Source organism: Centropristis striata, chromosome 14, assembly GCF_030273125.1.
Source record: "Centropristis striata isolate RG_2023a ecotype Rhode Island chromosome 14, C.striata_1.0, whole genome shotgun sequence".
Classification (NCBI taxonomy): Eukaryota; Metazoa; Chordata; class Actinopteri; order Perciformes; family Serranidae; genus Centropristis; species Centropristis striata.
In genome coordinates, this window is record NC_081530.1 from 31740768 (window position 1) to 31972258 (window position 231491).

Below are 231491 nucleotides of genomic sequence, written 5' to 3' on the forward strand. Positions count from 1 at the left end.
CAAATATCCAGATTTATGTCCTGGAAAAATATGCAAATTAATGCATATTTAATGAGATAACACCTAATTTGCATATCTAAACATGAAATCTCAAAAAACTTGTAATGCAAAAAAATATTGTCTTAATGTAAATACCAAACTGGGGAAGTTTCATGATGATATTTATGAGCTAAAAAAAGACCCTATTCACCTGTAGCATCCTGTGTCCTGTGGTCAGTCAGGCTGTCTGGTCCGCTCGAGGTCAGACAGGCAGGCAGACAAAAAGATGGCCAACACTTCCTGACTTATGTTACTAATTCTAATCTTAGCTTAGCATCACTTTCAAAGCAACGCACATCAGCACTTCATAAAATAAATAGACAAGTACATTTTTATCTGGCTGGAGGTTGTGGTGAGAAGAATTTAAAGCAGGTGCCCGGAGAGAAACGACATGTCCCCATTACAGGAGATCTGTTTGCTTCCTTCAGATCCGAATCAAGTTTGCGTTCACGAGCTGCTCTGAAGCTTCGACGCCAGCAAGGTCCTTCCAAGTCAGGTGCTAAGTACTGCAGTTTTTTAGCCAAAGTTGTCGCAGGGGTCCAGATTCAAATATCTCCACACATACTGATGTGTACAAGGAAATCTGGGACGGATGTTGTAAGTTTTGGCATTGTATGTTTCCAAAATCCAAGATATGTTGATATGAAATGTATTTGACACCTTTCAGTGTCACACCAGGCTTTTAACCAAGCAGTAACTTCTGCATCTGAAAAGTGAAGCAAATACAGAAGTGTCTTAAAGCTGTATTCTTTCTAATGTCCAGCAGGGGGCCACTCCACTGGCTGCAGAAATAAGTCAGATTGTATGAAAGTCAATAGAAATATGATGAAATGCTTCTCACTTGATTTATGACAGTAAATGTTCTCAGAATGAGTTTATGGTCTCAATCGTTAGTTTCAAGTCTTTCTCAATACAACATGATGTTCATTCGCTTTAAAATATCTCATTCAGCACTTGTTTGTCCTAAAAGAATTGGCTGTTTAAAATTGGATTACAGATGCAATTTGCTTATGAGAGCCAAACAGCTAGTACTAGTGTCAGCTGATATCTGTGTCAACATCCTCCTCCCCAGCTCCAACCTCTCGACCAAATATGGTCACTTCTGGTTCCAAGAACGTGAGAACCAACAGGGTGAAGTCATGGTGTCTATGTCCACTTCTTTTATTCCTTATATGCTTTCAACATGAAACCATCTGCATGGATATTTCACTCAGAAGTCAGAGGAGGTGGAGGTGGATGGGAGACCGTGGTTTGTGTTCTGTGTCCCCATTGAAAAGTGATGCTTCAGTCGCATAAACAACAGAAACCACAATCTTTCCTGAACTTAACCAAGTAGTTTCTGTTTGAATTTAACAATGTGTGTGTTTAAACCAGTGACCCTGACAAACTGTTGGTATGTGGTGAGTTGATGATTCTGTGGTCTGCAGGAACGTAAATAACAACATTTTATTGAGCTGGCCAGGTTTCACATTTTGCGACAGTCTTTCCTGAAACCCTTCTTACTTTCTTACACCTGACCAATCAGTGTGTGTGTGTGTGTGTGTGTGTGTGTGTGTGTGTGTGTTTTTGAGAGGTACTAATATGTCAGATGTGATCCAACATCAAAACGTTACTACCATTCCTAAACACTTTTACTTTAAGCCTCTTCACTGTGTCTACTCTCTACAACTCTCTCAACTTGCCTGGTCTCATAAAAATTGAACCACACTTGGCAGCAGGATGTGTAAAAAGTCATTCTAACATTACAAATAATGCTGAACTCTTGGGATTTTCCCTGTGTGTTCAATAAAACTGCAGCCATCTGCCACTCTCATCATCTTGACCTCTTCATAAAATCCTCTGCCAGGACAAGAAACAAACCTGAACTTATGTAACCTTTTAGAACATTTCACAGTATGTTTTCTAACTTGTAGTTCTCTTCTTTCCCGCAGCCCCTGAAGGCATCACAATCGTTAGAATACCAGCTTCTCTCCAGGTATGTGATAACACCATGCACCATTTTATTAGCAGAAAGTTGTCAATTCCACCGCAGACTAATATAACACCGTATGTCATGTTTTGTGGCATTCAATGACGTCTGCATATTTAAATTTATTACTGTGTCAAGATGATATATTTATGATCTGTGCTCTTGTCAGCTTCTTGCCTTTCTTTTCTCACTTTCCCACTGGCACTCTGGCAAGACAAACACACACACCGTCACACTGGCGGGAGCCTGGCATCCTGCAGACGCATAGCGTTAATGCAACATATCAGGTGAAATGTCAGGAGTCGAATAGTTCAGAGTCCACCGGCCGGCCCCCCTCCTCTCTCTGGCCCCTCGGACCTGCTCCTCGAGTGTGATACGATAATCAAACTGCCTCCCTTTAACAAGCTCGCTAATTCATGAGTTTTGGCTTCGGGTGGTTTGTGACATAACTTGGAGTTGTTCCTCCTCACAGATGATCTCTCTATCTCAACAACACTCCACAGTGATGCAGCATTTCTGCCTTTTAAAGGACTGAGAATGTTAGATTTTTGGGTTATTTTTTGGGTTGGTTTATCCCAAATATTTTCAATATGCAAAACCAGAGAAAACTGTAATTTCATTTAAAGTAACAGTGCATTTAATTTAGTCTCCTGTGTATGGAGTGATATGACTTTTACCCTCTCTAGCTGCTCTGACTTCCGGGGAAACACCAGATGAAAGATGAGAACAATTCTAAACTATAAATGCCACAAAATCATTAACATACATTGCATTTATTTCTGCCACACAGCTTCATTTTTTCATTGATTCCTGCCATTTTGCAACACAGTAATCCTGAAGAGATCTAATTTACAGTGCATATCCACCTCACTATAGCTCATGGCAGCCACCAAACTGATATATATATATATATATATATATATATATATATATATATATATATATATATATATATATATATATACGGTAAAGTTAAAAGGCTCCAAAAGTTGTTAAAAAGTCGCCAGATAATGTGATGTCCCCGTGCATCAGCTTATTGGTCGTGTCGGGGTGACTGCCTGTCTTTGCACGGTGCAAGACAAACTGTCCTCATGAATGGTGTCCCACAAAATGTTGACCAGTGAGGAAGCAACAAAAGTTTTAAATTTTAAAGGCCACATACTGTAGGTTGCTTGTCAGGTGATGCACGGGTCAAAAGAAAGTGGTTTTGGTGCCTAAACCTGATAGATTAGAGCACTAACAACTTGATTAACCCTCTGGAATCACCAGTCATGCTGGTGTGATCAAATCACTTGATATGATTTTTTGTGTGTTTTTTTTGTGCTTCAAAATGTTGATACAGTAAGTCAAAGAAAATAAACAATGATCAGGTCAGATAGGTGATGTTGTGCTGAAAAAATGATACCAACATGGCATGGTAAACAATTTTTTAAATGGTCAAAACTGGACAAAATAGCCCAAAACTCCAAAGGGTTAAAACAGCGATCATTATGTAGGGTACAAGGTTAAAGAAACAGGACAAGATGGAGTTATCCTTTATGTGCCAGAACGTAACAAATGAATATTGTTATTGACCATGCTGATAACACAGAGAGGTTTTCAAATGGACATCATCAACGTTTCATCACTCTATATTTGATTGTTAAAACAATGATCATGATGTAGAGTACAAGACCTTCTCCTGACTTATTTTTGCTCAGTTTATCCTGCGTTTAACGGTTGTAAAACAACAGTCAAATCCCTTGTATGTTGCTCAAATACTTGGCCAATAAAGCTGATTCTGAAAATGTTGAAAACGGCACTTATTATGTCACATTTTGAAGGATGTCAGGTGAATGGTGCTGCAGAAGATTTTGCAGGAAATCATACGAACTTATGAGAGGGAACCTGTGCTGTTGGTTTAATCTCAGCAGCATGCATAGGTTTTTATAACAATAATACGTTTCTCCTTTCCCCCAGTGGTGTGAATAAGTCTCTAAAATTGTTGCTTGTTGCACAAAGTCCTTAAAAGGCTCCAAAAAGTCCTTAAACAAAAAAAAACGTCACCCAGTTGGCAGCACTGCCGGGTCGGGGTTTACTCTGGCTGAATTTGAGTTGCATAACATAAATAGAATCTATTTGAGGTGGTAGATGTCATTATTAACACTAAACTTAATATGGATAAAACTTAAATACATGGACTCGAGTTTCATCAGTAATAGTTGTTGTGTATCAGAAGCAGAATTAGATGTTGGCTCAGGTGACGGAGCGCTTCAGGTGCTGCTGGCAGCAAATCATGGAGTTCAGAGGTTACGGTCACTTTTTGCTTTAAAGTTTTCAGAGAAACCCGAAGCGACACCTCGACAGGATGATTTAGGAGGATGTGTGAGTGACGGGGGCGGGGCGGTGTGAATACCTCTCAGTAATATGATTATGTATATGTGTGTCCACAATGTGATTCTTGCATTAATGTCCCTTCATGCCAGAATCTCTCCTATGTGAGTGGTGAAACATATCTGAAACTGGTTCCTGCATGAAGGTATTTACTGCTTCTGTCTCCAAAATGTGAGCTTTCTAGGAACTAAAGCTTTTTTTAGCTTTACAGAGTTTATCCAGCTGATGCAGAACGAGGTTTTACAAGCAAACTTTTTATTGGAATTTAAGATACGGCCGTGACTAAAAACAGATTTGGTAAAACTTGATATGTGGATGATGTATGTGGAGCTGTCAGTGAGGCCTAAGAGGGCGGAACGGATCCGGTAAACCATCATCATGTTTCCTCCAGTTTATAGATCACAGCTCTTCTTTTACAGCGCTGCAATAAAAGATTATTTAACATCGTCCAAATAAACAACAAACTGTGACATTTTTTCTTCACTGAAAGCAAAGGTCAGACAGATCTGTTGGAGTCATTTTTGTTGTCATTATGTTTTCCAACGTTTGTTTACTTGTAATTCTGCAAAAGCTACAATTAGGGGAACCTGTCAGATTATTGGCCTCATGTTTAATTTATTGTTTTTGTTGTTTTGTGTACATGCAAGTTATGAATTGATAGAAGTGCATCTGTGGATCGACTGGATTTAACTGAAATAAACCCACTTGAAACGCGTCAGTGAAGCAAACTCTGTTGTTTTTGTTATTTTCTGTTAAATAAAGAGGAAATTAAAGCCGACTGGGTTCTCCTTCTATAATTCTGTTTCTATTTTTAAAGTGACCTGTGTGTGAAAATGGGCTCTACAAGTTCTCACAAGTCTCCTCTTTACACGTCTAGTTTGTGTTGATAACGTGCAGTTTAAGTTAAAACCACAAAGTTTTCTCATGCATTAATTAATATTTATATATATTTGAATATTTCTGCATACTGGGATCCCATATAAGGCTTTGACTTACATAAAGTGGGTATAAACTGTCCGTATATCGCCATTTTATATTCTTCCGGAGGCTGTAGTAGGCTCAATATTAGGAATAAACTGGAGATACTATATGGTATCATATCAAACTAGAAGATCTAATGAATCTATAGACACCAAGTATGTTGAAATAACGCTGCAAAGTTATGCTATTTTTTTGATGTGGCATGGTAATTTGAAAGGCAATCTCTGAATGAAAATAGGCTCTCTGGGTTCCTTTTTACAGACTATCTGACTGTCCATTTTATGCTGATAACTTAATGCAAAAACCCTGTTTTAATGCATCAAAGTATATTATTTTTGCCTCTTTATGTGATTATTTCTGCATACTGGGGTCTCTAAACACGATTTGAATGACACAAACTGGGTATCACTGGAAAGCTGAGACTTGTGGATTCAATGAGCCCAGTCTCCGTCATGTGTGATGATGTTATTCTCTGTCGTAGTGTTTCAATACAGTGATATAATCTTTTGAAACTTGAGCTCAGTGTGTAAAATGAGCTGCCTTGACCTTGAGGATAATCACAGCTTCGTGAAACTTTACACGTAGCCTCATGTGCAGCGTATTGTGCAGCCTTTTGTTTTTCTGTGCATGCAAGTTATAAATTGGTAAAAGTGCATGTGGATCGCCTTCTGTGGACTGTGGAGAAATAAAACGACTTGGGCCTGAGTTTTTCATCCTAATTGCAACAGGTCAGTTGAGCAAATGTTGTTGTTTTTGTTGTTTTCTGTTTAGTCAAGACGTTTTGTAGATAATAAACAGGATATCAAAACCTCCTGGCTTCTCCCTCTGTAAACCTGTTTCTATTTTTAAAGTGATCTGGGTGTGAGGGCAGTTTTTACATCCTTAAATAGGCCGATTAGCTTCATCCTGCACCAGTCTTTTTGTTTTCACCTCGGCTTCTTATTTACGATGCCTTTGGTTTTTATTAGACCGGGCAGCGGTTCAGCACTCTGCGGTCTGTGGCTGCTGATCTCACCGTCCTCTCTCTCTGTGAATGCCGTCCACTCTTCCCTTTTCCACAGAGAGTCAAAGATCAAATGTTTTCTGGCAAACAAGTCCTACAGTAGCCCAGCGGCCCCTGCTGCCTCCGTTGCAGCCAGGGGAAACAGAGAGCAGGAGGATAACTGTGAATAAACAAACTCTCTATATATATGCACGTAAGAAGAGCGTCTGTAAAGTCAGCTATAATGTTATCGACCAATCAAAATGTGCTGAAATCAAAGAGCTAAAGACAAACTTGTTTTGCAGAGTTAGCATACCGACAGGCTGGTGATTATGGCCTGGCTTGAAATTTTGTGTTAATAATCCTTGTACAAAGCTCTGATACAGCGGGGATCAACACAGAGGACTCAGCCTATTTTCTTTTTTAGATTTAATGAACCCTGACCTTTGGCTCAAATCAGATCCTGCATCATCCGTTTACATGACACTTGAAAAAAAACGAAGTATTGCCTTAATCTGACTATAACTAGACAACTGAAGTGGATGTAAACGTGTTAGTCCGACTGATGTCGGAGTTCTACAACTCCGATTAGGACACCCAGAAAACGCAATGTGAAGAGGATTTTCGTCGGCATGTATGACAAGACAACGCATGCTCCACCCCGCCCCACGCTGAGAATGACCCCAGAAAAAAAACATTCAAGAAGGCCGGTCTCATTAGACGGTCTCATTAGCCGGTCGTATTAGCCGGTCACATTACCCAGTCTCATTAGACGGTCACATTAGCCGGTCTCATTAGAAGGTCTCATTAGACGGTCACATTAGCCGGTCTCATTAGACGGTCTCATTAGACGGTCACATTAGCCGGTCTCATTAGACGGTCACATTAGCCGGTCTCATTAGACGGTCTCATTAGATGGTCACATTAGCCGGTCTCATTAGCCGGTCACATAAGCCAATTGTATTAGCCGGTCGCAGTAGCCGGTCAGTAGCGACAGCACAAAGTGTCGAACTGAGGTCAACCGGAAAGGGCGCCATATAAACCTGATGAAACAACGCATATCACCACCCAGTGTTGAAGAGGAGGACACGTTCCCATCAGTTATTTGATTTTCTCAGTTGCATGTAAACTGGGACAAGGACAGAAGTCCTTTTTAAGCATTGCTTGATAAAACTGTGCATGTAAACGCACTGATTGATTCCTACCGGGGGAACTTCACCATGTTGGTAAGGTTTTCAGGCTTGAATGCCGTATTTCTTTGGTAAATTTTCTGTCATTTGGTGGATGTGTCAGAGCCCTCAGCAGCGAAGTGAATATGAACCTGCAATATTCAAAAAGGCACACAACAGTTTGTTCAATGCCCCATCACAACTGTTACAATTTCACACTTTTAACCACAGAGTTTACTGACCTCAAAATCAGTGCTTGTTCTGTTGATTTTGTGGTTTGATCTCATTGCAGTGAGAGCATCTTTTTGAAACTTGAGCTCAGTGCATAAAATGAGTTGCTGTGACCTCGAGGATAATCACAGCCTCGTGAAACTTTACACGTAGCCCCATGTGCGACATATTGTGCAGCCTTTTGTTTTTCTGTGCATGCAAGTTATAAATTGATATCAGTGAATGTGAATCGCCATCTGTGGATGGACTGGATTGCAGAGAAATAAACTCACTTGGACCTGATGACGAGTCAGTTGAGCAAATGTTGTTGTTTTCTGTTTAGTCAAGCCAAAATCCATGCTTGTTCTTTTGATTTTGTAGTTCAATCTCCTTTGTTAAGCTTTATGAAATCCCTGCCCTGGTTTGGGGGACCCACCTGTTGTAATTCACAGAGAGAAACTATGACATAATCAGCCCAGAACAGCTCTCTAACAGCCTAAATCCAAAACAAAAGTACCACAGACCTGTAGCTCTATCTTAACTTCAAAATCAGTGCTTGTTCATTTCTGTTTGAACAATATTTTGTTGCTTTTTGTCAAGGCTGAACCTTTGAACGGTAGCTGGATTCTTGTTGTTGTGATATCACAAAATCAAGCAATAAATCAAACACTTGCAGGTTGCAGTTTCCTCCTGGTCCAGCTTCTATTCACACAAGTCAACGTATTTCTAAAGATTCTCATGAGAAAAGCTGGATGGAAACACCAGGATTCAATAAAACTTTCCAAAAATGCTCATTAAAGTTTTAATGTTCACTTGAGGTGGTTTTTGTCTTCTTAGAAAAATAGTTAATGCTCTAAACTGGAGGTGGAAACACTTTTTCTGAATAAGTTCTGACGTAGCGATCAGCTGTTTCAAAGTTTGTAAATTTAATTCCTGAAGACTTATCTCCATTTTCTTTCGTTGGTGGCCAAGGTTTCCACGATTAACAACCTATTTTTTTCTTGTCTTCTCTCTTCTTCTTCTCCTGTTTACTGACGGATTAGCCCATAGCAACACATTACACTGCCATCTTCTGACCAAAGTAAGTTACTGCAGCTTTGTTTATTTGCTCTAAACCAGCTGATGAAAACGCCCCTAATTCACATTTTATTTAATGCAAAATTTGCAAAAATATAAAATTTGCTTAATGGAGACACGGCTCGTGCTTCACAGCGTCTGTGTGCTGAGATGTCCTGCAGCGTTGACATCCTGCCGACTGCATTTGCATGAGAAACAGTGTGTTCAGTGTGTGACTTGGCTGCACTGTGAGGCGGCTGAGGGGTCAGAGCACATGCATGGTGCTGAAAGGTTGTAGTGTCAGATTTACAACACTGCATCTATTTTTGAAAACATCTGGGGAAGCTCTCCAGATGGTCCTCACTACGTGCTTGTGTGTGTGCAAACTATTTGCATTGGTGTATAACCTTACGAGGACATTATTGAGAGACAAGCTCGCCAGGTCATGATGTTTAAGGTCAACATTGTAAAAATCAAGTTTGAAAAATCAGTTTGTTTGCAGAACAGTGGCAGATGTGAGTCTTTATGATGTGCAGTAAAACCACGACGATGATTAATTGTCCACAAAATAGCCTTTTACAAAAACAATCATTTTATTGCATTTAGATATTTTATAGACTTCAAATGTCTGTAGTACACTTAATAAACATACATTATGTCAATAACACTCAGTATTATAGTATTTTTATTATTATGTTATACATTAAATGTAATAAAAGTACCATACAAAGTAAGAATATGTTGTTTTTAGTCACGTACAAAGTGACTGGATGGGTGCTAATGCTAAGTTTCTAGCTGCCAACTACATTTACAGTGCTACAAAAGTGCTACTAAAATATATGAAGCATACAAAAAGTGCCTTTGAACAGGTTGATATTTACTGGGTCAAAGCGCTGTTTATGGATGTAAAGACCGGGCCACTACCTCAGTCTATATACAGTTCATTGCCTACTATGATGAAAACACTCGAAACCCAAATATAGTTGCAGTGCGCTAAAGACGGTATCTTTTACACGGACTTGATATCGTTACAGCTCTACTGAAGCCTGTAATCCCAAGGACTGCAGCTGTTACACTGTTTTTACAAGTCATTTTAAATCGGATATTTAAGAAGCAGTTAGGTATGCTGCATATGGTTTTAACTAATTAAAAAAAACATACTGTAAAATGTAGTAATTAACTGCCAAAAACAAATGCCGATCACCAAAGATCAGCATCATTCCATACCGTAAAACTTAGAGTAGAGGCTCACAGACTTTTTGGTTATTTTTTTGATACCTCGATTAACCACCTAAAATGAAAAAATCTACCTGTAACAGATTCTGAGAACTTAAACAACAACAAAAAAAAACTTTAAAAAAGCAGCAAATTCTCATATTTGAGAAGCTTGAACCAGAGAATGTTTGTGTTTATCTACTGTACACTCTACAGTGATTGTAGCTTATGACAATATCTTATATATTATTACTAGACATTAAACTAAATACAGCACAAGTTGAGTTTAATAGATTAAACCTTGACAGACACATAGACCAGCGTCCTTTCATACCGTAAATATTAGTGTAGACGCTCACTGTCTTTTTAAACAAATGTCTTCTTAAAACATTAGACATTTTTCCAATTTTGTCGCTTTTGACTATATTTGGATTTAACTGATTTAAGATGTAACAAAACCAGTGAAAAAATACCAGTAACAGATTCTGATTTTATATCTTGAAATGACTTTACAGTGTTTATGACCATAAAGTCTTTTTGGAGGCACGCACAATAAAATATGTTTGCTAAACAAAAAAATTAAAAACAACACAAGTCAGGTTTAATATATTAAACCAAAACGTCACACATTCCTGACAAACACGGCGTCCTTTCATACCAGAAATATCAGTGTAGACGCTCACAGTCTTTTTTTAACAAATGTTTGTTGTACTGTTAAAAACATTTTTCCAATTTCTTGGCTTTTGATTATATTTTGATTTGAACGATTATAAACCAGTGAAAACATACCTGTAACAGATTCAGATTTTTCTAACTTGAAATGACGATGATGAAATGTGATACTGTCTTTTTGAGGCACAATAAAATATATTTGCTACTACAATAAACTAAAAACAACATAAGCAGGTTTTAGAGATTAAACATAAACGTCTCACATACTTGACAAAGACATATTGTCGAGTCAAAGATAATCTCTCTAAACAGACATCTGAAGGCGTATTGTGGTCTCAGAAATGTTCTGGTTTCCCTTTGTAGTCAAAGTCGTATTGACCAATCACGTTTCAGTGGATCAGGAACCCATCGGTTATCGCCTGATGATAATTTAGCCTTTTCTTTTGTTGCTTCGTTTATGTAGATCAACTGACTTCTTGTGAAACAATCCCCTTATAGATATAGTCTTCAACTCTAACTCTGAGATTGTTGCATCACAAAAAAGTCTTTTTGTCCGTTGACTACACGTTGAATGAGGCCAAATGTTTCTCAGACAGATACCTGATGGGTTCTGTTGAGGAGTAGTTGCTTCATTATTCGGCCTCCTCATCTCTCTCCTCTCCCCTCCATCTCTTTCATGTTCCTGATCGCTCCCTTCCCTCCGCTCTTCTTCCTCTCCTCGTCCAGCCTCACTCTCTCCTTCTCCATCACCCACTCCCCTCCGAGGTAATTCAGAGAAACGTCTGGTCGCCCTCTAAGCCGGGGCCTCGGGTCCAGCAGCGCCCGGAAGAAGCAGCGGGCCAGCGGGGTGAAACACGCAAACTGGGGCGCCACAGGAGGGCAGTCTTTCTTTCCGAGATCTGCCCCGATTAAATCGATGTCTTCTTCCTGGCCCCGCGGCTCCGCCCACACGTCCAGCTCGTCGTCGGGGCCTTCTGACCTGTCGAACCACTCCCGGTACTTCAGGTACGCGCGGCAGTCGGCAACGGTCTCGGCCCAGGGGTGGCTGCCGGTGAGCATGGCGTAGGTCAGGATGCCCAGCGCCCAGCTGTCTGTGCTGGGCTCCACAGACACCCAAACTCTCTGCTGCTTCTTTTTCTTCTCCTCATCGCCCTTTATGCCGTCCTTCCCGTCATTAATGCTGCTCCAGCTGTCCTCGTTTCCGCGAGCGATCTCGGCCTCGGGGGTGCAGTAAGGAGAGCTGTACCAGACCTCCGGGACCCTGGTGCCCTTGGCCTTCACCTGGTGGAGAATATTCACTCATTTATCACTTTTATACACTTATAAATATTGGAGCAGAAAACCCGGTTCGGTCTGCTTTTTGCATGAGGACTAAGATTTGTTAAGGTTAGGGTAAGAATATCAGGGTAAGCCAATCCAAGACTTTCCATCAACCTTCTGGGGGAAATAAAATCAGCATCCAGTACTTTATAATGTTTGTTTTATACTGACCATGCCGAAGTCTCCTAGTTTGACCCAACGGCAGGCCGAGTCGCACAGGAAGACGTTTTCCGGTTTGAGGTCTCTGTGGACGAAACCGAGAGAGTGCAGGTGGGAGAGAGCGCCACACAGCTGGGACACCACCCGCTGGCAGCAGTCCTCCTCCATACCAACCTGCAGAAAAAACAGATGGGTGGAGGATGTGTGAGCGGCTGAATATCCAGTATGTGTTGTGCTATTCATGCAACACGTAACAGCTCTGTTGAGGTATACCTCGGGCAGGATGACGTCGTAGAGATCGCCGAAGAGGCTCGCCTGCTGAGCGAAGACGTAGTGTGAGGGCGTGGAGTAGGCGATGCCCATGGCTCTGGTCAGAGAGGGGTGGGTGCAGAACGACAGCGAGAGGTTATACTCCCTCAGGAAAGAGAAAAGAGACGTAGACTCACGCGGGAAGAACTTCAGAGCCATCGGAGTTCCTGGAGGATACGAGGGAAAGATATCGATGTTGGCTTCTCTTTCATTGGCTGGGGTCGAGGCTTACCAACATTAGTTTCAGCTCCTCACCTCTCTTCTTGTGCACGGCCAGCATGACTTTACCATACGAGCCTTCGCCCAGGAGCTTCAGGATGTTGAAGTGGTCGGCTGTGTCCATCGCTGTCAGAGACTGAGCCGACAGGTGGCACATCTCATCCAGGAGCTTAGTGGCAGCCTGGACACAGAACAAAGAGAGCGAGGATAAGATTGATTCCTGACACTGCAGAGTTCTGAGAGAGAGAGAAGAGAAAGCATCCTGACTTGGAACATTACAAACTTGCTTGGTTCGTGCACTGTGCACAAGAGACAAGAGAGCTCTGCAGGAGAGGATTAAAACTGACCAGATCATCACTTCTCTCATCTACAGAGCATCAGTCACTCTGCTGCTGTCTGGCAGGTGATACAGACGGCAAGTTCACTCTTCACAAGAACTTCAGTTCATTTCACACTGATTCAAATTAGTTCACGTTCATAGTTCACAACCCGATATTAGATTGATTCATTGGACAACAAGAAGATATTTGCGGTCTTCCGCGGTACGACTTAAATGAAAAACAATCCATTCTTTTTTAATGCAAAGTATAAAAATAGACCTCCTGTACAAGTGCCACAGTGCAGTCAAGTGCAATTTTTTATGGGTTAACTTAAAGAGCCTGTGATGATCTTGTAATTGTGAACATTCCCAAGATCGGTTATGTCTGTGTGCAGTGTTTTTATCACTTCTGGATAAGTGATATTTAGGAGAAAAACCTCTTAACTTATCCTCCAAACTCACCATAAAAATACAGTTTTAATTTTCTTCTTGTGTCGCATCAAGTGACACCTTGTAGTTCTTCATGCAAAAGAAAATAATAGCATAACTGTTTTAATGAGAACTACATCAAGTCTACATTGAGCATGAATAAACAACATCTGAGAGGCTAAAATGCTTCTTTCTCTGCAGCTCTTTGCAGTGCAACAGGAGCGCTGGTGTGATGATTGTCGTCATGGCATGGCTGGCAACACGCTGATCCGCGGGTATAAACATGTCTGTTAATAGCCTCCTGAAATCCCTTCACACACAGACACACTGATCTTTGTTTTGTCTGGTGGAACGTCCATGTTTCCACCGCAGCTGGCACCCTCGGGGCCCGGCAGAGCGCCTCATTACAGCTCATTAGAGCACGACGCCGAGCCGCGAATGTGCCGGACACGGATACTGTGAATCCCAGAGGAGGCTTCACCCACAACAAAACAAACACAAACACAAGGGCGCGCAACTGGAAATGTAAAAAAGTATCATTCATGAATTTAAATTGCATCACAATGCAACAGCTGCAAGAGATTCCCTTAATCTGCAGATGAAATGCCAAAAAATCAGTTAAATGGCTCCTTTATGGATGCTAACAAAGAGAAGTTTCCAAAATATGTTGCAGCTTTATATAGAGTGATGCCATATGGTTCATCAGCATGTGTAAATACACTGATAGTGTGTCTGTCTAATTACTGAACTATTCACGTCTGTCTGAGGCTAATTATAACTTTCCTGTACATTCGGTCTGCACAGTTTGTCCCCTCAGCTAAAAACTGCTTCTTTCATGACAATTATTTTTTAAGTTTGTAGTGTTTTTTTATTGTGTTGTGAACAAAATAGTGACATTTTGTACGATGGCACTTATCTTTTTATCTTTTCTTTATGTGAGTATAGTTATATTTCTTTAAACGTTTTTGATGTATCAAAATTAATTCCATCAGATTAAATCAAACAGGACATAAAGTACGAGTTTGTGACTTGGTACTTGAAAATGAAAGATTATACATTCAATCAAAACACAGATCGGATTAAATCCACTAAAATATATTTTAAAACCCTGAATTTAAGATTCAAAATATGCAACAGTTTCACTGTATTCTGTTCCAGTTCCAGCTGTAATTGGTGCTATTCTGAAGAAAGTTACTGTCTTTAAAAATAGATTGCTTCAATGGTTTATCAAGGATGTGATGTTTTGGTTTTTTTATTAAAGAAAAACTGTCCTGATTTTCATTTAACTTTGTGAAAGTGTGCAGCACGCGCGAAGGACGAACCCAATAACAGATTTTTGAGCAGATTTAAATCACAAATTATTTTTCACTTTTGCATTGAGAGAAATGGCCTTGCTGGAGTGCCCTTTTAGTTTGTTTTTGCATTATTTGCTCTAAAAGTTAATATGAAGCATGCATTTTCTTCTTTTTTTTTGCAACAATATGTGCAACTAACTTTCAGGGATTTGTTTTTTGTATGGAAATACAGTATTAGACGGTATTCCAAAAAATAATCCAAAGTATTTAGAATACATAACTTAATTTGAGCAATGTGAATATGTAATAAGTGATATTTTCGGGCAGGCATTCAGTAATCAGTGGTGGAGGATCAGGAGTGAAGAGCGAGCTGCATATCTGACGGGTTCAGACGAGTGTCAGAGGAGGTGACGGCGGTTTGAGCCAGCGCAGAACAACTCTGACAGCTTCACAGCGGGACGCCGCGTTACATAACACACACACACGCACACGCACACACACACACACACACACACACACACAGACACACACACACACACACACAGCAGTGACACCTTGTGTGTTTGTGTTATGTCCTAGCGATGCCCTCTACATGAAAGTGGATCTCTTTGAACCACAAGCCCCAGTGTGACGAAAAACAAGATCATCAGCATGAAATATTACAGTTTACAAATATTAAACACATATTTAGACTTCAAAGGAACCTGGCTGGTTTCCTTTTACTCCTCATGCATTTTACAAAATATATCTCAAATTTTAATTTCAGGATTATTAAACATTATCTATATGTCAATAATGCAAAAGCAACATTTATAACCATATATTTGACTTCATATTTGTGCACAATAATTAGTAAATGTGTTCCTGCAGAATACAGTTTGACAAATGAGAAATCGAAGCCTCAACATGTCGCTTATTCAGCATCTTACTGCCTATAGGAAAACATCTTGATGTTTAATTTTGAGTTTGAGAAGCTTACAGTAAAAAAAATAACTAATTAAAAAAACTCTCCACTAAAAAAATTATTGTAATTGGCCTAAAATGTTCTATAAAAGTGTTGCAAATTTTTTACAATTTAACAATATTTAACTTCTATTAGATTAAACACATTATAAGGCAACACAAGCCCTTCATGGACTAATTATCATAATCATGAATAATAAACATAAATAAACACATACATATGCAATATCCACAATGCACTTCAAGTAAAATGCCAATATCCTTGACCTTGATGATGATTCCCTTTAAAATGTTTATTAAAGCGAAAATAAATATATGTAAATTTTTTGCTCTTTACCTGCTCGTGACATAATTATACTCCATAAAAATGCCATTTAAATTCTGATAATTAACTCTTAAAGAACTTAAAGGGTCAGTTCATGCAAATGTATTTATTATTTCCCTCATGGAATCTCATGCAGATAGTTTTGTTTTTATTGATTTCTCTATAAAGAATATGATTAGAAAGTTATTCCTGTGGAAACAATGAAGTTGCTCAGTGCTGCGAGCATTAAATTCCCTTCACCTTCACTGTATTCGGGTGAATGCAGAGTACGGATTTCTCCGAATCTAAATCACCGAAACTATCAGCGTTGTTATACAGCTAGACATAAATGCTAAAGCGTGCACTTTGTTGTAATAATTGAGTGCACTGACCCTTTAATCTATGAATGATTCCCTCGTGTGCAGCTTTAACTTACTGTCATTCTGCAGCTGTGGTTCAGTTCAGCACCGTCGATCTTCAGAAAGAAATCTCTTCAACGTAAATTTTCTTCATTTAGCAGGTGCACCTGTCTGGAAATCCTCCACAGATCCTCATCTGCTGCACGTCTTTCCCACCTTGGGTTAAAAAAAAAAAAAGTGTGTCTGCTGCAGAGAAAGTTTTAGTTTTCATTCAGCGGAGAAACTCAACAAACGGTCAGACGAGCTCGTTGCAGGATTTCATGTCTGCTGCCGCTGCTGCAACTTTTATCCCAGACTGATCTGTCCTCACCTCCACTCCTCCCCCCGTCCTCCCTCTGGATCCTGGAGAGTCATGCATGCATGTGTGTGTGTGTGTGTGTGTGTGTGTGTGTGTGTGTGTGAGTGTGTGAGAGAGAGAGAGAGATAGAGAGGGAGAGTGTGTGTTCTTCCTACTTTCCATCCCTCATTTGTACATTAACTTCTTCCTTCCTATCTCTGTGTTTGCTCTGCAGAGGGAGACTTTTGACTGACTTTGCTTTTGTGCATGATTGTGTGTGTGTGTGTTTGTGTGTGTGTGTGTGTGTACGCTCTTGTAATCTTTCCTTCTCTTGAGTTTTAGTCCATGAGCGGGAGGACATCTATCTGGTGTGAATATTGTACATTAAAGTGTTTGCATGGACTGTGCAGTACGGGCGATTTATAGCACATGGTCTAAAGCGCATGGTGCATTCAGGGCAGAGATACTCAACTTAAGGCTTGGGGGCCAAATCTAGCCAACGACAGGGTTCCAGGTGTCCCACTGAATTCTTAAAGAAAATAGATAAATTCACGATTGGAAATATTTTTGTACTTTGACTGTAAATAAGGTGCCAGACTGCAAAAAATAGGTGCCAAACTGTAAAAAATAGAGCATATATATATGTATATATGTATATATATATACATATATATATATATAATATATATCAAAATAGAGCTTGTTTATATATATTTATGTATAAAACATCCTTGGGACCAACACCTGACCTGTGCACGACTACTATGACATTTATTCATTTTATATAATAAAATTGTAAAAATGTTTATTAATAGGCCGTATCCAACTCTCTTTTCTAGTTAAACAGTGCAGAAAATTGGCCAGAGTTGCAGAGGAGCAAAATGGCAACGGTTTGGGCGTAACATGAATTAAACCGATCAGATGTTTATTCCTTTGGTGCATCTTGCACATTGTTTATCAAATGGTAAATTCTGCAAATTCGAGAAGCGAGCGGACTATCTTACACAAATGCACCAATAACCTGTTTGACTGAGGAGTGCTTCTGAGTTTTTCTGTGTGTAACAATCAGAGTACACACATTATAAACCTGCATCTGTAAGCACATCTTACTATGACTTTAGACCGTTCTTTTGTTGGTCAATCGCTTTCTGCTGCCTCAAGATGTTTATGCACCAACAATGTTATTTATAGCACCTTATTTTAAGTCGGACATCCTCATGGGTACTTGGCTGCAAGTGCATTTCTTACTTACACAACTTAGGTATGAAAATGACAACTGTGTCGTTCTGGAAATAGCCCAGACTGTTGCATCTCATTGTGCTAGGTGTAAGATACAAACGTGTCAAACTAAAACCAATGGTGTGATGACGCCGGTTCAACGGCTTGATAACAGTCGAATCATGCAGCATGCAGACCAGGAAAAGCGCTCATATGATTATCTTTGCAGGAATAATGCAACATCATCTTGGTAGGTGCTGGATTAGCCTTACGTGGGCTATCTATGAATGACTTTTACTTTTCAAAGTAAAAGTGAATACGTTTTGTCGACTCATCCATTGACCCGGACCTCCTCCCAACACAACTCTCTTGTCACTGTCTTTCAACATCTCCTGACTTCCTTCATTTGCTCCCATTAGTCAGTTGAATGTAAACGAATGAAGGAAGTGAAAGACCATTCAAAAGGTTAATGCGTGAAAGTGGTTCTATTGCATATTACAGACACTGACGTCAAATACTGAGGTGGAGAATAATTGCAAAAAGTACAAAAATCTGGGGGAAAGTTGAATAGTAATTTGGAGAAAACAAATGGTTCTTTTCCCTTCTGTCTTCTCGTTGTGTTTGAACCCACTGAGCTGCAGTTTGACTGTAAGCTACAATGGACGGAAACATAAAATGCTTCATCCAGAGCATGAGAAAATATGTGTTCAGTTCTCTCTCTATCCTCTTGTGACATCCAGACAATATTTAGCTGTTGATGTGTCAGTCAACAAATTATCACCTGTCACTTTCTCTCTCTGCATACAAAACACGTCTCTCTCTCCCTCCTCCTCCTCCTCCTCCTCCTCCTCGTCTCTCTATTTCCAGGCACAGAATTTTCCCCTCACACCCAGACCCCTGTGGTTTGTAGATCAAGCTCTCAGCTGCTGCTGTGACCGCAGTCCGTACAACTGCAGGATCACTGAGACTTTCCCTGGAGGCCGGCGTTGGTTACAGCGAAAGCTCTGTGTGAGCTCATGTGTCCGTGTCCACATGTCGACACACTGACATTATGCAAGTCACCGAGTTACTTCAGGTCCCTCGTACAGTTTGCAGCTGAGCAGCGGCGGTCTGTGGATTCCCCCGTGTGTCACTGGGCCCTTTGTGGACGCTTTTAACCTCAGTAATTTACTAGTGTTTGATGTGCAGCTGCACATGTGGAAGTTTTATTAATACTGAGAGTCAGAGCTGCTGTGCAGGCAGAAAGAGCCAGAAACACTTTATTTAACAAGTCTGTTATTTCCGTTAAAGCCCTAATTTGGTACTAAACTTTATGTGATGTGATTTCCAGATTGTTCTTAAAAAACAAAACCATTTAAACCCAAGTTAAAGTGAATTAATCATACATTTATTTCTTAAGGATTCTTTGTATGTGTTGGAATTGTATTTTTGCCCAAAAACATGTTTGCACACTCAGGCAAGTCAAGTTTATTAATATAACACCTTCAGCAAAAAGACAACTCAAAGTGCTTTAAATGAAACATGAAAAAAAACATGAAAAAAGGGTGCAAAAGCAGCACTTTATTTAAGGACACTTAAATACAATTAATGAGGTTGTTTTGCACTAACCAAAGTAATGTGAGGTTAGGATTTTTATTTTAAATAATTAGTAGGAAGGCTACCATTAAAGCTGTCGGTCTCTATTTTCATAAGTTTCAATTGAACTTTTATTATCTAATGAACCCATGTATGGCAGTTAGTTTATTATGACCCACATTAACTTGCATAGTAAATAATGTAACTTTTATGTGTCACTCTTTATCTTACCATTATTTTAAAGTTAAACCTCTTGAAGTGTAAGTCAGGACTGGATTTTTAAACATTTCAAATTAGAGTTTTAGTGCAACATAATTCAGTTAAATGTAGGTTTAGAGCAATGCCGTTTAAAGAAAGGTTTAAATGTATGCTTTCTTTATTTAAAAAAAAATCTAGTTGCAGCATGATTTACAATTCTACAATGTCATTTAGCAGACGCTTTTATCCAATGTGACGTTCAAATGAGAGTTAATACAACACAAGCAAGTATGAAGTCAAGACACCATCAAAAACAAACATAAAAAACATGTGCTTCTAACAGGCCTTTTTAAAAAAAAAAAACACAAGACATTTAGGCCGCGTTCAGACTGCCAGCCAAAATCAGATTTTTAGCCCATCCAGATTGGAACTGGATGGCTCTTTTGAAGTCTGAACAGTCACAAATCACATGAAATCCGATTTTTGCGAACCGGATCGAAACCACCTTCAGGAGGTAGTTTCAGATCGCATTTGGACAGATGCGTCTCAGTCTGAACCTCCAAACACTCAGATCGGTTTTGACTGTCCGTGACGTCACTCTAAGCGGCGTAGCGCCGGCAGCGTGGAGACGAGGTGTCCACCAGCAGCCACGCCCGACTCATACGGCCGACGGGGGCGTCCATCCGCCCGGTTTCTCCCCTGGTGCGTCTGAGATGTTCTGCACCTCTACTGGACAGTGATGAGGCCAATATACTGAGGTGACCTGCCTCCATCATGTTTGTTGTTGTTGCTCTTATCGCTGTCGAAGTGAAAGTCTGCTTTGAAAAAACCCTCAAATGAGTCATTTTAAATGCCTGTTGCAAGAAATCTATTTCAATTTATATCTGAGGACTTAAAACAGGAAAAAAAATAAAGAAAAACTCCTACTATATAAGATTAAAATGTCAAATAAAATAGAGGTTTTTGGCCTCTGAAGTTCAGTTCAACAAATAATTTCCATTTGGGATGAGATCATTAATTCAGTGTGAAGTGAATGAAGGAGTCAGTTGTTTGTTTCAAGTGTAAAACTTTATTAACGACTTCATGTAAAACTTACAACAACAAAACATACAAAATGTATAAATAATATTATAAAAAGGCACTACAGTATGACAATACATTATTATTATTATTAATATTATTATTAAATATTACATATTAGATAACCTTTAGAAAAACGAGATGCCTGCATCTCACACTATAATATAAAAAGCTCATAAATAGAATCCTAAATAGGTTAAAAAAACAAAAACAACAGTAGAAAAATATTAATTGCTGCACAACATGTTGTTGGTTGAGCTCTCTGACAAGATCGACACTGAAGAGGCACTGCGATGTAAACAAATGGGGGCAAAGGTCACAGGTCGGCGCCAGCGTTGCCAGACGGAAGTAAAAATAAAACGGATTTGATAAATTTTCGTCTGTACAATTAGTGATGAATAAGTGCCATAATGCATGATAATTTGATCATTTTGTGATGCTTATAATCAGAAGATGGTTTTAGTCTGAGCTGTCTCTTTTTTATACATTTCCACACGTGATCAGGACAGAAAAAAATAGTTTATGACCTTAACTTAGCTGGAAATCTGTTAAATCTGCTGAGCTCATGTTTTATTTGCTCGGGCAGATTCATCTGGACATTCTACGGTTTGATAGGATTACTGATTCACGAAACTCAGATCAAGCTGTCAAACTTGGCAGCGATGATCAAATATGAATCAAAATTTTGTTTCTGTGTTGCTTATTTCTCTGCTCAAACGTTTTCACAAACTTATTTGAGTGCCTTTTTAGCTTTAAATTGATTGTATTGGTCACCCAGGCACCATGTTTATCCTGCTTGAAAAGAGACCGACTCACTTGTTTCATGCAGCGATACATCACACGTTTCATTGCTCTGATTGGTTTCAGCTCTATAAGGAGGCATTTTGGTCGATTACTATTATAAATATAGTCAGATTGAACGATTTCTTCTTCTTTGCATGCATCATGACTATGTCAACTTAAAAGAAAAACGTCATTTGTCACAAATTTGTACCATTTTGTTTCATGGCTATGACTTTTTTTCTTCAAAACGTGATCATTTTAAGCTTCTCGTTCGATAGTTTATCGTCTGGCAACGCTGGCGTGCTTGCCTCTGCACAGTGCATTAATAGGGTACATTTTAAAAAGGCTACATTTAAAATGAGACGTGTACATATTTCCTTAACAACATGCAAATAATCTACATTCTGTTTTCCTGCTGAATCGATGCGTCTCAGTGTGAGTCCTGAAACTTTCTGTTCTAACGTTTGATGCAATAAATAACAACATACTGATGTTCAGCATGATCACCATCATAGTTCAACATCTGCTTAGCTAACACAAATCTAATACTGATGGAAATGTGCCTAGCTTTGCAGACATTTTGGGCATAAACCAAAGTATTGTACCAATTTAAATCAGCACAAAATTTCATGGGACTGCAAAAACTTGGTATTTCACCTTAGGGGGTGATGCCTTGCGTTCCATTTTTAGATAAACTTGCAAAACTGTGACCTAAAAATTGTGTTTATTAAGCTGATCTTTGCCTTTACTCCAGGTATAAACCTGCAGGAGAACTCACCCCTCACTGTAACTTCAAAGAGAGATGATCTAAAAATGTTTTTGTGATCTTTGAATTATGAAGATACACTTTTTTAAAAGATTTTTTTTGCTCCTTGCACCACTGCACGACTACAACCCTGACTTGACATTCCTACAGAGTTTCATAACTTTTTACTACAAAATATGTATAACCAAATAGTGCTAAAATATACCGACATTTAGGTGGACTAAATTATATCCAACAAACAAAAACAAAACAAAAACTGAGAATGCATGCCCAAAAGGGATTGCATACTTGCATACATGCATCACATGAACTGATCTCATATTTTATGCATGTATTATTCAGCTAGTTTGCCTGATTTTCCAAGCTTTAGAAATAAAACTATTCTTTCTACTCGTTCAATCTTTGCTACTTAGTCCAGTCTTCTACAACATCCTGCAAAAGCCTGCCTGTCCAGGTGAAATACCAAGTTTTTAGTTCCCAAGTTCCCACATTTCAAGGCAAACAGCTGTTGAGATATTTGACCCGAAATGTGAACCTCTCTGTGGCGCTACAGTAGAAGTTGTACAATTGATCTTCTGCAAATTTTATGCTAATCCATCCAGTACATGTTGAGATTTTTCTCCAGATAGGTGAACTCTTCAACCTGCTTGTTGCTACATAAAAAGTCACACCAGAGTCGTTGAAGTGCCTCCACCAGGCACCGTGAATATCTGCACCAAACTTCACGGCAATACATTCAAGAGTTGTTGAGATATTTCAGTCTGGACCGACAGACGTTGCCGGTTCCAAAAGTCCTTACTGGGTAAAAGGTTGATATATAAGTTGAGTGGTTTTTATGAGAAGACGTCTCGTGCTGAAGGCTTAACGCCGAGGGCAGTGGGAGAGTCTCTGGAGACTCGCCAAAACTCTCTTCGACCAGTCAGAAAACACTTTTAGCTGCTGAGAGATCTCAACGGAGAACTGCAGCACGTCGAAGGCTGTGGAGACGACGGGCAGAGAGGGAGACGCTGACTGAGGAACCTCTTCACTGATCTGCAGACAGAAACAGACAGTAGAACGTTAGGAAGCAGCTTAGCATTATGACAAATCAAAACTCATTCATTTCCATTAAAATGAACAACAGGGACAACAGGAATTAGCACTCCAGAGTTCAGTTAAAACACTTCAAACTTAATATGTCTTTATTTATATCATGGGTCATTTTGTGTCTTTTTTGGTCATTTTGTGTCATTTTGTGTCTTTTTTTGGTCATTTTGTCTTTTTTGGTAATTCTGTGTATTTTTTTGGTCATTTTGATACTGCCTCCAGCGGCCCTCAGGTAATTTGAGTTCGAGAAACGCCGTCTTGTCTGGATAAATAATATCTTCCAAAGGTGCACACAGCTCAGTAAATTTCACCACCTTTTCCAACTTAACTGTGTCTGTCTGACTGCCAGTACAGCACGACTACATCTATACTATATCTAAAACATGATGTTTGTGTATGAAAAGTCAGAATTCATGCTTTATCAGGTTTGTTAGCAAAACAAGAAGTAAAAAACTTTTAAATGTTTTGTGAACAGAATTCAGGACAATCAGAGCTATGTTATGCATTGATCTGCACACTTCTGAGTGCACTTTTTTGCATGTTTTCTTTTTTATTTAGAGGTATAATTATAATATCCAAGCCGTGCTGGTCTTCTCACCTGTTGAAGCGAGGTGTTGAGGATGTTGGACAGCTGCAGGAGGTGAGAGCTGGCGCCCCCTGCTGACTGGGAGGACAGACTGACGTTTTCTTTGGCTGTTTTCAACCAGTCTAGGTGCAGCCTGAAGGACTGAGTGTACACAGACAGCTGAGAGAGCGACTCGTTCATCTGTGGAGACGTTAATTAGACAGAGAGGGAATATAAGTTCTCATCCTTAACAGAGTGTTGTGGAGAAATGAATTCTTTAATTCCAGAAACTTTACCTTCAATGAGTGGAAATGTGTCGCTGTGTGTTCGATATGAGGAAGACCGGCCAGTCGGTTGTCCATCGCCTCGAAGGTTACCAGTTCTTCATCCGACTGTTGGGAACATGATGAGAATTTAGACTGCTTTTACAACAACAACAACAATTCCAATAACAGGGATTTTAAACACAGACAGACAACACTAAATAGTGCTTTTACAACAAGATCTCCAACCTAAACGACCGTTAATTGTTTGATTCAAACAGTTTGGCCCTCTGTGTTGGCTGTGCAAGCCCTGTTTTCTCCACCTTTCACCACCCTATTTAACTATGTATCCTGCAATTCTCAGACCGCAGCAGTCAGAGTGTTTTTAGGAGTCAGTGACACTAATATTAAGCCTTATTTGTCATATTTAGACGAAGGTTTGCAGATAAAATTTGAGGCTTTACAAGCATATTTCCAACAAGATCTCCAACCTAACGACACATTAGGAGCGTTTGTCAAAATCGGCAATCATTATACATACATGCCGGGTTGGCGGTTGCAAATAAAAAAAGCTGCAGTTTTTGTGATTTTAGGTTATAGAACCATTGACCTAGGTTTATGGAAAAAAACTTCCTGGTTAGATGTTATAAAAGACAGTTTAAACAGAAAATAAATTATGTAAATGCCAGTAGTTACGAGAGTGACGTGAACCACAAAGTCACCAAAAGCACTCCGGTCCTATCTATCTCAATGAAAAATGAGACGACTTCTCACCCGATTTATTACCCCAGAAAAAAAACGCGTGGCAACATTATCATCTCAGTCGCTAGTTTCAAGTCTTCAAGACAATCTAAATAATATATGTGTAAAAAGGGTCCCATTTAGAAGAAAATAAATGATAAAGCAGGGTATGATTTGGGGGTGTGGCTACCTTTGATTGACAGGTGGTTATGAGGGTAACGTGAACCACAGAAGTTACGTAAAAAAGCGTAAGTTACATTTTTTAAAAAAGTGAATCACAAGTCACGGCAGAAGATAGTCTAAAATGTAAATATAAGTCTTAATTTGCTGCCTGTACAAACGACCTATATTGTATATATATATGTTTTTTAGGTGAGACCAGTCTGTCTCTTTATCTTTGTCTTTCTAAAATATATTCTTCTATATGGAAGTTGCTTCAGCTCGTCCTCTGACTGACTGAATATACAGACAAATACATAATTAGATGGTCACATTAAAGTTACTAAAAGGAGTTTTTCAACCTGATGGGAACCTTTAAACCGCCCAAATTGGTGTAACATCCACAAACAGCACATTTTTTTAAGATAACAGGTTTAAATATTCATAGAACAAGTTCAGGCAGTACAGTCAGTTCTTACCAAGTCATGGAGTTTTTTGGCTAAGCTTGCCAAGCTGTCCACCTGACTGATCATGGATTTAAAGAGGCTGCAGAGAGGGGAATGGTTGGTGGGACGAGACGATGAATGGACAAACAACTCGGCCAATAGCAGCAGGTGAACAAGACACGGGGTGAAGTCATGAATCACTGAAATGACAAGAAGAAAAAATACTGTTAGAGAATCTTCACAGGATAGACAGAATATTTCTCTGGTTATGTAGGGACACAATAACGGTAATAATGAGACAGAATACACTGTCTGTATCAGTCAGTCTGTGATCTGTCACATTAAAAAGAAACTTGGCAAGTCCCTCATCTTGCACTACATTATTTCAAAGAGAATGACGCAACAAAACAACATTCAGCAGGAGTTGCTCACTGTGTTTTCAGCTGCACCCACAGCTCCGGTCTGAACAGGTGGAGAGTGGAGCAACTCAACCACAGAGCTGCAGGGAAACATTTTCATTTCCAAGCTAAATTTACAAAACATGCATATGTCACAAAAGATTAATCCGGAGACAGCTGTATTTTCAGAATTTTAGGCATTCGTCTGAGTAGCACTGGAACTCTTCTTTTTATACATGTTTTATTCTATTTTAGCTTGTTTCTATTGCCGTTTTCCTGCTCCTTAAATGACCACATTGTTTGTATATAAATGTCCTTTTATAATGTGTTGCTACTGCATTTTGTCTTGATGCTTTTAATGTTCAGCACTTTGAATTGTCTTGTTGCTGCAATGTGCAATATGAAAGAACTTGCCTTGCATAATAATAACCCAAAACAAACAAGCAAAACACTTTATTTGCATGAAGAGGGTCCAAAGGTTAATTTGCATCTATTTAAATGTTTTATTTTGAGAATGCATTAGCAGCAGTTTAGAGATTTGCAGACCAAAATAGGTCAGGCTTTGATTTACTGAACACATGCAAGTGTGATTGTCGGAAACAGATTTCTGCAGACTCACAATTTGCATTTCGGGTAAACGATAAAAGAGAAACGTCTTGCGGTTCTGCAAATAATCGTCTCAGCAAAACAAACGTCAGCGTTATGGGAAACATGTTTGATAATTAGGATTCAAAATCAGGCTGACTTTGATACTGTCAGTGTGGGGGGTTTTTTGACTGTAGAACCCTCAAGATACAAGATCATCTAGAAAGATAATCAGTTCAGATCAGCCTCGAATGGGGGATGCCCCTTTCATTTGTCAGGTCGGGACAAATGGGACCCAAAATCTGCCCCAAAATGACTCAACATGTTTGATGGAGTAATATTGGTACATCATCTCTGTTCAGGACGTCCAGAGGTGAATGGATGTGTGGGTATATATTCAGATTATTACCACATTATCAATCTAACTCCAATAGTAACTCTGTTTTTAGCTCCTTTTTTGGTCTCCACCAGTTGCTGTTTTTCCTGCGGTTTTTGCTTTTACGTAAAAAACAAACTCTGTCTCTTAAAAATGCTGCTACTATACAACAAAACTGCATTGTTAAAGACGTTCCAAAGGGAATTGTATTTTGAGACATTTAATGGGATTTTTCAGACTGTTCCCAGCCACCAAAAATAGCATACAGCAGCCTAAAAATACCCAGATTTACATTTGTAGTTAGTTGTAGTCTTCTAGAGGTTATATGAATAAGGAATACATAGTATAAAGAACGATAAAGTCCACTTGGGCTTGGCAGGACTTTCAACCAGGCCACTGGTGCTCGTGTCCAAAATTTCAACACATTTTACACAACTTATTTGAAATTACATAACTTAACTTGTGTGCATAGCCTGAAGGTTACATCACATATTTGACACACTTTACATCACCTACATAATTATATTACTTTTTCACTATCTTTTCCTACACCTAACCATGTACTTTTATCCCCAAACTTCACTGAATTGTTTTGTTGCCTAAACCTGACCAAACTGAGACTGTTTCACAATGTTAAACTCATGTTTAAAACGGCAACCTACATTTATGTTTAGCCAGTGGTAGGGGCTTTTATTTTGACACTGTAGTGAGTCATATTTAAGGGTCGGAACAAATGACCTATGTGGCTGTATGGATAACTTGATGGTATTTTGATTAGGTTTAAGCACCAAAACTACTTTGTTAGGTTTAGCTAACTGTGTCCGTCTGCTGTTTGTTTCCGTCTGCTGCTGATGAGTTTAACGAAGCAGAAGTTGTGGGCTGTAAATCCAGAACAATGACCCGAAAGCTGTGGCCCTGCAGTGATAGTTCTACACGTGTTTATCACTGAGAGCAGCAGCTTTTAACCCATTGTTGATTATATTTTAAGCTATTTAACTGCCGATTTAAACATGCTGCAAACATGTTACAACAACAATACATTTAAATCAGTTTGGTTAAAGTTTGGCACCAAAACCATGTTGTTAAAGTTTGGTAAAAAAGTTTTTAGGCTTAAAAACAAAAACAAAAACAAAAAAACAAGACTACCACCTCACTTCCTCCTGTAATGCGTAAAAAAAACACATCAAAATGTTTGTAATGAGCTGCAGCTCTTAATTACATGGGTTATCTGAACAATCTGAGTGCATTTGCTGTTCATTAGTGCAGAAACATTTAATGAGAAGAGCTGGAAATATTTGATGGGTGCAGCTTTAATTATAAAGTTTCTGAAATTTAAAAAACACAGTCTTTTCGTGCAATGTGTGGGTCCTTTTTTTTGGTCACTAGCATCCTGTTTTGTTGATTATCGAGCAGTGATTTTTCTGCTGTAATCTGTCGTGAATGAATGAACCTCCATGTCTGAATATCTCCCCCTGTGTTTAATAAATGCTTGGAAAAGAATCAGCAAACTGTCACCTCTCTGACAATGAAAAAAAATTCCCACAAGTCCTCTGTGGTTTGCTCTCTCTTTGTCCGTTAAGCCGTCTTAATCTGGGACGATCTCCTTCAAGGAAACTACACTTTAATCATGATAGCTCACGTCTGTAAATCTATCCGCTGATTTATGCAACTTTAGAAATCCCATAACCCTGGGCAACAAAGAAATGAACTGTTGGTTATTGTTAGATCACGGTGAAGGAATGAGAGGTATGCTGTGGGTTTTTTCCCCTGCGTGCTCCGGGCCTCCTGTTGGAAAAGGAGAGGGGAGCTGCTCTGACTCACATTAATCTATGTGGTGACGTCACCCTGCAGACGCCTCAGGCTGCACTCTTTACAGGGAAAACATCCACTCTGTCATGAGTGCCTAAACACTTTTACTATCATTCAGACACTAAGTGCAGAAACCTTACGGTCAAAGGTCAGAGTGGGGGAAGAGACACTTTTTCCCTCCAAAAATTCTGTTACAAAATATTAAGTTAATTTGCAGCTTTATCTGTTTAGTGAAAAATTAAAGTCTCAAGATTTATTCTGTTTTGTAAAAGCAAATAAGTCTCCTAAAAATTGCATCACTAAGCAAAGAAACTGCATTCTAAGTTTAAAGGAAAACCTATTTTCAAGATATTTAACAGGATACTTGAGACTATCATCCACCAAAAATAGTTTGATTTGTATCAAACCCAGAGGACATTAATTAAATAAATAAAATGTCTCAGTAAGGATCTCTTTAGCAGCAAAATCTGAACTTTCAGCTCAGATTTTATGTGTTTTATATGATGAATGTCTTTGGTACTTGCTGTATTTTCCCTTTTTCCCAGTTTATTTCAGCCAAATGTCACAACTGTCCTGAGTTGATCAGAGTTTGTCAGAGATTGTCTCTTCGTTAAGAATTGAGAACAGCTTGGTGCATTTGCCCTCTAATCCTTCCTAAACTCAATGCAGATCTCATGTCAGCAGTCAGAAACTCTCTTCTGTAGGACACTTACTGGCTTTTCAGTTATAATCACTGGCACTAACTTAATTCATTGCACAGTAAGGCTGTTCCTTCTGGCTGTTAAAGTTATTTTAATGCAGCGGAAATCACTGATTTCACAACTAACAACCATCCAACCAGCTGGAGCTGGAACTGTTCCCCTTTACAACTATGAGACATATTTTGAGTTTCTGCCATTAACAACGTAAGGTATGATATAAATATGCTGACAGTTAATAGATGAACATGAAGCTACGTAAAGGATGGTGACTTTCACATGCATACACAACCTGCATACTGAAGAATCATCACACTTTACCATCCAACTTCTGCATTTTAAAATTGTCCAATCCACTTTATCTATGTAGCACATTTTAACAACAAGAAGGTTACCAAAGTGCTGCACAGACTCTGGGGTGGGGACCACGGTTTCTGGTTTTGAACCTGGTCTTTGGGGCGACAAGATGCAGCTGATCAGCAGACCTCCAGGAGCTATAAACCCCTTTAACAATTCAAAAACAAATGTTCTTAAATTAATTCTAAAACGGACCAGGAGCCAGTGGAGGAGGACAGAATGGGTGTGATGTGATCATGTTTGCAGGTTCCTGTTTAAAATGAGCCATCCACGTTTTGGACGAGCTGTAGGCATGCAAGGAGCTCATGGTTTACACCAGCACAGAGTGTGTTACAGTAGCTCAGCCGGGTTGAAACAAACAAACAAACAAACAAACAAACAAACCTCCACCAACCAGCAGCCTTCAGGAGCCTCCCTCCCCCCAGACCTCCAGCACATCGACTCTCTCACTCTTCAAAACCCGTCTGTTTAACCCTTAATAGGACACTCAAATTTCAACCCTAGAGAATATTGGAGGATATTACATACAGCCAGAAATGTGGACTGTGGAATGTGTAAAAAAAACATACGGACCCGGGGGAGGAAGGTAATATTTTGAGAAAAAGGAAAAGTTGTTGTTTTTTCACTTTTCTCTCATAAATCTGTGACTTTTTTCACATAGATTTGCCACTTTAAATCTCTTCTGCGACTTTTTTTCTTGTACTGATTGGTCACATGTCATGGTGTCACCGTCTGTGATGTAGCCTGATTAGCTGGAAGAAATCCATGTGGTTCTACGACCAAACAGAGAGACATGGGGACCCGGTTTGATATCCACTGAAGTGACCAAATATAGTTATTCGCCTGATAAAGGGTTAAACTGGCATATTGTACCTTAAAACCACATATTACTGCTAATAAAGGTGCCTTTGAATGCAATTTATTATTATTAACAACATCTGATTAGTTCCCTTCAGTTGGGTCTGTTGGTGGCCTCACTACATCTCTAGAATCCACCAATGATTATACGTCTGGTTGAACCTGTTGTCCTGTCTGACATGCTGACCCGGGGCCTTACACTGTGTGCTCACTGTAAGCAACCAATTTGCTTGAAGTCACCCATTTGTTCAGTTTGGTCACCAGGTATCCCAACATGCTTTGTACAGTGAACTTATCACATCTCAATATTAAATGAATGGGAGCAAATCTTTTCGCCAGTCTGGTTGCATATAATGGGCAAACCCCATGAGAATTAATCAATTAATTAATTATCATATATTACGTTATTACTTTTCTCTGTCATTACTTCCTTGTTCCTTGTTCCTTGTTTTTTTTACTTGTTTACTCCTGTTGAGAGTCACATGGCAGCTGAGCAGGGAAACAGGAAACATGAACAGCTGTGAAATAATCTTTCATGCACTAAAAAAACATTAATGTCTGGATATCTTTTTCCAAGACTTGGATCATTGCACAATCTTGCCTCCCAAAGTGAGAAAATTACAAATCTATCATATGTGTCTCTGAGTCAGACACAGTCTAGTCTGTTTGACAGCTCCCAAACATCTGGAAATGAGCCTTTTCACTTCTGCTGAATTCTGCCTGATAACATGAACAACTGCACCAACAACATGATTTCAGCCTTCAAAAAAGAGCAATGTTTAAACAGGGAACCAAAATAATCCCATTAGAGCCTAAATGACAACAAACAGATGTTCGCTAACAGCTCAAGCATAAAAAAAACAGCTTCCCACCAAAACACTCCATTAAATATTGCACAATTTCAACAACAGGTCAGGTCAGGTCATTGTCAGTCAGCACAAACAAGAGAATTTGGATTAGCTTTATAAGACTATTGGAAAATTACTGAAGAAGGCATCAGCAAAAAGTCTCTGTCAAAGTGGGAAAACATCCTCCGGCAGTGCAGCGTCCAGTCATGTATCTGGCAGAGCAAACAGCTGTGACAGCACTACAGCTCACTACAGAAGTGCTTAAGAAGCAGAGTGAAGCGGCCGTCGTTTGAAGTGTTTAGCAGGTCATTTCGTCAGCGCACGCACACACGCAACATCAACACACGCATGCAGCGGCTCACACACTTCCACAGTTTCCGTTCCACTTTGTGTCAGTCTGCAGAAACGCTGGAGTTTCCTGTGTTTTTCACTCTCTGACACAGTGTGAACGCCTCATTTCCTCGGCCAGAACTGTTTTTTTTTACCCTGAAGAACTTCTCATGAACTTCTGAATGATGTGATGGCGTCTGGCAGGAAGTGCCCCCACATGCCAACTTCCTCAGAAACCAACCAGCAAACCACAAAACCGTTCACTTTTAAGGAACTGGCAAACCAAAAGTGTAACGTTTTACTTTCACAGAATATCTCTGTGGTAACGAGGGGATCACTAAATGACTCTGTATCTCTGAATTTTGATTGTCATTTCATGCTTTTTCTATATATTTACCCCAAGCTCACATAGGGCTGCACAGTTAAAATGTTTTCTATCGTCTCGGGACAATGTCTCCATTCCGTTACATATTTCATACGTAGGGGGAATGACACCGCACAGCTTGTCTGACTACGTGGTTATCTCTTTAGGACACACTGGCTGGCCTGGTCCCGCCCCACAGATACTATAAAGCACCGGAGTGTGTCGGCGTGCAATGATTGATAGTTTGATCAATCATATCTACGAGCGGACGAGTAGCCAGAAAGATTGTCTCTTCACTCAGAGAACCAAGGTTACAATGTAACCTACGTTATCTACATATACTAGTGCGAGGTGCAATATTTAGATATGTGTTTCAATCAGTTAAATATTGTGCTGCTGCAGAGACGTCCCAGCCTATAAATTGTATTCTACAGACCTTAATTTTTTTTTGGGTAGAGATCCTTGCAAAAAAAAATCTAATAATCGTCATTTGAATCTATTTTTTTTCAATGAAATTACAAAAAAATCCCAATTGCCTTCAGTATTGTGAATCATATAGCAGATGGAATATTCGTAAATATATTTTTCCAAATTGATTAATTCTATCATCATACTCTCTTGACATTTCATTGGGTTATATGGTACATAATGGGGGGGGGGGGGGGGGAGTCTCATCAGGGAGACTTTTGGTAGTGTTAAGATAAATATAATCAGGGAGAGTTCCTTTTAAGAGACCAGGCTGGTATAACTTTGCTTTATGTTTAACTACTTCCTCAACTCTGCTGCCTTTTGTTTTGTTGTCATTTGTTCAAGACGAATGGCAAATTAACACCCAACTCTCAGCAGTTTCCCTCAGCTCTATGAAGCTTTTTCGTGCCCTTTTAGTTTTAACGTCTCGCAACTTTAATGGTTTGGTTCATCAAACAAACAAAATACAAGATCATGTCCAGCATTAAGAGGCTAAAGAGCCAAATATTTCCCCTAGGAGTTGGTGGAAACAAATGGAGCTAAAAGAGTGAAACACAACTTGATATCTAACATGTTTTACCTTCGTAACTTAATAAGGTAAAAGTGTCAGTTTGGGAAAACACCAGGTGTATTTATTTAAATTCATCCAGCCAAGAGCAAAAGAGGAGACATCTGTGAATCCTCATATCAGATATTCATGTTCTGGCTTGTCAGCAAGTGCAGTGATTATATATAATTTGATATAACCAGTTTTAAATGACACTACAGCTGCAAAGAACTGCAGTCTGCTGCATGCACCGTCATGCAGAGCTTTACACCAGCTACAATGGCTAATTGTTTAGTTCTTCAGCTGTGTAAATGGTAAGCCATCTCTTAAATATTGCAGCTTTCTATAAATAAATAAAGCAACCCCCCCCCCCCCCCAATAAACTGTTCCTTGTGTTGGAAAAATAAACTAGAATTTGGACACTGAACCTAAAATGACAGAAAACGGTCATTATTAGTGATGCAGCGTCTGTTTAATGACCTTTTGACTTTCCAAAGTATGACGTAAACTGTTTTTGTGCAGCTTCACACGTTGCAGCTTCCTGCATCATCAGACCTGACAGACAGGCAGACCGACGGTGTGACATCAGACAGGAAGTGGCTGAGTTTTCCAGCTGCAGTACCACATGTGGCCACCAGGGCCGACCAGTCCTCGGCTCTGACTCCGACTCCTGATGATGATGATCCATCATCCATCCTCATACAGTGAGTGTGCAAATTACATTACATTAAGTGCCCCTGATGATGTGCAATGATGACATCACCGTCTGCCTACCTGACTCACCTCTCAGACACACACACACTCACTGACTCAGCAGGTTTTTAGTAATTAGTCAGTCGTCGACTAGTTGTGTTTTTAATGGGAGAGCCACAATAACAATCCCACCTGAGACCACACACCATTACAGCTTCACTTTCATTCATAAAACTGTGTTTACATACAAAAACATCCTGTGTTATCCTCCCTCTCATCACACTACTCATCATATTTGGTAATATTCAGGAGGGTTTATGTTAGAAGCTCAATCGATCCATTCTTAACCACTTATCTGAACTCGCCAGTCAACCATATACTCCTATGGGCAATTATAGACGCAAATTTAACCTGAGCTGCATGTCTTTGGACTGAGGAGGTGACGCTAATCACCGAATCTGAGCCTTTTTTATCACTTACTGCTCCTTTATTCCTCAATAATATATATTATTTTCCTTTTGTTTAAATTGTTAATATTTTTTTGAATGTCTCCTTATTTAAACTGTACATTGTTAATACTTTTAAAAATATTTTTTACTTATTTAATTGCTGATATCTTTTTTTATATCTCTAGTTTAAACTGCTTGTTAACTATTTATTGTTATTTTTATTAAAGCTCCTCTCTATCTTGCTGCTGTAATAGCGGAAATGTCTCCATTGTGGGACTAATAAAGGAAATCCTGATCTTATCTCTTATCTTAATTACCATAAGTTCCCATTAGCACTTCCTTTAGCTGCGTCACAAAGTGACAGCAAATGTTCCAGCCTCTCTTACAAGACTAGATAGAAGATTATTATGAATGTAAAGCTGAGAAACTGTAAAGCACAGAAGCATCAAGGTCAGAGTCAAGTCCTGGTTTGAGTCAGAGATAAATATCATCATAATAAATTAATCTACAGTTGATCCAATAACAACGGAAAGGAGCGCCCACTTTTAGATTAAAAAACCTCAGTCAGTATATATGTAGAAGTGGCATTAATGCAACATTAAAATCCTGTCACTTTGACTTAATGAACCTTTCAATTTAAGGTTTCTCAGGTAGAAAAAGAAGTAAAAGCGTCAAATCGTTGGTGTAAGTGGAGCTGTGATGATTGTGGATGATTACAGCAGAATAACGTGATTATTTTTATGCTTTTGAACCTTTCTGTAAGTCTAGACTTTTACCACCAATCAGCCTGTAAACAGTTAAAGCTCTGATTGGTCGAGCATGTCATGTCAGAGGCTTAAATTCCTGCTGTCACAAATATTCTGTACTGCTCTATTAGGCATTACTTACATCTTTCTAATATTTACATGATCACAAAATGTAATTGATATCAATGCAACAAAGCTGGAATAAAAAAATCTGTACATTTAAAAAAAAAAATACAAGTAAAATAAGTCTGTTGCTGCTGGGCACTTATTGTTGAAGAGTTCAAACTACTCAGGGAAACCCCCCAAAACACACACACACACACACACACACACACACACACAGGACCAGCCAATCACAGAGTGACACCAAACAGTTTGTGATGTTTAAATAAAAAGTTAATCACATTGAAACACTTTGTGACATTTGTGGCTGAAACATAATCTTTTATAATAGTTTAAATATCACCACTCACTCATTCATTCATTGTCTCACACACAAACTCTCTCACACTCACTCATGCAAAGTCAAAGTAAAGACCACGTGCAGTGAAGCCCCCCTTCCTCCACACACACACACACACACACACACACATAAACACACCTCCACTCAGCCTCTAAAAGTATCATAAACAAACTTACATTTCATCTTCTCTGCTGCCGCTGTAGTAAACAAACCTCCTTCTGAGTCCAGTGTGTGTACTGTACGTGTGTGTGTTTGTGTGTGTGTGGACAAAATGTAAAAGTTCCCTTTTATAGCATAGCAGCATGACACATCACCTGAGTCATCAGCAGCCATCGTCCGTCGCCCATTCAAGCATCGACGCCCACGCTGCCCCCCCTCCTCTCACCCCCCTCATATGAAACAGCCTCAAATGTCTTTGTTTGTTGGGACCATTTTGATGAAGTCAACATGAATAAAATATGATAAAAGAATTGAGAAAATACCAAATTGAGCAACTCTCTCTCCTTCCTCCCACCTCCCTCTGAAGCCTGATGTCATCACCTCACTTTTCTTTTTTTTTTTTCCTTTTGTCTCTTGTTTAATAAAATTGACGCCAAAAATATGAATAAACTTCACTTGCAACAAGAAGAACAAATCATTTAGGTTTGCTTTGGTACTTGTATATATAGTATTTTTGCTTCATTTACTTTATTTTATTTGTTTATTTATTATGTTTTTGGGTTTGTACATATTGGCACTGTTTGCACCTGGTGAGGAGGAGAATACAAACTCTTAATTTTCCGACTAAGCCTGGATTTTTTAATTTTTGACGAGATTGATAGAAGAACCCTGCGACAACAATATAATATATAATCATGGAAAAAATGATTAGACCAACCTTGTTTTCTTCAATTTCTTGTTCATTTTAATGCCTGGTACAACTAAAGGTACATTTGTTTGGACAAATATAATGATAACAACAAAAATAGCTCATAAGAGTTTAATTTTAGAGCTGATATCTAGACATTTTTATGTTTTTCTTGATCTGCCGAGTTTTTTTTTCATTGTTTTTTTCCCTCCTTTCCTCTCCTCATGTTTTGCTGTATTTCTTTTCTTTCGTCTCTGTCTTCCTGTCCTGTTCACCTCTGTCATATTATATGTGTGTTTTATACGTTTTGGACGGGTTGATTGCAAATTTCGTTGTGCTAGTACTTGTTACTTTGTGTAATGACAATAAAGACTTCTGATTCTAATTTTGTCAAGAAAACCGTGGAAAATGTCTAGATATCAGCTCTTAAATGAAACTCTTATCAGCTATTTTTGTTGTTATTATTAATATTTGTCCAAACAAATGTACCTTTAGTTGCACCAGGAATTAAAATGAACAATAAATTGAAGAAAACAAGGGTGATAACTTTTTCCATGACTGTATAAACCACGTTTCTGGATGCTGAAACCTCCTTTAAAATATCTTCTCTGCTAACAGGGAAAAAGGAAATCATGTAACTGGAAAAGTCAAGCGTGCAGATAAAGTGACGACATCCCAGCAGCAGAGTTCATTAATAAGAAATGCAGGAAAGATGATAAAGTAAAGTAAACAAAGACGTCCTTCCTCCTGTCACAGTCCGGAGAAACACTGTAAACCACGATGAATGTGCTCTTGAACTCCAGCTGCTCCACCAGCTACAACTCGCTGACCTCCGGCCACTAACAACTTTGATAAAAACCCTTAACGGGAACTAAAACTCACCAATAAAGGAAATTTGGCGGTTTTAATGAATTGCACACTTCTGTTTTTCCCACATATTTTACTCTACACTCTTGCCTAGAAATTTCTAGGCTTTTGAAATGATTTCATTTAATGACGGTTTAATTTATCAGTCCTTGTTTTCTGGAACTTGTGGTTATACTTGTGAAATTCTGAAGAGTTTCAGTTGCTGGTGTGATGAGTCTTCAGGGTTTTGGCCATTCCCCTCAGTCAAAGTCATCTAACAACTAAGAACTGAAACTTTTTGTGTCGGACACGTAACTGTTTTAGTTTGAATGTGGATGAAGCCTGATTTAAGTGGCTACAATCAATATTTTCATACTGGAAATGTATCTAACGGTGATGTTAAAACAAATAACATGATGATGTGAAAGAGGTGATTAACCTACAGAGAGCTACAGTTCACTATTTACAGAAATGTGCTGTATTATTATTTATTTTTTTTACAGGGTTTTTCTTGTTTTTTTCTACATAAAGTGCAAATGCCATTTAAAAAAGTGTTTTTAATGTTGTTGTGAAATTTATGAATTAATATCATTGGACATTTTTTAACAGTATTATTCAATTGCCAAAAGGTCTTAAATGTTAATTTACAGTGAATTCTATGTAAAAAAAACAAAAAAAACAATAAAAAAATAAATGTTTTTTTTTTACATAAAAACTTTAAATTTAATGTCAAAGAAAAAGTACACTGTAAAAAATATTTCCAGAACTGTACTGTATTTTTTTACAGGGTTTTTCTTGTGTGCAAATGCCATTTAAATTTTTTTTTATTACAAATATTTATCATAAAAAGGAAGTTGAAATTTGTGAATTAATATAATTGGATATTATACTTTTTTTTTTTACAGTATTATTCAATTAATCTTAAATGTTAATTTACAGTGAATTCTATGATTAAAATAATTAAATAAATCAATGAATAAATAAATAAAGACGCATCTTGCTATATGTAAAATTGAGGCAACACTTAGTAATAAACAATGCTAAAAATAAAAAAATTAAAAAAAGTCTGGCAGCAATTAATAATAATTAATGAATTATTAAAGAAAAAAATATCCAAAATTCTGTAATTTTAAAGAAATTATGTGTTAAATAAGTTACGGTTGTTTACTGTTATTTGCCTATAAGTGTGAGATAAGACTTTTTTTTTTTTTTTTTATACCTTTTTTTAGTTTTTAAGTTATTTTAAAAGATGCCCTCTGTAGAGCTCATGTCCCACAGCCCTTCAGCCCTGCAGGACCGTTTTCTTTATCCTGCTCCCGACCTCACCCACAAATATTTTATCCATGCATGCGCCCGGCCCTGATCAACAGAGTTCATCATCAAATGATTGTTTTTAGTTTGTTGTTAAATTCTTTGTTTTTTGAATGGAGTTGTGCTGACGCTGAGGCAGCTCAGAGCAGGAATGTGCAGCCGCTGAGCGGTTCATGACCTGCTACTGAACTTCTGACTTCATCCTTTTAATTTTATCACTAGATAAAGTCCTGATGCTGTCTGAAACTTGTTGTTGTTGTTATCAAAAAATATATATACTCTGCAATGCTTTTTTTAAAGGTACAACACAACCGATACCCCACAATGAGCATAAATGGAGCTTTACTTTTCCCTCTCACTGCTCTTGTAGCGTTGTTTCTGGCTGCAGCAGGCTAGTGATGGCCAAATGAAGCTTCATGAACCATTTTCTTTATTTTCTGAGCTGACTAGAGCTTCCATCAACAAATGTCTCTGTGCATTTTGACGATTCTCGTGAGAAAAGCTTGATGGAAACAGCAAAATTTGATAAAACTTGATCAAAAATTTGTTTTTACACTCTCTTGAGGTGTTTTTCTCTTTTTCGAAGAGTAGTTAATGTGCTAAATGAGAGATAAAAACGTCTCTTTTTCTGAATAGGTTCTGACGTAGCGAATATTAACTCATATGACTGATCAGCTGATTTCTCTGACATTAAAGATTAATTTCAAGCATTCCAGTTAAATTAATTCCTGAAGATTTCTCTCCATTTTCTCTTGTTTATGTCCAAAGTCTGATTACCAATCTCTTTTTTGTTGTTGTTTTCTCTCTTCTTCTTCTTCTTCTTCTTCTTCTCCTGTTTACTGACAGATTATCCTACAACAACACGTCACACTGCCATCTTCTGACCAAAGTTTGTTACTGCAGCTTAGTTTATTTGCTCTAAACCAGCTGATAGAAACTCACTTATTCACATTTTCTTCAATGCAACATTTCAAAATTTGTAATGGAACTAATGGAAACACACTTTCTGTCTGTGCTTGGCTGTGTATAATGTATTTTGTTTTTACTGCTGTCTTTGAACTCACCATCATGTTTTGGTTAAAACCCATACCCAGGTGGTATTTTTCCTACTATTACTATTGCAAAATTAGTTGTGCGGACGGAAACTTTATGGCATGAGCAGGTTCAGCTTCTGTTCAATAAGTCACGACTTACTCACGCAGTGTAAGTCATGCTGGATGAAAGTGTCAGCTAAAAGAAAAAAGGCTAAATTGTCGCATCATTATATTACTCACTACTTTTACTAAATGTCAGTTTGGCGTGTGTTAAAGCTGCACCGTCAGTGGGTTCATGTTGCATCTGAGGAATGACGTTGCAGCGTTTCCAAGAAGCTGCAAGTTTCCTGCTTCCTATGAAATGTTGGTGATAGTTTACTACCACCCACTAGGACACACAAGACTTTACATATGAGAGCTGCAGCTCCCAGACCTCCTCTTCTTTCTGTAATATCAATATGTTTCTGTCATCAGACCGCAGATGGTGTTCTGCATCAAACGCTGAACTTTGAGCCAGTGAAAGTGATGCACGGAAACATACGTCATAACGGTTGCAGGGCTGACTCGCTCTCTGTCCTTTTGTTATCACAGATAACACCATATGGGGTAATGGAGCGGCCGCCTGCTTCACTGTGTGTGTTAGGAGGTTTGGGGGGGGGGGGGCTTGCACTCAATAGTGGTTTTCACAGGCTCGCTAATCATTTCCCCAACCACCCACGCTCCGGATATCTTCTACTTTTGAACTTTTTCTCTCTCTCTCTCTCTTTTCTGACCTCTGTTGAAGACAGGAATGTGAGGAATGCAGAAATGAATGGGCGAGTGGGGGAGGCAGCATGCAAATGAGTGACGGGTGAAGGTTTTTTTTTTGTTTTTTTGGTTCTGTGAATGTGATAGGAGCTGAGAGAAAGTTGGAAAAAAATGCAGAAGTGTTGTTTATCATTACACTTATTACTGGAACCAACAGAGCACACTCTAGTCTAAACAAGGCATGATGCAACCTGTGCTAAGACTTTTAGTGAGTGCATGAAAATATTTTTTTGTGGCGTTGGGCCCGTAGACGCTTTGACACGGATTGTCTATTTTTAGAGATCAAACACTGGCACAGACTAAACTGCCACTAATTTAATCACATTAGGCAGGAATTCTGCATGGCAGCCAGACAACAGCCAGATCTGCACCATAGACAGCGAGTGAAGCGTGAAATCAAAGCGCAGATTGAAGTGACCGGCGTGTCAGTGCTTCCTGTGGAATTTCTTGAGGATATGGGAGAGTCTGTCTGTGACCCCGACACGACTCTGATCTCACTCTGGGTTCCTTTCCAGGAAGTTTAGATCATCATATATATGGACAGTTATGTTATGCAGCTGTTACTTTTTCCAAGCCAGACACAAGTTGATGTTTTCAGACTCGTCTGTGTCTGTGAGTTACCACGTTAGCTCTAACGGTCACAGATTCTGCTCTTCTGTCACCTCTTTTTCCGGTTGTTGAAGGTTTTTTTATGCTCTTGGATGCACAACTGATGATGGATGACAAAAGTGGCCAGAAAGTTTCTGTCACAGAAGCCAGGAGGAACATGTCATCCACACATGTTAGGATGCAGTAAAACTGGACTTTGTAGGCTGTAAAACCAAGAGTTCAGTTTGTCAGGTACATGCAACGTTTATTAGTGTGTTGGTCATTCTGTCTGCTTGATGATCCCATTTCGCTGCAATAAAAATGATTGAAGTGAGACAAACAGACTGTGAACATCTTATTTACCAAGATACACTGCCCAGCCACTTTATTAGGTACACCTGATCAACTGCTCGTTAATGGGATCCATGCTACTTTTTCCAAGCCAGACATGAGTTGATGTTTTCAGACTCGTCTGTCTGTGAGTTACCACGTTAGCTCTAACAGATTCTGCTCTTCTGTCACCTCTTTTTTCCAGTTGTTGAAGGTTTTTTTTGTTTTATGGTCTTGGATGCACAACTGATGATGGATGACAAAAGTAGCCAGAAAGTTTCTGTCACAGAAGCCAGGAGGAACATGTCATCCACACATGTTTGCATGCAGTAAAACTAGAATAAGTAGGCTGCAAAACCAACAGTTCAGTTTGTCAGGTACATGGTCAGGCAGTGTGCTTGATGATCCCATTTTTCTGCAATAAAAGACTGTCAACGTCTCTTTTGCCAAGATACAATCTCCAGCCACTTTATTAGGTACACCTGATCAACTGCTCATTAAAGCATTCTATGTTACTTTTTCAAACCAGGACACAAGTTGATGTTTTCACCACGTGAGCTCTAAAAAGTCACAGATTCTGCTCTTCTGTCACCTCTTTTTCCGGTTGTTGAAGGTTTTTTATGATCTTGGATGCACATCTGGTGATGGATGACAAAAGTGTCCAGAAAGTTTCTGTCACAGAAGCCAGGAGGAACATGTCATCCACACATGTTAGGATGCTGCATAACCAAGAGGTCAGTTTGTCAGGTGCAGACAATGTTTTTAAGAGTTTTTATACGAGTTTTTGGTCAGTGAGTCTGCTTGATAATCCTAAAAGTGAGATGAACAGACTGTCAACGTCTCTATTACCAAGATACACTCACCAGCCACTTTATTAGGTACACCTGTGCAACTGCTCGTTAATGCAAATAACTAATGATCCAATTACATGGCAGCAACTCAATGCATTTATTCATGTAGACATGGTGAAGACGAGCTGCTGGAGGTCAAACTGAGCATCAGAATGAGAAAGAAGGGGGATTTAAGAGACTTTGAATCTTGCATGGTTGTTGGTCTTATTCTTATTGAGTATTTCAGAAACTGTAAATCTAGAGATGGTTGTTAGATCAGCAGAGAACGGTCCAAGAAAGAGAAAATATCCAGTTAGCGGCACTTCTCTGGGCCAGAATGCCCAAACGGTCTTCTGCAAAGTCTGCAGAAGACCGTCTCTGAATGCACAACAACACAACCTTGAAACACCACTTTATTAGGTACACCTTGCTGGCTAATAGCTTAATTTAGCAAATTAAAACAAGTTTTAGAATTGTATATTCAGTTTCTGCCAATATGTCCATATTAAACCTAAACTCTACACAGGACTGCTTCAAAACACATTTATTTATCCATATATATATATTCCTATTAATTGGCTGTTGTAACTGGCATTGTTGTTTTATCCATTTTTTATGTTTGTGTGTATCCTGCTAAATGCTTTGTCTAATTTGTGTTGTGTTGTATTAATGTGGTCTGGGACTCCTTTGAAAACAAGAAAGCACATCTCAAGGGGTCATTCCTTAAATAATTTCCATAATTTGTATAATAAAACCAATATATAAGTTAATACAAAATCTTTAGGTGGGGGAAAAGTACAAATAAGTTTAAAGGTGTTCATGTGTGACCCGTCAACACGACGAGTGGCTGACAGTTCATCAGCCTGTGTGGTCATTTACTGGTGCACACAAACAAACGATTTTGTGTCACTTCGCAGATCAAAGAGGTGAAAGTGGAAAATGAACGAGGCAGAAGCCGTTCTTTGTCATACAGAAGATCCTTTGAAGCGGTCGAACTGAAATCATTGTGGGAAATGAGGCTGAGATGAACGTCAGCATAACTCAGCAACTTTCTCTGGGTTCAACCTCTGAACCTTCAGTGTTAACGCTGTTTACAGTCCTACAGCTCTTGATTATTGTAATATCATCCAAAAGCTTCTACTTTAAGAAAAAACCTTAAAGGATACTTTAGAGGAGGCTTTTACTTTCTAAAACATCTTTATTTTTCTGTGAGATGTCCCTCTTGACCTCCTTATTCACATGTACAGATGTTTATTATGAAATCAAGTTTCCAGATAACATAACAGGAAGTGTGAGACATCTAGATCCTTTATGACATGTGATTGTGCTGTCATCAAAAACTAAAGCATGACAGTGCAAAAAAAAAAAAAGACTGCCTGAAACCAGTAAATAACACACAAATCTAGTTCATTCTATTTAAATGTGAAGCTTCAACATTCATATTTAGTCCTATTTTAAAGAACTCTTCAGCCCAGTCCTTCAGGTCAGCTGGTTTGCAGATCCATTCGGTTCTCGTAGGTGGGATCCACGTGAGCATCAATGGGCTTCGATTTAGGCTGCCGAGCCTAAAACAAACACACAGACACATTGTGAATACATGGGAGAATAAAAACATATCAGGAACAGTAAAGAGTTTGATAAGATTCTCTGTGTCAGACTCTAAAGGCCAAAAAACAAGAACATTTAGGTCAGAAATCAAAAGTTTTAACTACTCGTTAAAAACACATTTTTATTGACGGTACTTTCATGATTCATATCATATCATTGAAGTCCATAATGGCTAAAGTAAAAAAGTCTATAGCACCCTAAATTAAAGGGCCCATAGCACCCTAAATAAAAGGTCCATAGAACCTTAAAAAAGCTCCGTAGAACCTTACATAAAAGGTCCATAATGCACTAAATAAAAGGTCCATGCTGCTTTAAATAAACAGTCCATAGCACCCTAAAATGGTCCATAGCATGCTAAATAAAAGGTCTGTAGCACCCTAAATAAAAGGTCCATAGAACCTTAAATAAAAGGTCTGTAGCACCCTAAATAAAAGGTCCATTGAACCTTAAAAAGATCCATGGCACCATAATAAAAAGTCCATAGACCCTTAGAAAATGGTATATTGCACCCTACATAAAAGGTCCATAATGCACTAAATAAAAGGTCCATGCTGCTTTAAATAAAAGGTCCATAGAACCTTAAAGGTCTGTAGCACCCTAAATATAAGGTCCATAGGACCTTATAAAAGGGTCCATAGAACCTTAAAAAAGGTCCATATAACTCTAAATCTAAGGCCCATAATGCACTAAATAAAAGGTTCATAGGGACCTTAATAAAAGCTGACAATAAAAAACACTAAATACATAACAATACATGCTTCATAACTTCACACCCAAAAAGTAAATCATCAAACTGGAGCAGCAGCGGCTCCACAGTCTGATCAAAAAGTGACCGGGCTCAGCTCAGCTTTGGCCCAGTAAACTTCCTTCCAGTTATTTAACAGCTGTGTTTCCACCGTTCACATGACCTGAGCTGTCCGCCCACCTGGACACCTGCTGACGCTTCCCATCAGCTCAGCCACACACACTGGCCCACTTCCACTCATTGTCATCTCTTGGCTCATTTCTCTTGTCTTACTTTACTCGTCTGGTCATGTTTTTGGCTCCAAGCCAGTATTCACATGGCTGAACATGTCTGAAAATGATCTGCTGTTACATCATCATTTACAACTATAACAACTGTTATAGCTATCTAAGTGTGCTGGGGAATGATTTATAATGTCAGTAAATATGAATAAAAGACTTGCAGATACCTGAAGTTTGTCGTAGTCAGAGGTGACACTGCAGCTCCTCAGATCAGAGTAGGTGTGGTCCCCCTTCAGCTCAAGCTGCTGATGAAATAACAATAAAACATCATCTTAGTCCAGTTGATTACACTCATGACTTCCTTCATACTCATGAAATTACAGAAACTGACTGACGTAGATAACACTGGAAATTAAAGGAGCTGCAAGAGCTGTAACTGGTAATAAAACACTCTCAGTTTAATATTGATGCCTCCACTTATGTAGGTCATATAAATAAGACCTTCAGCAGGAAGACTGGCTATTTCTGTGTGGTTATTTTTAATGAGAAAAAGAGACACAAGATCAAGACGACAGGAGGCGGTGGTACCGCGTCTGTCCACAGGGGGCGCCAGAATCAACGCAATCAAAGGTCCTTTATAGCTGCTTTAACCCTCTGGGGTCTATGATGGTGGCGTCCTGATCAGATCATGTGACGTTTAACAAAAAACCAGGTCACATGGAGCGCTGCTATCAACTTCACTCCAAAGTTCAGACTTGAAACTTTCTCCCAGTTTTTGTTTGACATTCCTAGGTCATGTAAAACCAAAGATATGATGACTTTAATTTGATAGTACAGAAATATTTGAGCATTTGTGGAGCTCTGTGTCATTTCACACATAATTTGATTTGAAGAGTTGCAGCTAATAAGGAAAAAACACCTATAAATATACATGGTTTTATGGGACTTTTTTGTATGTAGTTTTATTATATTTACCTTTTTATATGTTCGTATTTGTATCCTATTTTTACATTTTCAAGTTCCAAAACAGTTCATTGAGCATATTTGTGGTTTTTATTGTAGTAAATAGTATACTTTTTCATCTCGGATTTCATGATTTTTGGGCTCAATATGTTGATCAAGTAGGTTAAAGTGAGAAAATAACTGTAAGATCATATAGGTGAAGAAATACCAAATATGGGTATAATAAACATTATGTGGTACATGAAGGACAAAATCAAAAGTATTAAAAAAACAGCCAAAATAGGCTCAGACCACAGAGGTTTAAATGTATTCCAAGTTATACATATTCATTGACTATAACTTCTAAGAAATGTGCTAAAAAAAACTTTAACCACAGCTGTGGATGTTTGTATTGAGCGTGTTCTCAGTATTTCAGGATGTGAGGGAGCAGCATGACATACCACAACTCTGTGAAAAGTGAAAAAAAAAAAAAAAAGGGGGAAGTAAAAGAAAAGTAAACAGTTACATTCCACCTCTGACCTCTGGGATCAAAGTACATTTACTCAAGTACTCTACTTTACAATTTTGAGGTACTTTACTTGGGTCTTTTTAAGCTTCATTTACTTTATAAAGACACTTTTGCACAGAATACATGAAGAGTTGATAAGAGACTAAAACGGCACTATGGTTGATAACGTTTGCAATTTTTCATACAAAAACGTGATGATTCCAACTTCTCACACATGAAGATTTACTTTTCCTTCTTTTTCAGTCCATATTACTCAAAATTATCATTATTATTAAAAGTATTATATAATTCGTAACAATTTGCATAGAGTTTTTCCAGAAAAATCAATTCATTATTTGAGAATATCATAAGCAAATGATGAGCTTCACCTCAACCAACTACAAAAATAAAATCCTGCTTTTACATTAATGCATGAGTAATAATTACCTAATTATATAACATCTATTTATTCTTTTGCTATAATAACAATTTAAGTGCATTTTACTTAATGCACATCATACTTTTACATAATATTTTTAATGCAGAATTTCACTAATGCCATCATATTCAGCAATTACTGAATTTCAGTTATTCTAATATAAAGAAAATGTAAATGTTGTGGCTTTTACTGAAAGACTGATGCAAAAAATCATAATTATGTGTCCTGCATTGGATATTTTCTCATTTATCATGCACAGAGAGCACACATTACAGTATATTTCCACAGACGTTGTATATTTTAGACCGTTTAGAGTGTTTGTTTTGTGAAAGACAGCTTCAGGGAAGAGGCTCGCTTTTAAAAAATGAAAAATGACGTGTTTAAAGATTAATCATCCCGACTTCCTGCTCCAGTCAAACAGAGAGGACGAAGGACGTCAGCGAGACGAGACGGTGACTAGACGGTGACATGCAGAGGATGTCAGAGCGCCTTATCAGATCTGCTCCTGTCTGGCTGTCTGTCACTTTCTCTGGTTGAGGTAAATAGTTTAACACTTACCTTTAGTCTCCTGGAAAGACTTGAGGAGAGAAGAAAAACAAACAGAGAAGGAATTACTTGGAAAGATGTTTCTTGGCAGAGCAACAAGATGCAGATTAATACTTGTAGTTATTTAACACCAACAAGTTACTAGAACTGGGATTGTCTTTCACAAATGTTGCAGCAAGAAACTTTGCAGGAAATAAAAGTGACTCCTCTAAAGCAACAGGTGACGGAGAAGGGAAATAAAATGCTTACTTTTGATATTTGTACACATCCACAACAACAGTAATGATGAGGAGAACCAACAAGACCCCACAAATAATGTAGAGAACAACGCCATCATGGCTGCCTGAAACACAGAGTTAAAACATGACACAACAAAATATATCAGCAGAAATAAGCAGTGAGGTGTGTGTGTGTGTGTGTGTGTGTGTGTGTGTGAGAAGGAAGTGTTCAGTGTTTCTGAGTCATTGTTTCACAACCGACGACTCAGCGCAAATCTTTTCTCCAAAAGGAGGCGTGGTCTTTATGACGACCTGATGCTGGTCACGTCTAATGGACCCAAAATAAAAGATCCATAATGCCCTAAACCATTGGTCTCAAACTCGCGGCCTGCAGGCCAGTTGTGGCCCTCGTGACGATATTTTGTGGCCCCCACCTTGATATGAAAGTTAAATGGGAGTTTTATATGAATGGCACTTTACCGTATTGTGTATGGAAGGTCCCTTTAATTACTTTTTTTGGTAATTTTGTGTCTTCTTTTGGTAATTTTGTGTCTTTTACAAATAATTTTGTCTTTTTTTTTTTTTTTATAATTTTGTGTCTTTTTTTTGGAAATTCTGTGTCTTTTTTTGGTAATTTTGTGTCTGTTTTTGGTCATTTTGATACTGCCTCCAGCGGCCCCCAGGTAATTTGAGTTTGAGACCCCTGCCCAAAATAAAAGATCCATTTTAATTTACTTTATTTCTATCTGTATTTTTACTTTACTTTATTTTTATTTGTATATTTGTATATTTTCACCAATTTGATGCTCTTTTGTTATTTAATTTAGTTTTTATTGTTGTCTTATATTGTTATAATTACCTATTTTATTAATTGTTATTTTATATTATCCTATATTGTGATTGTTTCTGTGATCTTTTTGAAAACTTTGGAGCTCTATCTATCTTAAGTTCTACCTTACGTTATTAAAAAACCTTTTAAGTTAGTACTTCTAACTCGACTATATATTTGATAATGTTCACATTAATAAAACAAAATACAAGTTAATTACATGATGTATTGTTATAGGTTAAGATAAACATTTCCTGATTCATAAAACTACCCATAAATATAAAGTAAAAAAAATGAGCTTTTCTTTAACCAGCTGCAACAGTGAAGTGATGAACAAATTAATGCATCGATAATAACAATAAAACAGTTATAAAATTGTTCTTAAATGGGCCATTGTGCACAATCAAGTTCAGCTCCTCAAACACTGACTGAATAAAAAATCCATAATGCCGTAAATAAAAGTTCCATAAAGCCCAAATTAAAGGCACATAGCACCCTAAATAAAAGGTTAATAATGCCTTAATAATATAGTGTTTGTTGTGATGTCAGGAGAACGACGTGTTCAGTCTTCCTGAGTAATTGTTTTACAACCGACGACTCAGCACATTTCATTCTCCAGAAGGAGGCGTGGCCTTTATGATGACCTGATGCTGGTCATGTCTAATGGAGTTGTTTCACTCATGAGTCAGCGTTCACAAGATTCACTGACTGAAGGAAAGTGTTCTTGTTTCTGTTTATATTGTTATCATTGCTGTAAAGCCACTTTATGATTGTGTGTTCTCTTCTGTTATCTGTTGCTTGCCAACTTTTTGACGTCATCCTTCCTCAAGACAAGTACATTTTTTCCATGCGTGAAGAGCAGCAGATGCCGGCTGTGTGCATTAATGCCCAAATGTTTTTTTATTTTTTTATTTGAATGATTTATTTCAAATATGCAACAACAATACAATAATAATAATAATGCATCAACAGGAGTCAGCCCTAGTGACTCCTGCACTGATAAGGCCGCCAAGCACTCTATAAAAATGCCACAACATATTTGAAAAGGAGTGGGAAGAAGTAAAAACTTGTTCAATCCCACCCCACTTCTTTAAACAATATTAACAGGTCAGAAATCAAAATCGAAACTCAAACTCAAAACTACCTGTTTCCTTCAGACTAATTTCTCATTTTCATGATATCATTTCTATGTATCAACACTTGCATATCTGTACACCGTACCAGTACACATAGATGCATACAAACATACCAATACATTTCCTGTATACCCATACACTTATACATAATCCTACACATACCCATGTTTCCTACTCACTGACACACTGAAAATGTCAGCCACTCCGACTGCCAGCACCACAGCAACTGTGGAGTCAGCCATCGCAGAAGGCCGAGCCACCACAGCACGTGACACCACCCTTAAGACCAATAGCTTACTGCTGATCACATAGTGTGAGTGCATAACCATTTCTAGCTGATACACAACACTAAATATTGTTTGTATAATAAACTCAGAAACATTATTTCGGTCAGTTATTTGCCAAAATCGCCTGCAGTATTCTCGTCTCGGTGTTTTCTGTTGTGTTGATTTTGACACATTTTCTTTGGGCACTACCAACATGTTCATCTGTGTTGCTCATTCCACGAATGTACGATCCTTAAGAGTTGAAACTTGTTGTAAAGGTGAATAATCAGGCGTCCCAACGACATATAATACAACACCAATTAGTATTATTAAACGGAAGAAGTTATTGACACAAATAACGTTTCCTGATTCATTATCAGTCCCGAAAGTGTATCTTTGAGTGTCTTATGGTTGTAATGCATTTTGGATGGTCATTTCCTGACATATGGTTCAGAATTTGTGTACTTGGTTTATTATATCTTGCTAATATGGCAAATGGTTTGTAGTAATAATGTCAAAGCTGTAACTTAGAGTGTATTTTGTAACTTTGCCAATGTTGTCAGTATTGCAGTTACACTATTTGGCCACTAGAGGGCGATATTTACCACAGGATAGTTAATTCTGTCCAAAAATTCAGGTACAATGGATTTTATACTGTTTTTGTATAAAACAGAATGCTGAGAATTTGTTTCACACATGTATTTAATTTGATTATTCAATGCCAAAATTATTTTTTGTTAATGTATGCAAGACAGCATATGTTACTGTGGACTAATACTGTCTTATTATTTCTCCTTCTGTTTACTGTAGACCACACACACACACACACACACACACACACACACACACACACACACACCTGAATGACCTATAAGTGTCCAAGTTTTCACTAGATACTCTCCGTGCCGTTACTCTCCAGGGACCAGAGTAAGAACTAGAATGACAAAGCTTTATAGTATTATGTTTGTGTTCCAACTTTACCTGCAGGGTCAATGACCTCCAGAGACAAATATCTGGACCTCCTGGAGCCCCTCTGGCTCTGAGCTTCACACACGTACGCCCCGCTGTCGTTGTGACTGACCTGCAGGACCAGCATCTCTCCCTCGCCTCTCTTAGTCAACTTTTTAGGGAAAAAACAAACAAACAAAGTCCTCTGTCTCTGTGGGGGTTCGGTGCATTGGGGTCAATATTAAACAAGACATGGCCAAAAAGTTTATCTGATTGTTAAAAATGTTCCAAAGACATGAACTTTAAAGCCGGAGTCCCGGACTGTTACAATTGTATGAACATTTGTTAAAGTCAGAAGTGGAGCTGGGTTTATTTCCAGTTTTGCCAGTCTGGTGTACAAGCTGTAACTGATTTAATTTATGCAACAACAAAAAAAAAAGCTGAAAAGGACTTTATATAAAAATTCCAGTAGGGGGTGCTAAGTTTGGCTGCAAAAAAAATCTGTCCATTCATTTCAGTGCAAAATTTGAAAACTTCTCACTGGATTTATTACCTCAGAAAATCTTTTCAGGACAACACTATGGTCTCAATCACTAGTAAAAAATCTTCTTCAAGACAATCTGATGTTAATAGTTCTAATAATGGCCCCATTTAGAAGAAAATAGAAGATAAAGAATCGTATGATTTGGGGCGGGGCTACCTTTGATTGACAGGTCACTCACAAGGCGAGCCGTCATCAGGAGAGAAGCAGAACAATTCGTATCCATGGCAACATGTCAATGAATATATATAACGTTATTTAGATATAAAAAAGGATGTTTACCTGTTTGGTCTCATAACTTTGAGCCTTTCACTGTATTTTCACTTAATGACAGTTTATTTGAACGTTTTGTTCATTAAATGTCTTGTTCAGCGTTTGGTTGGACTAACAGACACTCCAAGGAGTCGCTGCTCAGTTTTCTGAGGTCAGTAACAACTAACATCCCAGTTAATGCTCCAGTTAATGCTAACATGAATTAGCAGCAGCTTCTCTCAGTCAGGTTGAGGTGTAGAGAGGCTGTAGTCAGTGATCAGATCCCTCTCCTCCTCCACAGTCCAGATATGGTCTGCTCCGCGTATCGGAAACAAGATGGCGACGAGTGTAACGCTGAACTCGATGCTTCCAACGGGCCACAAACCAATGAGTGTCGTCACAGTGACTACGTCTATTATTTATATATAGTCTATGGTTTAAATCTACTCAATAAACCCCTCCCCCTCAGCTCCATCGTCTCGCCCAAATATGGTCACTTCTGGCTCCAAAAACAAAAAAACAAACAACCAAAATGCCTAACTCAAGCTTTCTTAATGTTAGTCAACAAACTAATGGCTGCATCCTCTTCTATTATACAGTCTATAATAAAAGCAGAATAAAGTAGAATATGGTATATTGTTTGTTACCTTTCCACTGTGGACTCTGTACCAGGTGTAGAGGCTCACAGGAGGGTTAGCTTCACTGAAACATGTAAACGTCACAACACGACCCTCAGAAACGGGAACAGACGTGCTGAGCGTTGCCACGGGAACTCTGGGAGCATCTGTTGGGAGACAGACAGGGATTGTTAGTGTTAAAATAGTAACGAGGGAAACAAAGCTGCCAGGACATTTATTCAAGTGTATTTAAGTACAATATTCCACTTACTTACTTCTGCTCCACTACATTTTAAAGTACAAATACCTCAGAGGGGAAATATTTAAACTTTTATGGCTGTATCAAACAGTTCAAAGTTTCTTTAATAAGGCTGACTAAATTAACATTCAGGTGCTGTGCAATTTATTTTCCTTTTTGCATGATAATGCATTTTTGTTAGTTTTATGATCATAAAAAATATGATAAATATCGAATATCGAAGCTTCACTACACTTTACTTTGTTTATTTATTTATTTTTACTTTACTTTGTTTCTATCTGTATTTTTACTTTATTTTTATTTGTATATTTTTATATTTTCACCAATTTGATGCTCCTTTGTTATTTAATTTTGTTGTTATTGTTATCTTATATTGTTATAGTTACCTATTTTATTAATTGTTATTTTATATTATCCTATATTGTGATTGTTTCTGTGATCTTTTTGAAAACTTTGGAGCTCTTTCTATCTTAAGTTCTACCTTACCTTATTATAAAACCTCATTTAGTACTTCTAACTTGACTATATATTTGATAACGTTCACATTAATAAAAGAAAAGTTAAATACATTGTGATGTATTGTTATCGGTTAAGATAAACCTTTCCTGATTCACAAGCTACCCATAAATATAAAGTCAATAAAATGAGCTTTTCTTTAACCAGCTGCAACAGTGAAGTGATGAACAAATTAATGCATCAATAATAATAATAATAAAACTTAGTTATATAATTGTTCTCAAATGGGCCATTGTGCACAATCAGCACTTGTATTGTATGCATTTAAACTTAAATTTTGAATGCATGACTTTTACTTAATTAAAAGTTAAAGATGTGAGTCCTTCACTAACACAGAGCTGCTGTCTGCAGAAACAAAGGCTCCTTGTGTCATGCAGACGTTTACTGCAGTGCTTCATTACTTCCGTCAACACCAAGTTAAGACAAGTTCAGCTCCTCAAACACTGACTGGTTAAAGACAAACTTCCGTCTGTCCAAAAAAAAAAAAAAGGGAAAAGAAAATCCCCTTCAGGTCGGTTAGACAGTAAGTCATGTTGAAACAAGTGGGCTGTATTCCCAAACGATGCTTCATCGACTTAATGGGCAATAAATCAGCGTTAGTGCATTCTTCATAAGGAAGGAGGAGGAAGGAAGGAAGAAGAACTTGTCAAATGTGTCAGTAAATGACTTAATCATCCATATATGGCCAAGTTCAAAGACAAAACAACCAAATTCCAAAGACGTCTGCTGCTAAACGAGTAATTAAAATGACAGCGTCTTCAGTGATGCACCACTGAGACAACTGTTTGTCCAAATATACAGTAATTATATTCACAATGCAGGAAGTGGTTTCCAAAAGGTTTTGACCCCATTTGTTCCCCAGTAAATACTCCTCGTTATATGTAATAAGGTGTTTATAAACCTTAACCTTAAGACCTGTGTAGTAAATTAAGTAAAGTCCAGGCACGTCAAAATTGGACATTTTAAATGAAATATGGTGGTTTCCAATGCTGCATTGGTTATGTTTGACACGTGTTGTGCTAAAAAAAGATCCTTAAAACAGAGCTCGGTAACACTTTACAATAACCATCATTTATAAATGGTAAACAGATAGTTTATTAATGTTTAATCTTCATTTATAAACTGTATATAGGCCTTTTAGAATGGTCCAAGACATAATTTATTAATGTTTAACTAACTAAATAATTTATAAATGACAAAAAGATGGTATATTATATAAGTTTATAGTTACTGTACCATTAACAAACAATTAAATTATAGAATAATACATTTTGAAATCAATGCATCTGTAGTTTGAGCTGCTCAGACGGTCATTTAAATAAAAACCATCTGAGAAGTTTGAAGGGAAAATGTTGCCAATGGGTTGTATTTTATAAGCTCCCTTTCAAGTTTTTGTGTACAATCTGAATCTGAAACATTCTCGTTAATCCTCTGGCGTCTGTAATCACGCCGGCGTGATCAGATAACGTGGCTTTTTTCAAAGCGCAGTAACAGAAAAACGAGGTCACGTGGAGCTGCTGTCGACTTCACTCCAAATTACAGACTTGAAACTTTCTCCAGTTTTTTGTTTGACGTTCTGAGGTCATGTAATACCAAAGATATGATTGTTTTAATGTTATAGTACAGAAATAATTATTCAAGTGTAAAAGTAGGATGGAAAAATGGAAAAAAGGGCTCTAATCATGTCACAAAATAACAAAATAAACATGTTTTTGTGGTATTTTTGTGTATATAGTTTTACTATATTTGAATTGTACCTTTTATATGTTCATATTTGCAACCTATGTTTTACATTTTTCAGGTCCAAAACAGTTCATTGAGCATATGTGTTGTTTTTATTTCAGATTTCATGATTTTTGAGTATTTTTGGGCTCAATGTGTCGATAAAGTGGGTTAAAGTGAAAAAATAATGGTAACACTTTATAATAACCAACTAAATAATGTTTATATATGGTTTATAAACCAATTATTAACCATTTTCAAAGTGTTGTACATATTTAATCTTTAAATATTTTCAGCCAATTTCTTAAAGGTATATGAATCATTTCAAAATCATTAAAATACTTAATATGGTGTTAAAAATGTTAAAATGAGTGCAAATAAAACTATTAATAAACTATTAATTATAATTCAATTGTTTTTAATGGTAAAGTAACCATAAACTTACATTAATATACCATCTATTAGCCATTTATAAATGATTTAGTTAGCTAAACATTATTAAATTATGTACTTACCATTCTAAATGGTTTATATACGTTTATAAATGATGATTAAACATTAATAAACTATCTGTTTACCATTTATAAATGATGGTTATTGTAAAGTGTTACCAAAATAATTGTCAGATCATGTTCAAATTGTGCTGAGAAAATACCAAATACCAAACATGAGTATATTAAGTATCATGTGGTATATCAGACCCCAGAGGGTTAAATAATCCTGTGCTTAAACTCATTTTAAAACCTATTTTTATTCCTTGGCTTTTAACCACGCATGAGACTCTGCTCTTGTTTTTAGTGTTTTATGGTTTGCTTTTATTTATTGTTTTTTAAATTGTCTTTTAAAAAGCAATGAATCTATTTATTTTAGTGTTTATTTCCTGTTCTCATTTATTTTATTGTCTCTTGTTCTGTTTGTTTATGTACAGCACTTTGTTGCGGCTGTGGTTGTTTTAAAGTGCTTTACAAATAAAGTTGAGTTGAGAGTTGAGTTGAGAGATCACTGTGGTTCTCATCTCATGCTTCATACGACAGCAGACAGACAGACAGTGAGGCCTCACACAGTACGTTGAGCCTGTGCGTGGTGGCTGACGGCAGGCTGCTGCCCCCTCTGGTCAGCGGGTAGGACACGGAGCACGCCACGCTCCGGTTGTGGTGGTCGGCTGAGGCAATGAAGGTCAGTGTTGACTTCATGATGGTCAGGCCGTCTTTGCCCTGTTTTAACAACACAGTGAGAGAAAACAGCTGAATTACTGAAAATGCTGATTAAATAGAAATGAAATGCATATCCCAGTGTGGTGTGCTTTTATGAAATTATGTACTTGAATGGGTGATGTGTGAAGTACAGTTATTGCTGTAGGCTATTTTTATATTTTTCTATTCTTGAAATGTTTTTCTTTATTGTTTTACTATTTATTCTGTTTGTTTTGAGACATCTCTATGGTGAAACCAAAGAGGAATTTCCACTCAGTGGATAATAAAGTATTCGTATTCGTATTCGTATTCGTATTCGTATTCGTATTCATATTCGTAATAACAATCTGTTAAATCACACAGTGATAAAAAAAAAGCATGCAAGAAAACAAGATTCTGTAAAATGAAGTTTGTGAACAGTGGACGTTTGTTTCAGTGTAGCGGCGCTCCGTTTGGTCTTCCTCCTTAACTGCACCACTTCTATAGTCAGTCAATAAAAACACTCTTTTTCCACGCGAGCGACAAGACATGACGACTTCTTTGTCTTTTAAAATGTTTACTTAAAAACAACAAAGTAAATTACAAGCCTGACGCACGGTCAAAAGACTGTGTTGCTTCCACCATGCATGTTCTGACTAAAAACAAAACTTAAGATACACAGTCAGTTACCATAGTTACCACTATAGAGTGACATCACAATGTAAAATGTAAAGCATAGAAACACTTTTAACCCTTTAAACATTACTAATTGTATATTTTAAACTAATATACTCTTAGCATTGCATGAATTACAATGAAATTATTATCATTCATTTTTAACTGTTTTTAACTTAAATTATTATTGATGAACTGGCCCTTATTGGCCCTTACATTCAGTAAATATAGCAATAAAAATACTGCATTAAATGTCCAACAAATATAAGTTAAATTTTATACACTTTACATGAAGCTCCCATTTACATATAACAATTTCCTCAGACAATGGTCCAAAACACCATTCTTTTACATGGGTTCCTCCCTCTATTCTCTTTTTTGTTCCTCATCAAAACATTACTTTAAAGCTAAAGCAGACTTTATACTTTTCAAAATACTGACAGATGAAAAGCTTAGGTAACACTTTACAATAGCCATCATTTATAAATGGTAAACAGATAGTTTATTAATGTTTAATCATCATTTGTTAACTGTTTTTAACTTAAATTATTATTGATGAACTGGCCCTTATTGGCCCTTACATTCAGTAAATGTAGCAATAAAAATACTGCATTAGAAGTAAATGTCCAACAAATATAAGTTAAAATTTAATTTTAAATGTATAAAAGTCATCTGGTATAACTGATCTGATTGGCTAAGAGCTACCTACAGATGTAGACGTACATTTGTAGCGCCCAATAAACGGCTCCGGAGGATCGTAAACCACGCCTCCTCTACGGAGAAATTAATTGGTGGCATCCAGACTAGATCTCTTTTGTGATTAGTCTGGTGTTAGCCAGGCTAAACAGCAAAACAGAGAGAACTCAGGGCTTTATTGGAGACGGGACACCTTTTTTCAGCAGCTCTTAATATTGACAAAGTGTTCTCCCCGCTGTACCTAGACAGTGTTATTTGATGTCTGATAATGAAGAAAATTAAAAGGAACAATGAGGTGCTCTTTGATTCATTTTCTCACTAAAGAGAGGTAGTAATTCCACTCAAGGTTATAATAGTTTGGGATTTTTCATTAGTTTTAGTTTTAATTTCGTTGTCAACTTTTGTTTTCTAATTCAGTTAGTTTTAATGAGTTTTTAGAGTCAGTTTGCTATTTTCAATTAGTTTTTATTTTTTGGAAAATGCTTAGTTTTAGTCTAGTTTTTATTAGTTTTAGTATTAGTTTTACTTTTTTTGTAATGGGGTATTTGTTGGGTGTGAGGTTAAAAAAAGTCACAATAAATGTTCCTTTATTTCCTTTGTCTGATCCATCTCAGCCCCAACAACTTTACTAAGTGATAAAACCAGTTCGATGAAATAGATTTCATATCAACCAAAAAGGTTTACGTATGGAAAAAGTTGACAAAGACGAAAACGAAGGACATTTTCACTATAATTTTAATTAGTTTTAGTTAGTTTTGTAACCACAAAATACAGTTTCAGTTAGCTATCGTTTTAAAAAAAAATGTTTTTTCAATTCTAGTTTTCGTTATTTCGCTAGTTTTCGTTATAATGCCCTTGATTCCACTACACCATATTTTATAATACGGTCACACACATATTTTGGGATAAAAGCCATTCTTAAAATGGAAAAAGTAATGATATTGTGATTGAAGTTCATTTGAATACACAATCAAAACACATGATTAAAAGTTTGATTGACATTCACACCCCTTTTCAAATATGTTGTGGCATTTTTATAGAGTGCTTGGCGGCCTTATTAATGCAGGAGTCACTAGGGCTGACTCCTGTTGATGCATTATTATTATTGTATTGTTGTTGCATATTTGAAATAAATCATTCAAATCAAATCAAATCAAAAAAACTGTACTAAGCCCCCACTAACACCAACAATAATTAACGTCCACTGTGTTCACTATGGATGAACAAGTGTTTGGTCACCTGCTGCATCAGCGTCTGCTCCTGCCTGGAGCTGTCCCGGGGCAGCCAGGTGATGGAGGGCGGCAGGACGGAGCACGGCACCGGGACGGAGCACTGCAGGCTCACAGTGGATCCCTCCGACATCTGACCGACAGACGTCAGCTCCGGAGGAGGAAGCTCTGTCAGGGAGAGAGCAACAAGACACAGGTTGAGACATGCAGCAGAACTTTGTTTCTGGACTTTTAGCTCTGATTTTGAGCATTTGTCATTTTTAAAATATTGATTATAGTCGTTTGAAACTAAAAGACTGAAACATATTCTAGCAAAAGCACATCTTGTTCAACTTTAAAGGGAGAACTTGTTTTCTTGGTTTGATTCTAAAGGTGGACAAATTATTAACTCAACAGCTGATCAGAATCTTAATAATAACATTAGTATTCTAAATCAGGGGTCTCAAACTCTAATGACCTGGGGGCCGCTGGAGGCAGTATCAAAATGACCAAAAAAAAGACACAAAATGACAGACAAAAAACTGAATTACTTTAAAAAGACACAAAATGACAAAAAAAAGACACAAAATGACAGAAAAAAATATAAATTACTTATAAAAAGACACAAAATGACCAAAAAAAGACACAAAATTACAAAAAAAAGACAAAATGACCAAAAAAAGACACAAAATGACTGAAGAAACACTAAATTACTTTAAAAAAGACACAAAATGACCAAAAAAGACACAAATTTACTAAAAAAGACACTAAATTATTAGAAAAAGACACACAATTACCAAAAAAAGACACAAAATTACTAAAAAAATACACAAAATGACCAAAAAAAATACACAAAATTACCACAAAAAAAGAGACACAAAATAACATTACATAACATTTCCCATTCTTCCGGTAAAAATAACACGGCAGATAATAAACGCTCTGGTAGCAGCTGCATTTCTTTTTGTTAACGTCGTCATAGAAACAAGTGAAACGAAGCTCCAGCTGGAGCAATAAAGGGACCTTCCACACACAACACGGTAAAGAGACATTCATATAAAACTCACATTAAACTTTCATATCAAGGTGGAGGCCACAAAATATTGTCACAAGGGCCGCAATTGGCCCGCGGGCCGCGAGTTTGAGACCCATGTTCTAAATTATCTACACCACAACAACATCAGTGGCATATCAACATTAAGGTTATATTAAGTTTAATTATGACACTACATCAACATTTTAAACTCCAACAAATCGAAATTAAAATCCAACAAATTTAGTTTATTCTATCCGGGGGGTCAAGAAGGCTTCTTGATTTTAAAGAGTGTAAAGCTGCTTTTTTGACCAAGAAAGAACCTGGTAATCTGTCCATCGGGTGCTTTTGAAAGTTACTAAAAAAAGGTTGTGAAAACATCATATCAGAGCTGAAATCATTGAGCAACCATACAGAGAACTTGTTCATCAGGAACAAACTTAACAAATACAAATACTTTTTTTTTCTGCTGTGGTTTCAAATTACACGCACAGTTCTCATTTCAGCAGTTACAAAATGTTGCAATAGGAAAATTAAAAAAAAGGAGAATTAAGTGTAACAAACACTTTACATGAAGTTCCCATTTACATATAACTATTTTCTAAATAGTTATATGTAAAATGGTCCAAAACACCATTCTTTTACATGGGTTCCTCCCTCTATTCTCTTTTTTGTTCCTCATCAAAACATTACTTTAAAGCTTAAGCAGACTTTATACTTTTCAAAATACTGACAGATGAAAAGCTTAGGTAACACTTTACAATAGCCATTGTTTATAAATGGTAAACAGATAGTTTATTAATGTTTAATCATCATTTATAAACTGTATATAGATCATTTAGAATGGTAAATACATATTTTATTATTAATGTTTATCTAACTAAATAATTTATATATGGCAAATAGATGGTATATTAATGTTAGTTTATAGATAATTTACCATTAACAAACCAATAAATTATAATTAATAGTTTATTAATAGTTTTAGTTGCACTCATAACATTTTAACACCATATTAAGTATGTTAATGATTTTGAAATGATTCATATACCTTTAAGAAATTTAAACATTTAAAGATTAAATATGTATAGTAATTTGTAAATGGTTAATAACATAAATAAACATCACTTAGTTGGTTATTGTAAAGTGTTACCAAAGCTTGTGTTAAAATATTTCCCCATTTGAATTTGAGATGTAACGACCAGATGTTTTTATTTTCAACAGCCTCTGATCAGTTCAACCGTTCGTACCTGGTTTGAGGATAATGTTGAGCGGCTTATCGAAGGTGAACTTGAGAAGTTCTTGGCATTCCATCCTGAAGAAATACACGTCGCTGTAGTTCTTTGGGAAACTGTGGAGCGTCGTAGTGCAGTTTTTCTCCGTAATGTCCCCGACTAGTTCCCCCTAAAAGATCAGAAAGTCTCCAGTCATAACAAATGTGTGATCACATGCTCAATCAATGCTTCTTTAACCTTTAATAGGACACTCGTTGAAATACTTGCAGATTCCAAATGTCAACCCTAGAGAATATTGGAGAATATTACAAACAGCCAGAATGTATAAAAAAACATACGGACCAGGAGGAGGGGGGTTAATATTTGAGAAAATAAAGTTTACGAGATTAAAGTGTCAAATCTACGAGAAAAAATGTGCAGATTTATGAGATTTAAAGTGGTGAATCTGCGAGAAAAAAGTTGTTTTTTTTCCACTTTTGTCTCATAAATCTGCGACTTTTTTTGAGCAGATTTGCCACTTTAAATCTCTTAAATTTGCACTTCACTTCTGCATTTTTTTCTTGTAGATTTGGCACTTTAATCTAGTAAATTTGCAACTATTCATACTTATTATTCATACTTGGCCTTAATATGCCGTCATAGTCAAGTTCTCCTCGTACAAGTCCATGTGGTTCTACGACCAAACAGAGAGACATGGGGACCCCATTTTGATATTCACTGAAGTTACCAAATATAGTTCTTCACCCAATAAAGGGTTAAAAAGTAAACACACTGCAGACAGTTGCATTAAACTGGTGAAATACACAAGTTCATTTTTACAACGTGGCCACTGGCAAGAACAACTGCATCTGATCTGAGAACCTGGTCTCACAGGAATCTGTGAAATAGCCACGGATTTGCTTAACTCAAATCCGTGGAATAGCCACGGAATAACTCAAATTTCCGTGAAACTGACATGGATTTCGCTACAATGCAAGTTAATATCCCGTGGCTATTCCATGGATATTTGTTCCTATTGGTTTGTTCCAAGTCACGTGACTTTCAAGGTCCCAGCGGTCAGAACAAAAAACATGGCGGACAGTTCTCTCATTTTTAGTGAAAAAAATCAATATTTTGACTTTTTTTGATCACATTTCTAACGAGAAAGATATGTTTTATTTTCTAAATATTCACTCAGTGAATGTACATAATCACTTTGTATGTTGGAATAGCCACGGGATATGACTGTCATTAACTTGCATTGTAGCGAAAAATCCGTGTCAGTTTCATGGAAATTTGAGTGATTCCGTGGCTATTCCACGGATTTTGAGTTAAGCGAATCCGTGGCTATTTCACGGATTCCTGTGAGACCAGGTTGGAACTGAAAATAGCAAAGACAGTGCATGTGTCTGACGTTAGTCCTTTTAAATCTTCCAGTGTATAGTCTGGATTAAATCCTTTTGAGACCTACTTGAATGATGTTAGACGAAGGTTTAAGTGCACTGAAGACATTCGGACCAGTCACGCTTCCTTTCTTCCACATGCCCCCCTTTGAGCAGTTTACGAGGTTTGGTTTCTCATTTTTTGGGATCTCAAAACGACACGGGATTGTCAGACAGGAGCCACTGATGCCTGTGATGCTCGGGGGCATCGTCACACCCCAAGTTTGACAAGAAACACCTGAAGGGACAAAATGTAACTTTTTAACCCTTAATAGGACACTCATTGAAATACTTGCAAATTCCAAATTTCAACCCTAGAGAATATTGGAGGATATTACAAACAGCCAGAATGTGTAAAAAAAAAACAATGCAAAAATAATATTTTGAGAAAAAAGTTTACGAGATTAAAGCGGCAAATCTACGAGAAAAAATGTGCAGATTTATGAGATTTAAAGTGTTGAATCTGAGAGAAAAAAAGTTGCTTTTTTCCCCACTTTTTTCTCGTAAATCTGAGACTTTTTTCGCACAGATTTGCCATTTTCAATCTCTTAAATCTGCAACCTTTTCTCTTGTAGATTTGCCACTTTAATCTAGTAAATTTGCAACTTTTTTCTCGGAATATTACCTGAAGTTACCAAATATAGTTCTTTGCCTGATAAAGGGTTAAAATGCAGATTCATCTCGACCAGGTGACAAAGCAATGGCACATAATCTCAAACATCTTTCACATTTACTCAACTTTTTAATATTTCACACTAAAAAGGAAGCATTGGTTTTATTGCAAAATTATATTTCCACCTCTTGGAAAAACCTATTCTCTGCATGTGCAATAAGGGAACTACTGACCTTGCATCAGAGCGATGAGCGAAAAAACAACTGCTGGACCAACACCCATCTCAGCTGGATGAGATTAAACACATTTAAATCCAAGATGAATCATTCAACATTCAACAAAAAAAAAATAGAGAGAAGAAAGTGTCAACATTTACATGTGCTGAATGGCAATTATTTCTGCTGTGATGCAAAACAAAAAATACAATTAATTCACTCAGCCAGTTCAAATAGACTTGATTTGCTTCCCAGAATATTTTTCTAACATATGACAGACTGCCAATGCTATTACCTCAAAGAGAACTGAGAATAAAGAATTAAACCTCTAACTCTGCCGTGTTGTTGCTATAAAGCTAAGTGTGAGATTTAAAAAGTGTAAAATAAGTAATACTGAGAGAAACTGACACTAACGTCCACAAGAAACAACATTTTAACTTAAATCAACAGGCGTTAAAAAGGACTAATTAAAAGCTAAACAAGGAAGAAAATTCCCTTTTCCCCCTCATAATAAAAACATTTCTGTGATATCAGACAAACATGTTCATATACTGAATGTTTACCTCAGTGATGATCGGCACTTCATCCAACTTCAGTGACTTTGTGTTTGTGTGTTTGCAGTGAAAGAGGAATAAATATTACAAAAAAAAGGAAGTTATAAACTGTGTTGCACCTCTGGGTTTTTGGTGATGGGGAAACATTTACTGTGAGAGAAATGGAAGCTCACGTTTGTTGCATCTGGCCAAAGAGGAAGTAATTATTTTTATTTGTCAGTAGAGAGAGCTAAACTCATTTAAACCTGGAAGTTTAACAATGGGAGGTTATGGTTGTTTTAAGTTGTGTTTGTGTATACCTGATTGGCAAATTAGCAATGAAATAGTTAATAGTTGATATAAATGTATGAATGACTCTCACTTTTAAAAACTAACTCTTTTAGATTTGCTTTCTCTTGCTTTTTAATGTTGTTTTATTATTTTCTGATTGCTTATTTCTTAATAGTTTTGTAACTTGTTTTTGAAAGACCTGTAGAAATAAAGTATTATTATGATTATTATTATTAATAATTTATTTTTTCCCAAACTTTTTTTTATTGCGTTTTGTAGATGAGTACAACCGTATTAAAACATACAAAGAGTAAATTAGTCATTTTTTTCTTATAGAAAAAACAAACATACAACAAAAAACAAAAGTGATCATGGAAGTATTGCCTGTATTACCTGAACAAATTATTATTATTATTATTATTATTATTATTATTATTATTATTATTATTATTATTATTATTATATTCACCTCCAATGTTTTGGGTTTCCTTGCTGAAATCTTGGAGTAAGAAACACAACTCCTAGCAGGACTAGATTACACTAAAAGTAAGGTTAAAACATTTTTTTTCATAGGTTTCTGCAAGGTTTTCAATTCTTGGCAATCATAAAGAAACAATTCCACTTTCTGCCACTAGAGGGCAGCATAAGATACAGAATCAGATGTTTGCAGACACATGTTTGAGCCACCAGGGGGCAGCGTTAAGACACATATTGACTTCTGGAAGTCTATATTTTGTGTGTTCAAGAAGTCTGAAGTTTAAAAACACAGACTGAGTCCTTTTTCCAACAGACTCGGGTTGTTTTATTTGTGTTTTTATCAGTGTTTTATTTGTCCCAAACACTAAACCGAACACCAACACTTTCTATAACCTTAATAAAACATTTTATGTAACCCTTATTCTAACCTGTAAATTAACCTTAACCTTAAAACAAGTCTTAATCCTCAATCAGGCCTTGGAAGAAGTGAGGGCATGCCAAAATGTCCCTAATAAATGTCCTCACTTGTTTGATTAAAAACTTCACTATGTCCTCACTATGTAGGACATACAGGACCACACATACACACACACACAAACATATCTATGTACTAAATATTTGCCCGTGTCCTCAACATAAATAAGTTAGAAAAAAGTGAATGCATTATTGACTAAAAGCTTTTATCTTTTAGTGGAAATGCTGAATTTACGAATTAAACAATTAAAATATTTTATATACATATATATTACAAATTTAAACATTATCTTTGTTGTTGTTGTTATTTATTTATTTATTTTTAAAATCTTGTCATGTTAAAGTAGCAACTATCCACAGTATTAAGATTAATTTTAAATTCTAGAGGAAAGGCTTACTGTTTGCACTGTAACCCTTAAATATAAAATGTGGCACGTAACAACTTGTATAAGTACGAAAACACTGCACACACTGAACACATATTTAAGTAAAAACACTAGTTGTGAGTACAGTAAAGAGCAGCTGTCTGCGGGATGAAGATATTTCTGTCGTGACCTTTTTTCAACATCAGGCGGCGTGACCTGAGGGAAGAGGGCAACAAAAGAAGAAGTGATTGAAGGAAGCAGAGGAAAGTATGAGGAATAATAACATAAAGTGGTTAATTAAATCTGAATGAGAGCAGTTAATGACAAAATGAGTTACTTCTTCTGTTTAAATAAATATAAAAATATAAAAATAAATAAATATTTAAATAAATAAAAAAATAAATAAAATGTATTAATTTAAAAAGCATAAAAAAAGTGTTTTTGACAAGGTAACAAGTGTTTTTTGTGGAACGCATTTCTGTGCACCTTCAAAATAAAAGCACTGTTGTTGTATTGATTTCTGATTTCGGGGAAACCTCTCATGGGCCGGACAGGGACAGCCAATGTCTGCTTTAGAAATATTTATCAACCTTTTTAATACATTTTTAATCACCTTTTAATTACTTTATGAACTCAAATGATTATAAATGTATGTCTAGAAGTTAAGAAAGTCTTTTTTGAAAATGCTATTTATGGAGAAAACAACTTTACTTTAACTTGTCCTCAGCTGTGTGTGGTTGTGGTTTCTTCCTTTCTACTTTCTTTTTTTCTTCTTCTTTAGTTTCTATTACTGGAAGCCGACCATGACCCAGTTTACTGTCAGCTGCAGCTATGAGCAGTTTATGATGTGTGGGAACCTGAAATAAGGATGCAATCAAGTTGAATTCACTTCAACTTTTAAAAGAAACATTTTTTTCCAGATAACAGTGAGAATTCAAAGGAAGCAGAAATGTTTGCATTAGTAAAAGTCCAACACGCAGCAGGATGCATCGCTTGTTTTCCTTGTGGAATAAAGAAGATTATCCAAAGTTATTCGTTGTAATAACACAAGTTCATCGCCCCTGCTGAGAGGAATCTGATTGGCCGAGGGGACTGCAGGGAGAATAAGTTGTCTGTCGCATTAACGCACTGAAAGGACACGAGGACAGAGTGACTGAGACTGTGTGAGGAAAAAGAGAAGCAGTGAGACAGGAAGACGCATCCAGACACATGACGAAAAACCAGAGAGAGAAAGAGGAAGGGTCTATATCTGTGTGTGTGTGTGTGTGTGTGTGTGTGAGTGTGAGTGATGGAGAGAGAAAAACACACACACATGCACAAACACATGTCCAGCTTTAGGCAATAAAACCACTTGAAGTAGGGGGAACTTCACTGTGCATGAACACACACACACACACACACACACACACACACACACACACACAGTTCCTGAAGATGCGTCTTCATTTCTGCCTCTGACCACTGAGACGGCAGCAGCTGACCTCACCGCTGTGATATCAGGTAAGAAATCAGGTCGTTTTCACAGAAGAGCTTCATATATTTATGATGTATTTTCTCACCACAATGTTTCCTGATCATATCTGACGGAGGCAGGGTTTAATGTGTGTATGATATCAGTGGGACACTCAATTATTTTGACCGTCTGATTATGTTTGTCTGTGCTGAAAGAGTCACTTAAATGGGACAATATACGAGCTTTAAAGTAATAAATGAATTAAGTTTTTAGTCAGTTTTCGCTGTATGTGTTCGATAGAAAATACTACAGAATGTCAAAGTACTTGTGATATGCAAAGTTAATCTAATTTTCTTTCTAAAAAAATACTATATCGGCTCCACTGGCTTCTTCTAATAATTTACTGCATTTTTTTTTTTCAAATGACAACATATTCATGTGTTTTTTGCACATCAGAATCAGAAATACTTTATTTATCTGCAGGGGAAACTGCTCTTTGGTACAGTTGTTGCTGTATAAGAATAGAAAGAACTACTTCTGTAAACAAATAGAGGTAAAAAGTAAAAAGCATTTTACACTTAATTTACAACTGCTGTCCTCAGCGACCTCGGTGCTGCTGCAGCAGTGAGCTCCAGAGAGGCGGGGTCAGATCTGGGCAGAGCCCTGACATCATTATCAGAGGATAATGTCAGTAAAATACAGAATTAACTTAATGTCTGTAGAAAACAGACGTAGGATTACTAAATGACATGCAGCCACCTGGTAATACTGATCACATGTGAATCTAAAGTCATCAAGAACAGAAAAAGGCACTAAATGAGTGCAACATATTCTCATGAAGAAGTTCATATGACTTCTTACAAACTGTTGCTTTAAAAAGAAACTGTCCCCACGGTCAGACAAATAGGACTCAGAAGACGTGTGTTCGTGTCCTGTGTGAAACCAACAGGAAACAATTTTGAACTCATTTAACTCCAGTGCAGCAGTTAACTTCACCAATGTAACTTGCTGCTGTAACAATAACAATAACAATAATAATAATAATAATAATAATAATAATAATACATTCAATTTTTATAGCGCTTTTAAAGGTACTCAAAGTTGCTTAACATAACAGGAATTAGACACACACAAACACAAAATGCAGAAGAAAAACAGAACTAAACAGAGATGAGAGATTCAGGTCTTGTAAGCTATTTTGAAAAGGTACACGTTTGAGTTGAACGTGTATTCTTTGGGGGGTATTTTCATGCTTTATTGCATGCACGCTCAAACTATTTCATAAAGCACCATGTGGCTGCAGAGTTTTGTTACAACCATTGAAGAGCATTCAGCTGTTTGAACTCTGAGATCAGCTGATGAAATGACTCGTGCCTGTTGTGATCCTGCTTGGTTGGAAGGAAAACCTGCAGCCATGTATGGAATAGACATGACTGCTTTATTAGATAGTGACAGAGAGGAAGAGAGAGTAGAGTCACCTGAGTCTTCTGCAGCAAGGACTCAGCCGTAACCCTCTGGAGTCTCCAAAAGAGTCAAAGCATGACTTCTTCAACGAATACATTTACCTCTAAAGTTCTGGCTGTAAACTCCATGAGGCCGGTTTCAGTTTGATGATGATATACCAAGTAAAACTGGAGACGTTGTATGTTATATTTGCAACCTTTGTTCACATTTGCAACATTTCATTTTTTTGATTGAGCATAATAGTGTTTTGAAAGTAAAAAAGATTCAAAATCACAATTTATGTTGGACTAAAGGATGAAAAAAGACAGAAAATTACAAAAAAAAAGTCAAAAAATGACAAAAAAAGACACAAAATGACTAAAAAAGACACAAAATGACTAAAATAACTATAAAAGACACATCAAAAGGCACAAAATGACCAAAAAAGACACAAAATGACTAAAAAATACAAAATTGTTACGCTAAACACACAAGACACAAATAAAATAGAGTCGTACTGGAATAAAAACCAGAGTTGATGACAGGATCACACACAATCACAAGATCACATTTATGTTGGTTTTTCTTTGTTTCTTCTTTGATCTGCACTATACCAGTGACGCCCCTAATTATGTTATGTCTAACCATGCATTTGTTACACTAACCTTAGGAAAATAGTTTTGTTGCCTGAACCTGACCAAACGAGTATTTTACAACGTTAATGATTTTATAATGGCATCAATATTACCAAGATTATGGAAACACTCCCGTGGGTCGTACTGATTGTTGGCTTAAGCACCAAAATCACCGTCCTTAGGTTAGGAAAAAAGGACGTGGTCAGACTTAAACAACACTTCTACCAGGAGTCACTCTGAACAATGGGAAACAAACACACATCTCCTGGTTTAAAGCCCCAAAGGTTCGTGTGGCACCCAGCAGGGGAACGAGGTGGTTTTAACATCACGCTGCTTCATCACCGGATAACATTTTCCAATGAATTACTGTTAGAGTACCCACAACCTGGTCATCAACGTAGTCTGATGTGTGTGTGAATGTATGTGAGGTTGTGTATTACTCATGATGTGGGGACATGAGTCTGTATGCAGAGTCACATTGCGGGAACTCGCCTTCCTTATGGGGACAAAATACAGGTCATGATGTAAATCAATCCATTTCCTACGGTAAAGGCTGTTCATGAAAGTATTCTGTTTTCTGTGTGTGTGTGTGTGTGTGTGTGTGTGCGTGTTTTACTCATGATGTGGGGACTTAATTCTGTATACACAGCCATGTTGTGGGGACTCGCCTTCCTTATGGGGACAAAATACATGCACCCATAATGTAAATCAATCCATTTTTAGGGTAATAGCTGTCTATTAAAGTAGACTGGTGTGTATTTGTATGTGTTTGTGTGTGTGTGTATGTGTGTGTGTGAATGCGTGTTTTACTCATGATGTGGGGACTTAAGTCTGTATACACAGCCATGTTGTGGGGACTCGCCTTCCTTATGGGGACAAAATACAGGAACCCATAATCTAAATCAATTTTTAGGGTAATAGATGTCTATTAAAGTAGACTGGTGTGTATTTGTGTGTGTGTGTGTGTGTGTGTGTTTTACTCATGATGTGGGGACATTAATATGTATTCAGAGTCACGTTGTTAAATTCTTCAAAGGTCAAGACTTGGTTTAAAGGTTAATTTTAGGGTTAGGTTATAGGGTTAGGTGCTTAGGAATGCATTACGTGAATGAAGATTACCAGGGCAAGTGTGTGTGTGTGTGTGTGTGTGTGTGTGTGTGTGTGTGTGTGTTATTTCTTCTTTCCACCACTACAAACACCAAAGATGCTATCTGCTGTGTGAGTTAGTGGGGCTGGAGATGTCACTATCTAGTATTTTATTTTACGATAATCTGACTTGCAGTTAACTTTACTGCTTGTCTATTTTTGCAGACGAACACTGGGAAAGTTTAACTGCTTCCAGAGAATTACAGTAATGTTTGATCAGATTAGTTCCCACCACAGTGCAGCTATATATACGAGGGGCTGGACAGATGTCGTCCTCACAGCGGCAGGACGTTTGTGGTTCTTTGAGTCAGAACAGAAACTGTGTTTGTGGTGAATCTGCTGCTTGATGAGCAGCAGAAGGCTCAGAAATGTTTTTCTTCTGTGGTATTTTGTTTTTTAACTTCCGTGGAACTGTGACGTTCACAAATGCTACATGTTTGTAGCATTTGTAACATCTGCTTCTTATTAAGACATTAATACAACCACTTTGCCTCAATCTAACGCTGCTGCGACAGAAACTTTAATGTGTGGTGGTTCTTCAGGGGACACTTCCTCTGGCTCTTCCACAATGATTTAATTACCAGAGATTTGTGAGGAGTCAATTACTAGAAGTCATTTATTGTCATTATTAAAACACTAAACACTTGTACCATAAGACAACGACAGCCAAACCTTTTTTTAGCAACTTTCTTTGGGTGTTATGCGCGCAAATATTCAATACAGATAATAATGATGATTAAATTGGTGTGTTAACTTTGACTAAGAGCTTTAAATGAACCAGTGGTATGTTCCAGCACCCCCTATTGGCGGCAAGCTGTAACTACAAGCCAAAAGAGTCCACTAAACACTTTTTTTTTTTGAGGGAGAGAGAGGGAGAGAGAGAAGCCATGTCTATAAAACATGGTTGTTCGTTAAATGGTTGAAATTTTGATGTCATTTTACAAGTATTTTTAGCTGTACTTTTTTTTTTTTTACATCCCGGTATATGTTGGTATACCTACAGTCACAGTCCAACCATTTCAAATGAATCATCACAACCAGGTCCAGCAGGTTGTTATCAGCTCATTTCATGGCTGGTCGCTGAAAACTAAGTGGTTATGTTGAGTTAAATAGCTGCACTTTTGTACAGTTTGCACTTTTATTTGGTCTGCTAATATTTCTGCAATCTGAAAGCAAACCAAACTAAATACCAAACAAACCAACAAACCAAACAGACTCAGGTTAGGGCATAAAAGTACCTGGTTAGGCGTCATAAAAGACAGTTTAAACAGTAAATAAATGTACGTAAATGCTGGAAGTGAAGTAGTTATGAGGATGACTCGTCTACTGTAAGTTATGTTCAAAAATGTGATTCATATGAGTTACATTTTTGCTTCACACAGGACGCGAACACTGTTCTGGGTGAAAATCAACTGTTTGTTCGGACATTTGTATTTTTGTGTTTACATTTTCAATCGCTAACTTTCTAACCAATACAAAATAATACAAGTCTGCAAATCTTTTTGTTTTATTTGGTCCGCTTATATTTGTGCACTGTGAAACCAATACAAAATTAACCAAAAATATCAATTCACTTAGTTTTGGACAAACCAAACAGACTTGGTTAGGGCAGAAAAGTTCCTGGTTAGTATTATAGAAGACAGTTTAAACAGTAAAAATAAATGCAAGTAAAAGTAGTTAAGAAAAGAACTTAATTACTGGTTGTAACGTTATATAAGAACTTGATAGTCAGAGTTAAGTGACGTCACTTCAAATAAATTGTTGACTTTAGTTTTCACATGAAGCTCAAACACGGTCTGCTGGGGGAAAGTCCTGAGTTTCTTTGGTTTCTTTCAGTTTTGGTTTCTTTCATATAAAAGTCATGTCAATGGCATCCTTACAAGTTCCATAAAAACAATCAGACTTCTCACAGCACACGCAGAGAAACCGCTGGTGGATATAATAGCAGTAATTATGTTACCTTTCTGTTCAGGTGAGCCAGTGCAGGTCAGGTATGGTGCAGGCTCCGCCTCCTGTCACAGTGACTGGAACACTCCATGATTTACACCTGCGACTTTCCTGTTCTGATAATTGAAGTTCTATTGTCAGATTCATGATAACACCACAGCAGCACGAGGCCAAACATGCAGGGAGAGAAATGCAAATCTTGTTTTCTAAAACCAATTAAAATATATTTTTTTAATAAAACAGAACAAAGAACCACAGCAACAAGCTGAATCTCATGCTGTGTGTGAAATCTTTTTTTGGTATTTTAGTATTAGTTGATTCATTCGTGCAGCTTTAATTAAAGGAAAATATAAAAAACAAACAGGAATTAACCCTAAAGACCAGTCTTTTGATGCTTGTGCACAAACAGGCAGCTGGATTTGCTCTCTAATGATGTTAAAAATATATTTTTCCTCCGATGAGTAGCACTATTTCTCAGTGTACATTGTTTTGATGGTAAGGCTGGTTTTGTACGTCTGTAAGTAACTTGGTCTTGATCTCTTGAAAGACACATTGCCGTTGAGATACAGTACTGTGCAGAAGTCTTAGGCAGGTGTGAAGGATTGATGCTGGTTCGAAGACAAAGGCCGGTCACACCAAATATTGATTTGATTTACATTTTTTCTTCTTTTCGATCACTTTACAAAAGTCACTCTATTTTTAAAAGCATTCTTAATTTACAGCATTTTTTACTTTTGCACAAGACTTTTGCACAGTACTGTATATTTATTTGATGCCTTGAGATCCAAAAGCTGAGTGCAATAGTTCTATTATGTTAGAGAAAAGGCAAATATCTCAACAGCTGATCTCTCCAATGAATTCACTGCAGAATACTGTATGTGCACGGTTGCATGCAACTCTTAAAATTACATGCACAGATTTTTTTTTTTATTGCACCATTTGGTGTATTTGTCTTTCTTTCTTGGCACTTCCGAAGCGGCCGGACCAAACTAAAATTACAGTAAAATACAGTGAAAATACTTCCACTCTGATATGGACATACGACTGAAAAATGCACTTAAAATGCCACATGAAGACGTGTACTGTGAGTTTTTTAAAGTCAAGCAATTTGATATCAGAGTTGAGTTACTGGGTTACATTACATGGAAGTTATTGAAAAACGGCCATTATTTTCTACTGAAATGTTAATGTAAAATAAATACTACACGCATAAGTAAGATGACACGTTACACACATGAGACCAATTAATTATTTTTTTTAAATCATAACATTCAGTAATATTTTCAAGTCACCATGAGGTAAAAAAACAAACATGTTTTGTGTTATTTTTTTAAAAGGTTATTCATTGATGATCCATAATTAATGAGCTTAAAACAGGGGTGTCAAACTCAAATACACAATGGGCCAAAATTTAAAACTTGAATAAAATTGCGGGCCAACATTGAACAAATTAACCTTTTAATATATACCAAACATGTTTTGTTTAACATTAAATATGGAGCCAGCAACGCTTATAAACATACAATATATAACTAAATAGTGCAGACATGCAAAATCAAATTTCAAATAAAAAACACATCAATGTCATTAATTTATTAAATAAAAATTAAATAAAAATCGTATGCCTCTTTTCTATTTGCATCCTTCTGATTTAAATATCAAAATAAAGTTTTTCACATACATTTAAAAATAAAATAAAAATAATAAATCTAGTATTAGCGGTAAATGCGCCGTATAATACCGGCAGGTCAGCTTTTATAGTACAATAATTATATAATAATTTGGTATTGCCTTGCGGGCCAAATAAAATTACACTGCGGGCCAAATTTGGCCCGTGGGCCAGAGTTTGACACCCCTGGCTTAAAACATGAGGGATCGAAGGGGAACTAACCGTACTAATGCATCAGGTGAGCATAAGAAATAATACACTATTGGGTCTGAAAGTGAATGTCTGTTGAATAATTAACTAACTTAACAACTAACCTCACTGCAGTGCACTGTCGGTGTCCTCTTTTTAGCTCCACATTATTTTAAGTTATGAATTTGTTTTGCGCTATGTGCAAAAATGGATGTGTGATGTGAGAGTGCGTGAAAAGTGTCGGCCCACGTGTGAGATTTAGCAGCTTTTAAGTTACATGCATCAGTTTGCACATGTAGACCTGAGAATTATGTGCACAGCTCAAATTGTACCTGCACTGCAGTGCTTATGCATTTTGAGACTTGAGTAAGAAATATATAATAAGAATACATTTACTCTGTGTTATTTTATCCATATTTCTTTTTTTCTACTGCACAAGAAGACTTGTAGATTCTACATTTTGCGTGATTTTATGTTTAAAAAAATATGTGTATGAGCATTGTTAGAGGGAGCCTGAGAAGTGATCATTTTAATGCCATATGCATTATTACAAGGAAAGAATTGTTGGCAATAAAGGCCTGAAAAATGAATAGAAAAACCATCCGCATTGTGGTTCTATCTTTAAATGTCTGAATCAACCCATTACCGGTCTGAGCTGCCAAACTGAAACATCAAGTCAGACACAAACTTATTAATCATGTATTACAATAGCAAACAAAGACAAATTATAACTTGTAGCAATAATTAATACTGTAAGCCTGTTTTTTTTTCCATTTTGCAGAGAAACATTTCCCACTGCCGTGCACCTTATTGTTATAATTAGCGTTTTGGGTGTGTTGCCTTGTTTCCTTTTGATCACACATGTTTTGTTTACAACCTTTCCTTGGAATATGGGCGAGGAGAGCCAAGAAATGATGGCTGTAGTTGAACAGTTTGTATCGCACACACTTGTCATTGAAATGACAATCAGGTGAAAAACGTGAGATGGGTGAAACAACTTCTGTTCATGACATGTGGCGTGGTTTACCAGACACGTGTCATGAAAAGAAGTCATGAAAAGAAGGAAGAGGTGTGTTTTAAAATAAATGCACCTTTACTTTTAGTGTCTGCATGTGTCACAGTGGTTTCAGTTGCAAGAACAAAGGTTGTCAAATGTTTCAAACCTGCAGCGATAGATTGATACTGAATGGGCACAAAAAGTGTCAGAGCTTCATCTGCAAAATCAGACACAGATTCACTAAAAAAAGAGACAAAAAATGACCACAATGAAATATAAAATGACAAAAAAGAGACAAAAAATGACTACAAAAAGAGACCAGAAGACTAGAAGACTAGAGAGATGTGTAATGAAGATAAAGAGAAAAGGCCTCAGTTACAAGAACAAAGGTTTTCAAAGGTTCATCCTGCAGCGATATATTGATTACTCAATGTGATAAATGATAAAAAATAGATTCAGCGGCCTTCCTGACCTTCATCTGCAAAATGTGACTTGATAAGATAAAAACATAGAGATGCAAAATATCCACAAAGAAATACAAGACAAGTAACAAAGAGACACAGAGCAACCACAAAAACAATGAGAAACAAAGAAACAACAGAGACACAAATGTACTAAAAAAAGATGCAAAATGACTAAAAAAAGATGCAGAATCACCACACAGAGACTCAAAATGATAAAGAGATGTGTAATGATGACAAAGCGACAAAATAAACCAAAAAATGTGTCTTTTGCTCTTTATGTAGAAAAGGTGGTGGGGCCTTTTGTGTGTCTGTGCCCTGCAAACTGTCTCAGCTGCAGCTGATGTTGTGCAGCAGTTTTATCAGATAAAAATGAGAAAATCTTTCAGTTTACCCACTTAACCTGATGACTATCTCTCAATCAATGCCAGTATAAGGAAATGACTTCTGTTAAATCATGTATATGTGGGTAATGTGAAAGGAACTGTGTGAACAACAAGTGAAAGGTTTTCAAATGTTTCAAACTTGCAGCGATAGATAAAATACTGTCAGGGCCCGTCCTGGTCTTCATCTGCAAAATGCTTGATGAGACAAAAACAGAGCACAAAAAGATGCAAAATATTCACAAAGAAATAAATAACAAGTCACAAAGAGACACAGAGCAACCATAAAAACGGGCAAAACAACAACAGTGAAAAACAAAGAAATGACAGAGACGCAAATGTACCAAAAAAAGATGCAAAATGACTAAAAAAAGATGCAGAATCACCACACAGAGACACAAATTCACTTAAAAGACACACAAAATGACCATAAAAAGGTGCAAAATGACTTCAAAAAGATGCAAAAATTAAAAAGAGACACAAATTAACTAAAAAGACACACAAAATGACTACAAAAAGATGCAGAATTACCACAGAGACTCAAAATGATAGAGAGACATGTGTGATGATGACAAGTAAAATAAAGAAAAAAAAAAGTTTTGCTCTTTTGCATGTCTGAGCCCTGCTGCAAACTGTCTCATCTGCAGCTGATGTTGTGCAGCAGTTTTATCAGATCAGCGTGAGAAAATCTTTCAGTTTACCCACCGAACCTGATGACTATCTCTCCATCAATGATGGTAAAAGGAAATGACTTCTGCTAAACCATGTCATATGTTGGTAATGTGTGAAAAGAAAAGGGTTTGATTTAAATGGAATTCAACTTTGAACAACAAGTGAAAGGTTTTCAAATGTTTCAAACCTGCAGCGATGGATAAATTACTGTCAGGGTCCGTCCTGGTCTTCATCTGCAAAATGTGACTTGATGAGACAAATACAGAGCAAAAAGATGCAAAATATCCACAAAGAAATACAAAACAAGTAACAAAGAGACACAGAGAAGGAAAAAAAAAAGAAAAAACAACAGTGAGAAACAGAGAAATGACAGAGACACTATTTCACTAAAAACAGACCACAAAAAGACGCAAAATGACCACGAAAAGATGGAAAATATCTAAAAAGAGACACAAATTAACTGAAAAGACACACAAAAGACTACAAAAAGATGCAAAATGACCACAAAAAGATGGAAAACATTTAAAAAGAGACACAAATGACCTGAAAAGACACACAAAAGACTATTAAAAGATGCAAAATAACTAAAAACAGACACAAAATGACCACAAAAAGACGCAAAATGACCACGAAAAGATGGAAAATATCTAAAAAGAAACACAAATTAACTGAAAAGACACACAAAAGACTACAAAAAGATACAAAATGACCACAAAAAGATGGAAAACATCTAAAAAGAGACACAAATTACCTGAAAAGACACACAAAAGACTATTAAAAGATGCAAAATAACTAAAAACAGACACAAAATGACCACAAAAAGATGCAAAATAACTCAAAACTGTCTCATGCCTGCAGCTGATGTTATGCAGTAATTTTTTCAGATTAACACGAGAAAATATTTAGACAATTAGAAACAAAAAAATGGTGAAAAGAGACACAAATTCACAAAAAGAAAAGACACAAAATGACCACAATGACATGCAAAGTGATCACAAAGAGACGCAGAACTACACAGAGATGCAAAATTAACATTAAATAAGTCTGAGCCCTGCTGCAAATTTCACCTGCAGCTGACGTTGTGCAGCAGTTTTATCAGATCAGCATAAGAAAATATTCAGTTGATCCACTGAACCTGATGACTATCTCTCCATCAAAGACGGTTTAAGGAAACGATTCCTCAGAAAGAAGTCACGTTGTCACAAGTCACAAGTCAATGTGCGTCACGTTCTCCTGAATTCTCTGCGTTATATTGCTCTTATATAAACTAGTCATTGTTTGTGTTATTTAATGTTTCATGTTCCTTTATTCTGAGTCGGTGGCCAGAATAAACGTTGGCATTGTCCGTTTTTGAACCAAAGAAACTTTGAGTCTCTATGTTTATAACTGTTGTTATGTAGGCGACTTCGAGCGTGAAGGAGATTGTGATGAACTCAAAATAACATCGCTGACTTTCGGTTTCACGCGGGACATAAATGTCAATTGTGAAACCTGGATGTTTTGACACCGTGTGACCTCACACTCTTGTTCTTCCCCGTGTTTGCACATGCACTGATGCATTCCCGACCCTGAACATGAACCTGAAGATCTGTGGATAGTGAGGAAACTTTGAAAGAAATTCAAACAGGAGATCAAACAAAATGGGCCTCACTTATAAAGAGATTTTTTTTTTTAATCTATTTATATTATGTATGTATGACACAGGTTGCTGTTTCATATTTTTTATATCAAAAATGGTCAAATAAAATCAATCAATCAATCAATCAATAAAATCAATCAATCAATTTGCTCCACAGCACAACTATTATTATTATTATTATTATTATTATAATAACCTTTACTTAATAGGAAAATATCAATGAAACAGTTACAAAATGACACAGTTCAAACACAAACCAAGGACAAACAAAAAAGCAAAATTGATTTAATTTTACTACTATATTGATTTAATTGGCACAGTTTTAAAAGAAAGAAAATAACATAATAACAACAACAATAATACAATTCATATATTCCATATACATGCTGAAATAAAATAAAGACATGCCAGGAAAACCCAAAAAACCCTCATGGGGCTTGAATAGTGGGATTCCCTAATATAACATAAGAATAAAAAAGAACAAGGAACATAGAATTATACAGAGCAAGAAACTAGAAAAACAAAACAAAGTCACAACATACTGTAGCAATGAAACAAGAATTATAATAGGTTATTGAAATAGCAATAGGTTTTTTAAAAGATTGTTTAAATGATAATTGAGAAAGGTTGACTGAGTAAGGAGGAAGTGCTAGTACTAGTGCTTTTAAGCTTCTTATGGGGCCTTTAACTACAACATCTGAATACTTCTTCCATCGCTGCTGGAAACAAACTTCTGCACAACTAAAATATATGTTGAAACAGCCGAGAGGACACGTAAATTTACAGATTTCTCTTGTTTTTCCGTGATGGCAGCACTTCTAAAATGACTTTTCCTTTTACTTTTGGAGCTGAAAATCCCCCCAAAATCCTCCTTCTTCCTTTAAAAATAATCTATTCCACAAGATGTTAATATCAGAAACTCTTTCTACTTTTAAGTCACGCAGCAGGTGGTGATATTTATGTCTTATGCTACAGTGGAGTTTTTTTTTTAAATCCTTTAGTGAATTGGGAGGAAGCTGTACAGTTGCAGCACCTTCTTATTGGTTTCCCCTTTGACAGCAGACACTTCCTTCTGTGATCTGCAGAAACAGCTAGACTCTTTCAGCTGCACTTGTTCTCACCGGTAAGATCTCCTTTATGCTTCTTCTTCTTCCCAGTTTCTATCTCTCGTTTGGCTTTCTGTCCCATCTTTATCCTCTGCACTTTACTCCGTTGTGGTATATCTTGCAGGTTTTGTCACCACATCTGAGACATCTAGGTCACAGTTCACTGTGCAAACTCACACTTCTGTACAGAAACGTGACACGGGTGCAGATAGCAACCACTTTATTTTATCATTCAGAAAATCTTTCTCCTTGTCTTTTTGTAGGATTTTAGAGCTTTTTGTTTTGTGACAAAAAAGACTTGAGCATCAACAGAAGTTTTAGTCATTTTGTGTCTTTTTTTTAGTAATTTTGTGTCTTTTTCTGGTCATTTTGATACTGCCTCCAGCGGCCCCCAGGTAATTTGAGTTTGAGACCCCTGGTATAAGCCTTAGACCTCAGGAATCAAGTAAGTACATAACTTTTAAGAGCCAACTGTAATCGCTGCAGGAGTGTTATTCAAATTTGGCGACCATGACTTAACAGAGGTATAGTTGAAGAGGCAGGTCTAGGCTGTCTGAGGTCCTGATGTCGGTGGGGAGCTCGTTCCACCATTCGGGAGCCAGGACAGAGAAAAGTCTGGAGGAGGTTTTGAGGCGAGTTGACCCACGCAGGGTGGGGGTCGCCAGCTGTTTGGCTGATGCAGAGCAGAGAGGACAGGAGGGGTGGAGGGTCTGAACCATTAGCAGCGGAGTAGACCAGAGCTAGAGCTAGAAGCTCTGGAGGGGTGTTGTGTGTGAAAATTTGTGAAGATTGAAGACCAGCTGAGCTGCTGCATTCTGGATGAGTTGCAGAGGTCGGATGGCTTTTGGCCGGCCTCGAGGTTAGGAATCAGGCTTGTAACTGGAGAGTTGCTGGTTCGAATCCCAGTACTGACAGGTCAAGGACTGAAGTGCAATTGAGCAAGGCACCGCGGGCGCAGTGTTGGCTGCCCACTGCTCCTTGCATGGTGTGTTCACTTGTGTGTAAAAAAAAATGGTTTGAATTTCCCCATTGTGGGATTAATCTTAATCTTAATGAGGGAGTTGCAGTAGTGAGATGACCAGCGCTTGAGCTGCCTTCTGAGTGAGAAATGTTCGGATTCTACTGATGTTATGCGGCAGTGTGTTTGTGTGTATTTCAAGTTTGTGTGTAATGTTTGAAAAATTCATTTCTACGCCCTCGAAAACCAATAAAATATGACTTCTTCTTCTCCATAGAGTTCAATTTTCATGTGGATGAGGGAACAAAACGTTAAGGGAAATATCTACTTTTCACAAATATCTTCATACATGTAGACAGGGCCTTATTTTTATAAGACGCATTTTAACACCATCCAGCAGAAGATCAGCTTGGTCATACAGAATATTTAAATATATTATGCAACATTATGGCGTGGTAAAATATTCAACTTCTTAATTACAAAGAAAACTTTCAGTTTCCTTCCTGTTTTCTCTCTTTGTGCAGCCGTGAAGATACTAAACAGAATCTCACGGTCAACTACTGGACCAATGGAAATGCATCAACATGCGTTATTTCCTCTTTAACTTTCATGCTAAAAACACTCCACCCAAGACATCTTACTGAAACATGATGTGCAAGAAACAAGTCGTTTATCTGATCACAATCTGCATTTGAAGCTATGAAACTAGACTTAATGAGGGTTTGGAGGGACACGAGTTTATGGACAAACTGTGTAACGAGTCAGACGACCAGCTGAGTCATCGTGCTTCTGTGTCTGAGGATGTGCTGAGGTGTGTGTGTGTGTGTGTGTGTGTCTGTCAGTGATGGCTTAAAATACAATTAAGGTGTGTGAGAGAGATATTTTGTCTTCCCATGTAATTCAATTCAAAGGTTCTTGTTACCTTTAATGTAACTGAAACAACCAGGAAACCTTTTGCTTTCCTGTTGACACGCATGCAAATAAGCTCCACGACAGGTTTATGTAACATATTTATGTTACATCACATGTCTTAGACTCTCCACTGTCTTATGAGTAAGATCAGTTTAATCTCAGCGCTTATCTGTGATTAGTTTCGGGTTAATCTAATGTTTTATTGTATTCAAATCTAATTTAAAGTTAGAAAGTCAACATGTGGAGGAAGCATTTCAAAAAAGGGAAGGAAGTTTAACACACACACACACACACACACACACACACACAAAGTACTTTTTTTTTTTTTATTAAAGTAACCGACTTACAGTGTAGACATTGTTTATGTGGTAAATTTTCTTGGAATCAGGACTCTGAATCATGGAATGTCTATTATATATTGTCCTGTGTTTCAGTAGCACATTGTGTTAAGCCACGTTCACAGTGTTGAAAGGCTGGTTGATCATTAAAACACCTGAACATTATGTTAGCATAGCTGGAAACTGTTTTGTGCTGATTTGAGTAGCAATAAAATGATCCTTCCTCAGGCTGGTTGAGTATCTAGAGGTAAAGTTGCAGAGCAAGAGTCTGCAGAGGCTTCAAGACATCCAAAACTCTGCAGCTAGGATCCTGATGAGAGTGTGAAATACGAACATATCACCCCCATTCTCCACTCACTTCATTGGCTCCATGTTTCTACCAGGTATACACCGGAAAACTTTGAAAAGATTTGGAAAAGACTCCTGGAAAACTATCAGCTCACACCTGCTCACATCTAAAGACAAGAGTTTAGAGTTTCTAGTCCCAGCCTAGTCTCACACTAGATTCTTTTAGCATTGTTTTGCTACCATGCAATTTTTTTCCCATCATGCTCTTAGTAAAAACTTTCAAAATGGAGGAGAAGCAGCTTTTGGCTCCAGCTGCTCTAGTGTGTGCAGTGGTTTGTGTTGAGTATTTTACAGTTGTCATTTTGTGACTCGTTTCATGAATAAAACCATTTGTTTCCATGGAAAACAACACAGACATTTTCTGGCCAACCCCAAAGACTAAGAAGTTGTACGTTTGAATCTATTGGTATTGGTGTTTGAAGTGTTATTTCAAACATGCAAAAGGAAAAAAAATATCATACAAACAATTAGAAAAAAAAGGAAAGGAAAAGTAACAGTTTCAAACAATGGAAAGTTTAATTCAAAAGAAATGATAAAAACACTGCGTAAATCAGTTTACAGGTCCGAAATGTGCAAATGTATAAAACCGACCTCCGTCAGATAAATGTACTCTTGAGTTCTATGATGTGTAATTATTATTATTTTTTTTTTGTTTTTCCAGCCACACAATGTTTCCCAACACCACTCTGCCTCCTCCCGTCCCCAAGTCTCTCCCCAAGACAGACCAGGGGACGACTGTGGACATCGACGCCATCATGGACAACGTCTCCATCGTCCTCTACACGCTGACCGTGGTGCTCGGCATCACAGGGAACTCCCTGGTGATCTACGTGGCCGGATTCAAGCTCAAGGTGCAGTCACGGTTTATAAATCTCTTCTTTCCTGAAGCTGATTGTCCCTTTCTTGTGTCAGTTCACGAAGAAGGAAGTTTGCTTCTTTCAAAAAACCTCCAGTTTCCAAAAAAGAAGAAGAAGAAGAACAAAAAAAGAGTGTGACATTCAGAATGTGAAACAGGCTGGGACCATTTCTGCATTTTGAAAACAAACTCACAATATTTACAGCAGCTACAGTCTAACAGAGCATCCAGTGTTTTAATCAAAGTCTCCAGCCTCAGGTGTGCATCGCTGCTAAAAGTATTACCAAAATGTTCAGCTTGGTCTAAAAATTACTTTCATATTCAAATAAATTGTCAAATATGTTCGCAGGGAAACATATTTTCTCCTGGTTGCATTTTGTACTTGATATATCATAAAAGTCTGCAATTGTCTCAGCAAGAAGGAGGTCAGAGTGTGTTCACAGATCAAACAATCACACCCAGAAGTTAACATTGAGCTCATTACATAACAAATACATGTTTTAATCCAGACTATGATCTTCTTCTAGATCAGGGGTCTCAAACTCAAATTACCTGGGGGCCACTGGAGGCAGTATTAAAATTACCAAAAAAAGACACAAAATGACAGAAAAACACTATATTACTTAAAAAAGACACAAAATGACAGAAAAAAACTAAATTACTTAAAAAAATAAACAAAATGACCAATAAAATACACAGAATTACCAAAAAAGACACAATTATTAAAAAAGACACAAAATTATTGAAAGAAGACATAAAATGACCAAAAAAGACACAGAATTACCAAAAAAAAGAAACAAAATGACACAAAAAAGACACAAAATGACCAAAAAAGACACAATTATTTAAAAAAGACACAAAATTACAAAAACAACACAAAATTACCAAAAAAAGTAATTAAAGGGACCTTCCACACACAACACGGTAAAGTGCCATTCATATAAAACTCACATTAAACTTTCATATCAAGGTGGGGGCCACAAAATATCGTCACAAGGGCCGCAATTGGCCTGCGGGCCGCGAGTTTGAGACCCATGCTCTAGAGTATCACTGGTATAAAGCTCCATGTACCGACTTCAATAAGTGGAGAACTTTAAAGCTTTTCTGATTGACAGAGTGGTGAGTGAGATGCTAAACAATTCTCCTCTTTCTCTCTTTATGACTTTTCTTCTTCTTCTTCTTTTTTTCTCAGCCGAAGGTGACCAACGTGTGGCTGGTGAACCTGGCGATAGCCGACCTGATCTTCTGTTTCTCTCGAGTCTTCTCCCTCATCAAGAAGCTCTCCTTCGACCACTGGCCCTTCGGCCTCTTCGTCTGCAAGTTCAACGGCTTCTTCAAGTACGCCAACATGTTCTGCTCCGTCTTCCTGCTGGCGGTGATCAGTCTGGACCGGGCGCTCTGCGTCTGGCAACCGGTTGCCATGAAGCGGCGGCGCACGCTGTGGGCCGCCAGGGTCGTGGCCGTCTGCGTCTGGAGCGGCGCGGTCATCTTGAGCTCGCCGTACTTCGTCTACCGCCAGGTCTACCTGGGGAAGAACAACCTGAGCAAGTGCTCTTTGGAAGTGAAGGAGGCGAAGGACGGCAACAGCAGCACCAAGCTGGCGCTCTACTCCATCCGCTTCCTGTGCGGCTTCATGTTGCCTTTTATGGTCATCCTCATCTGTTACATCATGGCTGGAATTGGGATCCGGCGCACCCGCCTCTCAGGGAAGTCCCGCCCCCTGCGCATATTAGCCGGGTTAGTCGTGGCCTTCTTCCTCTGCTGGGGGCCGTACCACTGCCTCCTGCTGGTCAAGATGGTGGACAGCAAGAACATGGTGGTGAAGATCTGGCACCCGGTGGCCAAGGGCGTCGCCTACTTCAACAGCTGCGTGAACCCGCTGCTGTACTTCTGCATGGGGCTGGACGTGAGGGGGCGCTTCAGGCAGAGTCTGACCGGCGTGTACCGGAGAGCTCTGGCCGACGACGTGGACGGACAGACGACGCAGTCCAACGAACGATCTTTGGACGAGAGCAGCGGGTCGAAACACAGCACGGCTGTAACGGCAGGAAGGAGTCAGACAAGAGTGGACGTACTGTAGCTGAAGGTTCTCCCCGAGTTTACTGAATGCAAAATGTTCATGTTTTAACTAGGGCTGGGACTCGATTAAAAAAAATAATCTAATTAATTAGAGCCTTTGTAATTAATTAATTAATCGCAATTAATCGCATTTTAATCGCATTTTAATCGCATATAAATATTTGACCTGAGAACAGTGAGAAGTAATTTTTTTCACATGGATTTTAAGTATACCATTGAATAATGACTGAATACATAAGCTTAAGCAACAAAAATATTGTTTATTATTTTTGTTCAAGTCCAACAGACCAGTGCATTTTTTGCCATTAAGTGTAGCAATAGCATATTTAGAAATATAGTACATTTCATAAATTCAGGTAGCCTATAGGTAAAATAAACTAGAATACTTTGGTTTTTGAAGTAAAACACAATCCACGCTAGCTACCACACTGGCCGCTAGCTGCTATATGTTTAGCATTGAGGTGATACTTGAGGCTGGATGTGCTGCGGTGATATGTGAATTCCTTGTTGCATAGCAACACAACCATGCTCTTATGGACGCTTCCATCCGTTGGTTTTTAGTAACTAGATGTCCCATCATCCACGGGGCCAACCAAAGGTCTCATCAGCTTCTTCCTTCATGTTCACTGTGGTTTGTTGTTGTCTGAACTCATCAACGCTAGTTGGTGCTCCAGTATAATCGGTCCTCCTGAAACTCATCCAGTGAGAAACGTTCCGCGGTGCAAAAATAAGTGCAATTAAAATGCGATTTAATTTTTGTGTAATTAATTAATCTTAATTAACGCGTTAAAGTCCCGGCCCTAGTTTTAACTCATTAAAGTCAGCGCCATTCAGCCGGGGTCTGACAGCCAAACATTTTGTTAAAAATTGCACTTTTGGACCTTTTAGTCCTTATACTAGAGAAACTGTTTGGGCAGATATTTAGGTCAGATTAACATTTTCCTGTAAAGTTGTGTTGTGATGAGACAGATGGAAAGTGGAACTGTGGTAAGTCTGGAGGAATCGGAAAGAAGTCAAAGGGAAGTGAAACTATTAAAAGGAAAGCCAGTAATAACTTGATGCTGTGTTGTGTTCAGGGGTCACGCTGAAGGGTAAGGGAATTGAAACTGTAAATGCAATTTTAAAATAATACATCCCTTGGTTTCTATGTATATTTTCGCGTCTTACCATCTGAGAAAAAAGGGTTTCGTGAGCTCAGTGCACAAGTGGGCAGAGCAATTATGACTTTTATTGGACACATGCATATGGAAAATAATAATAAAATCAGGGCTGGAAGCTGGTCGGGCAGCACATCAGTCCTTAGCAACTGGCTCATAAAAGCCAGCTGTGATTGCTCTGTGGATTACTTCCACGGCAGGAGATAAACATCAGACTGTTTATCTTGAGCTCTTTAGGTTTTATGGTATTTCTCTTCTGCTGTTTGCTGCAGCATCATGTTCAAACTCACAGTGTTACACTTTGATTTAAATGTAACAGCAATGATAGATAATAATGAGCTCAGTTATGCTTTTATTTCCTTTGTAAATTCCTGTAACACATAATAATATTAATTTGTAAATATGACTATACGATTGTAGAGAAACTGTTATATGGAAATAAACAATTAAACTGTTTAACTGTGCAAATATTGTAAAAGCTTTCAGTGTTAGTGCTACATGATGATTAAGAATGTTAAAAGTTGTATTTAACCCTTTAACAGTGGGGGGTGGGGGTTTTTTTAGGGGGAGATAGCAGGTCATCAGTAGATACAGTCACATAGAAGTAATGGGATTAATGGGTTTTTCTTTTTTTTTTAAAGTATTTTCAACATTGTAGAATAATACTGAAGACATCAAAACTATGAAAGAACACAAATGGAATCATGTAGTAAACAAAATAGTGTTAAACAAACCAGAAAAGGTTTTATGTTACAGGTAAAGGTTGTCTCTGTGTGTCAACAGGCTGATAGGAACATTATTTGGCTCTACGCTTCATCTGGTGAGCAACTGTTCAGACACGTTGATAAGTGTATGTCAAAAAGGAACTGAAACAACAGGTTGAAGACTTAATCCTGGGCTTAACATTTGGGTCTTTAAATAGTTCTCTGTGGCACTACGATGAAAAGCTGTCAGTGAATGTTTGTTTCTTTAACCCTTTAAGGCCTAAAGCGCCTGGAAAAAAATGCCTGGAAAACCTATGGGCGATTTTCAAATGACCCCCTAAAACCTGAAGTTTTTCTGGAAATTCAACACCTACTAAATAATAGATTATTCAGCCTCTGTAGCAGATAAAAATGAAATTCAAAAAGTATTTGAGAGCTTATACCCGTGGCTTTCATACGAAGTTGAGTTTATTTGTCCAAACCTTCAATAAAGTTTTTTAAAAAATCAACAAACTCAGCAAATGTTACATTTGTCTGAATAAAAAATCCTATGCATAATACTAATACATGCCCATTAGCAAGATGCAAACATGATATGACCACTGGAAGAACAAGACATAGTTCTCATTAGCCTACTGTTATAAAAATAATAATAATAATAATAAATAATAATAATACATTTTATATATTGCACTTTTCAGGGTACTCAACGACGCATAAAGTAATATAAGACATAAACAGTCATGATTTCTTATATCATCATCACAATCAATCATATTATTATTATTAATATTAATATATTATTAATAATATTATTATTATCTCCAGATGGCCACAAATCTGTCTGTTCTTCGGTGAAAATATGTCGTCTAAAAACATATTCCTCATCCATAAATGCCGGTCGATTGGTTCCGAGGGTCTTCCACCATGATTTAAAGTTCTGGAAAAGTCCGATGATGCATTGTGACACCGCATGTAGTCTGATCATGATTCTGATGCATTTCATTGTCCAAGAGACCGAAAATAGGTGGAAAAAAATACAAATACTACAAAATGACATATCCGCTGTCCCGGCCTTAATGGTAGAGTGACGCAACAGCGCTCCCGGCTTTAATGGTAGAAATGCAGTAATGCTTTCCCAGCGTCAATGGGTTAAGGAATACTCCGCAAGAACAGAACAATTTAAATGACGTCGTTCTGATCTCGAGAGAGAACAAATTTCTCTGTTCTTTACACATCATCTGAGCAGTAAACATATAACAATAGATTCACGTTCGGCATCCTTCGTTTGTAATTGCCACGGTCCTCACATATTTTAGGCTGCGTTCAGACTGCAGGCGAATCTGATTCAAATCAGATTCCTACTCATACAAAAATCTGATTTTGGCTGGCAGTCTGAACGCAGCCTTAGAACTTCTCCTCTTCCATTTCATGCATTTAGTGATTAGTCCCAGTTTGTTGGTTCTTTGCCCGGGTCATTAGTACCCCCAGCTCTTTGTCTTGTTTAAAGGCTTTCTTTTGTCGATAAGGGCTAAATGTTGCTCTTCCAGAAGATTCTTAGTTTTCTTATTAAATTACATTATGCATATGGTTAAACATATAAAACAGCTTTTTTTTTTCATTTCTCAATTGTTTAAAAAGTATTCATTTGTGGAGTTATTTTATTACTGTTCATGTCATTAATGCAACATAAAAGGGATATTCTAATTATTTTAAATAAGAGTCGCAAGAAGTTAATCAAAAAGTGCTTTAATGAGAAACAATGACATAACATGCATTTAAAAATTAAGCTTTTTACAAATCATCAATAATTACTATAAAGTAAGGATAAAAACATCTGATCAGACATTACTTGACAAACATTTACTTCATAAGTGATTTTTTTAAAAGGCACCTGTTCATCATATAGTTAACAACACAATAGGTTTATTAAAAAAAAAAAAAAGAAGCTATCTTCACATTGTTCATGTTGACCTTCATATCGTGTTGAATTGTCAATGTGGAAGCATCACAGTAAAACAGATTTAAAAACACGTTTCCTTCAGATAAAGTGACAGATACACACTATTACCAGTAAATAAAAGCCTTTACAGACTGTGGATGTGATAAATAAACAAAACAAAAATAGGAAAAACTTGCCTGAAAAATATCTTGCATCTAAACTTCTCATACAGGCAGCTATGCAAATTTGCAACATTGACTTATGAAGTCTCTGACAGTGTCTGAGGTCATTTGTTGTATAACCTAAACTACTGTAAGCTATTGTATTGAGTTTCCTTTTAGTAAAAACATAATGGAAAACAATACCCCTGATGTTTAAGGGCCTCGAGGTTCACTTTCAGTTTTTGACTCCTTCAGCAAAAGCTCATTGTTTCATCCATATTTGATATATTTGATCTGCTTCTAATATTCAAATATTAACCCAGATGTTTAATTATTGACTGCAAACAATGGGCCTTAGCTATCAGTCATTGACTATATTTAATTTCCTGCCTTGGGGTTGCTTTTTTTCTCAAACACACACAACTATATCTTTGAGGAAATTCCCAAGCCCCTTACCCTAACGTTAGCAGTTGCAACTTAAGCTTTTTTTTAAAAAAAAACAAAAACGTTTTAACACCCAAACTGGCCTTTAAAAGTGAGAAGCCAATATGCTCTGACAGTGCAGACACACAATTAAATTATATTTAAAATTTCAATACATTTTGGTAGATTATGTGTAAATCTATGACTCAAACCAATGCACAAACTGCGTCCTTAAAAGGGTTTATAAATATAATAAACTTCACTAAAATAATTTAAATAACATTGAGTTAAATGGCTTTTAGTCCTTCATACAGTACGTGATTGCTTCAAAGTGCTAAAACAGGTTTTGTTTGTGTTCATAGTTGTTTACACCATAGTTCCTCCACCGCTGCTTTGACGGAGGCCGCTCTCGAATATGACGTCATCCTCGTCGTCGCTGTCCCCGCTGTCATCGCTGTCCCCGCTGTCATTGTTTTCATTGCGGTTGTTTCCTTCATCATTATTGACCTGCGGGGACTTAAGATGATAAAGTCACATCAGTGATACTGTGGCACACCTAGAACATGTTCAAGTGACTTGCCAACACACCCCAGGGCGGGGTGTTCAGCTGTCACCTTCAATTTTTACGCACGGTCCTTTTCTATAGCTGACACTTTAATTGGCCCCAACTTAAAAGCCCTGCTCCCACTCATTGTGCATTGAAATACAAGCCTAACAAGAACAGTGTAAGTGTCATTCACGAGCTATGTCTAATAAAGAGGTTCCCAACATGAACCCTGAAGCTGAGTCATAGTGCTGAAGCTAATCTGAGATGTTTAATTTGACTCATAGATTTATTATTAATAATATCAAAGCAGAACTATGCATCATTTCCAATCTAATAAAACAGTTTGATCTGTTGAAAATGCTGTTTTTAAACAGTTTTGGCGCAACTTTTGGCCTTCCTTGCTGTCTCCTGGCAGAAAAGCATTATTGCAAGATTTGTACTTGCATCCCGGCATTGCAAGTCTCACGAGAATGAGCAAGAAAATGAATCAAATCTGTGGGGCAGGGGTCTCAAACTCAAATTACCTGGAAGCAGCATTAAAATGACCAAAAAAAGACACAAAATTACTAAAAAAAAAAGACACAGAATGACCAAAAAAAGGACACAAAATGACTAAAAAAGACACAAAATTACTTAAAAAAGACACAAAATGACAAAAAAAGACACAAAATGACCCAAAAAAGACACAAAACTACCAAAAAAAGTAATTAAAGGGACCTTCCACACACAACACGGTAAAGTGCCATTCATATAAAACTCACATTAAACTTTCATATCAAGGTGGGGGCCACAAAATATCGTCACGAGGGCCGCAATTGGCCCGCGGGCCGCGAGTTTGAGACCCCTGTAGGGGAAGCTCTGGGAGCTCCAGACTACCAAGTAGGCTTTTAACAGTAGCAGTCAGGGCTGAACAAAAATTCCACCCAAATTCACTGTAAATGCTGCTTTTCTGTCCACTTTTGAGAATACTGTCAAATCTGCCCGTGGCATACGATAGTTGAGAAGGTCCCAAATTAAATAAATAAATCACTTGACAGCACTGTCTTTGGAAACCTCTTTTAGTTACGTTGTCTGTACCTGTTTGAGCAGCTGTTGTTCTTTTTCTTTTTCAGACACGGCCTCTGTATCCAAGAAGGCCACATAATGGATCAGGGTGTAAACTCTGAGAAGGTAACGACAGAACAAGAGTCAGAACTGGAGGGAGAAAAAAGTGACGTAAACACTTGTAATGTGAGCGTCAGAAGGTGATTGGCTGGTTACCTGTGGTACAGCATGGCCACGAACTGGATGATAACCAGCAAAGCGAAGGACAGGATGAACATGAAGCCCACTGGGTCGATGTAGAGGTACTCTCCGGTGAACTCCAGGTTGAGGTCGAGCTTTGGCGCCCTGATGAAGACGTCGTTGTCCAAGAGCTGCAGGGTGAAGGTGGCGATGAGCCAGAAGGCGTTGCAGATGAAGAAGACGAAGGTAATCTGAAACAAAACATACAATATAGTTATTTATTTTAACCACGTTAAATATATCATCAGTTATTCAGCACTCAGAACTAGGGTTATCAAAAGTATCAATACTCAAAAAAGTATCGATACTAAAACGTTGTATCCGGATATGATAATCATTTTCAAAAGTATCCACTCTACGTCTGTGTTTGACCAACAACGAAAAATATGATGCCAAGTCCCCAGAAGCTATGAAAATAAACATTTAGAGCTTTTTCAACAGTGTAATGTTCATGTTAACTGGTTTGGCTAGTGTCATTTAGTTTATTGTTATGTGTGTAAAGCATACACTGTAATAAATTATTCTGTAGTCATTTAATTTTACTTAATATATTTGATAAAATGTATTAAATATAAATGCGTCCTTGATTTTGAGGCAGTTGTTTAAGTTACTTTAATATAAAAATGTTTGAGATAGAATCTACTTATTTTGATCACATTAAATATAATCATTATGTGTATGTAATTCTAAATCAAGAGAATTTTGAATGAATCCAACACAATAGTCAGTTTTTAATTGATAGGCACTTCCTGTTAAGTTGTTATTAACTCAACTTGTAACATAGTTAGATTTAATTAATAATATTGCGTGCAATCTGTTGCCTCAATTTTATTGAGTAGTTATTGTTTATCTTTTTTTACAGTGTAGCCAAGGAAGGAACACTTAAGTTAAGTTATTGGGTTTTTTTTATCAAGCTTGCCTACACTGAAAAAAGAACCAACTTAATTGAATTGTTTCATTTGGTAACACCTAAATGAATTAAGTTCCTTCAAATTAATTTAATCATTTAGATTAACACAATTGATTTAAAATTAATTTGAAAGAACTTAATTCATTTAGGTGTTACCAAATGAAACAATTCAATTAAGTTGGTTCTTTTTTCAGTGTAATATTGTGCACAGCATACAACCTCAAAATATTGTTCTAATGGTTATTGTTTATTGTATTTATTTATTTATTGCACTACCTCACACCTGAAGCTTGTTATCATAGTTGCAGTTTCTTTTTGCAGAACTGATTTTTATTATAAATATTTAACCTGTGGTTCTGTTCATTTTTACATGTTGCATTTTTCTTGTCAATAGAAATATTTCTGTTAAATTTTGGGGTCTTTGTTTTTATCCTTGTGGTATTGAAAATGGTATCGAGTATCGCATATTTTCCTGAGTATCGGTATCGTCACAAACCTCCTCAGAACAAAACGTCACCTTGTTTCTCAAGCTCTTCAGTTCTTCAGTCATTTCTTGCTGTTTCTTCTTGTCCACAGGAAGAGGCTCCAGGTATTTGGCGGTCAGCTCTCTGAAGAAGATCTGCTCCTCCTGTAGAGAAATACAGAAAGTTTTTCAATACTACATTGACATGTTTGACATGCTGCCAATAAATGTCTAGTTGAATCTCAAGATAATTTATTAACATTGCAAGAAGGTATTTGTGCTGCTGTCATGTAGTGCTGGTATAACCAGAGGAAACATGTTAACTGTATAAATGCCACATGAAGGCTCCCTTAAGACAAAACGAATGGACTCTGCAGAGTTCGACACTCTCTGAGGCTCTTTTAGTTATTATATAAAGTCTTTATACCATTTGGCCTGATTACAATAATCAAAGTCATTAACACTTTTCTTGCCAATACAACTGCTGGTTCATAAGTTTTCATCACAATCAAATTGTAGCAATCATTTACAATCTCCAGCTGATCATCAAGAGACAAAGGAATGTTACAATTAGACAATTATGCTGAGTGACAGAAAGGGAAAAAGTCTCACCTCGTCCAGTGAATCCTCCTGCAGGTGCATGTCGTCAGACAAACTCTGAAGTTGCTCCACCCAACCTGCAGAAAAGAGCAAGACAGACAGTTATTACACGTGCAAATCGTGTGAATCATCAATTTTTGCATCTGATTTTAAGCTTCATTTTTGCGAAATTTCCAAATGTTAGGACTTACTTTGATTGGGGCAGAGGAAAGCTTGCTCATCTTGTCTGAAACAAAGTAAGATATAACAGTTAGAAACAAACAATGGATGGTTGAAAACTCGTCATACAGAATGTAGGTTTTAAATGTTTCTCCCACTGATAATATACAACATAACATATACTAGATTATTGCCTTTTTCTTTTCTCTTTTATCCAAGAAGGAGTTTGTCTTTTACGATGCAATATGCTCCAAAATGAAATGTTCCACCATGAGATGTTTACCTCTGCTGCTGAGGCTCCATCTGATCCTCCACAATAGTGTTTTGGGGTCCAGGTTCAGACTCTGCTGCCTCCGTGGTCTGGACCTCCTGTGGGATGAGCTCCTCTGATCCGTCTCTCCAGCAGAGTTTCCTGCAGCATTTGGCCCTCGAGAAGAACCGTGTGAAGGCACTTTTGGCTGCAAGAGAAAACAACAGTTTCAGCTCAACTCACACAAACAATGCATCATGAAAACTGATTAAAAGAGTCGTATGTTTGGGTAAAGACTTTAAAAAAAAATTGCCTGTTTTGTAACTCTTATCAATCCCCCAAAATTATGTTTTAAAAATTGCAGTCTAAAATCTGAATGAGTAAATTTGACTCAAAATAATATAATAATAATAGGGAAACAACTGGTCAAGTTGGTGGGTTTATTGCTATAAAAATGCACGTGCAACAATCTATTCTAATAATTTTCAAAATAAGAATCCAAAATGCATCTTCTGTATTCAACTCCTATAACATGGGTTAGTGTTAGGGTTAACTGGATAGTATTTGAGAAATATTTAAACCTGAACGCTTCAAATTTGAGGCAAAAACAATTAGAAGGTTCAAGGAAAGCTTCAACATTAAAATTATAATTTGCATCTAAATTAGTTGCCCTATGTTGCTTTGAATTCTTCAGAAATCTTTCCACTGATTTATAGTGGAAATGTGTGTTTTAGAAGTACTGAGAGCACTACTGGACACACAACACTTGGATTATTCTGCATGCACAGATTTTTTGTTGAAATTTTTCTCAAGCCACCATTTACTTCCATTCATCAAGAATTGGAGGCTTGCAAGAAAAACAAGTTTTCTTCTACAACAGTGTAATGTTCATGTCAACTGGTTTGGCTAGTGTCATTTAGTTTATTATGTGTGTAAAGCATAGCCAAGGAAGGAACACTTAAGTTAAGTTATTGTTACTTTTTATCAAGCTTGCCTAATATTGTGCACAGCATACAACCTCAAAATATTGTTCTAATTGTTATTGTTTATTGTATTTATTTATTTATTGCACTACCTCAGACCTGAAGCTTGTTATCATGTGCATGCACAGATTTTTTGTTGAAAATTTTCTGAAGCCACCATTTACTTCCATTCATCAAGAATTGGAGGCTTGCAAGAAAAACAAGTTTTCTTCTACAACTCAAGGTAACAAAGAATGTTTAACTTGATATACAAATGGTCATTTTTAAAGGTTAAGAATCTCTGAATTAATAAACATAGACATTCTTCTTTTTAAAATTCGAATTACCTTTTTGGGATGTGGTTTGCGGAGTGGCGGCTGTCATGGATGCAGGTGCCGCCGTCTCTCTGGTCCCCCAGGACACGTTGTTCATGTTGACCATGGAGTAGATAGACAGCAGCAGGTAGGCGCTGGGGATGCAGATGATGTAAAGCAAGCCATAGACCACCAGGCCAATCTCCTGAGGGTGCAGGATTGCGGTAATGAGGTAAAAAACGGCAAGGAAGATGATGAAGAGGCTGCTGGGCGTCAGGATGGTTTGATCCCTGATCATGGTGCCTGATGGAGGAGAAACAAAAGGGGAAATGAGACTAAGACACAAAGCTTTAACCCTCTGAAGATTTTGGTTCAAATTTGTCAACTTCCTATGCTTTAATTTCTGTCTCTGTTTAGCATCTTTCAGTCTGTCCTTACATCACATGCATGGCTCCTTTTTCTCCACACAAACTTGGCTATCAGTCAGATTTTTCATTTTATTTTAATTAACAAATATAAAGCTGCCAGGAACCCAAAATACAAACAAAAGACACAGGTGTGGAAATGTACCATTTTTTTTTTTTTACCATTTATACACACAAAAACAGCAGAAAAAATAACAAATAATAAAACTACAAAACAGTCTATTCGCATGTAAATGAAACATAGTAATAGTTTTCATTGTAGAAAGAAAATTCACATTTTAAAAATGGTCTAGAAACATAAATGTCACACTGTGAAAACTCCTATGATTGAACTTTAACTGGCTTTCTCAGCTTGTCTACATATCATATATAAATAAAGTTATTACTGTAAATAAAACATGTGTATTTTCAATAAATAGATGGACTCCAGAGGGTTAAGTACAAACAATCTTTGCCAGTTTTCATATTAATTTACCTATGATGATAATTGCTGCTATCATCATGACGAAGGCGTACACGACACTCATGATTGATGCAATTACAATCTGAGTGTCTGCCTTGATCTTGAAGCTGATGCCAAGGAAGATCACCGGAGGAACTAAGGCCAGGAACAGAGAAATGTTGGGGTGGATGTCGAGCAGCATCGTCAAACTACCTGAAAGATTAACATGAAACAAACAAAAGAGCTGCTTACAAAACCACAACAAGTAAACAAGTCACTGTCATCTAATTTACCCAACCACATCCATTAACTTTTAATCACCCAACCGATAAATGCCCAGGATATCCCTTCATCATTGTTAATTATGTTATTCAGATGCAGGTTTGATTAATCATACATTAATGTTAAGTGTTTAATAACCAAATAAACACTTAAAAGTAATTAATGCTCAGTTACTGGATGGCTAATCCCTTGTAATGATTCTATTCTGTCATGAGAAATACTAGAAAGTAAAAGTCTAACCTGATTCACAATGAAACCTTTATTCTTATATTTGACACGCCACTCAATAAAACACAAGTTCTTTACCTTATTTGTTGTCTTCCTAATGATTATCTTTTTAATTTGGCAGAAAAATAATGCACTATCTGCTTAAAGATTTGAGATGTTGCCTATTTCAATTAGTGAATAAACTATCTGGAGGCTGCAGCAATGTGCAAACGGTATAGTGTGACGATACTCTCAGCTCACGAGACGAGACGAGACACGATATTGGGTTCGCGAGAACGAGACGAGACGAGATTTTAAGAAAACTACAATGACACAATATATGAGTGGACTAACAGACTTTTATTTAACCGAGTGACACATGCATTTTGAAATGTTTTATTACAACCCTTTACATGCATGATGTAAGCATGAGCTTTTAATAAACTTCCAAAAATTGAAACAAAAATGTATAAATGTTAAAATAAGATAAATAAAATCTCCCAGAGGGATTAATGAGACTCCGGAGGTGATTTTTGTTTTTCTATCGTCTCGTAATCGCTTAGCGACAGTTTCGACCGTGATCACATACACGACGGATTAAACATGGGAGACTCAACTGTGGCCGCCGTCGCTAACTGCACAACATCAGCAGCTGATCAAAACAAAGCAGCATGGCTAATTAGCATAAACATAGCGATCTTGAATTAACCGGCATCGCTAACTGTGCACAGAGTGTCTGGTGCTTGTTGTAAACTAACAGAGATCGCTAAGTGAACACCTCCTGCAGCAGCAGCACATACACACTGTACTGCTACAGAGCTAACTGTTAGCCTGTTAGCACATACACACTGTACTGCTACAGAGCTAACTGTTAGCCTGTTAGCACATACACACTGTACTGCTACAGAGCTAACTGTTAGCCTGTTAGCACATACACACTGTACTGCTACAGAGCTAACTGTTAGCCTGTTAGCACATACACACTGTACTGCTACAGAGCTAATTGTTAGCCTGTAAGCAAATACACACTGTACTGCTACAGAGCTAACTGTTAGCCTGTTAGCAATTTGCAGACTCTGGCTCTGCAGCTGGGAGAGACTGCCCCTCCTTCTCCTCCTCTTCTTTTAATTTTACTGCCCCCACAGGTCACAAATAGAAGTTTGGATAACTCACAAATCTCGCGAGACTGATTTTTAACGCAACGAGAAATATTGTCGAGTTTAATCTCGCAAGATCTCGTCACACCCCTAGCAGACGCATTTTGTGTTTTGCATGTGCATGTTTTTTGGATGTTCGAACATGTCGTCCGCCTTCAAAAGAACTTGATATAACCGAAAAAACAAGCCTGACCTGCAATCATGAGGATGACGGTGGAAGGCGACAGTATGGACGAAGCCAAGTTCACCAGCTGGTACAACATGTAAGGCTTGGACATGGACGGGTTCCTTTTGGAAATCAGAGTGGCAGAGCCCAGCAAGTCCACGATGTTGGCCATGGTGGACGGTCCCCATCTCCGACGCTGGAAAAAATGTTGTGCAGATTGTCAGTTTCATCTGAAGAATCAGCATGTTTCTGCCCAAGTAAAAGTAGACTGATGCCGGTAAACCATCACATTCTGTTGTCTTAAACGTAAATAAAACTGAATGCGATAATCAGCAAATTATTTGTAAAGTTTTAACTTGCATATACGTCAAAGACAGTATATTTTGTGTTCAAACAAATGCAAACTTTTCTCTTTGCACAGTAACAAAACCAACAATATTATTCCTGAGCCTTGCTGTAACCATCGTATAGGTCAAAAAGCCTATATAAATTGGCTATATGTCTCCACATTACTTACATTTTCACACGAACAGAGAGCAAACACACTCAATTGCATGCTAATGTGAAATAGACACACATTTTCACAGTGGAAAATGTAGACAGGAGTGTTTTTGTTGGTGGAGACAAAGCCACAGTCATTTAATTCACCCAGGTATTTTAGGTATTTTACACTTGTTTCAACACAATAAAATTTTATTGGTGAAGATAATTGCACTTAACCTTTACACCTGGTAATTATGTCCTTAGTGATCATGACTGTACACTATAGTTCTCAGGAACCAGAACTGGTTTGGCAGATGGATCTGGTCCAAAGAGTGATGCCTGAACAATTTGATAACATCTTTCACATGCAAGTTAGGCCCAGAGTAAAGGCCAAACGCCAACACATCAGAATTGCGTAAGATTTTGAGTGTCTTTGTTGCTCACCTGGTTGTAAAACTCTTTGAACTCCTCGGGGGCGTTGGTGTAGGCGTCAGAGGCGGCGTTGTACTCCACTCTCCATCCCTGCTTCAGCAGCAGAGTGCACAGCCACCGATCCTCACCTGCACATTAAACCATGACAACTTTTTATTGATGAGTTTGCCTTGTTAGTTTGCCAGTTATTATGAGGTAAACCAGCTCAGGTTTGGGTCAGACTTTTATATTTAGTGGGCCAGCTGGGTGATTCTCATGAACATTGTACAGCTCATAGCAAAAACCCAAGAGCATTGAATACATATTTTCTTTGACCCTTTATAACATATACAATCTAAGGTCACTGTTTAATATGAATTTATTATCTATTTACATTTTTTAAAGGTATTTTCTGACATATTTAGAAACACTGTGAGCAAAATGAATTACCGTAACACATTTTTAAATAAAAAAAAACAACTAAAGTTTTTTTTTCTTTGGCAAGCATTTAAATATGCTCAAAGGTAGCACGTATCACCAAAATGTATTTTATTAAAATATACACATATTTTAATGCAAATAATTCTATCATTACCGTAACATTTAACCATTTTCTCTCATCAATTTTCATTCAAATTTGGTCTTTATACATTGTTAAAAACCATTATGTGTGATTATATTCTGTTAAATTATAAATTTCTAAACAAATGTATATTTACATAGAAATATACATATTATATAAAGTTTATGAAATATTTATTGTATATAAGTGTGGGGGAAACCATGACATTTTTATCTGGATGCATTACAGTAATGAATTTGTGAATCAAAAACATGTTTAAAAATATAGAAAACATTATTTTAACACAAAACAATGAATTGTGCCTCATTATGGCTACATTGTTCATTCATATAAAAGTGAAATATATTTCGTTTATAATCTTCACAGACATAACTTAGACTGGCTTGATGAGAATCAGCCAGCAGATTGCTCCTACCTTGGTCGAACTGGATGTGGTGGCTAGCCTGCGAGGACTTGATGGTGTATCTCTTCATCACGTTGTCGTCCATCAGCGCCGACGCTCTGAACAGGCTGAAGCAGCCCGGGCTGCACAGCACGCAGCCAAACACGTGCTCTGCTGTCTTCTGCAGCCAGTGGCCTACTGCGTATTCAAACTTCTGGTACCAAACCATCGGACCTGCCAGGGAAGTACATGACAGTTACTACAAAGACTGTACATAAAAATCCAACAACTCCTACCATGTGCATGATTGACAGCCGCCGTACTGTCCCCCCTCCGAAAACAAATTGGCCCCCAACTCTAGCAAATTCTTTACAATCATTATTTGACAGCTAGATTTCATAAGTTTCAGGAGGAGCTGGACGTTGTGGCTGGGGAGAGGGGTGCCTGGAATGCCCTGCTTAACCTGCTGCCCCCGTGACCCGGCCCCCGGATAAGCGGACAATAATGGCTGGATGGAATGGATGCATTATTTGAATAAACGGACTATTTGGTTTGCTCCAGCTTTGCCTCCACCTGCAGGAAAGCATTCCAGCAATTTCTTTACAAGTATTATTTGAATAAAATGACCACATATTGGGAATTTAAAAGGATACTTTCATGCATAAGAAACAGTTTACCCTAGAATTGTTTTGGTCCAAATTGGCTCTCATGTAGGGCAGGGCGATATGGCCAAAATCTCCTATCCTGATATCAGTAATTTCATATCTCAATAACAATATATATCGAGATAAAGCATGTTTTCTGGACATTCCAGTACAAAATTGTCTATATGAAAAAACTACATGGTAAAGTATGTTTCTCTATGCTCCACACTTCTTCCATACTTTGTTCTATTTGGTTTGCTCCTGCTTTGCCTCCACCTGCAGGATCAGAACGTAAAGCATCATCTTAATGACGTTACCTTGCCGTAAAGCAATTCGGCTGCTGGTTTTTGACATGTGCAATATAATACATAATACAAAACACAATACAAAACTTGAACATTAAGAAACGATCTGTTTACCATTTATAAATGAGAGTTGTAAAGTGTTACCGTGACTTTGTGTAACGGTATCGCGATATTTGTTCTTTTAGATGCCAATGAAAGAAGATAAACTATTGTGTTGAATTATTACCCAGCCCTACTTTCATGGTGTTTGACCAACCTGATCCGGTGGGGTGAATCCTGCCACACGCTGCTCCGACACGCGGGTAGAGTTTCAAACGATCGACGAGCAGCATCACAGCAGCCGGCTGGAAGTCTGTGTCCCCGTCTAACGCCAGGAGGTAGGTGTGGTGCTTCTCGTTCTGGAGGAGCAGACATCGTTTGTGTGTGAAAAGGAGCCAAATGTCAAACAGATAAACATTATGAACATGTGCACCGGTTGATGTGTGCGCCTTCTCTCGTCTTACCTCGTACTCTTTCTTCAGCTCTTCCTCGCGCTCTCCTTTGCCCCATCTTTTCATATACTTGGTCCCAAGTTTCCAGCCCAGGAGATAGTACAAGTACATGACCTGTAAGATATCAAATACTTTTTAGACACATTGTCTCCTTTAACTCTTTATCGAGCGAAATACTATATTTGGTAACTTCAGTGGATATCTAAAATGAGGTCCCCATGTCTCTCTGTTTGGTCGTAGAACCACATGAATTTCTTCCAGATAATAATATAACAATAAAAAAATCTGCAGCAAACAGTCGTACAAACAGAGTTATTCTTCAATGACTTGAACGGGGAGAACTTGACTATGACGGTATATTAGGGCCAAATATGAATGAAAATACAAACCCGAGGGGGGGGTTGTATTTCGAGAAAAAAGTTGCAAATTTACTAGATTAAAATGGCAAATCTATAAGAAAAAACATTGCAGATTTAAGATATTTAAAGTGGCAAATCTGTGCAAAAAAAGTTGCAGATTTACGAGAAAAAAGTGAAGAAAAAAAAAAATTTCTCGCAGATTCACCACTTTAAAACTAATAAATCGCCGCATTTTTTTCTCGTAGATTTGCCACATTTTGCCACTAAACTTTTTTCTCAAAATATTACCCCCCTCCCCCTGGTCCGTATGTTTTTTTACACATTCTGGCAGTATCTAATATCCTCCAATATTCTCTAGGGTTGAAATTTGGAGTTTGCAAGTATTTCTATGCCTTATTAAGGGTTAAATACAACTGAATCTTAATGACCTGACATTTTAAAGCTACATGCTGGATACGATTGATCATTTTTCATCACCTGAGACCATCTCTTCTTGTGCCGGATGAGTGTCTTGTCCTTGAAGTGAACCGTCATGGTGTTTCCATGAGGCATGGTGATCAACAGACGCCCTCCGTACGGCGTCGTCACGATGTTCTGATCGGGGATTTGCTGCGTCTTTGTGAAGAGGTTTTCCCCCATGTTTATGAAGATACTGACGACAGAGCATGAAGGATACTTTAGTAATCATTTAAAGTGGTAAATCCCTGAGATAGCTTTCCTTAATTCTTCTGTAAATCATGCTCAAGTTTCACAGTTTTTACCCGTAAACTTCTCTGAGAATGTTCACCAGCATTTCCGCATATTCGTTGACGTGGCGCCCCCGACTTCCGGGAACATTTTTAAAGGCGTCGTCGAAGTAGATATGGGCTTCGAAGTTCACATCGTTTGTGTCTTCATCCACCTTCGGCCTGTACTTGTCCAGTCTGAAACAAAAATTCACAAGAATCACATTCAAATTACAGTGAGGGTGTTTAAATTGAGGCTGAAAGAATTTCAAATCAAATTGGAGGTTGTTAGGCTAAAATAGAGATATTACGTTTTTTTCATTATTTATCTAGGAACAGGTACATTATAGTTTGTGTTCTGTTTACCGAAATATTGAAATGATAATCTTCATCATCTCATCGTAGGTTTCATGCCACATGGTCGCACAAAGGAACACTTTCACTGGTTCGAGTGGGGAGAATCTGGAAAAAGACAAGATTTGCATTTTTTTAGAAATTAGTCTGACATTGAAAAAGCTGCCATTTATTTCACCTGCACACAGTCGGACAGTACCTCCCAGAAACCTCTGTGCTATGAGTACTATTCTGACGGAAGTCTGGTGCAAACCTGTTGGATGTTTGCCGATTCATTGCAATCATAGACAGGTTTTTAACAAAGCCCTTTGTCTACTTTTTCTGGCAGGAGGCCTGGAAATCTTTTGGAAGAACATCAATTATAGTTGGTAAGTTTTGTTTTGCAGCATCTGCCTAAAGGCCAAGTCTATTGTTATGTGAAATTAGTGGTTGTGAGTGTACTGTGTGTGTTATGTAACATATTAGTGTTCCCTCAGGGCTAACTAAGGTATTCAATTAAAACAGAAATTAACTTTAGAGAAAACATATCATATAAGATATAAAATACAATTTCAGTCGCTTTAAAGGTGAGTCAACAGTTTTCTAACATATTATTTATATCAGTATACAAATGTGTCATGTCAGAGAAAACTTTTTTGGAAACGTCTACCAACCTACTATATACAACTTCTTTATGGTATTTTTCTAAACCTTTGTAATTTTGTTTTAAATGCCAGTTATTTTTTCCCTGATTTAATCCCTGTCTTCTACCAGACATCTGAACAAATCATACATTAACAAGTCTAAACTAGCACCCAGGAACCTCACTTTGTAGGGTATTCCTGATCGTCCCAACACACAAACACACTAGCACTTACAACTTCCGCTTCTTAGTTGTCAGGACGTCAAATCGGGTGTTTAGAAGCAGCGACTGCTCCAAAAATCCTCCCTCATACAGCCTTCTGATGAACAGGTCCTGGGTCCTCTGGATGCGGTACAGGCTGAGGTACCAGAGGTGGAGCGTGGCCAACACGAGGCCCAGCCACCAGGACACTGCTGAGCCTGGTGAAATAAAAGATTACAGGACCTTAAAGTACATTTCTGGCACAATAATGAGCAGCCGTTATGTTTTTTTATGCTTTCTTTGAACTTTGAACACACCAGATTACATTTATCTTAGATATCCCATACATTTTCAATGAACGACGAATTTGGACACCAATTTGTATTTGTATTGTATATTTTTTTTGAGTAGTTACCTTGGATTGGTATTTAAGATTGTTTGTTTGTTTTCCTTCCTTTTCTCTCTTTTCTTTCTTTCTCTTCTCCTTATTGTTGTATTGATTTGTGAGGATCTTAAACTCTAAGCTATATTTATACATGGTTTATTTTTTATTTTATTTTTATTTTTTTTCTCAGGGTAAATGTATATTGTAATTGTTTGTAATTTTATTCTATTTTGTAGATGGGGTAATCGTATATTGGATTTTTATAGTACTGTAATTTTGTATGTAGTTGTAAAAGCCCAACTATGGACAGGAGTTGAAAATTAGCTGAAGCTATATCTCTATATGCAGCACATCGGATGCATGTCCTGTATCTATGTTAACGGCATTGCAAAAATAAAAAAATGTTTTAAATGTTCAGGCTGCACTCTTGAACAGTTTGTATGATTTCCTTTGAAAAGTAATGCACAGAAAGGTGTAGGTATCACACATTTTCATTGTTGGAAGTCCATTGAATGTCCAGAATTGTACTTTTTAAGCCTAACCAAACCATTTCCCCCCTAATCTTAGGATAATGGTTTGGTGGCTAACCTGAATGACATGGTTTTGGTGGCTAACAGTTTTAGAGCATTAACACGGGTTCAAAAGTGAATGTGATGTTCAACCCATATAAGGCGGGAAAGTGAACTGAAATCCAGAACTGAAATCATGGCGGAAGACGACTATAGCTTCAGGTTTTAGGGGGTTATTTTAAAATCGCCGAGGTTTTAAATGCATTTTTTACAGGCGTTTTAGGCCTAAATGGGTTAAAACAACATTCATAGCGAAGGTTACACATGCTACATGTTTTGACCAACAATTTCATAGGATATCATATGAATTGTGCTCCAAAAAATGTTTGTAGTAAATCATGTTTGATTCTTCTAATTGCCTTAATATTACATTTTCAAAAAAAGACATGGAGACCTAAAAATTTGCATTAAACCCCCAATAATTTAAAAGTACCAAAGTTCTCTTTCAGCGTTAAACTACAGCTCATTTCATTACCTGTCAGAATGCCAATGTCCGTTATCTTGGACATGTCCAGGAAGCACAGAGTGTGTGTGACATCATATACCAGATTTGGGAACACGCTGCCGGTCTGGGTTTGGTTTCTTACATCCACAACGACACTGCAGTAGCTTGAGAAGTTGGTGGTGCCGTTGAAACTGATTCTGTAGTCTTGATAGTAAACGATAACGGGGACGATGAACAGCACCATGACGGCCAGAGAAGCCATGTACAGAGGCAGGATGAAGCAGCGGCGCAGGGCGTGCATCTTGCAGGCCGCCAATGAAAACCAGTGGCAGAGCGCAGAGGAAATCAGCTGGACCCCGATGATGATGCCGATAATTTTTGTCTCGCGTCTCGGGATGGAGGTCACGACGTCCCAGTCCATCTTGGCCAGAGGGACGTAGGCTCCGAGCACACAGGCGGTCACGATGATCCTGAGCAGGCTGGAGAGGATGTTCAGCATGTTTTGGCACTTCTTTGCGTCCTTGACGAGCTCTTTGAGGACCACGGACCTGCTGCTCTTGCTGATGAGCCTCAAATAGTTCTCCCACCAGTTGAAGGAGACCAAGAAGGAGGCGCCGACAGCCAGACCGGCCCAGGTCATCATCTTGACATCAGTGGGATCCTTCATGATGTACAAGAAGAGGAACAGGATGTAGCCGAGCAGAATGAGGAGGAAGGCGGTGATGGAGGGCAGCAGGAAGCGGTTCCGTTCTTGGGCGGAGCACTGAGTGATGACTTGTAGGAGCGCCGAGAGGACGGCCACGCCGTTCAGGATCGTCACGTTGGTCACAATGTCCAAGTGGGGCATCGCCACGATGGTGAGGATGGCGGCACCGAGAGCCACCAGGAACTCAAAGAACAGAACCTGAAGGAGAAGCAGAAGCAGAATATTGATGATACATTTAAGGACGTTTTCACACCTCAAAGTCCGAACCAAGGTCTGTGTTCTGTTACATTGTCTACATTTGGTCCTGTTGGTTTTGGTTTCACACTGCAAAAGGAATAACGGGCTTTACAAGACAATTCTACTGGACACGTCATCTCCCTGTGGACTTCCGCGGCTCATTTTGTTTTGGTTACGCTGCGTTGTTAGGCCGGCCGGCATCTGACGTCAGTGTTACTTCCTTAATGCGTTTACACTAAATGAATCCAGCGAGCCACCTTCTACCTGTGGTAATACTTTTGCTGGTCTTTTGCTACCAGCAGCATCAGCTTAATGAGCAATACGTGAGAGTGCTTGGTATTCGCAAGATGAGCCTCCTCATCATGGGAAAACTGTATCGCTGTTTATGAAGTCGTCCGACCAGATTTCACCAAAAGAACCCAAAAAACGAAAATAGTTTATCGCTGTGCAGAACATTGAACAAGGCATTGAAGACATTTAATTTAACATATTTAAACTGTGTGATAGAAGTAAAACTTGTGTGTCAGGTTGGAAATTCTGTTCAAAAAGTAGTGAAAGTAAAGAAATCCTTCTGACCAGAGCTAGAGTTTTTTTGTCCGGCATCTTGGAGGTTTTGTAACAAGCCTTCCACAGGCTTTTACTTAAGAGCAGCACGCTGGAGGTGATGAGAGCGCAGCCGATACACAGCAGAGCCACGGGTTTATGATCAGCTGACAACGTTACGGTGTCTTCATTGGATAAGGTGATGAGGAGGAGGAAAGACGTCTGCAAACAGAGACAAGACAGCAAAATATAAGTGCTTTATAAAATGAGAATTAAAAGTGTCAAATTAACTACATTTCATAAACATAACTGTAGATTAGAAAGACATTCTGCCCTACAAAGCCAAAGTGCAGCAACTACACAAAGGATAAACCTGAAAAAAACTGCTTTAAAGTTATTTAATCTTTTTTGGTCATTTTGATACTGCCTCCAGCGGCCCCCAGCTAATTTGAGTTTGAGACCCCTGGTATAGATAATAATTTCCCTATTAAAATAAACTTATAATTTCTATTATTCTTGTCTTCACTATTCAACACAATGAAGAAATACAAGGCTACACGGTTTTATGTTTAAATTCATATACATATATATATATATATATATATATATATATATACACACACACACACACAAAGCAGGCCGTGGTAAGTGCAATTACTGAGTTGGATTTGGTAATATCATTATTTCTCTGAATTAAAGCAAAATTGAAATCTAAAACTTAAAGACAAGATAAAACAGACATCAAGGAGTTCATTTTTATTTATAACTCAATTTTGACCAAAACTGTAGCTACTACAGTTATGATATTCTTTATAGGGCAGAATAGTTAAGTCCCACATTATAAGTGAAAATGTGTGTTAGTGCTCAGCAGATGACTAAATATACACACATATTTATATATATATATATATATATATATATATATATATAAATATAAACACACCTTGCTGCACAGAGCCAAGCCAAACACAATGACAGCGACCACAGCGAGAGCGACGGTCCTCAGGAGTTTGATCATCTTCCATGGCGTCTGTTCATCGTCGATGATGGGGACCTCTCGGCACGTATCCCACGGCCGCCTAAAGAAACACCAACAGGTTAAACTCTCAACGAGTCTGTAGGCAGAAAATTACACTGGAAGGAAAAACTGTTCCACATTTGTGAGAAGTTAACTCGCTGGGAAAGAAGGAAAAGGAAGGTCACACCAGATATGGATTTATTTCTTCTGTTCACTCACTTTGCATTTTGTTAATTGATGAAAAATAAATGTAACATTTGCATTTTTGAAAGCTTTCTAATTTTACAGCATTTTTCCCACAACTTTTGCACAATACTGTATATTTAGAGTGCTTAACAAATCTATTAGACCACTTGTCATAAAAACGAGAAAACATACATATTTTAGAAAACTTTAACTTAGAAACCTTTTTTTGGAACTAACTAACTTTAACATTCAACCACTAAAACTCACTTTTCTGTTCCGGAATGTCAGTAAATAACTATTATTTCTTGAATAAGATGTCAAATGATGATGTGCTTTACTATTATTTTTTTGGTGAAACAGTAAATTTTAATATTCACGGATAACAATAATTATATTTTAGCATTAAAAATATAATTTGTGTAAAGAGCTTCTACATACTAATGTATTAGCCATTACAGAAACAGAAAAAAATATATTTGTAATTACTAATGCTGTTAATTTAACCTCATATCATTTGTTATATATAATTGTATTAAATATATAATTTAATGTTTAGAAAAAATGCATGATAATAAATAATTAAAATGATATATAATTATAACACTTTTTGATGTAATTAACATGTGAAACAACTTTTAGCTTTAAGTAAAATATTATTAAACAAAATAAATATCAGCGTGAAATTATGTTTTATAAAGAACTGACTAATGACTGCTTAGTGTTTTGACTTAATAAAAAAAGATTGCTATTAATAATATTAATTACTTAATACTCACAATAACAGACATCTCAGTTTTTTTTTTTTCAATAAAAGAAATAGTTACTTACTTGGGTACACTCCTGTCTTCATCCATGTTTCTGATCAGTGTGAACACTGCGCTTGACAGGTTCAATCTGGGATCAAAATCTTCTGCACATGATGTTTTTCATCCTTATCTAAATGTCATCAACGTGACAGCAGATCAGAATCACGTTTAACATATAATTAAACGGCAACGCCCAATTTGTGTGTGTTGTTGCAGGTCAACAGCCAAACAAGGTAAAAGGAAACCAGGCTGAACTTTTAGCAGCACCTGGAGGCTGACTACCATTGTTTTCATGCAGAATACAAAAAAATGACACATTAATTTTAATGCAGATGTTTAATCTTGTGGAAAACAGCAGCTTTGCATTGTATAACTCATGTAGAATGAATACTCTGGCCTCAAAGGGTTAACAAGGAAATGAGACAGTAAGCATGCTTGGAGTTTTCACCAAGCATGTTATTATCTGCTGATTATTCAGATAATAAAGAGTTTATGTGGGACTGAAACAGAACATGTCTCTCTTTTCAAAAACAGCATAGAGAAACTGCATAAAAGCATCGAAACAGCAATTAAACCTCTGAAGTCCAGGAGATTTTGGTTCAAATTTGTCAACTTCCTCTGCATTAATTTCTGTCTCTGTTAGCATCTTTCAGTCTGTCCTTACATCACATGCATGGCTCCTTTTTCTCCACACAAACTTGGCTATCAGTCAGATTTTTCATTTTATTTTAATTAACAAAGTATAAAGCTGCCAGGAACCCAAAATACAAACAAAAGACACAGGTGTCTATGGAAATGTACCAGCAGAAAAAATAATAAATCTAGAGAACAGTCTATTTGCATGTAAATTAAAAATAGTAATAGTTTTCATTGTAGAAAGAAAATTCACATTTTAAAAATGGTCTAGAAACATAAATGGCACACTGTGAAAACTCCTATGATTGCACTTGAAATGGCTTTCTCAGCTTGTCTACATATCATATATAAATAAAGTTATTACTGTAAATAAAACATGTGTATTTTCAATAAATAGATGGACTCCAGAGGGTTAATAATCAAGTTCAGCAACATACAATGAAACACATTTGTACATATGTCATTTTTCACTTTGCTGAAAATAAAATTAATATAATATTATATATATATATATATTTTGCCAAAATCAAGTCTAGTTTTTAATAAACGCTCATTATGATCTATTAGTAATGCTGGTAGGCTAATCTAGACTTAGCAGGATGTTTTATCTTCATTGTAAGGCTCAAAATAACAACGACTTGCTTCAGATTGAGGACTTGACTCGAGCTTCAGGCCAAAGACTTTGGACTTACTCATGAATTGTAAAATCATGACTTTATGCTCTGAATTTAAATGTATTTGCAGCACAGTTCAAGAGTCTCCAGGTAGACTCCTAACATCTTTCACCTGTAACTACTAGTTGAAAGACAAACATTCCCCTTTACTGTTATAATTTGATGACACAGCGATTATATGAGCATCAGGCAGAGAAGAAAATGGAACACACCCAAATATGTACTTGGACGTAATCCATCTTTTGAGGCATGTGCTGGATTGCAGAGAGACCTGTTTCTCTGGCCGGGATTAAATAAAGCCCTTACGTGTGTCACACAGATGCAATGTACAGTTTTGTAATGACCAGGGTGTGTAAATGATCACAAGATTTTAAAAATAAATGGATATGAACTTGCTGAACTGAATGGAATGGAGCTGCTTAATTATTGTGAAAAAAGTGTCAAGAAAAGCGTTATATAAATTGGGTGTATTATTATTATTATTATTATTATTATTATTATTATTATTATTATTATTATTATTATTAATAATAAACATCTACTGAATTCAATGTGAATAATAATTCAGAACTTAGAACTTTTAGGAGCCTGAACCAGGTGCTCCAAATCTGCAATCTGCTCATGGTACCTTCAAGGACACATAGGAGAAACAATAACTGTCAACCACATCAACACTAGACGGGGACCGTCACATGATAACCTTTATTTAACCCTCTGGAGTCTCCAAAAGCGCCAAAGCATGGCTTCTTCATCACATTCAGACATAAAAACAAAGCCGACCAAAAAAAGACACAAAAAGACACAAAATTACTAAAAAAAGACACAAAACAGAATAACCAAAAAAACCCCACAGAAGACACAAAATGACCAAAAAAAAGACACAAAATAACTAAAAAAGACACAACAACAGACACAAAATTACCAAAAAAGACACAAAATGATCAAAAAAGACACAAAACAGAATAACCAAAAAACCCCACAGAAGACACAAAATAACTAAAAAAGACACAACAACAGACACAAAATGACCAAAAAAGACACAAAAAAGACACAAATGACCAAAAAATACACAAAATGACTAACAAAGACATGAAAATGATAAATTAAAAAAATGGACAAAAATAATTTAACTCCATAGAGTTAAAAAAAAAAAAAAAAAGTTTAACTAAATGTGCTGAGACTACCTTCAATGGGTCCAACAGACTAATGCAAAAAAAAAAAAACTTCTCTTCTGGGTGATGTCTAAACATGTACAGTAGTTTTTTTTGTTTTTTTTACTTATTTATTCAATCAATCACCTACTTGGCTTCACCAACACAAATAGTTCTGCTACTGCTGGGACTGAACAGTTGCCAACACAAACATGTTCTTGCAGTAATTGAGTTGTCGCTCTGTGATAGTGAGGCCACCTGTCCAGGATGGACCCGACCTCTCGCCCAGAGTCAGCTGGGATCGGCCCCAGCCCCCCACCAGCTCAGTAATAATAAGCAGTTCAGGAGAATAAATGAATGAATGGAGTTCTATGCACAGAGGATTAAAATCAGTAAGGATTAAATGCACAGATCATACTTGTTGCATACTTGGAAAACTTTTGAGGTTTTCCAAAAGAAAAGCTTTTTGGTTATGTATCTGTGAACCAAACTTAATTGCTACGTGCAATCTGTGCATCTTATTTCATGCGCATAATTTGACATGTGGTTTTATGAGCTTGATACAGAGGCGTGATTACCTTACATCATTTGCATACAAAAGTGAGATTCCTTAGTTAATGAGTCACGTCAACATGCTTCACTGAGAGTCAGAATGTGACACTCTAGATTTTAAAAATAAATGGATATGAACTTGCAGAACTGAATGGAATGGTGCTTAATTATTGTGAAAAAAGTGTCGAGAAAAGCGCTATATAAATTGAATGTAATATTATAATTATTAAACATCTACTGAATTCAATGTGAATGCTAATTCAGAACTTAATTATATAATTAGAATAATAACAATACAGTAGTCATTATTATTGTGACAATAATTAACGATGTTATTAAGTGATTAACATAACCCGGCTCCTAGGCTATGACAAATATGGAATAGGACACAAAGGATGTCTAGAAATTAAAGAATTTATGAAATTAACTTAAACAACCGAGGTGATAAGTACAAATGTGAAGTGTGTCAGTCAGTAACATCACTAATGTAAATGTGGATGTGTGAGTAATATGAAGTGTAAATGTTGTAAAGTGAAAACAAAGCAGAAACCAGAGAGTGAGAGCAGCAGAATAACCAAAAAACCCACAGAAGACACAAAATGAGCAAAAAAAAAGGCAAAAAAATAACTAAAAAAGACACAACAACAGACACAAAATTACTAAAAAAGGCACAAAAAAGACACAAAAAGACACAAATGACCAAAAAAGACACAAAATGACTAACGAAGACCCGAAAAGACATGAAAAGGAATTTAAAAAAATGGACAAAATAGCCCAAGATTCCATAGAGTTAAAAAAAAAAAAAAAAAAAATGGGTGATGTCTAAACATGTACAGTAGTTGTTGTTTTTTTTAAAACTTATTTATAATTGCTACGTGCAATCTGTGCATCTTATTTCATGCGCATAATTTGACATGTGGTTTTGTGAGCCTGATACAGAGGCGTGATTACCTCACATCATTTGCATATAAAGTGAGATTCCTTCACGTCAACATGCTTCACTGAGAGTCAGAATGTGACACACTAAGTCCTCTGTCTCTGTTTTTAATTTCTGTTTATAACCACAGTCATTATTACGAATGTATAAGAATGTTCCATATTATTATTATATCTTGGATCTATTATATTTGATTGCATTGTTACATTTCAAGGCCAGGAGCTGTCACGTAGTCGGCATTGTCATATATATATATATATATATATATATATATATATATATATATATATATATATATATATATACATATATATATATATATATATACATTTGCTCGTGTAAAAAAATTTGTAACGTATTCCATCAAATTACCCAAAACAAGAAACAGTCTTGTCAGTCAGTCAATCAATCAATTAAGCTTTATTCGTATAGCACTTTTCATACAAATAATATGTAACACAAAGTGTTTCACACACAATCTCATCAATTTACAGTGAGGAAACACCAGATAAAATAAATAAATGAACTAAAACAATAGAATTCAATACATAGTTAAATAGTTAAAAACAAGTTTTAAAAAATACATTTAATTTAATGAATAAATGGATACTAAAATTAATATAAAATATAGATAATAATAATAATAATAGTAATACTAATTATAAAATAATAATGATTATTATCATCATCATTACCATTACAAGCTTGTTTTTCTAGTTCTTATAATCCTATGCTAAAAACACATTTCTGACAATATCCTGGCTGTGCGTCTCCTATTTGTTTTTAAAGACAGTAACTCTATTCAGACTAACATCTATTTAAAGTTTTACAGTTGCATACTTTACTCCTGTCGTGGGGGGCAGGAGTCAATTAGGTCAGTTATTATTATTTTTTAAATATTGTAGGTTATATTCCTTTAATTTCCCAACCCTGACCTGGAACCTGCTCTATACAGCCAGGCTACTAAATAAGCCATTCTTAATTCAGTTAGTCTGATTTATTTTCTGTTAATTCTAATCCATAAAGCAAATTCTACATATCTGCAATAATTACTGCGCTTGACTTTTAAAAAAGAATGGCCCAAAAACTCAATATGACAAAACAGTTGAAAGAGAAACTCTAAAAAGCCGAACAGGTCCAGAAACCCTTACCTTGACTGGTCTCCCAGGAGAGTAAAACCCACTGCTCGTAGCTCTTTAGAAGCCTTGAGCAAACGTACTTTAAAAATAAAAAAAACTGTTTTATTGTTGGGACCTTGCCACATTTGAACTTTAGTTAATTTGTGGATTCGAACTAGCGTGAATGAAAATACACTGCATTTCTCATTCACCTCTCAAAATGGCATCCAGGGCCTCCCTTTTAAGTTCTCTGGCAGGGAACTGAATGAGTGAAAACTTAATTTGCAAAACAGCAAATTATTGGAAGACAACCTGCAACCAAACCTCCTCCCAACACCTCTCCATAATCCTTCCCACTGGACTGGTATATACTGGGCAGTTGATACGATTATAGGCAAGGACTAAGCACAAGTCTTGACCTGTGATCAATGATTTGGTTTATGTGTGGTTTTATGTATTATTGGTGTAATATTTTTGTAGCCACATCACTTGAAGTTGCATGTTAATTATGCTTATTACAAACATTAAGTCGTACAGGCAGAATAACTCTACCAACTTACTGGATTTTCTCACACACTAATGTAGTATAAATGTACTACCTCTCTGAGTGAGAAAAGTGGATGAAAGACCAAGTTGAAGTTCCTTTTAGTTTTCTTTATTATCAATCATTAGAATACACTGCTGAGGTACAGCGGAGGAGAACTTTGTCAATTTCAAGGCTGCTGAAAAAGGTGTCCCTCCAATGAGCCCGTGTTCTCTCTGAATTTTCTCTCTGTGTGTAAGGTTATTTAATTCAAATGTTTCAGCTTATGGCTCCACCTATAGAGCACTCTCTCGTGAACGCGCACGCTGTTATACCTACTTTTTAACCAACATGGTCTCACAGGAATCCGTGAAATAGCCACGGATTTGCTTAACTCAAAATCCGTGGAATAGCCACGGAATCACTCAAATTTCCGTGAAACTGACACGGATTTCGTTACAATGCAAGTTAATGACATATTCCGTGGCTATTCCAACATACAAAGTGATTATGTACATTCACTGAGTGAATATTTAGACAATAAAACATATATTTCTAGCTAGAAATGTGATCAAAATCCATTTCTGTGAAGAAACTAATTCCAACGCCTCTATATCTGACAACTCCCAGATGTTAATGTTCATTATTCTGGTTTGAACCAGTTGTACCTGGAGACTCTGGCTGTTCTGAACAAAAGGTCAGACTGTGGCTTCTCTTAGTAAAGAAGAAACTCTTATATTACATGTAGCATAAATTATACCATTTGTGGCATAAAATACACTCCACTAATTCACATGCAGGGCACTTGAATTGGCTTTCATCAGACGCACAGCTTTGGAGAAGAATTCAAAGGTTACTCAGCAGCACGTGGCCCAATGTCCTCCAAGACAGGAAAGGCCATTCGTCCTCCATAAACATCTTTATGGTTTTTACCACTCTTTCTTTTAAGCCATGTGGTTTCTGCAATTTTGATGGCCCCCACACACTCTCTCCCTTCACACACTTCCACTGTAAATAATCTTAGATCAGACTGCATGTTTTCTTTGCTTTTCTTTGTTTATTTAGAAGAAATACCCTTTTGTATGCTGTCCATTTAATGTTGCACACTACGAACGACATACTAACCTCTTCTATGAAAAGAATTCCAAATTCATTCAACCACTACTAAATATGAATATGGTAATTTGATTATATTTATTAAGTTAATTATTAATCAGTGTTCCAAATTGATAAATTAGAGTGGTGCCCCAACTCAAGGTGACTTAGAGTATATCAAGTCATATCATTTATTATAAATAATTATTTATGATAATTATTAAAATCCCTTCATTTAACTGGAAGAAATACTTCTTTGCTCAATATCTTAGACATAAAAATATCTGTTTTTGTTAACAAGCCTCCATGGAAATGTATTGTGCTTTAAGCCTTAAAGTGAATACATTTAGTACAGGGGACAATTTACATTGAAAAAAACAACATTGAATGTCTTGCTTCATCAGCCAGACCATCAAAAACATTTGCTCTGCATCAGTTTATCCCACTTAACCCCCCAACCCCCCAAAAAGAAAAAGGCCAATTTCTTCCCGAACGCAATTTGATAGCATGATTTAAAAATAATCAGGGGTGATGTGCTATTGTGCTCATGTTTTGAGAGTGATCTCTCTTGGAACTGGATTTGATTCAGTGGCTCAACAAGATCTGCAAGTGTTTATAATGTCTGTACAAATTGAATTGTGACATGGAGTCTGATAGCTTTTTTGGAACATACCTAACAGCCCGAGGCCCCTTCAGTTTAACTGCATGGACTGTGTGTTGATGTATCAGTACAACAAGCAGAGATTTCTTTAGTTTGATAAAACACTGTCATGCAAGACCAGCTTTTGTGTGTCACTCTTGTGCATGATGTTGTAATGAAAGTGGTGAACGAATGGGAAACAGATAATTTCTCTGATGAGCATTTACTGCCCTCTGGTGGCAAGCAGATGTGTGAACTGAACTAAAATCTTTCTTAAGCAAGTGTACCTTAACTATGGAGATTCGCCTTGAAATCCACATGAACACATATCCAGTGTAGTGAGTGATGGAGTTGTCTGTAGCTTTTCTCAAAAACATAGCTAAAACAAAAAAAAGTGGTCCCCACTTTGCCAGAACAAAATGAAAATAGTCCACTATTAATAATAATAGTATAAAGATCCACTCTCACTTGTGCACGTATGTTAAAATTAGGTCAGAAAAATAAATGATTTATAGTATTTACAAAAGTTAATCAATTACTAGTAGTGTGTGTGTGTGTGTGTGTGTGTGTGTGTGTGTGTGTGTGCTCAGTGAAGTGTGTCAGTCTCTGCAGTAGCTTCCAGCTGCAGCAGTCAGTTCAGTTTCTGTTCTGCTGACTGAGGGAGGTTTTTGTACGACGCTTTTTCACTGTGTGAACACATACTGGCTGTTGACAACATGATAACTCTGACAGTAGTAAACTGCTGCATCTTCAGTCTGAACTCCACTGATGGTCAGAGTGAAGTCGACTCCATTCCCCGCTCCACTTCCACTGAATCTGGAGGAGATTCCAGAAAATCTATCTGATGTTCGGTAGATCAGAAGTTTAGGAACTTCTCCAGTTTTCTAATGGTACCAGGCCAGGTAGTATTGTGAGCCAGTGTAGTGGTGAACCTTTGTACTGGCCTGACAGGGAATAGAAGCAGTTTGACCCAGCTGGACAGATTTAGCTGCTGGCTGAGTCAACACAACATTTTGTCCCACAGACCCTGAGGAGAGAGAAGAAACACTGGACATGAGATGCTGAGGTGAAACTCTATAACAATCCAAATGATTTTCACCTGAGAGAAAGATGATCTTTCTCACCCTGAGTGAAGCAGAGGAGAGTCCAGATGAGGATCAAAGTCATGTTTCTGATGAGGAGGATTTCTGTGGCTTCTGTTGTCATGAAGGACAGCTGTCAGTCATCCAGTGTTCAACTCTCAGGACTATAAACTCTCCCAGAGCACTGGAGCATGGTGCTGCTGATGCAAAGTGGCTCTCTATGGAAATGCTCTGACTGACTCTAACAGTTATATTTTCTAACAGTGCATCGAAGTTAAAGTGAGTTCCATGTTGAAAACTGTTTTTTCTTTCTCATAAAATGTTATCTTCTAATTTGAAAAGAGAGGCGGGCCAATACTCGGCTGGGATAATAGTTGTTTTGTTGATAAAAAAAGATTTGGAGAAGATGTTACACATGTTTTAACATTATTCTCCAAACGATTACATTTTTTTAATGAAATATCTTCTGGTTGCAAAATGATATGAGTAATGATTAAATACTTACCTCCAGCATGAGGTTATGTTTTAGTGGGTCTGTCTGTCAGTGTATCAGCAGTATAACAAAAAAAACACTGGATGCATTTTTATGAAACTACATTGAAAGGTGAAGCATGGACAAAGAAAAAAGCAATTTGGAGTTTATCTGATTTGTTTTCATTGTGAGGTTGTGTGTCATGGTGCATTCAAGTGCTGTTGGAATAAATGGGTAAAAAATAGGTTTGGATCAAACAACTGCAGTTCGAGAATACGTGGGATGCTTTATGAAAGTGTATGTATTTACCAATAAAACAAAAGTGTCCCAGTTTGAAATCGTTTAAATGTAATTTATTGTATTCACAATATTAGTTTCTGAATTTAAAAGTACGAAAGATATGTTTTTGTTAATTTAAAAGGGATATGGTCATTGTACATATAATCTACTGCAGTTCATAATCAAATTATGGGCTGAAAAAATGATATATAATGTATCTGTGATGTTTGACAGGTTTAATCTACTAAAATGTGTGAGAGACTGCCAAGGGGAAAATAAAAAGAGGATGAGGACACGAATGTCTTATAGATCATTGAATTAAAAGGTGTCTTAGTATTAATACAACCCAAAGTTTGTCTGCACAATGTGTGTGTCCAGTGAAGTGTGTCAGTCTCTGCAGTAGCTTCCAGCTGCAGCAGTCAGTTCAGTTTCTGTTCTGCTGACTGAGGGAGGTTTTAGTACGACGCTTTTTCACTGTGTGAACACATACTGACTGTTGATCCAGTGATAACTCTGACAGTAGTAAACTGCTGCATCTTCAGCCTGAACTCCACTGATGGTCAGAGTGAAGTCAGAGTTTGATCCACTGCCTGTAAAACGATCTGGAGTCCCTGACTGACGAGTGCTAGTATAGTAAATAAGCAGTTTAGGAGTTTCTCCATCTCTCTGTTGGTACCAGGCTAACCGGTCCCCACCATAAACATCCTGACTGGTCCTACAGCTGATGGGGACGGAGCCTCCCGGAGCAGACCTCACTGCTCCAGGCTGAGTCACTGTGACCTGTCCTCTGGACTCTGAGGACACAGAGACAGAAACATAAAGCAGCGTCATGGTTTTGTCGGCTTCATTTCAGAGGGACGGATGTTCATAGAGGAGAGGAGTTTGATTCTCTGGACTTTACCTGTGAAGCAGCAGCAGAGGAGAGTCCAGATGAGGACGCAGATCAAAGTCATGTTTCTGATGAGGAGGATTTCTGTGGCTTCTGTTGTCATGAAGGACAGCTGTCAGTCATCCAGTGTTCAACTCTCAGGACTATAAACTCTCCCAGAGCACTGGAGCATGGTGCTGCTGATGCAAAGTGGCTCTCTATGGAAATGCTCTGACTGACTCCAACAGGGACCTGGATTACTCTGATAAACTGATTGATCCATTGATGATCAGCATCATCAGAATATTGTTTCAGGATGTTTAAATGCAGTTTTTATTCGGTTTTACTACTTGAAAAACTTGGTATCAAAATGTTTCAATTTACGATTCAAAGTGCTAACCGGAACAACTATAAAAAGTCTGTTATTACCTGTTACATATAGGTGTTGATCACAGGATGACTGCATCAGACACTTGATATTTTATTTGCACCCATGTATTATTTGTATATCTCATTGGCTGCTACCTGCCCATTTGTACAATGTTATATATAATATAATGTGTATCGTCTGTTTTTAAGGTGTGCTGTGTTAAGGGCATTGTATGTACCTGGAGAAGCCAAAGACACATTTCCAATGAAATCAATCTAATGTAATTTAATATCTGTAATATTATAATAAAAATACTGTATTTCAAAAAATCTGCATTTCGAAATCTGTCATTGTGTTGTTATTCATGTTCATGTTATCTGTAAGATCTTCTAACAGAGACCTATCTTGGTGAGTTTGTTTGTGTCAAAGTCAGAGAGCCGTGTCTCTCTACAGTGAGAGGTTTTTGTACGGCAGCTCAATGAGTTTGTATCACTGTGGTACACATTCGGTGGAGGAACCAGACTGGATGTTGGAAGTAAGTCAAATATCTTACATTTTTAACAATTCTAGCCATCTGTCTTTCTGTTTTTTATATATTACACAGTCCAGGAAAAAGATAGCTGCTTTATCACTTTAATTTGTGAGTTTTTGACCAAGATTTTGCAGTCAGAGACAAAGTTGACTTCAGCAACATAACTTCAAAAACTACTTTTAATGGAAAAAATCATTTTAAATAACAGGATGAATGATTATTTCCATCTTCAGTGGTAATGTTGCATATTTAGGGCTTGTAGGTTTAGTTCAGTTGGACAAAGTCAGAGAGCCGTGTCTCTCTACAGTGAGAGGTTTTTGTACGGCGGCTCAATGAGTTTGTATCACTGTGGTGGACTTTTGGTGGAGGAACCAGACTGGATGTTGGAAGTAAGTCAAATGTTTATTTAAAAAAAGTTTCTGAACCGGTTATTATTATAACACTTTATAATTATTATAATTAAGTTGTTTGATGTTTAGTTTTCCACCACAATAATAACTGTTGTTATGGTGAATTAACTTCATGAAGAAAAATTTAACAAAGTGGAGATAAAGATTGGAGATAAAAAAAAATTAATAATCTGTATACTGTGTCATGTGTTGTTGCAGTTTTTGAGTCTTTAAATCATTTGAACAGTTTACTAAATAATGACTGAAATCCAACATAATAACATTCATTGCTGTCAGTTTATATCCTGTATTAATGTTAAATTTAACAGATTAAATAATGTGTAGTTCAGGTTTTTCATGCTGCTGATGAGTTTAAAAATGTTGCCTGCTTCTTTTATTTCCAGTGTAGTTTGATATATTTCAGCTCATTCTGTACGATGATTCTCTCTGTGCTGATATGCATGAGAGGCTTCTTAAAGGGAAGTGAAACAATGTGTGAGTGAGTGACTGGTGGAGCAGAAAAACCATCTGACAGAAACTCCTTAAAGGAGAAGATCAACTCTCACACAGGAAAGGTGTCCAAGTGTCTGCTGGTTGATTGACAGCTGTGTGTTCCCGCTGTCCTCTAATCTGATTGGTGTCTCCTAGGTGATGCCCGTCCCACCCTGACGGTGCTGCCCCCCTCCACTGAGCAGCTGCAGCAGGGGAAGGCCACGCTCATGTGCCTGGCCAACAAGGGCTTCCCCTCAGACTGGAGTCTGGCCTGGAAGGTGGACGGCAGCAGCAGCAGCAGCAGCAGCAGCAGCATCAGCTGGGAGCAGAGCAGCAGCCCCGGGGTGCTGGAGAAGGACGGCCACTACAGCTGGAGCAGCACCCTGAGGCTCTCTGCAGACCAGTGGAGGAAGGTGGGCTCTGTGACCTGTGAGGCCACCCAGGGCTCCCAGACTCCGCTCTCAGAGACTCTGAGGAGAGACCAGTGTCCCCAGTCCTGATCTGACTCACTGGTTTTACTCTGCTACTGCTCTCAGTCTGCACTCTTTCTCTGTTTCTCTCATGATGTTTCAACATTAATTTGTTCTTGCTTGTGTTGTTAGTTTTAACATTTTCAAACAATAAAGAATTCCATCATATCTTATAAAAGTGACGGGTCTTTTGAATTCCTTTCTTTCACATGTGTTATATATTAGGAGCATGAATCAGATTAATGCGCCAAAGTGACAATCGTAAGAAGTACATTTTTTCCTGATTCGTTTTAATTGTTTTAAGACTGTAGACATGGTGCAGCTATTTCAATGGTAAATCACAAAGCTGTAATGGTGTGAGGCATTGTACAGTTAGCAATTGTTCTGCACTTTGTACCTCTCTCTTCGTTCTTGCTAGTGTTGATGCTTTCAACATTTTAAAGCAATAAAGATTTTATGCATATTATGAAAATGTCTTTTGACTTCCTTTCTGTGACATATAAGATATAACAGTCCAGTCCAGAACTGTAAAGTCCAGAGTAGTTTTTAGTGGTTTTGAGAGGTTATTTTTGAATTGTTGTTCCATTTTACAGCTGTCAGTCATCCAGTGTTCAACTCTCAGGACTATAAACTCTCCCAGAGCACTGGAGCATGGTGCTGCTGATGCAAAGGGGCTCTCTATGGAAATGCTCCGACAGTGTTCCCAGTCCTGAACTGACTCACATGTTTTACTCTGCTTCTACTCTCAGCAACTCTTTCTCTCTCATAAGATTAAATATTTCAATAGTGATATGTTTTAATTTATCATGCAGATTTTTATGCAAATTTTTTCCAAGTATATTTTCATTTGTATAAATTGATTAATGAGGGATGTTTTCAATTTGTGAGATTTGTTGTAAATTTACTAAAATATTAGATCATTTCCTCTGTAAGCACAATCTGATAATGTCTTAATTTCAACAATGTTACAATAAAACAACAATAGATTATTGTGGTCAAAAAGGATGAATAAAAGTCATTTTAAAATGGCCTTTAAGTTAATCAACAGTCTGAATGTAGTTTTAGAGAAATAGAAACAAAAGTATATCATCAGCATAGAGGGATTCAACATAAAGCTCATGTTTAAGATTTACTTTAATTTATGTGTTTTTGTAAAACTTTCAGTTCAAAGGCAACAGAAGAGAATGTAATATTGAAAGCCCTTGCTGTTAATTATTTATAAACTGGATACAAAAAGTCTTGATTGCAGACTTTGATACGAGTTTGAATTTGCGGAAATTAAAAATCAAATAAAGCATTCTTAAGAAAGTATCACAACCTTATTTCTTAACTCTGGATAGCTTTTTCATGAATTAGTATAAATGAAATGATACAGTTCAACACTGTTTATGTTTTTCAGATGGATGAGAAGGATAATAATTTAATCCTGAGAAATGTTGTGGTGCAATGATAATTTGTAACAACATGTCTGTTAATAGTGCAGACATCAAGACTGGTTGATTCAAACACAGAGTAGGTTATGAATTAATCTTTGCCTGACAAAATAGGATATTATTAAGGTAATTTGTGTCTTTGTACTTTGTTTTTATATATTAAATTATGAAGCATATTCACATGATATTTTGTCCAGCTCTAATTTCTCTGCAGCTGTTGAGTCAGATCAGTTCCTCTTTATATGAGGGAGGTTTTTGTACGACGTTGTATCACTGTGTGAACGGGTAGCTGTTATGCTGCTGACAGTAATAATCTCCTGCATCTTCAGTCTGAACTCCACTGATGGTCAGAGTGAAGTCAGTCTGACGTGCTGTTGCACTAAAACGATCTGGAACTCCAGACTGACGATACGTAGTATCTGCAAACAGGAGTTTAGGAGCATCTCCAGGTTTCTGAAGGTACCAGTTAATGTCATCACCGATAAGTGAACTGGATTTACATTTGATAGAGACAGTCTGTCCTGGAACAACAGACTGAGATCCAGGAGACTGAGTCAGGATGATGTCTCCTGATGAACCTGGAAAACATGAAAAAAATGAAAGTTTTAATGAGACAAATCCAGCTCGGAGAAAGATAATTAACATCCAAATATCTCTAACATGCAGAACAGATGGAAGAAGGTAAATGCTGCTTGTTTCACTGTTTCTCCATCACAGCAGAACATCATTGTGGTGAACCTGGTTTGATCCTGAAGCAAAGTTTTCAGAAGAGAGTCTCACCCTGAACAAGGAGCCCCAGGGTGAGCAGCAGTAGAATCAGTGATATCTTCATTGTGCTGCCGGCGTGTCAGTGTCTCTGAAAGGCCTGGACAGCCACTGATCAACACTGGCCTCTTAACAGCTGGGAGCAGAGAGGCAGGACACATATGCAAACACACAGAGGCAGAGAACTGTCAACCTACTGTGATGAAAATTTGGTGTTTCCTGCATGGTGGGACATGAAGTAGGTGGCGACCTACTTGATATTCAAGACGCAAGGCATTGTGGGAACTCACTCTGTGAACTTAACTCTTGCTGCATCCCAAAGCCCTTAAGTTTCGCCTCCTCTATCCTCTATCCTCGCTTGAACCGGAAGTTCTTTCGCGGGCGCCATCTTTAAGACCGTCCCAAAGCCCTTATTTGTGATCGGAGGATAGAGGATAGAGGATAGAGGAGGCATATCGGAGGAGGCACAAGCGAGGATACACGAGAGAATCCTATGCGGAAGTCTTTTAGCGGTGGCCCCGCCCCCTGACTCGTTGAATAGACGCAGCAGCTGATCGGACTGATGTTATACATCAACATCGCTGTAGTTTGATACCGGAGTGAAGACAGATCACAGATTAAACTAAAGTGTGTCACCACAAGTTTTATATTTTATTTATATGATTCACCATGTAATTAAAATCTGTTTTATTGTGACTCTGAACAACAAAAACACCACAAACATATTTCTACATTTATAATAAATTAAGAGAAACATCGCTCTAGAAGTTATTTTCCTTTTTCCTTTTTTTCCTTTTCGTGATCTGTTTTTTCCACCGTACAGATTTATTATGGATATTATTAAAGTAAAAAAAAAAAAAAACAGTAGAGAGTCTGAGAGTCTGTCTGTCAGCAAGAAACACTTTTACATTGTTTGTCATTTTCATCAGTCCCACGCGAGGCTGATCATTACTGAGTGACATAATTTACATTTTACCTTCATCATCTAACCTAATAAAATATTGGCCGGTGTTCAGCGGACACAATCATGTTCTGGTATATTAAATAATTAATTTATCACCAGGATCGTCTACTAAGACGGCGTATTAGGGCAATATACGAAATAAATAAATAAATAAATAAATAGATAGGAACCCAGGGGAGAGGGACCCAGCCACCATGGCATGATTAAAAACAGATAACATGAGGTGATGTTACGACATCACCACATTTCATTCCTTTCTACCTGCGGGATGTCTCTTCTTCTCCATCACTCGCTCTGTTTAAGGTGTTTTATCAGAGTGATCCGACTGACGCTCCTCCTCCTCGCGTTCACACGGAGCGCTGTCTCTCTTTCAGACCTCCTCTGCTTCTTGTTGACAGTTACAGTGTAACGTTCGTCTAAACTTTTTTCACAGCAGCAGGTTTATTGTTCCCAGCCTTCATTCCTCACGGTCATCCTCATGTGATGCGTCTTTACGCTGCCATGGAGCCGGGTTTATGGAATCTTTATTCATCTTTTTGAAGTGTGTGTGTGTGTGTGTGTGTGTGTGTGTGTGTGTGTCTGTGTGTGTATGTGTGTGGCACCGGACGGACCCAGTGAGGCATGGACCAGTATTACCCCCCTCCCCCGGGTCCGTATTTTTTTTTCATACTTGGCCCTAATAGTTGTCCTAATACAGCAGCAAATAATAATTAATAAATTATATAAAGACATTCCCGTGCCCCTGAGCTGGACACAGTTCACAGTATAAATACACAATGGAGGTTGTTATTCATGTGCAGGTCTTTGTTAAACAGAGAAAACACTTATTATTATTATTATTATTATTATTATTATCATCATCAGTGCATGTCTCCAGCTGTTAAAGCGACTGACAGCTGATCCAGCTGTGATCCGCTGCCGCCGTCATTAGAAACGGACGTCGCTTCACGTGACGCTCCGGAGGGAAGGACGTCCCATTTGTCTTAAATCGTTTCTCCTCTCCTCGCTTCCCTCACTTGCGTCTCTCCATGCATCCCCGGTGGGCGGGACTAAGACGCAAGTGAACGGCGCAAGTGAGGGACGCATAGATGCGAAATAAGGGCTTTGGCACGCAGCCTCTGATAACACCATGAGAGAGGGGAACATGTAGACCAGTGGTTTCTGTCCTGATGTGATGTATAGGGGAGGAAGATAGGACCACATTGAGTCTTGCTGGAGAATCAATGCTGGGACCTACAACAGATATAAGTCGAGCGGTGTACGGGACTTTGTTGTACTGTAAAAGAGCCATTCGGAATTGTGCGGTGTATGGAATATGAATGTTATTATTGTTAGTATTGAGTGCTTTGTGTTTGGCCAGCTCGCCCATTAACTTAGTGCAGGTGTCAAAATTGCCACGACACTACCCAAGTCAGGACACCTGATTCTGCTCATTACTTGAATAGAAATGTGTCTTTTAGAATTTGTTTTTAAAGAATTTGATAGGGAGACAATGAATGCAAATCAAAAGGGGACCTCTATGAACTGTAGTGAAATTAAGGGAATCTAAAAACAATTTCCCTTTTTTGTGGCTTCCATATCTGCTAAATAGTTCCCACTAGAGGCTGACATTGCCCTATCTAATGCACAGTGATATCTATTTCAATCAGCACATATGTTGTCCAATATACAGAGATATGAAAACTTATGTCAGAAGATATAATTCAGAAAATGAGACTTGAGGTGATTTATGAACGGTGTGATATATTTATTTATGTTTTAACTATTCTTTATTATCTTGATAATTAATACTAGAATTTGTTCACAGTTTTATTTGCATATATATATACATTGTATATATGTTTATGTATCGACACACCTGCTCTGAATCAGTTCTGTTCGTCCTTCCTTTCTCCCAGAGTTTTCTATTCTCTCCAGCCAATCAGTTCTCAGCTTGTTTTCCTGCCTAATCACCTCATTCTCCTCACCTGAGATTCTCTGCAGTCTCTCCACCTGCAGGTCATCCCCTCATCACATTACTTTGTATTTCAGGCCCCGTTTACATGAGGACGCTCGCGGGTAAAAACGACAAAATATTTTATCGGAAGTGCCTTTCGTTTAGACGGTGACGGCGTTTTGGGGGCTTAAGTACGCAAAAATCTGAAACCACCCTCCAAAGTGGAAAAGTTAAATACGCTCCGCCGTAGCGTGTCGTCTACACTGACAAGACGCAAAACTCTGCTCAGATCTGCTCACGTCACGTATGTGTTTACGTCACATACATGCTCCAGTACAGGAAAATAAACAAACATGTGGTATTATTTCCATGCGTCGGACCTTCAAGCTGCTCTGGCAGCTCTAATAAACTTGAAGGAGTCTTTCCACCAAATGTACAGGATATGTACAGATAGTATTAGTGAACAGAGAAGGATCTGGAATTACCTCCATCACATTTTGGATGCAGCAATTCGTCGGAGGCGAGCCAGACGGCTGTGAACGAGACCTGGGAGATCTAGTGATGGTGGATAACTTTGTGGAAGGAGTAGCTGATGGAAATGTGTGGCGTTAAAACTTCTGCATACCCAAAGATGCTCTTATCGCTTTAAGTGATGCCGCCTGGCTGCATACAATCGAATTTCACACACTATTGCGTCACCGTATGCACGCAGATTTCCTCCCGAAAACGCTCGTCTAAACGAGGAATAAAAAGTGAAGACGCAACGCCACTTTTGCGTCTTCTGTTCAGACCGTCCTCGTGTAAACGTAGCCTTAGTCCTGATTTTTTTCCTCGATGGAACATGCATATTGTCTATGTTGTCTAACAAATATACATTTTCTGCCCTTATTTTTTTCCAAACATTCAATTACTGGTCTAAAAAAATGCAAATAGAAACCAAAAGTTTCTACAAACAAAGAAATAGCCCCATTGCAAAACATCTGTGTTTCACTCACACAAGCCTTTATGAAAGACAAAATAAGTTTTTATATTGTCTTTCATGTCAGAAGTAGGACAAAATGGTTCCTGCTTTTCAAATCATCTGTAATTTATTTTAGACAAAGAAAGTACAGTGTGTGTGTGTGTGTGTGTGTGTGACCAGGGAAGTGTGTCAGTCTCTGCAGTAGCTTCCACCTGCAGCAGTAAGTTCAGTTTCTGTTCTGCTGACTGAGGGAGGTTTTTGTACGACGCTTTTTCACTGTGTGAACACCCACTGACTGTTGGGATAGAATTCCCCCATGCAGTAGTAAACTGCTGCATCCTCAGTCTGAACTCCACTGATGGTCAGAGTGAAGTCAGAGTTTGATCCACTGCCTGTAAAACGATCTGGAGTCCCTGACTGACGAGAGCTAGTAGTGTGAATAAGCAGTTCAGGAGTTTCTCCATCTCTCTGTTGGTACCAAGACAGATCCACTCCATCTACTCTATGACTGGTCCTACAGCTGATGGAGACGGAGCCTCCCGGAGCAGAGCTCACTGCTCCAGGCTGAGTCACTGTGACCTGTCCTCTGGACTCTGAGGACACAGAGACAGAAACATAAAGCAGCATCATGGTTTTGTCGGCTTCATTTCAGAGGGACGGATGTTCATAGAGGAGAGGAGTGTGATTCTCTGGACTTTACCTGTGAAGCAGCAGCAGAGGAGAGTCCAGATGAGGACGCAGATCAAAGTCATGTTTCTGATGAGGAGGATTTCTGTGGCTTCTGTTGTCATGAAGGACAGCTGTCAGTCATCCAGTGTTCAACTCTCAGGACTATAAACTCTCCCAGAGCACTGGAGCATGGTGCTGCTGATGCAAAGTGGCTCTCTATGGAAATGCTCTGACAGTGTTCCCAGTCATGAACTGACTCACATGTTTTACTCTGCTTCTACTCTCAGCAACTCTTTCTCTCTCATAAGATTAAAGAATTCAATAGTGATATGTTTTAATTTATGTTGATGATGGCAGTTATTTTTTATAATGCACATTTTTATGCAAATGTTTTCCAAGTATATTTTCATTTGTATAAATTGATTAATGAGGGATGTTTTAAATTTGTGAGATTTGTTGGAAATTTACTAAAATATTAGATCATTACCTCTTTAAGCAAAATCTGATAATGTCTTAATTTTAACAATGTTACAATAAAACAACAATAGAATATTGTGGTCAAAAAGGATGAGTAAAAGTCATGTTAAAATGGCCTTTAAATAAATCAACAGTCTGAATGTAGTTTTACAATATTTGAAACAATAGTAAATCATCAGCATAGAGGGATTCAACATAAAGCTCATGTTAAAGATTTACTTTAATGTATGTGTTTTTGCAAAACGTCCAATTCAAAGGCAACAGAAGAGAATGTATCATATGAAGCCCTTGCTGTTTACTATTTATAAACTGGATAGAAAAAGTATTTATTGCAGACTTTGAAATAAGTTTCAATTTGTGGAAATAAAAAATCACACACAGCATTCTTTACGAAAGTATCACAATCTTATTTCTTAACTCTAGATTGCTTTTTCATAAATACATAGTGTAATTAATATTAGTAATTCATGTAGTGATCCAGTTCAACACTGTTTATGTTTTTCAGATAGATGAGAAGGATTACAATTAAACCCTAAGAAAATGGTTTAAAGAATAAAGTTCTGGTGCAATGATAATTTGTTATAGCATGCCTGTTAAAAGTTCAGACATCAAGACTGTTTGATTCAAACACAGAGTAGGTTATTAATGGATTTTTTTACAAACAATATAGTCAATAAAAATATGAGATTCAGGTTATTTCTGTCAATATACCTTGTTATGATGATTTAATTATGTTGCATATTTAAAGTTTTTTTTTTTAGCTCTAATTTGTATGCAGCTGTTGAGTCAGATCAGTTCCTCTTTATATGAGGGAGGTTTTTGTACGACGTTGTATCACTGTGTGAACGGGAAGCTGTAACCACTCTGTGAACAGTAATAAACTCCTGCATCTTCAATCTGAACTCCACTGATGGTCAGAGTGAAGTCAGTTCCAGATCCACTCCCACTGAAACGACCTGCTACTCCAGACTGACGACTTGTAGAAGAATAAATCAAGAGTTTGGGAGATTCTCCAGATTTTTGAAGGTACCAGTGAAGGTAGTTACTTATACCTGAACTGGCTTTACATCTGATAGAGACAGTCTGTCCTGACACAACAGACTGAGATCCAGGAGACTGAGTCAGGATGATGTCTCCTGATGAACCTGGAAAACATGAAAAAAATGAAAAGTTTTAATGAGACAAATCCAGCTCGGAGAAAGATAATTAACATCCAAATATCTCTAACATGCAGAACAGATGGAAGAAGGTAAATGCTGCTTGTTTCACTGTTTCTCCATCACAGCAGAACATCATTGTGGTGAACCTGGTTTGATCCTGAAGCAAAGTTTTCAGAAGAGAGTCTCACCCTGAACAAGGAGCCCCAGGGTGAGCAGCAGTAGAATCAGTGATATCTTCATTGTGCTGCCGGCGTGTCAGTGTCTCTGAAAGGCCTGGACAGCCACTGATCAACACTGGCCTCTTAACAGCTGGGAGCAGAGAGGCAGGACACATATGCAAACACACAGAGGCAGAGAACTGTCAACCAAACCAAGTCAGGACACCTGATTCTGCTCTTTATGAAAAAACTAGAAACATAATAGAACATTTACTTTGAAGGTCTTCTCCCATTACCTTGCTGGAAATGTGTCTTTTAGATTTTGTTTTTAAAGAATTTAATAGGAAGACAAAATGCAAATCAAAAGGGGATCTCTATGAACTGTAGTGAAATTACTGGAATCTAAATAAAGATTTCTTCTTTTCTGTGGCTTTATTATCTGCTAAATAGTTTCCACTAGAGCCCGACATTGCCCTATCTAATGCACAGTGATATCTATTGCAATCAGCATATATGTTGTCTGATATACAGAGATATGAAACCTTATATCAGAACATATAAGTCAGAAAATGAGACTTGAGGTGATTTGTGAATGGTGTGTAATATTTATTTATGTTTTAATAATTTTTTATTATCTTGATAAATAATAGTAGAATTGGTTCAACGTTTTATTTGCATATACAGACATTGTATATATATGTTTACGTATCTACACACCTGCTCTGAATCAGTTCTGTTCCTCCTTCCTTTCTCACAGAGTTTTTATTCTCTCCAGCCAATCAGTTCTCAGCTTGTTTTCCTGCCTAATCACCTCATTCTCCTCACCTGAGATTCTCTGCAGTCTCTCCACCTGCAGGTCATCTCCTCATCACATTAGTTTGTATTTCAGTCCTGATTTTCAGAAGACTCAGTTTTGTCTTGCCTCAATGGAACATGAATAATGTCTGTATGGTTCAGCAAAAGTGCATCCGTCCTTATTTTAGTTCCATTTAGTTCCATACTATCATTGGTGGAAAAAACAATTGCATTGCAAATGGAAGGCAAAAGATTCTGCACACAAGGATCTGTGCAGTTGATTCGACTCTGTAGAAATCTTCATCAGGTTATTCTACAGGATGATTTTCATTATCTCACCACGGTCGACTTGTTCTGTTTCTTTCATTAAGTGCAGAAAGTTGTTACAAGGTGAAAAGGCCCAAACACATCTTATGGATCCACTTTAAATAGAGCTAGACTGAGGTTGCAATGACAGCTTTAGTAATGAATAAAACATATATATTCTGGGAAAGGCTGCAGGAGATATGTTGTTGTTTTTCATCTCAATTTGAAAAGCATAAACAATTTTTCCTTCATTCTATCTGTAAAAATGTAAACTATGGTTTATTATCATTATTATATTTATTATGTTTAAGAGTGTATCTGTGTGTGTGTGTGTGTGTGTGTACTCAGTGAAGTGTGTCAGTCTCTGCAGTAGCTTCCAGCTGCAGCAGTCTGTCAGCAGAACAGAAACTGAACTGAGGGAGGTTTTTGTACGACGCTTTTTCACTGTGTGAACACAGCTTGACTGTTGATAGAGTGATAACTCTGACAGTAGTAAACTGCTGCATCTTCAGTCTGAACTCCACTGATGGTCAGAGTGAAGTCGACTCCATTCCCCGCTCCGCTTCCACTGAATCTGGAGGAGATTCCAGAAAATCTATCTGATGTTAGGTAGATCAGAAGTTTAGGAACTTCTCCAGTTTTCTGTTGGTACCAGCCCAGTAAGTATTGTGAGCCAGTGTAGTGGGAAACCTTTGTACTGGCCTGACAGGGAATAGAAGCAGTTTGACCCAGCTGGACAGATTTAGCTGCTGGCTGAGTCAACACAACATTTTGTCCCACAGACCCTGAGGAGAGAGAAGAAACACTGGACATGAGATGCTGAGGTGAAACTCTATAACAATCCAAATGATTTTCACCTGAGAGAAAGATGATCTTTCTCACCCTGAGTGAAGCAGAGGAGAGTCCAGATGAGGATCAAAGTCATGTTTCTGATGAGGAGGATTTCTGTGACTTCTGTTGTCATGAAGGACAGCTGTCAGTCATCCACTGTTCAACTCTCAGGACTATAAACTCTCCCAGAGCACTGGAGCATGGTGCTGCTGATGCAAAGTGGCTCTCTATGGAAATGCTCTGACTGACTCCAACAGGGACCTGGATTACTCTGATAAACTGATTGATCCATTGATAATCAGCATAATCAGAGTGTTGTTTCAGGACGTTTAAATGCAGTTTTTATTTGGTTTTCCATCTTGGAAACTTGGTCTCGAAATGTTCGATTCAGGGTCCCAAGAGCCGGCCGGAACAACTATAAAAAGTCTGTTATTACCTGTTACATATAGGTGTTGATCACAGGATGACTGCATCAGACACTTCATATGTTATTTGCCCCAATGTATTATTTGTATAACTCATTGGCTGCTACCTGCCCATTAGTACAATTGTAGTTATATGATTCTGTGTATTGTCTGTTTTTAAGATGTGATGTGTTAAAGGCATTGTATGTACCTGGAGAAGCCAAAGACACTTTTCTAATGAAGTCAATCTAAGCTAATTTAATGTCTGTAAAATAAAACAAATATACTGTATTGTATAAAAATGTGCATTAGGAAATCTGTTGTTGTTATCAGTTTTCATGTTATCTGTAAAATCTTCTAACAGAGACCTATCTTGGTGAGTTTGTTTGTGTCAAAGTCAGAGAGCCGTGTCTCTCTACAGTGAGAGGTTTTTGTACGGCGGCTCAATGAGTTTGTATCACTGTGGTACACGTTCGGTGGAGGAACCAGACTGGATGTTGGAAGTAAGTCAAATATCTTACATTTTTAACAATTCTAGCCATCTGTCTTTTCTGTTTTTATATATTACACAGTCCAGGAAAAAGATAGCTGCTTTATCACTTTCATTTGTGAGTTTTTGACAAAGATTTTGCAGTCAGAGGCTTCAGCAACAAAACTTCAGAAACTACTTTTAATGAAAAAAATGTTTTTAAATAACAGGATGAATGATTATTTCCACCTTCAGTGGTAAAGTTGCATCTTTAGGGCTTGTAGGTTTAGTTCAGTCAGACAAAGTCAGAGAGCCGTGTCTCTCTACAGTGAGAGGTTTTTGTACGGCGGCTCAATGAGTTTGTATCACTGTGGTGGACTTTTGGTGGAGGAACCAGACTGGATGTTGGAAGTAAGTCAAATGTTTATTTTAAAAAAAGTTTCTGCACAGATTATCATTATAACTTTGTATAATTAATTTATCTTGTGTTTCTTGATGTTTAGTTTTCCACCACAATGATAACTGTTATGTTGAATTAACTTCATGAAGTAGCATTGAACAAAGTGGAGATAAAGATTGGAGATACATTTTTTATGTAATCCTTATATTGTGTCATGTGTTGTTGCAGTTTTTTAGTCTTTCATTAATTTGAACAGTTTACTAAATAATGACTGAAATCCACATGAATAACATTTAATTATCCATCAGTTTATTTTCTGTATTTATTTATGTTAACTTTACGTACTTCTGAACTTCGTATATATTGTGTAGTTCAGGTTTTGTATGCTGCTGATGAGAGTTTAAAAATGTTGCCTGCTTGTTTTATTTCCAGTCTAGTTTGATATATTTCAGCTCATTCTGTACGATGATTCTCTCTGTGCTGATATGCATGAGAGGCTTCTTAAAGGGAAGTGAAACAATGTGTGAGTGAGTGACTGGTGGAGCAGAAAAACCATCTGACAGAAACTCCTTAAAGGAGAAGATCAACTCTCACACAGGAAAGGTGTCCAAGTGTCTGCTGGTTGATTGACAGCTGTGTGGTCCCGCTGTCCTCTAATCTGATTGGTGTCTCCTAGGTGATGCCCGTCCCACCCTGACGGTGCTGCCCCCCTCCACTGAGCAGCTGCAGCAGGGGAAGGCCACGCTCATGTGCCTGGCCAACAAGGGCTTCCCCTCAGACTGGAGTCTGGCCTGGAAGGTGGACGGCAGCAGCAGCAGCAGCAGCAGCAGCATCAGCTGGGAGCAGAGCAGCAGCCCCGGGGTGCTGGAGAAGGACGGCCACTACAGCTGGAGCAGCACCCTGAGGCTCTCTGCAGACCAGTGGAGGAAGGTGGGCTCTGTGACCTGTGAGGCCACCCAGGGCTCCCAGACTCCGCTCTCAGAGACTCTGAGGAGAGACCAGTGTCCCCAGTCCTGATCTGACTCACTGGTTTTACTCTGCTACTGCTCTCAGTCTGCACTCTTTCTCTGTTTCTCTCATGATGTTTCAACATTAACTTGTTCTTGCTTGTGTTGTTAGTTTTAACATTTTCAAACAATAAAGAATTCCATCGTAGATTATAAAAGTGACGGGTCTCTTGAATTCCTTTCTTTTACATGTGTTATATATTAGGAGCATGAATCAGATTAAAGTGCCGAAGTGACAATCGTAAGAAGTACATTTTTTCCAGATACATTTTTATAGTTTTAACACTGTAAACATGGTTCAGCTATTTCAATTAATGTTAATAGAAAGGATTCACAAAACTGTAATTACAAACCAGCGACTCATCTGCATGAAGTGATATAACATGAGTCAAATATGACATTTTAAACCCAAAAAACAAGCTTGTTTGTTTTAAAGTTTATTAAAATGTATTTATTTAATTCTTTGATAACTCTCAGAGACCCTGAGAGACCAGTGTTCCCAGTCCTGATTCTAACCCTCATCAATAAACCACTACTGTCTAACTTTGATACATTATTTGTTCACATTCAGTAAAACCTCTCAGTGTGTTTCTAAAAAATATGTAACTCTAATCCTCTCAATGATTTTCAGTCATATTCAGCATAATTCTGTTGACACTGATTTTTATTTATAATGAACTGACACCATGGTATTTTCCAAAACATGAAGGGGAAAAAATTGTTAACCTTAATTGAAATTTTCAACAAAGATGAAAGTTGTGCTAGCCACTTTCCTTTCAGTGATTTATTATAGTGAAATCTTCGGTAACACTTTATATTAAGGTCCTTGTAATAACCATTAATCAACAAGTAATAAGGCCCTTGTAAGTCCTTACAAGATGCTTATTAACATTATTGTGTGTTTATAAGCCTATATAAGTGTTAATAATGGCATTATAATACAGTTAATAGCAGGCTATAAGAGATTTATAAGCGCTTATAAGAAACTAGTTAACAGTTTGCAAATGTTTAAGAACATTAATAAAAGCCTCATGAGTATCTTATAATTGTTCATAATAGCATTGCAAACACCCATTATGTCTTTGCCATGCCTTTATTAATCTTCTTTAGTTGCTTATTGATATTAAAATATACTTTATTGCTCATCTATTATAAGTTAACTATGCACTTGTTAACAGTTAACTATGCTTTTTGCAGCTACCGGATCTAAAGCGAGAACAATGCTTTATCAAAGCTAATACATAATTTATTATGCATTATTAAGCCTTTAAGAATCTTTTTTTTGATTGCTTTACTTTAAGGTTTACTTTTTATCTTCAAAGTTTTTCTCCGCGAACTACCTTCAAAAATCAGTTTTCTGACTTTGTCTCTTTCCGGTGCTTTTGGCGGGCCTCTTCTTTTTCTGCTTCAAGAGCTTTTATTTTGAAGGCAGACAGTAAAACCGAAGGTTCCGGTTTAAGGTAGCGGGCGGCTGATAGCTTACACACACACGATCGACGTGAACGTCATTCTGATCCCGCCTGAAAAATGGAGGCAGTGGCCCCAATATCTCCCCCAAGTCGGATTCAAATGCGAAGTGGACGTCGAAAATAAGCTGTTTTCATATTTAAATAATCTAGTTTATGCATCTAGTAACAGTAATTGCTAACTTATTTTGTCTCCACCTATGCTGTATGCAATTTATGTTGTGAAAATATATATCTTCTCTCTTTAGTTGTGCACTGTACACATTTCTGAACATGATACTTGCTGTCGTTTACACTTTAATATACAGCAGTGATTTGAGTCAAATAATGACCAAATAATAATTACAATTTCAACTGTAGAGTGTTATTGCAGGATATTTCAAGACCTTTTTTTTTTTTTTTTAAATGAATTTCATTATTATGAAAACACAGATAACAAGGCAAACTGCATTGTTATCTATATATAGCTAGAAACAAAAATATGTTATGTTTTATAGCCATTACTGCTGCTCTCTGTATAAATTAAGGTATTTTTGTATGGAAACCAGCCTTTTTATTGTAACCACAAAATATCCTTTATAACTACCACATGTCTGATATTTGTCTTCATACAGGATCAAGAAACACCAACATGAGAGATGATCCCCTGAAGCATCTGTTGCATCAGCTTCTGATTTTTCTGGATCTTCTGAGTCAAGTTCCTCATCCTCTACCAAGTCCTCCTCAGTCTCCATTTTTACAGTTCCTGAAAGTGCTTTTTTTATTTATTTATTTTTTACATTTTTAGTCCACAGCAATCAATAAATAAAACAAGTTTGACCTTCACAGTTGAAACACTTGTATTATGCTTTTTTTCCCCTTCCCATTATATCAACATTGACCACATTCTAGATGTGGAGGTTGTGAAAATCATTAACCAGTAATTAACACATAATTAAATATTTATTAGCCTTAATAAGGCATTGTTCTCGCTTTAGATCCGGTAGCTGCAAAAAGCATAGTTAACTGTTAACAAGTGCATAGTTAACTAATAGTCAAGTCAAGTCAAGTCAGATTTATTTATGTAGCGCATTTACAGACGGCTGAGCCGCACCAAAGTGCTTCACATAAAAGTGCAAGAAAGTGCAATAAAATACAGAATTGACAAAGGTAACAAAGAAAACAAAAAAAACAAAACAACATTTAATTTAAAATAAATTAAAAGAAGATGGGATATTTTTTAAAAGCACTGTGGGATTACTAGGGTACACTATTCACTAGCACTTGCCAGAGAAAAAAAAAACTTTAATCGAAGGCAAGAGAAAAGAGGTGGGTTTTTAAGAGGGATTTAAAAACATTTCGTGACTGCGCTGCACGGATGTGGAGGGGGAGGCAGTTCCAGAGTCTGGGGGCTGCTACTGGGAAGGCCCTGTCGCCCCTTGTTTTTAGTCTGGACCTGGGCACCTCCAACAGCAGCTGGTCAGCTGACTGTAGAGCTCTGGAGGGGGTGTGGTGGTGCAGGAGGTCAGACAGGTATATAGGGGCCAGACCATGGAGGGATTTGTAAACAGTTAGAAGAAGTTTATAGTCAATGCGGTGACGGATGGGGAGCCAGTGGAGCGATGCGAGGACTGGGGTGATGTGATCGTGTTTTTTAGTGCAGGGGAGGAGTCTGGCGGCTGAGTTTTGGACCAACTGCAGGCGGCGAAGCTGCAATTGATCCATACCGGTGTAGAGGGCGTCGCAGTAGTCCAATTGTGATGTGATGAAGGCATGAATAGTTTTCTCCAGGTCACTCTGAGGCAGGTAAGCTTTTGTCTTGGCTAGTGTTCTCAGGTGGAAAAAGCTTCTCCTCACCACTGCGCTAACCTGCTGCTCAAACTTAAAAGCACTGTCAAAAATCACGCCAAGATTTCTGACAGAAAGCCGGATGTTGGAGGCGAGAGGGCCTAGGGCATCAGTGGAGAAGGCCGGAGAGGTTTTGCCAAAAATAATGATCTCCGTCTTGCTCTCGTTAAGGTTGAGGAAGTTTGCACCCATCCATGATTTGATGTCAGCCAGACAATCACGCAGTGGCTGGAGTGCAGCCTGCCCATCAACCTTAAGAGGCAGATATAGCTGGACGTCATCGGCAAAGCAGTGGAAGGAGATGTTATGTTTGACCAGGATGTCCCCTAGGGGTAAAATATATAACAGGAAGAGGATGGGACCTAGTATAGAGCCCTGAGGGACCCCACAGGTGAGGGGGGCAACAGAGGAGAAGAAATCCCCAAGCAGGACAGAGAAGCTCCTGTCAGCCAGGTAGGACTGAAAGAACTTCAGGGCGGTGCCTTTGATGCCAACTTGGTGCTCAAGCCGAGACAGCAGGATCCTGTGATCCACCGTGTCAAAGGCTGCTGTGAGATCGAGGAGCACTAGGATCACAGGACTCCCTGAGTCAACGACTAGGAGCAGGTCGTTTAGCACTCTCAGGAGTGCAGTCTCTGTGCTGTGGGCTGTTCTGAAGCCAGACTGGAATTTTTCGTAGATGTTGTTGTTGGTCAGAAAGGCTTTCAGCTGGACATAGACTTCTCGCTCGAGGACTTTAGACAGGAAGGGTAGTTTGGAAATAGGTCTTTAGTTAGACAGAATGGAGGGGTCGAGGTTGGGTTTTTTTAGTAGTGGCTGCACTACGGCGAACTTGAAGGCAGCCGGGACACAACCAGTGGAGAGGATGGAATTCATCAACAGTCGAAGGAAGGGGGCAACTGAGTTGAAAACTGTAGCATCCTTAAGTAGACGGGAGGGTAGACAGTCAGAGGGGCAGTTGGAAGGCTGCAGGTGTCTGACTGCATCGGAGAGGGAGGATAGGGTAATGGGCTCAAACTGCTCGAAGACAGTCGGCTGGGGAAGGGGGGGAGGCGGGGGGAGGGGGCTGGCAGAGATATCAGAGATAATAATAACAGCATAATAAATTACTTATTAGCTTTAATAAAGCATTGTTCTCGCTTTAGATCCGGTAGCTGCAAAAAGCATAGTTAACTGTTAACAAGTGCATAGTTAACTAATAATAACAGCATAATAAATTACATTTTATTTTAGTAAAGCAAACAAAAAAGATTCTTAAAGGCTTAATAATGCATAATAAATTATTTGTTAGCTTTAATAAAGCATTGTTCTCGCTTTAGATCCGGTAGCTGCAAAAAGCATAGTTAACTGTTAACAAGTGCATAGTTAACTAATAATAACAGCATAATAAATTACATTTTATTTTAGTAAAGCAAACAAAAAAGATTCTTAAAGGCTTAATAATGCATAATAAATTATTTGTTAGCTTTAATAAAGCATTGTTCTCGCTTTAGATCCGGTAGCTGCAAAAAGCATAGTTAACTGTTAACAAGTGCATAGTTAACTAATAATAGATGAGCAATTTTAATATCAATAAGCAACTAAAGAAGATTAATAAAGGCATGGCAAAGACATAATTGGTGTTTGTAATGCTATTATGAACAATTATAAGATAATCATGAGGCTTTAATTAATGTTCTTAAGCATTTGCAAACTGTTAACAAGTTTCTTATAAGCGCTTATAAATCTCTTATAGCCTGCTATTAACTGTATTATAATGCTATAATATAATAATATTAACACTTATTTAATAATAATATTAACACTTATATAGGCTTATAAACACACAATAATGTTAATAAGCATCTTGTAAGGACTTACAAGGGCCTTATTACTTGTTAATTAATGGTTATTACAAGGACCTTAATATAAAGCGTTACCAAATCTTCTTAATGCCTCAGCTTCTGCCGGTAAAGTACTGTCTTACGTATTGCCAGTGATTCATTTTATTTTTGTAATAGCTTGCATTTTATTTTTTCTAAGGTCTGCGAAAATAAATTAAACATGTGAGCATGTGTGTGTACTGTGTGTGCTCAGTGAAGTGTGTCAGTAGCTTCCAGCTGCAGCAGTCAGTTCAGTTTCTGTTCTGCTGACTGAGGGAGGTTTTTGTACGACGCTTTTTCACTGTGTGAACACAGACTGACTGTTGATGACATGAAAACTCTGACAGTAGTAAACTGCTGCATCTTCAGTCTGAACTCCACTGATGGTCAGAGTGAAGTCAGAGTTTGATCCACTGCCTGTAAAACGATCTGGAGTCCCTGACTGACGAGTGCTAGCAGAGTAAATAAGCAGTTTAGGAGTTTCTCCATCTCTCTGTTGGTACCAGGCTAAACGCTGGTAGCTGCTCGAACCATAAACCTTCTGACTGGTCCTACAGCTGATGGAGACGGAGCCTCCCGGAGCAGAGCTCACTGCTCCAGGCTGAGTCACTGTGACCTGTCCTCTGGACTCTGAGGACACAGAGACAGAAACATAAAGCAGCATCATGGTTTTGTCGGCTTCATTTCAGAGGGACGGATGTTCATAGAGGAGAGGAGTTTGATTCTCTGGACTTTACCTGTGAAGCAGCAGCAGAGGAGAGTCCAGATGAGGACGCAGATCAAAGTCATGTTTCTGATGAGGAGGATTTCTGTGGCTTCTGTTGTCATGAAGGACAGCTGTCAGTCATCCAGTGTTCAACTCTCAGGACTATAAACTCTCCCAGAGCACTGGAGCATGGTGCTGCTGATGCAAAGTGGCTCTCTATGGAAATGCTCTGACTGACTCCAACAGGGACCTGGATTACTCTGATAAACTGATTGATCCATTGATGATCAGCATCATCAGAGTGTTGTTTAGGGATGTTTAAATGCAAATTTTATTTGATTTTACTTCTCGAAAAACTTGGTATCAAAATGTTTAGATTTACGATCCAAAGAGCCAACCGGAACAACTATTAAAGCCTGTTATTACCTGTTAGATAGAGGTGTTAAATAGAGAAACTTAATTTTTTATTTTCTCTCATGTATTATTTGTATATCTCATTGGCTGCTACCTGCCCATTTGTACAATTGTAAATATATTATTCTGTGTATTGTCTGTTTTTAAGGTGTGATGTGTTAAAGGCATTGTACCTGGAGAAGCCAAAGACACAGTTCCAATGAAGTCAATCTAATGTAATTTAATATAATAATAATTTAATATACTGTATTGTATAAAAATGTGCATTATGAAATCTTTTGTTGTGATCAGTTATCTGTAAAATCTTCTAACAGAGACCTATCTTGGTGAGTTTGTTTGTGTCAAAGTCAGAGAGCCGTGTCTCTCTACAGTGAGAGGTTTTTGTACGGCGGCTCAATGAGTTTGTATCACTGTGGTACACGTTCGGTGGAGGAACCAGACTGGATGTTGGAAGTAAGTCAAATATCTTACATTTTTAATAATTCTAGACATCTGTCTGTTTTTTTATTTATTGTACAGTACAGGAAAAAGATAGCTGCGTTACCATTTTTATTGATAAGTTGACTTCAGCAAGATAACTTCAAAAACTAATTTTAATGAAAAAAAATATTTTTAAATAACAATTTCCATCTTCAGTGGTAAAGTTGCATCTTCAGGGCTTGTAGGTTTAGTTCAGTCAGACAAAGTCAGAGAGCCGTGTCTCTCTACAGTGAGAGGTTTTTGTACGGCGGCTCAATGAGTTTGTATCACTGTGGTTGACTTTTGGTGGAGGAACCAGACTGGATGTTGGAAGTAAGTCAAATGTTTATTTCAATAAACAGTTTCTGAACCGATTATTTTTATAACATTTTATAATTAATTATAATTATGTTGTTTGATGTTTAGTTTTCCACCACAATAATAGCTGTTGTTATGATGAATTAACTTCATGAGGAAACATTGAACAAAGTGGAGATAAAGACTGGAGATGCATTTTTTTGTATCTTTATATTGTGTCATGTGTTGTTGCAGTTTTTCAGTATTTGAATAATTTGAACAGTTTACTAAATAATGACTGAAATCCACACTAACAACATTTATTGCTGTCAGTTTATTTTCTGTATTAATGTTGAATTTAACAGACTAAATGATGTGTAGTTAAGATTTTTCATGCTGCTGATGAGAGTTTAAAAATGTTGCCTGCTTCTTTTATTTCCAGTGTAGTTTGATATATTTCAGCTCATTCTGTACGATGATTCTCTCTGTGCTGATATGCATGAGAGGCTTCTTAAAGGGAAGTGAAACAATGTGTGAGTGAGTGACTGGTGGAGCAGAAAAACCATCTGACAGAAACTCCTTAAAGGAGAAGATCAACTCTCACACAGGAAAGGTGTCCAAGTGTCTGCTGGTTGATTGACAGCTGTGTGTTCCCGCTGTCTCTAATCTGATTGGTGTCTCCTAGGTGATGCCCGTCCCACCATGACGGTGCTGCCCCCCTCCACTGAGCAGCTGCAGCAGGGGACGGCCACGCTCATGTGCCTGGCCAACAAGGGCTTCCCCTCAGACTGGAGTCTGGCCTGGAAGGTGGACGGCAGCAGCAGCAGCAGCAGCAGCAGCAGCAGCAGCAGCAGCAGCAGCAGCAGCATCAGCTGGGAGCAGAGCAGCAGCCCCGGGGTGCTGGAGAAGGACGGCCACTACAGCTGGAGCAGCACCCTGAGGCTCTCTGCAGACCAGTGGAGGAAGGTGGGCTCTGTGACCTGTGAGGCCACCCAGGGCTCCCAGACTCCGCTCTCAGAGACTCTGAGGAGAGACCAGTGTCCCCAGTCCTGATCTGACTCACTGGTTTTACTCTGCTACTGCTCTCAGTCTGCACTCTGTAACTCTTTCTTTCTCACACGTTCTTGCTTGTGTTGATGCTTTCAACATTTTCAAATAATAAAGATTGGATCATGTGTATTATGAAAGTATTGTGTTCCTTTGTTTGTTACTATAGTCATTTTTGTTTGTTAATCTGATGAATATTCTGAATATATAGGTCAATCAAGAGTACTTTTTAGTGTTTTTAAAAGGTCATTCTTGCATTGTTGATCTATTGTATGTACAATGTTTTGTCTATTCAACTAGTTCATGCCCTTGAAGATTTGATTTTTAATGTGTTGTTAAATATTCTGAAGATCTGAAATATAAAATATAAATAATAATAGAAATGATTCACAACATTATAAATAAAAAAGAAGCGTATTGTCTGCATAAAGTGTTATATCAAGAATTGAATTTGGGATTTTAAACAAACAAGCAAGCATGATTGCTTGTTTTCAACTTTTTAAATGTATCATTTTTATAATTCGATAACTCTCAGAGACTCTGAGGATAGACCAGAGTCCCCAGTCCTGACCTGACTCACTGGTTTTACTCTAATGCAGAGTGCAGACTGAGAGCAGCAGCACTTTCCCTTTGTCAATGTCTTTTTTTCCATCATGTGCTCATCTTAATATTCTTAAACTTCAAATAATGATGATTTCATTGTTTTAATGATCAAAATTCTGTTAATGTTTTCAAATAATAAAGAATACTTCATGTGAAATATATTTTCTCTATGTTTTGTACTGACAACACATTTTGTAACCCATCTTTTCTTACAATCAGAAACATAACTCACGTCAGAGCAATATTTTTAATTACTGACTTGCACGTCATTCAGCTCATTCTTTGAGTTTCACCTGACATTAACTTTAACTGTTCTATTTAAAGCAGGTAGAAAAGGATGAAATAAGACAATTTATATTACACCACGTATTATTCATGAATATATGCATGGTATGTTTCTGCTTGTGTCTGTTTGTGATCAAATTTGTTTAAATATATTCACATTATGAAATGTAAACTCCAAACTGTTGATTAAATTTGCCATAAGAGGAGTGCAGCAAGAAAACCTGCTTTGATTACTGATCAGATGGAGGGAGTAAAATAAGGGAGGGTGAGGATTCTGTGATGTATAAGACAACATCATCTGCATAAAAGCTGATTCATGACGTGTGACTCTGAGATAAGAACTCCCATATTATTGATGCATTTCTTGATGTAATGACACCAGAGGTTCAGTGCTCAATGGAATGAGTCCTGGAGATACAGGATTTTCATTGCTCGTTTCTATAAAATCAATGAAGTGTGTGTCTGTGTTCTCAGTGAAGTGTGTCAGTATACTATCACTATAAACTCTCCCAGAGCACTGGAGCATGGTGCTGCTGATGCAAAGTGGCTCTCTATGGAAATGCTCTGATTGACTCCAACAGGGACATTGTCAGTATTTATGTGACAGTAAGACAGAAAATAATTACTTACAGTTTAATGTTTTCTTCTTTGTAAAAATGTTTCGTTTTTATCATAGTAGGGAATCATGAAACACACACATGCCCTCCTATATTACCAACAGTGGACTGTCACATCAACCAAATCAAGTGAGGACACTGTTTTCTGGTCATTATGAAAAAACAGAAACAGAACAGAAAATGTACTTTCAATGTCTTTTTCCATAACCTTACTAGAAATATTCCTCAGATATTTTGTTTAATCCATTAAGGCCTAAAACGCCTGGAAAAAATGCCTGGAAAAACTCTGGGCGATTTTGAAAGAACCCCCTAAAACCAGAAGTTTTTCTGGAAATTCAACAGAAGATTTTTCAGCCTCTGTAGCAGATAGAAATGAAATTCAAAAAGTATTTGAGAGCTTATACCCGTGGCTTTCATGAGAAGTTGAGTTTATTTGTCCAAAACTTCAATAAAGTTTTTTTTAAAATCAACAAACTCAGCAAATGTTACATTTGACTGAATAAAAATCCTATGGATAATACTAATACATGCCCATTAGCAAGATGCAAACATGATATGACCATTGGAAGAAATAGACATAGTTCTCATTAGCCTACTGTAATAAAAATAATAATAATTATCATAATAATAATAATAATAATAGTAATAAATAATAATACATTTTATATATTGCACTTTTCAGGGTACTCAACGACGCATAAAGTTATATAAGATATAAACAGTCATGATTTCTTATATCATCATCACAATCAATCATTATTATTATTATTAATATTAATATATTATTAATAATATTATTATTATCTCCAGATGGCCACAAATCTGTCTGTTCTTCAGTGAAAATATGTCGTCTAAAAACATATTCCTCATCCATAAATCCCGGTCGATTGGTTCCGAGGGTTCATAGTCCAGATCAGCAATAAACTCATCGGCGCTGTTTTGAAAAAAAAGTGAAATCAAAGGAATCTAAAAAAATATTTTCCTGTCTTGTGGCTTCACGATCTGTTAAATAGTTTCCACTAGAGACAGATATATGGATTCACTGTCAAAGGCATCTGGATATATATCGGTATCTATGTATATGTTGTCTGATATGCACAGAAATTAAACGTAAGATATCATTTATATAATGAGATGTGGGGCGATTTAAAAATGTTGTGATCTATTTATATATTTATATTCCTCCTTTATATTCTCTGTTATCAATCCTAGAATAAGTTCACAATTCCTGGGATCCACCCTGAGTTCGGGGTTTTCTGATTGCTCTGTTTCCCCTCCTGCACTACCTAATCACCTCATTCTCCTCACCTGAGATTCTCTGCAGTGTCTCCACCTGTACGTCATCCATTCATATTCTTAGTTTTTATTTCAGTCCTGATTTTCAGATGACTCAGTTTTGTCTTTCCTCGATGGAACATGAATATTGTCTGTATGGTAAAGCAAAGGTGCAAAAGTGCATCTGTCCTTATTTTAGTTCTATTTAGTTTCATACTATCACTGATGGAAAATACAATTACAAATGGAAAGCAAAAGATTCTGCACACAAGGATCTGTGCAGTTTATTAGACTCTGTAGAAATCTTCATCAGGTTATTCTACAGGATGATTTTCATTATCTCATCACGGGTTGACTTGTTCTGTTTCTTTCATCAAGTGCAGAAAGTTGTTACAAGGTGAAAGGGCCCAAACACATCTTATGGATCCACTTTTAATAGAGCTAGACTGAGGTTGCAATGACAGCTTTAGTAATAAATAAAACATATATATTCTGGGAAAGGCTGCAGGAGATGTGTTGTTGTTTTAACTCAATTTGTGTTAACAAATCTTACTTACTTCCCTCTGTAAAAAAATTTGACACAAAAAAGTGCCCAACTTTTGAGCTATGTTTTCCAAACAAAAATAAATGAATACATAAAAAAAGAATTCAAAAAATACAAAAAATACAAAAAACATGTATATATACATATATATATATATATATATATATATATATATACATATACATATATATATATATATATATATATAAACATAATATTGAATATATATATATATATATATATTCAATATTATGTTTAAGAGTTTATCAGCTACGGGTATGTGTGTGTGTGTGTGTGTGTGTGTGTGTGTGTGTGTGTTTGTGTGTGTGTGTACTCAGTGAAGTGTGTCAGTCTCTGCAGTAACTTCCAGCTGCAGCAGTCTGTCAGCAGAACAGAAACTGAACTGAGGGAGGTTTTTGTACGACGCTTTTTCACTGTGTGAACACAGCTTGACTGTTGATAGAGTGATAACTCTGACAGTAGTAAACTGCTGCATCTTCAGTCTGAACTCCACTGATGGTCAGAGTGAAGTCGACTCCATTCCCCGCTCCACTTCCACTGAATCTGGAGGAGATTCCAGAAAATCTATCTGATGTTCGGTAGATCAGAAGTTTAGGAACTTCTCCAGTTTTCTGATGGTACCAGGCCAGGTAGTATTGAGAGCCAGTGTAGTGGGAAACCTTTGGACTGGCCTGACAGGGAATAGAGACAGTTTGACCCAGCTGGACAGATTTAGCTGCTGGCTGAGTCAACACAACATTTTGTCCCACAGACCCTGAGGAGAGAGAAGAAACACTGGACATGAGATGCTGAGGTGAAACTCTATAACAATCCAAATGATTTTCACCTGAGAGAAAGATGATCTTTCTCACCCTGAGTGAAGCAGAGGAGAGTCCAGATGAGGATCAAAGTCATGTTTCTGATGAGGAGGATTTCTGTGGCTTCTGTTGTCATGAAGGACAGCTGTCAGTCATCCAGTGTTCAACTCTCAGGACTATAAACTCTCCCAGAGCACTGGAGCATGGTGCTGCTGATGCAAAGTGGCTCTCTATGGAAATGCTCTGACTGACTCCAACAGGGACATTGTCAGTAGTTATGTGACAGTATGACAGAAAATAATTACTCAAAGTTTGATGTTTTCTCTCTTTATAAACATGTTTCCTTCTTATTATAATAGGGAATCATGAAACACAGACATACATTCCTATATTACCAACAGTGGACTGTCACACCAACCAAAACAAGTGAGGACACTGTATTCTGGTCATTATGAAAAAACAGAAACAGAACAGAAAATGTACTTTTAAGGTCTTTTTCCATGACCTTACTAGAAATATTCCTCAGATATTTTGTTTAAGAGAAACTTGTCAAGAGTGAAATTGCATTTCTTGTCTTCCTGCCAAAGAGGGGACCTCAGTGAATGGTAGTGAAATTAAAGGAATCTAAAAATATATATATTTTCCTGTCTTGTGTCTTCATGATCTGTTGAATAGTTTCCACTAGAGACAGATATATGGATTCACTGTCTATGTATGTGTTGTCTGATATGCACAGATATGAAAATTAAAATATAATTTATATAAAGAGACGTGGGGCGATTTGAAAATGTTGTGATCTATTTATATATTTAATATTTCTCCTTTATATTCTCTATAATCAATCCAAGAATAAGTTCACAATTCCTGGGATCCACCCTGAGTTTGGGGTTTTCTATTTGCTCTGTTTGTCCTCCTGCACTACCTAATCACCTCATTCTCCTCACCTGAGATTCTCTGCAATGTCTCCACCTGTAGGCCATCCATTCATATCATTAGTTTTGTATTTCAGTCCTGATATTTAGAAGACTCAGTTTTGTCTTTCCTCGATGGAACATGAATATTGTCTGTATGGTTAAGAAAAAGTGCAACAGTGCATCTGTCCTATCCTGTACTATCATTGGTTGAAAATACAATTGTAAATACAAATAGAACGCAAAATATTCTGCACACAAGGATCTGTGCAGTTTATTAGACTCTGTAAAAATCTTCATCAGGTTATTCTACAGGATGATTTTCATTATCTCATCATGGTTGACTTGTTCTGTTTCTTTCATCAAGTGCAGAAAGTTCTTACAAGGTGAAAGGACCCAAACACATCTTATGGATCCACTTTAAATAGAGCTAGACTGAGGTTGCAATGACAGCTTTAACAATAAATAAAACATATATATTCTGGGAAAGGCTGCAGGAGATATGTTGTTGTTTTAACTCAATTTGTGTAAACACATTTCCCTTACTTCTCTCTGTAAAAAACAATTGACACAAAAAAGTGCACAACTTTGAGCTATGGTTTCCAAACAAAAATAAATAAATGCATAAATAAAAAATATATACATGTATGTATGTATGTGTATGTATATAGAAATGTATATATATATATATACATATATGTATGTGTATGTATATATATATATATATATATATATATATATATTCATTATTATGTTTAAGAGTGTATCAACTACTAGTGTTTAAGAGTGTATCAACTACTAGTGTGTCTGTGTGTGTGTGTGTGTGTGTGTGTGTGTGTGTGTGTGTGTGTGTGTGTGTACTCAGTGAAGTGTGTCAGTCTCTACAGTAGCTTCCAGCTGCAGCAGTCTGTCAGCAGAACAGAAACTGAACTGAGGGAGGTTTTTGTACGACGCTTTTTCACTGTGTGAACACATACTGACTGTTGGGATAGTGAAAACTCTGACAGTAGTAAACTGCTGCATCTTCAGTCTGAACTCCACTGATGGTCAGAGTGAAGTCGGAGTTTGATCCACTGCCTGTAAAACGATCTGGAGTCCCTGACTGACGAGAGCTAGCATAGTAAATAAGCAGTTTAGGAGTTTCTCCATCTCTCTGTTGGTACCAGGCTAAACAGTGGTTATTGCTATAAACATGAACCTTCTGACTGATCCTACAGCTGATGGAGACGGAGCCTCCCGGAGCAGAGCTCACTGCTCCAGGCTGAGTCACTGTGACCTGTCCTCTGGACTCTGAGGACACAGAGACAGAAACATAAAGCAGCGTCATGGTTTTGTCGGCTTCATTTCAGAGGGACGGATGTTCATAGAGGAGAGGAGTTTGATTCTCTGGACTTTACCTGTGAAGCAGCAGCAGAGGAGAGTCCAGATGAGGACGCAGATCAAAGTCATGTTTCTGATGAGGAGGATTTCTGTGGCTTCTGTTGTCATGAAGGACAGCTGTCAGTCATCCAGTGTTCAACTCTCAGGACTATAAACTCTCCCAGAGCACTGGAGCATGGTGCTGCTGATGCAAAGTGGCTCTCTATGGAAATGCTCTGACTGACTCCAATAGGGACCTGGATTACTCTGATAAACTGATTGATCCATTGATGATCAGCATCATCAGATGCAGGATGTTTAAATGCAGTTTTTATTTGGTTTTACTTCTTGAAAACCTTGGTATCAAAATGTTCGATTCAGGGTCCCAAAAGCCGGCCGAAACAACTATAAAAGTCTGTTATTACCTGTTACATATAGGTGTTGATCACAGGATGACTGCATCAGACACTTGTTATTTTATTTGCACCCGTGTATTATTTGTATATCTCATTGGCTGCTACCTGCCCATTTGTACAATGTTATAGATAATATAATGTTTATTGTCTGTTTTTAAGGTGTGCTGTGTTAAAGGCATTGGATGTATCTGGAGAAGCCAAAGACACTTTTCCAATGAAGTCAATCTAAGCTAATCTAATGTCTGTAGAATGAAATAAATATACTGTATTGAATAAAAATGTGCCTTAGGAAATCTGTGGCATTGTGTTGTTATTCATTTTCATGCGTCTTCATTGTGCAGTGGAATAATAAAGCAGTTAGGATTAAAGGTGGAAACAAAGGAAGAGGGAAGGTCGTGTTGAAAATGATGTTTAAATAATTTTACAGAATTCTAAATGTAGTTTTGAAAAAATATATCGTCAGCATAAAGAAATATGAAAATCATTTAAGAGTTTCTGCAAAACCTGAAGAACAAAGAGGCACAAAGAGACAAATCTTGAGACCAAATCTTTTTCTATTCTAAATTGGGTTAAAGATCTAGTGGATGGTGGAGAACTTTGTGGAAGGAGTAGCTGATGAAAATGTGTGGCGTTAAAACTTCTGCATGCCCAAAGATGCTCTTATCGCTTTAAGTGATGCCGCCTGGCAACTATAAAAGTCTGCTATTGCCTGTTACATATAAGTGTTGATGACAGGATGACTGTATCAGACACTTGATATGTTATTTGCCCCAATGTATTATTTGTATCACTCATTGGCTGCTACCTGCCCATTAGTACAATCGTAAATATATTATTCTGTGTATTGTCTGTTTTTAAGGTGTGATGTGTTAAAGGCATTGTATGTACCTGGAGAAGACAAAGACACATTTCCAATGGAGTCAATCTAAGCTAATTTAATGTCTGTAAAATTAATTAAATATACTGTATTGTATAAAAATGTGCATTAGGAAATCTGTTGTTGTGATCAGTTTTCATGTTATCTGTAAAATCTTCTAACAGAGACCTATCTTGGTGAGTTTGTTTGTGTCAAAGTCAGAGAGCCGTGTCTCTCTACAGTGAGAGGTTTTCGTACGGTGGCTCAATGAGTTTGTATCACTGTGGTACACGTTCGGTGGAGGAACCAGACTGGATGTTGGAAGTAAGTCAAATATCTTACATTTTTAATAATTCTAGACATCTGTCTTTCTGTTTTTTATGTATTGCACTGTCCAGGAAAAAGATAGCTGCTTTATCACTTTCATTTGTGAGTTTTTGACAAAGATTTTGCAGTCAGAGACTTCAGCAACATAACTTCAAAAACTACTTTTAATGAAAAATATGTTTTTAAATAACAGAATGAATGATAATTTCAATCTTCAGTGGTAAAGTTGCATCTTTAGGGCTTGTAGGTTTAGTTCAGTCAGACAAAGTCAGAGAGCCGTGTCTCTCTACAGTGAGAGGTTTTTGTACGGCGGCTCAATGAGTTTGTATCACTGTGGTTGACTTTTGGTGGAGGAACCAGACTGGATGTTGGAAGTAAGTCAAATGTTTATTTGAAAAAAAGTTTCTGAACCGATTACTATTAAAACATTTTATAATTAATTATAATTATGTTGTTTTATATTTAGTTTTCCACCACAATAATAACTGTTGTTATATTGAATTAACTTGTTGAAGTAACATTGAACAAAGTGAAGATAAAGATTGGAGATATATTTTTTTGTAATCTTTATATTATGTATTGTGTATTGTGTGTTTAGTCTTAAGATTATTTGAACATTTCATTAAATAATGACTGAAATCCACACGCAGAATATTTGATGGCTGTCAGCTTACTTTCTGTATTTATTCATTTTATAATTAACAACTCAAATATTTTGTAGTTCAGGTTTTTCATACTGCTGATGAGAGTTCAAAAATGTTGCCTGCTTCTTTTTATTCCAGTGTAGTTTGATATATTTTTCAGCTCATTCTGTACGATGATTCTCTCTGTGCTGATATGCATGAGAGGCTTCTTAAAGGGAAGTGAAACAATGTGTGAGTGAGTGAGTGACTGGTGGAGCAGAAAAACCATCTGACAGAAACTCCTTAAAGGAGAAGATCAACTCTCACACAGGAAAGGTGTCCAAGTGTCTGCTGGTTGATTGACAGCTGTGTGGTCCCGCTGTCCTCTAATCTGATTGATGTCTCCTAGGTGATGCCCGTCCCACCCTGACGGTGCTGCCCCCCTCCACTGAGCAGCTGCAGCAGGGGAAGGCCACGCTCATGTGCCTGGCCAACAAGGGCTTCCCCTCAGACTGGAGTCTGGCCTGGAAGGTGGACGGCAGCAGCAGCAGCAGCAGCAGCAGCATCAGCTGGGAGCAGAGCAGCAGCCCCGGGGTGCTGGAGAAGGACGGCCACTACAGCTGGAGCAGCACCCTGAGGCTCTCTGCAGACCAGTGGAGGAAGGTGGGCTCTGTGACCTGTGAGGCCACCCAGGGCTCCCAGACTCCGCTCTCAGAGAGTCTGAGCAGAGACCAGTGTCCCCAGTCCTGATCTGACTCACTGGTTCTACTCTGCTACTGCTCTCAGTCTGCACTCTTTCTCTGTTTCTCTTATGATGTTTCAACATTAACTTGTTCTTGCTTGTGTTGTTAGTTTTAACATTTTCAAACAATAAAGAATTCCATCGTAGATTATAAAAGTGACGGGTCTCTTGAATTCCTTTCTTTTACATGTGTTATATATTAGGAGCATGAATCAGGTTAAAGTGCCAAACTGGCAATCATCAAGTACATTTTTTCTAGATACATTTTTTATTGTTTTAAGACTGTAGACATGGTGCAGCTATTTCAGTTAATATAAATCACAAAGCTATCAAATTTAACTAATTTATGCTCTTGAAGGTCCATTTGTTAAGTTAATATGTCATTAAATTTGCATTTTCACCCAAAATCATACATCATTTGTAATCCTATGTTCCTAATATCAATGGTGCCCTGTTGAGAGGTATCCATACACATATTTTGGGACATCCTAAAATCCATACATATTGGTGCCCCGTGTGAGGCATTGTACAGTCGGCAATAGTTCTGCACTTTGTAACTCTCTCTTCGTTCTTGCTTATGTTGACGTTTTTAATATTTTAAAGCAATAAAGATTTGTTTATGTGTATTATGAAAGTGTCTTTTGGCTTTTCCCTTCTGTGCCATATACATGTATAAGATATAACATTCAGGTCCAGAACTATAAAGTCCACAGTACTTTTCAGTGGTTTTAAGAGTTTACTCTTGAATTGTTGTTTCCATTTTTATGTTCATTAATTAAACTCGTTAAAAACTGTGAGATCATTTCAATAGTGGATACCAAAGATCTCTGCTCAAACTAATTCATGACCTTGAACATGTAATGTTCAGTTTGGTGTTAAATGTTACCTTTTAATTATTCTGAAGATCTGAACTGAAAAAAATCTAAATAATAGAAAGATTCACAAAATTGGAAATAAAAGTCAGCGTATCATCTTCATGAAGTGATGTAACATGAAACAAAAATGAGATTTTACACACAAAAAAATCAAGCTTGGCCATTTTTTCTTTTTTCTTTGAAACTCTCAGAGACCCTGAGAGACCAGTGTTCCCAGTCCTGAGCCTAACCCTCATAAATAAACCACTACTGTCTAACTTTGCTTCATTTTTTATATTGAGTAAAACTTCTCAGTGTGTTTCTAAAACAAAAGTAACTTCAAAATGTACACCCCAATTAATATTGTGATATTATTTTTTGGAGCTGTCAAAGTTATCTTAATAATAACACATTAATGCAAATTCATGTTAACAGCAATGATTTTTTAAATGCATGTTCTGTGAGTATGACCCCCGTAATCTGTAGTTACTGTCAGTGTGAATGAGTTACCATGGAGACGTTCAGTCTCAGATTCCACAGAGAGACTCCTCCCCCTCGCCCCTCGCATTACCTCATAGCACATGCACACTTTATTTATTCTTTGTTTTAATTGATTTGTTGTATCACCCTGTTTTGATCCCACTAAGTAGAAGAGAATGTTTCTGTGAACCTTTATTATCCCCATGTGAGATTAGACAGTTACACTGTGTGAGATTATTCACTATAAGTGTGAAGGATCTTATTCAACTGACCAACCTTTTTTTCAATATGTCTTTTGTTGTGATAATTAGGTCAATCATTTTGTGTTGAGCTGTTTAGTTAACCTTAACACATGTTAAGTTTGACACTACATGCTGTTAGTTTTACTGGGTCATGTTACATTCATCTGTTGTTTCTTTTTGGGCCTCAGTTTGCCATGTTTTGCTTTCAGCATATTTTTTGAGCATGCAACATCTTTCGGGATATATAAATATATTTGTGTGTGTTTATAAAAGTTAAAAGTCAATAATTTGTGTGTGTGTGTGTGTGTGTGTGTGTGTGTGTGTATGTGTCAGTGTGTGTGTGTGTGTGTGTGTGTGTGTGTGTGTGTGTGTGTGGTCAGTGAAGTGTGTCAGTCTCTGCAGTAGCTTCCAGCTGCATCAGTCCGTTGAGTTTCTGTTCTGCTGACTGAGGGAGGTTTTTGTACGACGCTTTTTCACTGTGTGAACACATTCTGACTGTTGATCCAGTGATAACTCTGACAGTAGTAAACTGCTGCATCTTCAGTCTGAACTCCACTGATGGTCAGAGTGAAGTCAGAGTTTGATCCACTGCCTGTAAAACGATCTGGAGTCCCTGACTGACGAGTGCTAGCATAGTAAATAAGCAGTTTAAGAGTTTCTCCATCTCTCTGTTGGTACCAGGCTAAATGGTGGTTTGGGTTGGAAAAATAAACCTTCTGACTGGTCCTACAGCTGATGGAGACGGAGCCTCCCGGAGCAGAGCTCACTGCTCCAGGCTGAGTCACTGTGACCTGTCCTCTGGACTCTGAGGACACAGAGACAGAAACATAAAGCAGCGTCATGGTTTTGTCGGCTTCATTTCAGAGGGACGGATGTTCATAGAGGAGAGGAGTTTGATTCTCTGGACTTTACCTGTGAAGCAGCAGCAGAGGAGAGTCCAGATGAGGACGCAGATCAAAGTCATGTTTCTGATGAGGAGGATTTCTGTGGCTTCTGTTGTCATGAAGGACAGCTGTCAGTCATCCAGTGTTCAACTCTCAGGACTATAAACTCTCCCAGAGCACTGGAGCATGGTGCTGCCGATGCAAAGTGGCTCTCTATGGAAATGCTCATGCTGTACTAATTTAGAGTAAAATGACAGATATCTTCCAGTTCCTAGCAGAACATGTTATGAAATCAGAGATTAAAATGATACGTCTTCATTGTGCAGTGGAATAATAAAGCAGTTAGGATTAAAGGTGGAAACAAAGGAAGAGGGAAGGTCATGTTGAAAATGATGTTTAAATAATGTTACAGAATTCTAAATGTAGTTTTGAAAAAATATATCATCAGCATAAAGAAATATGAAAATCATTTAAGAGTTTCTGCAAAAACCTCAAGAACAAAGAGGCACAAAGAGACAAATCTTGAGACCAAATCTTTTTCTATTCTAAATTGGGTTAAATATTTAATTATAAACTAGAAATGAAGACAAACAAACTGTTTTTTTCCAACTGTATGATTTTTTTTTTTTTTTCAAAATTTTAGCAATCGACATCATCAGTGTATGTTTTTCAGAAACACAAGAAAATTATCTTACAAAAAACTATTTTTTTTTAAATGAAAATACTTTAGGTGTCACTTTTGATGAGGCATTGACTTTTGAGCACCATGTGAAGCGTTTGATTGACTTCTGTTCGTCCCACTTGAGGTTGATGGTTAAACATTGTCCCACTGTGCCTCACCCTAACATGAAGACGATACTTCAGACATTTATTTTGTCCATTCAGATTTTTGTTTCACCATTTACATTTAATGAATCACTCCCAGCTGGTTCAGACGGCTGCTGTATGGCCTTAGAGCAGGCCCTTGATCAGATCATAGTTCTTTCTCTCTGTCTGGATCCCAATTAAATAAAAACCCAGTTCAAGATATATGTGGTCAGTATTAGAGCTTGACATGGTCAGACACTCTCCTGTATCACTGAGCTTTTACAGGATGTTATCACTGAGGGCTGAGAAACATCTTATAATCACAGCGTGTTGGTTTTATTGCACTATCGACTTAAACACAAAGCTGACGGTGCCACTGAAGGTCGGACTTTTGATCTTTGGGAGCCAGTTGGACACAAGTGGACACTGTTGACACCTCGAAAAATCAGCAAATGATCCAGATGTTTAGAGATACTATAGTCTAAATTTTGCATTTTTATTGTCTTTATAATTCAAGTTTGTGTGTGTGAGTGTGCTTAGTGAAGTGTGTCAGTCTCTGCAGTAGCTTCCAGCTGCAGCAGTCAGTTCAGTTTCTGTTCTGCTGACTGAGGGAGGTTTTTGTACGACGCTTTTTCACTGTGTGAACACATACTGACTGTTGGGATAGTGAAAACTCTGACAGTAGTAAACTGCTGCATCTTCAGTCTGAACTCCACTGATGGTCAGAGTGAAGTCAGAGTTTGATCCACTGCCTGTAAAACGATCTGGAGTCCCTGATTGACGAGTGCTAGTATAGTAAATAAGCAGTTTAGGAGTTTCTCCATCTCTCTGTTGGTACCAGCTTAAACAGTAAGCACTGCTGCAACCATAAACATTCTGGCTGGTCCTACAGCTGATGGAGACGGAGCCTCCCGGAGCAGACCTCACTGCTCCAGGCTGAGTCACTGTGACCTGTCCTCTGGACTCTGAGGACACAGAGACAGAAACATAAAGCAGCGTCATGGTTTTGTTGGCTTCATTTCAGAGGGACGGATGTTCATAGAGGAGAGGAGTTTGATTCTCTGGACTTTACCTGTGAAGCAGCAGCAGAGGAGAGTCCAGATGAGGACGCAGATCAAAGTCATGTTTCTGATGAGGAGGATTTCTGTGGCTTCTGTTGTCATGAAGGACAGCTGTCAGTCATCCAGTGTTAACTCTCAGGACTATAAACTCTCCCAGAGCACTGGAGCATGGTGCTGCTGATGCAAAGTGGCTCTCTATGGAAATGCTCAGACTGACTCCAACAGATACCTGGATTACTCTGATAAACTGATTGATCCATTGATAATCAGCATCATCAGATGCAGGATGTTTAAATGCAGTTTTTATTTGGTTTTACTTCTTGAAAACCTTGGTATCAAAATGTTCGATTCAGGGTCCCAAAAGCCGGCCGAAACAACTATAAAAGTCTGTTATTACCTGTTACATATAGGTGTTGATCACAGGATGACTGCATCAGACACTTGTTATTTTATTTGCACCCGTGTATTATTTGTATATCTCATTGGTTGCTACCTGCCCATTTGTACAATGTTATAGATAATATAATGTTTATTGTCTGTTTTTAAGGTGTGCTGTGTTAAAGGCATTGGATGTATCTGGAGAAGCCAAAGACACTTTTCCAATGAAGTCAATCTAAGCTAATTTAATGTCTGTAGAATGAAATAAATATACTGTATTGAATAAAAATCTGCATTTGGAAATCTGTGGCATTGTGTTGTTATTCATTTTCATGTTATCTGTAAAATCTTCTAACAGACCTATCTTGGTGAGTTTGTTTGTGTCAAAGTCAGAGAGCCGTGTCTCTCTACAGTGAGAGGTTTTTGTACGGCAGCTCAATGAGTTTGTATCACTGTGGTACACGTTCGGTGGAGGAACCAGACTGGATGTTGGAAGTGAGTCAAATATCTTACATTTTTAATAATTTTAGCCATCTGCCTTTCTGTTTTTATATATTACACAGTCCAGGAAAAAGATAGCTGCTTTATCACTTTAATTTGTGAGTTTTTGACAAAGATTTTGCAGTCAGAGACTTCAGCAACATAACTTCAAGAGCTACTTTTAATGAAAAAAAATGTTTTTAAATAACAGGATGAATGATTATTTCCATCTTCAGTGGTAAAGTTGCATCTTTAGGGCTTGTAGGTTTAGTTCAGTCAGACAAAGTCAGAGAGCCGTGTCTCTCTACAGTGAGAGGTTTTTGTACGGCGGCTCAATGAGTTTGTATCACTGTGGTGGACTTTTGGTGGAGGAACCAGACTGGATGTTGGAAGTAAGTCAAATGTTTATTTAAAAAAAAAAAACTTTCTGCACAATTTTTTAAATAATATTGTGTAATTGATTAAAATTGTGTTGTTTAGTGTTTAGTTTTCCACCACAATAATAAATGCTGCTATGGTGATTTAACTTCATGGAGTAACTTTGAACAAAGTCGAGATAAAGGTACATTTTTTTGTAATCTTTATATTGTGTCATGTGTTGTTGCAGATTGAGTCTTTGAATTATTTGAAGAGTTTACTAAATGATGACTGAAATCCCCACAAAGAACATTTAATTGCTGTCAGTTTATTTTCTGTATTTATTCATGTTGAATTTAAGAACTTATATAATGTGTAGTTAAGATTTTTCATGCTGCTGATGAGAGTTTAAAAATGTTGCCTGCTTCTTTTATTTCCAGTGTAGTTTGATATATTTCAGCTCATTCTGTACGATGATTCTCTCTGTGCTGATATGCATGAGAGGCTTCTTAAAGGGAAGTGAAACAATGTGTGAGTGAGTGACTGGTGGAGCAGAAAAAACATCTGACAGAAACTCCTTAAAGGAGAAGATCAACTCTCACACAGGAAAGGTGTCCAAGTGTCTGCTGGTTGATTGACAGCTGTGTGTTCCCGCTGTCCTCTAATCTGATTGGTGTCTCCTAGGTGATGCCCGTCCCACCCTGATGGTGCTGCCCCCCTCCACTGAGCAGCTGCAGCAGGGGAAGGCCACGCTCATGTGCCTGGCCAACAAGGGCTTCCCCTCAGACTGGAGTCTGGCCTGGAAGGTGGACGGCAGCAGCAGCAGCAGCAGCAGCAGCAGCAGCAGCTGGGAGCAGAGCAGCAGCCCCGGGGTGCTGGAGAAGGACGGCCACTACAGCTGGAGCAGCACCCTGAGGCTCTCTGCAGACCAGTGGAGGAAGGTGGGCTCTGTGACCTGTGAGGCCACCCAGGGCTCCCAGACTCCGCTCTCAGAGACTCTGAGGAGAGACCAGTGTCCCCAGTCCTGATCTGACTCACTGGTTTTACTCTGCTACTGCTCTCAGTCTGCACTCTTTCTCTGTTTCTCTCATGATTTTTCAACATTAACTTGTTCTTGCTTGTGTTGTTAGTTTTAACATTTTCAAACAATAAAGAATTCCATCGTAGAATATAAAAGTGATGGGTCTTTTGAATTCCTTTCTTTTACATGTCTTATATATTAGGAGCATGAATCAGGTTAAAGTGCCAAGGTTTTAAGACTGTAGACATGGTGCAGCTATTTAAATGAATATAAATCACAAAACTATCAAATTTAACTCATTTATGCTCTTGAAGGTCCATTTGTTAAGTGAATATGTCATTAAAATTGCATTTTTACCCCAAATCATCGATCATTAATTTTTAATCCTATATTCCCAATATGAATGGTGCCCTGTTGAGAGTTATCCATACACGTATCTTGGGACATCCTAAAATCCCTACCTATTGGTGCCCCGTGTGAGGCATTGTACAGTCGGCAATTGTTCCGCACTTTCTAACTCTCTCTTTGTTCTTGCTTGTGTTGATGCTTTCAATATTTTAAAGCAATAAAGATTTGATAATGTGTATTATGAATGTGTCTTTTGACTCCCTTTCTGTGCCACATATATGTATAAGATAAAACATTCAGGTCCAGACTTTTCAGTGGTTTTAAGAGTTTACTCTTGAATTGTTGTTTCCATTTTTATGTTAATTAAGTAAACTAGTTATAAACTGTGAGATCATTTCAATAGTGAATACCTAAGATCTCTGCTCAAACTAATTCATGACCTTGAACATGTAATGTTCACTTTGGTGTTAAATGTTACCTTTTAATTATTCTGAAGATCTGAACTGAATCAAAGATGACATTTTACACAAAGAAAAATCAAGCCTGGACATTTTTTCTTTTTCTTCTTCTTTGGTAACTCTCAGAGACCCTGAGAGACCAGTGTTCCCAGTCCTGAGCCTAACCCTCATGATTAAACCACTACTGTCTAACTTTGTTAGATGATTTATATTGAGTAAAACCTCTCAGTGTGTTTCTAAAACTAAAGTAATTTCAAAACATACAGCTTAATTAATATTGTGATATTATTTTTTGGAACTGTCAAAGTAATCTCGATAATAACACATTAATCTGTAGTTACTGTCAGTGTGAATGAGTTACCATGGAGACGATCAGTCTCAGATGTCACAGAGAGACTCCTTCCCCTCGGCCCTCGCATTACCTCATAGCACATGCACACTTTATTTATTGTTTGTTTTAATTGATTTGTTGTATCACCCTGTTTTCATCTAACTAAGTAGAAGAGAATGTTTCTGTGAGCCTTTATTATCCCCATGTGAGATTAGACAGTTACACTGTGTGAGACTATTGACGTTAAGTGTGAAGGATCTCATTTAAATGACCAACCTTTTGTACAATGTACCTGTTGTGATGATTAGGTCAATCATTTTGTGTTGAGCTGCTTAGTTAAACCTTGACACATGTTAAGTTGGACACTACATGCTGTTAGTTTTACTGAGTCATGTTACATTCATCTCGTGTCTTTTTGGGCCTCAGTTTGCCATATTTTGCTTTCAGCATATTTTTTTAGCATGCTGTACCTTTCGGGATACATAAATATATTTGTGTGTGTTTATAAAAGGTTAAAAGTCAATCGAGTGTGTGTGTGTGTGTGTGTGTGTGTGTGTGTTCAGTGAAGTGTGTCAGTAGCTTCCAGCTGCAGCAGTCAGTTCAGTTTCTGTTCTGCTGACAGAGGGAGGTTTTTGTACAACGCTTTTTCACTGTGTGAACACCCGCTGACTGTTGATTAGAAGTTCACTCTGACAGTAGTAAACTGCTGCGTCTTCAGTCTGAACTCCACTGATGGTCAGAGTGAAGTCAGAGTTTGATCCACTGCCTGTAAAACGACCTGGAGTCCCTGACTGACGAGTGCTAGCAAAGTATATAAGCAGTTTTGGAGTTTCTCCATCTCTCTGTTGGTACCAGGCTAAAAGATGTTTACTCCAAGTATTAAAATAAACATTGTGACTGGTCCTACAGCTGATGGAGACAGAGCCTCCCGGAGCAGACCTCACTGCTCCAGGCTGAGTCACTGTGACCTGTCCTCTGGACTCTGAGGACACAGAGACAGAAACATAAAGCAGCGTCATGGTTTTGTCAGCTTCATTTCAGAGGGACGGATGTTCATAGAGGAGAGGAGTTTGATTCTCTGGACTTTACCTGTGAAGCAGCAGCAGAGGAGAGTCCAGATGAGGACGCAGATCAAAGTCATGTTTCTGATGAGGAGGATTTCTGTGGCTTCTGTTGTCATGAAGGACAGCTGTCAGTCATCCAGTGTTCAACTCTCAGGACTATAAACTCTCCCAGAGCACTGGAGCATGGTGCTGCTGATGCAAAGTGGCTCTCTATGGAAATGCTCTGACTGTGTTCCCAGTCCTGAACTGACTCACATGTTTTACTCTGCTTCTACTCTCAGCAACTCTTTCTCTCTCATTACACTAAAAGATTTCAATAGTGATATGTTTTAATGTATGTTGATGCTGGCATTTATTTTCTTATAATAAAGACATTTTCATGCAAATCTTTTCCAAGTATATATTTATTGGTATGTTTGTAAGTTATACTGAGAGATGTTTTTTAATTGTGCGATCTGTTTGAATTTTAATAAAATCTCAGATCATTACCTCTGTGAGCACAATTTGATAATCAATCTTATTATTAAAAAAACAACAGACTGCTAGTCTGTTTATCACCTCCAAATCTATCAACAACTGATCACACTGGCACAGATTACAGCAAATCAGCTTCTCAACACTAACAGGACTGACCAACATGCAGATATGACGAGAGACTAGAACTTAACATATCAGTACCAAGAGCAAGCCTAGCACGTTGAGGCGACAGTCAATGAACTTACATGTACAACTGTTCATGTATCATTATGCTGTTATTCTCCAGGCAAAAACAGCCCATTTAACACCAGCACGGTTACTGCACTGGAAAATGTCCTGCTGACTGAGGCTCATGTCACCTAGAAACTCTGTACCATCCTTAACTCATCAACTTTGCTTCCTACAGTTGATGATGGAGAACCACAGTCCTGTCTGGAGGTGGTTGACACTGTATAGTTGAAAGTGCAAGACTGCCTAACTACCTTTCTGCACAGCCAGCTGAATTTTATATATTAGCATTAACACTTGCTTTGATTTTAGTAACAGGACAGAACATCACAGTCTACAGTGACTCTCAATATGCATTTAATGTGTCATAACTTTCATGCTTTGGGGAAAAAACATGGTTTTCTTACTTCTACAGGCAAACCGATTGCTCATAAACCTCTCATCATTAACCTCTTGTCTGCGTTACTCTTTCAGCATCATTTGCAGTATGTAAATGCAAAGCTCATACAGGCTCCACCGATCCAATGTCACATGGAAATTCAACTGCTGATGCTGCTGCAAAAGCAGCTGCTTTGTTTCCGGCCTCCCCCATTGTGCAGATGGCCCTCTCTGTCCAGAATGATGTTTTCTCCCTTTAATGATATTTCCTTGTTTCAGACAAGAGCTGGCGCTTGTTTAAATCTGCCTAGAGCTGGCCATCCTCACAAACTGAGTGACTGAACAAGAAGAAGACTGGTGAGGGAGGTCACCAAGACACCTTGGACCACTCAGAAGGAGTTACAAGCTTCAGTGGCTCAGATGGGAGAGACTGCACATACAGCAACTGTTGCCTGGTTCTTCACCACTCGGAGCTGTATGGGACAGAAAATATGCTCATGAAATCTTGCCTGGAATTTGCCCAAATGTATGTGGGAGAGTCCAAGGTCAATTGGAAGCACATTTTTCAAAAATGTAGCTTTTTGGCTATCAGACTAGACGCTATGTTTAGCGAACATCAAACACTGCACATCACCACAAACGCACCATCTCCAGGGTGAAGCATGGTGGTGGCAGCATCATGCTCTGGGGATGCTCCTCAGCAGCAGGTCCTGGAAGGCTGCAGTTACTGTTGCTATGCCTGTCAAGCTTCCAGGGCCATATGCTTCCAGCAGCATAGTTTGATGGACTAGTTGTGCACTAGTAGTGGTAAGAATACTAGTTGACAGGAACCATAACTGTTAAATCTGGTTTGGGTTATCTCATCTAACAGCTAGACACTCGTTAGATAGCTCATGTTTGCTAGTTAGCAGCTAACCTTGGAGCAGACATATGTGTGTCTTTTGATCTTGGAGATATTAAGTTGGGAGTGGGCTGTCCCACACTGTTTAATCCTCAGCCAGCAACGCTCCTATTGTTTTTTGAGTTACGGAAAAGGAGAAAAAATGACTCCTCCTGCTAAACTCTGAGGGTACCTGGTGTCAGATTTACAAATGACGTACTCACACCGTTTCACCTTGTTGCTCAGAGCTCAAAGCTTGTCGGACTTTCTTCTCTTAGTGACGGTTGTGAAAATGTCCAAATACAATCCAGCAATGTCAGAAAAGCTGGAGCGTTTACAGGAGAAGAAACAGGGAAAGTCACAAACTATCACCTGAGGGAAAGAAAAAACTCAAAAAGAGGATGTAATGTAAATAACAATGCAGGATGTAATCTCTCTGTGTGAGTAATAATGTTTCTCAGCTCCAACAGAAGCTGAAGGACCAGGGGCTGAATGACGACGTCAGACTGAGCTTTAGGAAGCAGGCAGATGGAAAAGTCTTCCACAAGGAGAAGAAGAAGACCAGCTTTAATTGAGATTTGCTGTTAATCAGAGAAAAGTGTGTTTCTTTCCTCAGAGTCCTCGTGTGATGTGTGAGAATAGAGCTGCAACAATTAGCAGATTAATCGACTCGTTGCAGCTGTTTTTAATCATCAAATAATTATTTTAGTCATTTTACCTCAAATATCTGCTGGTTCCAGCTTCTCCAATTTAAAAGATTTAATGCTTTTATTTGTCATATACGCACATAAACTTATATTTAAATGTGTACAGACTGTTGTTTTAGTAAATGTTAATTCATCTGTTTGGGCTGAGGGAAATTATAACAGGCAATGTTTTATTATTTTTCACATTTTATAGGTAAGATAATATAAATTAGATCTGACTCTAATCAACTCCAGTGAAAATACACCTTTAAACTTCAATGTCTTTGGAAACATTCAAATCTACTTTCATGAGTAAAAAATGTCTTCATTTGAGTGTAATATATTGCATCAAAACATGCCAAACAGTTCTGTTATTTCAAATATGAATATTAATGCTTTTCTTTGTCATATATGGTCATAGACTCATATTTACATATATTTAAGCGTGTGGGTTTATTAAAACAACACATTTGAATTCATGTGTTTGTGCTGTGGGAAATTAAAACAGAGATTTTTAACATTTTTCTGACATTTCATCGATAATATTAATAAGATTAGATCACACATATTCTTTATGATGAGATAAGATACTTCATATGTTTTGTTTTTTAAATTAAAGTGTCACTGGGAACAATGCCGTTAAGACATTTTTTAATAAAAGTGAGTTTATAATGAAATAAAATAATATCCAACAAAGTAATGTAGTGAAAATGTATAAAATTACACAATATATGTAATGAAATAACATAATAATGTCTGCAATGAATTGAATACATTTCTTTAATTATTTCACAAATTGTTGGTTTATTTATATAGCCCTGGAGTGAAGTCAGCGTTTGATAAACCTGCCTGTAAAATTATCTGGAGTCCCTGATTCTCCATGAGAAACACTATTAATAAGCAGTGGTACACAATCATAGAACCCCTTGGTTCTGTCAGGCCCAGCACCCCCATGAGCACCTGGGCAGAAACCATCCTTTTATTTCTAGCACCATGTGCTGTAACCCTCAAACTTCACAGCTCCAGTTGTGTTTTACCCCAAGAATATGACGTCATTTAGCCCCGTGTCTTCTCCTCCCTCGACACTCCTTGAGGCAGACAAGGAGGTACAAAACCAACAAATATGATCCATCCTATAGTTTTGGGTTTTCTATTTGTTGGGTGTTCCCTCCTTTGCCCATCCACACACCTGCTCTCAATCAGCCTCATCGTTCTTCCCTGCACCCAGAGTTTTTTTTGTTTTTTTTTACAGCCAATCACTTCCCTGCTTGTTTTCACCTCAAGTCCCTCACCTGAGCTTTTCCTCCACCTGCACTTCATCCCCTCATCAGATCAGTTTGTATTTAAGTCCAAACTTTCAGTGGACTCAGGTTTGTTTTGCCTCCTTTTTTTAAGTTCCAGTTTGCTGCATTCTCCTGCATTTGGCTCCAACTCAAAAAAGAGATCTACAAAAAGAGATTATATATGAATATGTAGACATGTCAGTAATTAGCCTAAATGCAAAACATTTGTCTGTCACTCACACAAGCCTTTACAGACATGAAAGATAAGTGATTCAATTTATGGGACAAACTATTAATTTCATATGCAGAACATGGCACTTAACAACAATTCTTTTTTCAATTTCATCCTGTTGGCTTCAGCATGTGTATCGGTTTATTTGACCAGTGAGCTTCGACCAGTGACTATTTTGTGTGTGTGTGTCTGTGTGTGTGTGTGTGTGTGTGTGTGTGTTCAGTGAAGTGTGTCAGTAGCTTCCAGCTGCAGCAGTCAGTTCAGTTTCTGTTCTGCTGACTGAGGGAGGTTTTTGTACGACGCTTTTTCACTGTGTGAACACCCACTGACTGTTGGGATAGTGACCACTCTGACAGTAGTAAACTGCTGCATCTTCAGTCTGAACTCCACTGATGGTCAGAGTGAAGTCAGAGTTTGATCCACTGCCTGTAAAACGATCTGGAGTCCCTGACTGACGAGTGCTAGCATAGTAAATTAGCAGTTTAGGAGTTTCTCCATCTCTCTGTTGGTACCAGGCTAAACGGTGGAGGTTGCTCCCATAATAAACATCCTGACTGATCCTACAGCTGATGGAGACGGAGCCTCCCGGAGCAGAGCTCACTGCTCCAGGCTGAGTCACTGTGACCTGTCCTCTGGACTCTGAGGACACAGAGACAGAAACATAAAGCAGCGTCATGGTTTTGTCGGCTTCATTTCAGAGGGACGGATGTTCATAGAGGAGAGGAGTTTGATTCTCTGGACTTTACCTGTGAAGCAGCAGCAGAGGAGAGTCCAGATGAGGACGCAGATCAAAGTCATGTTTCTGATGAGGAGGATTTCTGTGGCTTCTGTTGTCATGAAGGACAGCTGTCAGTCATCCAGTGTTCAACTCTCAGGACTATAAACTCTCCCAGAGCACTGGAGCATGGTGCTGCTGATGCAAAGTGGCTCTCTATGGAAATGCTCTGACTGACTCCAACAGGGACCTGGATTACTCTGATAAACTGATTGATCCATTGATAATCAGCATCATCAGAGTATTGTTTCAGGATGTTTAAATGCAGTTTTTATTCGGTTTTGCTACTTGAAAAACTTGGTATCAAAATGTTTCAATTTACAATTCAAAGAGCTGACCGGAACAACTATAAAAAGTCTGTTATTACCTGTTACATATAGGTGTTGATCACAGGATGACTGCATCAGACACTTGATACTTGAATGTATTATTTGTATAACTTATTGGCTGCTACCTGCCCATTAGTACAATTGTAATTATATGATTCTGTGTATTGTCTGTTTTTAAGGTGTGCTGTGTTAAAGGCATTGTATGTACCTGGAGAAGCCAAAGACACTTTTCCTATGAAGTCAATCTAAGCTAATTTAATGTCTGTAAAATAAAACAAATATACTGTATTGTATAAAAATGTGTATTTCGAAATCTGTTGTCATCAGTTTTCATGTTATCTGTAAAATCTTCTAACAGAGACCTATCTTGGTGAGTTTGTTTGTGTCAGAGTCAGAGAGCCGTGTCTCTCTACAGTGAGAGGTTTTTGTACGGCGGCTCAATGAGTTTGTATCACTGTGGTACACGTTCGGTGGAGGAACCAGACTGGATGTTGGACTTTCCACCAGACTTTCTGTTTTTATATATTACACAGTCCAGGAAAAAGATAGCTGCTTTATCATTTTTGTTGATAAGTTTTTGACAAAGATTTGGCACTCAGAGACAAAGTTGACTTCAGCAACATAACTTCAAAAACTTCTTTTAATGAAAAAAATGTTTTTAAATCACTGGATAAATCATAATTTCCATCTTCAGTGGTAATGTTTCATCTTGAGGGCTTGTAGGTTTAGTTCAGTCAGACAAAGTCAGAGAGCCGTGTCTCTCTACAGTGAGAGGTTTTTGTACGGCGGCTCAATGAATTTGTATCACTGTGGTGGACTTTTGGTGGAGGAACCAGACTGGATGTTGGAAGTAAGTCAAATGTTTATTTAAAAAAGTTGCTGCACAGATTATCGTTATAAAATTGTATAAATAATTCATATTATGTTGTTTGATGTTTAGTTTTCCACCACAATGATAACTGTTATGTTGAATTAACTTCATAAATTAACATTGAAGAAAGTGGAAATAAAGATTGGAAATACATTTTTTCTTAATCTTTATATTGTGTCATGTGTTGTTGCAGTTTTAGTCTTTAAATTATTTGAACAGTTTACTAAATAATGACTAAAATCCACACAAACAACATTTTATTACTGCTAGTTTATTTTCTGTATTCATTAAACTTAAATGTAAGTACTTATATAATGTGTAGTTCAGGTTTTTCATGCTGTCGATAAGAGTTTAAAAATGTTGCCTGCTTGTTTTATTTCCAGTGTAGTTTGATATATTTCAGCTCATTCTGTACCATGATTCTCTCTGTGCTGATATGCATGAGAGGCTTCTTAAAGGGAAGTGAAGCAATGTGTGAGTGAGTGACTGGTGGAGCAGAAAAACCATCTGACAGAAACCCCTTAAAGGAGAAGATCAACTCTCACACAGGAAAGGTGTCCAAGTGTCTGCTGGTTGATTGACAGCTGTGTGGTCCCGCTGTCCTCTAATCTGATTGGTGTCTCCTAGGTGATGCCCGTCCCACCCTGACGGTGCTGCCCCCCTCCACTGAGCAGCTGCAGCAGGGGAAGGCCACGCTCATGTGCCTGGCCAACAAGGGCTTCCCCTCAGACTGGAGTCTGGCCTGGAAGGTGGACGGCAGCAGCAGCAGCAGCAGCAGCAGCATCAGCTGGGAGCAGAGCAGCAGCCCCGGGGTGCTGGAGAAGGACGGCCACTACAGCTGGAGCAGCACCCTGAGGCTCTCTGCAGACCAGTGGAGGAAGGTGGGCTCTGTGACCTGTGAGGCCACCCAGGGCTCCCAGACTCCGCTCTCAGAGACTCTGAGGAGAGACCAGTGTCCCCAGTCCTGATCTGACTCACTGGTTTTACTCTGCTACTGCTCTCAGTCTGCACTCTTTCCCTGTTTCTCTCATGATGTTTCAACATTAACTTGTTCTTGCTTGTGTTTTTCGTTTTAATATTTCCAAACAATAAAGAATTCCATCGTAGATTATAAAAGTGACAGGTCTCTTGAATTCCTTTCTTTTACAAGTGTTATATATTAGGAGCATGAATCAGATTAAAGTGCCAAAGTGACAATCGTAAGAAGTACATTTTTTCCAGATACATTTTTAATAGTTTTAACACTGTAGACATGGTGCAGCTATTTCAATGAATATAAATCACAAAGCTATCAAATTTAATTCATTTATGCTCTTGAAGATCCATTTGTTAAGTTAATATGTCATTAAATAATCATTTTTACCCAAAATCATCCATCATTAATTTCTAATTCTATGTTCCCAATATAAATGGTGTCCTGTTAAGAGGTATCCATACACATTTTTGGACATCCTAAAATCCCTACATATTGGTGCCCCGTGTGAGGCATTGTACAGTTGGCAATTGTTCTGCACTTTGTAACTCTCTCTTCGTTCTTGCTTGTGTTTATGCTTTTAACATTTTAAAGCAATAAAGATTTTATTATGTGCATTATGAAAGTGTCTTTTGACTTCCTTTCTGTGACATATATAAGATAACAGTCCAGTCCAGAACTATACACTCCACAGTACTTTTCAGTGGTTTTAAGAGTTTATTCTTGAGTTTTTGTTTCCATTTTTATGTTAATTAATTAAACTAGTTGAAAAAAGTGAGATCATTTCAATAGTGAATCCCAAAAATCTCTGCTCAAACTAATTCATGACCTTGAAGCTGTGAAGTTCAGTTTGTCGTTAAATGTTATTTATTAATTATTCTGAAGATCTGAACTGAAAAAATCTAAACAATAGAAAGGATTCACAAAATTGTAATTAAAAACCAGCGACTCATCTGCATGAAGTGATATAACATTAATCAAATATGACATTTTAAACCCAAAAAACAAGCTTGTTTGTTTTAAAGTTTATTAAAATGTATTTATTTAATTCTTTGATAACTCTCAGAGACCCTGAGAGACCAGTGTTCCCAGTCCTGATCCCAACCCTCATCAATAAACCACTACTGTCTAACTTTGATACATTATTTGTTCACATTCAGTAAAACCTCTCAGTGTGTTTCTAAAACTATGTAACTTTAATCCTCTCAATGATTTTCAGTCATATTCAGGATAATTCTGTTGACACTGATTTTTATTTATAATGAACTGACACCATGGTATTTTCTAAAACATGAAGGGGAAAAAATTGTTAACCTTAATTGAAATTTTCGACAAAGATGAAAGTTGTGCTAGCCACTTTCCTTTCAGTGATTTATTATAGTGAAATCTTTGGTAACACTTTATATTAAGGTCCTTGTAATAACCATTAATTAACAAGTAATAAGGCCCTTGTAAGTCCTTACAAGATGCTTATTAACATTATTGTGTGTTTATAAGCCTATATAAGTGTTAATAATGGCATTATAATACAGTTAATAGCAGGCTATAAGAGATTTATAAGCGCTTATAAGAAACTAGTTAACAGTTTGCAAATGCTTAAGAACATTAATTAAAGCCTCATGAGTATCTTATAATTGTTCATAATAGCATTGCAAACACCCATTATGTCTTTGCCATGCCTAAATTAATCTTCTTTAGTTGCTTATTGATATTAAAATATACTTTATTGCTCATCTATTATAAGTTAACTATGCACTTGTTAACAGTTAACTATGCTTTTTGCAGCTACCGGATCTAAAGCGAGAACAATGCTTTATCAAAGCTAATACATAATTTATTATGCATTATTAAGCCTTTAAGAACCTTTTTTTTTGTTTGCTTTACTTTAAGGTTTACTTTTTATCTTCAAAGTTTTTCTCCGCGAACTACCTTCAAAAATCAGTTTTCTGACTTTGTCTCTTTCTGGTGCTTTTGGCGGGCCGCTTCTTTTTCCGCTTCTAGAGCTTTTATTTTGAAGGCAGACAGTAAAACCGAAGGTTCCGGTTTAAGGTAGCGGGCGGCTGATAGCTTACACACACACGATCGACGTGAACGTCATTCTGATCCCGCCTGAAAAATGGAGGCAGTGGCCCCAATATCTCCCCCAAGTCGGATTCAAACGCGAAGTGGACGTCGAAAAGAAGCTGAGAAGAGGAAGCGTAGTGAAGGTGACTCCTCTGGTAAGTTTAACTGCTGCTCACTAGTTAGTGCAAAGTCAAACACGCATCCAGCTACGTAGCTAGCTAGCTAAAGCTAGACGCATGACTGTTGCTGCCCGTTGAATCGATGGAAGCACGTTAGCAGCCACAAGTCGGTCGCTCCTCTGTGTATCAGTGAGGAATGAAGTGCCTGCCCAATTAAAATAATCAAACTCATTAAATTCTCAACCGATTTTCACAGTTTTTTTTTGTTACAAACCCCTAACATGTGAATATGATATGATATGGTTTCATTAAAAACGCTGTTTTCATATTTAAATAATCTAGTTTATGCATCCAGTAACAGTAATTGCTAACTTATTTTGTCTCCACCTATGCTGTATGCAGTCTATGTTGTGAAAATATATATCTTCTCTCTTTAGTTGTGCACTGTACACATTTCTGAACATGATATTTGCTGTCGTTTACACTTTAATATACAGCAGTGATTTGAGTCAAATAATGATCAAATAATAATTACAATTTCAACCGTAGAGTGTTATTGCAGGATATTTCAAGAACTTTTTTTTTTTTTTAAATGAATGCCATTATTATGAAAACACAGATAACAAGGCAAACTGCATTGTTATCTATATATAGCTGGAAACAAAAATATGTTATGTTTTATAGCCATTACTGCTGCTCTCTGTATAAATTAAGGTATTTTTGTATGGAAACCAGCCTTTTTATTGTAACCACAAAATATCCTATATAACTACCACATGTCTGATATTTGTCTTCATACAGGATCAAGAAACACCAACATGAGAGATGATCCCCTGAAGCATCTGTTGCATCAGCTTCTGATTTTTCTGGATCTTCTGAGTCAAGTTCCTCATCCTCTACCAAGTCCTCCTCAGTCTCCATTTTTACAGTTCCTGAAAGTGCTTTTTTTATTTATTTATTTTTTTACATTTTTAGTCCACAGCAATCAATAAATAAAACAATTTTGACCTTCACAGTTGAAACACTTGTATTATGCTTTTTTTCCCCTTCCCATTATATCAACATTGACCACATTCTAGATGTGGAGGTTGTGAAAATCATTAACCAGTAATTAACACATAATTAAATATTTATTAGCCTTAATACGGCATTGTTCTCGCTTTAGATCCGGTAGCTGCAAAAAGCATAGTTAACTGTTAACAAGTGCATAGTTAACTAATAATAGATGAGCAATTTTCATATCAATAAGCAACTAAAGAAGATGAATAAAGGCATGGCAAAGACATAATGGGTGTTTGTAATGCTATTATGAACAATTATAAGATACTCATGAGGCTTTAATTAATGTTCTTAAGCATTTCCAAGCTGTTAATAAGTTTCTTATAAGCGCTTATAAATCTCTTATGGCCTGCTATTAACTGTATTATAATGCTATAATATAATAATATTAACACTTATTTAATAATAATATTAACACTTATATAGGCTTATAAACACACAATAATGTTAATAAGCATCTTGTAAGGACTTACAAGGGCCTTATTACTTGTTAATTAATGGTTATTACAAGGACCTTAATATAAAGCGTTACCAAATCTTCTTAATGCCTCAGCTTCTGCCGGTAAAGTACTGTCTTACGTATTGCCAGTGATTCATTTTATTTTTGTAATAGCTTGCATTTTATTTTTTCTAAGGTCTGCGAAAATAGATTGAACATGTGAGCATGTGTGTGTACTGTGTGTGGTCAGTGAAGTGTGTCAGTAGCTTCCAGCTGCAGCAGTCAGTTCAGTTTCTGTTCTGCTGACTGAGGGAGGTTTTTGTACGACGCTTTTTCACTGTGTGAACACATACTGACTGTTGGGATAGTGATAACTCTGACAGTAGTAAACTGCTGCATCTTCAGTCTGAACTCCACTGATGGTCAGAGTGAAGTCAGAGTTTGATCCACTGCCTGTAAAACGATCTGGAGTCCCTGACTGACGAGTGCTAGTATAGTAAATAAGCAGTTTAGGAGTTTCTCCATCTCTCTGTTGGTACCAGGCTAAACAGGTTGAATAAACATCCTGACTGGTCCTACAGCTGATGGAGACGGAGCCTCCCGGAGCAGAGCTCACTGCTCCAGGCTGAGTCACTGTGACCTGTCCTCTGGACTCTGAGGACACAGAGACAGAAACATAAAGCAGCGTCATGGTTTTGTCGGCTTCATTTCAGAGGGACGGATGTTCATAGAGGAGAGGAGTTTGATTCTCTGGACTTTACCTGTGAAGCAGCAGCAGAGGAGAGTCCAGATGAGGACGCAGATCAAAGTCATGTTTCTGATGAGGAGGATTTCTGTGGCTTCTGTTGTCATGAAGGACAGCTGTCAGTCATCCAGTGTTCAACTCTCAGGACTATAAACTCTCCCAGAGCACTGGAGCATGGTGCTGCTGATGCAAAGTGGCTCTCTATGGAAATGCTCTGACTGACTCCAACAGGGACCTGGATTACTCTGATAAACTGATTGATCCATTGATAATCAGCATCATCAGAGTATTGTTTCAGGACATTTAAATACAGTTTTTATTTGGTTTTACTTCTGGAAAAACTTTGGTATAAAATTGTTTGATTCAGGGTCCAAAGAGCCACCGTAACAACTATAAAAGTCTGTTATTACCTGTTACATATAGGTGTTGATCACAGGATGACTGCATCAGACAGTTGATATGTTATTTGCCTCAATGTATTATTTGTATGACTCATTGGCTGCTACCTGCCCATTAGTACAATTGTATTTATATGATTATGTGTATTGTCTGTTTTTAAGGTGTGCTGTGTTAAAGGCATTGTATGTACCTGGAGAAGCCAAATACATTTTTCCAATGAAGTCAATCTAAGCTAGTTTAATATCTGTAAAATAAAATATACTGTATTGTATAAAAATGTGCATTAGGAAATCTGTTGTTGTTATCAGTTTTCATGTTATCTGTAAAATCTTCTAACAGAGACCTATCTTGGTGAGTTTGTTTGTGTCAAAGTCAGAGAGCCGTGTCTCTCTACAGTGAGAGGTTTTTGTACGGCGGCTCAATGAGTTTGTATCACTGTGGTACACGTTCGGTGGAGGAACCAGACTGGATGTTGGAAGTAAGTCAAATATCTTACATTTTTAATAATTCTAGCCATCTGTCTTTCTGTTTATTTTATATAGTCCACAGTCCAGGAAAAAGAAAGATGCTTTATCATTTTCATTGATGAGTTTTTGACAAAGATTTTGCAGTCAGAGACAAAGTTGACTTCAGCAACATAACTTCAAAAAAACTAATTTTCATGACATTTTTTTTCTTAAATAACAGGATGAATGATTATTTCCATCTTCAGTGGTAAAGTTGCATCGTTAGGGTTTGTAGGTTTAGTTCAGTCAGACAAAGTCAGAGAGCCGTGTCTCTCTACAGTGAGAGGTTTTTGTACGGCGGCTCAATGAGTTTGTATCACTGTGGTTGACTTTTGGTGGAGGAACCAGACTGGATGTTGGAAGTAAGTCAAATGTTTATTTAAAAAAAAAGTTTCTGAACCGATTATTATTATAGCATTTTATAATTAATTATAATTAAGTTGTTTGATGTTTAGTTTCCACCACAATAATAACTGTTGTTATGGTGAAATAATTTCATGAAGAAACATTGAACAAAGTGGAGATAAAGACTGGAGATGCATTTTTTTGTATCTTTATATTGTGTCATGTGTTGTTGCATTTTTTTTTTTTGCATTTAAATTATTTGAACAGTTTACTAAATAATGACTGAAATCCACACTAACAACATTTATTGCTGTCAGTTTATTTTCTGTATTAATGTTAAATTTAACAGACTAAATGATGTATAGTTAAGATTTTTCATGCTCCTGATGAGAGTTTAAAAATGTTGCCTGCTTCTTTTATTTCCAGTGTAGTTTGATATATTTCAGCTCATTCTGTACGATGATTCTCTCTGTGCTGATATGCATGAGAGGCTTCTTAAAGGGAAGTGAAACAATGTGTGAGTGAGTGACTGGTGGAGCAGAAAAACCATCTGACAGAAACTCCTTAAAGGAGAAGATCTAGAGAAATGGCAATGTGTGTTACATTAGAAAAGCTAACCTATGTAATTAGGGGTAAAGTGCAAGAATTTGAAGAGGTGTGGACACCCTTAATGGACTTTCTCAAGCAACAGTAGATTATATTTATCTGTAAGCATAATGAGTGTAACAATTTTTTTTTTTTTTTTTTTTAAATATATTATTATTTGTTGTAATTGTTATTTATATTCACACACTTTTTTATTTTATTTTCATTTTTACTCATTTTATTTAATTTATTTTTTGTGTATGTGTGTTCAGCGGGGTCTGCCTGCTTTTCATTATGTGGCTAGTGTGGTGAGTGTTGATGTGTTTTGTATGTTCTTATTGAAAATTAATAAAAACATTGTTCAAAAAAAAAAGGAGAAGATCAACTCTCACACAGGAAAGGTGTCCAAGTGTCTGCTAGTTGATTGACAGCTGTGTGGTCCCGCTGTCCTCTAATCTGATTGGTGTCTCCTAGGTGATGCCCGTCCCACCCTGACGGTGCTGCCCCCCTCCACTGAGCAGCTGCAGCAGGGGAAGGCCACGCTCCTGTGCCTGGCCAACAAGGGCTTCCCCTCAGACTGGAGTCTGGCCTGGAAGGTGGACGGCAGCAGCAGCAGCAGCAGCAGCAGCATCAGCTGGGAGCAGAGCAGCAGCCCCGGGGTGCTGGAGAAGGACGGCCACTACAGCTGGAGCAGCACCCTGAGGCTCTCTGCAGACCAGTGGAGGAAGGTGGGCTCTGTGACCTGTGAGGCCACCCAGGGCTCCCAGACTCCGCTCTCAGAGACTCTGAGGAGAGACCAGTGTCCCCAGTCCTGATCTGACTCACTGGTTTTACTCTGCTACTGCTCTCAGTCTGCACTCTTTCTCTGTTTCTCTCATGATGTTTCAACATTAACTTGTTCTTGCTTGTGTTGTTAGTTTTAACATTTTCAAACAATAAAGAATTACATCGTATATTATAAAAGTGACGGGTCTTTTGAGTTCCTTTCTTTCACCTGTGTTATATATTAGGAGCGTGAATCAGATTAATGAGCCAAAGTGACAATCGTAAGAAGTACATTTTTTCCAGATACATTTTTTATCAGTTTTTAAGACTGTAGACATGGTGCAGCTATTTCAATTGTAAATCACAAAGCTATCAGATTTAACTAATATATACTTTTGAAAACCCATATGTTAATTTAATGATGTTAATGAGACATCCTAAAATCCCTACATTATGGTAGGGATTTTAGTTGTACAGTTTGCAATAGTTCTGCACACTGTAACTCTCTGTTTCTCGCACATTCTTGCTTGTGTTGATGCTTTCAACATTTTAAAGCAATAAAGATTTGATTATGTGTATTAAAAAAGGTCTTTAACTTCTTGAATTGTTGTTCCATTTTTATGGAAATTAATGAAACTAGGTAAAAACTGTGAGGCCATTTCAATGGTGAATCCCAAAGATATCTGTTCAGACTAATTCATAACCTTAAAGATGGCATGTTCAGTTGGTAAATGTTGCTTCTGCTCTCAGTCAGCACTCAGTAACTCTTCTTTTCTCTCATGATAGCTCAACATTAAAGTCACACTCTGCAGGAATTGCTTAGGTTTGTAAACACAATATTCAGTCTTGACCCATACCTCTCTTGGTCATTCCAGATTTTATCTTATTTTGCAGTGAGCTTTGAAACTTTGGCCTTTCACCAATATATATTTTGTAGCTATATTCAAAGCTTCAGGACAAAAGAAAGACATTTCTGGTAATGTAAGTGATTATTGAGAGTGAAGATTGTATGAAGCTATACTTTTCATTTTTTGAAAAAGGAAAATCCTGTACTGATACCTTTTAACATACTCTTGCTTGTGTTAATTGTTCCATAATTTTTAAAACAAAGATTTTAATTGTGCGTCAAATAAAGATTTCCTTTCTTTGACATTTACTAGGAACATAAGTCAGACGTATGCACACGAGTAAAAACAGTAAAAGTCTTCTTTCAGATAACATTTAATGGTTTTAAGGTTATGGAGAGTCTTTGTTCCAGTTTTATTTATTATAATATACTTTGGTAATCTTTTAAAGTTCTTGGTAAACTTTTGGAAATTCAACAGAAGATTTTTCATCCTCTGTAGCAGATAGAAATGAAATTCAAAAAGTATTTGAGAGCTTAAACCCGTGGCTTTCATGATAAGTTGAATTTCTTTGTCCAAACCTTCAATAAAGTTTTTAGTTGTTATTTGTTTATTTGTGTGAATAAAAAATCCTATGCATAATACTATCACATGCCCATCAGCAAGATGCAAACATGATATGGACATTGGAAGAACAAGACATAGTTCTCATTTCCCTACTGTAATAAAAAAAAAAAAATCATAATTATAATAATAATAAATAATAATAATACATTTTATAAATTGCACTTTTCAGGGTACTCAACGACGCATAAAGTAATATAAGACATAAACAGTCTTTCTTATATCATCATTACAATCAATTATTCTTATTATTATTATTATTATTATTATTATTATTAATATTAATATATTATTAATAATATTATTATTATCTCCAGATGGCCACAAATCTGTCTGTTCTTCGGTGAAAATATGTCGTCTAAAAACATATTCCTCATCCATAAATGCCGGTCGATTGGTTCCGAGGGTTCAAAGTCCAGATCAGCAATAAAATCATCGGCGCTGTTTTCATCAGATCACTTCCGTCACTTAGTTCTGAGCTCCTCCGCTATAGTCGTCTTCCACTATGATTTCAAAGTTCTGGAAAAGTCCAATGTTGCATTGCGACACTTCCGCATGTATTCTGATCATGATTCTGATGCATTTCATTGGCCAAGAGACCGAAAATAGGTGGAAAAAAATACAAATACTACAAAATGACATATCCGCTGTCCCGGCCTTAATGGTAGAGTGACGCAACAGCGCTCCCGGTTTCAATGGTAGAAATGCGGTAATGCTTTCCCGGCGTCAATGAGTTAATACAAAATGACGAGTTTGATTTAGGGTCAAATCAATTCGATTTGTGTAAATTAAGGTGATGATTTTAAATCACCCTCAGTGTCTTACTCTTTACTTAATTATTCTGTGATATTTAGTTTGACTACATGTGACTGTTTGCAAGTGTTAGGTACAGTAAAATTTATCAGCAATTTTTTGAAGGTTATAACATTATGAATACATTTTGTTTTGTAAGAGCAAACATTTTTTGTTTTTATGGCCTCAGTTTAAAATTTCTGGCATTTTCAACATGAACATAAATATATTGATAATTAGACTTTAAAATTATAGGAGCTGGAATTATAAATGTGTGATTCTGTCTATTTACAATAAGGTTGAATGTTTTCAGGTTGAAACTGATATTTTGTTCATCAATCATGTAGTGTTGTAGTTTCTGTGCAGCTGTTGAGTCAGATCAGTTCCTCTTTATATGAGGGAGGTTTTTGTACGACAGTGTATCACTGTGTGAACGGGAAGCTGTTAGACTGCTGACAATAGTAATCTCCTGTATCTTCAGTCTGAATTCCACTGATGGTCAGAGTGAAGTCAGTTCCAGATCCACTTCCACTGAATCGACCTGCAACTCCAGACTGAAGGGTTGTAGCATAACGAATCAAGAGTTTGGGAGATTCTGCAGGTTTTTTAAGATACCAGTGAATGGAGGTACTGATAGATGAACTGGCTTTACATCTGATAGAGACAGTCTGTCCTGGAACAACAGACTGAGATCCAGGAGACTGAGTCAGGATGATGTCTCCTGATGAACCTGGAAAACATGAAAAAGAAGAAAAGTGTTAATGAGACAAATCCAGCTCGGAGAAAGATAATTAACATCCAAATTCCTCTAACATGCAGAACAGATGGAAGAAGGTAAATGCTGCTTGTTTCACTGTTTCTCCATCACAGCAGAACATCATTGTGGTGAACCTGGTTTGATCCTGAAGCAAAGTTTTCAGAAGAGAGTCTCACCCTGAACAAGGAGCCCCAGGGTGAGCAGCAGTAGAATCAGTGATATCTTCATTGTGCTGCCGGCGTGTCAGTGTCTCTGAAAGGCCTGGACAGCCACTGATCAACACTGGCCTCTTAACAGCTGGGAGCAGAGAGGCAGGACACATATGCAAACACACAGAGGCAGAGAACTGTCAACCAAACCAAGTCAGGACACCTGATTCTGCTCTTTATGAAAAAACAGAAACATAATAGAACATTTACTTTGAAGGTCTTTACCCATTACCTTGCTGGAAATGTATCTTTTAGAATTTGTTTGAAAGAATTTGATTGGAAGACAAAATGCAAATCAAAAGGGGACCTCTATGAACTGTCGTGAAATTAAGGGAATCTAAATAAAGATTTCTTCTTTTCTGTGGCTTTATTATCTGCTAAATAGTTTCCACTAGAGGCCGACATTGCCCTATCTAATGCACAGTGATATATATTGCAATCAGCATATATTTTGTCCAATATATATAGATATGAAACCTTATATCAGAACATATAAATCAGAAAATGAGACTTGAGGTGATTCATGAATGGTGTGTAATATTTATTTATGTTTTAATTATTTTTTATTATCTTGATAAATAATAGTAGAATTTGTTCAACGTTTTATTTGCATATACAGACATTGTATATATATGTTTACGTATCTACACACCTGCTCTGAATCAGTTCTGTTCCTCCTTCCTTTCTCCCAGAGTTTTTTTTTTCTCTCCAGCCAATCAGTTCTCAGCTTGTTTTCCTGCCTAATCACCTCATTCTCCTCACCTGAGATTCTCTGCAGTCTCTCCACCTGCAGGTCATCCCCTCATTACATTCATTTTTATTTCAGTGCTGATTTTCAGGAGACTCAGTTTTGTCTTGCCTCAATGGAACATGAATAATGTCTGTATGATTCAGCAAAAGTGCATCCATCCTTATTTTAGTTCCATTTAGTTCCATACTGTCATTGGTGGAAAAAACAATTGCATTGCAAATGGAAGGCAAAAGATTCTGCACATAAGGATCTGTGCAGTTGATTTGACTCTGTAGAAATCTTCATCAGGTTATTCTACAGGATGATTTTCATTATCTCACCACGGTCGACTTGTTCTGTTTCTTTCATCAAGTACAGAAAGTTGTTACAAGGTGAAAAGGCCCAAACACATCTTATGGATCCATTTTTAGCAGAGCTCGACTGAGGTTGCAATGACAGCTGTAGTAATAAATAAAACATATATATTCTAGGAAAGGCTGCAGGAGATATGTTGTTGTTTTTTTGACTCAATTTGTGTAAACAAATTTTCCTTACTTCTTTCTGTAAAAAAAAAAAAAAGAAAGACAGAAGGAAATATATATATATATATATATACACATATTATACATTATTATGTTTAAGAGTGTAACAACTACTAGTCTGTGTGTGTGTCTGTGTGTACTCAGTGAAGTGTGTCGGTCTCTGCAGTAGCTTCCAGCTGCAGCAGTCTGTCAGCAGAACAGAAACTGAACTGAGGGAGGTTTTTGTACGACGCTTTTTCACTGTGTGAACACAGCTTGACTGTTGATAGAGTGATAACTCTGACAGTAGTAAACTGCTGCATCTTCAGTCTGAACTCCACTGATGGTCAGAGTGAAGTCAGAGTTTGATCCACTGCCTGTAAAACGATCTGGAGTCCCTGACTGACGAGTGCTAACATAAGTTATAAGCAGTTTAGGAGTTTCTCCATCTCTCTGTTGGTACCAGTGTAAATAGCTCCCACCATAAACCTTCTGACTGGTCCTACAGGTGATGGGGACGGAGCCTCCCGGAGCAGAGCTCACTGCTCCAGGCTGAGTCACTGTGACCTGTCCTCTGGACTCTGAGGACACAGAGACAGAAACATAAAGCAGCGTCATGGTTTTGTCGGCTTCATTTCAGAGGGACGGATGTTCATAGAGGAGAGGAGTTTGATTCTCTGGACTTTACCTGTGAAGCAGCAGCAGAGGAGAGTCCAGATGAGGACGCAGATCAAAGTCATGTTTCTGATGAGGAGGATTTCTGTGGCTTCTGTTGTCATGAAGGACAGCTGTCAGTCATCCAGTGTTCAACTCTCAGGACTATAAACTCTCCCAGAGCACTGGAGCATGGTGCTGCTGATGCAAAGTGGCTCTCTATGGAAATGCTCTGACTGGCTCCAACAGGGACCTGGATTACTCTGATAAACTGATTGATCCATTGATGATCAGCATCATCAAAGTATTGTTTCAGGATGTTTAAATGCAAATTTTATTTGATTTTACCTCTAAAAAAACTTGGTATCAAAATGTTTCGATTTACGATCCAAAGAGCTGATCAAAACAACTATAAAAGTCTGTTATTGCCTGTTACATATAAGTGTTGATGACAGGATGACTGCATCAGACACTTAATTTTTTATTTTCTCTCATGTATTATTTGTATATCTCATTGGCTGCTACCTTCCCATTAGTACAATTGTAAATATATTATTCTGTGTATTGTCTGTTTTTAATGTGTGATGTGTTCAAGGCATTGTATGTACCTGGAGAAGACAAAGACACATTTCCAATGAAGTCAATCTAATGTAATTTAATGTCTGTAAAATAAAACAAATATACTGTCTTGTATAAAAATGTGCATTAGGAAATATTTTGTTGTGATCAGTTATCTGTAAAATCTTCTAACAGAGACCTATCTTGGTGAGTTTGTTTGTGTCAAAGTCAGAGAGCCGTGTCTCTCTACAGTGAGAGGTTTTTGTACGGCGGCTCAATGAGTTTGTATCACTGTGGTACACGTTCGGTGGAGGAACCAGACTGGAAGTTAACTGTAAGTACATTTGAATCCTAAATAATTAAGATTTCACTTGCATTCTCTTTGAATTTTATAACTGTAGACCTTAGTACAATGTTGTCTTTGATGTTATAAATTTGGTGCATTTTGAGCAGTTTTTGAAGGTCTCACAGTGTCTTTAAGCTGGTTGAAATGCACTCAATGAATCATCTCGCTGCACTATAGAGAAAACTTTAAATTTTTACATTCTTCAGTATTCATTATTTGAAAAAAAAAAAATACTAGGCAACACTATTGCAGATGAAAATATTAAAATTTAGTTGAATTGTTTTCAAATTTTAAATGTAGAGCTCAAGATCTCTGTTGATTTCCATGTGTTTGATGTGAATGAGTGTTAATCAATCACTCTCCAAGCCATTCAATATGTTTTATGTAAAAACTTTTGGCATTTGAAAAAGTAATTCAGTATTTAACGACATCCATTTGAATCTCTCAGTAATGAAGCCTGGCTGTTCTGTTATTATCTCTGCTCACATGAAGAGAAGAAACACAAATAATTTATCAGGATTTTTGTAAAAAAAAAAAACCCTATAATTTTGAGTAACATTTTGAACTATCTTAATGTTCAGAAACAGAGGCCCAGTTTTAACATTTTATCTTTAGTACTGACACCTGTCTGCTGTCATGGTTCAGCAGTGATGCTTGTCCATTGCCATGGCAACCGAGCTCAGAGAGAGGGATGTGAAACTACAAGAGATGAGTTTCATCTGATCTGAAGAAGACCAACAGAACTTGTGACCTCAGGACGGAGTTTAATTTATCTCACCTAAACTTTCTCTCTCTCTCTCTCTCTCTCTCTCTCTGCAGTGGGTCGAGTCGTCCCCACCCTGACGGTGCTGCCCCCCTCCACTGAGCAGCTGCAGCAGGGGAAGGCCACGCTCATGTGCCTGGCCAACAAGGGCTTCCCCTCAGACTGGAGTCTGGCCTGGAAGGTGGACGGCAGCAGCAGCAGCAGCAGCAGCAGCATCAGCTGGGAGCAGAGCAGCAGCCCCGGGGTGCTGGAGAAGGACGGCCACTACAGCTGGAGCAGCACCCTGAGGCTCTCTGCAGACCAGTGGAGGAAGGTGGGCTCTGTGACCTGTGAGGCCACCCAGGGCTCCCAGACTCCGCTCTCAGAGACTCTGAGGAGAGACCAGTGTCCCCAGTCCTGATCTGACTCACTGGTTTTACTCTGCTACTGCTCTCAGTCTGCACTCTTTCTCTGTTTCTCTCATGATGTTTCAACATTAACTTGTTCTTGCTTGTGTTGTTAGTTTTAACATTTTCAAACAATAAACAATTCCACCGTAGATTACAAAAGTGACGGGTCTCTTGAATTCCTTTCTTTTACATGTGTTATATATTAGGAACATGAATCAGATTAAAGTGGCAAAGTGACATTCGTAAGAAGTACATTTTTTCTAGATACATTTTTATAGTTTTAAGACTGTAGACATGGTGCAGCTATTTCAATGGATATAAATCACAAAACTATCAAATTTCCTAACAGTGCATCGAAGTTAAAGTGAGTTCCATGTTGAAAACTGTTTTTTCTTTCTCATAAAATGTTATCTTCTAATTTGAAAAGAGAGGCGAGCCAATACTCGGCTGGGATAATAGTTGTTTTGTTGATAAAAAAGATTTGGAGAAGGATGTTACACATGTTTTAACATTATTCTCCAAACGATTACATTTTTCTATGAAATATCTTCTGGTTGCAAAATGATATGAGTAATGATTAAATACTTACCTCCACCATGAGGTTATGTTTTAGTGGGTCTGTCTGTCAGTGTATCAGCAGTATAACAAAAAAACACTGGATGCATTTTTATGAAACTACATTGAAAGGTGAAGCATGGACAAAGAAAAAAACAATTTGGAGTTTATCTGATTTGTTTTCGTTGTGGGATTGTGTGTCATGGTGCATTCATGTGCTGTTGGAATAAATGGGTAAAAAATAGGTTTGGATCAAACAACTGCAGTTCCAGAATGAGTGGGATGCTTTATGAAAGTGAATGTATTCACCAATAAAACAAAAGTGTCCCAGTTTGATATTGTTTAAATTTAATATATTGTATTCACAATATTAGTTTCTGAATTTAAAAGTATGAAAGAGATGTTTTCTGTTAATTTAAAAGGGACATAGTGATTGTACATATAATCTACTGCAGTTCATGATCAGATTATGGGCTGATAAAAATATATATAATGTTACTGTGATGTTTGACAGGTTTAATCTACTAAAATGTGTGAGAGACTGCCAAGGGGAAAATAAAAAGAGGTTGAGGACATTAATGTCTTATAGATCATTGAATTAAAAGGTGTCTTAGTATAAATACAACCCAAAGTTTGTCTGCACAATGTGTGTGTCCAGTGAAGTGTGTCAGTCTCTGCAGTAGCTTCCAGCTGCAGCAGTCAGTTCAGTTTCTGTTCTGCTGACTGAGGGAGGTTTTTGTACGACGCTTTTTCACTGTGTGATCACCTGCTGACTGTTGATCCAGTGATGACTCTGACAGTAGTAAACTGCTGCATCTTCAGCCTGAACTCCACTGATGGTCAGAGTGAAGTCGACTCCATTCCCCGCTCCACTTCCACTGAATCTGGAGGAGATTCCAGAAATTCTATCTGATGTTAGGTAGATCAGAAGTTTAGGAGCTTCTCCAGTTTTCTGATGGTACCAGGCCAGGAGGTATTTTGAGCCAGTGTTGTGGGTAACCTTTGTACTGGCCTGACAGGGAATAGAAGCAGTTTGACCCAGCTGGACAGATTTAGCTGCTGGCTGAGTCACCACAAAATTTTGTCCCACAGACCCTGAGGAGAGAGAAGAAACACTGGACATGAGATGCTGAGGTGAAACTCTATAACAATCCAAATGACTTTCACCTGAGAGAAAGATGATCTTTCTCACCCTGAGTGAAGCAGAGGAGAGTCCAGATGAGGATCAAAGTCATGTTTCTGATGAGGAGGATTTCTGTGGCTTCTGTTGTCATGAAGGACAGCTGTCAGTCATCCAGTGTTCAACTCTCAGGACTATAAACTCTCCCAGAGCACTGGAGCATGGTGCTGCTGATGCAAAGTGGCTCTCTATGGAAATGCTCTGACTGACTCCAACAGGGACCTGGATTACTCTGACAAACTGATTGATCCATTGACAATCAGCATCATCAGAGTGTTGTTTAGGGATGTTTAAATGCAGTTTTTATTTGGTTTTACTTCTTGAAAAACTTTGGTATAAAAATGTTCGATTCAGGGTCCCAAGTGCCAGCCGTAACAACTATAAAAGTCTGTTATTACCTGTTACATATAGGTGTTGATCACAGGATGACTGCATCAGAAACTTCATATGTTATTTGCGTCAATGTATTATTTGTATAACTCATTGGCTGCTACCTGCCCATTAGTACAATTGTATTTATATGATTATGTGTATTGTCTGTTTTTAAGGTGTGATGTGTTAAAGGCATTGTATGTACCTGGAGAAGTCAAATACACTTTTCCAATGAAGTCAATCCAAGCTAATTTAATATCTGTATAATTTCAAAAAATATACTGTCTTATATAGAAAATGTGCATTTGGAAATCTGTTGTTGTGATCAGTTTTCATGTTATCTGTAAAATCTTCTAACAGAGACCTATCTTGGTGAGTTTGTTTGTGTCAAAGTCAGAGAGCCGTGTCTCTCTACAGTGAGAGGTTTTTGTACGGCGGCTCAATGAGTTTGTATCACTGTGGTACACGTTCGGTGGAGGAACCAGACTGGATGTTGGAAGTAAGTCAAATATCTTACATTTTTAATAATTCTAGCCATCTGCCTTTCCGTTTTTTATATAGTCCACAGTCCAGGAAAAAGATTGTTGCTTTATCACTTTCATTGATGAGTTTGACAAAGACTTTGCACTCAGAGACAAAGTTGACTTCAGCAACATAACTTCAAAAACTAATTTTAATGAAAAAAATATTTTTCATTATCAGGATAAATCATTATTTCCATCTTCAGTTGTAAAGTTGCATCTTTAGGGCTTGTAGGTTTAGTTCAGTCAGACAAAGTCAGAGAGCCGTGTCTCTCTACAGTGAGAGGTTTTTGTACGGCGGCTCAATGAGTTTGTATCACTGTGGTGGACTTTTGGTGGAGGAACCAGACTGGATGTTGGAAGTAAGTCAAATGTTTACTTAAAAAAGTTTCTGAACTGATTATTATTATAACATTTTATAATTAATTATAATTATGTTGTTTGATGTTTAGTTTTCCACCACAATAATAACTTGTTATGTTGAATTAACTTCATAAATTAACATTGAACAAAGTGGAGATAAAGATTCGAGATACATTTTTATGTAATCCTTATATTGTGTCATGTGTTGTTGCAGTTTTTTAGTCTTTGAATCATTTGATCTGTTTACTAAATAATGACTGAAATCCACATGAATAACATTCAATTGCCATCAATTTATTTTCTGTATTTATTTATGTTGACTTTACGTACTTCTGTACTTTGTATAATGTGTAGTTCAGGTTTTTCGTTGTTCTGATGAGAGTTTAAAAATGTTGCCTGCTTCTTTTATTTCCAGTGTAGTTTGATATATTTCAGCTCATTCTGTACGATGATTCTCTCTGTGCTGATATGCATGAGAGGCTTCTTAAAGGGAAGTGAAACAATGTGTGAGTGAGTGACTGGTGGAGCAGAAAAACCATCTGACAGAAACTCCTTAAAGGAGAAGATCAACTCTCACACAGGAAAGGTGTCCAAGTGTCTGCTGGTTGATTGACAGCTGTGTGGTCCCGCTGTCCTCTAATCTGATTGGTGTCTCCTAGGTGATGCCCGTCCCACCCTGACGGTGCTGCCCCCCTCCACTGAGCAGCTGCAGCAGGGGACGGCCACGCTCATGTGCCTGGCCAACAAGGGCTTCCCCTCAGACTGGAGTCTGGCCTGGAAGGTGGACGGCAGCAGCAGCAGCAGCAGCAGCAGCATCAGCTGGGAGCAGAGCAGCAGCCCCGGGGTGCTGGAGAAGGACGGCCACTACAGCTGGAGCAGCACCCTGAGGCTCTCTGCAGACCAGTGGAGGAAGGTGGGCTCTGTGACCTGTGAGGCCACCCAGGGCTCCCAGACTCCGCTCTCAGAGACTCTGAGGAGAGACCAGTGTCCCCAGTCCTGATCTGACTCACTGGTTTTACTCTGCTACTGCTCTCAGTCTGCACTCTTTCTCTGTTTCTCTCATGATGTTTCAACATTAACTTGTTCTTGCTTGTGTTGTTAGTTTTAACATTTTCAAACAATAAAGAATTCCATCGTAGATTATAAAAGTGACGGGTCTTTTGAATTCCTTTCTTTTACAAGTGTTATATATTAGGAGCATGAATCAGATTAAAGTGCCAAAGTGACAATCATAAGTACATTTTTTCCAGATGTAGGGGTATCTGCTTCAGATACACATTGCCTCCAGCAGGGGTACCAAAATATTTAGAGGTAAAGCTAATTTAGGTCAATTTTGCTATCTGAAATTGACTAAATTAATATTTAATACTTTAAATGAATTAAAGTTACTCGAGGGGCACCACCTATTCACTTAGGAATAGGAAAAGATAGCAAATCATAGTTAATCAGTCTCATAAAGTTAACAAATTATCAATTTGGAACATTGATTATTAATTATGAATATAATTATAATCGAATTACCTTATTAATATTTAGTAACGGTTGAAGGAATTTTGAGTTCTTTCCATAGCAGAGGTTAGCAAATCACTCATTCATGTGCAACATTAAAGGGAGAAGCATATTAATCCAAAAACATATTTATTCTAAATAAAGCAAAGCAAACAGAACACACAATAACTAATCTAAAAGACTATTTACAGTGGAAATGTGGGTGAGAGAATGTGTAACAAAATGGCTGCCGAAAGGCGGTCATTTAAATAAATCAAAATGGCGGAAGCCCTTTTGTTCTTGAAGAACAATAGACCATGCGGTCTTGAAGGTCTATGTGTTGTAGGAAGCCAAATTAAAGTATATTTCATGTGGATTAGTGTGTGAGCAAATCAAATGAGTTATAGTTAATTTACATGTACAACTTGAGATATGTAGAGCAACATTAATCATACAACTTCAAATGATCTAACTACACAAAATATCCCAACAAATATACTTAAACACACAACAGATCAACCCCATTGATTAAAACTTAACAAACTTGTTCTTGCTTACTAACTGCCCAGTACTATACCACAAAGTCCAGAGTTGAAAGGGGAAAGCAGCACTCCTTTTGAGGAAGAATCTGGTTCCTGGTTGGGTTTTGGTGGTTGCTGTTGGCTCCAGAAGCTTGGTGAGGGTCTCTGTGATTATGTCCAGTATAGATCACAGGCAGGAAACTTAGAAGCGTTGTGGTGGGCCCACTTGGTTTGGACCTCACCGGCCTCCCTTAGAGCTGGAGACAAAGGGGGATGGCCTGGTCTTCCTCCTGGAAGATCAGACCAGGACAGCAGACATGCTGTTCCTCAGGGAGTTGAGAAGAGAAGAGCGGGAAGGGGTGGCTGCAGGACACTTTTGTGTCTCAACCTGGAAGTTGTATTTCCTGTTGGTATCAGCCAATGAGACGCCTTTAGGTATCTCCAGATACCTGTGGGGGTGGGGTCGTTTGTCTTTGTTTGGAGGGGGACAAAGAACGACCTCCATCTTGAAGCATGGAGAGAATTTGTTGACAATTCTCACTGAATTCAGTCTTTAATCCAAATGAATCTTCTGGAGTAGCTGTGTGCCCTACACAGATACATTTTTAATAGTTTTAACACTGTAGACATGGTGCAGCTTTTTCAATGAATATAAATCACAAAGCTATCAAATTTAATTCATTTATGCTCTTGAATATCCATTTGTTAAGTTAATATGTCATTAAATAATCATTTTTACCCAAAATCATCCATCATTAATTTCTAATTCTATGTTCCCAATATAAATGTTGCCCTGTTAAGAGGTATCCATACACATATTTTAGGGACATCCTAAAATCCCTACATATTGGTGCCCCGTGTTAGGCATTGTACAGTTGGCAATTGTTCTGCACTTTGTAACTCTCTCTTTGTTCTTGCTTGTGTTTATGCTTTTAACATTTTAAAGCAATAAAGATTTGACAATGTGTATTATGAATGTGTCTTTTGACTTCCTTTCTGTGACTTATATAAGATAACAGTCCAGTCCAGAACTATCCACTCCACAGTACTTTTCAGTGGTTTTAAGAGTTTATTCTTGAATTTTTGTTTTCATTTTTATGTTAATTAATTAAACTAGTTGAAAAAGGTGAGATCATTTCAATAGTGAATCTCAAAAATCTCTGCTCAAACTAATTCATGACCTAGAAGGTGTGAAGTTCAGTTTGTCGTTAAATGTTATTTATTAATTATTCTGAAGATCTGAATTGAAAAAATCCAAATAATAGAAAGGATTCACAAAATTGTAATTAAAAACCAGTGACTCATCTGCATGAAGTGATATAACATGAATCAAATATGACATTTTAAACCCAAAAAACAAGCTTGTTTGTTTTAAAGTTTATTAAAATGTATTTATTTAATTATTTGATAACTCTCAGAGACCCTGAGAGACCAGTGTTCCCAGTCCTGATCCCAACCCTCATCAATAAACCACTACTGTCTAACTTTGATACATTATTTGTTCACATTCAGTAAAACCTCTCAGTGTGTTTCTAAAACTATGTAACTTTAATCCTCTCAATGATTTTCAGTCATATTCAGGATAATTCTGTTGACACTGATTTTTATTTATAATGAACTGACACCATGGTATTTTCTAAAACATGAAGGGGAAAAAATTGTTAACCTTAATTGAAATTTTCAACAAAGATGAAACTTGTGCTAGCCACTTTCCTTTCAGTGATTTATTATAGTGAAATCTTCGGTAACGCTTTATATTAAGGTCCTTGTAATAACCATTAATTAACAAGTAATAAGGCCCTTGTAAGTCCTTACAAGATGCTTATTAACATTATTGTGTGTTTATAAGCCTATATAAGTGTTAATAATGGCATTATAATACAGTTAATAGCAGGCCATAAGAGATTTATAAGCGCTTATAAGAAACTAGTTAACAGTTTGCAAATGCTTAAGAACATTAATAAAAGCCTCATGAGTATCTTATAATTGTTCATAATAGCATTGCAAACACTCATTATGTCTTTGCCATGCCTTTATTAATCTTCTTTAGTTGCTTATTGATGTTAAAATATATTTTATTGCTCATCTATTATAAGTTAACTATGCACTTGTTAACAGTTAACTATGCTTTTTGCAGCCTCCGGATCTAAAGCAAGAACAATGCTTTATCAAAGCTAATACATAATTTATTATGCATTATTAAGCCTTTAAGAATCTTTTTTTTTTGATTGCTTTACTTTAAGGTTTACTTTTTATCTTCAAAGTTTTTCTCCGCGAACTACCTTCAAAAATCAGTTTTCTGACTTTGTCTCTTTCCGGTGCTTTTGGCGGGCCGCTTCTTTTTCCGCTTCTAGAGCTTTTATTTTGAAGGCAGACGGTAAAACCGAAGGTTCCGGTTTAAGGTAGCGGGCGGCTGATAGCTTACACACACACGATCGACGTGAACGTCATTCTGATCCCGCCTGAAAAATGGAGGCAGCGGCCCCAATATCTCCCCCAAGTCGGATTCAAACGCGAAGTGGACGTCGAAAAGAAGCTGAGAAGAGGAAGCGTAGTGAAGGTGACTCCTCTGGTAAGTTTAACTGCTGCTCACTAGTTAGTGCAAAGTCAAACACGCATCCAGCTACGTAGCTAGCTAGCTAAAGCTAGACGCATGACTGTTGCTGCCCATTGAATCGATGGAAGCACGTTAGCAGCCACAAGTCTCTCCTCTGTGTATCAGTGAGGATTGAAGTGCCTGCCCAATTAACATAATCAAACTCATTAAATTCTCAACTGATTTTCACAGTTTTTTTTGTTACAAACCCCTGACATGTGAATATGATATGATATGGTTTCATTAAAAACGCTGTTTTCATATTTAAATAATCTAGTTTATGCATCTAGTAACAGTAATTGCTAACTTATTTTGTCTCCACCTATGCTGTATGCAATTTATGTTGTGAAAATATATATCTTCTCTCTTTAGTTGTGCACTGTACACATTTCTGAACATGATACTTGCTGTCGTTTACACTTTAATATACAGCAGTGATTTGAGTCAAATAATGACCAAATAATAATTACAATTTCAACCGTAGAGTGTTATTGCAGGATATTTCAAGACCTTTTTTTTTTTTTTAAATGAATGTCATTATTATGAAAACACAGATAACAAGGCAAACTGCATTGTTATCTATATATAGCTGGAAACAAAATATGTTATGTTTTATAGCCATTACTGCTGCTCTCTGTATAAATTAACGTATTTTTGTATGGAAACCAGCCTTTTTATTGTAACCACAAAATATCCTTTATAACTACCATAGGTCTGATATTTGTCTTCATACAGGATCAAGAAACACCAACATGAGAGATGATCCCCTGAAGCATCTGTTGCATCAGCTTCTGATTTTTCTGGATCTTCTGAGTCAAGTTCCTCATCCTCTACCAAGTCCTCCTCAGTCTCCATTTTTACAGTTCCTGATAGTGCTTTTTTATTTTATTTTATTTTTTTGCATTTTTAGTCCACAGCAATCAATAAATAAAACAATTTTGACCTTCACAGTTGAAACACTTGTTAAACTTCCCATTATATCAACATTGACCACATTCTAGATGTGGAGGTTGTGAAAATCATTAACCAGTAATTAAAACATAATGAAATTTTTATTAGCCTTAATAAGGCATTGTTCTCGCTTTAGATCCGGTAGCTGCAAAAAGCATAGTTAACTGTTAACAAGTGCATAGTTAACTAATAATAGATGAGCAATTTTAATATCAATAAGCAACTAAAGAAGATTAATAAAGGCATGGCAAAGACAAAATGGGTGTTTGTAATGCTATTATGAACAATTATAAGATACTCATGAGGCTTTAATTAATGTTCTTAAGCATTTGCAAACTGTTAACAAGTTTCTTATAAGCGCTTATAAATCTCTTATAGCCTGCTATTAACTGTATTATAATGCTATAATATAATAATATTAACACTTATTTAATAATAATATTAACACTTATATAGACTTATAAACACACAATAATGTTAATAAGCATCTTGTAAGGACTTACAAGGGCCTTATTACTTGTTAATTAATGGTTATTACAAGGACCTTAATATAAAGCGTTACCAAATCTTCTTAATGCCTCAGCTTCTGCCGGTAAACTACTGTCTTACGTATTGCCAGTGATTCATTTTATTTTTGTAATAGCTTGTATTTTATTTTTTCTAAGGTCTGCGAAAATAAATTAAACATGTGAGCATGTGTGTGTACTGTGTGTGCTCAGTGAAGTGTGTCAGTAGCTTCCAGCTGCAGCAGTCAGTTCAGTTTCTGTTCTGCTGACTGAGGGAGGTTTTTGTACGACGCTTTTTCACTGTGTGAACACCCACTGACTGTTGATGACATGAAAACTCTGACAGTAGTAAACTGCTGCATCTTCAGTCTGAACTCCACTGATGGTCAGAGTGAAGTCAGAGTTTGATCCACTGCCTGTAAAACGATCTGGAGTCCCTGACTGACGAGTGCCAGTAATGCGAATAAGGAGTTTAGGAGTTTCTCCATCTCTCTGTTGGTACCAGTGTAAATAGTTCCCATTATAAACCTTCTGACTGATCCTACAGCTGATGGAGACGGAGCCTCCCGGAGCAGAGCTCACTGCTCCAGGCTGAGTCACTGTGACCTGTCCTCTGGACTCTGAGGACACAGAGACAGAAACATAAAGCAGCATCATGGTTTTGTCGGCTTCATTTCAGAGGGACGGATGTTCATAGAGGAGAGGAGTCTGATTCTCTGGACTTTACCTGTGAAGCAGCAGCAGAGGAGAGTCCAGATGAGGACGCAGATCAAAGTCATGTTTCTGATGAGGAGGATTTCTGTGGCTTCTGTTGTCATGAAGGACAGCTGTCAGTCATCCAGTGTTCAACTCTCAGGACTATAAACTCTCCCAGAGCACTGGAGCATGGTGCTGCTGATGCAAAGTGGCTCTCTATGGAAATGCTCTGACAGTGTTCCCAGTCCTGAACTGACTCATGTTTTACTCTGTTTCTACTCTCAGCAACTCTTTCTCTCTCTCATAAGACTAAAATATTTCAATAGTGATATGTTTTAATTTATGTTGATGATGGCAGTTATTTTTTATAATACACATTTTTATGCAAATGTTTTCCAAGTATATTTTCATTTGTATAAATTGATTAATGAGGGATGTTTTCAATTTGTGAGATTTGTTGGAAATTTACTAAAATGTTAGATCATTACCTCTGTAATCACAATCTGATAATAATAATAAGGATGAGTAAAAGTCATGCTAAAATGGCCTTTAAATAAATCAACAGTCTGAATGTAGTTTTACAATATTAGAAACAATAGTATGTCATCAGCATAGAGGGATTCAACATAAAGCTCATGTTAAAGATTTACTTTAATGTATGTGTTTTTGCAAAACTTCCAATTCAAAGGCAACAGAAGGGAATGTATCATATGAAGCCCTTGCTGTTTACTATTTATAAAAGGGATACAAAAAGTCTTTCTTGCAGACTTTGAAATAAGTTTCAATTTGTGGAAATAAAAAATCACACGCAGTTTTCTTATGAAAGTATCACAATGTGGTTTCTTAACTCTAGATTGCTTTTTTTTTTTTCAAAAACAAGTATAAATGTAGTGATACAGTTCAACACTGTTAATGTTTTTTTTTTCAGATAGATGAGAAGGATAATAATTAAACCCTGAGGAAATGATTTAAAGAATGAAGTTCTGGTGCAATGATACTTCTAAATACTAAATGCTGCTTGTTTCACTGTTTCTCCATCACAGCAGAACATCATTGTGGTGAACCTGGTTTGATCCTGAAGCAAAGTTTTCAGCAGAGAGTCTCACCCTGAACAAGGAGCCCCAGGGTGAGCAGCAGTAGAATCAGTGATATCTTCATTGTGCTGCCGGCGTGTCAGTGTCTCTGAAAGGCCTGGACAGCCACTGATCAACACTGGCCTCTTAACAGCTGGGAGCAGAGAGGCAGGACACATATGCAAACACACAGAGGCAGAGAACTGTAGCTGTCCTCAACACGTCATGCTGTTTCCCCCTCACTGCTGAGAACATTGATCCTTGTATTAAGATAGTTATATGGTCTAGATTTGAAACACCTACCAGACCTTATAATACCTTGGGCTGAGTGATTAACCTGTTCAATCTAACAGAAATAAAGTGATTCTTGTATGAAAGAGGAGGGTTTTGCTGATTTTCAAGTTAGAGATCATGAAAGATGAGACCAACTATCCAAATCTTTTTTTAAGTGTTTGGTTTGTACTACGTTATTTTTGTTTTGTGAAACGTGTATTTGAAACAACACACTTGATGTGATGTGAGTTAAAGTAGTCACAGAGTCTGCACTAACTTCCCATTGTATTAATAACTGAAGGATCCTGAGCTGTGCCACATTCTGCTTTATGACGAGGAATAGAAGAGGATTTTGGTAATTTATTAAAGAATGTCATCGGCATACAAAGTTACTATTTTGATGGTGCGAGTATCAGTAGCTTCCAGCTGCAGCAGTCAGTTCAGTTTCTGTTCTGCTGACTGAGGGAAGTTTTTGTACGACGCTTTTTCACTGTGTGAACACAGCTTGACTGTTGATCCAGTGAAAACTCTGACAGTAGTAAACTGCTGCATCTTCAGTCTGAACTCCACTGATGGTCAGAGTGAAGTCAGAGTTTGATCCACTGCCTGTAAAACGATCTGGAGTCCCTGACTGACGAGTGCTAGCAGAGTAAATAAGCCGTTTATGAGTTTCTCCATCTCTCTGTTGGTACCAGGCTAAATGGTGGTAGTTACTTGCAAAATAAACATCCTGACTGATCCTACAGCTGATGGAGACGGAGCCTCCCAGAGCAGAGCTCACTGCTCCAGGCTGAGTCACTGTGACCTGTCCTCTGGACTCTGAGGACACAGAGACAGAAACATAAAGCAGCGTCATGGTTTTGTCGGCTTCATTTCAGAGGGATGGATGTTCATAGAGGAGAGGAGTTTGATTCTGTGGACTTTACCTGTGAAGCAGCAGCAGAGGAGAGTCCAGATGAGGACGCAGATCAAAGTCATGTTTCTGATGAGGAGGATTTCTGTGGCTTCTGTTGTCATGAAGTCTCAGTCTCTGACTGACTCCAACAGGGATATTGTCAGTAGTTATGTGACAGTATGAGAGAAAATAATTACTCAAAGTTTGATGTTTTCTCTCTTTATAAACATGTTTCCTTCTTATTATAATAGGGAATCATGAAACACACACATACATTCCTACATTACCAACAGTGGACTGCCACACCAACCAAAACAAGTGAGGACACTGTATTCTGGTCATTATGAAAAAACAGAAACAGAACAGAAAATGTACTTTTAAGGTCATTTTCCATAATTTTTAAGAGAAACTTGTCAAGAGTGAACTTGCATTTCTTGTCTTCCTGTCAAAGAGGGGACCTCAGTGAATGGTAGTGAAATCAAAGGAATCTAAAAAAAAATATTTTCCTGTCTTGTGGCTTCATGATCTGTTAAATAGTTTCCACTAAAGACAGATATATGGATTTACTGTCAAAGGCATCTGGATATCTATTGGTATCTATGTATATGTTGTCTGATATGCACATATATGAAAATTTTAATATAATTTATATAAAGAGATGGGTAGATTTAAAAATGTTGTGATCTATTTATATATTTAATAGTCCTTGTAGAACCTGATAATGTAATAAATTCCTGTTAATGTAATAACCCTGTTAATGTAATAAAAATCTGCACTTGAGTCCAGTGAAAATGTAATAAAACCTGATAATGTAATAACTTCTCAATAATGTAATAAAGTGCATTTCCCAATAATGTAATACACTTTTAACCAATAATGTAATAAAGTATTACATTAATGGGAGGTTATTACATTATCAGGTTAGCCTTCATTTCGCAAGTCCTGATAATGTAATAACTTCCCGATAATGTAATAAATTGCAGCAGACCACCCATTACTTGAGTTCAAGTGGTGATACTGTGTAGGCAACACTAGCTCAAGAGCTCTAGCGCCACCAACAGGTCAAAGTTGAATGTTTATTAACTTTTGACCCGTTCATCCGTTTTTCACAAACGAGATATCCATGACAACAAGAATGCATTCAAAAGCTTCTTGAAATCTAAAGGTGCTTGGCTGTGACAACCAATCAAACTTAATGGCTTTGTCGCCAAACAGGAAGTTAGCCCATTTCTCAGCAACCCTTTAACATATCTTAACCAAACTTGGTACATAGAGTCATGACATCATCCTGGGAACACCTAAACAATTTGGTGACCTTTGACATCTAGGGGACGGTGCAATATCGAAAGTGTGTTTTAACTCCTATATCTTCACATAAGTGGATTGCAAACTTATTTTTCAATGTCTGGTGATATTGCCAGACCTCTCCAAATAGCTCCAAAACTATTTTGCACATCACAATTTGGCTGCCATTCTGATCTTTGAGCATCCTGGTGTTAAACTTTAACTCTTATTGACATTAAACCGGCTTAGAACCTAGGAAAAAAACCTGGTCTCAACCAGCCTTGGTGCCATCCACTATACATGCCCCTTCATCATTGCTTGCAGCTTTTATACGTTTTTGGAATGGATTATTTTGTATTTCAAACTATATGTAACTACATGTGCCTAGTGCTTTCAGAACATTTTCACATAATCAACAGCAATATTTGCTACAAAGCACTGCTCAAACAGTGCAGTAACACTTTACTTTTTACTAAGTACATAGGTTGGATACATTGTATTAGGGACCCTGTAAAATAAAGTGTTACCAACTGTGTTCTGAGCTCGTTAAATATCACTGGCAAATTGCAGTGGACTCCAAATGCAACAATTTTGTATTTGTTTATTTATTTAATTTCAACACACAACAAAAGTAACCTATATCCAGAAAAGCCAGTACTATATAGTGTTACCAACAGTGCTCTGAACTTGTTAAATATCAGTGGCAAATGGCAGTGGACTCCAAATGCAACAATTTTGTATTTTTTCAGTTAATTTCAACACACAACAAAAGCAACCTATCCAGAAAAGCAACCTTATTTTAGAGCCACCATTTTAGAACTTCTTTATGGTTGATGTCTTCATCATGGCTATTTTGAACATGGATTTGAACTTTCTTTCGGCATCCATATACTGAACTGGTGTATAATCCATAAACCAATAGCAAATAGACAATGTATTATCGTTATTGAATGTGAATATTATATGAAATAACTTCACTAACCAAAGCCTCATTTGCCCTCCATGTTTTAGTAGATAGACTAATTGAAGTAAATATAGAATATAAAATACATTTATAATAATAAAAGGGACTTTATACACTGGACAGCTATCGATGAGCCTTTGGTACCAGCATGTAGTTAGAAAAACTATGTACGTAATGCAATACTTGTAATGTAATACTATATTTTTGATTATTCGTATTAGTAGTAATAATATATTACTGGAGATGATTAAAGGCAATAATAGTAGTAATAATAATAACAACTAGAAACAACTAGAGTGGATGCAATATACTGGCTAAAATGTTGCTATGTTGCTGAGCTCACTGAGCTAGCTGCTTAATTTGAAACACGTGCATCAAGGACATATAAGGAGAGACCTTTGACCTTCATCATCAAATCAATTAATCTTTAAGTCCCTACAAACACTCATACCAAATTTGAAGCACTTGCACCAATGCATTCTGGAGATACTGCACTCAAGATTATCATGGCTGTCAGAGAGCCAAATGGTTTTGAATTTGAAAAAGCTGTTTGACACATTTGTTCTTACCAAGTTTCATGAAGATTGGACAGAATATGTGGCCCCCTAGAGGTCAAAGGTCACCAGATGTTTTGGGTGTCCCCAGGATGATGTCATGAGTCATATGATGATGTCATATGTACCAAGTTTGGTTAAGATATGCTAAAGGATTTCTGAGAAATGGGCTTACTTCCTGTTTGGTGACCTCACCATCAAGTTTGATTAGCTGTCACAGCCAAGTGCCTTTGAATTTCAAGAAGATCTTGAATGCATTTGTGTGTCATGGTCTGAAGATCATCTGGGCCAAGATTAGAGAAGATAAGAATCCAATATGGCCGAAAACCCCCATTGAGAATGCATTGAGTTCGGATTGGCCCAAGGGTTCCAGTGATACCTCGTTTGTGAAAAACGGATGAACGGGTCAAAAGTTAATAAACATTCAACTTTGACCTGTTGGTGGCGCTAGAGCTCTTGAGCTAGTGTTGCCTACACAGTATCACCACTTGAACTCAAGTAATGGGTGGTCTGCTGCACTTTATTACATTATCGGGAAGTTATTACATTATCAGGACTTGCGAAATGAAGGCTAACCTGATAATGTAATAACCTCCCATTAATGTAATACTTTATTACATTATTGGTTAAAAGTGTATTACATTATTGGGAAATGCACTTTATTACATTATTGGGAAGTTATTACTTTATCAGGTTTTATTACATTTTCACTGGACTCAAGTGCAGATTTTTATTACATTAATGGGGTTATTACATTAACAGGAATTTATTACATTATCAGGTTCTTCAGTCCTCCTTTATATTCTCTGTTATCAATCCTAGAATAAGTTCACAATTCCTGGGATCCACCCTGAGTTTGGGGTTTTCTATTTGCTGTGCTTCTCCTCCTGCACTGCCTTTCTCCTCCTTTCCTGCCTAATCACCTCATTCTCCTCACCTGAGATTCTCTGCCAGTCTCTCCACCTGTAGGTCATCCATTCATATCATTAGTTTTTATTTCAGTCCTGATTATCAGATGACTCAGTTTTGTCTTTCTTCGATGGAACATGAATATTGTCTGTATGGTTGAGAAAAAGTGCAACAGTGCATCTGTCCTATCCTGTACTATCATTGGTGGAAAATACAATTGCAAATGCAAATAGAAGGCAAAATATTCTGCACACAAGGATCTGTGCAGTTTATTCAACTCTATAGAAATCTTCATCAGGTTATTCTGCAGGATGATTATCATTATGTTATCATGGTTGACTTGTTCTGTGTGTGTGTGTGTGTGTGTGTGTGTGCGCGCGTGCGTGTGTGTGTGTGTGTGTCCAGTGAAGCGTGTCAGTAGCTTCCAGCTGCAGCAGTCAGTTCAGATGGAGGTTTTTGTACGACGCTTTTTCACTGTGTGAACACATACTGGCTGTTAACAATGAATTCCCCCATGCAATAGTAAACTGCTGCATCTTCAGCCTGAACTCCACTGATGGTCAGAGTGAAGTCAGAGTTTGACCCAATGCCCTGAAAACGATCTGGCGTCCCTGAATGATGTCTGTTAGCATAGTAAAGAAGCAGTTTAGGAGTTTCTCCATCTCTCTGTTGGTACCAGGACAGATTATCACTATCATCTACTCCACGACTGGTCCTACAGCTGATGGAGACGGAGCCTCCCGGAGCAGAGCTCACTGCTCCAGGCTGAGTCACTGTGACCTGTCCTCTGGACCCTGAGGACACAGAGACAGAAACATAAAGCAGCGTCATGGTTTTGTCGACTTCATTTCAGAGGGACGGATGTTCATAGAGGAGAGGAGTTTGATTCTCTGGACTTTACCTGTGAAGCAGCAGCAGAGGAGAGTCCAGATGAGGACGCAGATCAAAGTCATGTTTCTGATGAGGAGGATTTCTGTGGCTTCTGTTGTCATGAAGGACAGCTGTCAGTCATCCAGTGTTCAACTCTCAGGACTATAAACTCTCCCAGAGCACTGGAGCATGGTGCTGCTGATGCAAAGTGGCTCTCTATGGAAATGCTCTGACTGACTCCAACAGGGACCTGGATTACTCTGATAAACTGATTGATCCATTGATAATCAGCATCATCGAAATATTGTTTCGGGATGTTTAAATGCAGTTTTTATTTAGTTTTACTTCTTGAAAAACTTGGTATCAAAATTTTTGATTCAGGGTCCTAAGAGCCGACTGGAACAACTATAAAAAGTCTGTTGTGAACTGTTACTGGGGATTTCTACTGGGCGCGTTACAGCCGCGGAACGGCTCCACCGCGGTTTTGCTCCGTCTTCTGCCTGGCGTCAGTTCACACCGGACGCGTTACGGCAGCAGAACGACAGCATAGCGAGCCAGCCGTATACACGCGAGATAACGAGAACAAGCGATAATCCTGAACATACGGGAGACTGCGAGATCCCGTGATAAACTGTGTGTATAAAGTAAACAACAACAACAATCAACAGCTTACTTTGCTTCTCTGACGTGGAAGATCTGTTGATCCGACCATCTATCCTTATAAAAACAATATGTTATGTCATAAATGATTGTATGCTGTTCCACTTCAACAATCAGTCTCTTGTCGTCTGTGTCGCCGATCCTCTAAGACCCTTTGATTGATTGATTGCTGATCTGGTGCCTCGGTCATAACATAATGTTGATGTGAAGTAGTTTTAGGCTGCATGAACTGCCTGAGAAAATAGAAGTCCTACCTAATGTCCGCGGAGAGCCGTGGCTGACACGTTGCTGTAACGTTCGGCAGCGCGCCCGGTGGAAATGCTCTCACTGATTAGAGTGGCAGCGATCAGCAATAGCGACCACGGCGCTGCCGTTCCGCGGCTGTAACGCACCCGGTGGAAATCAGGCTTTACATATAAGTGTTGATCACAGGATGACTGCATTAGACACTTGGTATTTTATTTGCTCGTATGTATTTTTTGTATAATTCATTGGCTGCTACCTGCCCATCCAACAATTGTATATATATTATCCTGTTTATTGTCTGGTTTTAAGGTCTGCTGTTTTAAATGCATTGTATGCACCTATTTAAAAAATGTGCATTTGGAAATCTGTGGCAATTTGTTGTTGTTTTCATATTATCTGTAAAATCTTCTAACAGAGACCTATCTTGGTGAGTTTGTTTGTGTCAAAGTCAGAGAGCCGTGTCTCTCTACAGTGAGAGGTTTTTGTACGGCGGCTCAATGAGTTTGTATCACTGTGGTACACGTTCGGTGGAGGAACCAGACTGGATGTTGGAAGTAAGTCAAATATCTTACATTTTTAATATTTAATAGGTCATTTTTCTTTCTGTATTTTATATTACACAGTCCAGGAAAAATATAATTGCTTCATCATTTTAATTGATGAGTTTTTGACAAAGATTTCACACTCAACAACATTACTTCAAAAACTCATTGTAACGAAAAAAATATTTTAAATCACAGGATCAAATTTCACCTTTAATATTAAGTTGCATCTTTAGGGTTTGTAGGTTTAGTTCAGTCAGACAAAGTCAGAGAGCCGTGTCTCTCTACAGTGAGAGGTTTTTGTACGGCGGCTCAATGAGTTTGTATCACTGTGGTACACGTTCGGTGGAGGAACCAGACTGGATGTTGGAAGTAAGTCAAATGCTTATTTAAAAAAAGTTCCTGCACAAATGAATATAATATTGTATCATTAATCTAAATTATGTTGTTTGATGTTTAGTTTTCCATCACAATAATAACTGTTATGTTGAATTAACTTCATGAAGTAACATTGAGCAAAGTGGAGTTAAAGATTTGAGATAAATTTCTTCATTGTCTCTTTGTATTGTCATGTGTTGTTGCAGTTTTTTTAGTCTTTAAACCATTTGAACAGTTTACATAAAAATGACCGAAATCCATGCATGTTTATTTTCTACATCTAGTTCTGTTAAATGTAATAATTTAAATAATGTGTAGTTAAGATTTTTCATGCTGCTGATGAGTTTAAAAATGTTGCCTGCTTCATTTTATTTCCAGTGTAGTTTGATATATTTCAGCTCATTCTGTCCGATGATTCTCTCTGTGCTGATATGCATGAGAGGCTTCTTAAAGGGAAGTGAAACAATGTGTGAGTGACTGACTGGTGGAGCAGAAAAACCATCTGACAGAAACTCCTTAAAGGAGAAGATCAACTCTCACACAGGAAAGGTGTCCAAGTGTCTGCTAGTTGATTGACAGCTGTGTGGTCCCGCTGTCCTCTAATCTGATTGGTGTCTCCTAGGTGTTGCCCGTCCCACCCTGACGGTGCTGCCCCCCTCCACTGAGCAGCTGCAGCAGGGGAAGGCCACGCTCATGTGCCTGGCCAACAAGGGCTTCCCCTCAGACTGGAGTTTGGCCTGGAGGGTGGACGGCAGCAGCACCAGCAGCAGCAGCATCAGCTGGGAGCAGAGCAGCAGCCCCGGGGTGCTGGAGAAGGACGGCCACTACAGCTGGAGCAGCACCCTGAGGCTCTCTGCAGACCAGTGGAGGAAGGTGGGCTCTGTGACCTGTGAGGCCACCCAGGGCACCCAGACTCCGCTCTCAGAGACTCTGAGGAAGGACCAGTGTCCCCAGTCCTGATCTGACTCACTGGTTTTACCCTGCTACTGCTCTCAGTCTGCACTCTTTCTCTGTTTCTGTCATGATGTTTCAACATTAACTTGTTCTTGCTTGTGTTGTCAGTTTTAACGTTTTCAAACAATAAAAAATTCCATCGTATCCATTATATTTTTTTCACGTATTATATATTAGGAGCATGAATCAGATTAATGTGCCGAAGTGACTCATAAGAAGGACATTTTTTCCAGATTAATTTTTAATAGTTTTAAGACTCAAAAAGCTATCGGATTTAACAAATTTATATACTCTTGAAGATCCACATTTTAAGTTAACATGTCATTCAATTCGTATTTTTACCTAAGATCAATTATCATTCATTTGTAATCCCATGTTACCAATATAAATGGTGCCCATTTTAGAGTTATCTATACACATATTTTGGGACATCCAAAAATTGCTACATATTGGTGCCCCATGTGAGGCATTGTACTGTTGGCGATCGTTCTGCACACTGTAACTCTCTTTCTCACATGTTCTTGTTTGTCTCTGTCTCATATGTTCTTATGCTTTCAACTTTTTAAAGCAATAAAGATTTTATTGTGTGTATTATAAAAGTGTCTTTTGACTTCCTTTCTGTATCATTTATAAGATATAACAGTCCAGTCCAGAGCACTTTTTTAATGATTTTGAAAGTTTATTCTTGAATTGTTGTTCCATTTTTATGTAAATTAATTAAACTGGGTAAAAACTGTGAGTCCATTTCAACAGTGAATCCCAAAGATCTCTGCTGAAACTAATTCAAACCCTTGAAGATTTGATGTTCAGTTTGTTGTGGACATTTTCAGGCTCATTGAAATAGTTTCTAATGTCTGACTGACTGCTTTATGTTAAATGTCTCAAATCCACCAAAGATTTATAAATAATTGCATTTTTTTCCCCGTTACGATCTAATTAATACACCAGTGATACATGATACATAGAGTACATTTTATCTGACACAAAGAGACACAAAAAGATTTAAAGATCAAGTCAGAGATAAGGAAATATGATTCACACTTCTGATCTGACTGTGTGTGCGCGCTCAGTGAAGTGTGTCAGTCTCTGCAGTAGCTTCCAGCTGCAGCAGTCAGTTCAGATGGAGGTTTTTGTATGACGCTTTTTCACTGTGTGAACACAGCTTGACTGTTAATATCATATCTACTCTGACAATAGTAAACTGCAGCATCTTCAGTCTGAACTCCACTGATGGTAAGAGTGTAGTCAGTTCCAGAGCCTGTCCCACTGAAACGATTTGAAATCCCAGACTGCCGGTTTGAAGTACAGTAAATAAGGAGTTTAGGAACTTCTCCTGCTTTCTGAAGGTACCAGTTGAAGCAGTAACCAGTACTTGAACTGGCTTTACATGTGATAGAGACAGTCTGTCCTGGAACAACAGACTGAGATCCAGGAGACTGAGTCAGGATGATGTCTCCTGATGAACCTGGAAAACATGAAAGAGAGGAAAAGTGTTAATGAGAGAAAGAAGATCAACATCCAAACAGAAGAGTGTCATTCCTCTAATATGCATAATAGATGGAAGACGGTAAATGCTGCTTGTTTCACTGTTTCTCCATCACAGCAGAACATCATTGTGGTGAACCTGGTTTGATCCTGAAGCAAAGTTTTCAGAAGAGAGTCTCACCCTGAACAAGGAGCCCCAGGGTGAGCAGCAGTAGAATCAGTGATATCTTCATTGTGCTGCCGGCGTGTCAGTGTCTCTGAAAGGCCTGGACAGCCACTGATCAACACTGGCCTCTTAACAGCTGGGAGCAGAGAGGCAGGACACACATGCAAACACACAGAGGCAGTGAACTGTCAACCAAAGCAAGTCAGAACATCCGATTCTGCTCTTTATGAAAAAACAGGAACATAATAGAACATTTAATTTGAAGGTCTTTTAGATTTTGCTTGAAAGAAAATTGATAGGAAGACAAGGAATGCAAGTCATCTATTGCAATCAGCATATATGTTGTCCAATATACACAGATATGCAGTGGCGGGCGGTGCATTTCACACTTAGGCCTTCAGTGATGTCCAACTTAGTCAATAAATACCTTTCATTATGCCAGCAGTTACAACACCAGGACTGGAGAGTATAAACACACTTAAGCACTACTAGGCATTGCATCACCTCAGTTGTGTACAAAATGGGCTATTTTCCGGCGCATCAGCAATTAAAACATATCTGATATGCTACTGTCAAAACTTAAAAATAAAAGGGTCTTTAAAATTATCTTTCCAAAAAGTTTTATTAAATGAGTCCACAAAGAATATGCAAGCTTTAACAAGATTGTACAATACATTGCAAAATCGCAGTTTAATATCAGAAAGACACTAACAAGACTAGGGATGGGTACCGAATTCAGTACTTTTATAGGTACCGAACGAATTCCGTCGGTACTACCGAGTACCGATTCATGTAAAATAAAACGGTACCATGTTTCGGTACCTTAACGACGTTAACTTTAAACTGATCATTGACTTCAACCTGTTTTCATTTAACGTCTTTGATTAACAAGCGTGCTGACGATCGCACTATTTTTTATTTACCTCCTCGTCTGGTCCTGTCTGCTCACCGCGGCCACTAGCCACTAGCTGCTGCCCTCTTCCAACCCAGCGCAGAGACAAACAGCCGGCTCTAGGCCTGTTAGCCGCCAGCTGCTATCTCTCCAATGTCTCTACCCGGGCTTGGCCTTCGTCTGCCTCCAGATTGGACCTTCCTTACTCCGTTTGCTCTCTCCATTCTTCTGTAGACCAGTCATTAACAGCTAGCAGCTAGCTGCTGCATCTCTGGTCCTCCGCTAATACTCCGCTCTTCAACTCAGGAATATTACCTGCCACTGTACTCCAAACTGCCTCGCTGAAATTAAATCCCTCAGACTCCTGCGTCATCCTCGATATGTGCACAGAGCAGCCCGACTCAACTTTGTTTATTCCAACCATGCTATGCCCACAATACTGTCTGACCAGTGCTCCGCCGCACAGCTACGACGTCATCACAACAAATCACACGTGCACTTGCAACTGTCATGTCACAGTTGGTAGAAATTTAAGAACTTTTACTTTGAAGAGGTGACTTTTATTTTGGTGACTCTCTGGTCTCCTTGCGGTTAGAGGAGTCCTGTTTTGTAATTCGGTAGAGCAACAATCCTCATCCTGCTTTATTCTTGTGGCATTGCCAGTGAGTATGTTTATTTGTATTTGTATATTTGTTTAGGAGTATTTAACATGTTTTAAGGTATATTTGACTCATGCAAATGGTTAAGATTGTCTGTATTATTTGTTTATTTTCAGTTTTACCTTTTCTTCATTAAAATCCTGCCAAGTACGTCAAACAGCCTGATCATTGGAGGAGATTTTTGGAGAAATTAGTTTAGCTTACTGTTTCATAACTGATGAGAACAGTACAGTAAAATGGCAGCCTCTAATCAGAAGAAAGAGCAGGAACAGGATTCCCATTTGGACGCCTTGATGGAAGGAGCATCGAAGGCACAGAATGATGAGACCCTTGATGTTAAATCATATATGTCCAGTTCTCGTCGATCTTCACGCTCACAGCAATCGAGTGTCAGTATGGCAGCCACTAAAGCGCGCGCAGAAGCAGAAGCAGCGAAAGTTCGAGCAACCTTCGGAAATTAAAATTGAGAAAGCTCGTCTAGAGGCAGAATTAGATGCGCTTAAGCAGGAGAAAGAAGCAGAGGCAGCTATTGCCAGAGCTGTCGTTATGGAGGCTGCTGCTGGTGAACTTAGCTCTCGAGGAAGTTTATTAGACTTTGAGTCTTTACCTAAACTAGAGAGTCCACATGAGAAAGTATGTGAATATTTGGAAAGGCATGTTACAGTGACAGAGAGTCACACAAACGAGCAGCTCGACTTAAGCCAACGCTCACAACAGCCGTCAAACCTGCTTACTGTGGATCGAGAGTTTGGCTCTCCTGAACAACAGTCCAAGCCACATCAGAAAAGCATTCACAAGGAAAGACAAGAGACGTACATGTCACAGCCACAGAGGGATAGAGTGATCAGCCATCATTCATCCAATCCTCTACCAAACCAAGGGAAGGGTGGAGCGACATCAGATCTAGCTAAGTTTCTGATCAGGAGTCAGCTGGTATCAGGTGGATTGAGCAGATTTGATGATCAGCCAGAAAACTACCTTAGCTGGAAATCAACATTTACCAGTATTGTGAAGGGTTTAGAGCTTTCTGCCCATGAACAGATTGACCTGCTTATAAAATGGTTGGGTCCGGAGTCGAGTCAGCTAGCTCGCAGAATGAAGTCTGTTAATATCAGGGAACCATCAGTGGGTCTGAGCCTGATTTGGACAAGACTGGAAGAATGCTATGGAGCTCCAGAGGCTATAGAGAGAGCTTTATTTGCAAAAATAGATCGATTTCCCAAGCTCGCCAACCGAGATAACTACAGACTCAGAGAACTTGGAGATTTACTTTTTGAGCTTGAAGCTGCAAAGGAAGATGGTTATCTACATGGGTTAACATACTTGGATACGGCAAGAGGAATCAGTCCTATTGTAGAGAAGTTGCCTTTCTATTTACAGGAAAAATGGATGACATTTGGGTCAAAATATAAAGAAGACTACAATGTACCTTTCCCACCATTCTCAGTCTTCTCTCAGTTCATAAGGAGAGAGGCCAACGCAAGGAATGATCCAAGCTTCAATGTCTCTGGTTCCATGATGACTGCTGTCAAAAGGGAAAGGATGGAGAATGTGAGCTACAAAAATCAAATTTCAGTACACAAAACTAATGTGTACAAGGAAACATTTGATGGTGTAGGAAAACAAACAGATGATCCAAACGTGCTATGTCCAATACATAAAAGGCCTCATCCGCTTAAGAAATGCAAGGTCTTCCGAGCAATGCTGCTTGATGACAGGAAGAAATTACTTAGGAACAAGGGCATATGTTTCCGGTGCTGTGCTTCAGTCTCTCACCAGGCTAAAGATTGTGACATCTTGGTGAAGTGTGCAGAGTGCAACAGTGAGAGACATATAACTGCACTACATCCAGGTCCTGCTCCAAGGGAGTCAAAGTTGCTGAGCCCCTGCAAAGAGCATGGCGGGGAGTTTGAGAGTTCACCTGAAGAGGGATCAGTATCAGCAGCTACAATGTGCACACAGGTTTGTGGTGAGAGCTTTAAAGGGAAGTCGTGTTCAAAGATATGTCTGGTTAATGTATATCCACACGGTCGTCGTGAGGAAAGCAAGAGGATGTATGTGATCTTAGATGATCAAAGCCACGTCTCCTTAGCCAGGACAGAGTTTTTTGATGCCTTCTGCATACAAGGACCATCAGTGCCATACATTCTCACAACATGTGCAGGGGTTGTCAGTGTGACTGGAAGAAGAGCTCATGGTTTCATTGTTGAGCCAGTCACAGGAGAAATGTGTATTTCTCTTCCAACTCTGATAGAGTGCAATAATGTGCCCAATAGCCGAGCAGAAATTCCTACTCCAGAAGCAGCATACCACTACAGCCACATGCGAGTGATAGCCAATGAAATACCTGCTCTGGATGCTTCTGCAGACATTTTGCTTCTGTTAGGATGAGACATTCTCCAGGTCTACAAAGTGAGAAAGCAGTATAATGGACCACACAACGCGCCGTTTGCCCAGAAGCATGACCTTGGGTGGGTTATTGTTGGTGACGTCTGTCTGAGTGGAGCTCACACCCCAAGAGAAGTGAACACATTTAAAACATCCTTCATGGAAAATGGCCGCCCTAGCTGTATGCATCCTTGTGATAACTTTGTCAAGATTAAGGAGGACGTCAGTCAGGGTTTCAAGCAGATCAGCTCTGTACCTTTGTCATGTACTTCAGTGCATCAAGAGGAAAATATTGGAGGGACAGTCTTCCAAAGGTTTGATAAAGACAATCAGCTTGCACCTTCTATTGATGACCTGTCCTTCTTGCAGCTAATGGATGAAGGCTTTGTCAGGGATGAAAGTGGTAGCTGGGTGGCACCCTTGCCATTTCGTAACCCAAGGAAGCTGCTCGCTAATAATAGGCAGCATGCACAGCAACGATTTATGTCATTGCAACGTACCTTTCAGAGGAGACCCAGCGTGAGAGAGGATTTTGTGGAGTTCGTGCAAGGAATCCTGGACAACCGACATGCTGAATTGGCACCACCATTACAGGAGGGAAAGGAGAGCTGGTACCTTCCTATTTTTGGCGTGTACCACCCGCAAAAGCCCGGAAAAATACGGGTGTTCTTTGACGCAAGTGCTTGCTTTGAAGGAGTGTCGTTGAATGAGGTCTTGCTCCAAGGTCCTAACCTCAACACAACAGCCTTCTGGGAGTACTTCTTAGGTTCAGGAAGGACCCTGTTGCCATAACCGCAGACATTAAGCAAATGTTCTACTGCTTTCTTGTTCAGGAAGAACACAGAGATGTCTTGCGCTTTTTGTGGTTTCGAGACAATGACCTTGAAAAGGATGTGCTGGATTACCGCATGAGAGTTCATGTGTTTGGAAACAGTCCATCACCAGCGGTGGCAACCTATGGATTAAGGAAAGCAGCACAAGATGGAGAAAAGGACTTCGGCAGTGATGTTTGTCATTTCATCAAGACAGACTTTTATGTGGATGATGCTCTGAGGTCTTTCCCTACAGAGGCTGAAGCAGTTGATGTTTTGAAGAGAGCCCAGAACTTGCTGGAATGTTACAACATGAAGCTCCACAAGATTGCCTCAAATAAGGCAGAAGTCGTGAATGCTTTCCCCACAGGGGATCGAGCCAAGGGCATTGAAACGCTGGATCTTGCTGTTGATGACTTACCTGTTCAGCGCAGTCTTGGAGTCGCTTGGAATATGAGAAGGGACACGTTCACCTTTAACGTTCCTGAGTCCCAGAAACCTTTCACACGCAGAGGGGTGCTTTCCACCATCAACAGTTTGTTTGATCCATTGGGCTTTCTGGCACCAGTGACTGTCCAAGGTAGGATCCTCCTGCGAGAACTAGTTTCTCAAGGCACAGACTGGGACACACCTCTGCCTGAAGAGAACTTCATGAAGTGGCAGAAGTGGCAGGACTCACTCCAAGAGCTTAATGAGTTGAATATCCCACGCGCCTATGCTTCCTTTTCACTGACGAGGGCCAAAGGCACAGAGTTATGTGTCTTTTCTGATGCCTCGGTAAAGGCGATTGCAGCAGTTGCTTATCTTAAAGTGAAAGCTGAAGATGGTCTCACAGAGGTCAGTTTCGTCCTTGGCAAAGCCAAACTGGCACCTCTGGCAGAGCTCACCATCCCTAGGTTGGAACTTTGCGCAGCAGTCTTGGCTACAGAAATCGCTGATCAGGTCAGAGAGGAAATAGGCCAAAAACTGGACAAGATAACGTTCTTCACTGACAGTAAAGTAGTGTTAGGCTACATAAACAACAAATCTCGAAGATTCTATGTGTATGTGAACAATCGCGTACAAAGGATTAGGCAGTCAACTCATCCAAGTCAATGGAGATATGTTCCAACCAAAAACAACCCAGCTGATTATTTACATACCGTTAACAGTCCCGGGTGTGACTCTGTTGATCCACATAGCACTGCCGTGGCTCAAACTAGTAAGTATCCATATCCAATCACAGGACGCGTAAATGTCACATTCAACGTGAGGCCAGCTAGAGGGCCTTACTGACACAACTCGTGATCTGATTGGCTATCGCAACTATCTATTGTGGGAGTGGGGGTTGCCTGAAACTTAAAATTCTGACCTGAACTGGGTCATACACTGACAGGACTGGTCATTTACGGTTAGGAGAGGTCAGAGTTCAGGAAAGGTATGCATGGGGGAGTACAGGATAGGATGTGGAGCTTCAGCAGACAACAACACACACACATAAAGTTTGAAAGTTTGTTTGTCACATGTAATGTTAAAATCACATATGTACATATAGGGCAAGTAAATGAGCGTCCGAAACATAGGAATTTGGAACACATCAGGACTTCCCGTAAAAGTGGAAGGTGCCGTAAATTTAGAAAACCTGTTCGGAACAGGTAAGTGCGGTTCTGTTAGATAGTGTAGGAATAAATATATACATAATTAAGTTAGGGAAAAAATCTTGTTTGGAACAAGTGGTTTTTTAACCGTCGTTATTCAGCGAAGGCAGTTAGGGACTGTCAAAATCCCATTTGGAATGGGTCAGTTCCGCACTTAAAAGGATAACAGGACGCAGGGACAGATTTTTTGTTTTTCATATTGACTGTGGGGAGGTTCCTGTGCTCTAAGGTGAAAGCTCCAGGACTCACGGGTCCATTGCACGGGGCTCTTCAGAACACAGTTCTGTGGGGATTTGTGGGTTGGTGACACTGCACCTGAGTCTGTTGTAAAAGGGAAAACAGAGGAGATTTTGGGAGAAAGACTAGCTAAGTTTCGTCCGCCTGAAAGGGTAGAAGCTTGACGAAAACTTCCAAAATCACTAGTTCCTCTTGTTTCCCCCGGCGGCGAGGGTTAGGCCCTAGGCTTCCTCGGGTGACCACTTCAGACAATAAGGGCAGTGTGTGTATAATGATAATTTTTCACTGTGCATATTGTAACTGAGGACTAAAGGAAAAGTCTGAGAAAAAAGAAGGTATTAGTATGTGTTGACAAGATGAAGTAAGAGAAGAAAAAACAATAAAAATCTATGTACGATTTGCAAAAGAAAAAGAAAAAAGGTAAAACAGAGAAGGAGCAACAGGAGAGAGAGCAGAAAGAGAGGCACTGGAAAGATATAGAGAACATGGAGAAGGATTGGAAAGTAGGGAAGGCAAGGAAGCAAAAAGACAGGACTAGAAGAGAACAGTGGTTATGGCAGGCAGAGAGAGATTGGATGCACAGATGGTATGAGAGAAATAGGATGAACTAAGAGAAGGTTAGCAGAGGGGATGAAGGGAAAAGGAAAAGCATCAGAAAGTGCAGGAGAGTGAACACAGAGAGGAGAAGAAGAGGAGAAGGAGTGGGGTGAAGATGGACATGCTTCAAAGGAGGTATGATAAGCCATTCCAATGACTTGGTTGTGATACACGGGCAGGCCTGATCACCCTGACGGTTATCACAATCATAATTGTCGCGCATATTATTTGGTGAGGAAAACAAGAACAGAAACAACAATCAACAATCACTACCAAATGACTGAGGGGGTTCCCCTTTAAGACGCAGAGGTAACTAGTCGGTAATTGGAAGGAAAATGAGAGGAAAATTTTATTGTAAACCCTCAACATGCCCAGTTTTTATATACCTTAGAGAACGGTATAACAAAAATGTTCTCATGAGACTAATCATATATACAACATAGCTGTCCTGTGAGGTATACTATCCAATTGATGATCTTATTTCGGCCTATTGTATACTATGATACAATATTATTAAAAAAAAAGCGTAAATTTATCTTCACAGGTAGTCCCTTTTAAAAGTATATACTGACCAAACAAACTGTTTATTTCAGGTATTCTAATCTATATCGCCAGCTAGTGCCGGGGTTTGATAGTATTATTTTTACTGTTTTGGCTTAGGATTAATTGAATGACAATTAACTAGCTTCTAGTAGTACTTATAACTAATGATTAGTCTTACACCTAAATGGAATTGAATTGGCTCTGAACTAAAAACAACCAGGTCACCATTTTTAGTTGAGGTCTACTGTTTGGTCACTAAAAGTCACCATTTTCATCATGAGTTTATTGTGTTTGCTGTTGAAAGTAATAATAAGTAATAATGTGTTTGCAAAAAGTGTTGAAAGATATGTTCTATCTGCTAAGGCTAACATACAATTAATACATTTCATGTCTATTAGTTAGAAGCTAAAATGTATACTGTGGTGTGTTAACATTGATATTTCTCCTGACAGGCTTTGTGAGGACATCAGACTCAGCACACAATACACATACAAGTAGGGAGAGAAGACAGTTAGCAGAGAACAGGCACACACACACTCAGCCCTTCACAAGACACTCTGACCTTACTCTGACCTTAGGTCATACATACACACACTTAAGGAAACTAGCAGGCGAAGAGGAAATGGCAGAGACAGAGAAAGGCCTAGATCCTTTTGAACTCACGTTAAAGGAGTGTAAAACATTAGAGCAGAAAACTTTTCACCATCTGACACTTCTACACATTGGGCACAACAAAAACAAAATTGTCTGATTAATGTTATTCTCTGACTGCTAAAATGTATGGTGATAATTGCATATCACTGTTTGTTAAACTTAATGGGAGTGTGATCACATGTAAAGTTTGACATAGACTCACATGTGGGGAGGGTCAATAAATGTCATGGAATGATACAATATAAATTGGAAATATAAAGACATAAAATTCATCTTATAAATGAATTGCCTCTGCATAGGTTGTCTACCAAAACTATAGAATATACTATAAACATTTTAATATGTCTAATGTCTAAAAAATGTTGATAATGGCAGGAATGGTGAATGAAGGATTTTTCTGTGATCCACTTAACAACAGGAGTTTTACAATAACTTAACTAAAATTAAGATTCACAGGTTGGAGAAAGATGGCCTCAGACCGAGGTGAAGACATCTGATGAAGATCACTCCCTGCCGCTTTTTCAATTTGCTGCTTATACTTGCGAAGATAAGGTTAACACAGTTACAGATATAGGGCACGTCTACACTTAGCTGAAGCTATAGTTGAGTTGGGAGAATTAAATGTACACGATAACACACTCTGTCTGCACACACACTACAGGCCTGCTTGGACAGGGAGGTGGCAAATCAGCAGTGAATCGGCTGGAGGTGCCGGGGGGAGGCGGCACATGTTGCTGAAGGCCAAGACATTGACCTGCTGTTTGCCTAGCCCCTGGCAGGTTTAACACATCACTATTTTTTGGGTGAAGTGATTAAATCACTTCAACAGGGGGAATTGTGGGAGTGGGGGTACTCAGGTTGCCCGAGACTTAAAATTCTGACCTGGATCATTCACTGATAGGACTGGTCATTTACGGTTAGGAGAGGTCAGAGTACAGGGAAAGGTATGCATGGGGGAGCAAAGGATAGGATGTGGAGCTTCAGCAGACAACAACACATACACATAAAGTTTGAAAGATCAGGGAGATGTTCAATCCCCAGATGCTTGGTTAATGGGTGGTAACCAGTGCATATCATTTCCAAATTGACCAATTGTGTTAAAGAGCCCACCCATTGTCCGGGATTTCGCCAAAATCCAAGAAGCTACGTGTAACATCAGGGTTGCTTGTAAGCACTTTGTCCTGTGATGCCATTGGGGTCACTTGGCAGAGTCCAGCGCTGAGCATTGCATTTGGCTATGATTCTTTCAATAAATGGTTGACTTTATTCATTTGTCCTGAGTGTTTTGTAAACCAAGTTTAGGAAAAAGAACCCGGGTGAGAGGTAGAAGCTGTAAAAGCTTTACGCTCTAACAGTAATCTCTCTGTGTGAGTAATAATATTTCTCAGCTCCAACAGAAGCTCAAGGACCAGGGGCTGAATGACGACGTCAGACTGAGCTTTAGGAAGCAGGCAGATGGAAAAGTCTTCCACAAGGAGAAGAAGAAAACCAGCTTTCATTGAAATTTGCTGTTAATCAGAGAAAAGTGTGTTTCTTTCCTCAGAGTCCTCGTGTGATGTGTGAGAATAGAGTTGCAACAATTAGCAGATTAATCGACTCCTTGTAGCTGTTTTTAATCATCAAATAATCATTTTAGTCATTTAAGGTCAAATATCTGCTGGTTCCAGCTTCTCCAATTTAAAAGATTTAATGCTTTTATTTGTCATATATGCACATCAACTTATATTTACTTATATTTAAATGTGTACAGACTGTTGTTTTAGTAAATGTTAATTCATCTGTTTGGGCTGAGGGAAATTATAACAGGCAATGTTTTATTATTTTTCACATTTTATAGGTAAGATAATATAAATTAGATCTGACTGGAATCAACTCCAGTGAAAATACACCTTTAAACTTCAATGTCTTTGGAAACATTCAAATCTACTTTCATGAGTAAAAAATTTCTTCATTTGAGTGTAATATATTGCATCAAAACATGCCAAACAGTTCTGTTATTTCAAATATGAATATTAATGCTTTTCTTTGTCATATATGGTCATAGACTCATATTTACATATATTTAAGCGTGTGGGTTTATTAAAACAACACATTTGAATTCATGTGTTTGTGCTGTGGGAAAATAAAACAGAGATTTTTAACATTTTTCTGACATTTCATCGATAATATTAATAAGATTAGATCACACATATTCTTTATGAGATATGATACTTCATATGTTTTGTTTTTGAAAGTAAAGTGTCACTGGGAACAATGCCGTTAAGACATTTTTTAATAAAAGTGAGTTTATAATGAAATAAAATAATATCCAACAAAGTAATGTAGTGAAAATGTATGAAATGACACAATATATGTAATGAAATAACATAATAATGTCTGCAATGAATTCAATAAATTTCTTTAATTATTTCACAAATTGTTGGTTTATTTATATAATCCTGGAGTGAAGTCAGCGTTTGATAAACCTGCCTGTAAAATGATCTGGAGTCCCTGATTCTCCATGAGAAACACTATTAATAAGCAGTGGCACACAATCATAGAACCCCTTGGTTCTGTCAGGCCCAGCACCCCCATGAGCACCTGGGCAGAAACCATCCTTTTATTTCTAGCGCCATCTGCTGTAACCCTCAAACTTCACAGCTCCAGTTGTGTTTTACCCCAAGAATATGACGTCATTTAACCCCGTGTCTTCTCCTCCCTCGACACTCCTTGAGGCAGACAAGGAGGTACAAAACCAACAAATATGATCCATCCTATAGTTTTGGGTTTTCTATTTGTTAGGTGTTCCCTCCTTTTCCCATCTACACACCTGCTCTCAATCAGCCTCATTGTTCTTCCCTGCACCCAGAGTTTTTAGTTATTTTTATTTTTTTTACAGCCAATCACTTCCCGGCTTGTTTTCACCTCAAGTCCCTCACCTGAGCTTTTCCTCCACCTGCGCTTCATCCCCTCATTAGATCAGTTTTTATTTAAGTCCAAACTTTCAGTGGACTCAGGTTTGTTTTGCCTCATTTCTTAAGTTCCAGTTTGCTGCATTCTCCTGCATTTGGCTCCAACTCAAAAAAGAGACCTACAAAAAAAGATTATATGAATATGTAGACATGTCAGTAATTAGCCTCAATGCAAAACATTTGTCTGTCACTCACACAAGCCTTTACAGACGTGAAAGATAAGTGATTCAATTTATGGGACAAACTATTAATTTCATACACAGAATATGGCACTTAAAAACAATATTCTTTTTTCAATTTCATCCTGTTGGCTTCAGCATGATCAGTTTATTTTACCAGTGAGCTTCAACCAGTGACTATTGTGTGTGTGTGTGTGTGTGTGTGTGTGTGTGTGTGTGTGTGTGTGTGTGTGTGTGTGTGTGTGTGTGTGTGTGTGTGTGTGTGTGTGTGTGTGTGTGTGTGTGGTCAGTGAAGTGTGTCAGTCTCTGCAGTAGCTTCCAGCTGCAGCAGTCAGTTCAGTTTCTGTTCTGCTGACTGAGGGAGGTTTTTGTACGACGCTTTTTCACTGTGTGAACACATACTGACTGTTGGGAATGTGATAACTCTGACAGTAGTAAACTGCTGCATCTTCAGTCTGAACTCCACTGATGGTCAGAGTGAAGTCAGAGTTTGATCCACTGCCTGTAAAACGACCTGGAGTCCCTGACTGACGAGTGCTAGCATAGTAAATAAGCAGTTTAGGAGTTTCTCCATCTCTCTGTTGGTACCAGGCTAAATGGTGGAGGTTGCCCCCATAATAAACCTTCTGACTGGTCCTACAGCTGATGGAGACGGAGCCTCCCGGAGCAGAGCTCACTGCTCCAGGCTGAGTCACTGTGACCTGTCCTCTGGACTCTGAGGACACAGAGACAGAAACATAAAGCAGCATCATGGTTTTGTCGGCTTCATTTCAGAGGGACGGATGTTCATAGAGGAGAGGAGTTTGATTCTCTGGACTTTACCTGTGAAGCAGCAGCAGAGGAGAGTCCAGATGAGGACGCAGATCAAAGTCATGTTTCTGATGAGGAGGATTTCTGTGGCTTCTGTTGTCATGAAGGACAGCTGTCAGTCATCCAGTGTTCAACTCTCAGGACTATAAACTCTCCCAGAGCACTGGAGCATGGTGCTGCTGATGCAAAGTGGCTCTCTATGGAAATGCTCTGACTGACTCCAACAGGGACATTGTCAGTATTTATGTGACAGTATGAGAGAAAATAATTACTTACAGTTTGATGTTTTCTCTCTTTGTAAAAATTATTGCTTCTTATTATAATAGGGTTAGGGTTAGGGTTGGGCCACCAACCAAAACAAGTGAGGACACTGTAGCCATTATAAAAAAAAACAGAACAGAAAATTTACTTTTAAGGTCTTTTTCCATAACCTTACTAGAAATATTCCTCAGATGTTTGTGGGTTTCAGAAGAGAAATTTGTCAAGAGTGAAATTGCATTTCTTGTCTTCCTGTCAAAGAGGGGACCTCAATGAATGGTAGTGAAATTAAAGGAATCTAAAAAAAAAATATTTTCCTGTCTTGTGTCTTCATGATCTGTTGAATAGTTTCCACTAGAGACGGATAAATGGATTCACTGTCAAAGGCATTTGGATATCTATTGGTATCAATGTATATGTTGTCTGATATGCACAGATGTGAAAATTAAAATATAATTTATATATTGAAATGTGGGGCAATTTAAAAAAGGTTGTGATCTCTTAATATATTTAATATTTCTCCTTTATATTCTCTGTAATCAATCCTAAAATAAGTTCACAATTCCTGGGATCCACCCTGAGTTTGGGGTTTTCTATTTGCTCTGTTTCTCCTCCTTTCCTGCCTAATCACCTCATTCTCCTCACCTGAGATTCTCTGCAGTGTCTCCACCTGCAGGTCATCCCCTCATCACATTAGTTTTTATTTCAGTCCTGATTATAAGATGACTCATGCTGGGCTTACACCAAACGATTTTCCCAGTCCCAGACTAAAAACTGAAAGTCTTTAGTAAATCTAGGAGTCTTACTGGAGTCACAGCGCGCTCCCGTCATCCCGATCGTTAAATGTAAGGTAGTAATCTGCGCTGTTTCTTATCAGTCTTTTCCTAGTCTTTGGTTTGTGATCATATCAAATGTGTTTGATATTATCGCAAGTCGCAGTGACGGAACACAATCAACAACCAATAGATGAGCAGATCGGCCAGTAAAACCACTTTGACAGGAAAAAGTTACATCACAATAATGTTAGTAAGCTCAAGCCTAAATACAAATATAGAGATGTAATATATTTACGGCCACAAGCAGGATTTTGGGGGCGCTGTTTCATAGTAAAGAGAATAGTAAGCAGACCCAGTTAAAATGTATAAATAAATGTATACATAAATAAGTAATAAATAATTGATGATTAATGTGTGAACTAAATGAAAGTTGATAGAGCTGATAAGTATAATTATTCTTATTAAACAAATAAATTAAATATAATTAAATAGGACATAAATGTATATCATGAATTATTTTCTAAATTTTCCTTTCCTTTATTCTTCCTTATCTATTCTTCTTGTCTATTTTTACTGTAAAATAGTCAACTTTTCATGTCAGAAAAACAGAAACCCCTTTTCAGCTTTGTGAGGGGCATTTTGTGGCGTCTTCTTTTCTTTTCTTTTTTTCCAACACAAACCACTGCACACACAAACATTGCATGGTAGGTAAAAAATGCTAAAAGAATCTAGTTGTAGTCTTGAAAATAGTGACCCTGCAAGATTCACAGTCTTTGTAGGATCTCAGTCTGAGACTAGGCTGGGACTAAAAAACTCTCAACAGTTGTCTTTAGATGTGAGCAGGTGTGAGCTGATAGTCTTGCAGGAGTCTTTCCAAATCTTTTCAAAGTCTTCTGGTGTATAGGTAGCATAAGTTTTGTCTTTCCTCGATGGAACATGAATATTGTCTGTATGGTTAAGCAAGAGTGCAACAGTGCATCTGTCCTATCCTGTACTATCATTGGTGGATAATACAATTGCATTGCAAATAGAAGGCAAAAGATTCTGCACACAAGGATCTGTGCAGTTGATTTGACTCTGTAGAAATCTTCATCAGGTTATTCTGGAGGATGATTATCATTATGTCATCATGGTTAACTTGTTCTGTGTGTGTGTGTGTGTGTGTGTGTGTGTGTTCGTGTGTGCGTGTGTGTGTGTGTGTGTGTGTGTGTCCAGTGAAGTGTGTCAGTAGCTTCCAGCTGCAGCAGTCAGTTCAGTTTCGGTTCAGTCTGACTGAGGGAGGTTTTTGTACGACACTTTTTCACTGTGTGAACACATACTGGCTGTTAACAATGAATTCCCCCATGCAATAGTAAACTGCTGCATCTTCAGTCTGAACTCCACTGATGGTCAGAGTGAAGTCATAGTTTGATCCACTGCCCGCAAAACGATCTGGCGTCCCTGACTGACGAGAGCTAGCATAGTAAAGAAGCAGTTTAGGAGTTTCTCCATCTCTCTGTTGGTACCAGGCTAAATTGTTCACACCATGAACATCCTGACTGATCCTACAGCTGATGGAGACGGAGCCTCCCGGAGCAGAGCTCACTGCTCCAGGCTGAGTCACTGTGACCTGTCCTCTGGACTCTGAGGACACAGAGACAGAAACATAAAGCAGCGTCATGGTTTTGTCGGCTTCATTTCAGAGGGACGGATGTTCATAGAGGAGAGGAGTTTGATTCTCTGGACTTTACCTGTGAAGCAGCAGCAGAGGAGAGTCCAGATGAGGACGCAGATCAAAGTCATGTTTCTGATGAGGAGGATTTCTGTGGCTTCTGTTGTCATGAAGGACAGCTGTCAGTCATCCAGTGTTCAACTCTCAGGACTATAAACTCTCCCAGAGCACTGGAGCATGGTGCTGCTGATGCAAAGTGGCTCTCTATGGAAATGCTCTGACAGTGTTCCCAGTCATGAACTGACTCACATGTTTTACTCTGCTTCTACTCTCAGCAACTCTTTCTCTCTCATAAGATTAAAGAATTCAATAGTGATATGTTTTAATTTATGTTGATGATGGCAGTTATTTTTTATAATGCACATTTTTATGCAAATGTTTTCCAAGTATATTTTCATTTGTATAAATTGATTAATGAGGGATGTTTTAAATTTGTGAGATTTGTTGGAAATTTGCTAAAATATTAGATCATTACCTCTTTAAGCAAAATCTGATAATGTCTTAATTTTAACAATGTTACAATAAAACAACAATAGAATATTGTGGTCAAAAAGGATGAGTAAAAGTCATGTTAAAATGGCCTTTAAATAAATCAACAGTCTGAATGTAGTTTTACAATATTTGAAACAATAGTAAATCATCAGCATAGAGGGATTCAACATAAAGCTCATGTTAAAGATTTACTTTAATGTATGTGTTTTTGCAAAACGTCCAATTCAAAGGCAACAGAAGAGAATGTATCATATGAAGCCCTTGCTGTTTACTATTTATAAACTGGATACAAAAAGTATTTATTGCAGACTTTGAAATAAGTTTCAATTTGTGGAAATAAAAAATCACACACAGCATTCTTTACGAAAGTATCACAATCTTATTTCTTAACTCTAGATTGCTTTTTCATAAATACATAGTGTAATTAATATTAGTAATTCATGTAGTGATCCAGTTCAACACTGTTTATGTTTTTCAGATAGATGAGAAGGATTACAATTAAACCCTAAGAAAATGGTTTAAAGAATAAAGTTCTGGTGCAATGATAATTTGTTATAGCATGCCTGTTAAAAGTTCAGACATCAAGACTGTTTGATTCAAACACAGAGTAGGTTATTAATGGATTTTTTTACAAACAATATAGTCAATAAAAATATGAGATTCAGGTTATTTCTGTCAATATACCTTGTTATGATGATTTAATTATGTTGCATATTTAAAGTTTTTTTTTTTAGCTCTAATTTGTATGCAGCTGTTGAGTCAGATCAGTTCCTCTTTATATGAGGGAGGTTTTTGTACGACGTTGTATCACTGTGTGAACGGGAAGCTGTAACCACTCTGTGAACAGTAATAAACTCCTGCATCTTCAATCTGAACTCCACTGATGGTCAGAGTGAAGTCAGTTCCAGATCCACTCCCACTGAAACGACCTGCTACTCCAGACTGACGACTTGTAGAAGAATAAATCAAGAGTTTGGGAGATTCTCCAGATTTTTGAAGGTACCAGTGAAGGTAGTTACTTATACCTGAACTGGCTTTACATCTGATAGAGACAGTCTGTCCTGACACAACAGACTGAGATCCAGGAGACTGAGTCAGGATGATGTCTCCTGATGAACCTGGAAAACATGAAAAAGAAGAAAAGTGTTAATGAGACAAATCCAGCTCGGAGAAAGATAATTAACATCCAAATTCCTCTAACATGCAGAACAGATGGAAGAAGGTAAATGCTGCTTGTTTCACTGTTTCTCCATCACAGCAGAACATCATTGTGGTGAACCTGGTTTGATCCTGAAGCAAAGTTTTCAGAAGAGAGTCTCACCCTGAACAAGGAGCCCCAGGGTGAGCAGCAGTAGAATCAGTGATATCTTCATTGTGCTGCCGGCGTGTCAGTGTCTCTGAAAGGCCTGGACAGCCACTGATCAACACTGGCCTCTTAACAGCTGGGAGCAGAGAGGCAGGACACATATGCAAACACACAGAGGCAGAGAACTGTCAACCAAACCAAGTCAGGACACCTGATTCTGCTCTTTATGAAAAAACTAGAAACATAATAGAACATTTACTTTGAAGGTCTTCTCCCATTACCTTGCTGGAAATGTGTCGTTTAGATTTTGTTTTTAAAGAATTTAATAGGAAGACAAAATGCAAATCAAAAGGGGATCTCTATGAACTGTAGTGAAATTAATGGAATCTAAATAAAGATTTCTTCTTTTCTGTGGCTTTATTATCTGCTAAATAGTTTCCACTAGAGCCCGACATTGCCCTATCTAATGCACAGTGATATATATTGCAATCAGCATATATGTTGTCTGATATACAGAGATATGAAACCTTATATCAGAACATATAAGTCAGAAAATGAGACTTGAGGTGATTTGTGAATGGTGTGTAATATTTATTTATGTTTTAATTATTTTTTATTATCTTGATAAATAATAGTAGAATTGGTTCGACGTTTTATTTGCATATACAGACATTGTATATATATGTTTACGTATCTACACACCTGCTCTGAATCAGTTCTGTTCCTCCTTACTTTCTCCCAGAGTTTTTATTCTCTCCAGCCAATCAGTTCTCAGCTTGTTTTCCTGCCTAATCACCTCATTCTCCTCACCTGAGATTCTCTGCAGTCTCTCCACCTGCAGGTCATCCCCTCATCACATTAGTTTGTATTTCAGTTCTGATTTTCAGATGACTCAGTTTTGTCTTTCCTCGATGGAACATGAATATTGTCTGTATGGTGAAGCAAAAGTGCATCTTTCCTTATTTTAGTTCCATTTAGCTCCATACTATCACTGGTGTAAAAAATAATTGCATTGCAAATAGAAGGCAAAAGATTCTGCAGACAAGGATCTGTGCAGTCGATTAGACTCTGTAGAAATCTTCATCAGGTTATTCTACAGGATGATTTTCATTATCTCACCACGGTCGACTTGTTCTGTTTCTTTCATTAAGTGCAGAAAGTTGTTACAAGGTGAAAAGGCCCAAACACATCTTATGGATCCACTTTAAATAGAGCTAGACTGAGGTTGCAATGACAGCTTTAGTAATGAATAAAACATATATATTCTGGGAAAGGCTGCAGGAGATATGATGTTGTTTTTCATCTCAATTTGAAAAGCATAAACAATTTTTCCTTCATTCTATCTGTAAAAATTTAAACTATGGTTTATTATCATTATTATATTTATTATGTTTAAGAGTGTATCTGTGTGTGTGCGTGTGTGTGTGTGTGTGTGTGTACTCAGTGAAGTGTGTCAGTCTCTGCAGTAGCTTCCAGCTGCAGCAGTCTGTCAGCAGAACAGAGACTGAACTGAGGGAGGTTTTTGTACGACGCTTTTTCACTGTGTGAACACATACTGACTGTTGATAGAGTGATAACTCTGACAGTAGTAAACTGCTGCATCTTCAGCCTGAACTCCACTGATGGTCAGAGTGAAGTCGACTCCATTCCCCGCTCCACTTCCACTGAATCTGGAGGAGATTCCAGAAAATCTATCTGATGTGAAGTACATCAGAAGTTTAGGAACTTCTCCAGTTTTCTGATGGTACCAGGCCAGTAAGTATTGTGAGCCAGTGTAGTGGGAAACCTTTGTACTGGCCTGACAGGGAATAGAAGCAGTTTGACCCAGCTGGATTTAGCTGCTGGCTGAGTCAACACGACATTTTGTCCCACAGACCCTGAGGAGAGAGAAGAAACACTGGACATGAGATGCTGAGGTGAAACTCTATAACAATCCAAATGATTTTCACCTGAGAGAAAGATGATCTTTCTCACCCTGAGTGAAGCAGAGGAGAGTCCAGATGAGGATCAAAGTCATGTTTCTGATGAGGAGGATTTCTGTGACTTCTGTTGTCATGAAGGACAGCTGTCAGTCATCCAGTGTTCAACTCTCAGGACTACAAACTCTCCCAGAGCACTGGAGCATGGTGCTGCTGATGCAAAGTGGCTCTCTATGGAAATGCTCTGACTGACTCCAACAGGGACCTGGATTACTCTGATAAACTGATTGATCCATTGATAATCAGCGTGTTGTTTCAGGACGTTTAAATGCAGTTTTTATTTGGTTTTCCATCTTGGAAACTTGGTCTCGAAATGTTCGATTCAGGGTCCCAAGAGCCGGCCGGAACAACTATAAAAAGTCTGTTATTACCTGTTACATATAGGTGTTGATCACAGGATGACTGCATCAGACACTTCATATGTTATTTGCCCCAATGTATTATTTGTATGACTCATTGGCTGCTACCTGTACATTAGTACAATTGTATTTATATGATTCTGTGTATTGTCTGTTTTTAAGATGTGATGTGTTAAAGGCATTGTATGTACCTGGAGAAGCCAAAGACACTTTTCTAATGAAGTCAATCTAAGCTAATTTAATGTCTGTAAAATAAAACAAATATACTGTATTGTATAAAAATGTGCATTAGGAAATCTGTTGTTGTTATCAGTTTTCATGTTATCTGTAAAATCTTCTAACAGAGACCTATCTTGGTGAGTTTGTTTGTGTCAAAGTCAGAGAGCCGTGTCTCTCTACAGTGAGAGGTTTTTGTACGGCGGCTCAATGAGTTTGTATCACTGTGGTACACGTTCGGTGGAGGAACCAGAGTGGATGTTGGAAGTAAGTCAAATATCTTACATTTTTAACAATTCTAGCCATCTGTCTTTTCTGTTTTTATATATTACACAGTCCAGGAAAAAGATAGCTGCTTTATCACTTTCATTTGTGAGTTTTTGACAAAGATTTTGCAGTCAGAGGCTTCAGCAACAAAACTTCAGAAACTACTTTTAATGAAAAAAATGTTTTTAAATAACAGGATGAATGATTATTTCCACCTTCAGTGGTAAAGTTGCATCTTTAGGGCTTGTAGGTTTAGTTCAGTCAGACAAAGTCAGAGAGCCGTGTCTCTCTACAGTGAGAGGTTTTTGTACGGCGGCTCAATGAGTTTGTATCACTGTGGTGGACTTTTGGTGGAGGAACCAGACTGGATGTTGGAAGTAAGTCAAATGTTTATTTTAAAAAAAGTTTCTGCACAGATTATCATAACTTTGTATAATTAATTTATCTTGTGTTTCTTGATGTTTAGTTTTCCACCACAATGATAACTGTAATGTTGAATTAACTTCATGAAGTAGCATTGAACAAAGTGGAGATAAAGATTGGAGATACATTTTTTATGTAATCCTTATATTGTGTCATGTGTTGTTGCAGTTTTTTAGTCTTTCATTAATTTGAACAGTTTACTAAATAATGACTGAAATCCACATGAATAACATTTAATTATCCATCAGTTTATTTTCTGTATTTATTTATGTTAACTTTACGTACTTCTGAACTTCGTATATATTGTGTAGTTCAGGTTTTGTATGCTGCTGATGAGAGTTTAAAAATGTTGCCTGCTTCTTTTATTTCCAGTGTAGTTTGATATATTTCAGCTCATTCTGTACGATGATTCTCTCTGTGCTGATATGCATGAGAGGCTTCTTAAAGGGAAGTGAAACAATGTGTGAGTGAGTGACTGGTGGAGCAGAAAAACCATCTGACAGAAACTCCTTAAAGGAGAAGATCAACTCTCACACAGGAAAGGTGTCCAAGTGTCTGCTGGTTGATTGACAGCTGTGTGGTCCCGCTGTCCTCTAATCTGATTGGTGTCTCCTAGGTGATGCCCGTCCCACCCTGACGGTGCTGCCCCCCTCCACTGAGCAGCTGCAGCAGGGGAAGGCCACGCTCATGTGCCTGGCCAACAAGGGCTTCCCCTCAGACTGGAGTCTGGCCTGGAAGGTGGACGGCAGCAGCAGCAGCAGCAGCAGCAGCAGCAGCAGCTGGGAGCAGAGCAGCAGCCCCGGGGTGCTGGAGAAGGACGGCCACTACAGCTGGAGCAGCACCCTGAGGCTCTCTGCAGACCAGTGGAGGAAGGTGGGCTCTGTGACCTGTGAGGCCACCCAGGGCTCCCAGACTCCGCTCTCAGAGACTCTGAGGAGAGACCAGTGTCCCCAGTCCTGATCTGACTCACTGGTTTTACTCTGCTACTGCTCTCAGTCTGCACTCTTTCTCTGTTTCTCTCATGATGTTTCAACATTAACTTGTTCTTGCTTGTGTTGTTAGTTTTAACATTTTCAAACAATAAAGAATTCCATCGTAGATTATAAAAGTGACAGGTCTCTTGAATTCCTTTCTTTTACATGTGTTATATATTTGGAGCATGAATCAGGTTAAAGTGCCAAACTGACAATCATAAGAAGTAATTTTTTTCTAGATACATTTTTAATAGTTTTAAGACTGTAGACATGGTGCAGCTATTTCAATTAATATAAATCACAAAGCTATCAAATTTAACTAATTTATGCTCTTGAAGGTCCATTTGTTAAGTTAATATGTCATTAAATTTGCAATTTTACCCAAAATCAGACATCATTTGTAATCCTATGTTCCTAATATCAATGGTGCCCTGTTGAGAGGTATCCATACACACATTTTTGGACATCCTAAAATCCCTACATATTGGTGCCCTGTGTGAGGCATTGTACAGTCGGCAATAGTTCTGCACTTTGTAACTCTCTCTTTGTTCTTGCTTGTGTTGACGTTTTTAATATTTTAAAGCAATAAAGATTTGATTATGTGTATTATGAACGTGTCTTTTCAATTCCTTTCTGTGCCATATACATGTATAAGATATAACATTCAGTGCCAGAACTATAATGTCCACAGTACTTTTCAGTGGTTTTAAGAGTTAACTCTTGAATTGTTGTTTCCAATCTTTTGTTCATTAATTAAACTAGTTAAAACTGTGAGATCATTTCAATAGTGAATACCAAAGATCTCTGCTCAAACTAATTCATGACCTTGAACATTAAATGTTAAGTTTGGTGTTAAATGTTACCTTTTAATTATTCTGAAGATCTGAACTGAAAACATCTAAATAATAGAAAGATTCACAAAATTGGAAATAAAAGTCAGCATATCATCTGCATGAAGTGATGTAACATGAAACAAAAATGAGATTTTACACAAAAAAATCAAGCCTGGCCATTTTTTCTTTGATACCTCTCAGAGACCCTGAGAGAGCAGTGTTCCCAGTCCTGAGCCTAACCTTCATTAATAAACCACTACTGTCTAACTTTGCTACATTTTTTATATTGAGTAAAACCTCTCAGTCTGTTTCTAAAACAAAAGTAACTTCAAAACATACAACTTAATTAATATTGTGATATTATTTTTTGGAGCTGTCAAAGTTATCTTAATAATAACACGTTAACGCAAATTCATGTTGACGGCAATCTTTTTTTTTAACGCATGTTCTGTGAGTATGACCCCGGTAATCTGTAGTTACTGTCAGTGTGAATGAGTTACCATGGAGACGTTCAGTCTCAGATGCCACAGAGAGACTCCTCCCCCTCGCCCCTCGCATTACCTCATAGCACATGCACACTTTATTTATTGTTTGTTTTAATTTATTTCTTGTATCACCCTGTTTCGATCCCACTAAGAGAATGTTTCTGTGAGCCTTTATTATACCCATGTGAGGTTAGACAGTTACACTGTGTAAGATTATTCACTATAAGTGTGAAGGATCTTATTTAACTCACCAACCTTTTGTTCAATATGTCTTTTGATGTGATAATTAGGTCAATCATTTTGTGTTGAGCTGTTTAGTTAACCTTAACACATGTTAAGTTGGACACTACATGCTGTTAGTTTTACTGAGTCATGTGACATTCATCTGTTGTTTCTTTTTGGGCCTGGACATGAGATGCTGAGGTGAAACTCAGATTTTCAGATTTCAGATTTTCACCTGAGAGAAAGATGATCTTTCTCACCCTGAGTGAAGCAGAGGAGAGTCCAGATGAGGATCAAAGTCATGTTTCTGATGAGGAGGATTTCTGTGGCTTCTGTTGTCATGAAGGACAGCTGTCAGTCATCCAGTGTTCAACTCTCAGGACTATAAACTCTCCCAGAGCACTGGAGCATGGTGCTGCTGATGCAAAGTGGCTCTCTATGGAAATGCTCTGACAGTGTTCCCAGTCCTGAACTGACTCACATGTTTTACTCTGCTTCTACTCTCAGCAACTCTTTCTCTCTCATTACACTAAAAGATTTCAATAGTGATATGTTTTAATGTATGTTGATGATGGCATTTCTTTTCTTATAATAAAGACATTTTCATGCAAATCTTTTCCAAGTATATATTTATTGGTATGTTTGTAAGTTATACTGAGAGATGTTTTTTAATTGTGAGATCTGTTTGAATTTTACTAAAATCTCAGATCATTACCTCTATGAGCACAATTTGATAATCAATCTTATTATTAAAAAAAACAACAGACTGCTCGTCTGTTTATCACCTCCAAATCTATCAACAACTGATCACACTGGCACAGATTACAGCAAATCAGCTTCTCAACACTAACAGGACTGACCAACATGCAGATATGACGAGAGACTAGAACTTAACATATCAGTACCAAGAGCAAGCCTAGCACGTTGAGGCAACAGTCAATGAACTTGCATGTACAACTGTTCATGTATCATTATGCTGTTATTCTCCAGGCAAAAACAGCCCATTTAACACCAGCACGGTTACTGCACTGGAAAATGTCCTGCTGACTGAGGCTCATGTCACCTAGAAACTCTGTACCATTCTTAACTCATCAACTTTGCTTCCTACAGTTGATGATGGAGAACCACAGTCCTGTCTGGAGGTGGTTGACACTGTATAGTTGAAAGTGCAAGACTGCCTAACAACCTGTCTGCACAGCCAGCTGAATTACTAGCATTAACATGTGCTTTGATTTTAGGAACAGGACAGAACATCACAGTCTACACTGACTCTCAATATGCATTTAATGTGTCAAAACTTTCATGTTTTGGGGAAAAAACATAGTTTTCTTACTTCTACAGGCAAACCGATTGCTCATAAACCTCTCATCATTAACCTCTTGTCTGCGTTACTCATTCAGCATCATTTGCAGTATGTAAATACAAAGCTCATACAGGCTCCACCGATCCAATGTCACATGGAAATTCAACTGCTGATGCTGCTGCAAAAGCAGCTGCTTTGTTTCCGGCCTCCCCCATTGTGCAGATGGCCCTCTCTGTCCAGAATGATGTTTCCTCCCTTTAATGATATTTCCTTGCTTCAGACAAGAGCTGGCGCTTGTTTAAATCTGCCTAGAGCTGGCCGTCCTCACAAACTGAGTGACTGAACAAGAAGAAGGCTGGTGAGGGAGGTCACCAAGACACCTAGGACCACTCAGAAGGAGTTACAAGCTTCAGTGGCTCAGATGGGAGAGACTGCACATACAGCAACTGTTGCCTGGTTCTTCACCACTCGGAGCTGTACGGGAGAGAAAATATGCTCATGAAATCTTGCCTGGAATTTGCCCAAATGTATGTGGGAGAGTCCAAGGTCAATTGGAAGCACATTTTTCAAAAATTTAGCTTTTTGGCTATCAGACTAGACACTATGTTTAGCGAACATCAAACACTGCACATCACCACAAACGCACCATCTCCAGGGTGAAGCATGGTGGTGGCAGCATCATGCTCTGGGGATGCTCCTCAGCAGCAGGTCCTGGAAGGCTGCAGTTACTGTTGCTATGGCCGTCAAGCTTCCAGGACCATATGCTTCCAGCAGCATAGTTTGATGGACTAGTTCTGCACTAGTAGTGGTAAGAATACTAGTTGACAGGAACCATAACTGTTAAATCTGGTTTGGGTTATCTCATCTAACAGCTAGACAATCATTAGATAGCTCATGTTTGCTAGTTAGCAGCTAACCTTGGAGCAGACATATGTGTGTCTTTTGATCTTGGAGGTATTAAGTTGGGAGTGGGCTGTCCCACACTGTTTAATCCTCAGCCAGCAATGCTTCTCTTGTTTTTTGAGTTACGGAAAAGGAGAAAAAACGACTTCTCCTCCTAAACTCTGAGGGTACCTGGCGTCAGATTTACAAATCACGTACTCACACCGTTTCACCTTGTTGCTCAGAGCTCAAAGCTTGTCGGACTTTCTTCTCTAAGTGACGGTTGTTAAGGTATGATTGGACGAGGAGCGTGCTTCACTAGAAATAAGCAGTTTAGGAGTTTCTCCATCTCTCTGTTGGTACCAGGCTAAATAGTTCACACTATGAACCTTCTGACTGGTCCTACAGCTGATGGAGACAGAGCCTCCCGTGCAGAGCTCACTGCTCCAGGCTGAGTCACTGTGTACTGTCCTCTTGACTCTGAGGACACAGAGACAGAAACATAAAGCAGCGTCATGGTTTTGTCGGCTTCATTTCAGAGGGACGGATGTTCATAGAGGAGAGGAGTTTGATTCTCTGGACTTTACCTGTGAAGCAGCAGCAGAGGAGAGTCCAGATGAGGACGCAGATCAAAGTCATGTTTCTGATGAGGAGGATTTCTGTGGCTTCTGTTGTCATGAAGGACAGCTGTCAGTCATCCAGTGTTCAACTCTCAGGACTATAAACTCTCCCAGAGCACTGGAGCATGGTGCTGCTGATGCAAAGTGGCTCTCTATGGAAATGCTCTGACTGACTCCAACAGGGACATTGTCAGTAGTTATGTGACAGTATGACAGAAAATAATTACTTTCAGTTTGATGTTTTCTCTCTTTGTAAACATGTTTCCTTCTTATTATAAAAGGGAATAAAAAACACACACATACTTTCCTATATTACCAACAGTGGACTGTCACACCAACCAAAACAAGTGAGGACACTGTGTTCTGGTCATTATGAAAAAACAGAAACAGAACAGAAAATGTACTTTTAAGGTCTTTTTCCATGACCTTACTAGAAATATTCCTCAGATATTTTGTTTAAGAGAAACTTGTCAAGAGTGAAATTGCATTTCTTGTCTTCCTGCCAAAGAGGGGACCTCAGTGAATGGTAGTGAAATTAAAGGAATCTAAAAATATATATATTTTCCTGTCTTGTGTCTTCATGATCTGTTGAATAGTTTCCACTAGAGACAGATATATGGATTCACTGTCTATGTATGTGTTGTCTGATATGCACAGATATGAAAATTAAAATATAATTTATATAAAGAGACGTGGGGCGATTTGAAAATGTTGTGATCTATTTATATATTTAATATTTCTCCTTTATATTCTCTATAATCAATCCAAGAATAAGTTCACAATTCCTGGGATCCACCCTGAGTTTGGGGTTTCCTGATTGCTCTGTTTCTCCTCCTTTCCTGCCTAATCACCTCATTCTCCTCACCTGAGATTCTCTGCAGTGTCTCCACCTGTAGGCCATCCATTCATATCATTAGTTTTGTATTTCAGTCCTGATATTTAGAAGACTCAGTTTTGTCTTTCCTCGATGGAACATGAATATTGTCTGTATGGTTAAGAAAAAGTGCAACAGTGCATCTGTCCTATCCTGTACTATCATTGGTGGAAAATACAATTGTAAATACAAATAGAACGCAAAATATTCTGCACACAAGGATCTGTGCAGTTTATTAGACTCTGTAGAAATCTTCATCAGGTTATTCTACAGGATGATTTTCATTATCTCATCATGGTTGACTTGTTCTGTTTCTTTCATCAAGTACAGAAAGTTGTTACAAGGTGAAAAGGCCCAAACACATCTTATGGATCCACTTTAAATAGAGCTAGACTGAGGTTGCAATGACAGCTTTAGTAATAAATAAAACATATATATTCTGGGAAAGGCTGCAGGAGATATGTTGTTGTTTTAACTCAATTTGTGTAAACACATTTCCCTTACTTCTCTCTGTAAAAAACAATTGACACAAAAAAGTGCACAACTTTGAGCTATGGTTTCCAAACAAAAATAAATGAATGCATAAATAAAAAATATATACATGTATGTATGTATGTATGTGTATGTGTATATATATATATATATATATATATATACATGTATGTATGTGTATATATATATCTATATATATATATAGATATATATATTCATTATTATGTTTAAGAGTGTATCAACTACTAGTGTGTGTGTGTGTGTGTGTGTGTGTGTGTGTGTGTACTCAGTGAAGTGTGTCAGTCTCTGCAGTAGCTTCCAGCTGCAGCAGTCTGTCAGCAGAACAGAAACTGAACTGAGGGAGGTTTTTGTACGACGCTTTTTCACTGTGTGAACACATACTGACTGTTGATAGAGTGATAACTCTGACAGTAGTAAACTGCTGCATCTTCAGTCTGAACTCCACTGATGGTCAGAGTGAAGTCAGAGTTTGATCCACTGCCTGTAAAACGATCTGGAGTCCCTGACTGACGACTGCTACCATAAGTTATAAGCAGTTTAGGAGTTTCTCCATCTCTCTGTTGGTACCAGTGTAAATAGTTCCCACCATAAACCTTCTGACTGATCCTACAGCTGATGGAGACGGAGCCTCCCGGAGCAGAGCTCACTGCTCCAGGCTGAGTCACTGTGTACTGTCCTCTGGACTCTGAGGACACAGAGACAGAAACATCAAACAGCGTCATGGTTTTGTCGGCTTCATTTCAGAGGGACGGATGTTCATAGAGGAGAGGAGTTTGATTCTCTGGACTTTACCTGTGAAGCAGCAGCAGAGGAGAGTCCAGATGAGGACGCAGATCAAAGTCATGTTTCTGATGAGGAGGATTTCTGTGGCTTCTGTTGTCATGAAGGACAGCTGTCAGTCATCCAGTGTTCAACTCTCAGGACTATAAACTCTCCCAGAGCACTGGAGCATGGTGCTGCTGATGCAAAGTGGCTCTCTATGGAAATGCTCTGACTGACTCCAACAGGGACCTGGATTACTCTGATAAACTGATTGATCCATTGATGATCAGCATCATCAGAATATTGTTTCAGGACGTTTAAATATAGCTTGGTATCAAAATGTTCGATTCAGGGTCACAAGAGCCGTCCGAAACAACTTTAAAAGTCTGTTTTTACCTGTTACATATAGGTGTTGATCAAAGGATGCATCAGACACTTGATATGTTATTTGCCTTAATGTATTATCTGTATTAACTCATAACTCATTGGCTGCTACCTGCCCATTTGTACAATTGTATTGATATGATTCTGTGTATTGTCTGTTTTTAAGGTGTGATGTGTTAAAGGCATTGTATGTACCTGGAGAAGTTTTTCCAATGAAGTCAATCTAAGCTAATTAAATGTCTGTAAAATTGATTAAATATACTGTATTGTATAAAAATCTGCATTTCGAAAACTGTGGTGGCATTGTGTTATGAGTTTTCATGTTATCTGTAAAATCTTCTAACAGAGACCTATCTTGGTGAGTTTGTTTGTGTCAAAGTCAGAGAGCCGTGTCTCTCTACAGTGAGAGGTTTTTGTACGGCGGCTCAATGAGTTTGTATCACTGTGGTGCACGTTCGGTGGAGGAACCAGACTGGATGTTGGAAGTAAGTCAAATATCTTACATTTTTAATAATTCTAGCCATCTGTCTTTCTGGTTTTTATATATTACACAGTCCAGGAAAAAGATAGCTGCTTTATCATTTTTGTTGATGAATTTTTGTCAAAGACTTTGCACTCAGAGACAAAGTTGACTTCAGCAACATAACTTCAAAAAATAATTTTAATGAAAAAAAATGTTTTTAAATAACAGGATAAAAGATTATTTTCATGTTCAGTTGTAAAATGTCATCTTTAGGGCTTGTAGGTTTAGTTCAGTCAGACAAAGTCAGAGAGCCGTGTCTCTCTACAGTGAGAGGTTTTTGTACGGCGGCTCAATGAGTTTGTATCACTGTGGTTGACTTTTGGTGGAGGAACCAGACTGGATGTTGGAAGTAAGTCAAATGTTTGTTTAAAAAAAGTTTTTGCACGGATTATCATTATTACATTGTATAATTAATTTATCTTATGTTGTTTGATGTTTAGTTTTCCACCACGGTGATGACTGTTGTTATGTTGAATTATCTTCATAAATTAACGTTGAACAAACTGAAGATAAAGACTGGAGATACATTTTTATGTAATCCTTATATTGTGTCGTGTTGTTGCAGTTTTTTGGTCTTTAAATTACTCGAACAGTTTACTAAATAATGACTGAAATCCACACAAACATTTTATTACTGCTAGTTTATATTCTGTATTTATAAATCTTAAATGTAAGTACTTATATAATGTGTAGTTCAGGTTTTTTATGCTGCTGATGAGTTTAAAAATGTTGCCTGCTTCTTTTATTTCCAGTGTAGTTTGATATATTTCAGCTCATTCTGTACGATGATTCTCTCTGTGCTGATATACATGAGAGGCTTCTTAAAGGGAAGTGAAACAATGTCTGAGTGAGTGACTGGTGGAGCAGAAAAACCATCTGACAGAAACTCCTTAAAGGAGAAGATCAACTCTCACACAGGAAAGGTGTCCAAGTGTCTGATGGTTGATTGACAGCTGTGTGGTCCCGCTGTCCTCTAATCTGATTGGTGTCTCCTAGGTGATGCCCGTCCCACCCTGACGGTGCTGCCCCCCTCCACTGAGCAGCTGCAGCAGGGGAAGGCCACGCTCATGTGCCTGGCCAACAAGGGCTTCCCCTCAGACTGGAGTCTGGCCTGGAAGGTGGACGGCAGCAGCAGCAGCAGCAGCAGCAGCAGCAGCTGGGAGCAGAGCAGCAGCCCCGGGGTGCTGGAGAAGGACGGCCACTACAGCTGGAGCAGCACCCTGAGGCTCTCTGCAGACCAGTGGAGGAAGGTGGGCTCTGTGACCTGTGAGGCCACCCAGGGCTCCCAGACTCCGCTCTCAGAGACTCTGAGGAGAGACCAGTGTCCCCAGTCCTGATCTGACTGACTGGTTTTACTCTGCTACTGCTCTCAGTCTGCACTCTTTCTCTGTTTCTCTTATGATGTTTCAACATTAACTTGTTCTTGCTTGTGTTGTTAGTTTTAACATTTTCAAACAATAAAAAATTCCATCGTATCCATTATATTTTTTTCACGTATTATATATTAGGAGCATGAATCAGATTAATGTGCCGAAGTGACTCATAAGAAGGACATTTTTTCCAGATTAATTTTTAATAGTTTTAAGACTCAAAAAGCTATCGGATTTTACAAATTTATATACTCTTGAAGATCCACATTTTAAGTTAACATGTCATTCAATTCGTATTTTTACCTAAGATCAATTATCATTCATTTGTAATCCCATGTTACCAATATAAATGGTGCCCATTTTAGAGTTATCTATACACATATTTTGGGACATCCAAAAATTGCTACATATTGGTGCCCCATGTGAGGCATTGTACTGTTGGCGATCGTTCTGCACACTGTAACTCTCTTTCTCACATGTTCTTGTTTGTCTCTGTCTCATATGTTCTTATGCTTTCAACTTTTTAAAGCAATAAAGATTTTATTGTGTGTATTATAAAAGTGTCTTTTGACTTCCTTTCTGTATCATTTATAAGATATAACAGTCCAGTCCAGAGCACTTTTTTAATGATTTTGAAAGTTTATTCTTGAATTTTTGTTCCATTTTTATGTAAATTAATTAAACTGGGTAAAAACTGTGAGTCCATTTCAACAGTGAATCCCAAAGATCTCTGCTGAAACTAATTCAAACCCTTGAAGATTTGATGTTCAGTTTGTTGTGGACATTTTCAGGCTCATTGAAATAGTTTCTAATGTCTGACTGACTGCTTTATGTTAAATGTCTCAAATCCACCAAAGATTTATAAATAATTGCATTTTTTTTCCCCGTTACGATCTAATTAATACACCAGTGATACATGATACATAGAGTACATT

At 38.0% G+C, this 231491-nt stretch overlaps 5 protein-coding genes, 1 pseudogene and 32 gene segments (V, D, J or C); 13 read left to right on the forward strand and 25 right to left on the reverse strand.

Moving 5' to 3' along the window:
- Positions 1–9359: 9359 nt before the first annotated feature.
- si:ch211-171h4.3 (serine/threonine-protein kinase SBK2) lies at positions 9360–16683 on the reverse strand. The gene is made up of 5 exons (XM_059349338.1): positions 16420–16683; positions 12710–12854; positions 12419–12621; positions 12158–12319; positions 9360–11947 (listed from the first exon to the last, which is right to left on the reverse strand). Exons 1-5 carry the CDS (start codon positions 16423–16425, stop codon positions 11312–11314), a joined length of 1152 nt encoding a protein of 383 aa, XP_059205321.1. The 5' UTR covers positions 16426–16683; the 3' UTR covers positions 9360–11311.
- Positions 16684–22829: 6146 nt separating this feature from the next.
- il11b (interleukin 11b) lies at positions 22830–33892 on the reverse strand. The gene is made up of 6 exons (XM_059349217.1): positions 33728–33892; positions 29821–29929; positions 25593–25783; positions 24247–24342; positions 23984–24151; positions 22830–23331 (listed from the first exon to the last, which is right to left on the reverse strand). The coding sequence occupies exons 1-6, from the start codon at positions 33890–33892 to the stop codon at positions 23161–23163; spliced, it is 900 nt and encodes a 299-aa protein (XP_059205200.1). The 3' UTR covers positions 22830–23160.
- A 9427-nt stretch (positions 33893–43319) lies between these two features.
- Positions 43320–63312, reverse strand: si:ch211-171h4.5 (myelin-associated glycoprotein). 2 transcript variants are annotated; one of them, XM_059349337.1, is made up of 12 exons: positions 63286–63312; positions 62741–62794; positions 61924–62132; positions 60489–60642; positions 58237–58394; positions 55515–55668; positions 51988–52124; positions 50581–50719; positions 47400–47493; positions 47163–47181; positions 44943–45017; positions 43320–43706 (listed from the first exon to the last, which is right to left on the reverse strand). In XM_059349337.1, exons 2-12 carry the CDS (start codon positions 62787–62789, stop codon positions 43626–43628), a joined length of 1269 nt encoding a protein of 422 aa, XP_059205320.1. In that variant the 5' UTR covers positions 62790–62794; positions 63286–63312; the 3' UTR covers positions 43320–43625. The 2 variants fall into 2 exon arrangements, with proteins under 2 accessions (XP_059205320.1, XP_059205319.1); XM_059349336.1 differs by having other exon boundaries at positions 44943–45020.
- Positions 63313–66276: 2964 nt separating this feature from the next.
- On the forward strand, positions 66277–85704 carry LOC131985547 (fMet-Leu-Phe receptor-like). 2 transcript variants are annotated; one of them, XM_059350714.1, is made up of 3 exons: positions 66277–66362; positions 81820–82009; positions 83207–85704. In XM_059350714.1, exons 2-3 carry the CDS (start codon positions 81827–81829, stop codon positions 84092–84094), a joined length of 1071 nt encoding a protein of 356 aa, XP_059206697.1. In that variant the 5' UTR covers positions 66277–66362; positions 81820–81826; the 3' UTR covers positions 84095–85704. The 2 variants fall into 2 exon arrangements, with proteins under 2 accessions (XP_059206697.1, XP_059206698.1); XM_059350715.1 differs by lacking the exon at positions 66277–66362 and adding an exon at positions 78457–78619.
- Positions 85705–88576: 2872 nt separating this feature from the next.
- On the reverse strand, positions 88577–107151 carry LOC131984352 (chitin synthase chs-2-like). Its single transcript, XM_059349218.1, has 20 exons — positions 107126–107151; positions 106037–106172; positions 105152–105315; positions 103638–104566; positions 102243–102426; positions 101068–101229; positions 100784–100958; positions 99713–100061; positions 98541–98741; positions 97576–97691; positions 96676–96844; positions 94870–95049; positions 94003–94272; positions 92727–92901; positions 92476–92510; positions 92297–92361; positions 91739–91849; positions 90288–90502; positions 90105–90189; positions 88577–88996 (listed from the first exon to the last, which is right to left on the reverse strand). Exons 1-20 carry the CDS (start codon positions 107149–107151, stop codon positions 88847–88849), a joined length of 3897 nt encoding a protein of 1298 aa, XP_059205201.1. The 3' UTR covers positions 88577–88846.
- A 7961-nt stretch (positions 107152–115112) lies between these two features.
- On the reverse strand, positions 115113–115633 carry LOC131984353 (immunoglobulin kappa variable 4-1-like; annotated as a pseudogene).
- Positions 115634–116537: 904 nt separating this feature from the next.
- Positions 116538–117215, reverse strand: LOC131985179 (Ig kappa chain V region 3381-like). The segment is given in 2 exon segments: positions 116538–117056; positions 117164–117215. Coding segments are annotated over 2 exon segments (375 nt in total).
- Positions 117216–118912: 1697 nt separating this feature from the next.
- LOC131984354 (Ig kappa-b4 chain C region-like) lies at positions 118913–119845 on the forward strand. The segment is given in 2 exon segments: positions 118913–118916; positions 119070–119845. Coding segments are annotated over 2 exon segments (348 nt in total).
- A 1241-nt stretch (positions 119846–121086) lies between these two features.
- On the reverse strand, positions 121087–121648 carry LOC131984322 (Ig kappa chain V region GOM-like). The segment is given in 2 exon segments: positions 121087–121394; positions 121597–121648. Coding segments are annotated over 2 exon segments (360 nt in total).
- Positions 121649–125627: 3979 nt separating this feature from the next.
- LOC131984297 (immunoglobulin kappa variable 3-20-like) lies at positions 125628–126194 on the reverse strand. The segment is given in 2 exon segments: positions 125628–126035; positions 126143–126194. Coding segments are annotated over 2 exon segments (372 nt in total).
- Positions 126195–126984: 790 nt separating this feature from the next.
- On the reverse strand, positions 126985–127988 carry LOC131985266 (immunoglobulin kappa variable 1-39-like). The segment is given in 2 exon segments: positions 126985–127733; positions 127937–127988. Coding segments are annotated over 2 exon segments (363 nt in total).
- A 1460-nt stretch (positions 127989–129448) lies between these two features.
- LOC131984355 (immunoglobulin kappa variable 4-1-like) lies at positions 129449–129977 on the reverse strand. The segment is given in 2 exon segments: positions 129449–129792; positions 129890–129977. Coding segments are annotated over 2 exon segments (426 nt in total).
- A 1653-nt stretch (positions 129978–131630) lies between these two features.
- LOC131984356 (immunoglobulin kappa constant-like) lies at positions 131631–132840 on the forward strand. The segment is given in 2 exon segments: positions 131631–131634; positions 131788–132840. Coding segments are annotated over 2 exon segments (345 nt in total).
- A 4651-nt stretch (positions 132841–137491) lies between these two features.
- LOC131985099 (immunoglobulin kappa variable 3-20-like) lies at positions 137492–137940 on the reverse strand. The segment is given in 1 exon segment: positions 137492–137940. A coding segment is annotated over 1 exon segment (369 nt).
- Positions 137941–138934: 994 nt separating this feature from the next.
- On the forward strand, positions 138935–140876 carry LOC131985411 (Ig kappa-b4 chain C region-like). The segment is given in 2 exon segments: positions 138935–139185; positions 139835–140876. A coding segment is annotated over 1 exon segment (351 nt).
- Positions 140877–143951: 3075 nt separating this feature from the next.
- LOC131984358 (Ig kappa chain V region 3381-like) lies at positions 143952–144570 on the reverse strand. The segment is given in 2 exon segments: positions 143952–144295; positions 144393–144570. Coding segments are annotated over 2 exon segments (426 nt in total).
- Positions 144571–146207: 1637 nt separating this feature from the next.
- On the reverse strand, positions 146208–146899 carry LOC131984359 (Ig kappa chain V region 3381-like). The segment is given in 2 exon segments: positions 146208–146539; positions 146647–146899. Coding segments are annotated over 2 exon segments (423 nt in total).
- Positions 146900–147760: 861 nt separating this feature from the next.
- Positions 147761–150160, forward strand: LOC131984360 (immunoglobulin kappa constant-like). The segment is given in 3 exon segments: positions 147761–147766; positions 148530–148581; positions 149240–150160. Coding segments are annotated over 3 exon segments (399 nt in total).
- Positions 150161–153472: 3312 nt separating this feature from the next.
- On the reverse strand, positions 153473–154100 carry LOC131984361 (Ig kappa chain V region K-25-like). The segment is given in 2 exon segments: positions 153473–153804; positions 153912–154100. Coding segments are annotated over 2 exon segments (423 nt in total).
- Positions 154101–154240: 140 nt separating this feature from the next.
- Positions 154241–156714, forward strand: LOC131984362 (Ig kappa-b4 chain C region-like). The segment is given in 3 exon segments: positions 154241–154285; positions 154722–154773; positions 155800–156714. Coding segments are annotated over 3 exon segments (441 nt in total).
- A 1206-nt stretch (positions 156715–157920) lies between these two features.
- Positions 157921–158414, reverse strand: LOC131984363 (Ig kappa chain V region 3381-like). The segment is given in 2 exon segments: positions 157921–158255; positions 158363–158414. Coding segments are annotated over 2 exon segments (387 nt in total).
- Positions 158415–162772: 4358 nt separating this feature from the next.
- On the reverse strand, positions 162773–163316 carry LOC131985174 (Ig kappa chain V region 3381-like). The segment is given in 2 exon segments: positions 162773–163140; positions 163248–163316. Coding segments are annotated over 2 exon segments (384 nt in total).
- Positions 163317–164892: 1576 nt separating this feature from the next.
- Positions 164893–166211, forward strand: LOC131984364 (immunoglobulin kappa constant-like). The segment is given in 2 exon segments: positions 164893–164950; positions 165104–166211. Coding segments are annotated over 2 exon segments (399 nt in total).
- A 3082-nt stretch (positions 166212–169293) lies between these two features.
- Positions 169294–169943, reverse strand: LOC131985247 (immunoglobulin kappa variable 3-20-like). The segment is given in 2 exon segments: positions 169294–169784; positions 169892–169943. Coding segments are annotated over 2 exon segments (372 nt in total).
- Positions 169944–171638: 1695 nt separating this feature from the next.
- Positions 171639–172668, forward strand: LOC131984366 (immunoglobulin kappa constant-like). The segment is given in 2 exon segments: positions 171639–171642; positions 172185–172668. Coding segments are annotated over 2 exon segments (345 nt in total).
- A 2490-nt stretch (positions 172669–175158) lies between these two features.
- Positions 175159–175721, reverse strand: LOC131985393 (immunoglobulin kappa variable 6D-21-like). The segment is given in 2 exon segments: positions 175159–175466; positions 175670–175721. Coding segments are annotated over 2 exon segments (360 nt in total).
- Positions 175722–176572: 851 nt separating this feature from the next.
- LOC131984367 (Ig kappa-b4 chain C region-like) lies at positions 176573–179798 on the forward strand. The segment is given in 4 exon segments: positions 176573–176585; positions 177462–177522; positions 178438–178499; positions 179331–179798. Coding segments are annotated over 4 exon segments (480 nt in total).
- An 802-nt stretch (positions 179799–180600) lies between these two features.
- On the reverse strand, positions 180601–181444 carry LOC131984368 (immunoglobulin kappa variable 4-1-like; the record flags this gene model as incomplete). The annotated part of the segment is given in 2 exon segments: positions 180601–181313; positions 181411–181444. Coding segments are annotated over 2 exon segments (378 nt in total), but the record flags the coding sequence as incomplete, so codon positions are not given.
- A 295-nt stretch (positions 181445–181739) lies between these two features.
- On the forward strand, positions 181740–183846 carry LOC131984370 (Ig kappa-b4 chain C region-like). The segment is given in 3 exon segments: positions 181740–181769; positions 182602–182653; positions 183314–183846. Coding segments are annotated over 3 exon segments (423 nt in total).
- A 5167-nt stretch (positions 183847–189013) lies between these two features.
- On the reverse strand, positions 189014–189495 carry LOC131984371 (Ig kappa chain V region 2717-like). The segment is given in 2 exon segments: positions 189014–189336; positions 189444–189495. Coding segments are annotated over 2 exon segments (375 nt in total).
- A 1744-nt stretch (positions 189496–191239) lies between these two features.
- On the reverse strand, positions 191240–191736 carry LOC131985447 (Ig kappa chain V region 3381-like). The segment is given in 2 exon segments: positions 191240–191577; positions 191685–191736. Coding segments are annotated over 2 exon segments (384 nt in total).
- Positions 191737–198034: 6298 nt separating this feature from the next.
- LOC131985388 (Ig kappa-b4 chain C region-like) lies at positions 198035–199613 on the forward strand. The segment is given in 2 exon segments: positions 198035–198054; positions 198683–199613. A coding segment is annotated over 1 exon segment (267 nt).
- Positions 199614–200159: 546 nt separating this feature from the next.
- On the reverse strand, positions 200160–200732 carry LOC131984372 (immunoglobulin kappa variable 1-39-like). The segment is given in 2 exon segments: positions 200160–200479; positions 200681–200732. Coding segments are annotated over 2 exon segments (372 nt in total).
- An 11865-nt stretch (positions 200733–212597) lies between these two features.
- LOC131984373 (Ig kappa chain V region 3381-like) lies at positions 212598–213088 on the reverse strand. The segment is given in 2 exon segments: positions 212598–212929; positions 213037–213088. Coding segments are annotated over 2 exon segments (384 nt in total).
- A 3585-nt stretch (positions 213089–216673) lies between these two features.
- Positions 216674–217634, reverse strand: LOC131985267 (immunoglobulin kappa variable 1-39-like). The segment is given in 2 exon segments: positions 216674–217379; positions 217583–217634. Coding segments are annotated over 2 exon segments (363 nt in total).
- A 3729-nt stretch (positions 217635–221363) lies between these two features.
- LOC131985286 (Ig kappa-b4 chain C region-like) lies at positions 221364–222402 on the forward strand. The segment is given in 1 exon segment: positions 221364–222402. A coding segment is annotated over 1 exon segment (273 nt).
- A 3380-nt stretch (positions 222403–225782) lies between these two features.
- LOC131984374 (immunoglobulin kappa variable 3-20-like) lies at positions 225783–228361 on the reverse strand. The segment is given in 3 exon segments: positions 225783–225990; positions 227884–228202; positions 228310–228361. Coding segments are annotated over 3 exon segments (579 nt in total).
- Positions 228362–229386: 1025 nt separating this feature from the next.
- LOC131984375 (immunoglobulin kappa constant-like) lies at positions 229387–231116 on the forward strand. The segment is given in 3 exon segments: positions 229387–229404; positions 229484–229535; positions 230183–231116. Coding segments are annotated over 3 exon segments (411 nt in total).
- Positions 231117–231491: the final 375 nt, after the last annotated feature.

Excerpts from the sequence above, each read along its gene's own strand:
- si:ch211-171h4.3 (XM_059349338.1), bottom strand. Across the intron at positions 12,320-12,418 it reads ACGACGTCATCCTGCCCGAG|GTTGGTATGGAGGAGGACTG; the intron begins GTATACCTCAAC and ends TTTTTTCTGCAG. Across the intron at positions 11,948-12,157 it reads AACTAGGAGACTTCGGCATG|GTGAAGGCCAAGGGCACCAG; the intron begins GTCAGTATAAAA and ends ATTCTCCACCAG.
- il11b (XM_059349217.1), bottom strand. The coding sequence starts at position 33,892 with ATGGATGATGGATCATCATCATCAGGAGTCGGAGTCAGAGCCGAGGAC. Across the intron at positions 25,784-29,820 it reads AGAGTCTGTGCAGCACTTTG|TATTTTTTCTTCTTGTCATT; the intron begins GTAACCTTCTTG and ends ATTCTCTAACAG. Across the intron at positions 23,332-23,983 it reads TCAACACCTCGCTTCAACAG|ATCAGTGAAGAGGTTCCTCA; the intron begins GTGAGAAGACCA and ends TTCTGTCTGCAG.
- si:ch211-171h4.5 (XM_059349336.1), bottom strand. The coding sequence starts at position 62,789 with ATGGGTGTTGGTCCAGCAGTTGTTTTTTCGCTCATCGCTCTGATGCAA. Across the intron at positions 60,643-61,923 it reads CTTCGTCTAACATCATTCAA|GGGGAACTAGTCGGGGACAT; the intron begins GTAGGTCTCAAA and ends CTGATCTTTTAG. Across the intron at positions 55,669-58,236 it reads AGCAGACGCTGATGCAGCAG|GGCAAAGACGGCCTGACCAT; the intron begins GTGACCAAACAC and ends TTGTTAAAACAG.
- LOC131985547 (XM_059350714.1), top strand. The coding sequence starts at position 81,827 with ATGTTTCCCAACACCACTCTGCCTCCTCCCGTCCCCAAGTCTCTCCCC. Across the intron at positions 82,010-83,206 it reads TGGCCGGATTCAAGCTCAAG|CCGAAGGTGACCAACGTGTG; the intron begins GTGCAGTCACGG and ends TTTTTTTCTCAG.
- LOC131984352 (XM_059349218.1), bottom strand. The coding sequence starts at position 107,151 with ATGGATGAAGACAGGAGTGTACCCAA. Across the intron at positions 100,062-100,783 it reads ACAAGAAGAGATGGTCTCAG|GTCATGTACTTGTACTATCT; the intron begins GTGATGAAAAAT and ends GATATCTTACAG. Across the intron at positions 92,362-92,475 it reads TTTCCTCTGCCCCAATCAAA|GTTGGGTGGAGCAACTTCAG; the intron begins GTAAGTCCTAAC and ends TCTTTTCTGCAG.